Raw genomic sequence first — 280,125 nt, forward strand, 5'->3', positions numbered from 1 at the left:
TAGAGTTTTTTTTAGAGTGTCCGTTGGAGATGCTCTAAATATCGTCCCATCATCTTAGGTCCCAAATTGAGTTTTGCATTGGAGCTTCTGAGGAAGTTTACAACTCCCATTCTGCTAAAGGCACTTTTAAACTAACAGCCGTGGCGTCTTTAGAATTCCTTGATTTAGGAATCTTTAAGGCCTTCCGCTTGAACCCTGGCCCGGTGTATGTACGCCCACGGCGCAGTTTAGAAAACCGATATAGAAGGCAGTGCGACCATAGCTATATCGCTCTATAGCTAAACAGAAGGAAGAAAAAACACCACAAGTAGGAATCACGCAAACCCTAACTCGCCCAACACAAACAAGTCTAAGTTTATTTTTCTAGGGTTTCAGGAAGATCCAATTAAGCAATGGCGATGGCTGCACTTAGACGAGAAGGAAAGCGTTTGGCTCCTTTGATCTCCCCTAGATCCATTGATGCATCTAGATCGTCTCTCATTTCTGAGTAATATTTCATTCATTACCTAGTTTCGATTCTTCAATTTTACTCAAATTGAAAAAGATAAAAAAAGATTTTCCCCAATGTTATTATCTAATCATATGGTTTTACTTCGATTTAATCATTCTGTTATCATTATTGGAGTTGTTTGACGATCGATCTAATATATATTATATTTATCAAAAGCGTTGTTTGATTTGTATTTGGGGCATTTGGAATATCTGATGAAATTTTGAGCTACTACCCTTTCGAATTGTTAGGTCTAGTAATTCATGAATCTCGCTATCTCATTATTTTTTATCAGTAGTCATAGCGTCTTCATGTTTTGTTATATTTCAACCTGGTAATATTGGGGAAAGGATTGAGGGTCTAGTAATGTTAGGTTTCGACTACTCATAGTTGGAACTGTTGGTAAATTGTTGTAATCAGGCCTAATTACATCGTTGTGTTTGTATTTTAAAACTCCAAAGTTTTGAACTTTGGTCTTCATCTTGTTCTATCGGACTGACTGAATGATGCTTTGTTGTGTAGGGAGTTGGCTCCCTTGGGAGCACGTTCTATTTCGACTCAAATTGGTGAGACTCATTTCTTATTAATCGCTTTCTTTTCCTTACCGGGTATCTAATGGTTTTCGTATTGCTTATGGTGTAATGATTTGTCTTGTGATTTTACTATTGACAGTCCGAAACCGTATGAAGAGTGTTAAGAATATCCAGAAGATCACAAAGGCAATGAAAATGGTTGCAGCCTCAAAGCTGCGAGCTGTTCAAGTTAGAGCTGAAAATTCCCGTGGCCTGTGGCAGCCATTTACTGCACTTCTTGGCGATTCTCCAAGTACGTTTCTTTGTTTGTTTAATTGCTTAATCTAGTCAAAACTCAAAAGTACTCTTCACCTATACCCTTGGAATTTCACATGGTGAAAGTGACACACATCCTTCTTAGGTATTCAAATCCTGTACATCTTAAGCAATTCTAGTGTTTGTATTGGTTATCATTTTATGTTTTTAAAATCCAAGTGTGGCCATGAATGAAAGCAGCAACTGAGCTTATCGGACTAACTGTTTACTTAATTAAGATTAGGAGGTCTAACTAGTAAGTAGTAATTATTGAAAAAGTATGGTTCTACTAGTTTTAATATGATCGCAAAATACTTAAATAACCTTATCTCGGCATGGGATTCTGAATTTTATTGTTCATGTAAGGACATTCTGTACAAATAAAGGTTTCATGCATTCATTTCTTTGAACAATGTAAGGGTCACTAAGAGATATAGAAACCAGAGCTGCATCTGTATTTGGATGGTCTGGAAGTCAAACAACCAGGCTATGTGTGCAGAAAATGGACTTCGACCATATGAAGTATAAAGCTAGGATTTCAGGGTACATTTTTCCATTGGAGGGGAGAAAGGACTCAGTGAAGCATCTCACTTGTAGATTCAAGTTCAATTTCGGAGCTTTTATTTGTACTTTTCGCTAATTTTTGTTTGAACTATTGTCTTGATGTTAGGTGATTCTTGATACTTTATAAATACTTTTTTCTGCATGCACCTATCTTGCATATCTAAAAAAAATGTCTTTATGTATATCGACATACTTATTGTCGTAATGCGAGGATTTCAACCTTAGAAATCGTGAAAGTGATGTGATGACCTTATATTTCCTTGTACTGATCATGGTTCAAAATAGTTCTTATCTTTCTCATTCTTTTTTCATCTGTTTGTCTCTTACTAGGCGTTAACGTGAAGAAGAATGTTATTGTCACTATTTCCTCCGATAAAGGTCTTTGTGGTGGAATCAATTCTACATCTGTCAAGATGAGCAAGGGTTTTTTCAGAATGAATGCTGGTAGTTATTGACAAACTGTGATACTTGTGATTATTTTTTTTCCTTGATATGCTTACCAACTTTTAAACATAATCTTTTTTGGCTTTAGGTCCGGATACGGAGTCAAGATACGTTGTTTTGGGAGAAAAGGCAAAGGCGCAACTTATCCGTGACTCGAAGAAGGACATTGAGATTTCTATATCTGAAGTACAGAAGAATCCTCTGAATTACACTCAGGTTATTTGGTTTCTTTTCCTTTATTACATCATATAATTCATACATTTAAAGGATTGTTAGTTTCTTTGAAGTTTTTGGTTGTTGCTCAGTTAAATGTATAAATTTTTTTATTTATTTATGAAGGTTGAACTGATTCTATGGTAAACATTAGTTTCTAGGTCTTTGAAATCCAAAACTGTACTATATAGTAGGCACCCTAGGGATGTCTGTAAGAAGTTCTGGTGGCCTCTATGATAAAGCGTCTGCTTATGTGAAATTGCTGTTTCTTATTTATATCATCTGTCACCACTTCTACTTGATGTTAATTCAGGTTTTATTCTTGTCAGGTTTCTGTTCTTGCAGATGATATCTTAAAGAATGTTGAATATGATGCTTTGAGGATAATCTTCAACAAGTTCCAGTCAGTTGTCTCCTTTATTCCAACAATGGCTACTATTTTATCTCCTGAGGTACGTAAAGTAATTTAGTCTTTTTATAAACATACATGTAACTTAAATACCATTTAGCTGCTTAAGATGTTACTCAATGCCTCTTTGGACTCAGATCATAGAAAGAGAATGTGAAGCTGGAGGAAAGCTTGGGGAACTAGATTCTTATGAAATTGAGGGTGGTGATACCAAAGCAGAGGTGCTTATGAATCTGGCGGAGTTCCAATTTTCTTGTGTAAGTTCCCTCTATATAAACCATAGTTACACATTTACGTTTTCTCTTAGGTGGGAGCTAGATTCAGTCTCACATTAATGCATCATGCATCATTTTTTCTTTTAACAATACAATTTTTGCTTGATGCAGGTTATGTTCAATGCAGTCCTAGAAAATGCCTGCAGTGAGCAAGGTGCTAGGATGTCTGCCATGGACAGTTCTAGTAGAAATGCTGGAGAGATGCTTGACCGTCTCACCCTTACCTATAATAGGTCTCTCTCTCTCTCTCTCTCTCTCTCTCTCTCTCTCTCTGCTTTAATCAGCATCATTTGATAGGCCTAGTCTCTAGAGCTATACCAACAAATACAAAAGCTTAAAAAAAGAGATTATCACACGATGTGTTTGTGAATATTCAAAAAATGTTGGAGAAACTGATAATTTCTTATGTGATTTCTTCTATAACAGAACTCGTCAAGCATCCATTACTACAGAACTCATTGAGATTATTTCTGGAGCATCGGCACTGACTGGCTAATCCCTCAAGATATCCATTTCTGCAACCGGTAATGTGAAAATAAAGTTGTACTAGGAGTTTTTTCTCCTCAGCTGCTTATTTAGTTATGTTTTTCTGATGAAAAGCTCAGTTACCTCAGTGCTGCTTGCTTTCTTAACAGTTTTTGTTTTTTTTTCTCTTGTGGAATTATTCCATTAAAATAATACCCAAAGTTACAATTTCATTCCTGGGAGTTCCTAATTGTTGTTCAGTTGTTTCTTTTGTTTTTTGGTTTCATCAAAGGGATGTGTCAAAACTTGTGTTGAATCAAATCTTTGACTTGGAAACATCTGAGTTTTGTTTCAAAATATTTTTCATTGTTCATTAACATTCTAGTGTCTTTTTTGTTCTTTTCTATTCAAATTTTATTCATTTTTACCATGTGAAATGGTTACAGGGTCTGAGATAACCAGCATGTCCAGTTTTTGGACTCCACTTATTTTGAGAACTCTAGAACCTCTCCGGAGGCTAAAGATTATTTTACTTTGCCCTCCTTGCATGATACAAACTAAGAAAGCCTCTGCGTCTGGGTACGGTAAATAGTGTCACTGGACATGATTAGGTTAAAGGGCAACATTTTAATTGAAGACGCAAAAATTAACATGTTTGGGGGTTTTCCCTCTACTTCATTTCATCTCCGCTACAACTATTAATTACCACCTTCACTTTTGACCGCCACAAATTCTTTCTCTCTCATCTCCTCCCCTAGTCCTCCATTCTCCGTAGATGGCAGAGGTAACCCCTTTGTCCTCTCCAGTTAGCAGACAGTAGAGAGGGTTGGGGAAGAGGAAGGAGATATGACTGAGGGGAGAGAGAAAATTTGTGATAAGTTGATGAAATGAGAGATATAAATTTAAACATTTTAATCTTCTAGTATTGATAGTATGTTTACCTCTTATTATCTAATAAATTAGATTCATCAAACCCATCATCTTCTGCGTGCCCTAAAACAGCAATCACTAAAAACCTTCCACTAGCAACTTCGTCAATTTCATTATTTTTCACCTCTCAAATGCCTTAAAACCGGCACGGCTTTGGGAAAAAAGAATTAGTGAGTAGACGTTGATTTGGATAACATATTCATTTTTAATTCAAAAATTGACTTGATCAAACATTACTTCTACTTTCATCTTTTATCTCTCTCACTGACTATCTCGTCGACGTTCTCACTCTATATCTCTCTCTTTCATTGTAGATCACTCTCATCTCTCTCGTTGTAGACATATCTCTCTGTATATTAATTTCTCTCTCTCTCTCTCTATAAGTCTCCCTCTCTCTCTCTCTCTCTATCTCGCAGTCTTTATCTCTTTTCTCGTAGTCTCTATCTCCCAACCTTGTGGTCTTCATATATCTCTCTGTGGAGATCACATAGTTCGTCGCCATGCACGAAACTTTTTGTGGCCACGAGATGGTCAGGGTCGCGAAACATTTTGTGGCCATGAAATCTTCGAAGGGTTTCGCTAGAAACCGTTCTCGAGGTCTGGTTTCGGCGAAGGGAAGTGTTCCCTTTGCCGGAGCAGTGTCTGAGAGAGAAAAAAAAATGAGGGCTCGATCGAGAACATAGAGAGATTGAGAGAGAAGCAGTGACAGATCGAAAGACATAATAGTGACAGCAACAGAGGGAGATAGTGAGAGAGAGGGAGATGCCGAGAGAGGGTGACAATGAGTGAGAAGAGGTGGCAATGGTGGTGGTGGTGAAGGTGATATAGAAGATGAAGGCTAGGCGGCAATGTTCGATAAAGTTAAGTTTTTGATTAAAAATAATATGCCTTCGAAAATGTAAAAAGAAAACATAAATTCCTAAAGAAATTATTCAGATTATTCTTTATCTATGCAGTTTAACTTACCTTGCTCTTCCGTGGATATGTTTTTCAAAAATACTTTTCTATTGAGTTTCGATGTACAAAAGATAATCTCGCGCCAACAACTGGTTGCCCAGTTGATAATTGCATTCACTCCGCAATGTGGACGTCCCAGGTTCGATTCCATGGAAGTGGAAATCCAAAAATACTGAATTTGGCTATAAATAAAAGTAGTTTATGTGTATCTTATTCAATGTTTGTTCAATTACTCTTTTACCCGCAAAGGCAATGTAGACATTTTAGCCATTTGCATCAAGCTCAAACTCCCTTCTTGCATGCGTGCTCCTCCCGAAGCACACACTATAATAAGAGGTAGAAATTTCTTATACTTTTATAAATCAAGGGATGCCTATCTCTGATGCCCTAATAATGGTCAAGGAGAGGGGGGCGCTTAGAGGCGCCTAAAATAAAAAACATGTCCGTACGGGGTGCGCCTATAGAGGGAGGCCCCTACAGCATTTTGGAGAGGCGCCTATAGACGCGCCCTAATAAGAGGTAGAAATTTCTTATTAGTGCCATTTAATTTCGTCACTTTTAGGCCATTTGATTTCGTCGGATCGTATCAATCAATGTCTTTGTAAGGACCGTTGTAAACAATATTCAAAAAAAGAAGGAAAAAAAAAAAAGAAAATCTCGCTAGAAGGAGGGGTCGAACCTCCGACCTTGTGGTTAACAGCCACACGCTCTAACCAACTGAGCTATTCCAGCTTGATGATTCTGTTGCTCATAGCACGGCTGTTATAGTTTTCTGATGTACTAAGAACAAAATCAGAAACTAAGCAATAGGGAGTGACATGAAGAAGTGGTTACATATGAAGGGTCGATAAAAAAAGGAAAAGAGTTGAATGAAATTGAAAGTTCAAGTATATAATGATGATGAAATGTGAGTGCAATTAATCCATCCACTGAAGAACAGATATAGCTTCTAAATGGGAAACCCTAGTTAGTGAATCCAGCTTTTTTGGCACATGGAGATATTGGTCACTCACTAAAAATGGTGCTCCACCTATAGTAATGGCTTCCAACTTCATCACTATTAGGGTTTCTTCTTTTCTCTCTTCATGACCAAATTTGAGTTGCCTTTGCCAACACAACAAACGGCGTCACTATTGCCCACGACTGTTACCGACGGCCACTCTAAATATCGTCTGTACCCAGAAGGTCGCCTTCGAAATTAGAAAGAATGACGTTGGCGTTGATCTTTTCATGTTAGTCAAGCACCTCACGTAGCTAACTGATTGGACAATTTTATCGATATTAATTTGTTGTTTTAATCCACTTTCATGTGATATGTCATGCATCTCTAGTTATGCCATTAAGTGAAATTTTTAATAACTCAACATTAACTGTCTAGGACACTCATTTAACTTATTCTGATCCCCGGGTACACATAGTGCTTAGAAATTTCGACTTTAGAACTAGATTTATATCGATATGTTCCATTGAACCATACACCATAGGATGCTAATGACGAACTTCCGTACCACCTCTGTCACTCAATCCTCGACACATCTCTCGCCCGATTTATTTGTTCCGTTTAAATAATAATCATTACATAAAAGATGAATCGAATAAGGAGACGAGTTTGTATTTCATCATAAACAGATCATAACTAGGGGACCCAAATAGATAAGTTTCTAAGACTAACCATCATATTAGAGTTCAACTTCAACCCTTCGTTGTACGACAGTGCGAGCATCTGTCTCGGGCATGGTCTTTGGGCATGGTCTTTGGGCATTGTTTTACTAGTCCGAGTTTTGTGCCCGAGTATAATGAAAGGCAATTCTAGAATATAAGTAAAATATTTTATTATCAAATTCGAATTTGCCCATCATATATGAAAGTGAAGTTGGTCACGAAATAGGGACCCGAGAAAAATACTCTAAAATACTTGAGGTCAATAGGTGGACTATTTATTACAAAAGGCCAAATTTGAATTTAAAAGAAAATAGATAAAAAAGTGAAGTTGGTCACGAATTTGGGGTCGAAAAAAATACTATAATGTAAAACATTTCGCTAGAAGGAGGGGTCGAACCTCCGACCTTGTGGTTAACAGCCACACGCTCTAACCAACTGAGCTATTCCAGCTTGTTGTTTTTGTATCTGCACCTGTTTTATTCATCGGTTGATAAAAAAAGGAAAGAGTTGATGAAATGTGAGTGCAATTCATCTATCCATTGAAGAACAGTTATAGCTTCTTAATGGGAAACCCTAGTTATTGATTTCCCAACTTTTTGGCATATGGGGGATATTCATCAGTCACTAAAAATGGTGCTCCACCTTACTTTAGCCATATAGGGACGGAGAGAGATAATGCTGTCACTAATGACCACATATATTTTCACTTCCATGTAAATTGAGAAAAACTGCCTTTATACCTAGGCCTAGCTGTGTTTACTCGAATAGGTGTAAGAATTGACAAAAAGAATAAAAGAAAAAACGAAAGGGTAACAAACTTGTGGTCATTATAATGTTCCACTAAAAAAACATATCAATTAATGTCTGACTTGAGTCGTCACTTGTTACCAATGCTTCACATTGTATAGTCTATTAGGTTTAATTGAAAACCAACTAGTTTTGAGTTGAGTGACCATAAACTTAACAAATATGTCCACTAACTGATAGCTAGCTAGACGATGTTGGATATTGTTAATATGCATATCATATTTTTTGTATTAGTGAAAATCCAAGTCTATCTTTATCTTTTCTATGAGGTGCATTTAGAAAAAAACTTGAGTTGTATCGAAAAGTTTATCAAATGAATTTAGACCAACTCAGTTATCTCTTTATAAATTGTACATTGATTTTTATATATACGACAAGCAAAAGAACATAATCTTCACTCAACAAAAAAGATGGTTACCAATCTCTCTTCCCATTTTCCTCATCTTTTCTACAATTCGGATTTAATCAACAAACCCATAATTATAATCAACTAAGATAATAAATTAAGAAACCTCAATTAATAAGTTCAATAATTTTCCTTGTGTAATACAAATCTTGATTTGGTTTTGGTGCTGAATTTGGTACATAGCCTTTGTAGTTGTTTTGCCAAAACTGAAGGCCCACAATAAAATACTCCTGTTAAATGATCAAACCAAAACCATTAAAATTCATTAGTTTGAATAGTAACAACTCCTTATACTCCCTTTTCATTTAGGGATTGTTTGGTTCCCAATTTGATCAAGACTCTACCTAATAAAAGTTTGAAAGGGTAGGAGGTTTGGATCAAACCTACTTCTCTTTTATGCATGGTTCACAGACATGGTTTTAGGTTACTAGGGTTGTTGACCAAAACCTTCACTTATGGCACTAGCTAGAGCAACTCTTTATCTTATTTTCTCAAATCTTTCATACTTACTACCCTTTATAAAATTCTAAACAAAAAATTAAGGTCTTGTGGGGTTGTCTAAACTCAACAAAAGTAAGGTCTATTTTTGGGAATATTGATCTCTCCAAAATATTATTGGGAAGTTCCCCAGCAATAAAAAAATTTGGCCTTAATCACATAGAGCATCCCCAACGGCTCTCCATAACGCCATTATATGGCGTTATGGAGGGGTGGGGACACCCAATGGCACTGGAGATCACCAAAGATCTCCCGTGCCATGAACAGCCGGCTACGGTTGCCCTTCACCAATTTGGTGATATGATGGGCCCCATAGTTTTTCATATATAATTCATCCTCTTTTGAATTATTTTTTCCCATTTAGTCCTTTTATTTATTTTAATGTTTGTATTTGGTCCCATAAAATATTTTTGTTTGGTCTCCATAAAACAATAAAATGTCTTAATGATCTTAATTTGTAATTTAAATCTTATAATTCTAATTGCTATTTTAATAAATTATTTGTCATCTTATTTTATTTAGAAAAATGAGTATTAAAAATTATAAAAATAAAATCTAGTGTGATGAATAGTGATTTGGTGGGAGTTTTAGTGTTTGCCTTTGGGTTCAAGAGTTTGAAAACACTAAATAATTTGGTGAAGATTCTTTTTTGGTGACTAATTTGGTGCTAACCTTTGGGATGCTCTTAGAAGTTATTATATACTAATCACTTTAGTTATATTGTGCGTAATATATTTATATAGTGCATAAAATGTTATCACATTTTATCTTCAAACTAATATATCATGTGAAGTGAGCTAGAGGCACCTATATATTAATGCACACTTTTGTGATTTTGCTATATTCTATCACTTACCTATCTTTGCACCTTCATGTCTAGTAGCTAAATCTGCAAAGACTTTGGACCAATTTGGCCTACCAAAATGTGTTTGTACCTGCAATCATTCAAATCTTTAGTAAAAATGAAAGTGATCACACTTCTATATAAAACTAAACTAAGTCATAATCATATACATGGTTGTAATCTAACCGGAGTCTTTGAGATAACGTCTACTCCGTTTTTTGAGTAATGCAGCATTTGAATTGCACTTATAAATGCAGATCGCACATCCCCGTCTTGATAAACACTCGTAAGATAATTATGTATTTCAATCATGTCCTGAAACAAATAGCAATAGTTAAAATAAAATAAAGTAATCTTAATTGTGAAAAATTATTCAATTAAGTACATAATTAATCTTTAATTACCTTCATTTGGTTTTTATCACATATTTCCTTCATGGCATCTCTAAACCATTCAAAGGAGCTATGTTCCCTAGTAACCCAATATAAATAAGCTTTTGATGAACATTCTTTAACTCCTAATTCTTCATCTTCCACCTACCAAAATACCCTTCATTATTCACAAAGAAATAATTCTCAAAAAATTTAATAAAAATTGTAGAACTATATATATATAAGGTAATACTAATTTGAGAAAATGTGTACATAATTATTAACGGTGGATTCTCGTAGGCTGCTTTGAACAATGTCTCTGACGATGCTAATGAAAGGAGTTGCCCCTATCCCTAGCCCGATGAGAACGACAATATCATATTTGACATGATCTTGAGATGAGGCGCCATATGGCCCGTCGATGTATATTTTTGGGTAATGGGAGCTGCCACATATGAGTGCCTGCCAATATCCAATATATCTTTGTAAATTTACATGTATATTATATGTATGTCTATTGTTTTTTTTTTTTTTTTTTGTTAAGGATATGTATGTCTATTGTGATATACATATATATTACATTTTTATGGAAAAAAATGGACAAAGGAATTGAGCAAAACTTCATCATTTTGTGTTTACATTTGAATTACCTCTTGGAAAAGGCTATAAATTTGATAACTCCAGTCCCCTAGAGTTTTAATATGCACACTTAGATGTTCATCCTCTGGTGCTGATGTTAGAGAAAAAGGGTGCCTTCAATATTATGAAAGTATTTAGTTAGAATATTAAGAAATAACTAAGCATGGGGATCTTAATTACTCACATGTAAAAAAGAAAATATATTTATTTATAATATAACGTAAGAATATCGGTTAAGTTGAATACCATTCAAATCGAGAAATTTGAGAACATTGAAGATATATGTACATCCCACTCTTGTACTTGAAGTCCGTCGGCTTGCTCATTTTGAGAGACAAGACTTTTCCTGGATATGTCTTGGCCTACCGAAATATATATGAAATTAAATTTAGAAAATAAAAAAAGCAAACTTTATGTGCAGCTATATATTTGGAGAATTCGACATAATAGATTACCTTAACAAATTCGACATAATAGAATTCGGATCTCAAAACTCGAATCATCCTTTCTGCAATGTATAGTAAGACAGGAACTGCAATATACATCCATGTCTGCATCCAAGTACATTTCCGGTCATATATAAGAAAAATTGATATTATATATAACAATGTTAAGATCGACAAGTTCACAAAATAACTTACCGTTTTTTCGCTTACATTCTTGGTGAGGAAGAGAAACATGGAGTGGATAATGAGCAAGACATAGACAAGGATGAATAAATGGTGAGAATACCAGAAAGCATTGTACCCAGTCACATTTCTCAAGGGCTCCGGCAACGACGATGACTGACGACGTGCCAATCGTGTTGCTAGAGTAAAAGCAATGGCCATTAATATTACCATTATAATACCCGTTGCAACTTCGGTCGTAGCTAATATTTCTATATAAGTAGGTTGATGGTTTTGAAAACCCGATGCGATTGTTCTTCTGAACACCGAGCGACTACATCTCGCGATCCTCGGAAAGTCACATGTAAGATGTGTTCCACCATGAAGGATTACCCCAATCACTATTCCCCCTGCAATCAGCTACATTAAAAAGTCATGTGAAATAATGTATGGGAACAAAAGAGGTATCAACGTTTGCAACTGTCCTATAGGGTCCCGTGATAACATTTTCAACCCTAAAAGAACTGTATCTTAACAAAAAAACCCTAAAAGAACTATCACTAAATACAATTAAGAGTGGGTCTTGTTTAAAACATGCCAATAATTGTTGGATTTTGTTATAAATACATTTTTGATCATGGGGTTTTGACTAATTTTCTAATTGTAAATTGCAAGCCTATTTAGCAACGGCTTATGAACTTTAGGGAAAACCTAGTTGAAAACCGTTGCTAATTGTAACAATGCAAGCCCCATTTCTATTTCTATAAACTTCTATCTCTTTCTCTCCCTCTCTCTCTCTCTCTTTCTTGTTCATACCTTGTGGAAGTTAATATTGTCATTGAAGGGGATAATCGAATTCAACGAACGATTCCTGCGAAGCCATGTAATTGTATTCCGACAAACGGGTAAAAGAATAAGAGCCATATTGAATTTCAAAGTTTCCGCAGCACCTTTTGCAGTACAGAGACAGTACCCCATAACGTAAAACGCCTTTCGTTGTCGATATTGAATAAATTTCCACACAAACAAACCCAAACATATGAGCAACCAAAGTGTTACAATCCATGCCCGTCTCCAATAAGTTCGAAAAGCAATCTCGGTTGATGACATTACTTCATAATCATATTGATCTTCCGATCCTCCCTCAAAATATGTTACTTGGTTATGTTCAATCTCATTAACCAAATGGGAACCCTTTGTTAAGCTTGTCTTGGTGAATAGAGTTTCTAGTTGACAAATCTGCATTTTTCGGAAGTTGTTAGGGAAATTGTACTTGGTTATAATACTAATATTTTTCCCATCAAAAGACCAAATATTTGACCAATTGAAATCGTCATACTCTTTATTATTAATATTATATTATAGGACTTCGGGTAATTGTATCGAAATCCTTCTACGGTGTAGGTGTGTCAACTGGAAATAGTTTATTTCAAAACCTTTTTATATCGTTTTTATTTCATACCTGAACCCTAATCAACCCCTCGCACCCCCGAGTGGTCAAGTAGGCAAAGGCTCTAGTTTTGTTCGAGCCATTCACACTACTTTTTTTCTCGCCCCACTTATCATTTTCTTTACAAATGCAATATCAAAAGATGATTTTGCCCTCTATCATCATAGAAATATTTCTATTTTCTTTAATAAAAGCTTGAGTTGAAAGTATTTTAGTAGTTAGTGTTCATAGTAAAGGGTAGAATGGAGTACTTCGACATAGCCTTGGTTTTCATGATCAATATCTTCCATGATTAAGGTTGCATATTCATTAGCTTCTTCCAATGTGATGGACAACTTATTTGTTGAAGCACTTAACAAAATAACCTGGAAAGAACAAAGAATTACCACGAAACCAATATAGCATCAATTTTGAAAATTTAATACCAAAATAAAATTAATTAATGGTTTCTTAGTTTAATATTAATTACCTTTTTGAGTTCCATCTTAGTGATATTCCCATCCATATTTTTATCACACCTAACAAAAAATAAAATTTATAAATAATCTACTCTAATAAGATATGCAATCCAATGCCAATACTAGTCGAAAAAGACCATATGATTGTTCTAAAAGATAACAATATTCGAACTCTGGTCTTTCAGGTGGATAAACATATAGATTAAAAACTTAATAATTGTATTCAAGATATAATTTCTCTTAATAGAAATAAGACTCACAAATCGAATAAAACACGAACTCTTGAATGGAAACTCGGATCACGGATTCGACACCAAAAATAATGAAGCTCCAATTTTGTGATGCCAAAATTTATATCTTTTCTTCCTCTTAATGAACGTAGAAGTTCATCAGCAAAATCCGGTGCATCCTTCATACCTAAAAAAATTATATAGTCAAATGTTACAGTATATTACAAGGAATATATATGCATACATATATTCTATATTATGCCCAAAATGTAGGATAGCTAAGCCTCTGGCCCCATCGTACCCAGCCGACTAGGTTTTACAGCATCAGAGGTGCACGTTAGTACTAAACGCTAGACTAACCAGTTCGTACCCAGCCCACTAGGTTTTACAACATCAAAGGTGCACGTTTGTGTTAGATGTTCTTTTTCATTGTCTAAATCTGATTTGTCTAAATTTGACTCGTTTGAATATAACCTATCTGACTCGGATAGACTGATAATCAACACAAATCACTTGTCAAGACAAATCCAGACAAAGACAAACATTTTGAAATCTGACGGAAGAAAAACAAGACTCACCAATGCAGTATGGGAAATCAAACCGGGTGACCGTCCCGGTTCGAAGTGAAGCAATCTGGTCGAACCTTTCTTCTATTTCCCTCCATCCTGTCCGTCCATCTCCCAAACGGTCGATGAACCTCAGCTGTTTGATTGACTGATCTACAACTGTTCCGTTTTGGGGCAAATGTTGGTGGCTTTCAGTGTCTGATGAGTGAGTTAATGAAGAATCGGAAGTTGACCAGTCATGAGTTGCACAAAATGGGAAAGGAACGATTCTAGCACAATCAATGCAAGGTGAAGAAGATGAAGAAGAAGACGAGGACGAACAAGAAGATAAAGAAGAGGAAGAGTGATGATGATGGGTTGTTTGAGAATCGAAATGGGTATCCATTAATATCAAAATAGGTAAATTTATGAACTTCTCTGAGCTTGATCAAGAACAGAGTATGAATTTTGGAGAAGATTTGATCATGGGTTATTCAATAGAAGTATTCTTGATACTAGTTAACTAAAATTGAAATTTTGTGAGAGATGTGAGAAATTTCCATTATTTTCTATCTAATCACTCTGAAAAATGAAAAGATTTTTAATAGGTATAATTCTGTTGGAAGGGTTTTTATGAGTAAGAAAAGATGGATTTCTTTTTAGTTCAGGGGAGTTGATTTTGTAATGAATTGGAAAACAATTGAAGAAGAAGAAGAAAGGGATTTGGTTATTGTTTCAGAGAAGTATTTTGGTCTTTTGAAGCAGAGAAAAACAGAGAGAGAAAACAGAGAGAGAGAGAGAGAGAGAGAGAGAGAGAGAGAGAGAGAGAGAGAGAGAGAGAGAGAGGTTGATAGATTAATGGGAAGAAAATAGATAGGTTTATATGGAGGGAGTAAAAAATGGAGGTGGGGTAGAGAAGATCATGAGTAGAGCTGTAGAGGAGAGAGAGTTGTTTGTAGAGAGAGAAAGAAAACAATTAAAATAGAGAGAGAGAGAGAGAGAGAGAGTTGGTGTTGAGAGGGGGAGAAGAGATGGAAAGAGTAGTAGGAGAGAAAGTAAAGTGAGAGCAGGTGGGTGAAGTATAGAATGAAATTACACGAAAACTTTATGATCTCTCTCTCTCTTAAACAATTAGAGAGAGTAGAGAGGAAAATTTTTAACACTTCATCACCAAATCTGTCCAAATCTTATTTCTTGCATGATGAGGTTAGGGTTTGTTCTTGATTTTTTGGTGATGAAATTACTTCTAGAATATTAAACTTTTTTTTTTTTTTTTGTTGAAAGTAAGAATATTAAACTTAGCATCGTCATATTTCTCTCCCTTAAAACTATAGTCCACACATATTTTTAATAGAATAAAAAATGACAAGAATGTCGAAAGTCAAAGCTGAACATGAATCAAGTTGGTCCTCAACGACTACGATGAGAAAACCATTCCGACTGTCTATAACCATTTGCGGTCCATAAAGTTTCTCTATGTTGAATCCATAGAGTGAAACGGGTCAGTAGAGATTGTAATTTTGTAAAATTGTCACGTATTACAAATCAATTAGTTGTAAACCGAAAGTACATACATCTAGTTCTACAAAACATCTGACTCAGCTCAAGAAGTCAAGATCGTACTTTTTTTCTTGATCAATTTTTGGAACCCCCAACACTTTTCTTTTACTAGTGAGCTGGATTAAACCTAAATTTATCATAACTCATAAGGTTCTATTAATTTAGACCATCCAAATCTCACTTTAACCTAAAGAAGAAAGCAAAAAAAGAGCCTTCTCATGTTAGAATCAGTCCATCATTTATCTTATTTTAGTGATTTTCATCTTCAATCCCTTTCGTACCTACGTAAGTCTATTTATAGGCCCTAGATTTAACTTTGATGGCTACATTGTATGACATTTGAGCTACCGACTATCGAATTTGAGATAAATATCTGAATTGTACTACTTTACCCGGCCAATCTCGTTTCTCTTATCTAATAATCTAATATTTGAAGTATTTATAGAGATATTGAAGCGCGTAGATTCTGCACTAAGATGGAGTAGAAAGACAAAAATAGGTCGCACTTGTTTCCATCACAAGTATGTTAACTATGTCATTTGCAAGTAGATCTTCAGCTGGTTTCTTGCTATTCCTAACTAGACTGATAGCCAACATTTACAAAAATTACAAGAGAACAAAAAATTTTGGGCCCACTCTAAGTAGAAATTCGATGTGGCTTCCCATGATCAAAGCGGAAGTAGATACGAAACGTTGGAAGTTTCAATCATGGGAAGTCATATCGGGTTTCTGCCAAGATTTTGCCTGGATGTTTTTCCTTGCACTATATATACCCGAAGCAAACAACCAAACTAAGGATGGGTGGTCGAGTTGTATCCCCAATCATAAAGATCGAGCTCTTTGGCACAGACCCTTCAATTACTAGGAGCCGGGATAAAACAATCCTTTTGAAGAAAAAAGTTTAGGTTTGTAGCAAGCAAAGGAATTGAACTTTTTTTGGGTTGATGATGAGGTGGCAGTCATTAGCAACATCCTTAGCCCAATAAGGGTTGGACTTAGGTCCCTCTCTGTTACTTGAGGAATTTAATAGGCCCTCAATACCCATAGCCAAACTTTGTGGTAATTTTAGGGCCCAACATGTCTTTGAGATGGTAGTTATTGAATTTATCCGTTCATAGTGTAATATGTTCATGGACAAGGTTAGCCTAATCATGGTTAAAATATTTCTTTTTCATCAACTAATAGATTCTAATTTTGAATAATTCCTTAAAACCCTGAAGACCCAAGATACAACATGACAATCCAAATATTGGTCATCAGTTAACCGAGTCAATAAGTGAAAGAAAGACCAAGCGGGTCAACTTGTGTCCAAGCCAGCAGGGAGGTGAATTCAAAAGGGTTTTGTCATCTAAGCCCGAAACTGGGAAGTCGGCACGAGTATCTTAGGCGCTTTAAGCCCTGCATGGCTCTATAAACAACCAGATCGACCTTGGTCATAACTCTACTTTGGGTATTGGTGTTGTAAGGGACGTCAGCGAAAATTGACTCGACCCTTAAGGCTGTCTTGCCTCAAGACGCGAGAAGGCGAATTCAAGTCTCGGTTTATCCAACATAAACCTTAACCTGGCCTAAGGTCCGAAGCGGAGAGATCCACAAAATCTAAGATTCTAAATAACGTGCAAGGCAAGAATACGCCAGAAAGCAAAATTCCGTAAACAATCTACAAATTCGGCAAAAAGATCTATCAAATACAAAGTATATGCAAATAAGAAATCCTATCTCAGTAGGATTCGAACCCAGATGAAGTTCTGACCATCTTTATTATGACTGCAAATGTGTGGTCTTATCTAAGTCGCTAGATCCTTACCGCTCATCTTAAATTTTCATCAAGAGTCGGTCAACCAAGCCTATAAAAAAAGTAGAAAACAACAGTTTCACCCTAATCAAACCACCCGGGTTAACTTTGAACTCAATTCTTAAATTACAAAAACAACCTACTAACTTGACTGTCGAGATTTTTGAATTTTTTGTGGGTTTTGTTCCAGAATCAAAACCTAAAAGTCATTTGTAGACATTTGTAGACATCATCACCACAACAAAGAATATTCCCATTGATGCAACAGTTATACAACAAATTACAAATTTTGTGGTAAATATATTTGAAGAGTTGTGACTCTCCACATTAAGCTATAGTAATTAGTTTTGCCGCAAAGTTTCTAGGAGTTTTATTCTCATGGATTGGCTATTTATCGGAGACTTTAGAACATCTCCAATGCAAAACTAAAAAAAAAAAATCCATTTATCCTATGTGTCGAGTTCTTATTGAGATTCTCACTCCTAGGTGGCGAAAATAGAGATCCTTAATCTTCTTTTGTCTCTAGTGCAAAACTCTAAATTTATCTTATTTACTTATGTGGCATAGTTATTTTTGTAAAGAAATAATTAGTTATTTGAAAATGTAGAAGACTCGATTCTATTGGTTGAAATTCAAATATTGATGAGTTGGACAACTAGAGATATCTCAAGAGAAATTCTAGAAATAGAGTGTCCTCTTGAGATATCTTTATTTCACTCTCGACGGGTCACCTAAGAGATCCAAATAGAGTATTGCATTGGAGAGAGTTCAAAAAAAAAACTCTAAAAATCATATGTGGCACTCAGAGTTTCTAAGATTTTGTGTTACATTGGAGATGCTCTTACTTCGGAAAGAATGAAAAGAACAAGAGAAATCTTCTGCAGTATATCTTCCTAGATCTTACTACGGAAACCTCGTGGGAATTACCTTGCACTGAGAAATTATTCTTCGAATGAGGAGCTTTGTACCTATCTCTTTGATGTCCAGGCAAAAAAAAGTTACGAAGATGTGCCTCATTATGGAAAAGTTACAAAAACTCCTGAGCATAGGTTAACCTGTTTCTTGAAAATAATATGTGAACTAGTATTAGTTTCAGGGTCGTGTGGTGGGGGGCGCGGACCGTGCGCCCGCACAGGCCCCCCACCACAAGGGGCCTACTGTTTTCAGAATGCCGTAGGGTCTTAGTTTCGGCCGAATTACATTACTATAGAATAGGGTCGTGACAATTAAACAAATAAGTTATAATAGCTGAGTGGTTAAGTTGGGTGAATTCACATGGATAATCTTGAGTTCTTCACTCTCTCTGCAAATCTCATCTCTTTCACGCAAATCTCTATCTTGCAATATTTTTTATAACACGCCTCTAGACCAATCAAATAGACTCTCATTCATTGAGTTTGCATTTATTAATAATTTACAGATAAAATGTTTTAAATTTATGTTATTGTGTCGATTGTAATGATTTTTTACCTCACATCTATCTAAAGGGCCTCGATTAAGTTTGGCAGTACTGGACCCTAAATTGTCAGACACGGCCCTGATTAGTTTAATATGTATATTTTATATTATATTACACCAGTCAAGTCTAATGTGCATCTTTCAACAACAACAAAAATAAAAATAAAAAAATCTAGTGTGCATGTATTTTTTAATGAATTTTTGGGTTTATAGCCCAAAAAACAGGCCCTAATAAGACATTTAGTCCTCTCTAATCCTATAAAGGGTTTCAAAACCAAAAAAATAATACAAATGGATATCTAGTCCATTTGGTGTCATCTAGAGAGAAATCACAAATCCCTAGAATACCAAACAATTTATAATACCTAAACTAACCTTCCATATATATAAGATCTAATTTAAGCTCAAATCAACCAATATTCGTTTCCCTTTTTTATCTCCCTGTTTCTCTCTCCAATTACCGGCTCTAAAGGAAGAAAGAAATCGTTCTCTTCCTTGAACTTGTAACCGAAACCTTCTCGTCCTATCTTTCTCTTTTTCTACATCTTCATCTACTGAAACTATCCTCCATTACTGAGTTTCTAAGTTCAGGTAAAACTCAAACCAAATTTTATGTTTTCTGATTATGTTTCGATTGAAAATCTTCCATTAATTTGTTTCATTATCATTAGAGCTATTCAAAATCATCATCTTAATTGTTAATCAGGTAAACAATTTTCTTATTTGATGATTCTGTTTTAAATCAAGAAAGTTATTATTGTCTTTCTCTCTAAAGGTTGTACTAATGATCACGATTTTGATGAGATTAATACTTCATTTCTAAATCTTACAAATCGAGTTTACTTATTGTTTGCAATCAATCGTCATATCAGTTATCAATAGATTTGGAGTTTATGCAAAGTAAGATATTCAAATTTCTTCAGATCTGATTATTTTTCCGTACAGATTGATGAAACGTGATTTGTTCGCACGGTTACTCATAACATAATTAACATTATATATACTTTAGAATAAATTACCATAATGTAACGTAAATTATATAAACTTCTCCCTACGATGTTTATCAAATCGAGAACATGATATATGTTCTGGTTCTGTAAATTATAAATACTTTTTCATGAATAACATTAACATTATATTATTTTGTGTAAATTATACGTAATTTATGGAACATTATGTATGATTTAATATCAAAACAGTTCTCTTTTCATTATTAGAACATCTTTGATTTACATATGTAAATCTTGTATACTTTTCTGTAAAGTACATGTAATTTATTTAAATGATCATATAATTTACTTAAATAATATACTTGTATATATAATTTATTTGAATTAATCTATCTCACTTTGTTATCACAGATCGAGTTCCAAGCAGAATCATCAAATCAAAATAAGGAAATTAACCTGAAATCAGATGGTTGGGATAAGATATTTACAGAACCAGGACAGTTATTTCCTGGGGGTGCAAAAGCTTTTCGATATGCTCTTAGGCAATATAGCATCAACACCGGTCATGATTTCAAATTCATAAAGAATGATTCTAAGCGTGTTACTGCTGTGTGTCCTGTTGAAGATTGCAAATGGACAGTGCATGGATGGGCACCATTGAAATGCGATTCTATGTTCATATTGAAAGACATGGAAATGAAACATGATTTCATTATTTGGGATAAATGTCTCATTATTTTTCATAAAGTTTGCATAATTTATTATAAATTATAAATAATACCGTATTTACACTTTAGGTATATAACGTTTAAAATTATACTTTATCATTAGTATATCATAATTTGTTGTACATCATTAAATTCCATTGTAAAACATACTTATTGTATATCAGTATGCAATATAAATTCCTACATATAAGTGACCACTATCAGAAATACAAGGTTTGATCAATTAAAAACTTTTAAATTTTTTCTGTTATCATTGGTTATTTATCTTAAATTACCGAATCCTGTGGTAAATCACGGATACTTGTATATAAATTATACATACTTTACAGTAGTTTAAGTTATACCAGACAGAAATTAACATAATTTATCAAACAGATCTCTAAAAATTGATTTATGACGAAGCTTTGAACATCAGAAACTATGTCACAACAGAAAAAACCTTAAAAATCAACCCAAAATCTCACCATAACGTTGACACAAACTTCTTTATGATGAAAAATAACCATGCAAGCTCAGTTTTATATAGATTTTCACCTGAAAGTGATGATGGTTCGAAACCCAAACGAATCGAGAAACCTTTTCGTTTTAATGACGATGATACCTCTTCAACTGAATCGGAATCTTGAAAGATTAAGAAAGTTGAAGAATAAAGCCGGTTTCTTACCTTCTGCAAGATGGTGATTCAATTTTCTCGTTAGGATTTTGGAGCGTTTTCAATTTGGGAAAGTTGTGATTTTTGCCTAAACAGTACAACTGATGAGAGAGAAAGTCGATTAAGAGATTTTGTTGTAAACGGTAATAATCCAAAAATCACGCTTCATTTAACTGTTACCAAGATTCGCTCGGCCCCACATTTAGAAATCCCGTGTAAATAGAGTTGGGACATAACTGGAAATAAAATAGAGATGGTAAGGGTTTTTTGACCAAAGAGTAAAAGGACTAAAAATCCATGTTTTGGGAAGATTGGACCCTAAACCCTTTTTGAACATTATTTTGGGCTATATACCCACGGATCCTTTTTTTAATACCTAAAAATTGAGATCCTACTCTTGACACTACGTTACCCAACTCTCTTGTTTGGGTCCATGAGGCAAAAAAAAAAGAGTCATGTCTCTACCTAAAAAATAGTCAAAATTGTTTTTTTTTTTTTTTAATTGTTGAGCGTGCCTCAAACGCTTACCTCTCACGTGGAAGACTATACCTCTCGGTACTAAGTTACCCAAAATTGTTGGAATCTTAGAGTGGGAAGGAAATTAAGTTGGACTTAAACACTACTACTACTACCCCTATGAGGAGATAAACATGTATATCCAACAAATCTCCTAAACAAAAAAGAAGTCCGACTCTCTTCTTCTTCACTTTGTTATAAAAACTCACCATCTTCTTTTGTTTTTATTAAACCCTCTAATTCATACTAATCTCCTTCAACCCTCTCTCAGGTTTATCTTCAACTACTACCCTTCTCATTGATTTTCTTGATTTCCTTCTTTTTCTTCATACTCTTTTAACATTCACTATTGGATCGTTTGTGTTGTTTAAAGTTAAACAACTCAAATTACACAAATCTTTACTCTTAAATCAGCTTTTTCTAATATTTGCTAATCTGGGACTATTTCCTATAGTATATTTATGGCATCATTTTTTTTTTCTTTCGTATTTAATCTTCGGGAAATTTGGTTTGAGACTTAATTTCCGGTTGGTCTTAGCTAAAAAGACATGTCAATGTTTTGAACGTCGGCCGTGTACAAACCTATTAAGTGTGTACAAACTTTTGAACTCCATGAAAACCTACGTGTTTTGTTCAAATTGTACAAATCTGTGCAAACTATGATCGAATTTGCGGAAAATTTGCTCAGTCTCTGCAAACCTAACGTAGAGAACGTAAAGTTGACCATCCTTATCGAAAAAAGTAATACGTACTTCCCTTCTAAGAAGCTAAATAAGTATTATTATTCGAGTAGTCTGAATAAACCATCAAACAATATGTATAAATTCTTGGTTCCCCCTATTGTTTCTCATTATGGCTTAAATATGGTACTTTTTTTTTCATCTTCTTGCCAATGTTGAACAAAGACTTCTTCTTTGGTTCATTATGTTTGGATTATCAGTATTCAATATGACAAAGAAATATACTTTCTTAGTGGATTATATTTATATGCAATTAGTGTCATAAATTTTGTTAGTTCAATTGATTGCAGATATTGGTACCCAATGAAGTCTTATATATTCATATTGGCATTGCTTCTATTGGGTCTAACAAGTGTATTTGGATCGAAATCTTCGCCCCAACACGAGCAACTTTTCTCGAGAATTGCCGTTCAAAATACTCAAGTTGATATTGATCATAAAGCTTATGTCAAAGCTTCTCCTCTTATACTTGGATTAAAGGTAAACAATTCACTACCCATTATCTATGCCAAATAGTTCTCCATATTACTCTAAACAAGATTTTCAAACTCATAAAATCTTGTCAATGTCCTCAGGGTCAAAATGTGGATTGGGTTGATATAGAATTTAGCTCCCCAAATCCATCAAATGATGATTGGATTGGAGTTTTTTCTCCTGCAAATTTCAAGTAATCTTCGATACCTATGTATTTCAAAATCTAGTTTTTCGGGTTCTTTTACAATTATGGGTTTGTTCTTATAGTTTCTTATAGTTGTTTGATGAATCCAAATTTCAGTTCTTCGATTTGTGCTGCTGAGAATAAGAGAACTCAACAACCATTACTATGCACAGCTCCTATTAAGGTTTGAACTTGTCTTGCCTTTTCTCGTTTCTTTTTCTCGAAAGGGTTAATCGCTGTCATTTAAGTTCGAGTAACATGTTCACTTACTGTTAAATTTGTTTGCAGTTGCAATTTGCCCATTTTTCAAATCCCAACTATAAAGAAACGGGGAAAGGGACTTTGAGGCTTCAACTTATCAACCAGAGATCAGACTTCTCATTTGCACTATTTTCGGGTGGCCTTGGAAATGTATGATCATACTCATAATCCCGTTATTCTTTTCTAACTTTTATAATCTATTATCTAATTAACTTTTATGTGGATAAATTTGGAAAAAAAAGGCAATAACTTTTTTTTTTTTGTTGCAAGAAAGGCGATAACTTTAGCTGCACTTAGTGTTCTAGTTATAGTATTTTAGCTAGGTCATATTTTTATATTTGGATCAAACTAGGTGGTTTGAAATTTACTTTATCATTGTCAAGTTCTACTTTTTTTCTTTCTATTCACACTCTTATTTGATAAATGACAGCCTAAGCTGACCACCGTCTCAAACAAAGTTGTTTTCGCCAATCCAAAGGCGCCTGCTTACCCGCGATTGGCGCACGGGAAGTCATGGAACGAGGTAAGTCCTTATTCACTCTCATAGTTAGGCACTCCCTTTGAACCGGTGAAAAATCTATTTTTCTCTATTCCTATTTCGATCATTTTGATGACATATATACTTAAATATATATATAGATGACTGTAACTTGGACAAGTGGATATGGGATCAATGAAGCACAACCTTTTGTTGAGTGGAGTACCCAAGGAGGAGATAGAATACGTTCTCCGGCTGGAACATTAACTTTCGATCGAAATAGCATGTGTGGTGAGTTTAAATTTGTGTCTAAGGAGTTCTTGCTCGTTTAGTCTATATGTTACTGATTTCTGCCTTTCGTATTCTCATTTGACTTAAACGTTTTCCAAAACCTTCATCTACAGGTGCACCGGCTAGAACAGTAGGATGGCGTGATCCTGGTTTCATCCATACTAGTTTTCTAAAGGATTTATGGCCTAATTCAATGTATATAATATCTACCAAGTTCTCATTTTCATTCTTATAATTCTTATATGGGTTGGTTGATGTTATGTTCTAAGGGTGGAAATTGGCTTTAAGCTTTCGATTAGTGAATCCTAATAGTGATGTTTGGTTAATGCAGGTATACATACAGATTGGGGCATAGAATGTTTAATGGTTCTTATGTTTGGAGTGGATCATATAATTTTCGGGCCTCGCCTTTTCCTGGTCAGGACTCTGTACAACGAGTCGTTATATTCGGCGATATGGGAAAGGTATGATCTTTCTGACAAACCACTCACCAACTACTTAGAATGGGCCATACCTCGGGTGCTCGTGGCTTAGCGTGGCGGCCTGTCGCTAACCTCTAAAAGTAGCTTGGCCTTCGTTAAACCGTCCTGCTCTATAGATATTTTTTATTCCGCTTCTCTGTTTGACTTACTATATATCTTCCCAAGTTGTGTTTTTTGTGGGGTTATCGATTAAAACACTATTTCGTGTTACTTGATACCAGGCTGAACCAGATGGATCAATTGCATATAACAGCCAACCCGGTTCGCTTAATACCACGAAACAGATTATTCGAGACTTGAAGAATACCGATATAGTCTTTCATATAGGAGATTTATCTTATGCAAATGGATATCTTTCTCAATGGGATCAATTTACTTCACAAGTTGAACCTATCGCCTCGAATGTTCCTTACATGGTTGGAAGGTTAATAGTCCTTCCATTTTCACTTCTTAATATCGTTTCTCTTTGCCGACACTAATTTATGCCAATTTAAAGGGAAAACTTGTAATTCTGGTTTCTATTCTTCATCCTTTTATAGTGGAAATCACGAACGTGACTGGCCCGATTCAGGATCATTCTATGGAAAGACGGATTCGGGTGGAGAATGTGGTGTGCCTGCTGAAACCATGTTCTATGTTCCAGCCGAGAACCGGGCTAAATTTTGGTACAGCACACGCACAAAAACTCTTCGATTATAAATTCGATTAGCAAAATCTTCATACCAATTTTTTTTCATCTCTTGTTTTTTTCAGGTATTCTACAGATTATGGGATGTTTCGTTTCTGTGTAGCCGACACAGAACATGACTGGAGAGAAGGAACAGAACAATATAAATTCATTGAACAATGCCTATCTTCTGTAGATAGACGAAAACAACCATGGTTGATCTTCTTAGCTCATAGAGTACTTGGTTATTCTTCTAATAGTTTTTATGCCAAAGAAGGCACATTTGAGGAACCAATGGGTAGAGAAAGCCTTCAAAAACTATGGCAGAAATATAAAGTTGATATAGCTTTCTATGGTCATGTCCATAACTACGAAAGAACGTGCCCAATCTACGAGGTAAAAATGGAATACTCTACTGTTGTAGCGAATGTCAACAGAGTGCAACAACGGTGAAGGAAAGATATATTCCCTACTTACGGACATTATCTTTTCTTCGCCATTGGTACTCTTTATTTACACTCTTTACGACTCGGATTCTTACAAGTTTAGGAACATTAACTTTAGTGACTTGACAAGCTTACCCTTCTCTTTTTTGTTTTCCAGAGTGTTTGTACGAGTTCGGAGAAATCATACTATAAAGGGAACTTGAATGGGACAATCCATATTGTTGCAGGTGGTGCAGGAGCTCGTCTAGCAGAGTTTACTACTCTTCAAACAGCTTGGAGCCTTCACAAAGACTTCGATTATGGGTTCACAAAACTTACAGCACTTGATCATTCAAATTTGTTGTTCGAGTACAAGAAAAGTAGTGATGGAAAAGTTTATGATTCCTTCAGAATATCGAGGGATTATCGCGATATCTTGGCTTGCGATGTTGATAGTTGTCCAAGTGTGACCATTGCTTCTTGAAATAGTTTAGTAGAACACGAAAACCAGTAGATAGTTTTGATGTAATGTTAGGTTTAGTATATTAGTACATTATGGGGTTAACCAAGAATTAATTAGAAATGTTTCAAGTGATGTAAATTCTTCCTTGCAACTATTCTATATTTTCTCATGAGTTGATATTATTTTGTACATGACTTCAATGACTTGATAACTGTCTTATTTTTTTAATTTTCAGCGTGCCTCGAACCCTAACCCTAGACCTCTAAAGTGTAAGAATGAACCTTTCACCACTCCAACCAAGAGTTGTTGGCTTATTTTATTGAAGAACAAAATATATTAAAAGATATAAAGATGATTAAATTCGACGCTAGTCAATAGTCATAACTAAATGGAGCTCAAAACTGTGTTACTTAAAGTCATAGTAAAATCAGTTTATTTTGCAGAAACGGGTCATTAATCATAAACCAAAACGAAGTCTGATCTTTAAGAGAAGCTAATTATTGACATCTTCGGGTATTAAAATCCCAAGGTTTACAAATACTAAAATCCATCTCATGAAACAGTACTGGTTCTACTATTAAGACTGGAAAGATAGATGTAAAGATCAATAAGCATGCACTCTTTTAACAAAATGTTCTTAAACTAGGGTAACTATAATCGTCTCCATTACTCATGCAGTTTCAAAGCTTGCTAATCTGCTTCACCTCTAAAGCCGAAGCGAGGCAGAAACGGAGATGGTAGGGATCAATCAACTGCTCTTGTTTGCGTAGCCATCAGCAGCAGGTCCGTCATTATCATTGAAGGAATTTCCCATCGGTTGCTCACCCTGGTCGAATGTTCCAACACTGCCACTTGGAAAGCTTCCCTCCACGCCAGCAGCATCGTTAACATAGTTGTCATTGCCGCTACTGGCAACATTGCTGCTGCCTCCCCAGCCACCACTGTTTCCACCATCATAACCACTACCACCACCAAAACCTCCACTGTTGTCGTAGCTGCCACCGCCACCACCATAACCACCTCCTTGGTTTCCACCATAGTTGCCACCGCCACCTCCATAGCCACCACCGCCTCCTCCATAACCGCCGCCACCACCGCCATAGCCACCTCCACCGTAGCCACCTCCACCGTAGCCGCCACCACCACTACGAAATCCTCCAGCTCCTCCAGGTCGATCAGTCGCATAATTCACCCGTACCATACGACCATGAAGATCCTGTATAGTGTATAGAGATTAAACAACTTTCATAATCAAATAACAAGAAACTAGTAGCAGTAAAAATCGAAGACACTCCCTGATAATTTCACCACACTAGCTACTTGGAATTTAAAGAAGCAAGTTATGGAAATCAGTGAAGAGGTTCATGTGGCAACAAGCGGGTGAACTTTTATGTGACATCCTATCTCATTTTAGAGTAAGTCACAACCAGCATGATGCAGAAAAGAGGGAGAAAGAGTGCCCAGCTCATATTTACTTTGCTTGTATCAGTAAGCACTACATAAAGAAATTACTAAATATAGAAAATCAGCATCCTACTATAAACAGAAACAAGAAAAGGAATTCACCTTAGACATCACTAGTGATAAAACCATTGAAATGTCATCATGGACTTATCGCACTTAATATATGTTAAGGTACAAGATAAGAAATATCTGAAACGGTTACCTGTCCATCCATGGCAGAGATGGCACTAGATGCCTCCTCAGTAGATGTGAAAGTAACGAACCCGAAGCCTCTAGATCTACCTGTCTCACGGTCCATGATGACTCTTGCTGCAGGATACATTATATCAATAATAGGAATTATGCCTCCACAACGAAAATCACCATTGAGAAAAAAAAACATAGCTTTTGATATACTATAATCCACAGATTTCACGCACAAACTGATACCTTCAATTACTTCCCCATGGGCACCGAAAGCTTCTCTCAGACTAGTGTCATCGGTGTTGTAAGATAGACCTGAGCCACCAAGTTTGAGAACATCATAACATAACAAGAGATTAAGAGAGAAATAGCAAACACTGTATTGGTAGAAGAAAGTTATAAATCTACTCACCTCCAATGAAGAGCTTGGAAGATGACATGCATCTTATAGCTTGGAAAATGGAAGGCTTGGATGCAGACAATTCAGAGCTTAAGCTCTTTCCAACACTCTGTTTCAGTAGATTCCCCATTTTGCTGAGGAAAGCCATTTTCGAAAACTAGAGCAACAAAGATGAAAGAAAGAGAACCAATCAATCAAAATATTCATAAGTTTTAACATTGAAACAGAACCCAGTAAATACAGAAAACTTTCCTAATAATTTCGAATTTGACTGAAGTACTACTACCAACAAATGCAAACATAAACAAACTACCAAGAAATACAACGGGTTCCGAATTATTTTGGTTAACGAAAAAAGGCAAGTCGCCCTAAACTTGGAAGACCTACAAGCATACAACCAAAACTGCATAAAACTGGGAGTTTCGCCGACAAATTTTCTCATTTGTTTCAGACACATGGAAACCACATGACATGATATATAAAAACTTCGGAGACATTCCGATTCCTTACAAGTGATAATCAACAAAACAAGATTGAACCATCGTTTAAATGAGAAAATAAAACACCTCTAAAAGCACAAAATACTATAAGAACTCGAGCCAAAGATTAAACAGAAATCATTTAACCTAAATATAATGGAACCATCATCATCATCATTGATCAATGATAGCAGCAAAATCTACTGCTAATAATTAAACCTTTTATCACAATACCATTTATACTAGTAATCACCACAAGTACTGATAAAATGACTAGAACAATCAACAAATCAAACACTAGTTTCCAAGAATCAAAAGATCTGACAAATAAACTCAAGAATCCATCACCAATCATCATATAAGAGATCTATCTTTATAAATAATTACCTAGAAACAAACCAGCAAAGTAAAACCCTAAAAGTGAAATCGCCGTATGTACTATCAAACATATAAGACAGTCTTAACCTAAACAAAATTCTAAAAGAGTTGAAATAGATGATCAAAAAGGAGGAATTAGATTAGGTTTACCTTGTGTAGTCTGTTTCAGCTAAAACCCTTGTTTCTGTGGTTTGAAGAAATAAGGGTTTGGAAATGCGATGATTATTTATCAACATCTCAAATAGATCTTGTCCGTTCATTTGGGGTATGGATTCGTTGGATGAAAACGGCGACAGATTTTTTTTTTTCTTTTGGAATTAGAACGTATTGATTCCCGAGACAAACCCGAAAAATATTTCATCTGTCTTCTCCATTTTCGTAAAGAAATGCTATCGAGATACGACATACAAAAGGAACGGATGGATAAGACTTCACTGGGTTCGTCAAATATTGGTGTTGTATTTCAGTTGGGTCTCAGGTGATTTGCTACTACCACATAGTCTTTGACCAAATATATCTTCGCCTCAATAATTTTTGGGAATTTTCGTCCAAGTACCCTTTTTTTTTTTTTTTTTTCTATTAACCCATAATTTCATTTATAAGTCACAACGATTACAAAATTAAATGGTAGATAGTTCTTATTCCTGTGAAAACTACATAAGAGTTACATAAGTAAAGTTCACAGAACTTTCGAATGTAAAGTGTCTCATGAAGGGAAAAGAATTGACAAGACACAGACTCAAAAAAAAAAAGACCATAAAGGTCGAAAAAAGAGATCCTTAAGATCGAGAATGAAAAGACCCTAAAGCAGGGGCGGATCCATGGGGGTGCGAGGGGGTGCGGCCGCACCCCATGGATCCTCCCGAAAAAATAATATAGTAGTAGTAGTTTTTCTTTTTAATATGTATATAGTTACATCTGATATATAAGAGCTGATGTAATAAATTGACACAAGCTAGGCTTTGGCTTAGTGGTGAAGGTGCTGCGTTTGGAACGTGAGGTTGTGACTTCGAAACCGTGTATAAGCATTTGAGTGTTTTGTACATTTATGTGTTTACACCCTATATATGCCCGATTGTGTGAATTGATGACATGAAATAGTACTTGGCTCAATGGTTAAGTCGTTATATTTTGGGTCGTGGGAGCACGAGGTGCTAGTTTCGAATCCCACTAGTTGAAATATTATTAACTTTTAATATTTCAACTATCCTAACTTCTAAAATTCTTCAACTACCTTAATAACATCAATTCATCTACCATAAACTCCTACAAACTTCAATTCTTCACCATAAACTTTATAATATTCAATTCAACTATCCTAAATTTCTATAGTATTCAATTCAACTACCTTAAACCTAACAAACTTCAGTTCTCAACTTGATAATTACATTTACGATATGAGGCAGAATGATGATTTCTCAAATTTAGATGGGATTGGAGTTCTTGCTAAAACATTAGTGGAAACTACGAGAGACAAAGCATATCATTTAGTTTATTTGATTATCACTTTAGCACTCACTTTGCCTGTTGCAACTGCCTCCGTTGAAAGAACTTTTTCAGCTATGAAGCTAGTTAAACACGTTTAAGAAACAAGATGAGTCTTCCGTGGCTGAATGATAGTTTAGTGGTTTTTATTGAAAAAAAGTTTTTAGTGAAATTGACAATGAGTCGATTATGGAACGTTTCAAAATATGAACTCTCGTAGAGTCAATTGCGTTTGGAGTCGTTAATGTATTAATATAATTAATGAATATTAATAGTTTGTTAACTACTGTGTTTAAAAAAAATTTAAGTATATAAATTCGCACCCCCTAAATGAAAATCCTGGATCCGTCCCTGCCCTAAAGGTCGACAATATTGAAAATAATTATTTACATCCATGCACACGCATCAGTGTTGATTGCTCTTATTTACAATATGACCACTGTCGCCATCACCGGAAAATCGCCACCACTGAAAGACCGCTGCCACTACGAGGAGACTGTCGCCACTGAATCGGAATATCATCAAGCAATTGAATAGATGAGATATGTTGGATCTCTTGCCAAAATCCTCTTGAATTTTGATCTTCCATCTAGTATCAGTGAAATCAATTGATGGATTTATATTTTCTATGTAAACACGATTCTTCTTGCAAATATTTTAATAGATCTCAAAGTTGGAACATTGAACCAGAAATCCCATGAGAAGAACATCACTTCTTCATGTTAACTAACTTTTCGATCTTAAAACCTGAGTACGCCGGTGAAATTGCTTCCACCAAACACTCTCTATCTCTCTCTTTATCTAACATCTTTCTTCTTTCTGTTGGTATTTGTTAATATTAGAATATGGAAAGAGAAAATAGGGAAGAATAGATACAGAGATTTCCTTAAGGGATGAAGATTGGGGACTGAAGTTTTCTAGAAACTTATATAGAAAGATAACAAAACTTATAGTAGAAAGGAAAAAAGGGTTTTGGCGAAGGGAAGACCCTTTACCAGAGAAAAAACGAATATCTACTCTGAAGGTTTTCTCTATAAAATGGTCCGTCTAAGTACCCTTTGTGGCAGTATTTTGGGAAAGTCGATGTATTAGGGAAACGAGAAAAGCTTTCGGAAAAAAAAATTCAATGGGCGGAAAGCAAAATTATTGAACCAAACACACCATTTTTCGTGTCACCGACACCTGGTCGGTCGCCCGCCGACTTTCAGTCGGCGACCATAAACTATTTCTCTATCACCTGTCGCTCTCCTGTTCATCAGATCTCTCTCTCTCTCCTCTTCATCTCTCCATCAGTCTCCCTGCTTTCCTCTCTTTCTGTCTTTAAATTTTGACGAAGGTGAGAGCCCTTCCCCAGAACGCTTCGTTTGGATGTCTCTTCTGTCTTCAAGTTCCGACGAAACTGAGAGCCCTTCACCGGAACCCTTCGTTTAGATCTGGAAGCACTAGATCAAAATGAAGCAATCTAGTCTGGAAAACCATACGAGGTTCCAGCGAAGGGACTTTCCCCATCGCTAGAACTTATAAAGCGAGAAGAAAACGGGAGAATGAGAGAAGAGAAAAATTAAGAGGGAAATAGAGAGAGGGGAAGAGGATACTGTCGAAGTTGGTGGTGGTCATGGAAGTTAATGGTGAAAGTCGTCCGAACTGATGGTGGAGGTAGATGGGGAAGATGGAGGAAGAAAAACTGAAAGGATTTTAAAGGAGGTGATGTTGGTGGAAACAAAAAGTTTCTCTAAATTATTTTCTTTCCACCCAAAAATTTGTGCCTGAGAAAAATTGTTTATTTCCCCGAATATCGACCTTCGGGAAACTACCTTTCTCATTGTTGATACTGTAAACTACCCCTTTTCATTTTCAGTAATGTTAGGGAACAAGAAAACTAGGTAGCTTCTTGGCAAAAATCTTATATGGGTTGCCACGATTCATATTTTTTTTATTATAATTTATAACCCATGAGCAGGAATCACAGCATGCCACATACTATTGTTGCCTACAGTTTACCTAATTTTTAGATACCATCTTATTTTTCGTTAATCCAACCAGATTTGAATTCCCTTTCCTCTTCTCCTTTCTTCCAAAACCTCACAACAAACAAACCAGTGGTTATCTCTTTCTCACTTCGATTAACGAGTAAATAGTATTTTAGGGTAAATCTTGCATCCTAAGAAATCAGGGTCATTTGTATCTAGTTCCATTGAGGTTGAATCTATCTCTCTAGGTTGAACATCCAATAACCAACTCTATCTTTTCTAGATTTGAAATTGAATTTCCCAACCGGTATGTTAATCGAACTTCATGAGTGTTTTTGGATGTAAATGTTACAAATTTGTGTATATGAAGATATTGAAAGTAGGCCTTTGATCTAGACAAATTTTAAGTTTTTTAATTGAAAATTTAAGGCTTTTGGGACACTGTGTGTGTGTTGTACTCAAGAGAATATACATGAAATGCATTGATTTTGATATAATCATATTGTTATTTGATATTTTGTTTTGATGATATTGATAGTTTGGGTAGGTAATACAAAAATTTAGGGGTTAAGATCTTAGGTATTTCAATAACTTGGGACACAAGAGTCCCACAAGGAGGAAATTTTCTCCTACTAAATATACAAGATTGGTGACACGATTTATAAAAAATACTAGATATCCTTGAATAAAAGAATTGAACTTGCATCTATCAAATATACGGGATAATCCCAAAAAAGAATCTCTATATCTTACGACTGCGAAATATCAGTTTCATCTCAAAATGATGGATCTAAACGACCCCATTACAGCCACTCATCGCAGTCGGCTAAACAAGACTATATAAAGCAACAAACTCGTTTTAAACTAGGCACAACCATCACAGTATAAGGGTGGGAATTACGCCCGAAAGCCCGAAACCCGATCCGGAACGCCCGAGTCCGAAGAGGAAACATTTAGCCCGAAACCCTACACAGTGAAGGAGTTGAAGGAGATGTCCTTCGACCAAGATAGCAATGCGAGCAATATGTCGGCGAGGATAATTTATGAAGAAGATCATCAAGTCCGATTGATTTAGGGGTCGTAGCGTTTAGCTAGAAACCAACTACGATCGTCGAATTACGAAGTAATTCACGGCTAACTTCGATCGGATCCTACATCGGGTTACACATAAGAATGGGTATTTAATCGGATGATATGACTAGTGGGAGTGTGATATAACATTGGTAATGTCCCATAAACATATCTCATAGGCCTAAATAGAATTTGGGCAAAAGATAGCAAAAAGGCCCGAAATAAGAGTTTTGGACCTAGACCGATTCGGGTACTTCTAGGACTCGGATTGGGCTGAATTTTGGAGGGTTAGTTTCTGATATAATAAGCATTGTATCTGCCAATTTTCAGTGCCACCCGATAGTCTTAGTTACTACATTTCCATTAAAGAATGTGCTTCACAAACCAGAACTATCTGGTAGACTGACCAAGTGGGTTGTCGAATTAAGCGAGCATGATATTTCCTACCAACCTCGTACTGCGATTAAGTCCCAAGTGTTGGCTGACTTTATAGCCGACTTTACACCTAGTTACCTAATTCAAGCCGAGAAGGAGTTATTATGTCTTGCAGAGCAGAAAAAGCTGAAATGGACCCTGTCGGTTGATGGCTCTAGTAACATGAATGGGGTCGGGCTAGGGCTAGTCCTCCAATCCCCTAAGGGAGACCAAATCCAACGTGCCGTCAGATGTGAGTTCAAAGCCACGAATAACGAAGCAGAGTACGAATCATTGATCGCCGGGCTAGCTCTCGCCAAAGAAATGGGTGTTCGAAGGCTAGAGATAAAGTCAGACTCCCAACTGATAGTCAATCAAACGCAAGGAGCATACCAGACTAGAGATGTCAGGATGAACGCTTACCTAGCCAAGGTAGAGGATATGTTAGCTGACTTCGAAGAGGCCAACATAACACAGGTACCCAGATTGGAGAATGGGCATGCTGATGCCCTAGCCAATCTAGGCTCATCGATTCCAGCCAAGTCAGAGCAGTCAATCCCACTAGTTACGCTCCAGTGGCCAGCCACATGGAAAAATCCTGCCCTGAAGGTAGCAAGTGTAGACTCCAGCAACAATTGGATGACACCCAATAATAAGTTATTTGACCACTGACGAGCTACCAGAAGACAAGAATGAGGCTCGTAGACTAAGAGCAAAGGCAGCTAGGTTCACCATGTTGGAAGGTCAACTACTTAAAAGGTCCTACTCTGGACCCTATCTCAAATGCGTTACACTAGAGGAAGCCAAATACGTGCTAGCCGAGCTTCATGAAGGAGAATGTGGCAACCACTCAGGAAGCCGTAGTCTAGCCAAACGAGTCCTCACAGCCGGCTACTACTAGCCTACCATTCATGAACTGGGGTATGGACATCGTGGGAAAACTACCCACTGCTCCAGGGCAGAGAGTTTACATGCTAGCCGTGACAGAGTACTTCACCAAGTGGATCGAGGCTGAGCCGCTGAGGCATTCCGTCAGGTCAGAGATCGCGAGGACTTCTGCAAGGAATGGGGAATCAAGCTTAGCTTCTCTACCCCACGCTACCCTCAATCTAACGGACAAGCAGAGTCTTCTAATAAGACCATCATGAAAACTATGAAGAAAAGACTTAAAAAAGCTAAAGGGGCTTGGGCAGACAAGTTGCCAGGGGTTCTCTAGTCTTATCGAACTACTGCTAGAACCCCAACTGGCGAGACTCCTTTCTCCCTAGCCTACGGTTCTGAAGCGGTCATACCAGTAGAAGCCGGAGTACCATCAGTACGTTGTCAATGGACTACGGAAGAATCAAATTGGGAACAACTCAACCACAACCTCGACACTGTCGACGAGCTTCGAGACATGGCAGTAATAAGGAATGCAGCATACCAGCAAAAGGTAGCCCGTCATTACAACCGGAACATCAGAGCTCGTACCTTCAAAGTAGGTGACTGGGTGCTCCGAAAGGTTTTCCAGAATACCAGAGAGGCTGGAGCAGGCAAACTAGCCCCCAACTGGGAAGGCCCTTACCTAATCACCAGGGTGATAGGCCAGGGAGCATACAAGCTCCAAGCAAAAGATGGGCTCAATATTAACAACAGTTGGAACGCCAATCATCTAAAGTTGTACCACTTCTAACCCTATCTCTTTACTTTACTTACCACTTCTAATAACACTTGTACTGACTTAAGCATCGGAGAGTCGGTGGCCATGCCACCGACTACCCCTCTCATCCATTTTGTGACAGAATTCTTGACAATAAAATGGGACCCACCCCATTAGACTTGCTGGTCTGCCAGCGTAGACATACACATCTGGTGAAGTTGGTTCAACTCCCAGACCAAGGAGCATAAGGGAGCTGCAACTCCAGTATAACTCGGTAGCATACAACATGCCTACACCGAACCCCTCAGAGGGGAACAGGGAGTACCACATATTCTTATTTCCTCTGTCCATTTTTTATTCTCTCCTCAGAACATTACTGACTTTGCCCAAGGGAGAGTAACACATACCTCTAAATCCTCTGTCTATCTTTTTTAGCATCTAAAAAACTTACTAACTCGAGTTTCCGAAGGTCGATGGTATTTGCCATCGGCTACCCCTCGTGCAGTGTGCATGGTCGACAATCTAATGGCGAATTTGGACAAGCTGGAAAAGGACAACCTTCTCCCATCCTACGACGCCGACGAGAATGACAACCTAAGTCCAGAGCAAACTAACTCTACACTTAGGCTGGGGGACAATAGATGGCAAGACAGTTCACACGGACAATTCGACACCTCTGCCCAGATGACGCTTCCCCGCTGTTGGCATGCATATCCCTGCCCGGGTCGGAGTAGTACAAAGCAAAGTGCAGGGCACAACCTACCCTCTACTCAACAAGACATACAACGTCGATCAACGAGTCCACCAAAGACTAACAAAGTGCGGGCAGCCGACGACTCAGGCTACCCTGATGTGTGCCTCTCTTCACCCCAGCCCTAGGCTGCCCTGGAGCACCACTCTTTGTCCTACTACATACTTGTTGCACTTTTTATTGAATTACTGTACTCAATGATTTATCAATTCGCAAGTCATCAATAAAGCATAGTTAAAGCAATTCTGGCTTCATTTGTCAAAGGAAAACCCAGAAGTTAGAATAACAAGGGGAGTCACCCCACAAAAAGTCTAGCACGCCCCGTGGGCAACCAAGGATACTACAGCCCTCCGAAAGTCTAAGTTTAACGCAAACTAACAACACAGTAGTCCTGACATAGCCCCATGGGCAAGCAAAAGAAAGTAAATCTAACTACCGCTCAGTAGAAGAAGCTAGCCCAAGGGTAGCACAACTCAACGGGGACCACTACCCGACGCTCTAGCCCTAGCCTGAGCCTGCTCTGCCTCTTCGATCACCCTATCCTCTGCCTCCTGTTGGTCAAGAAGCGCAATCGTGCCAGCCGGGTCCCACTCGGTAAGGTGCCTCCCCGCCACGTACTCTCGCATAAGCGTGCCCCTTGCATGTATCTGTACCCGCGCCCCGTGATCCTCAACCGCCTCATCGAACTCGTCCGTTTTCACCTTCAACTTGCCTTTGAACTCTTCAGCAAGACGCCTATGCTCCTCGACAAGACGAGCCTGCTCCTCGGCAAGACGAGTCTGCTCCTCAGCAAGGCGAGAGATTTCTCCTCGACGAGAAGATCCTCTGCGTAGTATTTCTGCTTCCACTCGTTAATTTGATGGTCTTGAAGATCTCTAGCATGACCCATGCCAGACAAAGCCTGCGACGGAAGCACATAAAAACACAACGTTAGAAGACAAATCGATAAAAAGAATGTTGAACACACCTAAGTAAGAAAGAAGGAAAACGAACCCGATAAGCCTAGGTCATAGACCAGTCCATGCTCCCGCCATACCCCATCTCCCTAAAGTCTGGCCTGCCCCACTCCATGAGCAAGTGAGGGACCACCTGTGGCACGAAAGAAGAATCGTGAAGCACTGACGATGATGAAGACACCTCGAAACGCACCACACTGCCACTGCTACCCGTCGAGGGAGCCACGGACATAGGCTGCGGCTCAGCACTTGCAACAGAAGGGGAAGGAGCGGCAGAAGGCCTGAGACGGATGCGTAGAGGATGAGGAGGCGACACTGCCGTACCTGCGGCAGCTGATTTTCTAGCACCAGCAACCTCGGGCATACGATACCTCTTCTTCGGCATAACGTCCTCTAAAGGAAAGTAAGCACATACTACTTTAAAAACACCAAAGGCAAGAAAACGGAACGAGATGCAAAAAGGATAAAGCGCATACTAAGGGTCACTTCGTCAACTCTCTTATGGCCAAGTATGACCTCCCAATGCCTCTCGATGGGGCTAAGAGTCAGGCAGAAGTCGAGACGCTTAACAGCGTCCCGTGCTACAAAGTCAATTTGGTTCCCCTGCCCGCTATCTACATGAACTAACACGGTTAGACCAAGTAAGGCAGGAAACGGAAAAACTCACGCAACATCGACAAACAAACAATAAATATCACTCACTAGCAAGTCTCCACCCCGGAGGCATCCACGACACGTCACGCCCACCAAACAAGCTAGGACCCTGCGCGAAGAAGTACCGGTTGTATCGTCGCCTCTCGCTGGTAGGCAAGCCTGTCACCACATGGGTCCTACCATCTCGGATGCGAAACTGATACCGACCCTTGTCGAGTTTAGGAGGTAGAATGCAGACACATCCTCTCCATGCAATACCCTACCCGGCCCAGCCAACTGGTCGAGACACAGCAGAACCCTCCAAGCATTGGGCATCAGCTGGGATGGGTGAATCTCGAACCGCCTAATGATGTCATACACCAAGGTAGGGATTGGAAGTCGGAGGCAACTTTCGAAGCAATGCTCGTATAGAGCAACCCAACCTGGCGTATCACCGTCTACCAATTCGGACGGCCCAGCAGATGGAGGGTTTATCAACACCACAGGTCGCCCAGCAGGAACACGCGAACTAACTCCGTCTTGTGTCGAAGCCCCAACGTACCCACTAGAAGAGTCGTCTACCCGTTCGTCCATCCTACGGAGCACACGTTCGAGTAAGAATAATGTACTCCTACCAAGGATCTAGCCTAGCCCTCGCGGTGGTGGCAACAAGGTCCTACCCTAGCTAACTTGACAACTACAAGCCCAACATGATTCTGCCCTGTTGCTACACATTTTCTGCCTAGCTAGCATGATCCTACCCTGCCACCACACATATTCGGCCATAGATATGTTAAGTTCGCTACACTAACAAAGCACGCAGAGAACATAATTTGGTCGAATTCTACGCCTACTACGAGAGTAATGCAAGGCAAGCATATGGCTACCCTAGCCCACATAGTCATGGTAAGAAATCTCTACCCTAGCTTGCATGGCTACCACAAGCCTAACGTGATTCTACCCCGCAGTTACACATTTTCTAGCATGCATATGTCAAGTTCACTATACTAACATGGCAAACAAGAAACATGATTTGATGGAACCCTACACTACCATAAGATCAAAATACGGAAAACATGCTACAAATTGTTGCTAAGAAGATCAAAATATAAGTTTTTCTACCAACATACGAAGAACACGAAGAACGCTGAAGAAAAATTCGAAGATTACCTCAATATCTTCAAGTTTTTCTCTCTCCTAACTTTTTCTCCAAACTCCACTCCAAGAATGACTCCAACAAACCACAAGGGTCCAAGACCCCTTAATATTATATAAAGAGAATGGATAATGTGGTTTCCAAATACGTTTTAGGAGAGAGAAATAAACCCTAAAAAGATGGTAATCACTCATGAAAAAGTTGATTCAAAACGGGGGTTTTGTTCGAAATATCTGGTGAAGGTCGAGAAGGATGAATTTGTTTTTAAAGCTACTTCTGATCTATCTCTTCTTAAAGACTTGCTGAGCAATTTCAGCAACAACAGTTGGAAAAAGAAAAGCAAAGGGTCTGAAAAAATAGTTGTCGAAGCCCTCGTTGAAGCTGATAATGTAAGATCAGTCACAATAATCGGATACATGGGATCTAAAAAGATATGAGTATACTACTATGGTGAAATGACGACTAATGTCTTAACAGAGTTTTTTCAGCAAGAGATTTCTCTTTATATAATATTAAGCGGACCACGTCGTCCAACACATCTCATTGCTACACGACTCGTCTGCAACCTTCAAAGGTGTTATGAGCGAGATGCCGCCAAGAAGAGCAGAACTTGGCGGAGTAATTTTGCGAAGACTTAAGGTCGAATGAACAACACTGGTCGTCACGTGTCGAACCGGCGTACTTGTCGAACCGAACCAAAGATCCGGGAACAAAAACTTCAGGTAACCCTTCTCCAGTATATACGTATCATATATATATATATATATACATAAAAAAAACAAAAGATCGCAAGAGCACCCTGCTTGGGACAGGGCAGGACGCGCCTGCCCTGTCGCGACCTAACCCGGCACACCGCGTCAGTTCCTCTTCCTCCGGTCAACCCGACCATCTCTCCCCCCTGACTTGCCACGTCCCGAACGTGGCCAACGCTCTAGCATTCGTCCCTCTCTATCAATTACGAGTCTCCTTGACTCGCTGCCCACCAGTTATGGTACCGCTCCATCCGACTCATGTCAAAACGCTCTGGCGTGCCACACGGGAAAACAAAACAACGATACAAAGCCTCCGGGCACGATTCCAATAGTTCCAGCTACAACTACTCCCTAAGTCAGCCACTCGCTAACTCAGGGAGTGGGGGACAAACTGTATTGGCAAAAAATAGCATTGGGCCTTCCTTATGCGCCCACCCTCGTGTAACATGAGGGGGGTGCCTTCAGTAGCGGTCTAGCAAGGAAGCCCACCGAAAGCCCAACACGCCTCGCAAGCCCAGAAAGTCTAAGCAGGCTTACACAAGCCCACGCTCCTAACATGCCAAGATAAGGTCTGCCATGACGATCCACCCACACTCCAACTAGTTTTGCGTACACGTAGCCACGTTGTTAGGGATTGAGTCAACCCAATCCTAGCATTCTGCTACACGTTGGGGTCATGGTTGAAGACCGAGTCTTGCGCTACTTTAAAGGAGTAGTGGACCATTTCTACTGGCAACGAACAGGCTAGGGCAACGGGTATCGTAAGGCTACCTTTCCCTCTTAAGAGATCAACGGCTACGGAAGCAGTCTAGTGCGATCCTACTATTGCGGATCTAACAACCCTGCGCCCCCAAGAGTAGTTACTATCCTCTACACTCTATAAATAGAGGAAGCCTCACTCTTGGAAGGGGATCAGACTCTCACTCGAAAACTACTTACTTATTCTCTACTTAGCACTCTAGAAGCTCGACTCCGATCACTTCACTCATTCCATACTAAGCTCCGGCTACAAATCACCTACCCCGACGATCTCTGGTCTAAGCTAGCCTAAGGCAGAGATTCTGGCCAGAAGCTTCCACGAAACCACATCGAAACTTGCTAGAGGCTTCTCGTTTATCTCATTCTTCGTTGGTCTATCCTTCTGTAAGCAGAAGACTATCCTTCCGCAAGCAGAGATCTACCCTTCCGCAAGCAGAATCCTACTCTTCTATAACGAGAAGTCTACTCTACTGATCAAGTAGTCCAGAAGCTACCACAACTCACCATTCCGTAGAATCGAGCTCCGGTCACTCTACGAGTCGTGCCACCCCAATGCTACAACGACTCTACCGTCATTAGTAACTCTATCTTCGGTTTATTCACTTTATTACATCGAACTAAGTTACTGACTTGACCGTCGGAGGGTCCTTGGCCGACACCATCTCCGGTGCCCCCTTGGACTTCACGGTTGTGTTTCCCTTGTACAGGTTTACAGGCTACTGGTACCCGTTTTCTACCCTGACGTTAGCCCGACAGTAGCTGTTTCCTTCTCTGACATTTGCCTACCCATCTACCCGACTACCAGAACCGACCTTCTGCCCGTCAACCCGTCTATTTGAAGGCCCGAAGCCTAGTTGCTGGTGCCCACCCGACGATCCTTCTAACCGTGTGACTTTCTACCCATCTACAATGAGCATTTAGACATCCAATTCGGATTGGAAACCCGAATCACTACTGAAACATCCCAGAAGGCTAAAGGATGAAAGTAGTACAAATTGTTATCGTAGCAAACTTCCAGACATGAAAGGAAAGTAGGCTTAAAAGTGTTTAAGCCGTAACCGTTGCAAATTCTACATAAGAAATTAAAAGCCTTAACTCTAGTAAAGATTACTAGATATTATCAAGGTTGAAGATAGCAATCTTCAAATTAATTGATAATAAGCAAAGTTTAAAAACCGACTACCACGGTAGTCAAACTAAACTGTCACCTAAGACATAGTATGAGATTCATACACAGTCTAAGGCATGAGGTAAATTTGGAATAAACCTCGACAAGTAAAACTGAGTGGGTAAAAAGAGTTTTACGGAAGAGGCTCAGATTTACAACTCTCGTTATCAGAAATAATAGAGTTATTTCACAAGTCGTCTAAATTTGGTTTAGTGTTTAAACGACAGTCCATTGATGATAAAACATTCCGAATAGGTTTGTCAGATACGTGATCTGATGAATGAAACCCTATTAAGTGAACTTGGAATATTTATTATCAAATCCCTAGTCCAGGTCATTGCATGGACAACAATGACTCGTGAAGACTAGTACGGGAATCGATGGGATAACGCAGTTTCATGGGCTATAGAAATAGTGTATTCGATTCGACTACGTGGGTGTTTAAAAGGTTTATACACTGGATAACCCTCTAATGAGAAGTACATCACTCTTGATGAACGTCAAATACTTCTCATAAAGACAATTGGAGAGATTCCTCAAAACATGAGTGCTCCACTCATCTTATGTAAGGAATGCCCGACTTTGGTTTCGTCAAACGCCGCGCCGTAAAAGGAGGTTATAAAGACGGATACTGGAAAGGACAAGATAGACATGAAGTTAAGTGGGAGTGCAAGAATGGATTGTGTCATCCTAATCACATTAGGTCAAAAGTATCTCAAGGCCACTTGATGAGTGACAACTGAAAATGCGTGGCCGCGCTCAAACGGATTAAGAATTAATCGTTTGTCTTTTACAGTTGTACTCGGAGATCAAGAAAGTCTGAATGACGTGACGTATCAGATGGGATACTAAATTGACACGGGAATCGAGGCATTGCACTTGTTCTAAGTCCAAGTGGGAGTCTGAAGGAGTTGAAGGAGATGTCCTTCGACCAAGATGGCAATGCGAGCAATATGTCGGCTAGGATAATTGATGAAGAAGATCATCAAGTCCGATTGATTTAGGGGTCGTAGCGTTTAGCTAGAAACCAACTACGATCGTCGAATTACGAAGTAATTCGCAGCTAACTTCGATCGGATCCTACATCGAGTTACACATAAGAATGGGTATTTAATCGGATGATATGACTAGTGGGAGTGTGATATAACATTGGTAATGTCCCATAAACATATCTCATAGGCCTAAATAGAATTTGGGCAAAAGATAGCAAAAAGGCCCGAAATAAGAGTTTTGGGCCTAGACCGATTCGGGTACTTCTAGGACTCGGATTGGGCTAAATTTTGGAGGGTTAGTTTCTGATATAATAAGCATTGTATCTGCCAATTTTCGTGGTGTTTGGATATCTCCTCCTTAGGGAATTGAGAAAATATCAATAGTTCCTATTTTCGACAATTTCCCTAAATCTTATTCTAAAGGTGTTTTAGGAAACCTAAAAGGAGGTGAATTCTTATTAGGGTTCTATATAAACACTCTTATGGCAGAGAATAAGGTGTGGAATTTCTCTCTAAGCTTTCTTACTCTACCACATCAAGTAGAGAGGAGAAAGTGAGCTAATTCCCAAGCTATCTTCTAGTCAAGCAAGAAGAAGGTCTTCTTATTATCAAACCACCATTGGAGTGCTAGCGAGCTTTCAAGGAGGGAGATTAAATACACTATTCGGTGTCCCAAGTAGAGGAGCTACATTTGAAGCTCTTGGTCTTCTTTAATCTATTCAACTAGCTCGAAGGAAATAGCGATTAAGGTAATCTACTGTCTTCTTATTAGTTAATTACTAGTTTTGCATGATGATCTTGGGGATATTAGTGTTAGACATTAGATGTCGTTATCCGCTATAAACACTAGTATAAGGGTATAAATACACACAGGTAATACACACCCGACCCGCCTCAGATAGTGGGCGAGCTTGGGTTACTTCTGAGAAACACCTACCCGTCTAAGAAGTCCGTCTACGAAGCCCGACCAAGAAACCCGTCTGTAGGCACACTCAACTATGATCTGTGTGATACTGGGTTTCTTCTTTTCCTCCTACATCCAACAACTAAAAAAAAAAATCCTTTCACCACCGTTGGATGTAGGGTGGTAAGTTCCTTAACCCTATTTAAAGTCATTTCTTACCCCTCAAGCCCAGTCGCATCTCCTCATTTTCATCTTCTTTCTTCTTCACCCACTATTAGGAAACACCAATGACTTCTTAGTCAACCTAATTTTGTTGCTTAAGATGATTAGAAAAAAAAGTGAGAGGGTGAAGATAAAACATGGAGTTCGAGCGAGGGAAAGAGGACGATGAAGATCTAAAGAAAGAAAAGAACATTCTCAAAACGAGAATAATCCTTTTTCAATGGGAAATTGGGTGGAATGACCTTTAACTAAAGGGTTTTTGTTGGAATGACCCAAGTTTCTTAAAACCTCTCAAATGACCTAATCTTTTCATTTTAGGCCAAAGTTGCCCTCTTATATATATTAGAGTCCAGAAAGTATAGACTCCGAATTTGCTAAAACCCACAAGCCAGAACCGAGAATAGGGGATTCTCTCTCTATAATCTTTGTTCGAAATTTGTCATCTTTAATCCATTCCACCATTTCTTGTTCGAATTATTTGGATGAAATCGTTGAAATTGAGTGTAAATCTTGAAGCATCTTGAATCTTTCCACTTTTCTACGGTTTCTCTCTCAAATCTCTTCTTGTTCTTCACCGAAAATTTGGGGAAAACTTTTGCTCGGTTAGGGTTTCTATAATTGTTGAGGTAAGTTCATCTTGGCTAGGGTTTTGGAAATTTCAACTTCATTGTTACTTTGTTTCATATTATGTGTAGCTTGTTTGGTTTTGTATAGGGTTTTTGATTGATTTAGGTATTGCTCATCTTGCTAAGGTTTTAACTTGTTTGAACTTAATGATTACATTATTTTATCTTATATTTTGGTTGTTTGTCCATTTTTGTATGTCAAGTTCATCTTATGTGTTGTTAATTTTTCAATTTTGGCTACGGTTTTACCTTAATCTTTTGTATTGGTTACTTTGTTTAACAATGTTCGCCATGTGTTTGTTAATAGTCCACAATGAACTGAAGTATTGTTCATGTTTGTTGAAGTTTGTTATTACTTCATCTTTATTATTACGGTTATTTATCTTATGTATTGCTTGTTTGTCAATTTATATGTGAAGAATCAAAATGATGAAAATATTGAAAGTAATCTTGTATATGTTACAGTCGCGACTGAGTCTGAATTAGTCTAGACAGAGTCTGAAAACCTAATTTGCGACCCACATGCCAACTTGGACACTTCCTAGTTTGATTTTCTATACACTATATTATTGGTAACATTTCTAGATAGCGTCCATTAAAATTATCTGATTATTACCAGTCCATCAATCTTCTTATTCTACTTCTTTATAATCTTATTCTACTTATTCATTATTTACAGATTGCAGTAAAAGATAGACAAAGTGGGAGGATTTAACAACGGTATTTGCGCTAGTTGTCGAGATTCGGGTCATAAAAATAGGTTGAATGTGTCTGCAGTATGGAGAAGGTGTAGTCCAATGATTAAAGGTGAAAAATAATGAAAATCATGGCAAGTATTTTTTTCAATTGCTCGATACGTTGCAAATATTTTAAGTGGGATGAGAACGAGACATCGGGAACAATTGAGACTAATGAAAATAGATCATTTAACGGGGCAGTGAAGGAGGACGAAATTGCTCAACTCGAGCATATGTTTGAAAATTTGTTCCAAATAACTGAGAAAAAAGATTTAGAGATTACAACTATCATTGTTTCAATGAGGAAAAGTAATTTGTGAAGCCCCTTTATGCATCTCCAATAAAAGATATTCGAATGTAGTAGGACATTTTATTTGTTGCATTTTTAAATTCTGTTGTGAATTTGTTGTATGTGTGTGGATATTTCAAGACGTCAATTGATATTCTTCCGAGGATGTAACAAACTTGTACAACATTGTATGAAAATATTGCAAAAGTCTAGACTCAATACTGCAGGAGTCTAGACTCAAACTGTAAGAGTCTAGACTCAAAACTGCAGGAGTCTAGACTCAGACTATGTCGAGGACTCTTTCGATTAGTCTAGACTCAGTTGAAATTGCGGCGGTTGTTCATTTAGAAGAGCTCCAGTCTGTTAAAATGTGGTCAGAAGATGTTTTAATGAGCAATAAATGATTGTTTATTTGTATCCTCGAACAATATCTTTTGGAAGGAGTCGACATCTATCTTGTGTCTATTCTGTTACAACGACGACACACAATTATGTTTAAATTTTTTAATGTTGTGTCAATTTTTCATAGATCTTTTGTTGTTAGCACACTTACAATTTTACTTTGTTTTTAAATAATCTTAATACATATGAGGTTATTATTTTATAAGTAATTGTTCGTATCGAATTATTTAGAGAAAGTTACAATGCTAGCAGGTCTGCCAGACTCTGTCTTGACATGTCTAGACTATGTCTGAACTATGTCGTGATGTATCAGTATGTGATTGAGTTTCATTTAAATTGTTGTAATGTGGTTCCTATACTGTAATATAGTCAAATAAATTAACTAATTATTTTTTTTATTGTTTTCAAACTATTACATTAGTATTAAGTGTGGAACACCATAGTAGGTTACACAAACTATGGAACTAATAATAATAATCATTGTTTGTTCTTCGCATACATCATTAACTGGAATAGTTTAATTTCTGGTACAAATATCTTGTTATGCACACAAGGTCTGACCTAACTCATCAACCCACAGACGTACTCAATATCGATGGTGATGTTGTAGCCATTATGTCTCGGATGGGTGAATCTGACTTCAATCGGTGAATGAGATTATATATTCTCATGAGACCTTTATCTTGCATAAGAAATAAAAAAATATGAGGTGGAAATTTAGATGAAATAATTTAAGTATGGTACTTACAAAAGTCCATTATGTATATTTCCTTCTAGATGTTTTTGAAAGCTCAATTTTTTTTTCTCAAATTTAAATAATAGGATTTCATTTTAGGATGAGGGAGGTGGACTAGGAGAACCCACAGGGACAATGTCATTAGGAAGTAACAACGATAGAGTTTCAAATACTGATTTACATTTTTTCACTGAGCACTAACGGTAATTCTCCTGTTAGTACAAATTACTACTAGAATGTACATAAAACAACATCAATACAGACTAAACAATTAGAACTTAAATAAAATGAAATATACATAACACACTGCAGCAGACTAGGCTCACGCTGCAACAGTCTAGACTCACGCTGCAGCAGTCTAGACTCACGTTGCAGCAGTCTAGACTCACGTCGCAGAAGTCTAGACTCACACTACGAGTCAGTTTTTGTTCTTATGAACAAGTAAAGTAACAAGATTTCTATTATAGAAATTGATGTTACTAAATTCTACCACTTATACACTTTTAATAACTCATCTCTGAATTCAACATAAACTACCATAAACTTTTAATAAGTCAATTTCAAAGAACAATCCGAAAAAATAAATATATTACAATTGAAGATGTATTAAGGATTCGTATCATAGTATCAAATAATAATAACTTCAATCCGAAAGAGCCGATCCAACACATTTCTTTGAGTGCTCAACCTGCAATTTTAAGTTCATAATACTTATGTCAAATATCTACAGAGACACCATGCAATGTATGTGTTCAAGTAGGAATTTTTCTTTATGTGGTTTACAACCTAACTCATCATTTTCTCGGATACCTTGTTCTTCTTTAATCTCGAAGCAACTCAAATTAACCATATAATCTTCCTAGTCGGCATAAAATCATTATTCACGCATATTAAAACTACTACCAACCACAACAACACAGACAAAAACATAACATCGTAATGGTAATGGAAATCATTAAAGCTTAATGAACACGACTATCATAATTAATATTCCTATATTACCAACAGTTTTGATTAGGTATTGTTATTACACTTAATAGTTATGTGATTACTAAAATGGGTAATTTATAGTTGTTCAAGTAATATGCACCCGTGTATGCCTCTAAATCGAAGTAATCACAGTGATAACTTAATGGTAATATGGTTGATTTTATCATTGAGGAATATTAACAAACATTTAGGGGACATTGTAAAATATTAGCAAACAAGGCATACATAAAAGATACATTGCACCATGAATATAAAATGGAACCTAACTAACCCTAACCAAGATAAAAACCTGCACATGTAAGAAATCAATACTTAGGTAAAGATGTATTAAGCTTATGGGAATAACACTAGTCACACAACCATGTTTTATCAAGTTACCTGCCATTATGGAATTTCAGCAACCTCTTTTATTGTTGAGATGAGTATTGCTCCAATTGATTGTTGGATCTACTCGACCTAATTCTATAGTGTGTGTTGATAAACCCTAGTAATTTTTTAGGTCAATCGGTGAAGAAAAACTAGCGGATGTGTACTGCTGCAATAGATTGGAAGTTAGAAAACCCTGGGCAAGTGCGAAGATGGAAGATTGAAAGAGTAAATCTTTCTATTTTCGGTGAAAATTTTGAAGAACAAAGGAAAAGTGAAACCTAAGTTGAAAGGGAGGAGCAACTCTCAGTTCTGGAATTGAAAATTTTGAGGTCTAGATTTTCTAGACTCATTTTTATAAAAGGGTAATTGTGGGAGAAAAGGAAAAAATGAGGTTATTTTGACAGTCTCCACAAAATTAATGTCATTTTACCAAAGTCTTCTTGGTCAAGGGTCATTTGACCCAATTTCCCTTTTTCAATTTACAGTCCCATGTTGATTTCTTTTTCATGTTTCATTTCGATCATGTAATCCATTCTTTGGTTTCTTATATGTTCATTTTATATAACAATAACAAAGGTATATATATTTAGATATGTAGTTCTGATCGGTTTATTTTTAATGTAAGTATTTGTTCGAATTTCTCTTTTTCTCTCTATGTATGTTGTTTTTTAGTGTATGATGTTTGTTAGATCTTTTCTTGTGATTACATGCATTAAAATTAATGAAATTATTTTGGCTCAAATCTATGTTTTAATTATTTTTTGTTGTGAGTCAGCCCGAGACCCGATTCGCCCCGCACCCGAATTACCCACCATGGGCTAGTGCACATGGGGGGCTTTGTGTAGAAGATTGAAGATTTTAAACGACCCGAGTCCCCCCGTTTAACTAACTGGGCATTGAGTAAAGTAGCCCGGAACACTGGTTCCCATGGACGTCCGAGCCCGACCCGTTTCCCACCCCTATCACGGTATGTCAATCTCAAGCCAATACAATCAATCTAAGATCCAATTGCTAATTTTGAAACTTCAATACTCATTAATTTAACTGCAGTAACGTCTTTACTGAATTCAACGTCAAAATGTTTTCTAGTTATATACAGGTGTTGCCCCCAGTTCGTAAGGAGAAGTTCGAGATTCAACGAAGTTGTCTCTTATCCTAAATAATAACCTAAAGTCAAATTTAGACATCACCCCAAATATAAAAAACAATATGATTTCATCAAAATTCAGTACATTTCACATTTATTATCTTGAATACATCTCACATGGTGTTCCAAAACACATAAATTTTCAATTAAAAAAAGAACCCTAAATTTGTCTATATAAAAGTTATAATTTCACCATCTTCACACTCACACAAATTTAAAATATTAGATACACAAGAAACACACATGAAGTTCGATTAATATACATGTTAGGAAATTGGATTTTCAAATAAGAAGAGATAGAGTTAGTTATTGGATGTTAGACTTAGAGAGAAAGTGATTTCTGCCTCAATGCAACTAAATATAAATGAACCAGCTACCCAAGCTACTTAGGATGCAAAATGACCCTAAAATACCAGTACTTGCTCACCGAAACAGAGGGAGGAGGAAATAGACACTTGTTCGTTTGTTGTGAAGTTTCGAAAAAGATAATAAGAAAGAAGACGATTTCGAGTTCGATCGGGTTTATATGAAAATAAGAGGACGTCATAATTTCTAGATATCTGTTTATATAAGGGCAAAAGAGTCTAAAAAATGAATAAGGGGTAGTTTTACAGTACCAAAAACTATTTTTCCAAACTCACTCATGAATTGCTTATGAGAGCATGTATAATGCTATAAGGCTAAGAGTATTACCGTCTTTAAAATAATAATAGAAAAACCCTTTTCATTTTTTTATTTGTAAGAATTACAAAAAAAAAAACGGATAAGTAGTGTTCACATATTTGTGAAATGTTTAATATTTATTGGTATCTTAGCTACCGTTCACAGATTAAATTTGTTATGTGAACAATAAAAACAAAAGAAATGGTTATTAGATTAGGAGTTGGTCCCCCTTAAGCACCCTAAATATTTCACTCATCTTTCATCTCACCACCACCACCACCACCATCACCGAAAAATCATGATATATTTATTTCCTAGGAAGAAACCCACATTAGGATATTTTTTTTTCCTCTTAAAACCTTAATCCAGGGTGTTTCCTATAAAGAATGAGATATTATGACTTCAAAATATCTGTCGAATATTTTATTTTCTAATAGCAAAAACATGAGCATTTCTTCCTCAGCTCAACTATAAGTTAATAAAAGAAAGTATTTAGGGATAAAGTCAAGATATCAAACAACCAGAGAGCGTGAATTGGAATAGATCGTAAAAGAAAATTCATAGCTTAGAGCATCTCCAATGGGACACTCTAACAAACACTTTAAAAGTCCTAGTTGTCAAGGGCCAATAGAGATTCTCTTTCCTAAATGTCAATATAGAGGCACTCTAATTGTTGTTGGTCTCCAATGGAGATCTCTAAAGTGTCTATACTTAATACACATGTCCTTCTTTAATTCAATGAATAAAAAGTAGTTGAAAAGCAAGATTATCTATTGGTTGAAATTTAAAAGTAAGAGAGTCTCAAGTAGACACTCTCATTTTAGAGTTTCTCTCTCTAGACACTCTATAATAAATGTGTCCACTTCATATTAGAGTGTCTAATAAAGTGTTCCATTGGAGATGATTTTTTAACAAAAACTTCAAAAAATCTATGTGGCACTCTAAGTGTTAGAGATTGAGTGTCCCATTGGAGATGCTCTTACATGAGTATATGACTTTCTATGGCTGAAAATCGAAAGATCCTAGCTTACATGAGCATATGACACTCTCTCTATCTCACTCTTCCCCTCTGAACATAAGCTTTCAATCAGACAGAGATAAAAAGAGAGAAAAACAAAGAAATATTTGGAGATAGATGGAGATTATGACGATTATGGCGGTGGTTCTGGTGAGAGGATAGAGGTCGAAGAAGAGAGTTTTGTTTTTAAGTTCAAGGTCCTGACCGTCTAACCGCAACCCTTTCCGGAGAAGAGGGAAAAGATTGTGAGGGTAACATTTTGAAAGGATCGATGAATAAAAAGATATCGACAGTTAAGTTTGAAACAGAATTATAGTCTTGGGGGTCGAAAGGGAATGCTTACAAATACGAGGGCCAAAATTTTCTATATGCAGATTCTAGTTATAAAAGAAAAGGGCAAATAAGAAGTCGTTAGTCGGTAATCATCAAAACTGTCGCGAAAGGTAAACAAAATTAGTTAGTATTTCATAGTGAGATGCCGAAAATATCGGTTCACCTTCAATCAAGTCCAATACCACTCTCTTTCAAACCCTAATCCCATTTCTTGTTTCTTTCCTCTACTCGTTTGCCCAACCAAAATCAACCCAGAAAAGAAATTCTCCCATTCTCTTTAAAATCTCACAGTTTCATCTAAAACCCACCATTGAAAAACCAATCATTTACCCATTAACCTAAAACTCATCACTGAAATTCCATCTTCAAATTTTTTTTTTCCCCAACCATTTCCATTTCCTTTTCCTTGCTTTCATTTTAATTTTTTCCATTCTATTTGCTCAATTGCTTGTAGAGATTGATCCACAATCTTTAGAGAAATTTCATTATCTGGGTAAGTTTCTTTTGTTGTTAATTTGATTCTGATTGGTTATTGGTAATGTTAACTTATATGGGTATAGTTTAGATTGTCATCAGCAATTTTTCATCTTTCATTATTCTTCATGCAAGTTTCAGAAAATACTTAAAGGCATTGTGATTAATTAGAACCTTTGAGAGGCATCTCTAATCCAAAATGAAAAGGAGTTTTATTATACGTAATGAAATCGAAATGTGGGTTCTACTGAATTGGGTCTAGAGGTTGGAAATTTTGAGTTGGTATGAGCAAACATTGTATATCATGCATTCAAGAATGTGTTTAGATGATAGAGAAGAAGAAGAAGGACGAAGTTTCTTAGAACAATCGCTTTATTTCTTTTTTTCTGATTATTATCGGAGGTATACGAGTATTATAATAGAACACGATAGTATGACAGAGAATTATAATCAAATTGAGGGTTATAATTGATCTTGTGATTAAGGCCAATACCTCACCAACTGGTGAGACCCAGTTTGTTGATTCTACTCGTCAATGCCCACGAGTCACGACTGTCTTAGTACCTTCTCTAGTGACCCGTTATAGTTTTTAACAAGACAACAATTATTAACGTATATCGAAAGTTCAATCTGATATAGATTCTTTATATTCGCCATGACGATCATTACTTCTCTAGTTCTCTTTTTGTTGATTATGTTTGTATGTTTTCTTTTCAGGATTACATATTTGAGATCCTTGTTCCCGAATTTGAACACATAAGTTCATTCATGGAATCTGGTCAAGGAAATGAAAGAATAAGTACTGGTAATTCAATGGCAAATACTGATGGTACTATGAGAGAAAATGGTCTTCTTAACCCAATTAAGAAGTCTGGTTCCTCGCTCTCATCTTCTTCTACCTCTTCTTCTGCCTCTTCATTTGATGAGAATCTCTTCCAACAAGAAGGCATTGAAATGGTCGAACCAAACAATTTAGAAAAGAGTACTATTAGCCCTCCTAAACCCGACGGCAGCCATTTAGCTTCAAAAGATGGAGAAAAGGTTGTCCCGATTGTCATCTACCCAAAATCTGAAGGATCAGATATCGGATCTCCAGGACCCAAATCTCCGTTAGACGTTTCAGGTGTTAATCTTGAGTTCTTGGAAAATGGACCAGTAAAGCAATCCCCTCCACTACAAGTAATGGGCCGAACAGATGAACCCCGTCCATATAGGATTCCATCATCCGTGTTTGCAAGAAGTAAATCGGCAACCCCCCAAGAATGGAGTGTGGCTTCAAACGAGTCGTTATTTAGTATTCATATGGGGAATAATAGTTTCTCTAGAGACCAAATGATTTTGATGGGTAGATCAGGAGAGTTAGATTTGGGTAAATCCGGAGAGTTAATTTTCCCTTTGAATAAGGCAGGAGAGTTGATTATCCCTGGTAGAAAAAGTGAGGAATTGAACAACTTCGAAACTACCCCACCTCTGGGTAACACAATAGTTGGCCATGAGAAGAATAATTCAGATTCAGGGGAGGACTTGGCTGTAACTGAAGCCGCAGCTGAAACTATGAAGGAGGTTTTAAGGGTAGCTGCCGAAGATCGTGATAAGGTTATTAAGCCTGCCAGTGGATCCCACATTTCGTCTAGCATTTCTCGCCATTCTGATGGGAGTTCGACCAGTGTTCGTTCCTTTGCATTTCCAATGTAAGTTAAATACTAAACTCGATCTTATATATATTCTGCATTTCTTTGGACTAATGGGTACATTTGAATTTAGAAGGTATATATATATATAGACTGACTCTCTACCTAAACCGACATCAACCCGATAATGTATTTTTCCTTTACAATGATCTAGTAACGGAAAACCCCCATATTTTCATGAGTGGTTATTCTATATCTAGACAAACTTATCCAATATTCTAGTACAAGAAGACACATAACTTATAAGCGGGTATTTAGAGACACTCGACTCTTCAGTGGCTTGCTTCTTTTGTTTCAGTTGTTACCTCATATCATGTTTATGCTAAAACTCCTTACTAACAACGAGTTCATATACAGATTGACAGGGGACGGAGGTAAAAGTAGGTCAGCAGCAAAGACTGGTCCTGAGCAACAAAATGAGCAAACGCCACAATCGACCTCTGGAACAATCACAAACAAGGGTGGCAATAAATGGTTATCTTGTTTCTCGTTTTGCCCCGTTCGTAGTTGAAGCTGAGTGAGTACTTCATTTTCTCTACCATCTTCTCTTAAGAAACACGACATGAATTTTCCATCATACTAATGCATATATATGTATATATATATTAACTTTGTCTTTCAGGTTGTGAGTGTTCCTTTAAAGTTGCATCCCTTTAATTCTTGGGTTGTTGTTATATCGTTCTCTATTTCTCGAAATGGTGAAAGTGACATCCTCGCCATCTCGTTTTGGGTTTGGACACCGTTTCTTTGATTTTTGCGGTTCAATCCAACATCAGATTGGTTGAAAAAAGTGATGGATAACATAGTTTAGTGAAGTTAATATTTTTTTGTTTTTATTTTTATATTTTTATCGGAATATCCGATGATCAAGTGTTAATCATATTAATAGCATCATTGATTTGTATAATTACCATCTTTCATTTCTCTCATCCTTCTCTAAATGACTTCACTGGCACAATATATAGGCAGCTGCAACAAACTCAACTTTAGGTAGAAAATCCCAAGATGGGTTGTTTAAATACTTCAAATTTCTCTTTGATGCTTGAAAATGAAACTCCATTGGTTGCCCCATGTATGGACTAATGTGATCGACAACAAACACTAAACCATGTCTACTAACAGTTAAATACATCATGATACCTATCAATTGTTTGAAGAAAGACATATTTGTCCACCGCCTCTTGGTGTAGTGGTTAGCCTTTAGAGAGATTGTCTATAACAACAACTTCAGACATTGCTTATAAAATCTCTCAATCTTCGTTCTTAAGCCCACCACTTCCTGTAAAAATAACATCATCAACTTATGTGCTAACAATCAAAATTCACTTTAACACCAATCTTTAATAGTGATGCTAGTAGGGAAGAAGAAGTTTCGATAAAAGATCGCGAACAATGACAGCTTGTAGATGACACGTAAACCGGCAACCACCTAAAACAGAATAAGAGAAAGCCAGGAGACATCCAATATTTTTCAACCTAAAATTTTGGATGAGCGAGACGGGAAGGTTATTTTGGGAGGTCTAAAAGTAACCTGGCCCTTACCATTTAAATATGGGTATAAATTACCCGACCCGCAACGGGTATAAAACCTGGCCCTTAGATCCTTAGTTCTGATGCATAGTCGCAGCCCGCGAATTAGCGAAATTTTAAACCCTTTTTGGGGGCGAAACAATTTACGCGCGAAAAGGTATTTTCCCGGGTAAATACTTCGAAATGTAATTTGCCGCCCAAATTGATGTATACAAAATGGATTTGCTCCTTCTTTCTTCTTCTCCATTCCTCATCACAATCTCTCTCTCCTCTTTCTCTCTCTATCCTCTCTCTCTCTCTATCATCTGTAACGAAGAATAGCAATGGAAATGGCTAAATCCATCACACCAAACGCTATTTCAACCATACTATCAAACCCTTCTCCCATTTCTCCATCTGATGTCCCAGATCTTGTTGTCCAAGTTGTAGGTCTCAAACCAGTCGGAAATAGATACAAGTAAGTACTTTACAGTATTAGAAATTTCTTGATTTGAATCGATTTACTTGTTCCTCATCTTTTAGGGTTTTTTTCTTATATCGTAGTTCAGTTTCTCGGTCAGATCTAGAACTTTTGTTGATAAATCAAGCTTTACTTTTTCTATAGAGTTCTTAGGTGTTCATATTGGATTTATTTTCTTCTATTTGAGCAGATCTAGCTTTCCATGTTTCATAACCCTCCTAATACAAATTAGGGTTTTTTTTTCTCTTACTAGGTCAACTTTTCTATACTAATTTTTTGATCGACACAGTTTTAGTTTCTAGGGTTTGTAATATTTGGGGGTTTATACTTGTTTGAACAGCCTAAGATCATATGGGTTTCAGTACCATCTAACTTCAAAAATTTGATGAATATAGATCATCTAGCTTCTAGGGTTTCTGTGGATGTGTACATAAGTTCTCAATATATTATGTTTCTATTTGTTTTGCAGGTTTGATGCTAGTGATGGAAAAATGAAGCTTGACGCGATCTTTATGTCAGATATGACACCAGAGATCAACTTGCAAAATCTTAAGAACCTTGGGCTTATTCGGATTCTTGATTACACCTTGATCAATATAGGAATTAAAAAGTAAGATCTAAGATCTCTAATATTATTTTACTAGATTTTGCTTTTATATTGATTCATGTTTTTATTAGGGTTTTGAGATCTTAACTGAGTATAAATTGTTTCAGGGGTATAACTGTGACCAAATGTGAGGTGGTTGCTTCTGAGCTTGAACAAGAAATTGGACGTGAGCTAAAAACAGAAGAATCTGGGGTACAAGTGAAACCCAATATTGAATCTGGAATAATTTTGAAACCCAAGCAAGATTTTGCTTCTAAATCAGCTGCCCAGATTGTTCATGAACAAAATCAGAAGTGAGTATATTCATCTCTTCATGTTCAATGTCTTTAAATTGCAACCTTCTTAGTTGATACATATTCATTAAGAGCTTGTTTTGATTTGTCTATCTGTAATTGTTCAGTATGGCACCTGTGGCGCGAATGGCCATGACAAGAAGAGTTAATCCCCTTGTTTCCTTGCATCCTTACCAAGGAAACTGGACCATCAAGGTTCAGTTAACAAACAAAGGCAACCTAAGGACATACAAGAATGCTCGAGGAGAAGGGCATGTCTTCAATGTGGAGCTTACAGACCAAGATGTATGATCTCTTTTTTTTCAATCTGTTCTTGTTAAATCAACTGTAACAAATTGAAACTTTTCATGGGTTTCAATTAGTACCCTTATTCTAGTATTAATTGAGGTTTTGGATCAATAATGAAATGATTTCTTTTTTGCAGGGAACACAAATACAAGCAACAATGTTTAACCAAGCAGCAACCAAATTCTACAACAAGTTTGATCTAGGAAAAGTTTATTACATATCTAAAGGAACACTTAAAGTTGCTAACAAACACTTCAAAACTGTTCAAAATGATTATGAAATGACCTTAAATGAGAACTCTGAAGTGGAAGAGGTATTTGAAGATGTAACTAGTATTCCTCAAGCTGTATACAATTTTGTAAAGATTGATCAACTGCCTACCTATATCAATGGGAAGCAGCTTGTAGGTAAATCCCTAATCTCTCAATGTTATCCCCTTAGATTTGTCTTTTCTATATTGGGTGGTTTGTTGTTTATTGCTTGATGAATTTGTTTGTCTTGCTTACTTTTTTTGGTTTGAATCTTCAGATGTACTTGGAGTTGTACAGAGTGTTTCTACTACAATGAGTATCCGAAGAAAAAGTAATGATGAAGTTATTCCTAAGCGTGATATAACAATTGCTGATCAAACGTAAGTCATTAATTGTTTGTGATGTCTTTGTTGTTTTAGAAAATGTAGAATTATGAACTAAGAATTGTAAACTTGTTTGCAGAAAGAATACTGTTGTTGTATCTCTATGGGGTGATCTTGCCACCAAAGTTGGGGAGGAGTTGCTGAATATGGTTGAAAGTTCCCCAATTGTTGCTATAAATTATGTTAAAGTTGGAGATTTCCAAGGTAATCCCAATACTATTTTAGAAGGTATTTTGCTTCATTTGCCCTAAAGAAAAAGGGCTCACTTCATTTTTTGTTGTGAATTTTGCAGGAGTATCTTTGTCAACTGTAAGTAGAAGCACTTTGATCATAAACCCAGATGTACCTGAATCCAATGAGCTCAAATCTTGGTAGGATTCAGTTCCTTGTTTTGTTCATGAAAATAAATTGTTCCGTTTACATATTTACTCACCGTTTCTCTGTGTAATAGGTACAAATCTGAAGGTAAATCAACCTCAATGAATTCTATAGCAGCTGGTATGCCGTCCTCTAATGGTGGACCAAGATCCTTCTACACTGACCGAGTCAGCCTTTCTCATATTACTAATAACCCATCATTGGGTGAGGGAATGAAGGTACAAATAGACTGCTATTAAAAAGAATTTGGTTGATTGCTGCTATAAGTTTGGAGAGGATAATTGTTTTTGAGTGTGGTTATAACATGTTTTATTGGTGCAGCCTGATTTCTTCAGTGTAATTGCAACTATAAGTTTCATCAAGCCTGATCAGACGATGTGGTACCGAGCTTGCAAGAAATGCAATAAGAAGGTGCTAGATGGGAATTGGTGTGAATCTTGTCAAACAGATCAAAATGAGTGCAGTTTAAGGTATAAACAATTAGACATAATCATATATCGAGGATCATACTGAAGTCATTAAAGAATCATTAGTTTTTTTTGAATTGGGCATTAACTATGATTCTACTTGTTTTTGCAGGTATATAATGGTTATGAAAGTTTCTGATCCATTTGGTGAAGCTTGGGTATCTACTTTCAACGAACAAGCAGAAAAAATAGTTGGGTGCACAGCCGATGAGCTTAATATGCTCAAACAAGAGGTATAACAACTACCCATTGATTCTAATTACCATTTTAAACTCGCTGTTGACGCCTTTTTTTACTGATCAAAGAAACACCATTTTCATCTTCGGAATGTCTTCAAATGTGTTACTTAGTTTCTTTCTTTCATTCTTTGTCTTCAGAATGAGGATAGTTACCAACTAAAATTGAAGGAAGCTTTATGGACTACTCATCTCTTCAGAGTTAGTGTCACACAGAACGAGTACATGGGCGAGAAAAAGCAAAGGGTAACTGTTAGATCTGAAGCTCGAGTCGATTTTGCAGCTGAATCAAAGTTTTTACTTGAAGAGATGTCCAAGTTACAAGCCTCTTAATCAAAGATTTATATCTTACTTAACATTTCATTGCAGTTTATGTAATATATGCATTTTAATGTAGGTGACTAGTTTTTTGCTTTATGAAAGATCTTTGACAGAAAAGAAGTTCATTTTCCAATTTTCCTTAATGCTGTTGTCCAATCTATCGAGCTAATTGAGATTACTATATATGAAGTGATTAGCTTCTTCCGTGGGATATTGTTTTGCCGAATAGCGTTAAATATTAGTAACGGGATATTACCCTTGTGGCCAATATAACTCAATATTGGGATATTTACAAGTTATTGGGATATTTACCTTTCTTAGCAGTTCTAGTTGTAAAGATATCTTCGTCCGATATTACCTATAGGTGCCCTGTGCGTGCCCGGCTGGAGTCATTGACTCCATCCAATGAAATTTCACTCAAACAATATGTAGGTGCCCTCCCCTTGAACAATCCACTCCTAGAGATCAAACATATTTTCAGACTGTCTATTCCGAGACTACTCTAAGATTTGATAAACTCTATTAGTAGTACTTATAAATCATTATAAAACCATCCAAAATCAATATAAAATTGATAATAAACATTTTTGAAGGATTTAACTACTTTGAAAACTTTTCAAACACCAAATCAAAAGATAAAATCAAAACAAAAAAAAAAACTAGGAATTTTGGAACCGAAATTTATTTGAAGTATTTCTTTAGTCTCTTTTTTTTGTGCCGACTACAAATGAAGCCCTTCGAAAAACAAGAAGAAGTCTAAGGATTTTAATGAAGATATTTGAAGAAAAATCAAAATGAAAATGGAGGAAGAAGAGCAAGAGGTCAAAGAGTGCTCGAGGCACCTACAAAATAGGTGAAAATGTGGGCGCCTATAGAATCACTCTATATATACATCTTGACCTAGAATATTTCCCCTACTGACTCCCGCGCAATTCGAATTCACTCGTTCTTCTCCGACTTTCAAAATCACTTACTAGTTCATTTTTCAGATCTAGCTCGGAGAAGAAGAAGAAGAAATTCCTCTCTGAATCTCTTGAAGTACTCACTCTCAGATCTGAATCAGAGGTAAAATATAAACTTACGATCTTTCTCCATTTCTAGTTCAGTTTCCTCATTTGAAGATCTTGATCCTGCTTCTTCTCAATTGTTATTATCTTCTTCCTTTTGAACTTACTCGATTTCTCTAAAATGTTGAATTTCTTCACAAATTCATTACTAAGATCAAATTCAATTGAATTTCTTCACAAATCTTGTTCACATTAACTGTAATTCCTGTGCGATCTACTTAGATTCTCATCCTGTCGTTTTTCTTCTCATAATTTCTTCAACTTTATCAGTTCTGATTGGAGATTTCAGTGGAGTTTGCTCATATGGATGAGATTGAAGTTTCGAGGAAACGAATGAGGCAATCTGTAAGTTGTAATCCTTAAACCTATTTTTTTTTTTTTTTTTTACTTTTTAAACTTCAAAAGACAAATTCAGAAATCTCGGTACTGTTTAGATGGAAGAGGAGGAAGAAAACCTAGCTGAAGCAGTTGAAGATGAAGAACAAGAAGCTGAACCGATTGTTGTTGGATCGGAAGATACCGAAATACTCATTAATGGCGTTCTTGAAAAGATTGATCGTTTCACTCAACAGGTAACTATTTCAATTCAATCTGGTCTTTTAATCTGATTAGGGCAAAAAAAAGTAAGTTGATTAAGGTAATTCGAGTTTGTTTATGTAGGTAGCTGAATTGCTTGAATCAGGAAAATCACTCTTCAAAGATCTCAGTAATGAATTTGAAGAACGATTGATTACGTAAGTTCAAACAAAAAATGGAGACGAATTTAGTTCTTGTTTTGCTCTTCTGAAGTCAGATCTGAAATCTGTCTCGAGGTCTGAATTGACTCGAGTCAGGTTTGAGATTGTTTGTCTTTGTCTGAGTCCTGATGCCTGACTCATCCGAATGGGTTGATTTTTGGTCCATTTGATTATGACGAGTCAGATTTAGGATCTTCGGTTTTTGACTGACTCGTTTATGTCTATGTGGTCGATTTGAGTTAATTTTGATCCACTTGATTCAGGCGAGTCAAGTTTGGGATTGTTTGATTTTATCTGACTCGCTTGAGTGGTTGATTTGAGTTGATTTTGGATCCATTTGATTCGGATCAGGTTTCAGATTGTTTGTCTTATCTGATTCATGTGAATGAGTGAGTTGAGTTGAAGGCGTTTCAAATACAAACAAGTCAGATTCAGACAATGAAACTGCATTATATTAAATCCAGTCTGAAATGTCAAGATTTCTCTCTCTCAATTTGGGTAATTTCTCTCTTTTGTTATGCAGAATTCACAAAGAACAGACTGAAAAATGGCATGAAGAGATTAAGGAGCTGAGATTACAGGACGCGTCGAACGAAGAAGCGAACAATCTTCTGCATAATGCTCGTTCTCTACTTCAGAATGTTCGGAGTGATTGAAACTGATCTTCTTAAAGGTAAAACTTGGATCTAAAAAAACACGAAAAATATTAAGTTCTCACTAAGATTTTGCTCAAACACCGAAGTAGTATATCGAACTATCTGGTATATATGGTGGTATTAAGAGTAGTGTGATCACATTAGTTTGGTGAATCATGTGAAGAATTCAAAACATAACAAGTGAGAAAGTTTGATATAATCATATGTATGATCGATATATTAGTTCACTATTAGCATTTGGCAGTTCCTATAAACTCTAAACCTCATAATCATGAATGAAAATTAGTTTTAATGAAGATTGATACCAATGCATATTTTTGTACATCTTTTCTGCATTTTACCATCTGAATAGGTTTCATGTGCCTTAAATGGAGAAAGGTAAATTTGTATCGAGTGCTATAGCCTATAGTATGAACTATTGTTGTTTACACACCTAAATCATGCAAGGTTGATAGTCTTCCCAACCCCTAGACGGACAAAATTTATAGAGAAATGAATCTCGTTTTCGAAATACTAAAAGGTTCATAAGCTTTAAGCCTTGAACCTTTACTAAAGTTTTGTTTGTAGCAATAGAATCACTCTATCATGATGGTTAATCATATTCATTCAAGCTTATGAACCTTTTAGTTTTTGGAAACTACAAAAATAATAATCTCCTACCCATAGGCCAGGCGGAATGGATTTATGGACACAAATTTGCTAATTAAGAATATCATATTTTCAAAATAATTCATGGGACTATCTGAGTTATTTGAAAGAGAAGAAATAAGATCACGATAGACCTTACTTCAATAATCTAAAATCACTAGTACGGTTTAAGAAGAAAAATAAAAATAACTTAACAAAAAAAAAGAAGAAAAATAAAAATCTTTCCACGTATTTTAGGGGTTTTATTGTCAATGGGGACGGTTTGGTCTCAATATCTTGTATTCATTTGCATTTTCTCTTGTTTGGATTTCTTAACCATCTCTAGTTCATGTAAATCTCTTTTGTGTCTTAACAATGTATTCGTTATCTTTTTCAAGAAAATGCATTCAAAGAAAAATTATAATCCTTGTTGTGGATTGTTTGAAATCCATTTAACCCAACTTTGGAAGGTCTAGGCTCAACTAGTGAAATTCCGTGACAATAGAATATGCAACCAAACGTCATGGACAACATAAAAACCAAATTTAAAACTAACTTGAACAACCAACAGAAAACAAACTAAAAACCAAAAGTGCGAGTCCCCATTGATTTTGCTTTGTGTAGTTTGTAGAGAGGGCCTATTATGTTCCTCACTCTACTAGATGATAAAGAGAAGGGAACTCTAGTTTTCATAAATCATACAAAGACTTCTTAAATTTTAGATGAGATATTTAACCGTTAATCTAAATCTCAATGTTCAGCTAAAGTAGGAACATAACAAAACGTGGATTCTTTGAGGCATAAAAAAAAAAATCTCCGAAACATAAAGACTTGGCCAATCAAGATTGACTTACATGACATCTTTATTTTTAGCCCAAAAACAAACCTAATGGTATTTTAATCCCTGATCTTCATCTTCACCCCACTACTTCCCACCACTGCCACCACCATTTTTTCTCTTTGTCATCCTCTCTCTTTTTCTCTTCTCTTTTTCTCTCTAAAAGCTTATCTTCTCTCTCATCAGAAATTTTGTCTCGATATTTTAATCAACATAACATGAAAGAGCAAAGCCTTAATCTGCCTTAAACACAATTAAGCCTAGAATGAAGGAAATGGGAAGAAGTGTTTGATGAATAATCCATAGGATTTGGGTTCTTGGTGTTTTATGGAAATTGTGGTAGAAAGTAATCTAAAATTAACTTCACATTGTGATGGCTGTGGAGGTTACATGAAGATTAGGAGATAAAATACCATGATGTTAATTTTTGGACTCACAACAAATATGACTCTAGGTCAAATCCAGCTGACTAAACTCTTTAAGCCCTTCAGATTTTCTTTTATTCCCCGAAAACCGCGACCTAATAAAAGTATAGAAAAGTCAAGGTCAACTTCCTCAAGAAAATAAACCTGGGGTCGAGATGTAAAAGTCAACGATATTTCCATCCTGTACCTTGTTTCCCTACTAGGATTGGTCGAGATTTTCTAATCCTTCATTATTGTCTAACTGTCTTATGCCCGAGATAGGTGAGAATACCTAATGAATGAACTGACAAAACCCACCTGTTCAACAAGGTGGCCTCGAAACCCTGAAACCTGTCACGACTTCTAAAGAACGTCTCGTTTTGGTTCCAATGACACCATTACGTTTTCAATAAAACGTATCGGGTCGAATGACACAACCAAGTGCCCAAATTAACAATTCCAAGACTCTTCAACAAAAAAAAGAAAAACAATTGGAAGACATATGCACTCCTCTCTGGACCACCTTATCATTTTCCCTTTGAACATACAAGGGTATTTATGGAAAACAATGAACCTAAAAGGAGGGGTTAAACGGGTTAATTCTACTTTTGGCCCTCTAAAGATGAAAAAATCACCAAAATGGGCTCTTAAAGATGACCAACTTCTAATTTGCCTCCCTTTTTTATTTTTCTGTCTACATCTCCGTTAGGCATTAGTGACGCAACATTCTTTTACCCAATTTACCCCTCTGACAATATCTTTTTGTCCCTCCAAAAATCTTTTAAGTCCCAAGATTCATTACTATTTGTCTAATCAATAAATTCTTTTTCAATTTTCAAAGTAGGATGAGAACTCCATAACTCTTGCTTAGTTCATAAGCTTTAATGACTTCTTGTTCTTCAAAAGATCATCAAATGGTCCAATTTGTTTCTCTCTCTTGTGTACCCATAATATACTTCAATCCAAAGTTCATGAAAGCATCACAAACCAATCATAACCCTTTTTGGTCCCAAAGATGATATTTTTTTCCTTCCTCTCTTTGAACAACCTTTAAATCTGCCATGATACTTTCTTCATCTCCTTCTAGAACTCAACCTGATTTTTTTTGTTAACGACAGGTCTCAATCACTGTCGCCAATCCATCTTCAATGTAAGTTGTTTTTAGATTTGTAGATTTTAACAACTAGAACCAAGCACCTAGCTTCTGATCCTTTCATGATTTCTAATCTCTTGCATGAAGAAACAAACATACTGCAAAAATAACATATACCAATGTTGGACCAAGACATACAAAAACATAAAGAGATGGTTTAGAGAGATAAATATGTGATTTTAGAGAGAGAGAGAGAGAGAGAGAGAGAGAGAGAGAGAGAGAAGACTTACTACTCCCATGGAACATCACAAACAAGCATCCAACCATCATCTTTATCTTCAGAAGTAGAAACATGTTTGATCCATTATACCTTTCCCTCCCTGAGTATTCCCCAAAAGTGAATTTGAACATATTTTCTAAAACTTTTAGACAGAGAAAATGTGGTAGCAGTAGTGGAAACCTTGGGATAAAAAATTTAATGGTGTGATTTAATTTAAAAATGAGTAAATTTCAATTTTCATCGACGCACCTCGACTGGCGTGAGGTCAAATCATTGTAAAACCTAATCTCATTTGGGAAAAGTAAAGAAATTTCTCTCTCATACCTGGCAAAAAGTAAATGTTGAGAAGGGTAAGATTGGTAGTAAAAGTATACATTAGTTAGTGACAAACGGAGAAATAGACGGAAAACAGATTTAGGGAGCTATTATAGAAGCTGGTCATATTTATGGGGCCATTTTGGTGAGTTGGTCATCTTTAGGGGGCCAAAATAGAATTAACCCTAAAAAGAGAAACAAGCGCACGTTCTTAGTAGTTTCCCGTTATAAAAAATAGACGCCATCTCTGCCGTCCGTCTCTCTCTCTCTTTCTTTCTCTCTCTAAAAGAAGGTGGCGATAAAATACAAGTTGCAAAATTCTCAAAAACCTATCCAAACCAGAGACGTTTCTTCTTTCTTTCTAGGGTTCCTGTTTATGTTGAAGATGGAAAAGATGGAGAAGATGAAGAAGATTTCACCATCAACAACAACAACAACAATTTCACCATCTATTTCGATTTTATATGTAGATTGGGAAGAAGTTTTGATATCTAATGAAAAAGGAAGAAGAGAAGTTCATTATTATCTTAAGAAAAAAGATGGATCAAGTAGAGATCTTGCTGTTATTGGAAAAGAAAGATCTCCAAGACATATGTCTTATTCAATTGCTCTTTCTCCTACTGATTATTGTTCTATTTCTTCTTCTTCTTCTTCTCCTCTTATCAAGTTACGCTCTCGAAGAGAGGTTCTTGATTGGCTTTCTTCTATTGTTTCAGGTACTAATTTTTAATTCTCCTTTAACCTTTCAGTTTTTACCTGGATGGAAACTTGAACCTTTATGATTTAATTTTTGGTTGATTTCATCTCATGTTTTGGGGGGTTTTTTTTTTGGGTGTAATTTTTGAGATCTAGATTACTAGGGTTCGCTTGATGTTGGCTCTGAGCTTAATTTTTTAGGTTTCTTTCTCGAATTTCATAGATCTAATGATACTGGGTGAAAGGGATGTTGAATCGTTTCAACCCCAGATTGATTACATTTTTTTTTGCAAATTTCTTGTATTTTTGGTGTTTTTAGCTTTAGGGTATGTGAAAAAATTGATTTTAGGGAGGAAAGGAGGCTCCTTTATTTCCTTAGCGGTAGTAAGTAAGGTCATAGTCTTGCCGTACTACATAAATTAGTCGCTTAATCATCAACTAAGTTGGGATTCTTGTCTGTTCTTCTAGTGACAAATGAGATTGACCTAGAATCTGTTATAATCAAACAGCTCGAATTTTAGGCTCTGGAGATAACTCTGGCGGTTCGTTTTTGTTAGGAGTTGGTTGGGATGAGGTTTAATGGTAAAAATCAAACACACAGGGATATTGATATATTTGGGACTTACTATAAAGATCAAGCAGTGTCTTATAAAATTGCTGAAATAGATCATGTATAACATATTATGTAGATCTTCTTTGCCCTCTTGATCCCTTCCTTGCTATTTGAAATATTATGTGTCTAATTTCTTGCTATTTCAAATATTAGGTTTATGCCTTGGTTAGTAGCATTAGGTAGAAGCTATGGTGTTACTTGTTATTATCCGAGTTTCAGAGAGTGTTGGTCTTCTGATATTTTTCGAGATATAACTCAAATGTCATCCCAACTGGGCACAACTTTTCGAAGTGGATAATATGAAGATGTAATTACAAATCTTACTTCCTCAAAGCCTTGATAATAGTTAGTGCTCTAATTTGGTTTGTTTTCTCTCACGTACTTATTATTTATGTAAAATAACCATTCTGTATTTTGATGGTTATTTGTGTCGTATCTAGTTGAATGCACTGGCTATCGATCTCTTTGAAAGACGAATGCATGCTAACACGTTTAAGTCTATACTATGGTGTTATCTTTGTTCCAACTACTTAGCAAACTTTTCAGTTGCAGACAGAATTTCAACTTGTTTAGGTTCTAAGTTTATGTTGTTTGAAGAGTTAGGTGAGACGAGAAGGCGGACCTGTGCACTCGCACAGATTTCATTCTTTCTAGGATTTTCTATGGAATTCTTCTATATCTTCATGCTCCGTTTTCTGGTGTTACAGAGTAATATCTAGTATATGTGTAGTTCATGTATAAGTGAATAGAAGGAAAAACTGAACCAGAGGTAGTTATTATCTCTTTGTATGCCCATGGATGCTGTTTTTTTTCAACATTGTGCATGGATATGCATCATCATCGTTCTCTCTTTGAACATCCTGTTACTTTTCAAATTAGGAACTAACAAGTAACAACATGCTGGGCTGCAGGCATAATAAGCCAGTTATTGCAGCTGCTTGAAAGTCTGAATTATAACTGCTACTTCAAGGTCAATATGCTTTATCTTCTCATAATCAATCTCCTTTTGAGAACAGTTCATTAGATCGTTGATATTGCATCGATGTGCCTCGTTTTCTTAGCTGTTTTATGTATTTGTGGATTAGGGTAAAGCATTTACTCATACTCCGCTTATTGTTGTGTTTCTTTGGAAGTGTGTTAATTGATTAAATTTTTAGCAGCTTGTTTCTTTCACTTGCAACTCTAAGTCATTTTATACTTAGAGATATGTAGTTTCTTTAGCAGAGAGCTGTTAGTGATTAAACTTTTGGTTTTTGTGACTGTACAGATGCACCAGCCCATGCATCTACTGGTTTTTCTGCTAGTGACGGTGATTTATATTCAAACTATACCTCTTTGAAGGTTTGTAAAACGATCTCGTAACTGTCTTTTTTATTGCTTTTAGTTGATGTATTGCTTGATTAAAATGCTTACATTCCCCCTTCCTGTGGTTGTCTATTCTGGAATTTCAGATGAGAGGGCATCATTCCAAAAAGTTTTCGTGGGTAGGTTCTCCATGGACTTGTAGGAAGCGCCGTCAGCATTATCATTCTTTTTGCCGCAACGGAATAACAGTTTCTGTAAGTGGTCCTTGCGATTCTTTCATGACTTCCTCTTTGTTAGTTAGCATTTACATACCCATGCTCTTATAACTCCTGTATGACATTGTCGAGTTGCTTATGTTCCAGGTCCATGACTTCGTATATGTCTTAGCTGAAGAAAATAAGAGGCTCGTTGCGTACTTGGAGGATCTTTACGAGGACTCCAGAGGCAACAAGATGGTTATCGTACAATGGTTTCACAAAATTGATGAGGTCGGCATTGTTTTACCTTCTGATTTTAATGATAGAGAGATTTTCTTTTCTCTTTGTCTTCAAGATCTCAGTGTGGAATGCATCGATGGATTGGCAACAGTTCTCAGTCCTGAACATTTTGAAAAGTTTAAGCTGACGAAATATACTCTGTGGGAACCGTTCATGTGTCAGAAGCAGTTTGATAATGATGATATCACGGACTTCGATATCACCCAAGTCAAAGGTTATTGGAAACAGGAAGTAATCAGATATATCCACCACACCTCGTCCGATGTTAGTCATTTGAAGGTTAATCTTCCTTATCATAGTTCGGAGGGACGAGATCGTTTTGATGATGATTGCATTAAGACTAGGCCAAGGAAAAAACACTGCAGGTCAAAAAGCATGGACGTTGGTCCTCAGATATCTGACAAGAAAAATGTTGAAGAATTATTTGAAACAGATTTGCAGCCCTGTTCAGTTGATGTAGTTGTCAGCTGTAGTGGAGCTGAAACCAGCTGTCTGAAGGAAGACAATTCAACTCATTGTTTTTCAACAAAAGATATAGCTAAGCAGATGCCCAGCTCACATCTAGCTGTAGGCTGTCATATTGAAGTGTTATCTCAGGATAGTGGCATCAGGGGTTGTTGGTTTAGAGGTGTGGTTCTCAAGCGGCACAAAGACAAGGTGAAGGTGCAGTACCAAGATTTAAAAGATGCATTGGATGAAACCAAAAATTTAGAGGTAAAATTTCTACTTCTATAACGTTTATGCAGTGGTTCAAACATATGCTTGACCCAAACATTGTCTGGGTATCATTCTGAGTGATTGATTGTATACAATGTTATTAATCCAGTTTTGATTAAATAAATATGTACTGTTCGATGATGCAGGAATGGGTTCCAGCGATGAGGATTGCAATGCCTGACAAATTGGGTGTTCGTTTGTGTGGGAGAACAACTGTTCGTCCTGATCCATCTAAAACATTATTGGGCCTTGTTGAAGTTGGCTCCCTCGTGGATGCATGGTGGAATGACGGATGGTGGGAAGGCATTGTGGTTTCTCAAAAACCAGATGAAAGATTTCACGTCTACTTAATAGGTAAGGATGATCCGACCTTGGTCACATTTCTAGTAACACTTGGATTACTGAAGCTTGATGAAATAACACTTGGATTACTGAAGCTTGATGAAATGAAAGTTTCTTCTTCAAACCTTTTAGGAGATAATTAAATGCTCTTATGCTGTTTTGCTACTATGTACTTCGTTTAATTCTGATCATTCTTTTAATCTTGCAGGTGAAGGGCGATTTTCAACATTTAGTTCCCGCGACTTGAGACGTTCACAAGATTGGATATGTAATGCTTGGAGTAACGTTAAGGAAAGGCCGGATCTTGTGGGTTCGATTTTATCCGACCTAGAAAAAACCAGGAAAAATGGAGCTAAGTCCTGCAATGGCGATGCTAATTCAGGTGATATGGTGATTTCACCCAAGAGACATCTTAATGAGCAAAAGGAATATGTTCATACCGAACCGAAGGATGGGAATGCTTCCTGTTCTCCTAATTCAGAACCGAGCTCAAATGAAAAAGGGAAAACAATGCATATGAAACTGAACATCTCGAAATGTAATCTTCTCAGCGAGTTAAAGTGGAATACACCTAGTAAGAAAAGGTCCCGCTTACATAGATCTGGCAGAAGACAAGGTGGTTCAGGTTCAAAGCTTCAATCACATAGTAGCATCAGCAGTCATGAAAATTCAGAATTTCGTATGGATTGTGAAAATTATCTGATGCCTAATTCAGTGAAAGTTGATATAGAAAAGTGTAAATATGAAGGAGATTCTGTTACAAAGTCATCTGTAGTGTGCCCACTGACAAGCTTGGTAATGTCAATGTGATCTACTACAATCTCTGCTCCATTACCTCTTTTCAATTTTTTTTTCATTGTTTTTTTATTTTATTTGTGAAGTTTGTTCTCTCTCAGAACAGATCTTTTTTTTTTTTCTTTTGCTTTAAATACGAAGTGGGTTTTGAGTTTTTGGTTAAACTCAAAGATTAATAATGAAAACTTCATGTATCTGAATCTGTAAATGTAAGTTGTTGTAATCATATAGTGTAATCATATAGAGAAAGATTTTGACAAGTAGACTCTGAATAGAGTAGCTATGTTTTATCGGTATTCCTATTTGAGCTTTCGGAATGATTGTTACAATAAGAAGTTCATTTTGTTTTTAACAAGTAAAAGTTAAACTCTTCAAAGATGAACTCACCTCACTAATTATACCGATTTTAGAGCTGATTTCTAACTAAAGAAAAGAAGGCACATCCTAGAAAAAGCCACACATAATAACTAAAAAAGCTCATGCCACACTAGGGGCGGGTATGGGCGTCCATGGGCACTTGAAGCATCGGACTGGGCGGGTCGGGCACAAAATTTCAATGGCTATTAGGGTAAGCGGGTTAATTGGGCGGGCAATTTTGAAATTCGCCTTGCCCATTACCCGCCCAAGCCCATTAAGAAGCTCGGGTAATTCGGGTATGGGCGGGCGAGTAGCGGGTAATCTCATGACTTGAAAAAAAAGTTTTTTTTTTTTTTTTTATAGAATCTGCAAACACCTTTCCTGATTCTAAAGAGACAACGTGGGATTAAAATTAGACGTTATTTGTGTTGTTCCTTTGAGGAATTTAATCTCACATTGAAAACTAATGAAGAATTCTCATGAGATATAATATAAACTTATCCACCATTGCACAACAATGTATTGGGTTCGTGTGATTGCCCTTAAACATATTGTTTACCATCTCAACTAAACCTAGCAACATAGACAACTGGGATTCATCAACCCATAAAGTTGATGTAATTTGGTTGGTTATCATTGGGTGAGGTTAAGTGGGTGCGGGCATGGGCGGGTACGCGGTTTTAACCCATGCCCACCCACCAAAATATGGCAAGCTGGGCGGGTTGTGCCCGAGACGGGCGCAGGCGTCCATGGTCCTCGTTGGGCTCGGGTGCCCGTGGGCGGGTTCGGGCTTATGGGCAAAATTTCCACCCCTATGCCACACAACAAAAACTGTAACAGAACTAAAAATGTAAGTAGATGTATACACCGATTATGCAATAAAAAAGTTCCTGTCCCAATATACATAACTAAAAATGTAAGTAGATATACAGAACTAATGCAATAAAAAGGAAAAAGAAGTGATATACTACTTACTCAAAGAGGTACCAGGATTATCTTCCTTCTCTGATCCAAACCGAAATGCCAAAGTACTAATTTAGCTTTTCCTTCTCTCCAAACTTTATGTCATTTTACACAGTCTGATTTAACCCATCCAATTCTTTGATTCACATTATCATACACGACCAGTTGCCCACGTAATGAGATATCTACAAAAATGATGAACTTATGTCAGATACCTTTGAAGAGGTTGAAAGAAATAACACATGCAATGGTTTATTATCATAGTAAAATTTCCTTTTCTGTTTGCATCTTTGTTTCGCGGAGCAATCAATGTATATGAAATGAAAGCTAGTTCGTATGGCTAATTGGTATCTCATTTAGTTTCAGTTCTACTAGAACGGTTAAGCTGACAAAGACACCAGCATATAAGCTATTTTGCGTTATTGGATAGCTAAAATCTTTCTACTTATCATCTACTATACATGTGTATATAATTTATATATATGTGTGTGCGTGTGCACTTTTCAGAGGGAAGAGCATCTACCTCCTAGTAAGATTGTGGATACATCGAGAACTTCACTCCCGTCAAGTATTCCCAAGCAGGCATTACCTTTATTCTGCAGATTAATTCGTTCAAAGAATAAGCTCTACAAGGTGGATTGAAAACTAAGAAGATTTCCAGGAACACTAAATAAGAGAACCAGAACAAGTCTTACACTTATAATCAGGTAACCCTCAGGAGGAATCACCATGTTAGATGACATCAACCACCATTTACTTCTAAAGTGAAACGTAATTGGCTTAAAGAATGCTTTAACATCTTCAATTGACCTGTCGAAATGAAGTCTCATTCTTAGACATTAGGATTAGAGGTAAGATCTCAATGAAGTAAAAAAAGGACTTTAAATGTGGATCTCTCTCTCATTTTCTCTTTTGCGTATTAAGTACCTAATTGGAAATTTAGCCCGCCAACATAATGGCAGAGTATCATCTGAAACGTCTCGAATGAGTTCTTCAGGGGAAAAATCTTCAAGCTGCAGGAGTGGGTATTGATCAACCATTACAAAAATAGCTACTAGTGAACTAGCTTTAAGATTTTATTATGCTAAAAAGCAAAATGCACTCACAGAAGTTATCAAATTAGAATATGCTTTCTCCGGGAAATATGTATATGAACTGCCGGTATCAAAAATTGCTTGTCCATCACGGTTTTCTGGTTCGCCTAAACTGAGCTGCCCACCTCCATAACTTAATTTTACAATGGTTGTGTGATAGAGGTCCCTGAAATAATCGTAACATACATATATATTAACAGAATATTATTTCTTTCATGAAACCGTACTACCATTCTGAAGTTCCATATATGAAAAAGAAGTGAAAAAAATGGAAAAAAACAAAACAAAAAAAAAGGGGTGAACTTGGTCCGACTTCATCAAACTCCATTCTGACTCGGGCTACCACCAACTCCAAGGGATGAGACAATCAGACAATGTGTTCCTTTATCTGTACTTCAATTCTAGTGCTTATGGTTCAAATACTCTACATGCTGAGTGTTCCCATTGGTGGTAGAAACATTCTATGCCTTCCCTAACACGAGTTCTAGTCCTAAATAAATCATAGAAAGCCAACAAGCTTAATGAGCTCCATTTACACCACAAATAAACAGATACATGATTGCAACCAGAACCACCTAAATTCTGAAGAAGATAAATAACTAATCAAGTATGTCTCACATGAATTGGCAGTCAAAATTGGACCAGTGCAACCTAGAACTAGATTTATTTTGGTTATTGACAACATTTTAACCTGAAATCAACATGAACTTTTTAGCTAATGCTGAAAATTGAAAAAGTCTACACTTACATGGAAGGGATATTAAGCATAGGGGCCCATGTCATCTTCCATTTAGGAATAGGCTCATCACCTAGGAACATATACCCATCCCGATTTGCATCATTGGAAATACAATGACCTAATACGTTGCGGATGACCCCCTGGTTTGCTAATTGAGAAGATAGACTAACTGCAGCCCTACTAAGTCCAAGGATCCCATCAGTTCTTGCAGGAGAAACTGATAATTGTCCTTGTTGATGATATCCACACCTAAAAGAGAATTCAAAACAAATGCACAAATTAATTTTTATATTGAGATGTTTCAAAGAAGATATATGGGGATTATACTCCAGGTTACTATAATCCATACCCTAGAACGAATTTAGGATGCACCCTCGTTCCATTTGCAAGCTTTAGCTGCAGATTGTCCCTCGCGAGGATACCCCTGGAAGAGCTACTATCTGCATATTCTATCTCATAATCACATTGTTGGCAAGTTTCACAAGATTCACGATTCTGATTATTTTGCACTTGAATGCACAAGTTATCCTTGGGTGCCAATATGTTTTCTTTAGTGGGCTTGTACAGAGGATGTGGCCCCTACACAATCAGTTCTCGACATTATATGATATAGAATTTATTCTGCCTAACCACCGCTTTCATCAAAATCATAATATTATTAGTGACCTTCCATGATACCCAAGACATATATATATATATATATATATATATATATATATATATATATTATATATATATCCTAATTACACTCACACCACTAGACACTAGGAAGCACAAAAAGAGAAACACAATAAAAGATCACAAAGGCGTACTAGGTGCCTTCTCATAGATATCTCTTGATTTTTATGTTATGTTTTTAAAATCTATTTGAATAACTTACGACTGCCTAAATTGATTTTATCTTAGTAACACCACTGATATAACTGTGTAATTGACGATGCCTTCTCAAACTAACATAGTTTGTTAACTATTAACTATAGGCTTACATGAACAAAACTATGGGTTTCTTGTCTAATGGGAAAAATTTACTACACAATGCCGTCATGTATTATACATTTTAACTTTACCTTCGCACAACTTGTGCACGGAGCATCACACTGAATCCAAGTCAAGTCACTCCCAGTATCCACGTCAAGGTGATAAGCCCTCGGAGGATTCCCAACAAGCACTGATGTGTAATATAGTCTTTATGAAGTAAAACAACATAATCTTTAGTTGGAATAAATATTAAGACATCATGTTAATATTTTTTTCTTCGAGAAATTATAAAATTCTATATAGAAAACAAGGAGGCAGAAGAGTAATAAAGATATCAATCCTTATGTTAGATAGTATGTGGATGTTATAAGGGATTAGAATGTAATGATAATGGGAGCAACCTAAACTTGGTTTGCTAATCTAATAATATTTTGTAATCAATGTCTTAGCAGTTATCGATATTGTCTCAACTTATGAGATCCAAGCCCATGCGAGCCCACCAGAGCTCACCCAAAGACCTTAACAGTTAACACTTACTAAGCTTGAGCTTACACCTGTAGCCTCAGGCTCCATGCGCTTTCCCAAGCCATGTGGGACTATCACATGCATACCTATTACTTAGTAAAAAAAAAAAATCAATTTTGGATCTAAAAATAAAAGACTAATTATGAAGAATTAACATACCCATGTGGGTAGACATTTCCTATGATAGGAAAACTTGAAGATGAATCAGCTAAAGATGAATAAGAAGCCAATTCCTTGATATTCTGATGATCAATGCCCTTATCATATCTTGCCATAGACATGACTCTTTGTTTATTCACAAATTTCCCCAATTTCAATTCCACATCTGGTCCAGCAGTTCTATCAAAATTACTAAACTTATGATACAATGGAAAAATGAAAGAATTGATTTCTTCTTCTTCTCTTCTATCATCCTGTGAATTTCTTAATTGATTGATGGTAGTATAAGAAGAGTAATAATTCCAGAAAAGAAGACCTAAAACAGAGAGACTAAGAAGACCCAGAATGTGTTTAGGAGTTCCAAAGAAGAATCTAGAGAAAGAGTAGAAACGATGATTAGTTTCAGGGGGATTTGAAAATTGGGTTTGATCTTCTTCTTCTTCTTCTTGTGGGGATTGTGAAATTGAAGGATTAGTGAGAGTAAAAATTGATGTAATGGTTTTTCCTTGAGAAGGATTGTTTTCTGGTGGAAGGGTGATTATAACTATACCTTTAAGCTTGGGTTCTTCCTCAGGTTCCATCTCTCTCTCTCTCTCTCTCTCTCTCTCTCTCTCTCTCTGTACTCAGTAATCTTCCTTCCTTTAGAAGTCAAATAGAGATAAATATCTACTTTCTCTCTCTAGAGTTGGAGAAGACTATTCAGATTCCAATGGAGAGAGAGAGAGAGAGGACTGACTACTCAGCAATAGCAATGAGGTCATATGAGAGAAGAAAAACGGAAAACCTTTGATTTTGAAGGAAGGAAAGAGGGAGTTTCCAAGGTTGATATTTTATATTTGTACACCCACTTTAGGAGTAGGTGTTTATATCCATTTTCATCACCATGATAATGAGAGCTTGTTTGAGTGAAAAATGACCACTCAATTTTTCCTGGATTTTTCAGTCAGGGGTCCAAAAAGGAGGGGGTTAAATGAAAAAAAATCCTAAGTTGCCTAAAAATGAGGTGCAGGTCCTAATGTCAGGGAAAATATTTGTTTACCTTTTTTTTTTTTTTTTCTTCCTTTATTGCCCCTCGACTTGACCCAGCCCTTCTCTCTCCCACGTTTTTTGAGGGATCATTAAATACCCGTCCCTATCTCACAGGATATCACATCCTTCCTCCCTCCTTTCGCGCCAACAGCTTCTCCCTTCTTTCCTTTTCTTTCTCTCTCTAAATTATCAAGCCATTAATCCTGAGTTTCCCCCCCATTTTGCCAAATTTTTGGGCGAAATTTTTGGGATCCCGCTCTTTCTCTATTGATCAGTTTCAAAATCTTTGAAAAGTTTTCAAATTTCATCTTCCAACCTATTTATACCACCCACTGTCTTAATATCTTCCAACCAGAATCTGCTCTTATCTTCCAACCTTTTCAGGTAATTCCTCTTAAATGAGCAAATCCTATTTGTCTTCAATGATAGACTTTAAGGAAGCTGAATATTCCATTTGTTCTTTTAAGGAAGATGATAATGCCTTTTAAGGAAGAGGATAATGCCTTTTGTAAATGAAACTTTGACATTCCAAAATGACAGACAAAGTGAAAGGAATATTTTTCTATTCTCTACATTATATTTTCATACCTTAAAAGGCATTATCATCTTCATTTTTCATACCTTCTTCATTCTTCAAACCTTCTTCATTTTTCTTTTCCCTCCAGTATACAATGGATATTGAAGGAATGCTTTCTGGGGACATTGTTGCACGACGTCCTCTCTGGTGAAATAAACTTCAACTTAGTTGTAACAGTATACAATGGATATTAAATTTTGTTTTTTCTTTTCTTTAAATTATCGTTTCATACCTTCTTTATTTTCTCTCTCTATCCAGGTTGGATCGTGATTTTTTCGGCTATGCTTCATCTACTTCTGCTGCAACATCATCAGAATTGATGAACCACAATCAAGCATCTAATTAGTAAGTTTGGAACTAACTTGAACTTTACTGTTTCGTTATTGTTTTACTTAAAATAATAAATTGGTGAGTACACATTTTAATTTACTGAAATCCAAACTCTGCTCAGTACATATTTTCATTTACCAGAAACAAAACTGTTTCCTTACCTAATAATAATTTACCCGTGCCATTTATATGAACCAGTAACAAATGTCTAATAAGTATGTGTGGAAGTCATTACATATTGTTGATTGTTGTGTACTTATAACCAGCTCTTACTTTACGGTAAATCCAATAGTTTTATGGTTCAGTATACATGAATACTTCAAATTTTAGTTAGTACATATTTATGTTTACCGTGAACAAGAATATGTTCAGTAAATATTTATGTTTACCGAAAACAAAACTGTTTCCTTACCTAAATTAAATTCAGATGTCAATGATATGTTTGTTTTGTGCAGTCTCCCACTGGATTTTTCAAGAAATTCCTCTCTCTTGGTTGAGGATGCATGTACTGCCATTGTCAGGGCTGAACCTCTAAGGTCTGCTAGCTGGCCTGAGGTGTTTACACATTTGGGGCAGGAATTCCCTGGAGGCGCCAACGCCTTTCGAAATGCACTTGGACGATATTCAATAAAGCACGGGTACAATTTTAATTATTTGAAGAATGATCTTGATCGTATTACTTGCGTATGCAAATCCCCAAAATGTTCTTGGACCATTCACGCTGTGGCTCCTCTGAAGTCAAGGTCAATGTTTGTTCTAAAAGCTTACAACCCTGTGCACACATGCCAAGATTTTATAATGTCAGATAATAAGCCAAGATTATCAACCGAAAGTGTTAGCTTATTAATAGTCGATGACATTAGGGAGAATCCGACCAAAAGTACTAAAGACATTGTCAGATCTTTCAAGAAAGACTATGGAATTCAACTCAGCTACTACTATTCATATAAGGCTCGAAACAGGAGTATTTCTTTGGCCTATGGGGAGGAAGCTGATTCTTATGCCAAACTCAATTGGTATGTTGATGCCCTATCACGTTCTAACCCTAATAGTTTAATTGATCTTGAAGTTGATAAAGATTCCCACCGTTTTGTTCGAATATTTATTGCTCTTGGAGCATGCATCCAAGGTTTCAAGCACTGTCGCCCATTGATATTTGTTGATGGTACTTTTGCGAAAACGAAATACAATGGGTGCATTCTTGCAGCTGTAGCGAAGAATGGCAATGATGGTAAGTATTTTACCAATATTTTCCGTCCGGTACACAATTTTATTTACTGGCTTTTTTTTTATTTCCTGTTCTAACTACTGCCATATGTACTTTGCAGGTTTTTTTGTTATCGCCTATGCTGTCGTTGACGTAGAAAATGATCTAAACTGGACCTGGTTTTTTTGTAACTTGGCGAAAATGGTTGATAATAGTGAGTCTTTGACTTTTATGTCGGACAGGCACAATGGTATTATAAATGCAGTTTCGAACATTTTCCCAACCGCGCACCATTCATTCTGCGTTTGGCATCTAAGAAACAATTTGAATGTACGTGTAAAGAATGGTGCGAAGAAGTCGGACTATTTCCAATCCCTCATGTTTAAGGCGGCTAGAGCCCTTACTATATCGGATTTTCAGAAGTACACTTCTGAACTTGTAGTCATGGGTGGTAATGTTGTGGATGCATTTCTTCACTCTGTAAATCCGGAACATTGGGCTGATGTTTTCTTCCCAGGAAAAAGGTACGGTTTAATATGTTCTTCGCTCTCGGAATCCTTCAATTCGTGGATAAGGGATGAGAGAGTTCTTCCAATAACCGTAATGCTAGATATGTTGAGGATCAAAATTATGAACATGATGAATGCCAGAAGAACTGAGTCGGCAACTTGGGACTCTTTCTTGTGCCCTAAGGTCAACGAAAAAATGCAGTCTAGATTCAACGTTGCCTGTAGCTGGAAGGTAATACAATCAGGTAAATTTGTGTATGAAGTAATGTCCATGCCGAGTCACTCTGTGGACCTTGGGGCTCTTACATGCACATGTCGTAAGTGGCAAGTCCAAGGTATCCCTAGTGAGCATGCCATATTGTGTATTAAAGTGCATGGAGGTGATTCATCATCCTTTTTTGATCCCGCTGTTACAACGGATGCATACTGTAAGACTTATAGTCATTCCATAAATCCTGTCCCATCTTTCGATCAACCAACAACGTTTGAGGAAGCCAACAAGATACTTCCTCCTTTAACCAAGAAACGTCCGGGCAGACCACGTTCTGTAAGAATTGAAAGTTCTGGAAACTTTAGAAAGAGGCAGCGGATATGCGGTAGGTGTAAGAAGCTCTCTTATCACAACCGTGCTTCGTGCAACGAAGCGATTTAGTGATTGAAATGGTTTTTATATCAGCAGCAAAAACTAGGGGCACTCTACAACTTTGAAAAGCATTTACAGTGTTGGGAGCTTTTCAAATTTTTGAAGAGAGTCACATTTTAGCCTTGTGCTGCTTTGATTTTTTTTGTATCTTTTGTCGAACTTAATGTATTTGTGTTTAAAGTCAATGTATTATCTTATATTTTGTTAGTGTGTATTGTGCCTGAACATAATGCATGATATGAAACTTTTAGTTTTATCCAGTACATTTTTCTATTTACCAGAAAGTTTAAGTTTTGTCCAGTAAATTTTTTTATTTACCGGAAAGTTTAAGTTTTCCCAGTGTTCAGAATGTATTTTTTCTAAGTCAAGTCGAGTACATATTTTTATTTACCGGAAATTATTTTATGTTTTGAGAATATATTTTCTCGAAGGGATTTTTTCTAAGTTTTGTCTAGAACATTTTTTTATTTACCGGAAATTATTTTTTTTCCCGGGTTTTTTTTGGGACAAAACTTCTAAGTTTTGTCCAGTACATGTGGATTTTCCGTAAAATTTCTAAGCTTTTTTGGGAGAAATTTCTAAGTTGTTGTGTCTAGTACAATAATAGAGTTTTGTCCAGAACATGTGGATTTTACTCAAAAATATATTCAGTACAATTTGTTCGAAGTTGTGTTTAGTAATTTTTTTTTATTTACCAGAAATAATTTGTTTTCCCGGGATTTTTTCCGAAAAATTTCTAAGTTTGGTCGAGTACATATTTTTATTTACCGGAAAGTTAAATTTTTCCCGGATTTTTGGATATTTTTTCCTAAGTTATGTCAAGTACATAATTTTGTTTACCGGAAATTTTTTGTTTTCCCGGCATATTTTATGGAAAATTATCAAGTTTTTCGAGTGAAAACATATTTTTTTCCAATACAAAACTTACAAATTTTCACAATAACAAAACCTTCCAAGTTTTTTCCAGTACTTAGTAACAGTTAACAAACACAAACATAATTTTCACATAAACTATTTATGACCCTTCATTTATCACCCTTCTCCATACCTCCTTTGATTCCTCCAAAATTTTGAAAGTTACTTCTACCCTCTTTCTTCTTGCTTTGTCTGCATAAGTTTCCACCTGCGTGCAGGACCCCGGGAAATTGGACTGGTTGCTTATGTTGAAGATATCCTCCAACTGGAGCATTACGTAGAGTCCACAGTCTGGACTGTTTGATTCAAAAATAAAATGTGAGTTTAAAGAAACTCAATAACTACTAAAGTAAGGAAGCAAAATTTAGACTCACCTATCCCCTTGCTGAGGGCAGTCAACCTCCTTTACATAGGATATCTTTTTCGTCATCCTTTCTTTAGCGTATTGCCCACTTCGTTTGCGCGTGCACTTCATCTTTATCAATGTCTCTGCCAGTTGCGATGCAAATTTCTTTGCATTATTGTTGCATTGCTTAGCCAGGTTAGTGTCACGCTGCAAAGAGTTGTAGTGCTTCCATTCATTTTCTTCAAATTCATAGACAAGCAGAGTCCAATGATGACCCTCGAATGAGTCATCAGTGTACGGCGTATTCAGTGGCGCACACAACGTTGTAGTATGATCTTTGATGTATTGCGCTTCCAGCCGTTGATTTAAATTGGCCTCAATACTTGCCTGACTCCGCTCTTGTTTTATCAAGGTCTGCAAACCATTTAAATTCAGTGACTACTATTTAAATTCAGTGACTACTATTTACTCAACACTCCGCTGATTTAAATTCAGTATTGGCCTCAATACTGCGCTGATTTAAATTCAGTGACTACTATTTACTCAACACCATTTAAAAATGAATTATATGTTTGACAAGGAAACTTACAAAAAGCAATGAAGATAGGAAAATAACTTCTTTGTTCACGTCTCGGGCGTCCTGTGCAAGGTGGTCCTCAAACCAGTCTATGATTTGCGAGTCACATCCCCGAACCATCATAAGTTCATCCAAATCTTTTGCTTTCAGGCAATGTTCTTTATCCTTGTTCCAGACTTCGAGGCTGTACATAGAATCCAATCCAGCCACACAATTATTTTCCAGAAAGATATACATTTACTATACAAATTGTTTACCATACATTTTTTTTTTACCAGACATTTATTTATTTACCAGTTACTGAGTTATTTACCTTGTCCACCCGTATGTCATGAATTCTAGCATTAGTGATTTTTCTTTCTCCTGGACGTAGGGCCATAACCCTCCCTGTCTCCATTTACTTATTGGTTCTTTCACTTGTTTCTTCATTGTGATCGACTCTATATCAATCACAGGGAATTTAATGGCAGCTGCTGCTCTGGATGTTTGTTTTCGTGTTCTGGGATTATCCTTGACCCTTTTGATAAGAGATGTTGGTTTAGCAATTGACCCTTTCTGTGTCTTCGATACTACTCGTTTTGGGGGGCTCACGTGTGGTGATTTAATTTTTCTACTTGTTCCAACATGATCCAATTTTTTGGATACTTCTTCCACCGATGCTCTCCCCATTTCTGCAATATCGGCGAAATTCTCTTCAGCTGTTTGACAAACATCATCTCCCTGCTGTGGTGGTGGAGTCCACACAATAATTTGCGTCCCCAAGTTAAGATCAAAACTTGGGAAATCATTGCTGTCATCCTTCATAATATCTGTCAAATAATATATATTCAGAAAAATAATGTTTTTAACAAACTAGGTGTATGGGCAAATATCCGCCCCACGAGGTGCCCGCAGAATTTATGAACAACCGCTTCGTAAGGATAAAATCCGCGAAGCTTGATAAGGAGGCCCGGTAACGGCCCAAGACGCTAGCATGATCACCAGATCCATACCCGCTTAACACTAAGCGTATCTGACACGTGTCGCGCGATAACCACCTCCTAGTACTAAGCTATCTGACGGCTAGAAGGTTATCGCGCAATCCATAACCGCACTAATGGTGAATATTCCGTATCTTCCACTTGAAGACGGACGTTACCGGCCAGTAGCTTATCGCACACGCGGTAGCATCCTGACCGTCCCCCAAGAGATTCGAATTCTCATCTGACGGTCAGTACGTCAGATCCCCTATCTCTTAACGTACTTCCATGAGTAATGTCACAGAATAATTACGTCGGTTACGAGCTGACCGTCATCAAGACGACCCTCCTCTACCACTATAAATACAAGAGGCTACAACCAGACCAGGGCATCCAATATTCGACAACAGTACTCGAGTAACCTAATCTATTCTCTTTACTCACTTGCTCTCTCATAAGCATCTCAAAGATCTTCTGATCCTCTCAAAGACTCTGACTCATTGTCTTAGAAATTGGGAGATAGGGGTCTGATAGTCACAATTCGAACGACAACTAGCTAACCGTATCAACATCATACGACCACCACCTTGTTGCATAAGAGCCCTCTGGTCTGAAATATCCTCCATCCAACGGTAAGGAGCTGACGGTAACACCCATCCAGCAGTAACTAGCTGGCAGTATCACCATCTTAATACCACCACCTCCTTATCGCATCATTCATCTAGCGATAAGACGCTAGGCGTATCATCTTCACTCATCCTCACCGTCCGATCCACTTACGACCAGCACTCTATTGCGGATCCCTTTACGACCAGCACCTTATTGCAAGTCTCATTTACGACCAGCGAGTTAACGACGATACTTCATTACCATCACCCTCTTAATTACCGTAAGTAAATCACTACCGTGGGGATCTGTTCCGACAACTTCACGAGCCGCGACACCTAAGCACTCCGACGACGGTTACCCTTCTATTGCCCACTTTGACCTTCTTATTTATATTTGACCGAGTATCTGACTTGACCGTCGGAGCCCCCTTAGGCCGGCACCATCCCGGTGTCCCAGAGGCTTCACGATCTCTTCTCTCTTTTTGTGTGCAGGTTCTTTTCGACACGTAGCCGGTCCCCGAAGCATCCGACCCGACCCGACAAGACTTTGACCGTTGACCCGTTGACTGTCAGACTTTCCGACCAGTAGACATTTTACCGTCTACACTAGGAAACTTTAATTATTTCACCACATAATTTGGCAACATTACCTCTCTTGGGAGGCATCTCTTTTTCATAAGTATCATCCACCCACCCTGCATGCTCACTAGACAAATTGATATGAACCTCATCTTCATCATCCATCTCATCATTTCCTTCTTCATCCAGCTTGGCTTTCTTTTTTTCCTCTCCCTCATTGCCTTCATCATTTAGCATGCTTATTATACTTTCTCAGAAAAAGAATAAAACTGAAAAAGAATAATATTTACTGAGAATATAAAATAAAATAGAAACTATTTCATTACCATCTTCATTGCCATCGCTATCATCTTCGTCACTGTCTTTAAGTTGATACTTATTACTCCGATCATTTTTCTTGTCCTTCCTTTCATCTTTCTCCTCTTTCTCATCTTTGTCACTTCCATCCTCGCTTCCATCTTTCTCCTTTTCATCTTCGTCACTGTCATCATCTTGTTCCTCATTATCATCTTTCTCATCATCTTCCTCATTATCATCTTTATCATCATCTTCCTCATTATCATCTTTCTCATCATCTTCCTCATCCTCTTTTTCTCTACCCTCATCCTCACTTTCTTCTCCTTCATCATCTTCTTCTCCCTCTTCATCATCTTTTTCTACACCCTTTCCCCCCTCATCTTTCTTGTCTTTCTCTTTCTCCTCTGTCTTCCCTTTCTCCTGTTTCTTCTGTTTCTCTTCTTTCTCTTTCTCTCCATCTTTTGGATCTTCCATCTTACTTTTTCCCTTACAATAACGTGCGCGTAGCTCCTCCACACTATCCGTAACCTGGATTAGGCCATCTTCTCCTCTAACCTGTTCTTCTACAGGAACTAAAAAGGTTTGAAGGAGTGCCTCATATGCTTTGTAAGAATCATCCCTATCCTCGCACGCTTCTCGCAGTTTTTCTTTAAGTTCAGCATTTTCCTTTTGTAGCTGTTCAATCCTTAGAAGCAATTCATCTACCACTTCTGTGTTCTTTGGGGCTGACAGCAACTCTTTTTCTTGATCAGTTGGGGGGTACACAAATGATTCACTGACCTGGTTTAATGTACAATAAACCAAATTATTTACCAGGAACTAAACATTTACTAGGAAATAATTTTATTTACCAAGCACAAAACAATTTAATGGTTCCTTTTCTATTTACCAGAACAAAACAGTTTCACATTAACACTGATCAAATGTATACCTGTTCTGCAGTAAGATTTGCAAGCTTCTGGTCAAATGTATCATCTATATTGGTCAAAGACCACCTCACGATCCTAGGCACCTCATCCCTAAACCTCTCTTGTCGATCAAAACATGTAGTATGCTCGCAAAACCACACCTATAAAAAACATAGAGTATGAGACACATGAAGTTAAGTTTGAATTTAAATGATAAAAAACATACTCACAGGAAGTAATACAAGGCACCCTGAAGCTTTCAGTGGGTCGTTGGGGTACTTATTGATGTGATCAATTAGGAATGAGTGCACCGCTGTTGGCCAACACAAAGTTTTAATTGATTCCATTGTATGCAAGTTGAAGAGAATACGCATTGGAACCTTGTAACCTGTTAGGGGAGCAAATAAAACACTCGCACAAATATACATGATGATCAGCCTGATGACATCCATGTCATCTACCTCTCCGTTGACAGCATCTCTCAGTGCCTTGGATATTTGTATGCATGATATCATTCCAGGGATTTCACCAAAGTACTTCATACAAAAATCTACTTCAGGCTGCTTTACTGATCGATTTTTAGGGAAGACTTCTCTCGCCTCTCTTGACAATGGCATACCTAGAATTAGGGCCACATCTTCAGGTTTCAGTTCCATTTCTTTCCCCGCCAACGTAAACCTTTCTGTCGAACTAGAATAGAGGCAGAGAATTTCAAAGATAGCCTTGTTGGGTTTGTTTATGTTATCCCAATCTATTTTGTCCTCAACAAAAGCCATCACCAGATTTTTAAATGGAGTCTCGGCTAACAACTCTTTCTGTGTAGTCGACATCTTTGGATATGTGTTCTTCATTTGTCTCCACGTATTTCGAAGGGCATACTTGTAAGCCTTCGGCACCAGTGCTGCCAGGTTGGGTGGTCTATTTTTCCGTTCACCCGTTGAGTTTCCACCTTCTGTTTTTGTTTTCTTTCCTTTCTTTTTTTGGCTTCTTTCTTCTCTCTCTGGTGCAGCTTTTCTCTTGCCTTTCCTTTCTCTCTCTGCATTGTCTTCTCTCTCTGGTGCAGCTTTTCTCTTGCCTTTCCTTTCTCTCTCTGCATTGTCTTCTCTCTCTGGTGCAGCTTTTTTCTTGCCTTTCCTTTCTCTTTCTGCATTGTCTTTTACTTCAATGCTCTCAGTACTTTCTACCTGTAAAAAATGTAACCAGGAAAGAATGTTGTGTCACACATTACAACAAACACTTGAAATGCATGGTCATCTTTACAATAAAACAATTTACTGAACATATTACTGAACATATTTTTATTCTCATGAAGAAATCCATATCACTTGGAACAACATAATTCCAGTACAATCAAATATTTTCAAGGAACAAAACATTTTACAGTAAACAAAATTATTTACCAGGAATAAAACAACTTACGGTGCAAAATATTATTCCCATGAACACTAGACAAATCTAAATCACAGTAAAACAAAATATTTTCAAGAAAAAAAAACATTTACCAGAATAAAAAACATTTACCAGAAACATTTTCAAGAACAAATGATTTTTTATTCAGTTTCATACCTTCTTCTTTCTAGGACTAGTTCTTCTAGCCAGAATTTCTGCTATCGGTCTTTCCTTTACTGATATCTCTCTATTGGAAGTTGGTTCTATGATAGTCACACCCTTTGATTTCTTGTTCGTATCTTTACTTTTCACCATATCCGCGTCAAAGAAATGTAAGATTATACACAAATTTTATGGTTTCTAAAAACTTCTAGGGTTTCTAAAATCTTCTAGGGTTTCAAACAAACCATAAGAGATCATTTGTATAAACTTTAAAGGTTTCTAAAATATTGCGTCCCTAAAGAAAGATCAATCACCATATCTGTGTCAGAAAGTAAAGTTTTTCACAAATTTTAGGGTTTTAAAAATCTTTTATGAAAGAAACTTTTATTAAACAAGTTTAGGTGGATGAGATAGAAGTAAAACCTACTTGAATCCCTTCACAAACTTGTAGATTATTTCTCCAAACAGACTTGAATCCCTTCCTTTTCTTCAAAATAACTTCAATCACTTTAGAAGTAAAAGTTGAAAGAGGAAGATGCAGGAGGAAGATGACGAATGAAGAAAAATTTGGAGAGAGAGTTTTCTTGAGAAGGAGCAAAGTTACCTGGGAAGAGGGACTCGGCGTGGGCAGAAGTTAATGTGGAAGTGACCGTTTGCAGGAAACGTCACTTCCGTCCCTCGAATCAGTCAGAAATCGCGCCAAAAAATTGGTCAAATCCCGGTTGATTTTCAATGGCACGGGGCGTAAATTCGACGAACTTTAGGGTTGTTTCCGTCATTTTAAGTCCAGGCCTGACATTTTGGACCTCTCGTTTATTTATGGGCAACCGTGGACGCCCAGCCCATTTTGGGCCTCCTTTTGGACGTCCAGCCCAATCCCTCATTTTTCCTAGGATCTTGTTTCTAAAGTATTTTTGTTTGTAATTGAAAGAAGTTCCAACTAACGGCAAGAGGGTTGCAATTGATTGCAAACCAGTCCTATGTTATATGTAACGCCCTCAAATCCTGAATCTCTCAAGCTAAATGCTTTGAAATTGAAGATTTGAAACCATCAAAATAGATCCACGAACAACGCATACAAGAAATGCATAATTCATATCTCATAAAGAGAATAGCAAGGTCAAAATTCAACAACAATAGAATTCCACAAAACTAAGACCCATGTAGGCAAGCAGTGGTGGGAATCAGTCCGGGGCGGTCGGTGTCGAACTCTAACTTCATTGGATCGGTTGACTCGAACATAAAATGTTGGTGACCATCTATTTATTTGGGCAGTCTCGGTTGGTCACTTCAAGAATTGTTTGTCCATTAACTGTCCAAGACTGTTTGTTTTGACGGGCCAGTCGGACACTGAACGGTTTCAGTTCGAGCTTTCCAACAAAAATTTATTGAAAGTTATAACTTAGTTTTCATACCGCAAGTGAAAAAGATTAACAAAAAACACAAATCCTCGTGAAGTAACCCTCAAACAACTAATATGAATCGAACCAGTAACTGTGAACCAAACCAGTAAGTAACTAAGTACGAATCGAACTAGTAAGGACTAAAGATTTAGAGAAAAACATGACACAAAGTTATAAAGACCTTCGTAGTACGATGCTCGATGAAAAACTTCGAATGGATGGAAAGATTCAGAAAGCGAACGATATGAATGGAGAGGGAAAAGAACTAAGATGATCAGAGATTCTGTTCTAGATAGAGAAATCATAGAGAGAATGAAGAGTCTCAAGACTTGTAGCCAACAACCGTTTATGTCAGGAATTTAGGGGTACTTATGTGGACCTTGAAGGATGAGAGAGGAAAAAAGAATTAGGAGTACTTAGGGGGTATTTATAAAGAGTCGGGCTTTGTGGTCTGTTTGGTCTTCTATATTCAACAACCACCACAAGTCTATAAAAACCTGACGGTATAACCTCTAAAAATCAAGATGGGTTATTTAGTCAGTTCTTCGGTCACTAGTACCGGTCGGGTATTTGGACGGGCCATATTGGTCAGTCGCTTAGCGGGTTGGAAAATTTTGACAATGACCGTTCGCTAATTCTTTCAGGCCGGTCAGACACTGACCGTTATGACCATCGGGTGCCCATGAACACCTTTTGTCTCGGTCGAACGGATCGGGTAGCGGTCTTTCAGGGTTGTTTTCCCACAACTAGCAAACTCAATCTCGAATAAAGCAAGTATTGTATTCATAGTCAATATTCAACATTTCTGAAATTTGAACAGTGACAACAAACATTGTAAAACAAGACTTACCCAACACTTGTAACTACTAACAGTTTATATCCTTTAATTATTGGGTTTTCAAGGTTTTCATATCTCAATCCAATAGTAACATTCATATATCACTCTGTTTCCTGTTTCCCATATATATATATATATATATATATATATAAAATATTGTATCTTTAACTAAGGTAAACTTTTATTACATTTAAACTTAACATGCAAGTCAACATAAATTTATGCCAGAAGACTTCAACAAATCATCACACGATCACATCCATTCATGTATGCAAATATGCACAACCCCATTTCAGAGTTCGATCCTTACATCCATTCATCTTCTACAATATGTATAAGAGGAAGTATTAATTCGGTAATCTATACTTACAACTAGTATCAAGCAATATAGGTCTGTAGAAAAACACAGTTTCTTTACTTCTATAAAAAGTAACAAAAATTAAGTGGTTTTTATTTTAATTTTCCTATTCACTAGACCCTCATGCGGCAATCCTTTCTTAATCATAAGACTGAATATAGTTTACGGAAATCATGTGTTCTAAATACGAAGTTATAAATAACATAGCTTATAAAATAAATCACATTCCGTTGCAATCCGGTTCGCATAAACATAGTCCGATGGTTTATCACAATATTAGAATGACATTTGCATAAAACCACGAGTTTGAAGGGACAAAAGTTCAAATCCCAAATCTATGAAATAGATTTCTAATTCGTTTAAATAAATCATAATGCTATAAAAGTTAACATTTTCACACAAGTACCTACACTAACCTAAGCCAATTTTAGAATTTGAAACCCAAAACTTCAAAACTTAACAATGGATATTCTTTATGGTGTCAAGGAAATGACATTAAATACTAAAAACACTCAGATGTGACTGACTTCTGCTGAGAAATGATGTCAACTCGTGTGTGGGAAGCTCAGGAAAGGAAACGAACAGAAATGATTCTTCTGGTAGTTCGCAAATGCTTCTGTAGTAGAACTGTTTCTACGCACCCTCAATCAGTTGATCCGATAATAGTGATTCTTGCCATTGCTGCGGGGTCTGCAGCTGGTTAATGCATCGGAGACTGAGAGTTATTCCTTTTCATGCTTACCACTGTTTTCTTTACCACCCTCTGGAAGATCCTCATGTGTAGATTCTTCATCGGCTGCATCTTCATATCTTTTAGAATCTGAAAGCTTTTGGAGAGAACTTGAACTAGAAAGTTGTTCGTCATTTGGTGACTTCTCCTCATCAGCAATTTCACTATCATTATCTGATTCTTGAGTATCTTCCTCGACAGGTTTAGGATCTTGGGATGACGAGACATCGTCGCTCTCATGAGCTTCGCTTATGCTGGTTTTCTCTTTGTGCTCTTCCTCGAATTCGTTGTTGTTTGAACTCCTGGTTTCTAAAGAGTGTCTGCCAGAATCATCATCATCATCAGATGATGATACTTCAACTTTAGCGTCCTCGGTTACTGGTACAGGATCAGGTCCAGCAAGATTGTCATCAGACGGTTTATCCACACTTTCAGAAGGTTGGGGAGTAGAAAGCTCTGGAGACTGATCCCTTTCCCCTTGACTTTCTAATGTTGTTTTCTCTACAAGCTGAGATTCGTTAATTTCTTTTACCTCCTCGACAGGTGGTGAACTAGTGAACTCTTGGAAAGCATCGTTAGCATCAAAATCTTCATCAGCTTCTGCAACTGAAGTTTGGGAAGTAGAAAACTCTGGAGATTGATCCTTTTCCTCTAGACTTTCTAATGTTGTTTTCTCTACAAGCTGAGATTCGTTAATTTCTTTTACCTCCTCGACAGGTGGTGAACTAGTGAACTCTTGGAAAGCATCGTTAGCATCAAAATCTTCATCAGCTTCTGCAACTGAAGTTTGGGGAGTAGAAAGCTCTGGAGATTGATCCTTTTCGTCTGGACTTTCTAATGTTGTGTTCTCTACAAGCTGAGAATGGTTAAGTTCTTTTACCTCCTCGACAGGTGGTGAACTAGCGAACTTTTGGAAATCATCGTTAGCATCAAAATCTTCATCACCTTCTGCAACTGAAGGATGGGTCACCAACTCAGGTTCAGTTGATTTTTGATGAGATTGAGGACTTGCATCAGGTGCATCAGGAGCGACAGAGAAGGACTGGAAAGTATCCCAATCATCATCTTCCTCAATTTCTTCTTTGTCAGGTTGATTTGCAGAAGATGAATCAGACACTTGGGAATCATCCTTCTTATTTTGTTCTGCTTGCACAGGCAACTTGATAATAAGAGGTGACGCAATGGGTTTTGGCTGTACTGTCTTCTGCTCCACTGTTACAGAAGCTCGTATAATATCCTGAAAGTGAATAATTCGAAGATTAAATAAATATCCATGAGTGAAAAAACCTTCAGATTTGTTACTTATCCTGAATTGCGCAAACATGAAGTCTCTTAGAAAAATAAAACATTATAACTCCATGGCTCAATGTATCTAGTGATGTGGGGTTCTATACACGCATGGCCTGATGACTATTACAGTTTAGCGTTTTAGCCCTTAAAAGTATTGGATCAAGATTTGCTCGTGATGCAGGTAATTTTCTCAGCAGCTTTCGAGGTTTACAAAATTTATGGAAAACAAATTAAGAAAAAGACGGTCCGAAGTTCGTTGGGGATAAGGCCGTTCGTGGGGATATGGTCACCTTCCTGTAGGTTTTCTACGGTTATATTTTTCTTTTTTGGAGCCTTATATTTATTTCATATGCCCTACTAGGTTATTCCTCTTCAAAGGATTATTCTCTAGGACGCCTTTATTATAATATTTCTCTTGTTCCACTGCATTTGTTTCACATACCTACATAATTATGTGTATTAAGTCGATAATATGCTGTTTTACTCTTTCAACATATTCTTGGCAAAAGAAGGGATTCGATCATCGTACACATCCTACGCCTTAGGCTTAGGTCCTTATCAATATAACTTTTGCCTTCCTCAAAAAAGAAAAATAATGCTGTTCCATTGGTGCATATTTCTAGTGGTTTTCCCCCTTCCCCCTGTTCTTTTCTCTTCATTGTTCTTCTTTTCTTTTAGAAGAAACTCTTAACCAACCGTAAACCCTCTATATTCTTGGTTGAGTGGGGATCCACTTTTTCTTTTAGGAAATGTGATAGTCTTTCGAGCTTTCGATTCGAAAATAGGGATGCATGGTATTTTCGGTCAGTTTGAAGCCCGAGTCCTAAAATAATTGCTGAAGTTGTACTACATTTTAAGTTTCTGACTCCTAAAATGAATTGATCGAACTAAAACACTCCCAACTGCATCTTTGAGCCATGTCATGTAAATAAACTAGTTAGGAATGCATCACGGTGTACCGTTCATTACATATTTCTTTTTACCTGAATCTGCTGCCTATTTGGGGCCTGCATAGCTAACAGAACATCCCTAAAATGAGTAACCGCAGAAGGCATTTTGGCAACATGAGAGACAAGCTTCACAGCAGTGCTTCTAATCTCAACAACTTCCTGAAATTTAACATTTAGATGAATGTAGAACTGAGGTGAAACCAGGGAAGTTTGAGCAAGTTAGATGCTCCAGCTTTAACTTAGAGTACCTGAGAATGATCATCAGCTGTCGCAGAAACAACCATCACGACAGCCTCCAGAAACAGATGTAGAAGGTCTTTCTGGCAGTTACTTGCTTTGGACAATGCTTGCAGGAGGACTAATAGTCTCAAGCATTCACCAATGATGGCTGCTGATTCTCGGCTCATAGATTTCTGTTATCAAGAGTATGTAAGTATATACATGGCTGCTATTTCAGAGATCCACTTTTAAAATTAAAGTTCACCTTGTTATAAGTCTTTCTGAGTCCTGTAAGTATATTACCTTTACTGTATTTTGTATCAAGTTGAAAATATCTTCGAAGATTTCTCCAATAAAGAACATAAAGAAAGAGCTGTCATTCGCATCTGAGCCATCACTGATTTCTTTCTGAGTCATGTTTTTCAGCACTTGCAACACAATTGTTTGAACCTGTTTAGAAATATTCAGTTAGATATTCATCTGCTAAACTGAGGGTCAAAGCCATGGGCCAAAACATATAGTGAACTTACTAAAAGTCTTGTAACATTAAAACCAGTTCTGGTGTCCGTATGCGACACTAACACAAGGCATCAAATACGATGAGTGGTAATATGGAAACATGCAGACAGTTTATTCCAGATATTGAGAAAGTATATAGATAACTCATACTTCTTAGATAGTTGGATTGGCGACTTGGTTCAAGACTTCAAGCCACAAGGAATAGGCCTGCATTGGATAAAATGCCCTCCGTTTGGAATAATAACCGATTCTTCACTAAAATAGTGAAGCCACTGAGGCCTGTCAAGACAAACCCTACACATTGGCCCAACCCATGGAATGTGGTTATATTAGGGGTATCAATTATATGGATGGGAAGTGTCGCACCACATAGTTCGTGTGTTCTCCTCATGTATAGAATGTAAGTAAGTGTATTGCATAACTTGATATAGCATGAAAATCGAGAAACCCAAAGTTATTTTCATAACAATGTTGAAATAACTAGTTTATAACTTTATACTTCAAATTCACGGCGCAGTCAGGTATGTGTATGACAAAATGAGGCATTTTTCAAGGTAAACCAAATGATTTACTCCCTTAAGATTGCAAAGATGTTTGCTTACCTGTGTATCAGAGTCACTAAATGTCGCCTGGATGCATTTGATGCAGCGTGAGTATACAGTGAACATGCTCTCCTCACTTTCTTTCTTCTCTTCAAGATGTCGAATTTCATGAGCGAGTTTAGCAACTGAAAAGGCATGCTCAAGACAGAAGGCAAGCTTTGTTTGCAATATTCTGAACTCCCTGGACCTCTTTTTATCAACCACATGTATGCCCGTAACACAGTCTTGAGTCAAGCTAGTAATAACGTTTAACGAGGCTTCAACGATGGTTCTCATTTGTGCCAAATCATTAGTATCCAGCTTTTCGCTATCTGGAATTCCAAAATTGCATGCTCGTCAACAGTTAGTTGATTGGAACATGGCACCCATCAAACTTGTGAAAGTGAAAACATAAAAGAGGTTCCATTCATTTCTTATTCTTATTTTTTGTGCGTCTCCGCCAATTTGGTCTCATCAAACAAATCTAGTGTACAGAAAAGTTTTACAAGAAACAAACTAAAAGAACGACCACTTCAGAACCACTGACACTAACTGGACTACGCTTACCCTCAATATGTTTCTTCAGAGAACTTCCAATATTCTGGATAAAAGCAACAATTTTTAACAAGCAAGACTCGGTGGAAGCTCCTCTCAGACAGTTGTAACATGTCATCAGATACGCCCGCACTGAATTCAATCGCATCTGGATTCATGAAGTATGTTTCAATATATGAAGTATAAAATAGTAAATCACAAAGAGAAAATTAAGAAGGAAAGTGCGCTAGAAAATAAACATATGCTCTCACATGGGTACGTCATAGGGTATAAAGATATACAAGGATCCAACAATGTTTAAAATAAGAAATAAGCTTGGAATTATATGTATATGTATTGACACATCACACACACCTGAGGTCTGAAACGGTGTATTAGTGTCTCAGATGTAACAATTAATGCAGAAACCAAGTCCTCGCAACTCAGACGATTATGTGAACTTGTATCAGCACTGAAAGGAGAATCATTATTCAGAGCAATTGTTATGCGTTGTCAAGAGAGCACATGAAAGACAATTTTTCTACTTGAGAATGACTGCACAAGAACATTACATTGCCATGGATAGGATGACTACCTTTGGTATATTTTGTAAAGGTGCATTATGCAAATTTCCATGGCCATAGCAGGGAAATCTTCAGTCCCGAAAAAATCATCTGGGCAGACCTTCACCATCTGCTCAAAATGAAACCAGGCTAAGGTATATAAAATCAGTATGTCAAAACCAAAAGCCTAAGTTTGGCGTTATAATGCAGGGTTGAGTTCAAACATTTCTAACCATAGTAGACAGAAATCAGATATTTGCATTTGTTCACGAAAATGGTTGAGCAACTTATCGATGCGAAAAATTGGTTTTGATAAAAACTTAACAAAGGCAAACAACAGCTCATAAGTTCCAACACCAATAATAGGATTTACAACAGCTTCGCATAGTATGATAAAATTTGAGAGGGCATGTTAAGTGTAAGCAATCGTGGTAGGGTTATTCTCAACTTCCAAGTTGCAAAATGGATAATTGAGACAAATCAAATGCTTTTTACCTGTGACAAGACCGGAACCACAAGATTGCTCAGTGAATCATCCGCGCGGGAGGAATAAAAAAGAACCTGCACCCGTTAAAGATTATTGACCATTGTTAAGAAAGAGAGACTACGCAAATGAAAAAAGTAGTGCTCCCTGAGATGAAGTAATTCACCATAACAGTTTCAATATATTTTAGGACACAATATATTTCTCAGGATGTTCACAAGAGATTAATAAATAAGATCACAAGTGTAATCAACCCCTTTCAGATCACATATCCTAATTATAAAAAAGAATTACGTAACAAGCACCCAATGTAATTGATCACATATCATGTTATGGGAATCATTACCTATTATTATCTTCTTAATGTAAATACAAAAATATACGAACAAAAATCTTTTCTCCGCGAAGTAGATAAATATTTAGCACTTATCGGCAAAATGTGTCGGTATAAAACCAATGGTAGACGGAACTAGCACAATAACAAAGTCAAGGTGAAAAAATGAGAAACTATGTTATCAATTCCTAAATTCCATGAGCTAATTACCCTATTGCATACACAGCGTTCATGTAAAAGCAAACATAACATAGAAGACGTAAGAACACCGTTCATTAGGTGGGGCCTGAGAAGCACCATTCCACCCAATGGACTACACATATCCGAGCTTGATGTGGTAGGGTGCAAATCGATGCTAAGAATTTTATGAAGCAACACCTGGACAATCAGTTCATATATAAGCTCATATTCATCTGATTGATATCCATAGCATATGATACACGCCGCTATGTCCCCATGAGCAAAATTTCTTTCTAATCTAAGTATTAGCTAGGAATAGTATTCTTTCGTCAAATTAACAAATCAGGTAGTATAATATGTTAGAGCAATACAGTAAGATACTTCAACAAAAGGAAATGACTATATAGGGTGGAGATGCACCAATACCTGCAATAGTTCTCTGCAAATATCCAAGGTAAGAAATCCCACTCTAAAAAATCTTTCATTTGAAAGAGAATGGAAGACCAGTAGTGCAATTTCATAAAACTTCGAATCCTTGCCCTTTATCTCTTCAAGCAATGGATCTTCATTGAATTTAGCATGAATAACGGGCCTGCTCTTGGCTGAATGTTGTCCATGGAATAGAACAAGCAAAGCAAAGCCCCAAAGAAAACGAAATTCCTCGGCATCGAGTTCAACCATTCTGTATCCAGATATAAAGGTACCTTTTACTGAATCAGTTTCTTTGGAAGATTCATCCAGTTCAAGCTTCATAGGAACTGCATCAAGTGTAATTGCTTGCAGAATTACAGGCCAGGCTTCCTCAAGACATGACTGCAACTTTGAAGAAACTAATGGTGATTGAATTCCATCAAGGAATGGTTTATACTGTACATGGTAGAAATTCTCATAAGAATTTGGTCTGTATGCAGATTTAGGTAAAGATCAATAACTTTATTAGTCTAACTAAAACATTTCTAGGATTACACTCACTGCTGTATCGGATTGTAAGTGGAAACAAATATAACTATAGTCCTTCAGAATTGACATCCAGTGCTTCCCCAAAATGTCAGAAGCTTTTGAAAACTGTGGCACCAAGGCAAGGTATTCATCGCGAACCTTGCTATGCTGATTCCTTAACAACGCAAAGGTATAACATTTGACAGAGGCATGTGCAGCTAGAAGTCTAACTTTGATCTGACAAAAGTCAAACGGCTATGGTAAGATCACAGATAGAATATGAAACAAACAGATGCCCAACTATGATTTTGGATGCTTCCTTGAAATACTCCACTGCCGTCAAAATGAACAGATAGTGTACCTTGCATGCCACCCATTCGGCAAAAGATGGATAGTACAAGTCTTTGAAATCATTCAGGGGGCGTGAAATCAACGAAAATATGCGTTTAACGGCAACTTGGTCCCCGCTAGTAATGCTGCTAGTTAAAATCTAAAAAGACCAACAAATTTGTATGAATATATCCAGTGGTTGTGTTTTAATAGGTAGAAATAAGAAAGGACAGTATGTTGAACCTTGGTAGCTAGGTCCATTCCAGCTTCCAAAAGTAGAGGGCCAGAGGATGTGTCCAGGCTAGTTCGAATAGCAGAAATAAGTTGAGCCTGGATTCATTTCATTGACGAAGAATAATCAGCAAGGAACCACGTATACTAAAAGTAAATATGCATTGTTAAAAACCACATGAATGCTACGTAGTTTTACTAGTCGTTCTTTGAATAATAATAATACTCTTTGGTTCCCGAGCCATAAAACATATTCCGAACTGAAAGATAAGAATCTAATGATGTAAAAATTCAAAAGTTACAGAGCTTGAAAAAGAACCTGATATTGTTCCATGAGAAAATGATTTGCGAGATCTGGGTCTGGTATCTTTTCAAACTGAAATGTGAAAGAGATACATAACCAGTCAGCAAAGGCTAGAATAATTGCCATCCATTACAGCGTGATAGTCCCTTAAATACTTAAGTGGATCACATCATCTCAAGTTTCACTGTGCAAAGGAAGAAGGCTAGCTTAGATGGACGACTTATGCAACACCCTCAACATTGGTCTTATTTTAGGTTTTAACAAGTTTTCATATATCATTATTTTTGTTCTCCATTACCAAAAAGTCAGGACGAGCTCTAAGTAATTGGGCTCGTGAGTCTGCTCGGGCATTGGCAACCCCAAAACCGACTCCCAGCCCTTTCAAGCCTTTGAGTAAAAAAAGCTCCTTAGATAGTTGTGACAGAATCCGTAGTCCAGTTAGCTCGCGAAGTAGCAGAAAATAGACGAGAGAGAAAAAGAGATTAGAGCTAGAACAATGGCATCCATGGTTCAAATCCTTTTACTTGTTCTTTGCTCTAACCAACAGTAAAAGTGTTCTCTTCTCCTCCCACAGGTTATATATGTATAGCGTAAACACATATGTTAACATCAGCTTAGCCTAACCCAGCAGAGTGGTACTGCTCAGACTCACTTGCCTCGGGAATCAGACTGTAGCGGAATCCCCCTGAGTCTCACTTCCGACTACTTGAGCCGACACCGATCTGTATTTCAACAACTGTAACTCTTCTGGATTTTTTTTGAGAATCTGAAAGATCTTACTAATGGTGTAAACTGTACAGCAAGGAATAAAATGTCGACATATTTCAGTCGAAATGACCGAAATATGTCCTAAATTCAATCTACCGACACGAAAAGCTATATACAAAAATTTAGGAAATCGGACACGAAATTTCGAAAAAGAGGGAAATTTCGGTGGAAAGATTCTAAACCCACTAGGGTTTCTGACAATTTCCTTTTTCAAAAGAAGAAATCATTGAGTTGAACAGTAAGATTCGGAATGGAGATTGATAATTTTGAAAGTTCTATAAATTCTAACCTGTAAGAACTGAAAAACAACCTATCTTCTTCTCTGTTAGGGTTGTTCTTCAATCTTTCTTCTAATTTGAGAATATAAGGAGTGCTTTTATTTTGATACTAAGCAGGTACATCAAAATTTATGTATTTTTCTTTTAAGTCCTCAATATTTCAGATAAGCCCCTGATTGAACTGTTCTGATTGATTTTAGACCCCGCCTTTACTGTATAGTTTGGTATTAGTGTCTAATGTAAGAGAATGGAAGTAATTTACAATTCTATCTTAATAAACTATTATTCGAGTGATGGTTACATCTTTTTATGCTTAATAATAGCTAAAGAGACTTGTAATGAACAATTGCATCATATTTCTATCATTTCCGCAAAATTGTAAAATTTCCACAGAGACCGAAACGTGTCCACTTTTCGACCGAAATTTCCACCGAAACCGAAATTTCATTCCTTGCTGTACAGGATAAGGAATGACAAGCATAGAAGTTACCTAATGACGTGTTTGTTTTCTAGCATAGTAGCATATTCCTTTCCTTGAAGAGAAATAATCAAGTGACTTTTTGTTGGTTTTCTGATTTTCTCTATGATACATGGAGCTACTTGATCATATAAGAAGCACAAATAGGGTTCTATACAGTTTGCAGTTATATTCGCCACAAAATGTAATGGCATCATTATCCAAAGAAGTTTCTGGTGAAGTAGTCTATGTTTTAAAAGGAGGACGAGACAGATCCATATCTATTGTTCTGTAATGAACTTCTGTTCTATGACCAGAAGAAAATAACATGCAAGATTAGAGTTGTGTTAAAAGAAATCATTTGACTGCGAGAGTAGGTAAGAGAGAATGATCCTTTTTTTTTCTGGTACAAGTGCTTCCTTCCACGAAACCGGCACACTAAAACTGAAGCATCCAAGCATCCATTTCAATTATAATTAGGTAGGAACCATAGTGTTGTACCTTTTCAACGATAGTACTTAGGAGTCTTACACCTATTGGCTGCATGCTCTCAAACTGCATTGTGCTTATCTACGCCATGCAAAAAAAAAAAAAAAACAGGGATGTAGCATAAACAAATGATACTGAAAGTTCAGCACATAGAATTTATTGAGGAAATGGGAAAAATATGTATATCATTTTCTATTACCTGATAAGCAAGTGCAATTAGCTCTTGTATGTACAATACTAACCACTCACGATGGTCCTGTCCACTTGCAGATAATTTCCTCGCTAAAGAGAGGTCAAAGTGAGCTGGGTTACTTCCGACAGCAGTAGGTACATCACGTAAACACCTTCATTTGAAATTAAATGTCCAAAATTAAATATAGCCTGAGGCAATCACTAAAAAAAAGAGTGATTAATTCATTTTGAAGCACCAAAGAGCTTTATTGGAGTTTATCTCCCGCCAATTTTCTTGTACAGGCTGGAATGGTGTCCTATTCTATCAACAAACCTCAAAATTTTCAGCCTAGTCATCCACCGCCTCTACAATTTTGGCAGTATAACCATGTAAAGAGCAAGTATACAGTGATACAGAAGTATTTTAAAGATAGCAAGGAGGGAAACTTATCAATAACTTTCAGAAAAATCAATTATATATGTTCCTTTCTTTGTCGTGGGTGATTAGAATTTTGTTGCCAAAGGAATGAAAGGATTCACATACTCTGCAGCAAAAACCCTAGTTCGATATCTGAGATGACTCTCTCTTTTGGGAACAACACTAGAAGCTCTCGAAATGGAACCCTGTATCTGTCTGGCAGGTGCACTGGAAACCATATTTTCATCATCTTCCCCATGATATAACCTAGCATCACCACCATCCAGACCATTTATAGACTTCAAACCCGATCCTGCATTGTTCGCGAAGGTGCTTCTTGCTGGCATAGCCAGAACCTAGACAAAATCAGATGCATAATGAGTGAACTATCACAATAAAGCTACTAAACTCTTAAAGACATGTCAACTTAGAATAAAAACATTGCAACAACTAAATGACTCATATCATGGTGAATTGAAGCCCATTTTAAATATAAATCACCTCAATGCTCAACCATATAATGGCATCCATGTATTGTAAATAAAAATAAAAAGGAGAATGGTTAAAACCCCTATGTCGATCTCTTCTGCCAAAAGATCGATGTGTTTTTTTAGGCTTCAGCTCCCTATGTAAGATTAGCAGATTTTCGCACATAATATGTAAGGTTGACACATAGTTTGGGCATGTTCGCACAATTTGCACATTCACACGTGGAGTCGAAGCGTACTAGAAAATATTGACATTTCTCTTTAACCAAGAGCAAGATGAAATTGGGGTTTCGGCCTAATTTCCTAACAATTAAATTAGCAAAAGCACATTGATTAGTATTTCCTACTCCTAGCATAAGGTGAGATGACTTACCATGTTACGACATATTGAGATCCAATGTGCTGGACATAAAGGGCAGGATGAGTAAAGTAACCGAGTGATAATGGTACGCACCAAATTTCCAATCCTTCAAGAATAACATAGTTTACATTTTCAGTAGAGATGTGAATGCTATAAATACTTAAATAGATGTCATATTTTCTTTCTAATATATTCATTCAAAAGTTTCAAAACAAATGTCATGAGAACACGTAGGGATCCATCTAGAAATTGAAGAAGATTACACTGGGGCTAGTTACTAATGGGGTGAGTGAGTTAAATGTTCAACCTAAGATAAGGGACAAACCTTCAGCAAGTGAATGGGTAAAAGATTGTTTTTTTTTTCAAATGGTTCACAAAATGTTACTTATCTTTTTAAGCAGTTATTTTGAACATTTATGCTAGTTACATAAATTTAGGATCATCTCCCCAATAACCAAAATTTCGATAGACCAACACTTAATTTTAACTATCTAGAATGGCTAATAGTTAGCACTTCCCGTGTTTCCTGCCATTTCTAAGGCTGGGGGAGCCCTATAAAAGAGCCTCCTTGTGCATTCACTTCATCATTCAAGTAATAATAAACTCCTCAATTAGCAATTTATCTTCTCTATTGTTTTTTTCATTGCTTCATTGTAAGTATTTCAAATTCTAGCTTCAGTCATTTTAAAGGCTTCTACAGTGTATACCTCAGTCAAGTTTCCATTCTAATTAATCTCGACCAATAACATCTCCCTTGAGTTCAACCGAGTTCACTAACAACATAAAATCATTACAGTAAAGACTAACACCGAAGACAGGAGCCGTAACGACTGGAAGTAAGCTCTGTCAAACTACTTTCCAGTTACAAAGACTACTTTCACATGGCAAATAATATAGAACTCCAAGTATATCAAAGAAAGTGACATAACAATCGTGATCTGACAGATTCAAATAAATGAAACAGCAAACCATCATTGAGAACTCATGTAGCATAAGATAATAAACCCTCAAAGGGATCAAAACTCCATTAATTGAAGAAATAAGAAAATAGTAATTGACATACTCAGAATCAGTTTCCTCGTCGAACATATGGAACAAATTCTCTTCTATTTTCTCATCAACAATTGCAACCTGTAACAGAGATAAATAGTACTTTGATCTTCAAATCGTTGGCTTAGGACATGGAGGCAACAGAAGATTAAACAATGAAATCAATATCAAGTATCAACGACTGTGAGATAGCCATTACCAAAAGTCACGATGAAACAACTATCAAAAAAGAACATGAAAGTTATGAGTTTAAAGATGATTAATGTACTTCCATTGCAATAAACAGCTTCAGTCTCTCTCCCTTTAGGGCTAAGTATCTCAATATCATTCTTAATAATAAGACAACAAGCAAAATGACTATTGGGGTGATGAAGGGGAGAATTGGGGGAGATGGATGAGTATGAGAGATGGAAGGAAAGCTGTTTTAAGTTTCAACCTTACTTCAGTGAAAATTCAAAATAAAAAGAATGGTTGCCCTTCCCTAAAAGGTCCCACCCAATATCGACACCCGAGGAGTACAAGCCAATATATTTATTAACAACTTATGATCACACGTAGGCACTAATAAAGACAAATATTCAGTTATTGTTCAGGTGAAATACAAGTGAAGGAAATTTAAGGCAAAAAACAAAGCTCGAGCTCATTTGGACTTATTGAATATCTATTTGAGTGATCCCTCTTACGATAAAAAGGATATTACTATAAATAACAACTCTCACCGGATCTTTTTCAATAAGATGGCGCAACGTAGAGACTGCTAAATGCCTAAGAGCTGGCTGCCAGAAACAAAAAGTAAGCTCAATTACACAGCATACAGATTGAAAAGCTCTCCAACGTGTGCACAATACCTGTCTTGAAGCCAGAGTTGGGATAAGAGTTTGAACATGGGTGTGCATTGAAACAGCTTGTGGAGCAAAAAGAATGAGTTGTTGTGTGAATCGGACCCTCCTGCCAAATTGATTTGCATGAGAAGATCTCGACCACTCTAAGGTACAGCCTAAGGTAAATAAACCCCAGCTAGAAACTTAGCTATAAAAGAAAACAAGAGGACCAAAAAAAAAAAAGCAATGGAAAAGCTATTGGAAGTAACATACTCAAGAAGTACTGAGGTTTCTTGTCCTGAGCTTATCTCTGCAACAACAGACTGAAAACCATACTTAATCAAAATCAACAAGATAATTGCAAGTGCAAGCTAACCGTAAACAGATATAGTAGTGAGTAGGTCAGAGCAATGCAATTCCAAGTCATTGCTAATAGTTGTCGATCAAGTTAAACAGCCTTGTGAAGAGTATATAAGATATTTTTAGCTTTTGACAGCGTCAAAGGTAAGTTAAAATGCAAAGCACCGCAAAAGGCAAAAACCTTGCAACGTGAGAAGAAAATGCTCCCAGGCGCTAACTCTGGACCAAGAACAGCAACAATTGCATTGATAAGGCGTCCTATCCCTTGCCGGAGATCAACCCATCCATTTTCATCAGACATAAGAATTTCCATAGCAAGCAAGAGAGTTGCCTGCCAATTAGACAGTGGCTACATTAATGGCCAGATTCAGTGCATATACACATAATAGACTGCAAGATGAACAAAAGTATAAATGTAAGAGTAACATAATGGAAAACTGACAAAATGTAACTCCGACAAAAGTATAGACATATAGGTCGTCTCCTCTTTTTGGTCTTCTTCCACTTGTCAGATTCGACCTCTGGCATCATTACCAGGTCGTTAGCCGGTACCGGATACTGATACATCTACAACTGTCTATGATACATAGTTGTAATCCAACAAATGTTCATTTAACTCCAAAGTTACCTGCACTTGGGACACATAAGATAACCCAGCAGCCTCTATAGTCAAAAGAAGACCATGCAAAGACCAGATCTGTAAACCACCATTTGGACTTTTAGCCAATGAAGAGATTGCGCTCACAGTTGTGGGCACCAAAGTCGATAATGCCATTCCTCCTGCACTGCATGCAAAATAGCTCAAATGAAATTTGGTACACCAGATTTGAAGAAAAATGGACATCTAAGGACATGATATTGAAACTTCGGTATATTCCAGAACAAAAATTAATGGGCACACCCTTGGTCGAAAGCGTAGTTACAATTCAGGGTGTTCCCAATCAACCTATCCATATCTTGTACTAAAACAAATGATACAAAAACAATAAAACAAAGGTGCTGCTATCGCCACCCGCCCACCCGACCAAAATGCTATAAGGGTGGCTTTATTAGCATCCGACCGAAGTGCTACAAGCGGGCAAGCCAAGCAACAAGAGCTCCTTCACTTTTTTTCCTTCTCCCATCATTTTTAGTTCGATTTCTCTTCCAAAATCGTCACCAAACTCTTAGATTTCTTCATGTTTTAATAGGGGATACCATCTGTAGTTCGTCTTTTAAAGAAAGAGACTCACGAAAGGCTCCAAAAGCCTCCTTTTTTTGTTAAAGATCAGTTCTAAGAACCCTAAAAAAAAATATTATTATTTTATCCTTAAATCTAGTGTTTGAATGGTATTTGAAGTGGTTAAACCCTTGAAAAATGTTTAGCACCAAGTTGGGGTTGATTTCGAGTGATTTATAAGTAGTAATGAACTAGTACGAGTCCGATAAAATTTTCTGAATCGTTTCGGGCTGGTCCAATCCGAGATAGTAAACGAAGTGTCAGACTGGACAATTAGAGAGCGTAAGCGAACTCTCAGACTGAACAGTCCGAGAGCTTAAGCATGCTCTAGACCGCCAGTCAGAGAGGCCATTCGGACTGACCAGTCCGAGGGCTTGTTTACGCTCTCGGACTGGACAGTCCGTGGGCAAAATCATATTAGGTAGTCTGCTGGTCAAAGTTGATCAACCCTAGTGAAAGGGTATGTCCACCTGCTAATGGCACTTCGCTCTGGTGCCAATAGCAACACCCGAAAAGAAAATACAAGACAGTAGGAGAAAACAATTATCATTAGTATTAGGAAAACTGGTCAAAACTCCTAGGCCAAATCTTCTTTTGTCAAAAAGAATCCAACAAACCCCTTTTGGACTTCAGCTCCCTAGGTTTGCGCGAGTAAGGTTTGCCCAAGTTCACACAGGGAGCACACACCTTAAAAACTATCAAACGTGGGGGGCATAAACAAAAATTGGCACGTCTTTGCCCAGACCAACACGAAATTTGGTCTTTGGCCTATTTTCTGTATTATTGATAGTACTACTTTATTATTATCACTATTTTTGTTATTATTATTATTATTATTATTTTTACTATTATCACCGTTGTTATTATTGTTGTTAACTAAATGTTATTGTTCTCGTTCTAAAAAAATACAAATTATGACGATAATAGGAACAATTTGAAAATATCTACACAGCAAAGTTTTTGTGTCTCTGAAACGACAAATGACTATATTGTCTACAAAACCTTCAAAAGAAAATGAAAATAAATAGTCGGATTCGTGGCCTTTCAAACAGACCGGCACTTATTGTACCTTAGGTTAAAGATATTAAGGTGTCGTTTGGCAACAATAAAATAAGTTAGTTTTTTGCTTATTTAAGTAGAAAAGTAAAAAAGTTTAGTTTGGTAACGTGAAAATTTTCGACATTTTGTTAAGTTAAAATTTGACTTTCTTTTAAAGTTCATATTTTTAACTTCTGACTTTAAAGTTAAGCAAGTTTTCTTCAACATATGCACAAATTTAACTTTACCAAAAAAATTTCTGTTTATTTTTGCTCCACCACCACACCTCAAACCTCCACCACCACCCCAGTATCTCAACCACCACCACACCTCCACCACTATCGTATCTCTACGTACCACCACCACCACCGTACCTTCACCACCACACCTCAACCATCACCACCACCATTGTATCTCAAGCACCACTGCCACCATTATACATCCACCACGACCACCACTATCCCATACCTCCACCGTACCACCACCACCGTATTACCTCCACCAACACATCCCGATACATCCACCACCACCATCCCATACCTCAACCACCACCACCACCACCACCACTATCATACCTCCACCACCACTGCCATCATATTTCCACCATCACATACCTCCACCACCACCATATCCCTACTACCGTATTTCCACCATCACCACCATATCCCTACTACCGTACTTCCACCACCACCACACATCAATCACATCACAACCACCACCTCTTCCATCACTATACTTCAAATGCTCCACCACCACCATGACCTCTTCCATCACTATACCTTAAAGGTTCCACCACCTCTTCTGTCACTGTACCTCGAAGGCTCCACCACCACCACCACCTCTTCCAAAAGAGTAATCATGAAAATTATAAATAAATTTAATTGAAATCAAGTATTTCTATGGAAAAAGGAAAATAGAAAAGTAAATTACATTACCAAACTAACTTTTTGACTTTTTTACTTATAAGTAACAGTTTTGTCAAACATACTTATGATAGTTTTTTACTTTTTTGAAGCAAAAGAACTTCTACTACAAGCAAAAGTACTTATACTTTTGGTTGCCAAACGACACCTAAATTGACGAATCCCGGGAAGCTCTTAATTATACTCCCATTTTCAAAATGAACGCAAAAAAAAAACTGTCATAGCAACATGTCATACACACCATACATGAATTAAACCAACAAGAAATATAAACAACCACACATGGTGAAATTTTAGCCCTATCAAGTACGAAAACGAAACCAATATTTTGATTTTTATAAGTGGGTGAGTTAAGTTGAACAGGCATTTCTAGAATACTAAATTTAAATTAGAAATAATAATCTAAAGAAACTTGGAATTTCACCTTCTGTGAATGCAGCCTAGTGACAGAGCAACGGATGCAGTGTAATTCAAATCCGTCGCCCCACCTAGATCCCCAAGAAGAGCTCGTGTCTGTTCATAAGTAGAATTAGTTGAGCTATCAATGTGCAAGAATAGTAGAAATAGATAGTGAAGAAAATTAACATAAATAAAAAAGGACTAACTAGGATGAAGTTTGAAATTAAGCCGGTCTGAGGAATGCCTTCCTTGGACCTACTGTGGCTAAAAAGTAGTTGCTCATTTAAGAACATATATGGTCGTATAGACATCAAACTAAGAAACACACCATTCTTGCTGTGAAGATGTCATTCCCAAGGCGAGCTAATAAACCAAGACCTTCTGCTGAGGCTCTACGCTGTGCAGCCCCAATGTCTCCTTCTCGCAGAATACCCTGCCATATTGTTAATAAGAAAGAAGTCAAAACAGCAAACGAAGATGGTATAAGTATCCAGGAAATGCTTATCAACCTGAAAGATGGTTTGTGCCGAACTTATTATTTCAACTCCCAGTGGTTGGGGACGTGAAGCAAGCAAAACCTAGGCAAGGGCAAATAACACGAATCATAAGAGAGAATACACTGCAATTAAGAGAAAGCTATGTGTAGATCAACTAATAGTAATAAACACCTTAAGCCCAGTAAGTAACCCGACACATGCATTTGTAACAGACGCTGCGTGCCAAGATTGCCTTTTTCCTACTTTAAGGCACTGCTCAATTGTACCAAGAAGCGAGAGCATTCCACCACTATCCTGAAGATGTGTCCACAACATTCAATAAAACACATTCAGGTGTACAAGAAGAGTTTAACCACTAAAAAAAGAAAGAATAATATATGGTTGTTACCTGCGTAGCAAAAAGGATTCCAAAGCATAGAAGCATCTGATTCACCAGCATCTTACTTGTAGTCTCCGGCTGCATAATCATAATTGATGTTTGATGACTTAAAATACACCAAGGTCATTCGCAATTAACTAATCCAATGTCATGGTTCAAAGACTTAGTAATATCCAACTTCACATTTTTCTCAATATGGTTTTCAGATGAAAACACAGTACAAGGAAACCCTCAAGGGTGTCTAGCCCCTCCCTGTCTCTAAATGTAGGTTCTTAGGTTTTTCTTTACATGTACAAATGTTTATCCTGTCTAGCTAGATCATCAATAGTGGTACTTGTTTCCAGCAAAAACAGATATACAAGTAATAGCTGGAAGCATATCTTCGGTATCATTTATTGGAGCTTTGTAGTCTTTTTAAGGTCCCTTGGGTGCAACAAATTTTCTAGCATCTTTTGACTTTCTATACTACGTTGGTGTAAAACCATCGGCAGAAGCTTCAACGGAGGTTAACAGTCTAAACGAAAGATAAAAGAGAATCCCCTAAATTCATAATCGAAACTCAAAAGTTGTCAAATAAAGTTAGACAAATATATAACCATTGAACCAAAAATTAAAACCAGTAGTAAGAGAGACAACAGCATCAAAAAAATGCAAAAGTTAATTCATCCTAAAACTTGTCATTGTAATAGCTAATACCCTTTGATCAATATTCTATATAACATAACCCGAGAGTAGCAAGTCATGATCTTCTATATAATTTCTTAACAGCTCCCACGAAAAGTCATCAAAAAACTGATCGTAACCTAATAAAGCAACAAGCAAATAAATAAAAGTAAAGCAAAAAAAGTATACAGTCTTGAGTATAGTAGCTTGTTCTTCTTGATCCACGTCACCTCTACTTAAGGTGTCAGACAAACCATGAGAAGTAGTGATATAGTGATAAAGGAGAACTATGCCCCCACAGAATTAAATTTTTGTAGTTTTGATCATTTCTTTTATATAACGAAAAGTATGCAAAGCATAAAAATGAATTAGAACCTAGATAAATGTATCAAGTGAATGAGATAACATACCTGAGGGAATGTGGAAAGTTCATTTTCCCATACACAAGGCATGAGCCCATCTTTCCATCCTTGAAAAGCTCTAAGTTCATCTTCAAACCAATCCCTATGTACAGTATGATATAAATCAAATTATCCACTCAACTAGAACCATTCAAGCCATTGGCCCAATTGGTTGAGTCTTAGTTAGTTATTCATTTAAATCATCAGTTTAAACCATCCAAGTTGTGAGTTTAATTTGAACATATTCACATTAGATACATACCCCTGGATTTTGTTTTTAAAATTTGAACAAGAGAAAAAATTCAATTATGTTATTTTTTAATTTCACTGAATAATCATTATGGAAAGGTTTGTAGGAAGTTACCTTCCAGGAATCCAAGGGCCCAACCATGCATCTCTCTTGTCTAACAGCGATCTCAAACATGAACTTTCTTCGCACCCCGAAGGATCTCTTTTTTCCCAAGACATAAATAATAACCGAAAAAGAACACACTTATCAATTAACTTATGAAATTATGATTCTTCAATGTATAACCAATAAGTAGTTTCTTATAGAGTAATTGGCAGTAATTTGCAAGTCAAGTATTATAGGGGAGTGGGATTGGCATAATTAAAGCGATAAATGTATTGGGTAAATCACTAACCCAAATTTGGCAAAAAGAGAAACAGCACAATCACACAATGAGAAGAGTATAAAATAGTTTAACAAAAGGAATTTGGGGTGTCAATCAAGAGAACAAAAGAAGCAGAGGTATTTTAGACATAAGTAAAATTCAGACCAAGTACGGAGATAAAATAGATTTTTGGACTGACAAGCGGTGTAATGGAGAACACCTAAAGTTTTCTGGGGTAGCATTAAATATCCACGAGAACATCTTTATTAACCTAAGGCGGGTAGAACTTGGATCTGAGGAATTGTATGACCACAAAGCATGGGACATGGCAACACTTCTAGAAAATAACAACTATCTCATCATGGTCAGATGAGAAAGAGGAAATTTTAGAGATTGGACAAGGATCAACTCTTCTAAGTCCAATTCTACAATGAAGAGCTAGGAGAGCCAAGAGGCTACTTTCTGGTAAGTGTCGTGAAAAATTAAAGTTTCTGATTCGGAAAAGGTAATCTTTATCCTACGTGGCAAATCAATGGGAGCTACACGTGAAGACGGACTAAGACTTCTAGGTTTTATCTAGGTGACCGTTTGCATAGAAACGCAAGGAACCAACAGGAAAAATGCTCTTTCAGAAGCTACTAACAGAATTGGAGACATTTCTGAAGCCTAAAACGACAATGTAGAATCATGTAAAAGCAGGGGAAATTTAGTCAAAACTCCCTATAAATTTTTTGTTTTTGTGAAAAATGATCACCGAACTTTTTTTTACTCTTCAGCTCCCTAGGTATTTTCGTAATTTGCAACAACTTGCAAATGTTAGCAACACCTTTGCAACAGCTTGCAGAAGGTTCGCAGAAGTTTGCAACAACTTCGTAACAGCTTTGCAACGACTTGCAAGAAAGTTGCAAAAAGATATATGGGTTTTTTACTAAACGAAATAAAAAAAAGGGTTATTTCCCATATGGCCCCCTACTTTGTGACCAGCTTCCCGCCTGGCCCCCCACTTTACGAGAAATACCCATATGGCCCCCTTCCGTTATAACACCGTTACTCTCTCTCTTCCATTTCTTTTCTCTCTCTTCCAACATGTTTTCTCTCTCTGCCACCTCGTCAAAACCAGCCACCTCATCACCTTCTCCGGCAAGGTCGCCGGCCGGCCAAATTTCCGGCAGGCGACCTTCAAATATAAAAAAAAAAAAATTTCTTTTTTTCTCTCTCTTCTCTCTCTAAAAAAAAAAATTTTTTTTTTTAAATTCTCTCTCCTCCCTCTTCTCTCTCTCTTCTTCTTCTTCTTCTTTCTCTCTCTCTTTCCCCCCTCTCTCTCTCTCGACCTCCAGCGTAGTCGCCGGAGGTCGAACAGAACAGATCTGTTCTGTTCAGAACAGAACAGAATCTGTTGGAACAGATCTGTTCTGTTTAGAACAGAACAGATTCTGTTCTGTTCGAACAGAACAGTCTGTTCTGTTCTAGCAGAACAGTCTGTTCTGTTCTAGCAGAACAGTCTGTTCTGTTCTGTTCGACCTCCGGCGACTTCGCCGGAGGTCGAGAGAGAGAGAGAATAGAGAGAGGGGGGAAAGAGAGAGAGAAAGAAGAAGAAGAAGAAGAGAGAGAGAAGAGAAGAAGAAGAAGAAGAAGAAGAGAGAGAATTTTAAAAAAAAAATTTTTTTTTTTTTAGAGAGAGAAGAGAGAGAAAAAAAGAAATTTTTTTTTTTTATATTTGAAGGTCGCCGGCCGGAAATTTGGCCAGCCGGCGACCTTGCCGGAGAAGGTGATGAGGTGGCTGGTTTTGACGAGGTGGCAGAGAGAGAGAAAACATGTTGGAAGAGAGAGAAAACAAATGGAAGAGAGAGAGTAACGGTGTTATAACGGAAGGGGGCCATATGGGTATTTCTCGTAAAGTGGGGGGCCAGGCGGGAAGCTGGTCACAAAGTAGGGGGCCATATGGGAAATAACCCTAAAAAAAATTGGATTTTTAACCAAACAAAGTACAAATACTGAATTTTTAACCAAACAAAGTACAAATACTGAATTTTTAACCAAACAAAATATAACTTGTCTTTTTAACTCAAAAAACTTTAAAATTGGGTCTTTGGCCGAGTTTCCTGAAAAAGCAATGGGTATCTAAGCTTTTCATTGTCCATTAAGGAAGGCTGTTTTGCAAAAGTAGTATGTGTTTTTGCCTCGTGCCTCTCAAAGGGAAAAAAAGAATCAGGATATGATAAGCAAGTATAAATAAACAGTAACTTTTACCTAAATGGAGTCGTACAAATTTGGATAAGCTGAGAATGATCTCTTTTATAAGCCACTGGATCATGTAATGATTGATAAGCTACTAAAGTTTTAAGAACAAAGAGGTCCATAGCAGACTTCGCATTTGGCAATGGCTGTGGAGTTAGCAACGATACATAGGACAAGGCCCTGCTTATGATCAAACATGAATTCACAAAGCTCACAATTGTAAATTCCATAAAACAGAAAGAACAACAAAAGAATAGTCCAAAGGCCAACTAGATTCTGAAGAGAACAAAAGATGAAGCTTATTAGTCTTCTATAGAAAATAAGGTACTTGATTACCTTCCCAAGTATACAAGTACAGGTTGGAGAAGGACCCCACTATCAAAAGCAACGGTAGGTTGAGATATAAAGCATCTAATAAATGCCGTAAGCGCATCAATAGCAGCACACCATACACTACAAGAACAAAACAAACAAATAAGTAGATCATCTTCGAATAGAGTCCCACAGAGTCGTAAAAAATTGGACACATTATTATGGGCCTGTAACGTCCGGAGTTATCAACAAAGCTAATAATTAATAAATTGACTAAGTGTGAAATTGTACTATCCAACTTGACCTCCACATACAAGAAAAGAAAAAAAAAGTGTTAGAGGCACAGAGAGTTGTAGTCAACAAATCATATCGATTGATAAATCTTTTTCTTATCTAGTATTTTCTTTTGATGAAACTTTAAATGAATGTATAGAAGAAAAAACTATACAACATGCTAAGGAAACCACCAAATATAGCAGTCAATAGGGCTTAGTGAAGCATGGATACTCAACTATCGGAAAAGGAAATAAAATTACAACATGGGAATTAAAGCTTCCCCAATTGATTGAAAAGTCTACAGAAGAAATATGCTTTGCCCAAACTATTCCTCTGCTCCAGTGGAAAAGAGTTGTCTTAACACAACCAATAGACTAGGACTTATTGTTCTTGAAGATTGTGGCAATGTGTTCTCTCCAAATATTCCAAACTGACTGCCACCACAACATTTATATTCGGTTGACTATTTTGTAGTGCACATTGTACGTTAAGTGATTTCACAATCAAAACATAAATTTGATATGTTTATATAATGTGGGTGATCCACCTACCCCAGCCCCTCCTCTCCAACGATTTTAAGAAAACCCAGCCCAATTTTCTCCCCTAACAACTTCACAAAAAAGGTCAAAGGGAAGCCAACCACATACCAAGGGAAGGCCATTAAAAATTAAAATCTTGCACAAACAAACACATATAGAGATTATACAAGTGCAAATCTTACTAACCGTATTTCCGATATAAGATCTTCATTTTGCTTAGTTGCATATTCCTGATTTCCACCGAAGGGGGAAGCCCAAAGTGATAAGATGTCAAATATTTGGTCTTCAAGCTCCTGCATCAATCATAACCAATGTTAGAATATATTGTTTTCTCGAGGCTGTTTAATTTCAAAAGGTGAAAAGTAGGCCACCAGTCGACAAGTGCATACTTCAATTTGGAAAAGGAAACAACAAAAGTCATAAGAAATAGAACTTAACATTATTTGCTACTTCGCTACAATAATTTTAAGTCCTATTAGGTTTAACTTTGACAAACAAAAAAGATGTCAATTTTGTCCATGCCCCATAAACACCAAGAGATACTAAAAAACGCACTAAAAAGCTAAATCAAAAGATTCCAGAAGAGGGAAATGTCATCAATTCATTTAGGCGCCTCAATCCTTCCCAGACTTTAGAAAACCATTAACCATGGATAATCCTTCCTCCCATCCTCATCATCACAAGGGACATTAATCAAAGCGTTGTTTTCGCATCTTATAGGTTTTACTCTAAGAACCCTCAAACTGCTCTTTCTTGCATTATCTTTAATTTTACTTCAGGAAGACTGTAAATTTTTTAGTTCCACAAACCGAAATTTTGCTCATCAGTTTTAACCCCCAGACTTTGAGGTGCTTGCTTTGAAGCGGGACATCAAACATGTGAAACATGAAAACCTTGCTTGCTTACTTTAATATGTTCTGATATGGGAATCCACCTTTTCGCCTCGGCCAATTTTAAACCTTGATTATAAAACAACATTAATCAGGAATACTAGGAAATAAAGTGAGATGCCAGTATACCTCTTTCGGCATGGAGGATATAAGTGATGCTAAAAGGAACCATCCAGCTTCGCTCTTAGCGGTAGCAGCTAATTGGTTTCTACTAAATTCAGTCAACATTTTCTTCGAAACATCAAGCACAACTCTTGGCAATCTGCAGATGATATCATAACATTTAAGCTAACAACCGCAAGAATATACCGTGAGAGTTCAGCTCTGCTAACACTAAATCCAACAATGCTACGTGCAGAAGTACTAGATAGTCTAGATATACATTAATTACTCAGACCCAGCATATAAACAACCATGAGCCCCAATGAAGTATCAAATGTGTATAAAACCTAAGCACCAGAAATGCAACCAAGGAAATTATATCAATGAACACTATATTATCATAATCTGGGAATCCACAGAGAGTGATAGTTCTCGGTTCTGGAAGTAACCATAGAGAGTTGTATAGATAAGAAAGCATAATTTTGAACTCGAACTCGGAAAACTTTTATAGTTTATAACAATCATCATACTGTATTTTATAGGAATATTTTAAAGAACTTGCCAAAGACAAACAGCCATCAGTTGAGAAACCATTCCATTTCAAAGCAAAAAATAATAAGTACAATGGGGATTGTTCCAGTCGTTCAATTGAGTCGCCATAAGAATAAGAACCACAAAGAAAAACATAAAGATACCAAAACATTACTATGATGATATAATCTATATCCTTCTTTATTCCTTTGTTAAAATACATGATATAATCTGTATATCAAACCCATATAAATCTTGAATCAGCACCATAGCACAAACCAAAAACAGTGACTCTTGGGTTAAACATACAAATATACTACAGATAATGACTTACAAACGCAGAAAACATGCAGCATAAATATACCAAGAGATGACGAGTAAAAAAATGTCAGTAAAAAGTTATTTTGGTTGCAATCAGACTATTAGACATAAGAATATACATAATACTTAGAGAAGGTCCTTACTTTGCAGGATAACCAAGAGGTAACTTCGGTGAAATGAAAACCAGAGCTGCTAAGATTGAGGCCTGCCCATGCAACGAGTCAAGCTCAACTTTCAATTTGCTGCCCTGGAGATGAAGATACAAGGTTACACAGTGACTAATTAAAGTATAAACAACCTTCTGCCAGTACCAAGGTTGTGCATTTTTATTGATTTATTTTATGTAACATGGATACTCCCATTTAATATATTATGTCATGTCAAACACTGACAATGACTTGATCGGGTATAATGTTAGAATCTGTATGCACACATTCTCAGAACTCGCACAATTGTGTTAGAGCTATACAATGCAGTTCTAGGTCAATCTCTTTTCCTATTATCAATGTTTTAAAATACGTTTTTACACCTCAAGGCGGTTCATTCTCACACCGCGAGGCAGTGCCTCAAGGCGTACGCCTCGATGCATAAAAGACGTAAACTAATTTTCTGTAACGAAAATGAGATCAATTACGCATAAAAGACAAACAAGAATAGTAGTACTTATGTGTTACTCAACTACTAAAAATAACAGGTGACTTTAGATGTGCACGTTTTATTCTCGAGTTTAAATACGCAGGCCTTGAGGCATCAAGTGACAGCTCTGCCTCGAGGCACCTTGAGGCTTACGACTTGATAGTTTTACAAAAGTATAAAAAAGTGCAATGTAAAAATGAAAGAACCTAACAACCTGAAAAATGTTTTAAAAAGAGGAACCTAATAATTTGGGCAAGAAGCTACTTTTATTTACAGTCCTTTTGCTCTTTCCAAGTTCCAAGTTCGATGACTTGCATGGGTATCGCCGTATCGGTTACTAATGCCAATACATGTGTCCTTGACTTGTCACACAGACTCTTCATTTTAAATTGGCAAAATTCTATTGACGAGTTCGCAAGGAAAGTTTAGCAACATATATAAGTACATAGAAATAACATATATTAATAAATTATTGCTCTCTCCGACACAGAGGGACAATCCCCACTATCACCTAATATGTTACCTAATTTACTAAGTCCTGAAAACCATTAACATTGTTTATTTATTGGTTATCCATAGCCGCTATGTTGTCAAACTTCAAGGTTGTGGTGTAAGTGTTGCGCTCTTAGCAAGGCACTTTTGCCTATTGAATCTTGATTGTCTGTGTTAGTTATACTTTAGAAAATTGTTGACTCGTTTAGTAATGAATATAATCAACACATATACAGGCGGGGAAGTAACTGTTACTAATATTTATGGAAAATAATGGAAGTACATGCAGTGATGTGAAAGGAGAAAATTATAGAGGTTGTCGTGGACATGAGACAAGGTACTAGCCCAGGCAAGACGAGATGGGGAAGGGGCTAGCCTATAGCTTAGCGCCTCAAAGGCTCAAACAAAATAGCTATTCTCCTCCCTGTGCGGCTGTGCTAGTTTGAACACTTGCGTTGCCCAGTGGCAAGGTCTATGCCTTCCGAGGAATGGTACATCCCTATGGGGAATTATCACCCCCAGGCCCCATCCACATTATCTTGGGGTTATGGAATTTCAGAAATTAGATTTTCTTCAAGGACAGCAAGACGGCTGGTGCGAGCATCATAGAGATTGTCCAGGGGCTGCAATATCACTGGAGCAGAACTATGGAGTGGGCAAAGGGATTTACTGACATAGAGTTCACCTATTCTTAGGAAGCAACGATTAGGACATTGTGAACTTTGTGTTTTTGTGTACACATCCTGTCTATTGCTGCATTTTCACCTTTTTGTAGTTAACACAAAATTCTTATATAGTAACAATATTTTTTTTATTGATACAATGTAAAAACTTAGCAAGATAAGTACACAGAGATAACAATTTCATGATAAGACAGGAAGAAAGTACTACAGCTAACCTTTTCAAACGACACACTTTCTCTTAAAGCATTCAAAGTCGTCACTGCGTAAGAAATCAACCCACCAACACAAGTAGGATCAACCTCTGCCAACGCGCGCAACGTCAGAGCGGCTTCAATTCGCACCTAGCACGAAGTTCTAATCAACCAGTGATAGAAACAAGCATGGCTACTCGAGCGGAAACAATTTTATAACAAAAGAAATACAATCAAATAACTAGGAAAAAACACACACTTAACAGATATACTACAGATTAAATGTAATTATATGAAGTACATAAGACGCTAGAATGAGGTCAAACAGAAACAGCCTTGGTCATCTTAATGAGCAACAAAATTGTATAATATGCAAGGATACCAAGTCACGATAAAATTAGGTGGAATATCTAGATCAAGCTTTCAGTCGAACGCCACCAGCATTTCATTTTCAAACGTTCTTGTCCAACTTAAGCATACTTCTTCTATATGGCATGTGTCATAACTAAATTGAGAACGTCTTGCACTCCCAGCTACAGGGAGAAGAGGTAACCCTAGTTACTGCCAATGAATGCCACAAATTTTTCGACCGAATATGATATGGTTTTCTAAGAGTGACGGTTACCAAAGGTAGAAACCTAACTTCACCAATTTCGAGGTACTCTAACATTTTAAATAGAAACATAGTTGATTTGTAAAAGAAAGGACCACCATTAATCAGGGAATGAAGGTCACGGAATCTAAATTTCGAGAAGGCAATGTCCAATAATGTAAATATGAGTAACCAAGCAATGGAGTCCTATGTAGTCTGTCTCGGCCGAGATGGCCGAGAATCTCGTGTCTTGCCTCGGTCTACGACCTTTCCCGAGACGAGACTCGGACAAAACACCGAATTAGGGTTTAACCGAGTTTCTCGTCTATCTCGACAACCCACACCGACACAGAGAGGAACCTACTTAACTCGACCGAACAGCAGCTTTAAAAATTTTGGAAACTATAAATCCTAATTGCATACTAACTATTTATTACATTCTTAACTGCTTATATTCTCCATCAATCTAAGATAATGAGCAATAATATATACATATACATATATATATATATATATATTGTAGTTATTTTGCCTTAAAGAAACTTAAAAAGTTTTAGTAGATTAGGAACTCAAAAGGTTTATAAAGTTAGAGAAAGTAGTTCGAACTAAGATTAAGGACTGAGAAGAATTGAAGCACACAAGAAGATTCAAAGTTCAAAGTAGAAGAAGAAGGTGATTCCACAAATTGGGATAAAGAAGTGAAGGTTATATTTTAGGTCTTGGTGCAGGAAAATACTGTACCTGCTGGTTCGGCCGAGTTTCTCGGCCTGGCACGGTCTCGGGTCGGTCTTCTGCCAGACCGAGACCAAGGTGGAGACCAATTACATATGAACGGACAATAATGAAATTAGTCAAACAACTCAAATGACAATAGTTTGGAACCAAACAGGTACTCCTCCATTATATTGGGAGACCCAACAAGTACATTAAGCACCATTTGAATGGATTCCAAAACACGCAATAGGACCACAAATTAATGCTAATTACGTAAAATCAGTTTGAAATCACTCCTCCCCGCACTCGTAGACCGAAGTTAGACAAAGCCCAACCAATTTTTCAATGTAGCAAGTAGATTCAGCCAAATATATTAACTTCACGCTACCGTAGGCTAAACCTTGAAAGAGAGCTAATAATTCTGTCAAACTGCAAAAGGAGAAGGAATCTCAAGTAACACTTACTAGTACTTCAGAATGAGACAGTGCTGCAACAACTGTATTGTCAAGAACTTCCTTGAATTCTGATGGAACCTGCAAAAGTTGCAATTCATCGTTCCCATTAAAGGAAATCTATAAGAAAACTTGAAGCTACAAACAAGGAATGAAACTTCCCGAAATTTCACCGAAATTTCGCGAAACGTTTCCTAAAATGAGATTAGGTGCACGAAATAACACTTACAACTATGTCCTGCATAGTTTCCACCGACATGATCGAAATTTCCACCGAAGTTGTGGGAAATATCGAAATTTCCACCGACATGATGGAAATTTCGACCGACATAGTATAAGTCTAGCAAAAAAAACCGTAGAAACTAATACTAGAAACATATCCATTTCTTCGTCTTTTTCATCTTCATTTCTCTTAGATCTTTCTTGATTTTTATGTTATGTTTTTCATGGTTTTTAAATCTATTTGAATGATTTACGCCTTGACTTAACTGCCTAAATTGATTTTATCTTAGTAACACCTATCATATAACTGTGTAATTGACGATACCTTCTCAAACTAACATAGTTTGTTAATTATTATCAGTAAGAATGATATCTTTTGGGTGTCATAGCCAAAAAATTATTCAATTTACCCCCGGAAGTAACTGTGTAATTGTTAATACTCCCTCAAACTAATAGATAATGTTAAACATCATTTTTATGCTTCATTATGGTTTAATAATCTTGTTATACATAATTGCATCATATTTCTATCATTTCTGTAGATTTGTAAGATTTCCACACTGACCGAAACATTTCTACGAAACGTTTCCACTTTTGGACCGACCGAAATGTCCACCGAAACCGAAATTTCATTCCTTGGCTACAAAACAGTAATCTAGCAACTTAGTACAAGGGGAAAACTAAGCAAATAATATTACACTGCAAACCAAGATTACCATCTCCGTAGAAAGTATGAGTAATCCAGCCTTCCTTGCCTAAAGAACCTCCTATTACGTTATTTTTGGCTTTTAGAGTAGGTCAACAAAATATGATTACCATACAAATATAGCCTGACTTATCAGACAATTAGGTACATAAGATGAATCTTACACTTCACCTTTCCTTTTGACCCACCATTAGTAATGAAGTATCTTACGTGTATTAACTATATGTTCCGCCTTTACAAAGATATATGAAAAATTCACTTATACCACAAGAACTTACCACAGACCAAGAAAACGAAGAAAGACAAAGATGAACTTAAACTCCACGACGCAATAGAAAAATGAAGTAGTAAGGGCAAAAGATACTCAAAGAAGATTTATCTAGCTTTAATCACCACAATTCACAATTTCAAATGTCTAGACAAGCATGTCACTGGAAGTACTTACAAACATGATCCTATATCTTTTACCAATCAGGCACCTTAATGTTACACAACTCCATGACTAAAACCATAATCTTTTTAGTAAGACAATATACTGTATCTCATTCTTTCATGAAAAAGCTATCTGGGATGTACAAAATATTGGTAATAGTAATTGAAAAAGTCATCCTGAATTCTATAACCAATTTAAGGCAAATTAGCAACTATACACTCGGAATAGAAATCAGTTTCCTAAAAATCCATCTTTGCTTACCTCTCCTAAGGTCTTTAGAATATATGACAGGGTGCGCAAGACAGCAACTCCCATGGAAGGAGTAATATCAGAAGACTCCAGCTGCATATACCAAATATAATATCTCAAATTCATGTAGAACAATTTTAACAGCAGCATCAAAGAGGTCCAAGCAAAATCGAGAGTATTCGAGAAAGCAAAGTTTTAAATCACAATTAACTTATTATAATATAGGGAAACCAACCTGTCTCCCCAAAAGAACCAAAAAGTTTCTTTGAATACTTTCAGACATCTGATCAGTTATTCCCACCCGAAGAATATAAAGAACGCATGCCTTCAAAAGACAAAATATAAATGATCAGACATTTTTTGGTTCAGCAGCATTCCAAGTAAAGATATCTTAACTTCATACAAAACTATTAAGACATTATCAAGGCTTAATACTTAAGAAATGAAGTTTGTGCAAACACACCCGATACATAATAATTGTGACAATGTCAAAAGTCGACATAGTTACCAAGTTTCAAACCCAAACTATAACATCCACAGGATAGGTATACAAAGTGCATATTAAGAATATGAAACTAAATCCTAGTTGACAGAGCTAGTCCAGAAAATATATTGATTCTTTTATTGACCATGGCAAAGTGTTGCAGGGTTCATCACTTCATTGGACATTCGAATTAATATTCTGCTAAAATTAACTTCAAAAAGGTTGTGAGTTATGAAAACGAATCCTTATACGTTTATTTGGACAACATCGAAAGCCAAAAACCAAGTCTGCTTCAATGATACAAGAGTAAACTTTTTGTCTTTACAGCATTTGCAGAAGAAACTTTACATTATTGGAGAAGGTCTGAAGGATGGGCCCAATTTTCAAAAGTTTCACCTAAAATTGGCTTGCTTCACTAGCAACACCCCTAAGTTTCACATAAAGTTTCTTCCTCTAGGCTGAAATCTTTCTTTATTTATATAATTGGTTCACAATATATGGAAAGCATAAGACGGTACCACTGCATGTGCATCTACAGAAGAGTCGCCACGAAGCATGTCCATAGCCTGCAATGCAAATTCTGGAAGATCGCCGTCTGCGTGTAGATATCTTAGACGGATGGTCTACAAGAAGAGAAACAGATAAAAGAATTCATAGCTACAATTAAACCCAAAAAAAACTGTAAAGGGCACTTTTTTAACATTAAGTAGTAGTGTCTCCATATAAAACAACAGGAAATGGCCACAATTAAATGCAATACTAAAAAAAATATGCAATGAAAACTCAGACTTTAGTTCATATGAAGCAAAGTTATGACACAAGGATCCAAGTTTAATGCGTTACCAATAAACGGCCATCTAAGATGCATAACTGTTTGCTCAAACCGACAAAGATAAGAAAATTTTTAAATGAAACAAAGAATAAATAAAAAGATGCAGGACGTCAGTCAGGAATGACAGCTTCAGAATTGCTAGTAGAGAAGATTTGTTCCTCTGGAGTAACAAAGGTCATAACTGAGACAAACTACTACATAGTACATACTATTCAAATTCAAGAACCACAAGCATGGAAGTCCAAAATGAACATGACATTAAGTTCTAGATATACCTGTAAAAAGAACACCCAAGACAATGTTAGCCCGATTCTCACATTCTTTGAGCGTACTCCATTTGCTGTAAATTAAGACATTAAGAAGAACTATTTGTGCATCACATTCAGAGAAACAAAATTACAAGGGTGTATTTGAAAGGCAAGTAAACAAAAGCCAATTAATTAGTACGAACATCAAGATAAGTAAGTTGCAATCGCGGCTACTTCCTCTACCCCACAAGAGAGCATGGAATCTAAAGTTCATAACCCCTAAGCTGAAAATCAAAATTCACTTATCCAAAGTTAGTTGATTCCAGATCCATGTTTTAAAGTACGGTTGCTTTAGGTAGTTTCTGCTTCCAGAACTCAAGGTTTTTATAAGCTAGCCCGTGGCTGAGATTTCATGTGAATAAGATAATGATAGGGAGACTGAAGGACATCTCTAAGAGATTGGTAAGGAAGCCGAAGGACAAAATAGTTTATGTCCTCGTTCAAACAAAGAAGGATCCACTGTTTTCCTTGAATCCTTAATAGATAGTTTTAACAAGTCAAAGAATTAGCATGTTAACATAAGAAATTATGCATAAAATAGTTCCAAATAGGAACCAAAATGCAAAAAAAAAAAAAATGATTATGCATAAAATTACATTGTCACAGGTATAGCATCCAAATGTAGCTAAAATCCTTATACGACACTAAGGATGTTCCTTTCTTTAACAATTTATTAAAACTAGTGATTTATGATAGCTTAATGGTTCATGAATTGTTTTTTCCTAAACAAATTATTCTTCAATGGCTTAATTTTACTTACATACAAGACTAAATGGGTCTAAGATTTTGACAAAATGTCTTTAGATTCTCAAAACGTGGCAACCATTTACAGTACTCACGAAGACTGATCCTCAACCAGAAAAATATGGCAACTTGACATTTTGAAACCATAAATTTCCTACCATGCTAAAGTTAACAATAAACAGTGGGAAAATGAATAGCCTTTCATTTACAATTTTTCATGAACTAAAAGCAGTCCTCTTAAAAGAAAATTTCTAATTTCATGCCACTCACAGACGCAATATGAAAGACTTCCTGAAATATATTTACCTCTCATAAATGGCCCGGTCAAATGCTTTTGCAAACAACCTTCAAGTTTCCGCGTCGGAGTAGGAGGACTTTTTCCTCTCAGTTGTACCTAGTTAAGGTGAACTGTAAGAACATTCAACTCCAGAAACTAACATCCAACAGCAAATATATAAAGTAGGGCATCTGCTATACCTGTGCCTCAGGATTCATTGCTAAAGCAAGCAATGCACCCAAAGCTTCAGAAAATGCATCTCTGACAGAATCAATGGGATCGTCAAGAGCCTAATTAGAGAAGCATTTGTAAGTTGAGGATTATAAGTAATTGTATTAGCATCAGAAGATTTAAAAATTAGAAATCAATTAATTCAACTGTATTTGAAGAAGTCTTAGAAAAGAGAAACCTACCTTGACACAAAAGGAAGCACAATTTTCAAGCTCCGTAACTCCTAACCCAGGTCCCCCAATACTGGCAAAAGTTGTCAGACATCTTGCTGCAGCTATTCTCACCAGAAAAGATTTATCGGACACGCCTGTCCGCATGACAATACGATATGCTTCAGTGTAGGCTGCAGAAGCACCAGTACCACAAGAACCCTCCAACGCATTCTGGAGCATTTCCAGAGCCTCTTGTCTCACAAAGTCCTGAAATCAGTTACTGAATGTAAATAATATTATGAAGACTACAACCAAAGATTCCAGTCACCAAAGACAATAATAGATCGCGATAACCTGTGTCTGGCATAATTAGAGATGTTCTAACCTGTGTCTGGCATAATTAGAGATGTTCAGACACATTAAAGCAGGGAGGAAAATATACCAGTGTGATATTTAAGAATACAACTAGAGCTAGTTGACCCTTGGGCATCTCAGCTTGACCACACTCGAGCTCAAATCATGTAATATTTCAACAACTAGATGAAAACGTTCAATATAATAGACTATTAGACTGTTCATTAGGACCCAAGATACAAGTACGAACTGTGACAGAATAATAGCATCTTCTACGACCACATTAGTAGTGTACACAAAATTCCTTACAACTTTAAGCGTATATTAGAAGAGAAAAGTTTAATAATTAAGGCAAAAAGGCGGATGTTAAGCATTGTTTTTATAATGAAGAAAAACTCTCTAGCAATAATTTAAAATCGTGGAATGTAAATCTAAATCGTGTCATTTAGAAGATAGACTTTGATTATGAAATAGTGGATTGCTGGGGCTTCTTTTATGCTAAAGGTGGACTTTAAGCAAGCAGATCAGAGACAAAAGTGAAATAAAATTGTATATACCTCATTGAACCTTATTAGTTTTGCTGCAATATTTGTTGTTTCAAGTAAACCTGAAGTGATCCTTCTCCCAAAATGCCGATATAATTCTCCCAAGCATTGAGCAGCCCCTGTAAAAAAGCTCACTAAGGTGACGAACATAGAGGGGAAATAGATAGAATGCTCATACAGATAACAAAACAAATAAAGGGAAATTTGGTCAAAAATTCCAAAAAAAAAAAAAATGGTTTTGGATATAAAAAAAAATTGAAAATTTATATACACTTACATTCAGGTTGATTAGGTCAATTTGTCTTGACCATGTCAAATTTCACTCACACTCATCAATAGGTCGATATTGGTCGAGTTGATTGAAAAACTTCTCAAAATCTTACACCACTCCCAAAATCTAAGAATCCCTCTATGAACTCCTCCACTAACCACACTCCCTACCCCGCCACGAGAGGTTTTTTTGTCGATGGAAACGTCACGAAAATCAAACCATTATCTTCTTTTAAGATCATATTCTAGTTATTGAAGCTTTGCATTTGTGTTTTAATGGCGAAAATAATTACAGGGGGAGAAAGTTCAAATTCTTATTTTGATCCAAACAAAACAATAAATACAGAAGAATCACCCACTAAAATGGTATAGAAACATCCCATGAATCTTCGTTTTAAGTTTGTTTTCAATGAAAGGTGTGTTATTCTTGAAAACCAAAAAACTTCATGAGGGTAACCAATCGGAGGTACCGGTCTGATAGGTTGCATTATAAGTTGACACGAAACTATCGATACGTAGGGGAGCATACCGATACGCACCACACCTATGATTTGTAAGCAGTCAGTAAGGCTATTCTGAGGCCATATGTTACGCATCGGTCACATCTTTCCAACCTGTGGAGTATACCATCGGTCTCCTTATTATTTATTTTTAATTTGAAATACTATTTATGAAAGAAAGTATTAAAAGGATGATAAGATAAAGTAAAATGTTACATCATCAAATCTTCCCACATGTTTAAAAGGAGTCAGTTTGGGCTAGGAGTTTTTCTTTCCTCGTCTTTGTGTCCATTTGGGAGGCTATTTTGTTATTTCTTTAGGCCGTTTTATCTGTGTGCCTCCCTTTTGTTTTTTAGTTTTGCTATTCTTTTCTTGTATATACTTTTTTTTTTCTTTTTTCAATATTAATTCAAAGTTTCATAAATCATAGTATGACTTATCCTTTGCTCGAGGGACTAGCCTACTCTAGTGGTACAAAAGAGCAAGAATGTCTTCCACTTATAGGTCACTGTTGGTGTTATATTCTTTGAAAGTTTTACCATATGTATCCTTCCAAATGGCCCAAATAATTGTTGGTGGAATAAGATATCACAATTCTTTCTTCGCCTTATTAACTTTTGTGTTGTCATTGCTCGATAGTTTGTGATATTGACTTGGGGGTAGACTATTGATTTCTTGTTGTATTGTGAAGAAGTCCCATAATACCCTAGCCTTATCACAGTGGAGGAATAAGTGTGTGTCGTTTCTTCCGCGTATTTGCATCTAATGCACCTATTCGGAATGAGCATCTCTCGTCTCTTTAAAGTACCCATTGTTGGAACCTTATCTTCTATGGCAGCCCAAATCACAAAGCTAACTCTTGGAGGATCTTCGTCGTCCAGATGATATTGTGGGCAATTGAGTTGGGGTTTAATTCTGTATGATTCAGGACTGAGATATTCTCATTTTCCTCTGTTTTCCAAGCTTTCTTGTCTTCCTTTCCCTCAATTGGTCTGAACTGCCAATCCTTGTCTACCTTCCTTTATTCTAGAATCGATGAGCTCATTTGCTATTAGTATCTGTCCAGAATCTGTCTTCCGGCTACAAATGCCCCTTGCAAGGGTGATATTAAGATGTCTAGAATGTATTTAAGCCTTGTAGCCAGCTTTTGGTAAAGATATTGTATAGACCACCTACCAGACTGACCAGTCGAAAATCCGCAAGTGTTTCCGCCTTAGTCTTTTTGGGGATCACACGATAAAGGTTTGATTGAGTCTCCAATCCATCTGAGCAGTAAGAAAGAATTCATGGACCATATTCATAAAATCCTTCTTGATTGTATTCCAGCATCTTGAGAAGAAGAGGATTGGAAGGCCATTCGGTCCGAGGGATTTGTCCTTGGCTAAGTCTTCAATTGCTTTAAGAACTTCCTCCTCACTGCAAGGTGCTTCAAGAAGACTGGACTTATCAGAGGGTAACTGTTGTAGTTCCATGTTGTCTGTACCCGGCCTCCAAAACTTGTTCTCAGCATACAAGTTGCTTAAGTGCTCCACAGCAACAGTCTTGATATCCTGTTCCTCAGTTACAATTCTGTTCTCATGAGAGATGAGACTAATGTGTTTTATCCTAGACCTGCATTTGATTATTTTGTGGAACTACGCTGAACTTGTTCTCGATAGCCTTCTTATTGACTGAAAATTTTTCAAAATTGTAAACAAATGTTGCTCTTTGTTATCCATCTGTAGGAAATTTATCGAGGTCATATCGTTCATTACACATTGGTGGTATCTTTCTGGCCCTTAGTGTACAACATCAGTACTCATCTTTCTGACCCTTTGTGGAACTATGCTGAACTTGTTCAACACCTTTCTTATTGACGGAGAACTTTTCAAATTGTAAACAAATGTTGCTCTTTGTTATCCATCTGTAGGAAATTTATCGAGGCCATATCGTTACACATTGGTGGTATCTTTCCGACCCTTAGTGTACAACATCAGTACTCATCTTACACACGGAAAACTTATCAAAGTTCTAAGCAAATGTTTCTCAATTTTATCCATCAGTAGCGCTATCACTGAGGGCATAAGTTACAGAACGGTGGTATCTTTCCAACCTTTAAGTACAACGTCGATTTTATGTAGTTACCTTATCCATTAAACTCATGAAAATGAAATCCACCTTCTATTATTTATTGCAGTTTAAAATCACCACGTGTTTATAAGCCAATTGTATAAAATCAGAGAGCAGGAGAGTTTTAATGGAGTTTTTCTCTCTAGAATTGTTATATAAATTGTTCAACCAAAAAAACCCTAAACAGCTCGATTTTCACTTCAATGGAGCTTCAATCAACCGTCCATCAGCTTCACGGACAATATAGAAGCACCCAAATCTTCAGTTGAAAATCTCAGCTCGTATCTCTCTCTTTCTCTCTTCCAAATATTCCGACTTAGGTTTAAGGTGAAATATGAAGGAATAGTTGGGGTAGTTTAATAACTGGATACTGTGCGAATTTCAAATTTTGAGGATGAAGCCTATTTTAAAAACATAGTTGCTGCCTAAAGACAAAAAAATATATCTTGTCTTATTAACAAAAGAAAATCGAAAATTGGTCATCCAGCCCAACTTCTGATAAATTAAAGCATTTTATCTATCCACGTTCAATGGGTTTCACAAAAACATAAGTTGGGATATTATGTTTTAAAAACAAGACATAACCAAATTTAAGTTCATGATGGCAGATAAAAACTAATGGTTGATATTGTTCCGAATTTTTGGACAATAATCACAATCACAGTGATAATAATAAGCAATCTTCTTCGTGAGGTTCAATCTAATGGATTTTGTTCTTTTACGTATATGTATGGAAATTAGATATGCAAGAATCTACCCAACTAAATACAAATCTTGGTAACTTGGTAAGTAAAGTTGTTAGAATTATATGCAAGAATGATCCTAGCCTACTTAACCAACATAACAAACTGATATTCACATTAAATCAACCAAAAATAGCAAGTGTTTTTTTTTCGCAAGTGGCAACTAACCAGCAGCACGAAGAGGTTCGCTTCTTTTTCCATCAGAAAGTAATCCTTGGAGACTACTAGCTCTGGAGTATATAGAAATGCCATCTCCTTTTGATATAATTCTTGCCATAGCTAATGATGCTAAATGTCGAACAGGTCGACGAGCACCAAGTATGAGAAGAGAATAAAGAGCATCTTCGCATTTTCTCTGCCATAGTAAGATAGATTCCTGCATCAACAAATCCCAAAAACTATTATAAGATTTCATTCTCATTTTCATGATCTCCTTTAACATATTTTATACTCATTTTGATTTGGATCGAGTAGGATTTGGGAGAAATTAAACAAGAATAATGAATTAGGGTTACAAAATGAGAAAGAAGGAAAGGAGAGACCTTGGGTTCTTCGTCGATGGCGGAAAGAAGATCTGAGAGAAGATCGAAGCAGAGAATAGAATCAGGAGATTGTTGAGCTGCAGAAGCAACAATCGATTCTAACTGTGCAACAAGAACGCCGAATCTAGAGAGAGGGACATTGTCCCTCACGTAATTCCTCATGGAAGTTGCAGACTAGAGAGAGAGAGAGAAAGGAGGGGGTGATGATCAAATGATCAAAGCAAGTGTTGTTGGGCTCTCTAAAGCACACGAGGGAAATTTCAGAGGCAGGCGCTTTGGAAAACAAGATATTTTTGGGGTACAAAATTTAGGGAAAATTTATGGATTTTGTAAAAATTAGGGGGTGTTATAGGATGTAGAGGACCAACCTTCTGGGCTGCTAGTGATACTGTCCGCTTTGGCACATCTGAGTTTCACGATTTTAAAAGGCCTCACTAGAAAATGGTGTTTAACCTCTTAAGAGGAGCACCAGTAGGGGTGGGAATCGGGCCGGACGGGCGAGAAACAGACACTAATTCAACCGGTTCGGACGCAACGGGCGCAAGTCCTAAGTGTCCACTCAGACATCTGGACAAAACGGGCGGACATTTCGGATTTTTTTCTCCAAAAAAGTGCCCGTCCGTGACCGTTTCGATAGTCGGACAAACCGGGTATCTGTCGGACGGGCACCGTTCGCTAATGAACAAACAAAGAAATTTTTATTCGAAATTAAAATTGTTTAGTAGCTAAATACAACTTTCTAGACTCTCACTTTACAATTCCAAAAAGTAAATGAATACAAAATTAAAAGATAATCATTGAGATTTCTCATGGATTACGATCGGTTTTATTCTTCTTCTCATGGATTACGATCGGTGTATTGTGGAGTCTTAGGTTACTAATGAGATATTGAGATTTTGGAGGAGAGAAAGACTAGAGAAGTAGAGAGGGGAAGACAAGATTAAGAAAAGTGATTTGTAAGGTTATATACTTTTATTCTTGAAATCTAACAATTGTAGCTTATCCTACAAATCTAAAGGCTTAAAATCAATCACAAAGGAGCGCGGGTATAATGGGTAGGATAAACGGACGGGTATGGACTTGTTCGATCGGACGGACTATATAAGCGGATGGACTCGGTCTGATCGGTGGATAAGGACCTATGCCCGCATTCGTCCGCTTAAGCTCTTTCGATCGGGCGGGTACGGACCGATTCGGGCATCGGATGGTCACGGACCCCTCGGACTCGGACGGTCGTGGGCGGGTTCCGGGTTTATGGACCAAAATCCCACCCCTAAGCACCACACTCCGTCTCACCACCAATGTGGGATTGCTTAAAAACACACCCACTCAAGACCACATCATAGTAGAGCGAATCGTGTTGGTAACGTGTTATAGGATGGTGCGGACCAGCCTTCTGCACTGCTAGTGATACTGTCCGCTTTGGCACACTTGGACCTCACGGTTTTAAAATGCCCCACTAGGGAAGGTGTTTGACCTCTTAAGAGGAGCACCACACTCCGTCTCACCACCAATGTCGGATTGCTTTATAACACACCTTCCCAAACCCACATCACGGTAGAGCTAATCGTGTTGATAACGTGTTATAGGATGGTGCGGACCAACCTTCTGGGTTGCTAGTGATATTGTCCGCTTTGGCACACCTGGACCTCACGGTTTTAAAAGGCATCACTATGAAAGGTTGCTTAACCTCTAAAGAGGAGCACCACACTCCGTCTCACCACCAATGTGGGATTGCTTTACACTAGGCGGTACAAAATCTAAATTATTGCCATGTGAAAATCCTGATCAATTTTAGTTTTCTGTTTGGACCCGAATCTTATTTCAAATATAGTTCTGACTTTGGAAGTCTTTATAAAAGGACCTCATTATAGCAGTGATAAGTGTTGAAAATTCTCATAAATTCTATCTCTCTGACTACATCAAGCAGAAGATATAAAGAAAATGATTTCCAAACTGTCTATCTAGTCTAAAGCAGAAGGTCATCTTCGGCGCTAAAGAAGGATCAGTAACGGTCTCGATTCGGTACTAGCTAACCTATAGGGCGGAAGATCAGGTCAACTATCCGAGTGTCTCAAGTAAGGAGCTACACAAGTGGAGTTTTAAATCTTCAAGAGAAAGCAATCAATTTAGTCCGAGGGGGGACGAATTAAGATATGTTTATCTAGTTCATTATTAGTTTTGCCATGAGATTCAAGCAACTTAATGTGAGGTATAGGATACCTAAGATTCTGCGTAGAACATTAGGTGGCACCATATCTCTATAGTGGCGTTAGAGCCTCTTGCGCGAGCAAATAAAGAATACCTCTAAAGAAGATTAAATTTTTTTAGGTTAGGGTTCATACTAGGATTCATATGTGCTTAATTTATTTCCATAGGCGTAAATACTTACTTATTTATGTTTAATGTCGTGGATGGTTATGTATGAGTTCACAATAATGCATTTTTGACAAAAACGTAAAGAGTCTAAAGATTTTTTAGTAAAATGTCTACCAGACTAAGACACTTGTGAAGCCCTTGATCAACGATGGTAGGTCTGCCTCCGCAGAGTGTTATCTTTTATCTTAGAAACATGCGGGTAGACCTATAGCAAAGGCCTACATTGGTAAATGGTTCTACTCATCGATATTATCAAAAGGCAAAGGGATGAATCTACACATAATATGTGACCCATCAACCAAGAGTTATAAGGGTATGATCAGTAAAAGAGTTTACAGGCTAACGAGGATAAGGGATGGACCCTCGTCTGCTTAACCTCGAAGAAGTGGGATCTTAGAATCACATTAATCAACGAGGGAACGTTTTTCGTTGAATAATGTGGCAACATGATTTTGCATTATAAAAATGTAATACTTAGCAAAATCATTTTTTCTTTTTCATGTAGTATTAATGTGAAAAGAAAGTCTTTTCAATCTGTGTTCAATCGTTAAGAATGATAAATTGAAGACAACTTTTAAGATTGGGTGATGAATCTGATAATTGTTCTCAGATCCACAAACAAAGAAAGCGTCCTAGATACCCAAACCCCAGTGTTGACTGCGACCGCGACGGACGTGGACAAAAGTATGTCAAGGCAATCTAGATGAAGTAAGTATTAGTGACATGCCTTATGTTGGCAACCATGGAACCAACTCCTCAGAAGAGGTTTTGAAAAATAGATGCACATACAATCATTCAACGTCTGAGAAACATATTCCAGCAGAACTCGTGGATGAGGAATTGCGGGACTTCGAAGACAATTCGGAAAGGCATCGGAAAATCTGAACCTAAGATGAAGCTTTTGCTTATTCAGAAGGACAAAAGATTCAAAGAACAAGACAAAAAGCAATTAGCCAAGAGGAAAGACAAGTTGGTTGTCGAGTCCATCGCTAAAGGTGTTTCTCTTTATTTGAAATGTTTCTACTGTGATTCCGACTATTGGAAAAGAAATTGACCTGAGTACCTAGAGAACAAAAAATACATGAATTGCGAATTCTAACGAAGGTATCTATGTTATTGAGGTTACTTTAGCAAATACAGTAGATTCCTCCCTATGAGTATTTGATACTAGATGTAGAGCTCATATTATTTCTGATTGTAAGAATTGAAGGGAGCCAGATGTTTGGATAAATAAGGGATGGTCCTACGAGTTGCGGACAAAGTAAAAGTTGTTGCAATAGCTGTAGGGACTTATCGTCTTCCCTTAGAAAGTGGTTTAGTCCATAAAAATTTGATTGCACAAGACCGAATTTAAATGTTTAATAATACGGTACAATCTAGGAAATCAAAATCGACAGGGTAGACCAAAATTTTGTAAATTCAACTCTAGGAAGCTGAATAATCTGGGGAAATTGAAATAGGTAGGGCCAAGCCGAAATCCATGGGAAAAATCAGTGCAAGCCAACCAATTTCAACTCCAGGAAACTGAACAATTTGGAGAAATTGACAGTCATGGGGTCATACGGAATTGTATGTATAAAATCGGTCTGGTGTCACCAATTTAGGCCTCAAAAGTATTTAAGAAATTTTATTCCAATTCATTGAGTGGGGATCAAAATGGCATGTAGCAGGGCTTCAATGGACCTTCTAAAAGTCCCCAACCAAAAGAATTAGCTTTGGCATTAAATTTCAAGGAAAAAAAATTATGTTGGTTTTTGAGTATTTTTTAACGAATTTGATGAATATATTTCAGGTTGTGAGTTGAAGACCAAGGTGAAAAAGATGGTTGAGTCTAGAGAAAGAGCTTTGAAGAAGATGGAGATGGTTTGATGGAGAAAAAGTGTTTTTGGGAGATTTAGATAGAGGGTTGGTTAAGTCAAACTTTTTACTTACTCATTGACCTTACGAAATCTGTTGTACTTAGGTCAAACTCAATGGGCGTTGTCTTCTTGTGCTTGCGTTGCTTCTGACCAAAACATGTTAAGGAGGAGATGTATCTGACCAAAACATGTTAAGGAGGAGATGTAATAGTTGCTGCTGCTGCCTTTACGACGAACAAGGTATCGGTGCTAACTCATGAACTTTAAGGAATCCGATTAGGTCTCCAGCTAGCCCATAAATTTGGCATGAAACGAGTCCAGTTGGCAACTAACTCGACACTGACTGTTTCTATCCTGACCAATAGCGTGAAATCACCTCCATGGCAGACTGCATGGTTAGTTAAAGAGGTTCAGACTTTATGGGGATAGTTTGAAGAATGCTCGATCAAACATGTGTTTAGAGAGATTAATCAGCCTGCGGACTTCTTATCAAAGATGCGACCAACTGGAGGGTGTTTGGAAATGTTACAAACTGAACTACCGGAGGAACTTAAGAAGACCGTGAACGATGATAAAAGGGGTGTAATTAGAGTTAGACAGTCATAGTTCCATTTCTGTTCTATTTTGTTTAGAGCATTTGTTATTTTTTTATTTAGTTTTTTGTTCATGGTAGGGTCCCTTCAACCCGCTGACAATTCAAATAAAAAAAAATGTTAAGGAGGAGATTATCTTTAGTAACAATGCACCTAACAAGAAAAGACATTGTCTATAAAATTTCCTGAAATTTTTTCTCAAGTGACTGAATTTATAATATTATACGATTATATAGGCCAGTCAGCTGAACAGTTAATAAAAAACCAGGGTAACAAGGAGAGAATCTCGACTTGCTTAGGTGGATGAACATGAATTACTTCATAAGATTATCATATCATACTCTTCCCCTTCAACCTTACAAGTTTTTTCTTTTCATTACAACTTCAAAGGCGGCCCCCAAGGATTAGATTCTCTTTAGTCCCTAGGACGTGCCAACCATAACGAACTGAGAGCCCGTAAACGTGAGAAGTAATCATTGATTACAAGAAAGGCACGAGCTGCTTGACGAGTAGTCAATATTCGATGCATTTGTTGCAAAGTTTGTTGCCTGAGAAGATCAGCCTACAAATACAAAATTAAAACATCTCAGTAGTTTTCATGTTAAATACTCCCTAGCTAGGCTGTGTACTTCATGGATATCCCAAATCTCTTTCATTACAAGTTAGTTATTTTGATTGACATGTAAACTAACCCATATAGGAAGATATTATAGAGTATCAGGGGGGACAAGTGAAATGAATCATATAAACTTTGAACAGAAAAGAGAGGTGGATGCAACAACTAGCAAAGTGAAAACAATGCAAGGAATTGGTACCTGGTGAAGGAAGTTTTCGAGTGTGCCTAGTTTGCCCATTGCGATTGCCATCTGACCCATGTAATCTGCTACATTTCCAGAACCAGAAGGACCAAGAGAGCCGGATGAGAGAGTATCTGCAAGAGATTGTTGTAGTGCTTCCATCCCCTGAGATAAGGCGTCCTCTGCTTGTTGAGATGATTGTTGGAGATTACAGATACCCATCAACTGTTGATCTGTTAGCGGTTCAAGCTGGTTCCCAAGAATCTGAAATTCAGAATACAAGCTTGAGAGAGAGAGAGAAAAGAGCATCAACTCCATCGGACAATTGAATAGAACAACAAGAAACAGGAAGCAATTAACAAATAGATTACCTTCAGGAGTTCAGAAGATCGAAATCCTCCCAGCCACAAGAAACACCTTTCAGCTGGTGTCTTCCACATGCCTGAAAGCATGTGGAATACATCAGATTTTGCTCCTATGCTTTTCAACTTGAATATTTCGTCATAATGAGACATAACACCGTCAACAAGAAGCCGCAATTCATTATCCCCGACTTGCGAGTTCACAGCTATCCTGAGGTCATTGATCTGTCGCTGATGTTCATCAAGCCACCTGGCATAATCCATATCAAATGCCAGAGACCCTGAAATTTTCACCCCCATATTTAAAAGAAAAAAAAAAAGATTCAGTATAAGAAAAACAATGGAAGTTGGCATATACTTTATGCTAAAATGTATAGGGTATTTTTTATGGTTATGTAGTATAGCTATGATATTATGGTAAAGAACTTCCATGGATGAATTAGGAGCCTATCGAACAGGATGCGTAATTTGATGGTTTTATGATTCAACTAAAATTATAGAACTGCCAACATGAACTTGCAAACTATTTCGGGAAGTAACTATTTCTAGAACGCTTTCCCCAGCTTACTGATATAACCTCTGTAGCATGGATACTCTCTTTTATCATTTTTTGGTGCCAGAAACTTGGATGCTTGTGTTGGATACTCGGGTGCTCTTGTGTGCAAGGAGACAATGGAGTTGGGACAATAAACACCAGTCTCTAGTTAACATTTTTGCACAGTGTAAGAAAAAGAAAGCAAATCAGGTTGAATATCAAATTTAATATTGGCCTTGTTTAAAAAGACATACCAATGCAAACTGCGTGCGAATTTGTGCAAATCTTAATGCACAAGCTACTGTTAATCCGTAATGACATAGGCAAACTCATGCAAACCGTGCACATGGAGCTAAGCCGCCTAAAAGAATTAGTAGGATCCTTTTTGACAAAAGAAAATTTGATCTTGGGAGTTTGGACCAATTTTCCCTAAAAATGGTTGATCTAACAGTTAGAAATAGTAAATGAAAATCAATGAATAACTCGGGAGAAAAAAATTAGCAATGTCCCCATTCAGGTTTTTCTCCAGTCACCATGCTCCTGACCGAGCAATATGTTGTCCCTACCGCTTACCTAAGTATTTAGAATAAAGTGCCATTCTAATCTTAAATCTCTGACAAACTGCAGCAAGATTATAACTGTGCATACCATTTCCCCCAGTCAAATGACCTTGATCACCTAAGCCTGTACTCGCAATGAATATACCCTGAAATAGAAGAGATAATTAAGAAAAGAACTTGCACATTTGGACCTGTTTTCTTGGAAACCAAACAAATGAAAATTAAATACTGTTAATCATGCCTGTTGTCGAGCTCTTTGCAACTCTTGCTCTAGTTGGTTAAGCTTCACTCGGCTACTTTCCAGCTGTTGAACATAGGCCTACACAAAACCATGTTATACTCTATATTATCTACTGCAAAAGCGACTGAAAGAAAATCCTTGTTTCATAAAGGAACCCAGTTAGTGTGTGCAGAGAACTAAAAAATGAACATGTCTTTTAATGAATAAAAACACAATTTGAATGATTTCATGACTATGAATTGACCAAAATCAAAAGGCATTGTTTCCTCACGTTTAATCTGTCTTACTGCAACAATTCGGGAGAAACCAAACCAAACCAAACCAAAGATAAGCATTCGGGAGAAGACAGATAGGTGACTCTTACCTTCTTCCTTAAGCGACTCTTTCGTGCAGCTTCACGGTTTTGAGCAAGCCTACGAAGTAACTGTAAGACCAAAAAACACAATTCGATCTCCAGGACTCCAAATACAGCATTACAAATAAAATAGGAGTCTAATGAAGGCAAAACAAACCTTTTGATCTCTCGTTTTCCCGTTTGATCTATCTATCGAATCTATACATACAACCCCTCCACGCTGGACATCTTGAAACTAAAAATGAAAAAAAAAAAAGCAGCATTTCAGGTTTAGATCCTATACGAAAATTGTATGTAACCAGAAACTGGATAAATATATATTACTCAAATGTGATAAAACTACGATACGTGTAATAGAAAAGTCACAACAAATTGCAAGATCTTCAGTGACGAGATGCATAACGAAAACAGTGAGTCAGTGATATATTCTCAATATGTTCTGTAACCAAACAATACTAAGATGAAGCTTCCAAGTTCCATCGCTTCTGTTTTCAGAAGGAAAGCCACCCTGTCATAGATATGTGGTGGAAGTTGCGGCCTCCTGTTTAACTCCTCATCAGTATTTAGACCAAAACTTCATAATAGTCAAACTAGGGTTGCTAAGACATTATGCCATATGCAGATTAGTTGCTGACAGTACATATCCTCGGTAAAAGAGCGCATGAAGCAATGAGCAAACTCTTACAAGTGTAAAAAGAAAAAAGTTAATTGATTATTGTACAACAACATATTGCTTTTATGCAACTAAGCTACCAAATCACTTCCAGACATATATGTTGGCTCTGTAATCCCTCATTAATTTTTCAACTTACGATATATCACAAGAGAGATATGTGAAGAAAGATTAAAACTTCGATTCAAAATAATTCAAAATAGTCGATAGATACATTCCCTAGCTGGGTGAGCTAAAAACAACATGGAATGTTCGTAGAGAGGTAAGACAAAATTTCAAGGTTAGGGAGAATATTTCGAAATAACAAAAGCACTACTTTAGGTTGTCTTGAGGTCCTCTAGGGAACCATAACTCGGTCTATATAGCATTGATGGTTGCAATTCATGTTGTAAGAATCGCAAGGATTTTCAGGTGCAACCTTTGCACCATGGTTAATATTACGTTTTCTCAAATTACAAGAATCTCATGGGTTTCCATGTTGGAATTATATTCCTAATTTCATTTCGCAAAAGAATTTCGTTTGTCTTTATGACATCTATAAGCATTGATGGTTGCAATTCAAGTTAGGGAGAATATTTCGAAATAACAAAAGCACTACTTTAGGTTGTCTTGAGGTCCTCTAGGGAACCATAACTCGGTCTATATAGCATTGATGGTTGCAATTCATGTTGTAAGAATCGCAAGGATTTTCAGGTGCAACCTTTGCACCATGGTTAATATTACGTTTTCTCAAATTACAAGAATCTCATGGGTTTCCATGTTGGAATTATATTCCTAATTTCATTTCGCAAAAGAATTTCGTTTGTCTTTATGACATCTATAAGCATCAAGGCCACACTTTTTGGCCCCTAACTTGCATACTATTTTTCTTTCTTGGACTAAAAATAGCATGTAGCAGTAGACAATGACAAACGCCTGTACTAAGTACTAACCAAATTGGGTGTCATGTTGCATAGTGAAGTTATCACCATGTTTCTTTTAGAATACATGAAAAATACCGACGAACGGTAATTGGTCCGGTCCCTCTAGATGGCTTAAAAGGATCAACTTTATATGGGTCGGTACTTTGTAATACTAATTAACCGAAGTCAATCCAGTAATTAAAGGATCAACTTTATATGGGTCGTATGTAATATATAGTGTTACCGTTTCTTGATTCCTCATATCTACTATACTTATCGATCATTTTTCATTTCAGAAAACCATCCGGAACGGTAAAGAAACAATGTCATGGTAAAGTAAGAACAAGAAAAAATTATTAATAAAGTAACCTGGTTTTTGTCATCTGTATCAACATCTGTAGAAGTGTCAGTCTGTTGGCCTGTATCTTGCATACCAGATTCCCCCCAATTTTCAAAATGTCCGTTTCTTAGTGAAGCAGGTACTTGAATTGTTGTTCCCTTATCCAAACGGTACTGCCCTGAATCAACTCCAATGACCAAAGAAGAAATTTCAGAAGCACAAACATTCTGCAACAAAAAAAACAATCAAAATCAAATCAAAACTAAAATTCATTTATCTGAACAAATGATGAGATAAGTTTTATTTCTTCTTTAGTCAGATCTGAATTGGCTCAAAGACAGATATCACAATGTTTGTGTATCATAACTCGTGATATCAAACTCGATTCAGGTTTATTTTGGGTATATCCAACAAAGGCAATTTGCGAGTCAGACGAGACAGATTCAGACAATGGGAAAAAAAAACCTAATTTAAGGACCATAGAATAAACTAACAGTGGTTAATCCTCCGATTTGTGAAGGAGCATTAACAGCAATATTACTTGACTCCAAGCTGAAAATAGGATCTGAGTACAAGAAACATAAAATTTGCTTCATAATCAGAAATGATTAGAGACGAAAATTTTGAAAAAAAAAAATGAAGAGAGATTAAGTAAAAGATCATACTTCTACTCAAATTAACATAATCATTATGATTAAATACAGTAGATTGTTCTAGTTCGCCGAGATCTGAGAATCGTGGTTGGTTACGAAGCCCTCCTTCATCGCCTCTGTATAAACAGAAACAGAGAGATTTAGATTTAGAAAGAGAGAGATGAAATGAAATGAAATCAAACTCAATTAGTACTAAGAAAAAACCCTAGTTTCTTCTAAAAATTGATAATTATCATTAGATGAAGAAGATTAAGTACATTACTGTAAAGCTCTGCATTACTATGACAAATTCTTCTTTATCTTCTTTAACCTAATAAGACTAATCAAGAGTCAAAATCAACTCGATCGAACCGAACCAAACTACTTCTTCTATCTCTCTCTAATTTTCTCTCTCTAGAAAAACTCAGAATCCTCTTCCACCATTGATGTTGTTTCTTGTTGTTGTTGTATATAACAATGAAATAAAGAAAGAAAGAAGAAAAGATCAGTAAATCTGGTTTAATCTTTTTCGACATAATAGCGTATCAGTACGGTCTATTTTTTTTTCTTTCTTATTTAAAAGATTTCAGCTTTTTCATTGAATTTCTCAGTCTCTGACTTCTCCCGGATTTTAGTTTCCCAATAACACCACATCACTCTCTCTCTCTCTTTCTCTCTCTAAAATCTCTCTCTCTCTTTCTCTCTCTAGAAGAATGGCGCTGGGAGATGATGATGGAAGAAGCAACCGAAAAGGAAAAAACTTTACTTAGAAGCAACCTCCTCCGGCTCGAGGCAAAACTCTCTGGTCCTTCCTTCCTTCTCCCCGCCAAAAATTTATAATTAGTTAGTATCTCGAGGAAACATCTGACGACTGAGAAAATGATAGTATGTATGAGTGAGATTGTTTTAGGGCTAGAGGAGCTGAGAGAGTAAAACAGAGGCAGTGTGATGTCACTAATGAGAAGCTGCTACCCTGTCTACTACACGAGTACCGAACTAACTAGTATAGATTAAGTCACGTGACTTTCTTGCAGATAAGTTAAAATTACAAAAATAGCCTGGAGTTTTTCTATAATTGAAGTCTAGGTATTGATTTGTGAAATAGGCTAGTATTAGGCTAGTATCTATTTCTCTGTTTAGATTTTCATCAATCACTCCCATAGATATATAGACATGGACATGACATGGACAAGATAATATGGGTAGTGAGGAATTTACTAAGCGCACTTGTAAGAATTGTTACTCCCAAACCCCACCTACCCTATGTATAAAACCCATAGCTCAATTCACTAGTTAGACAAATCTTTTCTTTGAATCAACCACATATGATAATGCCACGGAAAGAGGGAGGTAATGGTTTGGTATGGCATAGGATCGACATACTTTTGTCTGAATAAAATTGGCAATATGTGTCATTGGAAGTTTTGTATTGTATCCTAAATAATTTGAAGTCCTAAGGTCGTTCGTTACCTATATACAATATATTCATGGTTAACAATGAAGAGATGTCCTCTTTGAGAATCACTCTCACTTGGATTTAAAAGTATATTCTCGGATGACCATTTTTATCTATAAAATCACCCCAGACGTCCAATGTTTATTGCATCAAATAACAATTTTGTTTGATGGAGAGTGGAACTCACTCAACAAAACAAATATATTGAAGTTGAACTCTGTTCTAGCAATCTGATGATTCAAACCCATATCTAAATGGCTACAATTTCGATATCGGTTTTTCACACTTTATATCTATGATTTTTGGAGTTCTTTTTTCTCTGGTGATGTTCATAAGAGTGTTCTTCAGAAGATCTCGAAGTGCCACCTCAATGATTAAATTTTTGAAAGCAATGATTTAATTTAGTACTTGAATTTTGGAGTGTCACATGGGAAAAGCTTTCAATAAAGTATCTATAACGGGTCATCTAGGAAAGGGACAAGTCCAAAACTAAGAATTTTTCTTCAATATCCCAATGGAAATGCTCCTACTGAGAACTTGAAAGAGAGAGAGAGAGAGAGAGGTTAATCCAGACAGTGATATATCATTTATCATTATATAACAAAATCTACAAAACGTTTACTACAAGTAAAAGAAGCATTTCCCTGGTTATTCAGTCCATTAAATTCCCTTGATCATCCTCTTCGGCAAGTATAAATTGGGAGCAAGCAAAAATTTAAGGCTTAACGTTTCTCAGTAGGATTCCTTATTTGTTACTCTATAAGCTCCACAGTGTCCTCCTGACTGAAATTAAATTCAGTCCCCATTGAAAATTTTAACATTATTCGGGTATTCTTAAAAGCACCGTCCTGAAGTGCTATTTTCACCCCTTTTTCTCACAATGCTCTTCTAAATTTCGCCTTTAGAGGGGCCGCCAATAACAGTTTGAACGGACGTCTTCCGCAGGCCTCACGGACTTTATAAGGTGTTATTTGGGTCTTAGGAAAAGTTTGAGTTTAAAAACATTATTTTAAAAAAAAAAATGTGTATATAGAATTGAAATTGTAGTGTAGTGGTTAAAAGTAGTTCGAAGTTTAAATACTCCTCAAAGCATCATTATATATTTTATTCTAATTTTTTACATAGAAGGGCGGCAATTTTAACTCCACCGTGAACACCCAATTGCTTGCTTGGGCAGGCTCTGTCGTCAAAACTATTTTCGAGGTAACATACTTTTCGGAACTTAAGTATGAGGCATGGTTATATCCAAGTGCCTAATTGTTTGTCATTTTGATGTCAATAATAATACAACGAAATCAATTTTCATAATGAAGAGCAAATTGCAAAACAGTATCAAGATTTAACATGACTGCGAGTAAATACTCATAGGATTATGATTGTTTTCACTTCCACTACCACAAAAACAAAATACTTTTCTTCGTTTCGATGATGAAGTATTGGTTATTGACTAATTGAGAATTGCCTAAGATGAAAGAGACGCCTTACCATCCTGTTGAAGCATGTACTGTCTTTTCATTTCTTCCAAAACAGAATCATTTGTGCTGCAATAAACAAAAGAAAAACAAAAGAAAAACACGGTACATCATTCGTCAACTGTTCATAATTGCGAAAGAAAAACATGGTAAATCATGCGTCAATTGGTTCATAATTACACAAACAATATTAATTTAAACACAGGTTATCTCTGAACTCTCTGATCTTATATCTCATCTTTTTATTCGACGTCATATCTTAATTCTTAGCAGGAAAATCTATGATCATCTCATACCACTTATGCCCAGGCAAAATGGGTCCTATGCACCAAACATGAAGCATTCTCGAGAAAAATTAAAAAAGGAAGAGAAAATTGTGATGATCACAGATTGTTGGTGCAGTTGCCTATGGCTCTAACAATCTAATCATAAGACTCTTATGCTCATAAGTATCCACCTTAATGTCACGGAAAAAATTGAAAACAAAGTAGCAAAGAGGTCAATTATCGCCTTTTCTTTATAGTCGAGGCTAGTATAGTTGTTTATCTCGGAAAAAGGTGAGAACCAATACCGAAAAAACTATAACACGGAGAGTAAGCTCCGGCAACAGGAATTACATGATGGTAGGGAGAAAGAATCCTGAATAAACGTTAAAAAGCGAGCACATGTAGCAGCGAAAATCCCCATCTTCTAGTCCCTTCCCTTGACAAAGGTTCATTATGGAAATAATACTCATGGAAAAATTGAGTAAATACTTATTAAAGAAGAATAACTTGTTGGGGTTAACTACAGAGGCAGCTAATATCCCTGTACGCTTACAGTACTAAGTAGAGACTAGAAAAGAAAACGACCATGAAGAGGAAGAGAGATGCAGAATTGTGTAACAAGACTTACAATTGATGAAGGCAGTCATTTAACTCTTTTGCTTCTTTCCTGCATTTCCAAACAACAGAAAATGTTCTCCCATAAGCACACTCAGCATACTTTGAAGTGTAAAGATCGCATTCTTTAAGTGCCTTTTGCTTCATTTTGCTTCGTAAGGCTAGACAAAAGAACATAAAGACGTCAATGTGAATTAGGGCATCAAATCATGGTTCAAGATTTAGACTTGAGTGATCATAAGCTTGTATTATGCACTATTACCGTACAATACATAAATTTCTTTTGAACCAGACAACCGAACTTTTCAACAAAACAAATTTCAGTGAAACAAGGTTTTGAGCCGTTCCTGAATGAAACCTTAGTCAAGACGCCTATGACACAATTAATTACACAATAACAGCACCAACTTTGAAAATATTATGATGGACGTATAAGCAATGTTTCACTTAAGATGATCATTATACAGTTAGGAACATCGTACACTGAAGTTTTTAACCCTATTGACATAAATCATATTTTTTTTATTTATATTCGCCGTCTTTTATTTTTTGTTTAATGGATATACGTTACCTTCTGGGCACTAACTATTGGCTCGCAAACTCTTTTCTTTTACAACCACGTCAGAATTTACTTCCGTTATTACAGAACCGCATAATAGTATCCCAGTTCATCCTGTATATAACATTCAAAAGATGAACTAACTTGGTGTTATCAGCCACCACCCCTTTCAAAATCATGAAAAAGGATAGTTTGCCAGGACACGATCCCGGCTGTATCCGGCCGTATCTCGTCCTTTCTCTTTCTAAATCCTGTCTGATCACATACCCCGGCCAATAGGGGTGTTCGTTGGTTCGGTATCCAGTATTTTGGTGTCATCCGTTGAGTGGTTTGGTTAGTGATTTTTCAAACCGTTACCAAACCGGTCAAGGTTTGGTTCTGTTACTAACCAAACCATCATAAGTGGTTTGGATACCACTGGATACCAAACCATCCATAAAAGTAATTTGTTCTCCATGAAAATCGGCAAATCGAGTTACTTTCTTCATACATTGACATATAAAATAAAGACAACACCCCTTAAAAACCTGGAGAAACAATCAAATTAACATAATACATCGGAAAAACATTTGAAACATTAAAGACATGTGCAGGCTACCGACCGAAATATTTTATAGTAGCTAGTAACATTATATTGTAGTAGTGTTGTTGTTTTGAATGGGTAGAACTTGATGAAACATATGTATTTGTATGAAATTATAGAGACACGATAGATATAATTTAGAAAAAATTATGTATATATATATTAATTTAACTTGACTGGTTTGGTTTGGTTTTAATGGTTCCTAAAAATTACATCCACTTACCGAACCAAGCCAGTTGGTTTTTGGAAATCTACAACCGTACCAAACCACTCGGTGTTTGGTTTGGTTTAAAAACCGACTGGACCGGTTTGGATCGGTTTGGTTTGATTGGTTCGGTCTATTTTTGCACACCCCTACCGGCCAAGATTCAGCCTGGGTTGTGACCGCTCATAGTATCATCTCTGGGGAATCAATCCCTTGATTGCCATCAAATTTTTGTCTAAAACTAACCCAACTTATTAAAGAAGCAATTAGGTGAATGGCTAGGGCCCAACCATTAGCCAATTTGTACAAGAAGCCAGTGAATCACTTAGAAGATTACCATCTATTGCGAGATTAGTGAATTGGTTTAAGCTTCCACCAGAATTACAAAAGAAAAAAAGTATAAATGCATATACACCCGACAGAATCAGATACATTTTTAACAGATAAATAGCTTACAGTTAAACTTAAGTTTGAAAAGAACAGGGTTGAACCCGTATTTTCTAGCAGGTTAGTTTACTAGGGTTTTCATCAAATATTGAACAATTAGATTCTGAAACGAAGACATAATAATACCAGAAAAACTTAAAATTGGAGAATGTATAAATCCCCATCGAACTTCGGAGGGATAGGTTTATAGAGATTAAATCAAATTAGGATACCCAGTGCTTAACTAAAATAATACCAAAAATGCAAGGTATTGGTAAACCTAATATGGAGAAAAGGGTTTAAGGGCACAAAATTAGGGGTTTTGGAAAATTTTACCTTCTTCTACTTTCTTCTTAACGTGATTTTCTCTGGCTTCTTCTATGTAACCCATTTGAGGAAGGGAAATACTCGCTAGTCTTCAACAAAGTAGTGGTTAAATCATTTGGAGATGGAGACGGGGGTATATGGTTTTGGGTTGTGATTTGGCTAAGATTAGGAACGTGAATTAGAAAGGTAAACAGTAGTGGTACAGGTACTAGTACTACTAGGACTGGGAAAACGGCATGGGAATCCGAGACCCGGCCCTATTCGCCCGAACCGTTGGGACTCGTCGACCAAAGTAAGCCCGAGTCGGGCTTACCCGGCCTGTTACCTTGGGCTATAGTGGGCGAGACTCGGTCAAGGCCTTCTACCCGAGTCCCGACTCAATATGACTATCATTTTAAAGTCCTTCTGACGGCACCTTATTAGTTCATTAATTTATTTATTTTTCGGGAAAACCCGAGCATGTTCGACCCGTGACCACCGAGGCCGATCTGGTTGGCGGACACAGGCGGGTTACGACCTCGTGAAAGGGAGTAAATGTCTGCCCCGATCCGCCCGTTGATGGAGGGCTTCAACTTCCCGTGCCCGATCCGCCCGAGTCTATCAAAATAAAACCCGCAGACTCCCGTGTCCGACCGAATCCTACCCTTAGATTCAACCTGACCGACCCTGATGAAATAAATGAGTTGGGTGCGGTTTTCAATGTCTACTCGACGCTCCATCCCAAGCTGACCGTGAGTAATTACTCAACGACATAATCCGCTCAATAATGTCTTTCATTTATCCACTAAAACTTATATATGTATGTAATGTAATATTATACATATATAGCCAACAACCCTTGGTTGAAGTGGTAAGACCTTCCACCTTAGAGGTCAGGGACCGGAGTATCCTAAATCAATAAGATTACAATCTGTAATCATGTTTCTGAATTGTTCTGCCGCTTTACTGTTTAGTCCGGATCCGCCCCATTTTTCTGAATTAGTGGTAATAGCATTGAAGTCCCCCATCGCACACCACGGTTCCTGTATATTAAAACTGAAATTTCTCATAAAATCCCAAAAAGCTCCTCTATCATTCATACGTGGAGGCCCATACTTGGGCAAATGGTCGAGGAATCCAACATCATATACGAGAAAGGTTAGATAGAGTTCTTGCAAACCCTGAATGGAGGCTTCGATTTCCAAACTCGATAGTTAAACACTTGCCGAGGTTTAATAGCGATCATGCACCTATTATAATGAATACTTCGAAACAGAAAACTCATGGAAATATTCCTTTCCGTTTTGAAGCTCATTGGACTCTTCATGCTGAGTTTGACAATGTAGTGAAAGAAAGTTGGGGTCTGACTAATGGGAGATTTGTTCAGAAACTACCTCAATTGGCAAAGAAATTAAAGGGATGGAGCAAAGTCAGGGTAGGGCAACTATTTTCTCAAATCAAACAAGCTGAAAAAGATCTCCTAGAACTACAAAATCGGTCACCCTCGTCGGTCTCTTTAAAGGAGGAAAAAAGAGCTACAGTGAAGTTGGAACATTTAAGAAGAATGGAGGAGGCCTTTTGGAAGTAGAGAGCAAAGAAATATTGGGCTCAGGATCACGATCATAATACCAAATTTTTCCACCTCTCGGTTCTTAGCAGAAGGAGGAAAAATAATATTCTTGCTATCAAATTAGCCTATCGGAGCTGGTCTGCAGACCCGATTAAAATTTCTAATGAGTTCATTGATCATTTTTACAGGGCATCCAGGTCAGAACAAACAGACGACTTCCCCGAGGCCTTGAACTCACAAACTGTCCACTATTAGCTACAGAGAACCTTATGCTTAGTGCGCCACCATCGAAAGAGGAGATTTGGAACATACTTAAAGAGATGAAATCTTCTAAAGCGCCTGGACCTGACGGTTTTCCAACTCTGTTTTACAAGAAGTGTTGGTCGATTATTGGTGACGAAACTACTAGCCAAATCAGGAACATCTTTATATCAGGTCAATTACCAGGTAATCTAAACCACACGTTCATCGCATTAATTCCAAAAGTGAAGGCACCTGAAAGACCAGTGGAATTCAGACCAATTGCTCTATGTAATGTATTGTATCGTGTTGTTACAAAGATACTAACACACAGGTTCAGACCACTTATAGGGCAACTTATTTCTCAAGTACAAAATTCATTTGTACCCGGACGTCAGATCTCTGACAATATTATTGTGGCCCAAGAAATGTTTCACTCTATTGCGCAGACCTCAACGAAAGATGGCTCTTTTGCTTTGAAAGTTGATATGGCGAAGGCATACGATAGGGTGGAATGGAAATTTCTGAGTGTGGTTCTTACACGATATGGTATTACTGGAAATACACATCTACTCATCATGAATTGTGTCTCGACTGCATCTTTTTCGATATTATTGAATGGGCGCCCAAAAGGCCACTTCTTCAGTGAAAGAGGGCTAAGACAAGGTTGTCCACTTAGCCCGTACCTATTTATTCTATGCTCGGAAACTCTCACAAAATTGGTGGCACAAGCAGAGAAAGATGGGTTGTATAATGGAATTAAAGTTAACAGATATGCTCCGTGTATTAGCCACCTTATGTTCGCCGATGACTTGTTCTTTTTCGGGAAAGCTAGTGAGACCAATGTATCAAAATTAAAAGACATCCTAGATATGTATGCTCAATGCTCAGGGCAACTTATCAACTTCCAGAAATCATCAATTCAATTTAGTGCTAACTGTGAAGATGATAGAAGGGAATTTATCTTGAATAGGCTCGAAGTTAATGAGATGAAAAGCGATGAAATATACTTGGGTAACTACTTATTGAAACCAAAGCATAAAGTATCTTCGTATGATTTTATAGTACAAAAAATTGAAAAAAAACTAATGGGGTGGAAAAGAAGTACTTTATCTCCTGCGGGAAGAACTACGCTTCTAAAGAGTGAACTATCGTCGATTCCCATTTATTTTTTATCGACAAATATTGCACCTAAAGGAGTTGTTGATAAAATTGAAAGGGTTCAGCGAAACTTTTGGTGGGGACAAAATACAGAAAAACCCAAGATGCATTACTTGAATTAGAGAAAGCTACAAGCTAGTCAAAAGAATGGTGGGCTGGGCATTCGAAATATGGGTACAATGAATAAAGCTATGGTGGGAAAGTTAATATGGAGATTCATTTCGGAACCGGAGGCGTTGTGGTACAATTATTAAGGGCCAAATACCTAAAAAACAAGGATTTCTGGAAACATGAACAAAAAGCAACAAGTACATTAACCTGGAGGAGTATGATGGAGATGAGAGGTATTATGAAAGATGGAATGTGTTACTCGGTTGGTAATGGAGAAACTGTTCGAATTTGGGACGACCCATGGGTTCCAACCCTCCGAGGTTTTAAACCGGGAACTAAGAAAGATGACACCGATGTAAAAAACCTATTTAAGGTGTGTGACCTATTTGACATCGATGGAGGGTGGAACAAGAATATTATTGAAGCTACTTTTGATTCGTTATCAGCAAATGCAATTTTGCAAATCCCATTGATAGGCAGAAATATAGATGATAAACTAATTTGGACATTCACAATAAAGGGGGAGTTCACATCTAAATCACTCTATCAGTCTTTAGAAAAAGAAATGTCGTCTTCTTCGCAAAACATGGAGCTGCCTAATGGGATCACTTGGCGCCAAATATGGACGAAGGTGGAACTCGTTCCGCGTGTGAAGATGTTTATATGGAGGATACTCCAAGATGCATTACCTACTAAGAAGCGTGCACTTCGATTCAATTCACAAGTTTCAAAATTGTGCTCTGTATGTTTGAATGAAGAAGAAGACATTGACCATCTATTCCGAAGATGCCGACTTGCAGGGGAAACTTGGATGAGTCACCCTCTACAACTAAGATTGGAAGGAGATATTACCTTTCCCACCTTACTGTGTAAGTGGTTTGAAGGTAAAGAAGAGGAAGAGGTGATTGCATTGCGATGTTATGTGGCTTAGTTCATGTGGAAAGCCCGAAACAAATGTGTATTTGATGGAACAAATCCGAGTAGTCAAGTCATAATCAAAGATGCTATGACTATGAAGCAAGACTTCTCCGATGCAAGTTTAGAATCTCCAATTCAAGATGAAACAAGTAAGATTGAACTCTCACCAAGTTGGAACCCGCCAGATCGAGAGAATTTGAAAGTGAATTTTGATGCTGCTTACAAGGACGGAAAGGCAGCATTAGCTGTTGTGTGTAGAAACGCAAAGGGTGAGTTCATAATGGCTCTAACCCAGTCAACTAGAGCTCTTTCGGCTATGGAGGCTGAAGCTAGAGCAGCTCGATTAGCTATAAGGTTAGCCACTGACCTTAATCAGTATGGATGTACCGTGGAAGGTGATGCGTTAGTAGTTGTAAACGCTTGTAGCTCAATTGATGATGAAATGCCTTGGAAGATTCGAGCTCTAGTCGTGGATATCAAGAATGCGAAGCTAACGAATTGTTCTTTTTCTTATTGTACCCGTCAAGCAAACCAAGTCGCGCACTTGTTAGCGCAATCAACTTTTAACTCTAATGAAAAAGTAATGGAGGAGACAATGAATACTCCTCAATGTATTGTAAGTCAGTTGGCCATTGATAAAGCCAACTGATGTCTTCAATTTGAAAGTTAATAAAATTAATTAAACTAGGCAATAGCCTATTTCCATCAAAAAAAGGGGTTCGAGGCACAATTGAAAAAAGTATATATATTATACATATCTATTATATAAAACGCAAAGTTTTTTGTTGACTGTGACAAGCCGAAACATAAATCTAGCCGTTCGTTGCGTTTTTTATCAAGTCTTGACCTTTAGATCTGTTACCTATCCTAAAAATTAAAAATTAGTTCACCCACTTGGCCACATCATACAAGAAAGTAAACAAGTCAATTAATCTGGACCGTCTAACCCTTTCATTTATAATCTACACGGTTATGATTAATTCTAACGGCCAGATAAATGAGAAAAGCTTTCTCTCTCTCCCTTTTACTACCTACATTACTAACTCTGACTCGTGATATATCTAGATAAATATATGGTTTGGTTTGTTTGGTTTGGGGTATTTTGACGTTAATATTTTTATCAAACTCGTGATATATCTAGATAAATATATGTCAAAGAAGATAATCTCACTGCAACTGATAGTTTTGTTTACTTTGATCTTCATGGTTGTTCATCTTAGTTTGTGTATGTTTGATCAAGTTTTGTGATTTTCATCTATAGGGTGGATATATAAGGCTCGTAATGGCAACAATCAGTCTAACAACTTAATCTAAATAGCATCTCGCGGTAACTCCATCTCTTATGCTTAAAGACTTATTTTATTTTTCTTTTTTTGTCAAAAAATTCTGCACATGGTGGATTATCTGTTCTCCGGAAACACTCAACTAAATGCCTCCCTGCTTTGTTAATTTGTTTCTGTTTTTTTTTTTTTGAATAATATGATTGAATTATTAATTTGTTTCTGTTTCATATTCTTTCTTCTTATTCTTTCATGCCGATTCAGGTTTTCCAACTCGTTTCTTATGCCTTTGTGGTTTTTTATTTTTATGAACCAAGCGACACCAACTCAAGAGTTGGCTGCGAAAGATCTTCATGGATACGAGTTGCGATTTAAGCATATTTCAGAGGTGACTTTTAATCTACACTGAACATTTTTCACTCAAGAAATGACATTACGAACTTATTGGTCTTATACCCGTTCAATTCTTATATTGTCTGAGAGCTGCTCTTGATATCTTGTTTGAGGAAGGTCTTGAAATGTTATTCTTAGGCACACCCGTCTTGCCACAGCAACTCGGTAAGCAAACTTCTTTCCTTACAATTTTCTTCTCAGTTTTCTATTTTGCTCGTTAAGAAATCTTTGCAATATGTTGTCGTAGGCCTATGTTGTTTTTTGGTAGTTCATTTGTTATTTGTTTCATTCATCAAGAAATCTTTGAAACTTGGTAGACCATATTGTTTTTAGGTTAAATATTAACATCGTTAAACATATTCAACTTGCTCAATTTCTTGATGATTAATTTCAATTGACTTTTCCGGTTTAAGAAAAGAAGAAGAATATTCATACAATTTGATATATGCAGGCTTGTTGTTGAAGCATGGGGTTTGAAAAGTTGTACACAAAAGGAGGAATGGTTTAGTGACACTGTCACTGCTGTTGTTGTTCCTTCTTATATTGACAGTTCAGAAATTGTTTGAAGGGCATGGAAAATATACAATCTAAGCTTTGGGTCTAGGTTTGAACAAAGTAGCTGGAAGGTCTTTAGAATTGGCCATCTTGGTAACTTGAATGAGGTATGCGATGTTTGCTTGTTCCTTCATTTTCCCATTTCCATGATCTATAGATTCGAATTCTCTATTGCCATATGACTAATATTGCATAAATAATCAGACTTTCTCACTTTTCCAACACTTTCCGGATAATTGTACCGAAAGTTACTTTGAATGTAATTAATATCGTCTTTATCACTCATGACTGTGATGACTTAAGTCTTAGCAGTAATTGATTTTGTCCCCTCTTTAGACGCCAAGGCTAAGCGCAAAGGGTTTGTTCCTCATGGAAGCTCCACGAGGCCCGCCCAGAAGGCCTCGACACTTATTAAGCTTGAGCTCTCATTATGGTATGAGCTCCAAACACTCTCCCAAGCGATGCGGGAGTATTTACAATGACTCACCCAACTCATGAGTTGAACATGCTTTACAAGTAATTCTCATATCATCATGTGGTACAACATTAAACAAATTGTGCACAAGCTTGCGGTATATATATATATATATATATATATATATATATATATATATATAGCATAGCGAGTAATTTTTACGAGGTCAATCGCTATTCGGGTTGAGATTTGTTACCTTTTATACACAAAACGCTTTTCCCCTAACAACATAAGTACATTAGTACGTACATGATCATTTGGTTCAGTGACAACAACCAATATGGAGTGACCTATGTTGCTTGACATATGAATACCATGCCACTTTCAGTTCTTTAGTATTCGAAAAAAGAAGCTACTTCATGTTTCATTTCACTCTCTGACCAGTTGAACGGAAGTATTTGTTTTTTCTGAATTGACTCGATTCATAGTTCAGAATATTTGTTTAGGTTCATTTGAGTAAGACGAGTTAGATTTAGACAAGTCAGTTTCAGAAAACAAGAAAAGAAGAAAACCACGTCAATTTGATTTTTTGGTGGAATCTTACTATAAATGCAACTTTGCAGCTCCAATTGCTTGGTTGTTTAGCTGGAGTGGAGATGATCCTCAAAGACGTCGGGTACCCGATGAAGCTGGGAAGTGGAGTGGCAGCTGTCTGTGCCTATTTGCAGAATAGCACTACCTTGATTCCTTCTAGCATGTGATGATTGTTAAAATAATGTTATTATTAGAGAGAACATAAAGAAGAAATTAAAGATCGTATTCAAGGAGAGTTAAACTTGTCACGAGTTATATAGCCCGAAAGATGATATGTCTTCTGAGGCGAGTCTATTAAGATAAGAACTAAGAACAAAAAGGTACATAATCTCATGAAATTTTAAATACACGTTAATAATGCATGAAGTAGTATAAGTTTCGAACTAAGGAAGCCTCGGAGAGAGTGCAGATACAAAAGATATTTTTATACAAGTAGTCGAAAGCAAATAAAAGCGAAAGAAAAAGCACAACTTATGTTTTTTTTTGTTTCAAACACAACTTGTGTTGTTGACCGTTTAGATATTGTCCCGCAATAATGGAATTTTGAACATGTTGATTTTATATTGATTCCTTTATTATTGTCGCCTAACTAGAAATTTTAGTAAGTTTTTTCATAGACAAACATGCAACTAATTTTAACCGTGCCGGAGGCACGGGTTTACCCTAGTGTATATATATATTATATAACAAAACAGAAAGGTTGTGATTAGGACAAAATTAATGCTCTGATTGCTAAGTTGGATGTTGACTTGGGCATCCATATTGACAACCATCCTCTTGTAATCTTAATGCTTTATTAATCTTTGGTTTAATCTAACCATTTATCTTTTAATCGGGACCCTCCAATCGAAACAACGTCACAATGACACCCAAAACCCTTCTACTCCCCCCACTTGATGCTTCTTCTTCATTTACGGTCAGTTGTTCTCCAACAACCGTTTATTTCACTCGGACTTCTCTATCTCAGAAATCCACTTTTGCATCATCAATTTCAACCATCTAGATATATCGAACAAAAAGTGATAGTATTCAATCAATTTCGCGTCTGTCGTCTAATGAGAAAGAGATGTTGAAGAGATAGTATTCATTGATACCCGTTTCAGCTTCATCAAATTCTTTGCCTCTCTCTTTCCAAAATTTTACTTCTCTTCCTTTACCAGGTATTTTTATAGGTTTATAATAGTTTCATTTTCTTTCTTCCTTCAAATTTATTATTCTTTCACCATTTATTGTTCTTGTCCGGGGCAAAACATCTTTTATGGTAGAAGATGTAGAAGCCTTACTATGAGTTCTTGTTCCTAACTTGATTCATGCTTGTTTTCAGAGTTCATGAATCAACTGACCACATCTAAAGTGATCCAGACTGCAAAGCAGACATATATGTGAAATCTGATGTTTGTAAATTATCATTATATACATGTTGCCTTTTCAATTGTCAATCAGTTTCACACAAATTAAACTCTATAATTAGGATATGAGTATGAATTTGTTACTCTCCTCTTTCTCTTTCAAATTGGGATCAATTGTTCTCTATCTTTCGTCATCATCTTGAAAGGTAATTTAGACTTTGTCTCTAAATTTATAGCACAATTATCTAACATTAATTGTGTAACGCCCCAAGTCCAAGTTTCCACGTCGGCCACCATGAAAACTAAGGTATGGAGCATTCTGCCACGGAATCATAACATAATAAGCATGACAACCAAATAAATGGCAAACCAATACATTATGGAGCTCATAATAAATCACAAATCAAACTAATGAAGAATAGATTGTATAATAATCTTTGGAATATCAGAACTAAGGACAACTCTTCGCTAAGGGTGAGGGATAACGATAGTCCCACATCGCTCATGAGTGTGTCCAGAGGCTGAGTTGTTGGTGTAAGTTCAAGCTTAGTAAATACTGAGATTTTCTTAGTGTGCTCGCGAAACCTTCACTGCGAAAAAAAAACTCTGTAACTATAGATTTGGGTCTGAGGTGGCAAAAACGGGAACTATATCCACAACTGATTAGGCTTGACAAGTTTGTCTCATATCTTCTAGGTTATCTATAGTTTGTAGAAAATCGTCAATCTTTCTCTCTAAAATCGTCTTTCACAGATCTGAGTTTTTCCTCCGGCGAAGGATTCCCCCCTTCGGCGGAACCCTTTTACCTTTCTTTAGTAGTTTGTTATCTCTCCATAAATAGTTTATAGGGTCTCAGATCGGTGTGTTAACCGTTGTGTTCTTGATAAGGTGGTGGTCGTGGTGTATTGTGGTGGTTAGATTTATGGTTTATGGTGGTGGCGAAGGGTTTGAACAGAAGCGATGGTGGTCTGATTGGTGTTGTATGGTGGTAGCGGGGATTGAACGAAGATGATGGTGGTGGTTTGAGTTGCTGTGTTTGGTGGTGGTGGTGGCATTGAATAAAAGAGACGGTGGTGGCTTGAGTTAGGGTTCTTGGTGGTTTTCTAGTGGTTTTGTGGTATGATATGGTGGTGGTTTTCAATGGGGATTCTGGGAGTCTGTTTTTGTGGTATGATTTGGTGGTGGTTTTGTGGTTTGGATCATTGTGGTTTCCGGTAGTGACGATGGTTTTCATCGTGATGGCGACGGCTCTTCAGTGGCGGCGCCGCTTTCCCGTCAATGGCGGCGGTGGTTCTCTCGACTGGGGGCACCTTTAATCTCGGTACAATAATTTTGTCGACCTTTAGATTCTTTTCGTTCTCGATCTTGAGAATCTTTTTCTTTGTTCGACCTTTAGGATTTTTTTTTCTTTTTAGTTGTGTCTTCTCATTCAATTCTCTTCACGAGGCACTTTACGTTCGAAAGTTCTGCGAAGAACTTTATTTATGTAAATCTCATATAGTTCTCAGAGGAATAACAATCGAATACCATGTAACGATGTGGATCTAACTCATTTGTGAATGTAATTGTGATTTTAATAAAAAAAAGAAAAAAACAAGTACGTCTCATGCACTTCTTGTCCCGAAGGGCTCCACTTTTCCGTTTATTCACTCCAGTATAAGCTTTCTTTGTAAATAGCCACCCGAGTCGGTCCCGCTAAAATACCACCAAAGTTGTAGAAAGAAATCCAGATTTCGACCTTTTCTTCTCTCTTCTGACATATTTTCTGCTTCTCTTGCTACAATTCCAGAAAAAAACCAAGTGGACGATTATAGGATCTATCAAACCCTAGAGTTCCATTTCTACAAATTTTAGAGCTAAAAGCACAAAAAAGAAGAAGAGAATTGTTGGTTGCTTAGATCCAGATTCATTAATGGAGGTCGCTCAAGGAGGAGCACCAGAAAGAGATAAAGGAACTTCATCTCCTTCTCCAACTGCAGCTGTCTCAAATTTTTGGAGAGGTATTAACTTATTCTTCATTTTCCCTTCAGTTTCACATAGAGATTTGGTTCTGTTCATACCCATTCAATCCCTTCGCCCTTTCCGAATTTGTAATTCTCCACGCTATTTTGAGATTACTTTATAAAAGAATTTCAAATTTCTCAGTTTGATCTGCTTGCTACTTGGATTTACTAATCGATCATATTCTGGATCTAATTATAGTGAGATTAATCAGCATGATAATTTGTCAAAATGTTTGTGTAGATGTATTTAAAACCTTGATCAGGGTTTGGTGGGAAACAGTATTGCACATGAGATTTACTTGACAATGTGTTTTGTTTCTTGAAATATGCTTCCACTATTATAAAGTGTTGCTATTTATCATTACTAATAATTCTATTGGTTGTTTCAATTTTCAAAATACCCATCTTGTATTCCTTATGAGTAACAAATTTTGCTAGTAGCAACTCGCTTTAATCAGTGTCACCCACAATTTATTATAGCAACGAGTACTTTTCGTTAATTTTTTCTCGGTATATAAGGTACAGTTTCTGATTTAGATGTCTCAGGGAAAATACAACTTAGTATGATATTATTTAGTTATGTTATTTATGCTTCTTTGGCGAGTTCCTAGTTGTGTAGAATGATTTAAGTCTTCCTTCGTGCTACACCATTTCGATTAGTCTCTTCTAGTGGTTCTGTTTACTTTTAACTCCTAATTATTTATATTTAGTGAACACTGCTTCTTGATATTCAATGTATGAAGCTTTGTGCATTGTGCTTATGACAGTGTCTTTTTTATCTTGATTTTCCTAATACTGAAATCGGAAATCAGTGGAATGGAAAGATTAGTTAAATTCTCTGCTTCTTTTCTTGTTTGCAGACTTTGATTTAGAGAAGGAGAGGAGTGTATTGGACGAACAAGGTTTAAGGATAGCTGAAAATCAGGAAAACAGCCAGAAAAACAGACGGAAGCTTGCAGAGAGTACTCGAGGTATTGGATTCTTGACAGCCTCATTACGCAGTTAGTCTCAGGAGGCCAACATGGTTAAGGCCAAGCCAAGTTACTTTTTGGTTAATCGAAGAACTCGGTCATAGTAAATTATATGTTAATATGTATTAAAGAATAAATTAAGACGAAGCAGATGGGCAAAAAGATGAATATCTTGTCACCGCTGACCTCGACCTCTCCATGTTCTGCTTTTCAGATCTGAGAAACAGTTCACCTTCTCTCTCTCTCTCTCTCTCTCTCTCTACTGTTTGTCACTCTATAATAAATAATAATTATAATAGGACACATCATTGCCAGGTTCGCTATATTAAGTTGCCTCTGAGTCCATGGCAAGTTGTTATCGTGTCAGATTGGTTGATTACTTGGATGTTTCAAGTTTAACAACCCATAGTATTGTATTTTGAAGCTTTTTGTGTTGTAGCGTGTAATAGGACACTGGACCGTTTACGTTTTTCATGCTTTACATAGATAGATTTAAGTGATAGTCTCCCGTACACAGATTTCAAAAAAGCTTCGCCAGATGAAAAGTTAAATTTGTTTAACTCCTTACTCAAGGGATATCAAGAAGAAGTTGACAATTTAACGAAGAGAGCAAAGTTTGGAGAAAATGCTTTCCTTAACATTTACCAGAAACTTTATGAGGCACCGGATCCTTATCCTGCTCTTGCTTCAATTGCTGTAAGTATCAGATTATTGTGTATTTGATGTTCCTCTTATGTCACTAAACTGGGGAAACCAACTGATCGGGTTTGTTTCACTTTGACTGCTCATTTTCACTCACATTTGGCATGGCACGTTTTGATTAGACCGTTATTTATTTTCTTATTTATTTATTTTCGTACAGTGCTTGTACGATGCCTTGTTCTGTAAATATCTGGAATGGCACTAAAAGTTGTGTTTGCTGGAAAATTAGCATGTAAAATTCATTTTTAATATGTCTGTAAAAGTGCCTGACACAGTTAGTTTTAACTAATCATGGTGGCAGGGTGACTTAGTCATTTAGTACGACAAATGCTTAATTCTCTAATGCCACAGTGATAGACATCCGAAAAGCTCACTTGTGGCCAAATTCCCTACTATTTTGTCCAAAGTCACAGTGATAGGCATCCTTGTGCAGTTTTGAGTCTAAGTATTAGTTTACTTGGCATGCACAATACTTGCATGTGTAAGACTACTGAAAGCAAGATATTAATGATGGAGCTGATTCAGCTGAATAATGGCGTGTTCATGAAGCTTGGTCTGTATCATAGATTGTAAACTTATACTTTTACAGTTGGAGCCTTCACTAAATTAATGTGTTCGCTGAGTTAGTCTCCCAGCTTCCCTAGTTAAAGTCAAAATGTTTATGAGCCTTTCAGTTATTATCTATTTTCTCTTTCATTCCTTATCCCGTGTTCGTGTTTTCTTTGCTTATTTTCACTAGTATTGATTTATTATTTGTTACTCACTTAATACTTTTGTGCAACTCATTTTTTCACTCTTAATTCAAAATGTAGGAGCAAGATTTAATCTTGTCCGAATTGGAGTCTGAAAACCGAAAAATGAAGGTTGAACTTGAGGAATTCAGGACTGAAGCTACTCATTTAAAGAACCAGCAGGCAACTATAAGAAGACTTGAAGAGCGCAACCGTCAGTTAGAACAACAGGTAGCTGAGTGAAGAATATTAAGTATTAACATTTAATACTTTATGAAATTGACGTCTTGTTTGTAGGTTTGATCTTAATTAATGCTAAATCTATAGCGAGTTGTGGTGACTAGGTTGCTTCAATAGTTAGAGGGGCTATCACCTAAAAACTGTTCGAGATTTGTAGCCCAGGACGGATTTTAGGAGAAAAGAATGCTGTAAGAAAGTGATGAAAACGAAAGAAAGGGATCAAATATGAAACTTAGATCTGCAAAGATGACTACTAAAGTAACAATCGGAGTACCAACAGAATAAACTAGATATAGTATATTGTATGAGGTTAAAAATAAAAAATCATCAAGAAACCAATTCCTTGGAGTCACACCAACACGAAAGAGCATGGTTGAATAGATAAACATTCGAACTTCACACTCGTTTTACCAATCCCATGGAATTTGGCTTGAGTTTTCTTCAATTTTTATTAACCCATAACAAGTATTCAAACGTCTGCAAAGTGGAGCCTTCTATTAAGTAAACCACGATAGCGCTGACTGATCAGAAAAAGGAAGACCTTTTGTTGGAGTACCGGTTTGTGTTGTTCATGGGTTCTGCCTTTTCGTATAAAGCTTAGCCTGAGCTCGTCACTTCTCTTGATTATAAATTGTGTTAATCAAAGTGGAAATGCATTGGATCTTGAAATTTTGGCTCTATTCATGATATTTGCAGTCTGAACTGTTGCCATCAAATTTCATAGCATATTGTTACTTATGCAAGTAGGCTCACTTATTCTTTGTGGTTTAGATGGAGGAAAAGGTGAAGGAAATTGTGGAAATCAAGCAGCGCAGCTTGGCTGAGGAGAATCAGAAAACTTTGGAAGTCCTAAAAGATAGGTATCCACTTCTTTGTTGATATGTGATTTCCATCAATCCAATTTTACTTAAAACCCCTGGGACTGGGAGATCACATGTCAGGAATCAAGAGAGCTCAAATTATGATGTACTAAAGATGTAGATTATTTTTATATTATAATTTGCTAGTTGTAACTACATGGAGTTAACTTGTGAGTCTTACATTAACACGTAACAAGTTTTATGACCCTATGAGGGCAGGGAGCGATTGTTGCAGGATCAACTAAGGCAAGCCAAAGAAAGTGTTTCAAATATGCAGAAACTGCATGAATTCGCCCAGAGCCAGATGTTTGAACTTCGTGCTCAATCAGGTAGAATTTCGATTAGAAATGTTTTTCACAATATGTAGATCGATGTCAATTTTGTTGCTCTAGCGCCTACGTTAGTAGTCGCTCGTATTTTTGTAACATTCAGCTACTAATTTAGAAGTTCATACGTATGCAAAACAAATAATAAGCTGCTCACTTTCATTATCATCCTCATTATTATTAATGACTCATTGCTTTATTGGTAGTGTTCTTATGTTAGTTGCATCATTTATCCATTTCAGATGAGGACCGGGCAGCTAAACAGTCGGAAGTCAATCTCCTTATGGATGAAGTCGAACGGGCTCAGACTCGTCTGCTAAGTCTAGAAAGGGAGAAGGTAAATTGATGCATTACATCATAATAGTCAATTGCCATATTAATAATACTTATGGTTAATAAATAGAGAAGAAAGGAACAAGTAGCAATGAACTTTTTGCTGTGAAATAGTAATTCTGATTAATAAACTGAACAGGAGAGCCACCCTTATTAGGTATAAATGTCTTTGCAGGGAGCTCTCCGTTCCCAGTTACAATCTACTAATGAAGAAAACGGGAGTAAGAAAAGGTGAACATTGAACTATGTTGGTAATCTCATTTTTTTGCTTCTCACAAAGGATATAACGATATAGTGATATATGTTGTTTCTGGTGATGTATGGATTGCTTCGAAAAGAGTGTACAATTAATAGCAGTGAGTTTTCTTGGTATTTTTCCATGTATTAAACTTAACTTAAACTTTAAAATACAAGTAGTGATTATTATGACTAATTTTCATCGCGGATTCTAGACCATCATATTAATTGCTGATTAGCCAGTTGCAAGTTTGTTTATAAACTTTACTTCGATGGATCTAAAAAATGATTTTATATTAAAAAGACGAAGTCCCCTGTGTAACTAGAAACAAGAAAGCCAGTCAGTAGATTGCTATCATTTTCTCAAGAAGTATTGCTGGTTCTGTAGTGACAAGTTTTGGACAGAAGGTGTTGGGACTACTGGAGTAAATATATTTTTCAGATTGTGAAGGGCATATTGATATACAGCACATTGCTTTAGAGTGTCCGGAGAAAAATATTCTATGTTTATATTTACTGTTCTTTATTCATTTAATTCTTAATGGATATTTAACTAAAATAATATCCGTGATATACAAAATTATCACCATAAAAGAAACAGAGCTTGATCAATTTTACTTAACTTTCTATGCAATCTGAAGGTCTACTTCTAGAGTTTTCACACGTTATTTGCTCTCCGTCTTTTATTGTTGACATCAATTGAATCTATTTTGCAAGGGAAAAATAGGAAAGTGAATTTGTTTGGGTTGAATAACTCTACAGATAACCTAGATTTCGTCGCATAAATATGATTCCTTCTTAACTTCCTTAGCAGATTGCTCACATCAGTTATGCTGGAGGTCAGGGAAAAAGTTCCGATTTTGGAGCTAAGCAGATTATAGGTCTCTTCGAGAAAGTCCCATAGCCATAGACCATATTTTCACATGATGCTGGAATCGTAGGATGCCACGTTAACAGTTAGAATAAAATTAAATTGGCTTCTCCATCATTGAGAAGCACTGCCACTGGTTTAGGGTGGCCTAGCATCTCATGGCGTTAATAAATGACTTGTCTGCGCAAATAAATGACCAACTACTCGGGCGATCAGTTAGTCTCTTCAGTAGGAATGCTTTTAAATGGACTCCATTTTATAATCTGATGAAAGCTGGTATGCATGTTTGCCTGTAAAGTTCATATTTCATACTCCCCACAAAGGAAAGTAGGAGCGTTAATACTGGGCTCGGGGCTCCTGCTGTGGTGCTATGTGGTTTTACATATTATTTGTTATCGCTTGTTAGACATCTAATGTTATTTTAGGTTTAGTTTTACTGTGTTAGGCGTTCCAAGTAATGAGTAAGTTTATGTCTCTATGCTCACCTTAGGTTGTTATGTTGGCAGTGATAACTTGGATTCAAACAGTATGCTTGAAAATTCTTTGAGCGCAAAAGAGAAAATTATCTCAGAACTAAACATGGAACTCCATAATATGGAGACTACTTTGTCGAGTGAGCGAGAGCAACACCTGAATGAGATCAAGAAGTTGAATGCATCACTAAGGGAAAAGGTATTTTCTTTATAATATTTTTGAAACATGTTTTGGTTTGGCAGAAGATATGATAATATTCAATACATGTATGGAAGACAATTATGTCATAGCGCCATAGAGGAGTTGGTTATAACGTGTCAATGTGAGTCTACTTTATGGATTGTGCTACTAACATTTTTGGGACTCTCCTAGTTCTCAAGTTTTCCTTTTTTCTGGTTAAAATTTGACACCAATTTGAGGAGTTTATCCCAACTAAAAGTTCTTTTAGTTTGAGAATTTGAAGAAATATAGAAAAGGTGAAAAAAACTTCCATCACTTTTGGTTTATGGTGCTTCTCTTTATACTAGTTGACACCCAGAAACCACCAGTAGAGTTGTTCATCAACTGACGAAGTACAAGTCATTAGTTAATAGAGATGAGAGAGTATTTATCATTCTTTTCTTTTGTCAGAGTGTTATTCTGGTAATTCATAGTCTTCACTTGCAAGAAATGAACTTTCCATTTTGCTGATAGCCTGGTAGAAATAACACCAGTAGAAAAGGTGAAAAGAAATTAAATCATGGGCCACTTTACTTGCTTATTTCCGAGGATCTAATTTGGTTAGTGAGCTTCAGCTATTGGTAGGTGTAAGTTTTTTTGAGCATAACTAAAAAAAGTGCATATGCGAGGATATGAAAGTTTACATATTGGTGCAGAATTTCTATTTGGAGCTTGAGGAAATAAAGCACTAGGAGTACCTTATTTTTGTAATTTATGTTCCTAGATTTTTTTGTAATTTATATAAACTCCAAATTGTGCTTGATCGCCACTCCCTGTTTGGTTCCAAAGGAACAGACCTAGTTTTAAGGTATTCTGTCCGTCTGTCTTTTTCTGGCATCTATTGGAACTTGGCTGTCTATTGTCTGTTAGACCCTTATTATCATCTTTATTGGGTGCTACCTACTGAAAAACTTATTATGTATTTGTTTTACTTGAAGGATACTGTTATTGAAGATGTCAAGAAAGAGCTTCAGGCAAGACCCACAACAAAATTAGTTGATGATTTGCGTAAAAAGGTTAAAATTTTGCAGGTAAAACTTTGCTTCATATACATGAAATTTAAGGTTATTATTTTGAGACACCAGTACGTTGTAGTAGGGATTAGGGGTTTTTGTGCAGGATGGTCAGAATCCTATCCATCCAAAATTAGGCCTTTGAGTCCAAGCTCCACAATGGGTGGATAAAGAGTCAACCAATTTCGATTTTTGTGTGCAATTTTTCTTGTAATTTCTAGTGCCATGTATCCGTAGATACATTTCTATTCTATTAAACTATTTGTTGTTATTTACATAGGCAGTGGGTTATAATTCCATTGAAGCTGAAGATTGGGAAGTAGCGACAAATGGAGAAGAAATGAGCAAGTTGGAGTCACTGTTGTTGGACAAGAACCGTAAAATGGAGCATGAGCTTACTCAATTGAAGGTGAGAAGATACTAGATGCGCTGATTTGTTTCTTCTCTTCCTTCTGTTTCAACTATGATTCCAAATAGCATTTCACTTCCATATAATTGAACCCCTTAGATACAGAATGATTACAATAAAAATGTTTTGTTTGGGTTGGCACCATATCTCAAAAATGTGCTTATTTGCATTAGTAACTTCGTTATTGTGGGAAAGTAGGTTTGTGTTAGACGTTTAGATGTATTCAATCGTGACTTGGCTTTTATCATGTATTCCTTAACTTCTCAGGTCAAGCTTTCAGAGAAATCAGCTTTGCTGGAAACGGCTGAAGGCAAGCTTGCTGAACTTAATGCAAAGGTGAACGAACAACAGAAGTTGATAGCAAAGCTTGAAGATGATATATTGAAGGTATGCTCATTTGTTCTCCTTCAACCATGTTCAATGATGTTTTTAAAAGGAAAATCACTCCGTAAGTTCTAGGTAGCCACATGATTGATTGCTTCATAGTACTCGGAAGTTCCTGCTGGTATTGAATGGGAAGTCCAGACTGCGGCCCATACCCTATTGTGCTGACAGCTTGCAGAACTTGCCTATTATCTATTTGAACTATTTTTGAATGTTTCCTTGTTCCGTTCATTTCATTCCCTTGATCGTTATTATTTTCTTTTTCAATTATGTTGAATTTGCTTCAGTATATGAGCTTATCATTCTACTAATGGTGCAGGGTTACAGCTCCGTGGACCGAAAAGGTTCTCGTATTGATGATTGGGATCTCCACGACATGGCGGGTGCTCAGTTATCAGAGGTACCCATTTTTACTTTTCTTATACCCATATTTCTGGTCTGCTAGAAACTCCGATCAGATCACGTTCCTGTAGTTTTAGCAATTCTCTAGTGTTTGGTTTCAGGCCATTCAGGTATTTGTTTGCAACTCTAAGTCTTAAATCTTTAGTCTAACCATTGGGATAGTCAGATGAATTATATCTGAGTTGTATATTTCATACTTCACTAATATAAATTGTTTATTTTTATTAAAAAATGGAAAAAAGAATAAGTCCCAACTATTACCGCAACCTGCAAATCGTCGGTTTTATGGTTAACTGTGCCTTTATGTACTTATAAAACAACATCTAAATCTGTGGTTAAGCATTTGACTTCATCAAGTGCATCCACAAACATGTGAGTTGTGATGCTATCTGGATGCCTAAGAAGGTTTTAAGATGGAATAAGACTGAAATTAAGCCAGTTCGGCACAAGTTAAATTCGCTTGATATGCTCTGAATGTTGAAGGATGCAAGTTCCCTGAATTTCTCAGATGCCAATCTAGATATCCAGAAATTAGGGGAAAAGAATGTACAAGACCTGTACACTTTTTTTTTTTTGCATTATTTTGTCAGCCCACTTTCATTTTCACATCTTATTTACCACCCCATGCCCTCACTAAATACCTACTAGAACATGTTGAACCACAATTTTCACATTTGTTAATACATATAACATATGGCATAACAAGCTGAGTATGTGGATTGTCCCACGGATATAGATTGACTTAGTTGATTTTGAGCTTGTGAGGTTTTTATAATTTTCTGTGTGTATTGGTGTTCAATCCTGTATCTATCTACAATCTGGAACTCTTTATATGTATATTTTGAGGGCGGAATGAGTGTCTTATGTAATATATAATATGGTGATGAGGTGAAATAGACATAAAACTGTAAAAGGCTTGAATTAGTGAACAAATTTGTACAAGCGACGCTGTTTGTCTAATTTAATGCAAGGGCTCAATTTGATTTGAAATAAAATGATGTTCACATTAGGGTTATGTGAACTAGAATCTGTGTTGATGAATATTACCAAATTAACATGCTACTGATGTTTAGTTTCTGTTACCTTCAGTTCTCATTTAGAATTATATGTTTTGGTTTTTTTTTGCTTTTTGGTGGAAATACTTTTTTGGCTACGATAATCTGATTCTTGGTTAACTTTTTCCGTGTTATCAGATTGCGGAGCAGAAACATATATCATCTGATCAAGATCAAAGCTCAATGCTTAGGGTAATATGCAATCAAAGGGATAGGTTCCGAACACGCTTAAGAGAGACAGAAGAGGTACATTTTATGACCAATGCAAATTCAATTTCTAAGCTGTATAAATTGGATTTTATTGTTAGTTGCTGACTAGTCGCTAGTAAGAAGTAGGCTGATCACAGTAAGCAACAATTGAAAATCGTTTTCCAAAATGACTTACTCGGTGACACTATCCAGCCACCTATGGGGACTTGCTAGTCAGGGAGTTTCTGGCATTGTAATAAACGACTTTTTTGCAACTTAAAATGTTAGGTTCTTCACTGCTAAATCATCTAGGACCTTCCTAAAACGAGTACGACTTTTGTTCCTCTCCCTTGTTTTTGATGCCCCTTCGCTTCCCAAAACTAGGGTTTCCCGAAGTGCCAAAACTAAAAGTTAAGAATGAGGGTCAAACAAAAGGTTTATGTTTTGTTTTCTTTCATCAGTTCTTCTACTACTCTTTGTCCGCTTTCTTTTGAAAGCTTACTTGCACATTTAGTTACTTTCCTCTTCTCCTAAACAATCAAATATTTTTAGACTAGCACTTAGCAATACCATATAAGATGCATTTTCCTCTTTATTTTCACTCACTGTAAGAAATAGGTTAGGAATTACACAATAATAAATTGTGATTTCTTTTATAAAAGCTTCTAAATTAGTATATATATATATAATTTGCATCTGGAAGTTGTTCGTTTATTTATAAGTCCATTGCTGTTTGGGTGGGCTATAATCTACGGATGATCATGTATCTTTGCAAATCAGGTGTATCGTGTATGTAATGGCGGAATATCATGTCAATTGTTGTGGACAGTCATACATTCACAAGGTTCAATGCATGTAGTTATCCGAAAGGCTATAAAATGAAAATGCATTTGTTATTTATCTGAAACTAATAAATTATAATTGATAATTTTTATGGTTTTACCAAATATATACGTATAATCCAAGTAAATCCGGCTACTCTTAGCTAATCCCAGTTGTTCGTCTTCCGCAGTTTATCTCTGCATAATTCTTTTGCCTTGTGCCATTTGATTAGTTTATATGTTATCATTGCATGTAAAATGTATCACATCTTTCTTCAAATTCTCCTAGTATGTCAATTTTCTACTTTTTTTTCCTAATGAGCCAGGAAGTAAGGCAGTTGAAGGAGAAGATAGGGGTGCTATCAGTAGAGTTGGAAAAAACCAAAGCTGATAATGTAAAACTATACGGGAAGATTCGATATGTTCAAGACTACAGTCTTGAGAAACTAGTGTCGAGAGGATCAAGGAAGGTGCTTTTCTCCAACTTCGTTTAAATTTTAGGTTAGTTGGTTTTTTGTCATCTAGCTTTTTTCCTGGCTAACTTTCTGTGTGGTTATGTGATCATTTTTTAGCATTCAGAAAGTGATATTGAAAGTGGCTTCAGCTCAGACTTTGAATCCAAGTACAAAAAGATATACGAGGATGATATAAATCCTTTTGCTGCATTCTCGAGAAAGGTATTTATGCTCTAAGTCCATTTCTCGCGCTGGCCAAATTGTATTGAGGAGGCACCTTTTCCAGATCTTGTTAAAGCTGCCTCCATTGATTTTTTTTTCCCGCTTCACTATAACTTGGTTTTGTGTTCTCAGACACATGGTGCTTTAACTGGTTACCTTTTTTTTTAAATGTCTATCTCTTAAATTGGGTTTATAGAAGTAGCGTGTCTTTGTTATCTTGAACCGAGAAGTGATAAGTAAAAACTTTAGGAGTAGTTATTTTCTAAATTTTAGGTTAATATATTGGAACTCAAAGATTGAGCTCAGATTAGAGAAATTGTTTTTTGCCCTAACAGAAGTTAAAATGGCCTCAATTGCAAAGATCTTCCTTTCCCATAGTGACTGTTACTAGAAATGAAACAATATTTAGAGAAGTGATTACAAATAACATAATATGCCAAAAAATGGCGGTGTTTGCTTTTATAATTAAAAGTAATCTCTTCTTAATGGACCCAAAGTCCATCATATTGAACCCATTCGGTCATTTTGATTGCTATTATAGCCGGGGCCTTATCGGCACTCATTTTCGGCCTACTAGCAATGCAGATTTGTCTTTAGGTTTATATACTATGTTGTCTGCACGGATATCAGTAACATGATTTTCTGTCAAGCCTTCTGACTTTCATAGGTCGAATTATGTATATTTGATTTCTCAAATTCCTCGTATTGAATCAGGAGAAGGATCAGAGGTACAAGGAACTTGGATTCAGGGATAAAATCACTCTTAGCAGTGGTCGCTTTCTCCTTGGCAACAAGTAAGTTTTCTTTCCCATTCACTTAATAATGTGATTTCTTTCATCTATCTTTGCAATTAATATTATAATTTACCCCTATGAGCAAGTCATAACCAAATTTTGTTTTTTGACGTTTCTTCAAATTTTTCTGAGTAATATTTGATGTGAATATTGAGACAAATATTTGTCTCTAGTCCCCGTGTAGCCAACAATTTTGACCTATTTCCATTTAATGACCCTGAAGCAAAATGCGAATTGTTTTTCAAGTCTTTCCACCTTTGACTTCGTTTTTCTAACTTAAATCATCGCTTAGCTGTTTTTCTCCCGTCTTTTCTCTCTTTCTAGATTGCTCTTAGTTTATCTGGCTCGTCTACCTTTCTGTAGGTATGCTCGAACCTTCGTGTTTTTCTACTCAATAGGTCTGCATCTTCTGGTGTTTGCTTGTCTGTACAAGATGTCTGCTTTGAGCTTCTCAGGTACTCGCCTGTCCACTCATAATTCTTTTTTGGTGGTGTGATTATCTACTTTTGAACCCATAAAAACTTCTTATCCTCTGTAACGCTGTCTTCGTCTATTTCAGCACAACAAGCAGCAGCCACAACTCTGCCGGGTGATGGAAATTTATCCTCGCCTTAATACGCAAAAAAAAAAAAACAATCTGTGACAGACTGGGTGGATGAACGAAGTCGATTTTCATGAAATATCGTAACAGTGTACATGTAGTAGAATTATACACATCTATTGCCTACTATGTTGCGTCATTAGAAGATAACGTGACAATAACCTAAGAATGGAAGTAAAGGAGTGGCTCCACATTATAGCTTTAATATATTTTGGAGAGATGAAATAGCAATAAAAAAGTTTGTTCTTCCTCACTTTTCGATGGTTAAAGAGTCTTTCCACCCTACAATTTTTTAATAAATCAGTTAAGAACTTCCACTGGAAAGACCAACTTTTATCCAGTGTTAGTGACACTTTTTGATGTAGGATTAATGAGTAACTTCACAAAACTTAGTTAAATGGTATAGCATCGAAATCTTTGTCATGGAATTGTTTCCGACGAGAATAGAGAAGCCAGAGAAAACATTTTCCGTTCCCATGCTTCTAATATGATCTTAACAGAGGGTAATAAGATTGTGGACAATGATAAAGAACTAGGCATGCTCGTGGAGAGGACCACGATAAAGAACTAGGGGTGTGTTCCTCTCCGAGATGGTGACTGATATTGTTCGGGCCATGACGATTAACGAGATAGCTATCTAGAAGATAAACTCGTGTGAGAGTTGTGTTGACTTATATACTAAGTTTTTGCCTACACATATTTCACAAAATTAGTTCATAGGATTGAAAGATCGCCCTTGTGTACCCAGACAATTTTGTTGGTGATGGTTAGACATCCGGACTCTGCCTACCTTGTCTTTTAGGGGGAAGTCACACGGAGTTATGATTAAATTTTTTTTTCTTTCCTCTTAAGTCTTAAGTTTAAGTTTTCAGCCCGTCTCGAAGCACCTGACACAAGGCCTAGCCAGTGGAATTCGGTCTGACTTGGGTATGTGGTGACCTGGTCATTACTCGAGGACTTTATAAGCATCCAACAATCGGTATATAGTGTAAGGGTGAAGTTCCCCCGGTTTTTCTCTTCTACCTTTTTCTTTTACAAAAAACCTTGACAACCATCTTTTTCAAAATCCTCAAGTGAAATTCCACTGCCATAGACATTTTTTTGGACCGATACTCATCGAGAGCAAGTCAAATATAATCAATTCGAGGGAGATATTCACCATTGAATTGTGTTTTAACAAGAAGACTAGCGCATATCCCGTGCCTTAGGGCACAGACACTTGTATCAAGCAAATGTTACGAAATTTATTGTTGTATTTTATTGAGAGAGAGATTTTTATTAGTTATTATTTTTTTTTGTATTATTATTTTTGTTTCTTTTCTCTTAAATTAGTTATTATTTTACTGAGAGAGAGAGAGAGAGAGATTAAATTTTTTTTTTTTAACCCCTGAAATTTATTTTGTTTCTTTTTTTCTTCTTAAATTAGTTATTTTATTTTTAAGAAGGAAAGGATTATTGTTTTTTAAATAGGTAACTTTATTTCTACGACTATATTTAAAATTTTGAGAAGGGCTTCTAGACAATATCCTTTATTAAAAAAGGACGTTTGTCCCAGTCATCGTTTTCCCTTCTGTTTTATTATATAGATATAACGATAAATGGGGTTCGAAAATATGGGATCTACATGGAGTGGCACTTCTCGACCGATTTCTACGCAAGGAGAAGTTTGTGATGAGGTATATAAACATTCCACAGACCATTAGCTGTTGTTCGAATACGTATTGTATAGTGTGGCGCAAAAAAAAAAGAATCTGGATTACATATTCGGACTGATCTGTCCAGTACCTAGTAAGCACAAATGCGTCAACTGGTCCGTTTGGACCCGACTGGTCTCAAACTGTCCAGTACATTACAGAAGTTTGATTTATTTTTTCTTTGGCAGACCCCAAACCTTAATATGTCTCAAATTTCTTATTTGTGAAATCTTGGATTTTTGGAAATCCTCCCAAGGAAGGGTGCGTACTTGGTGTTGATGTTGGATTTTTGTCTGAAATGTGTTTCAAACTCGAGACGAGTTAATCGCAAGGGTTAAGGATATCGGAAGAAGGCATAACTAGTTCTGATAGACAAATCAACTAACAGGAAAGGTTGAGACAAAACCCCTGTTAGAACTATGTTGGGAAGGAAGTGAGGTACACCGTTCACATGACAAGAAGGACTTGGTTCAATATCTAATCACCTACCCAAAAAAAGGAAACCAATGAAAAAACTGTTATTGAAAGATAACGAAATTGGAGGAAACCATCCCAAATTCTTTTTGCAACTCTATGGGACATTTAAGGATAATACCTCAATATTGAAAACCATGTAGAGTGCACAGTTGAAAATACGTAAAGTAAGCGAGAAGGAAGAAATCCAATGCAACACTTGACTGAGATGTTGGAGGAACACAACACAAGTACATTTATCATTTTCCAAGGAATGAAGAAATGGATGAAGTAACACATCTATTTTGAGCACATCGTGATTCAATTTTACTATTGAAGTACGTCCATACCGTGTTGATGCTCGACTATACATATAAAGTCAACCGCTTTAAAAAACCATTGCTTGAGATCTGTTGGGGTAACTTCTACATTGAGATTCTTAAACAAGACGCTTAATTTTATGAATGAAGATGCAACAAACCAATACATGTAGGCTCTTAACCGTATGAGGACCTTGTTCCCTCCTAACTAAACACCAAGTGTGTGATGGTTCGTGAACTTGCACTAATTAACACGTCGTTGAAATATTTTCAGATGTGGAAAGACTACTATGTACTTTTCACATCGACATGTCAAAGATAATTTCAAATAAAAAGAATTCAAAAGTTTCGTAATAATGTTTCGAAAAATGTAAGCAGAGAAAGAAACTGATTATAATGAGACGGTAAACACTTTTGTAATGATACCGTGATGTTGATAATGTAAAGAAGACTTGGTTGAGACGATGACATCAACTGACGACCTTTGCGCGCGTGAAAAGAAGAAACGGTGGAGTCTACGTGCATCGCAAAAAATTTCACCCAAAAATCTTGGATGCCCCCAGGGAGGTGCTTTAGAAAAACCACCATTAACACTATATGATTGTGTGCTGTCGCAGCTGCACATTTGAGTAGACAATCCACTCGTGAATCACTTGCACTATAAATACATCATATTCTCTCTCTCTCTCAATCGTCTCTCTTTTTCTTTACTGGACTCCTAAAAAGCTCTCCTATTTATCTCTGTTTTGTTGCCCAATGGCTTCCAAAAACCCCATTATCTTAGCTTGGTTTGTGAAAACCCTAAACCCTAAACCCTCTCTCTCTCAGTCGCTATTATGCATCTTACCCTTTTCACTGTTTCTTTCATGTTTGCAGGGGTTCAGGAGAAGATGGACAGTTAGGTATTGGTGACAATGAAGAGAAAGAATGGGTTTGCTCAATCAACTCTCTTCAATCTGAAAATGTTTCTTCTGTTGTTGCTGGTAGTAGAAATTCACTTGCCATCTGTGATGATGGAAAGGTTGTTTCTTTCTTCCTTCTACTTTGATCATCTTTTCTCTTTTTCTATTTGATGTTAATGGGTTTAGTTTGATTTTTCTTCTTTTTTAGTTGTTTACTTGGGGATGGAATCAAAGAGGAACTTTAGGCCACCCACCAGAAACCAAAACTGAAAATATACCTAGCCAAGTTAAAGCACTTGCAAATGTTAAGATTGTTCAGGTAAAATATATATCCTTTAAGTAAGTATTTCAACTCAATTCGAAATTAATTTGGTATTTTGATGGTTATTTTTCAATTCAGGCTGCCATTGGTGGATGGCATTGCTTAGCTGTTGACGATCAAGGCCGAGCTTATGCTTGGGGTTTGTACACTATAACTTCACTTATATTGTTGTTTCTAATTGGATAATATGAACTATTGGTATTTGGCTTTATGTGTTTGTATATTGACAAGAAGCAAATGATGCAGGTGGAAATGAGTATGGTCAATGTGGTGAGGAACCTGAGAAGAAGGATGATAGTGGTAGAGCTTTGAGGAGAGATATTGTGATTCCTCAGCGTTGTGCTCCAAAGCTCAAAGTTCGCCAGGTGATATCATACACAACTCTTTTAAGTCGATGGGTCTTTGAAATAACTTCAATGACATAGAAATAGGTGATTTGGAGATGAAAATAGTCAGTGTAGTTGAAGTTGGGTATTGGCTAACTGAATTCATAATTTCATATTACATATGTTAATAACATTTTGGAATCATAAAGTGAGTATTTTAGTATTTACACCTAAATGTTCGCATAAGAAAAATTAATTTACACTATTATGTGGTCAGTTATCTTACATCTTACGAGCTTTACATCTAAAACCATTTTTTATAAGAAAATTCTTTTGTGTGTGTCCATGAAATCATTTCCATAATGAACGTAAAATTTAAGACCGAGAGGGTGTCTTGTTCCATTTGAATGGCGGCTGCCACAAGCGCTGCAAACTTGTGTTTAATATCTTTGGGGGCCTTAATACTTAGGAATGGTTAAACATTATAAAGCTCGTAATGTTTTGTATCTCCACATATTTAAGTTCATAAGATCAATAAAACTAAGGAGCCTCCTTTGTTTACTTTCTTTCTTTAGACCAATGGTGTTTGTAAACTTGATGATATCTGCTCCTTTTTTGTCCTCCGGAAATTGTTCATTTGGTAGTCCGATTTGCCGTTTGTATAACAGTACTTAAAGATTTTGAACTGCTTATGTATCAGGTTGCTGCTGGGGGTACTCACTCGGTGGTGCTTACACAGGGCGGGCATGTGTGGACATGGGGTCAGCCATGGCCTCCTGGTGATATGTGCGTCTTTGGACTTACTAACATTTACGTTTACTTCAGTTTTGGTCATATACTTAGTGCTGTGCTTATGGATGCCTTTTACTGTTACAGAAAACAGATTTCTACTCCTGTGCGAGTACAAGGTCTTGAAAAGGTGAGGCTTATAGCTGTTGGTGCATTCCATAATTTGGCACTCTTAGAAGAAGGCATATTATGGGCATGGGGTAATAACGAGTACGGACAACTTGGAACTGGCGATACACAACCAAGATCACAACCTGTTCCGGTTCAGGGGCTTTCTGGTCTTACTCTGGTTTGCAATCTGAACCCTGATTCTTATCGTCCTACGCCTAGATTTACTTTTTTATACCATTATTTCCACTTCTGTGCATAATTATAGGATAAGGAATAGAAGTATATTATGCTTTTCTCCACCAATTAAGAAAAATAAGTCCCCGAAAACAGAACTCTTTTGGCAATTATTTGTGGCAATGGTCAGGCGAAATAGTATTTCTTCAACTGATTAGGTGATTCGTCAAATGTTTGAAAAAGCGGTTTTCCACCTCGATGCGTTTTTTTACAATGCGAGACAGTGCCTCGAGGCGGTAAAGAGAAGTAGCTGCAACTTCATATATTTTAATATAGTAATAGTATTTTATTCTATTAATAGTATATTTTATTGAATTTGTTTGTAGTATTACAAAAAAATTAATAGTAAAGTTAAAGGATATGAATGCTTTTGGTCACTTCTACCCTTTTTGACTACCTCTGGAAGTTAAATAAAAACAAAGAAAATCACTGCAAAACCAACACATAAATTTTGGTGCGATAAACCTCTATTTTGCCTTTAATTGTACGCATTAATGCACATCTTTTGCACCTTTTAAACATTGGATGCACTTAAGGCACTGAAACATAAAAGTTAGTATCCCAATTTGACATTGGGGCTTGTAGATATTTTACATGCCATGCAGAGTTAGGAACGCTGAAACTCTACAAGACCGAATAACACAATATGACAAAAGGTGAACAACTTTGTTATTCAGATAGACCTGGAGGCAGTGTTTAAAAAGGTGCATGAGATGCGCATGCCTCGAGGTGAAATATAGGTTTACCGCATCAGAACTTACACCTCTTTATGCAGTAAAGAGGCGTATGCATCCACAACAGTCAATTATCCTTTTAAGCAACAAGTCAGTGAAATGACAAATGTTGTTGCCGCTTTTAGTGAAAAGTGACGTTTTTTTTGTCTTTTACCTCTCTTTTCTTTAACTTGTAGCGGCAATCAAAATGATATAAATGACCCAAAACATTCATATCCCTTAACTTTAGAAAAAAACTAATCTTGTTGTAGTACTACAAACAAATGTAATGGAATATACGATTAATAGAATAAAATACTAAGCTTACATTAAAACAAGGAATGAAATGTCGGTTTCGATGGAAATTTCGGTCGGTCCAAAAGTGGACACGTTTCGCTCTGTGTGGAAATTTTACAAATTTCCGGAATGATAAAACAGTTTTAAAACAATTAAGTTCAGTACTAATCTACAATAAAACAATTAGTTTAGGGGGTAAATTGAGTTATTTAACTCTATTAGTACTAAAACAGTTAAGTTAGGTGCTTATCTGCAATTAAACAGTTAGTTTAGGGGGTACATTGAATTATTTTTCAGAGGTAAACCTAAAACAGTTAGCTTAGGATCCAATCTGCTATAATAGTAATAGTTAGGGGGCTAACAAAAAATAAAACATAACATACTTGTTTTGTAGTAAAAATTGTTTTCCCCTTAAATACAACCCTTAATCCCTATTTCTAAGACTTCTCAGTCGGTTTCGACTGTTCCCTCTTCTTCTCTCTTTAGATTTTCTTTCAAATCCCAAACTAAATTCCTAAAATCGAAATCTAAAGTTAAAGATCACCTAAAGAAGAGAAGAATCTCTTGCAGAACAAAATATTTGAGAAGTAGTCAAGAAAGATGAAACAAATTAACAGATAGGTAAAAGATAAACGACTAAGGTATTATATGAGTTTCTGATTTTAGAATCTTTCGAAACCCTAAACCTAAATCTCAGTTTCGAAATTTCGTATCAGATTTCGGTGGAAATTTCGTTTCGATGATGTGAATTTAGGACATGTTTCGGTCATTTCGACCGAAATATGTCGACATTTTATTCCTTGCATTAAAATATATGAAATTAAAGCTAAACCTCTTTACCGCCTTGCATTGTCAAAGAAAACCGCATTGAGGCAGAAAAAAAATGTTTTTCTGAACATTGTTTGGAGTTGGAGGTTTAATGTTTTGAAACGGTTAAAGTGTTGAACCCCAATATGATTACCAAATAACACAATCAAGGGAGACTATTCTTTTTAAAATAAACACGATAGCAGATACTTGGTTGTACTATTAGTTCCAGTTGAAGGTTTCTGATTGAAGATGTGTTGGTCTCTTGTTTTTATCGGAAAATGGAATAGGAAAGAGGCATAAAGTGTGCCTATAGGACACAAAGTAAAAAAGAGATGCATATTTGAAGTTTCGTTATAAAATAGTAAAATAAATGATGCTCCTTAAGTTTCAAAAGAAAATGATGCTCTATTGGACCGTGGTCAATATATTGAATATAGTCCATTACACAAGTAAAAGGGATGCAAAATAGAAGTTTCGTGATAAAATAGTAAAATAAATGATGCTCCTTGGGCCCGTGGTCAATATATTGAATGTAGTCCATTGACTATATGTGTGTTACTATGTTAGTGGAGGGTCCACACGATTAGATGTACCATATTATGCCTGTACTCAAGATATTGCAAGGGTTTATGCTTAGTCATGACTCGTGTCTACAGGTTGATATTGCAGCTGGAGGATGGCATTCTACTGCATTGACTAATGAGGGAGAGGTGTGGATTTCTCTATTTTCAGTTCAGTTTAGTTACTTTTGTTTTTAGCAAATGAACCACTTTACTAGTCTTTCACTATAGGGGTATTGTACCCATGTAATCCATACCCGTACTCGTTCTTTTTTTTATTTGGACTGCCATATAAAATATATTGCTTCAAGCCTTCAACGTTGCAGAAAAATGATAATCAACATTCATTATTTTGGACACGGTCTTGCAATCTTGTAAGACGGTGAAAACTGGTACCACAGTAGAAGATATTTCGCTAATAAAAAATTTATGGCTCCAACCTGATGAGATCTCTCAAATTTGGAGTTGCTCATCCTGTAAAAGCAAAAGCCCAAGTGAAGGGTAGCATTTACATCTACGTACACGGTACACGAGCTAACGGAATCCTCTGGTGACTTCACTTCTAACAAACACTGATCTGCCTGCCAAGTAAATTCGGTATGCAGGTCATTTAGAGTTTCTGATGAACTCCTACAAGTACTCCCTTAGAAATTGATTTTATTAGGTTTGAGATGCCCATATTCCTCAGTAATTGGATATTGTAAGCTTATTGAACCACCAGGATCGTGCATGTCGTGGAGGTCACTAGTCCATCAAGGCCATCATATTCTTCGATGCTATATCTGTGGGTGTTTGGAGGTTGACTTGATTTTGTTAGTGTTAATTACGGATATTATCCCTGATATACAGAATATCAGAACAGTTGTTTAATATCACAAACTATCACTCTATCGCACACTACAAGAAATTCCAGTGCAAACATTTTGAATTTGAGGAGTCGTTGCCCCAACTCTTGTTCTTTGGTGGAGTACAATTTGAGTTTCATGTGATTTATTTGTTAAAGCAAGAAAAAATGATCTTAAAGAAATTCAGACCGTTATCAGCACAAGTCATTCGTTTGATACTCTAATGTTGCCCTGGCAGGTATATGGATGGGGAAGAGGAGAGCATGGGAGGCTTGGATTTGGAGACGACAAGAGCAGTAAAATGGTGCCCCAGAAGGTTCAACTTCTAGTTGGAGAACACATTATTCAGGTGCTTCAACTTCTAACCAGCAATTTATTTTAACACATCCTCATGGTTACTTGATCAATCAATTAACGATTTCTCTGGTGTTGTCAATTACCATATTGAGTTTTCTAACGTGGATTGATGTGTATATCCAGGTCTCTTGTGGAGGCACACACTCTGTTGCATTAACACGTGAGGGGCGAATGTTTTCGGTGAGTAGCTTTTCCCTGAAAGCTTCCCAAGACCCTTGTTTACGAAATCAAAATGAGTGCCTGAATTCCAGCAACTGGAATGCCACTGCCTTGCCCATCTATCCTGTTTCAGACCCCCTCTGTTCACTAGTGTTGGCGTAAAAAGTATAAATGGGTTCAGCGGCAAACAATTAGAACAAACAAGAAAAATGCAACTTCAAGAAAATGAAGGAAACTGCCAGAACCTTAGTTGATTTTATGAATTATGCTGATTCAGGTTACTCACACGTACAATAGATTATGCAGAAAATTGTGATTTGAGTGTTGTTATTTTTGTTCAGTTTGTGGTCGTCCAAAACAATTGGCAATGAGTGAAGAGGACCTTGTTTGTTACTAGGAGTACCATCTGCCCATGTTGGTCTTCTCTCACGCGCCCCTCATGTGTTCTATTTGTTGGGTGATGTGGAGCAGGCGTGGCCGTATACGCCTTCCTTTGATACCATGTTAAGTGTGTGATTGTCCAACTCAAAACCAATTGGCAATGAGCGGAGATGACCTTAATATAATACTCTTACTTATTCAAGTACTTTTTTCAATATGAAACTATTTTCGCATCGCAAATTGCACCGAAGATCATATCATTTATAAATCTGTGGTAGAATCACATAGTTGGTGCATCTCAACTTATAACTTCGTAAGGTTATACATAATGTCTTTGAAACGCAGTTATTATGATTCCTCTACCTTGTTCCGATTGCCGTTAGACCTCATAATGTCTGAACTAGGCTAAATTACTTGGTTTCTAGTGTAAAAGTTTAATTCGTTAAAAGACTCAATTTGTTTCTTTCTTTTAAATGCAGTTCGGTTAAAAAACTCGGTTTGTTTCTTTGAAATGCAGTTTGGGCGAGGAGACCATGGACGTCTTGGATATGGGAAGAAGGTGACAACTGGTCACCCCATGATAGTACCAATAACACTACCACAAATAAATGACAGTGACGATGAAGAAGTACACTGGTGTGCCAAGCTTGTAGCTTGTGGTGGACGTCATACACTTGCATTAGCCGTGCCAGAGGCTCGTGAAGAGGAGGAATCAGAAGAGTTGCCATGAATTTTCCATACTTAAACTTAACCCACCCAATATAGCTGGGTATACAAACTTTGTACGATTATAAAAGGAAATAAACCTAAAATGAAGTAATGTATTGAGAATCTGAGATGCAAAATATTAAACAGAAAAACTTTATTTGGTTATGTATTTCTGCCATTGGATTCAAGTAATTTTTTTTTCTCTTGAAAGGCATTTTAGGGTTTCAGGTGCAGGCTTTCAAGCAGAACTTGGGCACCAAAGTCATCTGGTTTTTGGTTGCTCTTTTCTCTGTTCCTTGTGCAGGTTGGCTCCAAGACTTTAGCTCATCTTCAAAATTTATCCAATTCTTATGGCATATTGTTTTTCTTTGAACTTGTCTCGTCTGACTCTATTTTGTCCGACTTCACTAATCTGTATTAGTCGGGCAAACATCGTTTCAGACAGTAACTCTTAATTCAGATGCAAAATCTAGTCAAGTCTGACACGAATTACATTTCAGATTTGATTTAAATAAAGAAGAAAAAAAAGCAGACATGACCTAAATTTAAGAAATTGACTACACAACAGACTGAATTATTCTCATAAAAAGGAACTATCTTTCATAATAACAACCATTAAATATAAACCTAACCCCATTAAGTGGCTCCACAATTTACATATCTTTTCAACATTTATTTGGTGAAAACCCAAAAACAGATTTAGCTAGATTAAAACTGACACGTGTCCCTTGCTGTTGCAAATTACCGATTATCGATAACGTCGACCTAGTAGGAGCAAACGCAAAACAAAAAGTCTTATTCGAGTTAACGGGAACCAAATAGTTCTTAGCCGGTAAAACCAAAGATTTCCCACTAGAAAATATGAATCCCACCGTCGGAACAGTAACAGTCGTCTGAAATGATAGATCGTAACAAGTATCAAATAGCGCAAACCCTTTGGTTGCCGTTAAATGTTGGGTTCCCTTAACAAACGCGTCTCTTAAAGCGTTATACGCCTCTGTTCGTAGTCTAGTCACAGCCGTTCCTGAGTCAATTATGATTCCACCACTTCCTGTTGACTGGTCAACTTCAAAGACTGACTGAGGAATATCTAATTTAACACCACCGACACTCATCCCGGTTAATCCCACGTAGTAAAAAGTGTCCGTTTTAGGGTTACGCAGTAACGGAGCAGTAACCCCGTTGGTTGCATCGGGTCCTGACCCAAATTGAATAGTTGAAGCTCGGTTAGAATCTCGGTCAACTAGGCAATACGAGAAAGACGAAGCTTTAACCTGAGCTGGAAATGAGAGTGAGCCGCCACCGAGTGCTAACAAACCAGCCGAGCCAATGAACAAACCCTCGTTATCATGACCACAACCGATCGAAATTTTATCGGCAGAGGTCTTACCAAATGTTAGGGTTTCACTGACGAACTCACCAACAGTATAAGAACCGTCGCCATATGATACTTGATAAAGGCAAGAACCGTTACGACACGCCGATATATCGAGAGACTTACACTGTTTCGTTTCACACGAAAGAGGCGAATATGTCGTCGAAGAACGAGGTTCAAATATCGGATCGGATTGACTGTAACAGTCCGTACAAGGTGCGCATTGTACCCAAGTGACGTCACTACCTGTATCTAAAACCATATAAAGTGGTTTAGGAGGACGACCGATTCCAACTCGGGAAAAGTACTCACCGCTTCCTTGACTCATTCCAGATATAATCGGACCTTGTAGTAGATTTCCACCTTTTGAATCGGTTCCTGAATCGGTCTCTGTTTCTACAATTAATGGTTTAAGATCAGATTTTTTCACACCATGGATGGCAAGTTCAAGTTTTGTGTTGAGTGAGTTGACTCGGACCGAGTCACGTTTGAGTCGATCTAAAGTGAGAGTTATGTAATCATTGTGATTAGATTTGAGAAGGGTATCTCTAGAACGAAGTTCTAGACTAAATGATGATGAAGAATCAGAGGGGATTGAAGAAAAGATTTGTTCTTCTTGTTGTTGGAGAATTTGAGATGAAGAAGGATCAAAGGAGAGAATTTCATGAGCTTTTTGAATTGAAGCAGAGACATCAAGAATATTTGTAGTTTTTGGGTCTTCAAGTACTTGAATTCTAGAGATACCAAAAGATGTGAAGAAGGTTAGTAGTAAACATAGACAAAGATGAAACCCTAGTTTTGCCATTATTGTTGTTGCAGTCTTGCAGAGAAAGAGAGAGTGATGAAGGTGAAATAAGTGATATGGTTTTTATGGGTGGGAGCTCTACTCTATTACTTTGGCTTTATTGTGGGTATGTGAAATTTTCCTTAACATGATAATTCATAAGTCTTTTCTATTTTTGAAGAGCAACCCTACATAAATAGTAAAAATTTTAAGTGGACAATATATTTTTTTTTTAATTCTTCAATCAAGTACAAGACATTAATTTATTTTTGTTAGGTAGAGGACATCGTATAAACGCCCTAAAAATAAATAACTAAGTAATTCACACAATAGAGTGATTTCTCTACTTTCCGAAGAGAGAAGGGACAAAAAAGAAATGCGAAAAAGATAAAACAGAAAGAGAGATAATTGGTCATGGTGGTGGTAGGTAATGCTTGTGGTGGTGGAGATGAAGATAACAAAGACATTCATCTAAATTTAAAAGAGATGGTTGGTCTTTACTTAAAATATAAAACTTTATTCTTTTAGAAAAAAATTTCATCCACATTAAATTTCCTTAAAATATCTTCTACGTATAAAATTATATTGTCTATAAAGTGATGGCCTTACTTTAAATTTACATAAAACAATATTTTTGGAAGACTTGTGATATACCGGTGTCCGGTGGTAACAAAAGTTTCACTAAATAAAAGTAGTGTTGTTATCTATGATTTTTTGAAAAATATTGTTTTATCATAAGAGTTCCTTTTGTTTTTCATAAATACATTTTTGGGATTTAAAAGTCAAATGATAAAAAGTATTCTTTTTTTTTTTTGTAGAGAAAAATAATAAAAGTTGATCTAAAGTTAAAACATCAATTTTATTTTGCTATTCTTTGGTGCATATTTTTTTTTTTTTTTGGAAACCGATTACATTGTCGTACAATTGGCATTGAATACATCAAAGATGTGATAAGCTTGCTACCCGCCCACTCAAACTCTAACATGACCTGGCCTATAGCCCACTCAAACATAACCTGGCCTATAGCCCAACTAGATAAATGGCCTAAAGCCCAACTACACTACCTTATTTATACCCTAATAATCCCAATTCAAATAACCAAAGAGTCCACCTTCTTTGGGATTTGAACCTGGGACCTCCAGGGATTTCTGGAGTTTATGTCAACACCTTAGAACCACTTGGGCTACCAACTGTTGACTCTTTGGTGCATATTTCAACATGAGTTTCTAAGTTTATCATTTCTTTCTTTTTTTGTATATAAAATAAATGTATATCTACTTTATTTATTAAACAATTTATGTTAGCTAAGAGGACCCTTGAAATATTACCCTAGAAGAGAGAGAGAGAGAGAGTGATGGACTTTCTAAATCTTATCATGGAAATCCCGTTCAAACAAAACTAAAATTAATAAGCAAGAAAAAACAGATGAACTTAAGTTTGATGAGTGATATAAAATATCAAATGTTGGATTTACTTGGTATGTGTTTGCTTTTTTAGGTTTGCATGAGTCATTTTCTTTGCATGAATTTTTGGTTTATTAGAAACGCTCTCTTTAGACTTTATATGGGAAAGTAGGTCCTTCCCATTCACAAGGTTTAGTTTGTTCACATGCAAAGTGGGTGGACATCAAATATCATTTTTGATGTTTTCCCTTACATTATTTAATGTACTTTCTGGTTTTCTACCTTAAAGACAACATGCATGTCTTTATTTTATTTTGTATAATACAGATGTCTAGAGGTATTAACTAGGCCGGTTCGGCGGGCCAAGTAAGCCTCGCTTCGAGCTCTTGTGGACGGTTTAGACAAAGAGGAGGCGCGTTTAGCAATAATAGTCGGTTTATGGAACATCACATTTTATAGACATATGGAACAAGAAAGACCCCATGGTAAACCTAGCGAAAACTTAGGTAAGGTGGATGCCTTCCATAATGAAGCTCGAAAAAAATGTCAAAACTTGTTAAGTCAAAACAACATTTTGAGACGTTTTTACATAAATAGACAGATCAAGTCTGGAAGGATTATCGAAAATGTTCAAATGCAACTATGAAGTGCACTTGTTTTCTTTTTGAGTGAGGACTTGTTTTTTGATGCCATGATGAATCTGATGATTCAAGAAATCCTTGAAATTTTTTGAACTCTAAAATTTCTTGCTAGGAATAATCCAGGTGTTAGAGCACTTGTATTGCGGAATGCTCAACATAACTTAAGTTAATGACTTCCAACTATTAAAAAAGGGGTGATTAGTACAATTGCACTTGAAACAATCAAATTGATTATTAGTGATTTCGATGATGATTTTCTGTTTTGATTGACGAAGCTCGCATGTATCAATCAAGGATCAAATGGTGATTGTAGTTTGATATGTGGACAAAAAAAGACAAGTTATTGAACGCTTTTCGGGTGTTGAACATGTCACTAATATTAGTGCTCATACTATCAAGAAATCAATTGATGATTTTTTTTTTGTAGATATGAGTTAAGTCTTTCTAAATTACGTTGACAAGGTTACGACAGTGCTAGTAACATGAAAGGTGAATATAATGGTCTTAAAACACTTGTACAAAAAGAGAATCAATATGCGTAATATGTTCATTGTTTTGCTCATCAGTTACAATTAGCGTTAGTATATGTTCCAAAGAAACATGATGTGGTTATCTCACTCTTCACTTTAACCAATAAAATTTTGAATATTGTTGGAGGATCATGTAATGTCGACGAGATATGCTTAAGAATAAGCAAGCTCAAAATACTATAGGGACTTGAGCTTGGACTAGTTTTAAACGTGCGGTGATACACGATGGAGCTCGCATTATAATACTTTGGTAAGTATTAATGGTACGTTTGATGCCCTGACGGAAGTGCTTGTGATTATTAACTCATATTCTTCATTTTATGACCACGTGTTGAAGCGAGAAGCTTATTAGACTAGTGCAAAACTTTGAGTTTCTGTATAGTCTCCATTTAACAAGGACACTACTTGAAATTACAAATGAGTTGTGACAAGCATCACAAAAGAAAAACTAAGATATTATGAATACCATGAATCGGGTAGAAATCTCTAAAAGCAAATTCAAGAAATAAAAGCAAATAGTTAGACTTCTTTTCTTGATGAAGTGTCTACATTTTGCATTAGACGTGGAGTTCACATTCCTGACATGGATACTAATTTTATAGCTCGAGCGAAAAATAGACGTCTAAAGTAACAATCCTTCATCATTACTAATTAGTTGAGGTATTTTGCACTATCATAAAGGTGTAACTTCAAAAATTGAATGCATGTACCACTAAATCCAACACAGAGTTGCTCTTGTGCATTGCTTCTTTAAGTCTATTTAATTGAATCTCTTTTTTATAAGAATAAATTGATACATCCAGCTAAATTTTATCCAAATGATTTTAATTCTTATGACATCATGCGGCTTGATGATCAACAAAAAAAAAACTTGAAAATTATATTGTTGATATGCGTTGTAATAAGGACTTCACCTAGTTTGATTCAATTGGTGACCTTGCTAAAAAAATAGTAGAGACACGAAGGCGCGAAGTATATAAATTAGTCTATTTGCTTTTGACTTTGACATTGATTTTACCTGTGCCAACTGCTACAGTTGAAAAATAATTTTCAACAATGAACATCATTAAAGGTCAACTGTGCAATCGAACGAGTGATGAACAGTTGAGTGACAGTATGCTTGTAGACATATAGAAAGATATATCTACAGTGGTTTATAAAGAGATAATTTTGGAGAACTTTCAAAGAATGAAACTCATAGAAGTCAATTATAAACGTATGAATTATCAAAGTATGAAATCTGTCCACAATGTTAAGTTTTTGAATCTCTTTGTATCAATTATTTGTGGCTACTAGTTTTATTAATACGACATGTATTATTTACTTAAATTTTTGGAATGGACGTAATAATATTTTAGACTCCGTGAAAGTAAATTCTGGATGACACTAGGCACCTTGAGGTGCCTAAAGCTTAACTAATGGAAATATTTCAGGTGCCTCTAGCACATGACACTTCCCCCATACACCTTTGATGCCAAGGTATTATTTCATATCCATTATGCTTTTTTTTTTTTATGAAAGAGTTCTGTTGTGCTTAGAAATTATAATACGTTATCAGCACGAGTTACTAACTAGGTGAAGAGCCATTATTATACTTAAAAGCGAGACAAGTCGTTATGCTTACTGTGAAGGTATAATATTTGAATTTCTAGTTATATAATGACTAACCTGAACAATGTTCCTGTTATAGATTGAGAGAACAAGAGAATAATATGAATATAACCAGCCTATTTCTAAGTATAACCAAGCTTTATATAATTTTGCTCCCAAATTTTATTTTTACAACTTGTTGGTAACAAAGAAGGAATTAAAGAGTTTTTATACCCAGAAACATGACATGTCAAGCCCACTCGTTAGGGGTGGTTAGCAGTAAGGTGGAGTTAAATTGGGTGAAGTGTATTTATTTTATAGGCACCTCATACTATTACATTTGATTAATCATCAAGCTTTAGGCACCTAACTTGATCCTTTAGCAAATTTACATTGCCAGCCACATATACTGATATACACAACAGATAACACTAAGCCATTTTTACCAATTTTGGAATTAGATCTATGGTATAAATAATACCAAGAGAAAAGTGGAAGGGAACCTAAAAACAGAGTCAAGAAACTTAAATTCTAGTTTAAATCCATCAACCTACGAGGTTCTTTAATCCAAGTCATATTTGTGTCAAATGTAGGGAACCTTGTAGATGTTTTTGAGTTTGGAGGGTTTGACACAGACAAATTAGGTACCATATTATTAATTTGTAATTGATAGTAGACGACTACTTTTTCTCTTTATTTTTCTTTCTCCACTTATCTCTCTTGTTTATGAGCAGCCTCTTACGGACAAAGGCAGCCACACCCTCGTGGATGGTGTGGAACCCGGGGGTCGACGTATTTGAAGACCAGCCTTGCCAATGGCCCAGGCTGGAATTTCTAAATTTATTTATTTATTTATTTCCAAAATAGCCCCTAAGTAACTTTTTTTGTCATTTTTTCTTCTTTTCGTAGTGATTACATCTCATTTTGTTACCGATTTTATGAGGATAAACAAGAGATTTGGTATTTTCATCATCTCTTTCCTTCCCTCCTCGTGCCTGATGTCACTATCTTTTTTACTCCATCTTCCTCTCTGAAGACGATACTTGTTTGCAGATCTAGTTCTTCATTGGCGAGTCTCATGATCCCTTTTTTTCCCTTCTCCCTCTCTCTCTTTTCTAATTACTATCTACTTTATTTCACGTAAGAAATTATCAAGATTCTTACATATATGCATAATAATCTGCAAAATTCGTACACATAAATGTTTGATTTATAGTAACTTTAAGCTCGCCCTGGCTAACTGAAAATCCTGGTTCCGCTTCTGGTGGAACCGTGGATCAGAGTTTCACATAAAACCCTCTGAAGGATCGTGTAGAGTGGCTGTAGAAAAATAGATGAGAGAGTACAATGAGGTAAAAGAGAGAGAGAGAGAGAGAGAGAGAGAGAGAGAGAGAGAGAGAGATATTGTGGGGTAACACTGATGGTGGTGGTTAGTCATGTTTGTAATGGTGGTGACGGTGAGAAGATGGGGACAAGGTTTATTTTTTCTAGTGTACTAGCAATGTTTCCCCGGATTAATATAGATTTGTCTTTTTAAAAAACAAATAGCAAGTGTTGTTTTTACAGCGAAGAGAGGGTTCCTTGAGAAATGATAGATACAATTAAAAGTCTGGAAAAAGTTTCCAGATCTAGGTGACGATCTTGAAGATGTACGAATTGAGATTGTGGTGTTTAATGCTACTCTTTATTCCTAAGACTGCCACATAGGATCTAGACACTATTTCCAGACTTTTAATTGTACATATAGCATTTCTTGGGTTCCGATAGCCGGAAACTTCTTCATTTGTGAAGGGCAAGATCTCTAATTCGTAATTTTTTCTCCACAAATTCAAATTCTAATCTATTTTCCTTCTATACGCTGTTGTTTCTGTAATCTAAGATTTGATTATGTCTTCTGAGGTGTTCAGTTTTCTAGCATCGATAAGGTTCTTTCTTGAGAAAGATTTAAATCGTTGTCGTTGTCAAACAAACACTACGACAGATTTAAACTTATGGCCAAAGCAGTCTTTTTCGAATTTCAGGATCCATATCAATGGTGTCTAGACTTTCTTTAAAGTCAAAAAGATAATCTGTAAAGGTACCTGAAAGAAGATCGGTTGTCCAAAGCGACAAATATTTTTTGGTTTGCGAAAAAAATAGTGACATCTTTTTCTTGAAGAAAGCATGTTCATCGCTATTTGTCAGCATTTCTTAAGATAATGGTGAAAATGTAGTTTTAAGATTGTTCATCAAATTTGTCAAAATGGTAGTTGAATCAAGATCCACATTACCCAGAACAAGAAATCTTTTCATCAAATTATTAAAAATTATCTAACACCGGCAAGGATGACAGAAGCACTCACAATATTTAGGATAGACTGCGACATCGATTGTCATCTCCCGGCGCCCACACTACATGTTGGTGATGGATGATTTCTCCTTGTATTCTATAACACGGTACACCTCTAAAATCCAAAAAGCTAAGATTCGACTCTTGAGGGTTAATGTCTACTCTTATGTGAAAAAAAATCAATCCGAACTATGATGTAAGTAAATTATAGGTCTCGAACAGTCTTGCTATATCTATCCAGGGTCTCTCTATGACATTTAGGATCATGCTATATCCTTTGAAAGTCAAAGCACGTACATATCTACATTACGGTTGTGCGTTGTTTCTTATTTATGTTGTACTTTAATTTTGCTTTTCCATAATCTAATCAAAGTCATGGAAGAATGAACATTTTTGGATTTAAATTTCTACATTAATGAAATAAAATTTTCTTTTCAAAACAAAAATGTTAGTGGGCTTCTAAAAACACCTTAATTCTGTGTCATCCAGTACCTATGTGTTGGCTACTTAAAAATCTTATGAGCCCCTAACACTTCCTTAGGCTACTCTTGAGTCTTGACCTTTACATTTGACATTAGGCTCACCACTCACGAAGAAAAACCCATACACCTATTTTGGAGAAGGTCTATAGGCGACTCAATATTGTTAAAGACACCCTATGCCTAGGTGAACTTTTGACAATATTTTTTTTTATAAGGGCGCCTCTTACAGCATCGGGAGGCGCCTACACAACCTCCCAACACATTTGAAGTTGCTCTTCTTACCCGGGTTCTCACTTTTAGTTTTTTGTTCTCTTAAGGCGGTGCACAACATGGCTAAGAGTCTCCCAAATGAACTTAAGGTCTAAGGACTGGATCACTGGACAACTAATGAAAACTATCCAAATAAACAAATTCATTATACTAACAATAAATTTTGAAAATGGAAGTAGTTAATAATGTAAGGATTTAAAAGTAAACAATAACTTGAATTGATTTCTCTTTTCAAGGTATCTCTCTACACAGGAGGGATTCCAATAGGGTTGTTAATGGAGAATGTGAATATTTATGGTCAATAATTATTAGTTCTACTGTCATTCGAAGCGTAAAAGAAAAAGTTGACTTTGGAACGCATCATTGTCACTATATTCATTGTATATACATAAAGCTAGCTCTAAATATTATTTTATAGATAAATAGTTTTTCACAAAAAATAAATAGATTGAGTTATGATTCCTTGTATGTGAAGACAATGAGGTCACTAGATATCAAACAAAATTAAAACCAGTACTCAACTATAATTTACATCTTTTGTTATGTCGTTCACTGGAATCAGATCCACACAAAACTTTTGAGCCATGTAAGTAACAACACATGTTAAAATATCTAAACACAATTGGATCGGTTCCTTTGGACTATATTCTACTCCTCTCTTCAACCCAACTTGCTTCCTACTTCCAAGCTGGATAACTATTCTCTTTTTTATCAAAAATGATAGAAACCAAGAAAATCCAGACATACTCTAGACATACATCCTATGTGGCTTGCCGTGATTTGTTGTCTAGTGAACTAGAATCATCAAAAATACGAATCACGACAAGCCACATAGGATGTATGTCTACAGTATGTCTGGATTTTCTTGTTCTCTATCATTTCTCTCATTTTTTATACATCCAAATCGAAGCTAAAAACAAGGGAAATTTTATAGGAACTTCCCATGAGTGTCAAAGGCGCTTTCTTCCTTTACAAACTTCCTATCAATTTTACAGAGACGTCTTCAACAACACTTGTAGGGGCGCTTTTAAGCCCACCCAAAAAAAAAAGAAGAAAAAAAAAAAAACAAAAAAACCTTGCTCTGACACATTCTAGTTTCCACCACCACCCACCTTTCTTGTTAAATCTTAAATGTTCTTATCCCTAATTTCAAGTCAACGTGGCATTTTTCGTCTCTTCTCAACCGACCTTCCTATTCACAAATCAAGTTTCGTTATCAACCATGTGCATCCAAACTTCATTTCCCTGTGCCACGTTTGGACAAGAACTATCTAAACAATTCTCATTTCAAGTACAATTATCCTACTTCATATAACTAAAGTAAAATACCATATACAAGAAAACAAATGTTGAACGAAGTTACGAAGCTACAGTGTTGTTCAACAAAACTATTCAATCAAAAACATCATCCTCTTTCTTTTAGGTCAAATAGTTAGAAAAACATACTATTTGAGAGAAAGTCAAGGGCTTTCTCTCACTAGATCCTGTCTGTCCAAGTAATCCGGTCGGGAATCGGCACTGAACATAATATCATTTTTGTGTTGAAAAAGAGAGATGAGTCGTAAATCCATTTTAGACCCCAAAATAGGGCTCACATCCATGTTGGAGAAAATGAATGGGAAGTCCTTTTGTACTAAAAATTGGATTTCACTCTTATCTTTATAACATATTATGTAACATCCTAGGGGAGTATGATGGTTACCATATAATTTATTTTATGTTCATAACGTGTAATGAACTGTCGTAAAAGTTCGTATTACGTATGTAAAATCATATTAAAGCGTAAAATCATTTTACATTATGTGAAGTCTTACTGTTATATGAGTTGCCATAAACAATATGTAAAATCTTATTGTAGTTGTTCTCAACATGTCTTCTTCCGAAGTTTCTTCTATTTTGACGTCAAATCTTCATTAGTTTGTCACCTTCTGATGTCGAACCTTCATGAGTTTGAGCTCATCGATCCAATCACATATATGAAAGTAAAGAATCTTCTTAATGGATTATGAAGTGATGAGATGTGATCATTTGAAAACAATGGCTCCAAAAAAAAATCTAAGGCATTCGTGAATCAAAGAGATAAACGACGTAACATACACGATACTCTATAATACACTACGAAGGAAAATGATGCATAATGAAAAACATGGAATTTCTAATGATAAATAGAAAACTCTAAAAATAAATTTGATTGTTTCGAAAGAAGATGTGAAATTGATTTACATCAAAATTAATCAGACTCGTTTTAGATGAAAAAGACAATAAATACTTGTTTTAGGTGGAGACATAATCGAAACCATATTCGTTTTAGATGTGGAAAACGAAAAACACGAATCTCAATTTGAATGTACTAGTATTTAATCTAAACAATCGTTAGATGAAGATGATAAGAAGAACTGATATCACCTTAAAAATCTTTTGGGTGATCGAAAATAATGAGAAATATTCGGACATGAAAAAAATTGAGATTCATGTTTTTCGTTTTCCACATCCAACGATTGTTTAGATCTAAATCATTTTCTAATCATCAAGCCTATCGGGGTGCATTTAGTATTTTCATTAGATTTCCTATCACCTACCAAACAGTAGAAAATGATTTCTGATATAGAAAAAGTTGTTTTCTTTCCTTCGAGAAAAAAATGGTTTTCACATCCAGACGCTTTGACATGTATCAAACGGACCCTTAAAACCATTTCCTCCTTGGAAAATATCTTCTTCCTTCCCACAAAAGTAGGACCCACTAATCATTTACACCATTCATCAGTCACCATTGGATCTATCCACTTGATAGATATGCTCCTATCCAAGTTATCCAACGGCTGAAAACTACCAATATTAGATTACTACTTCTTTATAAAATCGAACATCAGTTTAGATAGGTCATATATGTATTTTAAAATTACTCGATTCCTTTCTTCCCTACTATACGCATCGCCGTTGTCTCCCATTTTTTTCGCAATTTCATTTTCTCTGTCTCTCTAAGTTTCTCTCTCTAGGGAAGAAGTTGTTCCTGTTTGTTCAATCTCTCTCTCTCTCTCTATCAATCAACACAATTTATTAAGATAATTAAAACAAATTTTAAACTACCCAAACGGATGATGCAGAGATTAGTCGACAATGTTCTTGCAATTACAAAAGAGTAAGTTTAAATTCATTACAGATTTTTTCTTCTCTTTCTCCATTGATCTAGGGTTTTAACATTTCGTCGTGTGGTTTTTGGTTTATTATTTGTTGTAATAGTATTGAAAGGGGCGGGCATGTTGATTATCAGATTTCTTTTTGTGGGGAATAGATTTGAGATCATATAAACTTCGTTTTTCTGATGAATTAGGGGATGTTTGTGTGATAGTTAGGTTATGCTCAAGCTGAAATATTTGCTTGTTGTTGTTGATGATGTAAAAAGAAAAGGAATTTTTTCTGATTTTGAGTAACTTTTGTTTTCGGTTGTTTTTTTTTTCACCAATTTGAGTAACTTTTAACCTTACCCATACTTAGATTAGGTTGATGTGGTCATGCATGCCTTGCTAATTGAGCTAAGTTTTTTGAGCCGATCAATAGATTGGATTTTCCTTCATTTTCATGAATATTTGGTTTTGTGAAGAAATACCCACTCTTAGATTTTTAGGCCAATGGACTCTTTTGGTGTTTGATTACATCACGATTTGAATATGATCGTTTTCGATTACTTTTAGATTCAGAAGAACATCCCGTGTGATTTTTTCTTTATTCGTGGAACATTAGATTGAATTTGTTTCGGGTCGAATGATGCATTATGCAGGTCTGAATAATGTGGGTTTTCCCACATTCGCAGAATGTCCAAACATGCATCCCTGACCTTTCTGTAGTCTTGTAGATTAAAGGAGAACCCTAGAGAGGTTTTAGTTGCTTTAATTTTCCTTTTCTTTTCCGGAATTGGTAAGACTTCCCCAAAGGTTTTAGTTGTCGAAGCTCAAAAGGATACCTAAGATGGGATTCATGAAGCCGTTGCTGATATACACATGCATGATTGGTTATTGATTTTAGTAGACCAGATCTTCTTCAGATCTTACGTGGTAGCTTTCTTAAGGGCTAAGGCTACACACAACATGAAACAAAAGAACGCTCTCTAACCCCAATATAGATTGTCAATCTTCTTACGTGGCATGAGAATGGAAATACATCTAATTGGGAGTTTTCTAATTTTAAAGGAATTGTCTTCTTATTGGATTTAGATAGACATCTTTTGAAACATGTTTCTTATGGGTCGAGTAATTTCCATATTTTGAGTCTTTGACGTTGAGTGAAATATCATCTTCCAACGCAAATGAGTCAGTCATTTTCCTTCACTACGTGGCACTTAGTTGTTTGTGAATTGTAGTAGTGTTTCGAAAAATATTATTTCTTAAAGGGACATTTGAGTTTGATACTTGAAAAGTAAGGATTTGGTTAGAGTTTCATACTACAGTTGGAGGAGGTTTTAGAGAACCTCTTGTTGAAGAGGTTCTACTGGAGGAATCTGACATTTCCATGACCACGATTGGCTGAGCACGCTTGGGTTAAAGAAGCACAAAAAGTACATTGCGTGGAACTTTTTGTGTGCTCCAATGTTTATGCGTCCTGTTAGAAGTTTACTTATAGGATGTGACCTGTGACGCAACCATTTCAATCTTCACATCTAACATTTTTCGTTTTTAATAAAGTTTGATTATCCCCATTTTAAAAAATGGTTATTTCCGGATTTGATAGATAGTTATATGGAAAGTGAAAAAAGATACTAGCTGTTCGCATTTGCATATTAACGGTTCTATTTCTCTCCGCATAGAAAACAATAAAATAAAAGCGGAGTGCATTTGCATTGGCGAAATTCTAGGCCAATTACTTTTACTTTAATTAGTTATCTGGCTTGAATAGGTAGTTTCTGTTCCTTAAGGAAGATATAATTGGTTTCTTTTCTTGTAGGAAAATCTAAAATTATTTCCTTTTGCAAGTAGAATTGTTACTGTAAAAATGCTACTATGTAGTTGTGTATCCATTAATCTGATTAAAATCTGGTTCAGTACTGTTAATATTTATTTTCTTGTGTAAAATAATTCTTTGCTTTCACTATTGGTTTACGTTATGGATGTTGTTTTAGGTTTGTTGGGGAGACTGTTCTTATTATTGAACCAATTCTGCCTCAAGGAGCAAAAATTTACATATTGTTTTAGTCCATTCTTTTAATTCAGAGACATCACTCAGAGGTCCTTTATTTTACTTTATTTGAGATATCATCTTTGTGTGTGTTTTTATGGGAAGGATCTTCCTCGGTTCCTCTGCAGTTAGGTGCTGTTTCATAACATTTTGGTTGGATCCTCAACAGCTCAAATTTTGACGTGGGCACAAGTGTGCCCTTTGTGCTCTTCTTGGGGTGCAATCTGAAGCATCCGATAAGGGCATCCGTGGGATTAAGTTGCTCTCTTCTCATTATATGTGACTCGTCTCGTGATAATCACAACGAAGTCAGATGCACTTTCTTGATGCCACGTCATGGGGGCCTGTGAGGCTCTGACAATTGAGAGACGGATTAAAAAGAGAAAAGCTTCAAAGTGAATACATATTTAGGTGGGCTAGGTATAATATTTCAAATTAGGGGCTTGTTTTAAACGCTAACTAGGAAAGAAACATTATCAGGTATTCAGACTGGTCGACTAGCAAAAGTTAGTAACAAATTTTTTTTGTTTGACTTTGTTATTGCCACATGCATACAATCTTTAAAATAACGTTGTTATTTATTGCTTATTTTTCTACTTGTTTGTATTCTTCGTATTAGTTTTAAGGTGCCTGTAATAATGTGAAAGTCACCTGCCCTTTGCTGGTAGATTTATACTTCTTTCAGTAGCGTTTTATTTTATTTTTGTACTGAACACAATCAGTGGCTTGTAAGAATTGAATTTATTTTCCTTTTAGTCGTTCCTTTAGTGGTGTATCCGTGTATGCATAATGTCTGACTTTACATCCTTTTTTTTATTTGAATAGGTCAGTTAAAACATTTACATATGAATCTCTGAACAACATTGCAAGATTGATAAATGGAATTTCAGCACTTCTGTTGGCGATATTGCCAGGGAAGGCTAACATTCTTGAAGGTATGCATGGCTGGGAGCTAAGGCCAACTTTTCGCGGACCTCGGTTTCCCCGCTGGATGGAGAAGTAAGTTTTTGACATCTTTTTTTTTTTTGGAAATGGCAAAATACTTCAAGGGTTGTTGGGAAGTTTTCTACATCTTAGTGAAGTTATTTGCTAAAACATTTGGTAATTGTGTCTCCTCATTACCCAATAGGTAGAGTTTACCTGTTCTCACTTCAATTGCATGAAGTTTCAAGTTGTGGTGCTACTCCTACCTTCTTAGTATAGAATCTCGTTGTTGTACTATGTTTCTTCTTATCTTTCTTACATTTGGTAATCTTATCAAATAAGGCATGATGGGATGACGATGACGTCAAGTATGTGAAACGTTTGCCTGATATTCTTGTGTTACATGAAATGTTCCATAGATTTTGAAGTAGATGGTACATAGCTTTTTGTAATGTTGACCCTACTATTCTGAAACTGTAAATTAGCATTTTAAACTAAAATTGGTTGAACATGCTATAGTTAATCTCTATGAGACTAAGGAGTTCTGGTGTAAGTTGGAGGTATTACGATGTCGAAGCGACATAAAGTGACATTGATGAAGCCTGTCGGCGTCCTTCCCTGTTCTGATCAACATGCCCAACAGCTTACTTGTCAGATACCAAGAGTCGTACTCGTATGAATGTTTAATATCTTCCGTATGACATATGAATTAGAGTATAGGATACGGAGATGCTTTACGACCTGGGAAAAACTTTAAATATAACTCTTGGTTTGCAGTAGAAGGGTTCTGGATTAACGTGCACTCAGAAGTTCTGCTGGTCTTTCATTTATTTACGATGTTTAAAACTCGCAACTAGTGAGTTCTGTTTTTGTCTCTTCTTGTCATAGAAATGTCCACATCTTATAGAGTATTCAGTAGAAGAAACCCTTTTTTCATGTCATAGGCTCATAGCTTGATCCCATGTGTACTGTGTTTATGTTGTTGCAAATGTTCAATACTAAAACCTAATATTTTAACACGCTTTTGCTTCTTTCTTTGGTTGTGGCAGTGGCGTCTCCTCCTTCAATCAACTTATTCATGACCTTTCTGTGGAATCTGATACTTCATCAAGCACTGATTACACATCTGGAGAAGAGGATAATGATGAAAACATGTTTCCTTCTACTCCTTTATCTCAAGCTTCACGTGTATCTCGTGCTAGCAGCTTCTGCAAGTATGATAAACGTAATCAGCGGTGGTTTAAACGCTTGTTTTGCTGGATTTTGTGGCCTATAACGTTTCTTCTCTGGTTTCCATTTTATCTTTGTCGTTTGTGTGGCTTTAGGGGTTCATCAACCCCCAGTACCGTGGGGAGCAATCAGACTTCACGTTTACATTCTGGCAGAAAACCAGTCCTCTTTAAAGACCACATTGTCAACAGCAGGACTGACAGGAGACGTGGAGTTATTGAGGTTTGATTGCAAATTGAAATTTTTATGTGATTCCCGTAAACTTATTTATTTTCCGTTTGGGTCGGGTATAGTTTTTGGGAGCCCCCTTTTCTCCTTTGTTACTTCTTAAAAAAGAAAATAGTCGGTATATGAGTATATCATTCTTCTCATATTTTGTTTGTTGCTTGCTATGTATTCAACAGGACCTCCAGCTAGCTATTGAGATCTTCATAGAAGCAATATTTGATATTTTTCACAAGGCAGCACATTATCTTCTTTCCCCGTTTGAAGCCTTCCATGTTCTCTTTAGATGGTTCTCTTCTCATGATAGTGGTAGTGGTGACAATCCTCCTGGCGATACAGATACAACTATTCCCACTGCAACTCTAGGTGAAACTGATCCAGCCCCCACTGAAAGGCAAGCCACTTTCCATCAGACTCTGAATACTGATGCACGAACATGTGAGGATGTCATTACGGAGCTTGGGTATGTCCAACTTACCCAACAATTTCGTAATGCTAATTTTAGTTGTCTCTTCGGTGTAGGACTTCATCCTACTGTGCATATTAATGGTTCAAACCTCAGATTTTGAATTGCTTCATTTAAAATTCCATATACATGATTCATTATTCAAACTACTAGAGACCATCTAAATTCTCCTTTCTAACTTAAACTATGTGATACTATGTCAGATATCCTTATGAATCCTTTAAAGTCATTACTTCTGATGGGTATGTTCTTCTTTTGGAAAGGATTCCAAGGTACCTTAGTTCTGAACTTCCGTTCTTTTTTGGTTGTTCTCAATTGTTTTGTCATCCTAATATGCTTACCACCTGCAATGTCCTTTTGTAGGCGTGATGCGCGAAAAGCTGTGTATCTACAACATGGAATACTGGACTCTTCCATGGGGTGAGTCATACTTGTCTAAATATATGACTTTTAGTGTAATTTTGTGCTTATATTACAAGATGTTGGAGTGTTCACAAATGCTAAATAGCGACTCGTACGTGTCTATATGCACCTTATTTATCAGAAAATAAGTCGTCAGTTTTTATCCTCAAAACAACCAATCAGCGGGAAAATCTATCAGATGATAACTCTTGATATTTCTGATAAACAAAGAATCCCCTACTAATAACTGAAACTGATTTTGTTGCCATGGGAAACATTTTAACTTCTAGTGGTTCATTTTATCGTATCAGAGATGATTAGCTTCTTATGTTTACTTTTGGAATCTGGTATTCAGATGGGTGTCAAATGGAGTTGTTGGCTCTCCAGCATTTGCAGCGTTCGATCAAGGTACTCAATCTTAGTAGTAAATTGTTGCTGAACCAGCTTATTGGTTTTTTTTCTCGATGTGGTCAAGCAAAAGTTGATAAGTTCTTAAGGGCATAGTACATAGAATAAGTTCTCAGGAGCTAAGAGTAACACATGGCTTTCGCTTAAGTTTTTCTTGGCTTTTGACCTTGATCAAGTCACTAGTCTTTTGTTTTATGTTGGTGCTCAAATTATTGCTACTAGTGCCACTTCACTAGAATCGCTATTACAGTCCATTTCACTACTACTAGAAGTTCGCATCATCATTTTAAAATTTACATTCTAACATTCTGGGTTTTAACTTAAAGTTGTGCCGAGCTACTTCCTTTTCTACTTAACTACATGGCCCTCAAATTCTCTTCTTTTTCAGGTTATGATGTTTACCTCGGCAATTTCCGTGGTTTGGTTTCTAGGGAACATGTTAACAAGAACATTTCTTCAAGACAGTAAGTTCAAACTAATCATTCACGGTTACTTTGCCTCAAGGAATGAAATTTCGGTTTCGATGGAAATTTCGGTCGGTCCAAAAGTGGACACGTTTCGTGGAAACGTTTCGGTCTGTGTGGAAATTTTACAAATTTGCGGAATGATAAAACAGTTCTAAAACAATTAAGTTCGGTATTAATCTGCAATAAAACAATTAGTTTAGGGGATAAATTGAGTTATTTAACTCTATTAGTACTAAAACAGTTAAGTTAGGTATTTATCTGCAATTAAACAGTTAGTTTAGGGGGTACATTGAATTATTTATCAGATGTAAACCTAAAATAGTTAGTTTAGGGGGTCCAATCTGCTATAATAGTAATAGTTAGGGGGCTAACCAGAAATAAAACATAGCATTCTTGTTTTGTAATAAAAATTGTTTTCCCCTTAAATACAACCCTTAATCCCTATTTCTAAGACTTCTCAGCCGAAACCGACTGTTCCCTCTTCCTCTCTCTCTCTCTCTCAAATCGGAATTTGAAGTTAAAGATCACCTAAAGAAGAGAAGAATCTCTTGAAGAACAAAAGATTTGAGAAGAAGTAGTCAAGAAAGATGGAACATTTCGTGTCAGATTTCGGTGGAAATTTCGTTTCGGTGATGTGAATTTAGGACATGTTTCGGTCATTTCGACCGAAATATGTCGACATTTTATTCCTTGCTTTGCCTTGACCTTTTCCTTTTAGAACTTCTTTTCTGTATGAAATTGTTGATTTGGAGTAGATTAACATGGTTAATAAATTAGTTACTAAAAACTACTAATCCAATGAAGGTACTGGAGATACTCTATCAATGAGCATGGAACCCAAGACATACCAGCAATGATAGAAAAGATTCATGAAGTTAAAACGAGTGAGCTGAAGCTCAGTCAATCAGATACAGAAGAAGCAACCGATAATCAACCTTATAAACTTTGTGCAGTCTGCCACAGTCTGGGAGGAGCAGCCATACTAATGTACACCATAACCCGTCGAATTGAAGAGAAGCCACACAGGCTTTCAAGGTTAATCCTCTTGTCCCCTGCCGGGTTTCACGAAGACTCCAATCTTGTGTTCTCAATGGCAGAATCTGTGTTTTTCATGCTAGCTCCTATCTTGGCCCGTATTATGCCTGGACTGTATATACCTACAAAATTCTTCCGAATGCTTCTGAACAAGTTAGCAAGGGATTTCCAGAACTACCCTGCCTTGGGAGGACTAGTACAGACACTAATGAGTTACGTTGTTGGGGGCGATAGTTCGAACTGGGTAGGTGTGATGAGTTTGCCGCATTATAACATGAACGATATGCCAGGAGTTTCGTTCTATGTTGCTCTTCATTTAGCGCAGATGAAACGAGCGGGAAGGTTCATAATGTTTGATTATGGAAGTGAATCTGCCAACATGGAAATATACGGAGAAGGTGAGCCATTGGATTTGGGTGAATATTATGAGCTCATCGACGTGCCAGTTGATCTTGTCGCTGGAAGGAAAGATAAGGTAATTCGACCAACCATGGTTAAAAAGCATTATAAATTGATGAAAGATGCAGGTGTTGAAGCTTCATATAATGAATTTGAATATGCACATTTGGATTTCACGTTTTCTCACCGAGAAGAACTATTAGCTTATGTCATGTCCCGAATGTTGCTATTAAACCCAACAAAGAAGCAACGCAGTCGGAAGCCAATTAGATTGAGGAGTAATAACAACGAGAATATTGTGGCCGAGGCTTCTTCCTCGTCGTAGATGGGAGACAAACAAAAATGAGAAAGCGAATGCGATCTGAGATTGGCCCATGGGAGGTATATGTTGATGCTTTTGTTAAGAGTTAATACTGTTGTATATGAATGGATAGTAGTTAGACCATAATCTGGTGAAACTAGTCATAGAGTGTACATGTCATTTCTTTTCCTCTCTCTAGAAGAAAGGAAAGAACATAGGAAAGAAAACTATGTTTGGGTTTGTGTCATGATGCCCAGTTTTATACATTTTAGGATGAAATTAGGTGTTGTTTCATGATGCATATAAAATGTTTATATTAACTTTTTGTATAAACTTGAATCCGTCGATAAATTAGTTGAAGAGTATATTTTTGTGCATGAAAGGGGTCTTTGGTCCAGGTTTACTATTATAGGCCCCAAATCCACAAATTTGAAGATCCACAAGTTTATAGACTTCTAATAGTTTTAAAAGAAGTGATCTTTCTTCTTTTTTTAACCAAGGCTAGGGATTTCAGTTTCTATTGTCATTGTGTAACATGTTCATTGATATATCTATGCTAATTGCTATGGAAGGGCAAACTTAATGTATCTGGCTGGGGCTCCTAATGTTGGAAGCCCCTGATTTCTCATTCATCATGCTATTCGCAGTGTCATCACTTTCCTTGATACCTCTAATGAAACCCTAATTGGTAAAGCCCTTGATGTGGGGTATCAAAGATAAAATCGAATTATCTACCAAATTTGGTATTCGATTTCATGAAAGGAAAGCAGATGTTGATGGAAATCAGGGGGCAGTGTCTGATCAAGTCAATTTTTGAGTTAAAAAGAAAGTATGTCCCTAAATCAATATTTATTTATTAAATATTTATTTCACGGAGAATTCTTTTTTATTTCCCAAAATCGCGGTCTTTTTAAAGATTAAACAAAAAAAGGAAATTAGAGAAAGAATTAAAAGGAGAGTTAAAAATAATATAAAGACAAAAAGTAAAAAGTAGATTTAATTTTTTTCTACAAAGAAACAAAATGGGGATGGCCCCTTTCTCCGGTGACCCCTAACCGTCATAATAGGTGAGGGCCTCCCAGCTCCTCAAGGAATCCAATCCAGAACTTCCCGGTGGGTTAGGATATCAAATTTGAGTGCGGGAGTCCATGCCCCCACAACATTGGGGATGCTACAATAATGTAATAACTCTGGAGTCCTATCAAAAAGAATTGCTTACATATACCTTTTTCTACAACTCCACTATACACATTATAGATGTCCATTATAAGTAAGCAAGAGTGTAAGCGGGATTCACTGGCCGCAAATAATTATTCAACTTTAATCTTTGGAGATAAATTCGAGAAGTATAATCTTAAGGGAGCAGTTGAGGGCTCCTCTTAAAATTGCTCTTCGCGTCTCAGAAAAGGTAATTGGCTCTAGTCAATCTCGAGAAAGTACACATACGCTCGGACTCAAACCTGTTCGAGACCTCTCGGATTGGTTCAAGTCCGAAACAATTCGAATTTTTCAGATTTAACGTAATCAGTTCCTACTTACAAATCACTCGAAATGAACCTAAAATCGATGATAAACACTTTTCATGGATTTATCCACCTATGAAAATTTCAAACACTGGCTCAAAAGATAAAATCAATAAAGAAAGGTAGGATTTATAGAACCGTTGTTTAATGAGAAATGGAAGTTTTGTAGGCAATGAACAAAGTTGTCAAAGGTAATGTGCTTTTCATCCAAGGCTAGATCAAAACAACTTGACGATGTATGGTTAGAGACTTAGAGGCGATACTGATCTTTCTTCTTCTCCGACAAAAAAGTCACTGATTGTAAGAATCTTTCTTCTTTTTCCTTCTTTTTCTATTATTTTCTCTTCTCTCTTAATTTAAGGTTGAAGTAGTGAAATCGTGTCATTTATTTCAGCAGTAGAAAACAAATGTACGAGAATATTAGAAGTGACAGCTTACTACACATTAAAATAACTGAAAATGATCAAATTTGTAAAACAAAATTTTTGACGAAAAATTCTCTTACATTTCAGCCGTACCTAAATAAAATTCCTGGCCCAGCCACTAGGTGGTAAGCCAACATCAAATTAATTCAAAATTGGAATTCGCCCTATAGATTTTGGTGAAAGCAAAGTCGTTTTTGTACCTTACGGTTATGGGTTTAGGGGACAGGCATATGTGACCGTTAGCACACAGTTGAGGGTTTTCTGGAAAGAGCCCAAGCCTGCCCACCAACAATAGGGACAGGGCCGGCAGTGAGATTTTGGAGGCCAAAACACGTTTTGAAAATGTGTCCCCGATATATTTCACAAGAAAAAAAATAGTGTATATGTCCTTCTACATTAGCCTTGCACCTAAGGTGGGGTTTAAGCTAGAGGTGAGCAAAACTGAACTGAATTTGGTCGAGCTAAAACTGGACTGAGCACAGCCAACTCGAACCTCATGGATTTGGTTTGACTTCAGCTTTACCAAATACTATTACTAGCATAAAAAATGACAGTTGGATTAGTTTGTGACACTTTTACGTTATGAAATATTTAAATTGTAACGTAGTCGTCTACACACTTTACTACATATCATATTTGTAGTAATAGTATTTCTATACGTTGACATAATGAAATATACAATATGATGAAATTCATGAGGCATAAATTAATGTTTTGAAATAATTAATATTTTAAAAGGGTTGGAACTTGGACCAGACTGGACAAACCAACTACAATGAATTTAATAGGCCAAAGCCTTAAATGGTTATGTTTGGGCCTAACTCAGAAATATCGACAATCGATCCACGCTCACTAATAGGTTAAATATGAAAGTTATGTTGATAATAATGATATTTAAAGAAATTGTATTTTCTAAAAGAAATGTCTTAAGTCATCGTCGGATTATCAATTTGTAAAATTACATAGGTTCATAATAAAGGATTTATGTTTAGCCAGGCCCGGCCCTAACTTTTCGGTGGCCCGAAGCGAGGTCTGAAAATGTGGCCCTTTCTATCAAATTGTAAAATGTATTACATGAAAACCGTAAGTACTGCAAAATATTTTCATCATATTTATAAACAAATTAGTTTTTTTGATGATTATAATCACTGAAATTTTTTTCTTCTGAAATTTTTCGATGCAAAGTCACTAATAATCGTCGAATAATCAAAACTGTCAGGCATATCCTTCTCAATAAATAATATAGTTAACCCGTTTAACCTTTCTTGCGACATAGTAGATCGAATATAAGACTTAATCAACTTCAACTTAGAAAAACTTCTTCCTGCAGAGGCAACGGTAACTGGTATAGTCAACATATTTTTATAAGAAACTCATGTGTTCGGGTAACAACCTTTCTTATCTTTCAAAAAATCTAGCACTTCAATTGGTCTTTTGATCTCATTTGGTAAAAGACGTTTCAACACTTTCAGTTTAGAAAATAAGTCTAGTCCGTCTATGTCATATGCCTCATTATGCTTGAAAAAAGTTTCAAGGCAAACACATGAATCTCTCAAATCACCATCATCTTGGGAGTTTAACTTTTTTAACTCAAACAGAAAACCAAATATTTCTTTGTACTTCTGAAATTGCTTGAATCTGCTCTTAAATGAACAAAGAGCATAATCTAATATGTATATGAAATAATTAACTCTAAATGCTTCTGCAGACGACATTGATGGATCTTCACACACCTTCTCATCAAACTGTTTGTTTCTTCGAATAATACGTTTTTCTGAAATGTTGCTTCAACTCCCATCTTAATGGCAATCTCTTTAGCTTGAATCATGCCTTCTTCAAACCCCACTTCTCTATAATCTTCAAGATAACGAATGAGTCCGTTCAATTTCTCTAATGCAACATCAGTATTTATATCTTCAGTTTGAAGTGTTTTGCTGACAGAGTTTACCGCAAACAATATATTATGCCAAATAGCCATGCTCAAAAGGAATTCAAAATTTTCAAAGTCTTGTTCTGATATATTTTTGGCATTATGAACTGTTTTTGAATCATTACTTGTCTCCACCAATTCTTCTAAAGCTTCTAGTAATTAGGATTAAAGATTAGGCTTTCATCAGTAGTTTTTCGTTAACTTAATAAACCCTACACCATCTTGATATTGTCAATCTTTTTATTATATATAACAGGAAAGAGAGGGAGTAAATAAATAGAAATTTAGATTTAGATGAATTTAATAAACTCTGCAACATCTAAAGATCATATATTCATATATAATAAGGAGAGAGAAAAAGTAAATAAAGAGTAGAAAATAGGATTTGTTTTATCCCTAAAGAACGCAATAACTCGATGACATTGAAGAATCTAAGAAGGGAAGGTGACTAGGTGAGATGAGTAGATGACAATGGATCTCTCATCCCGTAGTGGAGAAGAAGAGGGTGTTCTCGGGTCCGGTTTAACACTTTAGCTTGAACAAAGAAAAGGATATTAGGATTTCATGATTTAGATATTCAAATTAAAAAATATTTTTTTTTTCATGTCAAACAAACTGTTGGGCCCACCATTCATTTAAAAGTCATCAAACTTGGTGGCCCTTTTTACTTAACATTTGTTAAATGGGGCCCTTATAATTTTCTTAGAGAGTTAGGCTTCTTGTATATTTCTTAAAGAAATTAATGTCTTTGGTGGCCCCTAAAAGTCGGTGGCCCGAAGCGACGCTTTGTTCGCTTTGCCTCAGGGCCACCCCTTATTAGCCCTAACCCCTAAATGCATTAAAACTTGGACAAATTCTGGCTAAAATTGGACGGGATCAATTTTATCCTATAATTTGCTCTGTTGGCCGGGATCTGGCCGTCCAAGAAGACTTCTTTTTTGTTGAAAGTACAATGAGACTTGACGAGATACCAAAAAATATGGATACCAGGGAGGAGAAGATGAGGCTGAAATAGAAAGAGTTTTTCTATGTTCAAATGGGGATGGAGGGATTAATGATATATGTAGAGAAAAACATTTATATAGGAAGAGAGAGGGGGGATAGTTAATGTGGCCTCTGTTGCAAGAATTGACGTGAGGGCTTGACGTTGTAGGCTTATAGCCAATAAATGTGTTGTTTCTTTGTGGGATGGGCTTACACTGAGGGAATTCCTGTACAACTTTTTTTTAACAGTGGCCCCTTTTTTGTGGTGGTCCAAAGCGAGGCTTTGCACTTTGAGTCAAGACCGTCCCTGAATAGGGGGTCGGCCGTGCACTGCCCGTTACGAACTTTTGACATAGCGTTTGCCCATTGGATCTGAAAGTTCCAAACTGGGCTTCGGGCTGCCGGACAGAATTTTACATGCACCTTTACTTTTAAAGGATGAATTGTTTTACAAGTTAAGATGCTTTCAACGACAATAAAAAAACGAAGTGCTTTTAGGAAGATGAATTGTATTTTGTGCAATGACAATTGATAAAGATGGGGGACGGGATGTATTTTTTAGTGGTGAGGTCCGGGCTCTATATATATATATATATCTTTCTTTGTTAAGGTTATTCAATAAAAATTAAAATGTCAATATGTTATTCTCATAATATCTAAACACAAAAGAGGGAGCCCGACTGTCAGTCCTCTCTCAAATCCTTCTATTCGTTCCGTGTTAGCTAAGAGCATCTCCAATGCAACACTCAACTTAAAAAACTCAATTTGACACATAAGATTATTTGAGTTTTTAACAAAAAACACTCTCCAATGCAACACTCAACTAAAAACTTAATATGATGTGTATCTCAACATTTATTGTTGTATTTCAATTGGTCCACATCATCGTTTTATATATTAAAATAAGAAACAAGAGTAAATCTAAAGTAATTGTTGAGTTTTTTTTAGTGTTGCATTGGAGAAGAATTTTGAATTGAGTATCTCAATAGTGGCACATAGGAAAGAGAAACTCAATTCACACTTGACGCATTAGATTAATTGAGTTTTTTTTTTAGTGTTGCATTGGAGATGCTCTAAAGAGTTTACAGCACCATGTTATAAATTCGAACAACATTATTGAACTTAACATTTACAAAACATTTAGCTCCATAATCCGATGTTTGGAGGGCTACCCGAAATCCTCCGACACTCCCTTCCTTTGGTGCATGTCATGGATATGGCATATGATGAGTTTTGTTTTGGCTTTGAAAAGTGGGCATTATGGTAATATATACAATATAATGATATAGAAGCAGGAAAATTAGGGATGGCATCTTCTCGACCATATCAAATAAGACACCATACTGTCAAGAAGATGGTAAATGGGGATGGTACATCGATCTGCTTTGATGGAAGTATGAGTGATGTACGCGACAGTGCGACTATAATAGCAGATAAGTGTGAACAACTTTAGTTACTGGGCACTGAGTAAAGTAAGTGTGGACAACACAAAACTAAATAGTTTTTTTTATTTATTTAAGCAGAAAAGTAGAAAAATCAGTGTAGTAAAAAAAAAATTTGGCTCCACTTAAGGTAAAAATTGTCTTTCTTTTAAAGTTTATATTTTTTTGTTTCTGACTTTAAAATTAAGTTACTTAAGTTCAACAAACGTACAAGTTGTACTTGACCAATAAGAACTTCTTAATGTTTAAGTTCTGAAAAGATTTCGCATCTCAATTCCCTTAACTAAGAAACCGTGAGACTCTCTATCTATAACTGTTTTCTCGAGATAGAACTCGAGGGCCATCTACGTTTTTCAGTAAAGGGATGATTCCCTTTGCCCGAATCCCCTTTCCGAAGGAAATGTTACTATCATATTTTTTTTTCTTTCCTAAGCAGTTTGGAGTCGAGAGGATGGAAGAGTAGAAGGAAGAGGAAGTTGGTAAAGGTGATGGTTTTTTTCAATCTTAATAGATCTATCTCTTTTTCTACTTTCATTTTCTTAAGGCTTTCTTCGTCGCTTATATCTGAAATCTGATAAATTTGCTGGCGTCAAGCAATATTTTGTGATTGGTTGTTTGGTAGTTCTTCATCAATTGTGTGGAATTATGTTTCATCTGTTGATGAAGATGGACGATTCCTTCTTTAAATAACCATGGGAAATAAAATGAACAGGTATCTAACTATCAATTCACAGTCTACAATCCAATCGACATCAAGTGTAAGAAAGAAGATTCATCAAATTCATCATCAAAATGGCTAAAAGCAAAGACAACACCAAGGAAAAAAAATCTTGTATTCGATCAACAACCACAATCCACAGACTCATCAAATCTCCAAATTCTCCACTAATTGCTATGTTAGAAGTGTAGTGCTCTGTAATCTAATAGGTTATGGATTCGATTCATAGAGGTTGATGTAGAAACGCAGCGGAATTAAATAAGATGAATAAACTAAATAAGAACGGTAAAATAAAGGCTTAAATAACTCTAAAATACTCAACTTTATTAAAACTTCAAAGGGGTTTCTCTTCAATCTGCCAATAATGGACAAACTAGACATCCTTTTATAGGATTTTGGACTTTCCTAGATAGACTAGAAATTAGACTTTCCTAAATAATTAAAAGACTCAACTTCCTAAATAACTAGACTCAAATCTGGACCTTTCCAATTATTGAAAATACTAAAATATCATAATTTCCTAAACCTAAATTCTCTAATAATCATACTAAAATTGGGACTTCCTAAAACTACTCTTCATGGCCGGATGGCCCATGGCCTGGTTTGGTCATGGAAAAAGCCTCCACGCCGGGTTCCCCTGCATCAGCATCCCCTTCTCCCAAGAGGTTCGTCCCGAACCGTTTTTGAAGAGAGAAAAAAAAAATGTTGCACCCGTTGACTCTGAAATCCTCCATGGCGATTCTTAATTCCCACTTCTCACGAAAGTTGCGGAAAAACTGAAGAAGACAACGATGGGCCAAATCACCAACGATAATCTGAAACCTATGATGTGAAGATTCACTCCCATGCAAAAGTAGTAGATAAACATCCAACAAATTTCGACATCTCCCGTCATCTTGTAGTTTGACGAAAAATAACAGAGACGCCACATGCAATGATTTTCCGAAAACTTTATGAAGCCCTGCAAAGAACTTCTCACAAGTGATACTGTAAAACCCTTTTCCGGTCGGACAGTTCTCTAGTTTCACCAATCTTCCTTGCCTAATGCACCCCACATGATATTGTTGTTCGCATTGATCACAACAGAGAACTGTTGTATTTGTCAACTTGTTAACGTCTCTAGTGACAACTCCCTTCTTACATATCCCACATTGACAAGATGGACAAAACCAGTCTTCTTCTTGCACATTCATCAAACCAAGGCAGCTAAGATGAAATAAAGATGGGCAGTGAACACACTGTACTAAATTACCAGCAGGAACTTTAAACTTATGTAAGCCGAAATACTTGTGGCAACAGATGCCCATGATACCATCACGAGATATGATCCCTGTAATTATTGGAAAATTTTCAATACTATTTGTGAAGTATACTTTTTTCTTTGGTGACACGATATTACTGTCTAACATCCCGGATAGAATGGTTCGTCGATTCTTAGGCATGAAACTCCCAATAGTAATCTGTCGTTCACTTTTGCGAGGTCGCAGAGGCCCTAGTTGATAACCTTCGTCGCCCCGATCTCCTTGAATAAGAGTTTTATTTTCTTTGAATTTGTTCTTCTCTAAAGAACCCGTTTGTGACTGTCTATTAATGGTCGAGGAGAACTTCTTCCCGTTTGTTGGAAATTTTGACTTCACACCGGTTACTAAGAGTTCGTCATCTTCTAAATATCCTTGGCAATCTCTTACAAGAGATGTATAAGTCTTCCCTTTCAGCGATATATATCGTAGCTCGCGCCTACGTTTCTGTTTTATGACATGCGAGAACTTCCAATCAACCGATAAAAGACGCTTCTTTACCTTCAAAGTCACTGTCCTTGTGCAACCACTCTCAATATATATTTTCCACTTCTCTCTTTTTCCTCCATAATTGTACCACTCCATCACAACTTGAGGATAATATTCAGGTTTGAGTTGACTAATTTTGTAGACAGTAGAAACAAGATTCGTCATTGGTTTTTCCTTTTGATCGTGTCCTTCAACTTGGGCTTCCGAACTCGAATAAGAATAACCCATATACGAAGGGTGTTCGACAAAGCTAGGGTGGTGCAAAAAGTTTCCTTGGTTTTCGAAGGGCCTAAAAGCATTGGTTAGGGTGGAAGTAGTATGGATTAGGTCTGGATTTGTGTATGGGTATGGATCTATTTGGGAGAAGTTAGGTTGGATGAAACTGGGTGATGGAAAAGTAGTAGGGATTGGTGGGTTGTTTGGGCTTGTGTAGGGTGCATGTAGAGTATGAGGATAAAGATGATGGGGAAGTGCTTGGAGTTGTTGTTCCTCATTATAAACTTGTGGATGGTTATAAGAGTATGAAAGGGTAGGTTGCGGTAAGAGAGGAATGGGGGGACTTAAATAATTGAAATTGGAAGTTGGGTTTTGGTGAGGTGGTGGTGTTGGACACCATAAGGTTGGGATGGAAGCCTGAACCGGTTGGTGGAATTGGGTTATGCCTATAGTTGGGATTGCAAAATTATGTGTGGGGAAACCAAGGGTGCCTATAGAATCCGGGTTGTAGTCTACACAACTAGGGTTTAGCAAAGAGGCAATGTTGTGACTTGGTTTTAGGATGAGAGGAGAATACAGTGGTGGTGGTGAATATGGTGGCGGCAAGGGATTTCTAAAAGAATTGTTATGATTTGGTTGTTCTATAGAATAATAGGAAGATGGAGGAGAAGGAAAAAAATAAAGGCTTAAATAACTCTAAAATACTCAACTTTATTAAAACTTCAAAGGGGTTTCTCTTCAATCTGCCAATAATGGACAAACTAGACATCCTTTTATAGGATTTTGGACTTTCCTAGATAGACTTGAATTAGACTTTCCTAAATAATTAAAAGACTGCAACTTCCTAAATAACTAGACTCAAATCTGGACCTTTCCAATTATTGGAAATACTAAAATATCATAATTTCCTAAACCTAAATTCTCTAATAATCATACTAAAATTGGGACTTCCTAAAACTACTCTTCATGGCCGAATGGCCCATGGCCCGGTTTGGTCATGGAAAAAGCCTCCACGCCGGGTGCCCCTGCATCAGAGGTGGTCTCCATTACTCATACTATGTAAAAAATCTATGATCATATGGTATAAATAAAGTATAGATCTTTGCTAGGTCTTATTATGGCCTTTAAGGGTCTCATATAGCCTTTTTAGGGTTTTGCTATGACCATTAAAGGTCCGATATCTATAATTATGGCAGTCAAGGTGTTCTCTCAAATCATCATGTTATTTACTTTTGTATTCACATGATGTAATCAAAGTCATGTATGATATTTGTATTTTACTCCACTAATGAAATGACAGTTTCACTATAAAGAAAAAACAACCACGTTTCCACCACAAGCAATCACCATAACACTTCGACCACCGCCATGCCTTCACCACCATCACCTTACCTCCAGGTCTTCCACCGTCACCAGCATACTTTCGCCGATACTCCACCACCACGACTCAGACATCATAGTCATACCTCCATCACTGCGACCATAATATTTCTACACTATACTCCAGGACCACATCATACCTTCAAGGTTCCCAAACCCACTACCACTTCCACCATCATGAGTACCACAGCTACCACCAACCACCAACACCACTTGTCGGAATTTTTGGACATGCTATTAAATTAAATTGTTTAACAAAATTAGAATTAGTTTTCTAATATTTGAATTCAAAATTTGTGACTAATAGTCGTGACTTTTGATATATAAAACTTATTTTGCATAGTCATACCTACTCATAAGGTGTCTTTATGTTTTCTATGAATAAGTGTTTTTTGGAATCAAATTAATTATCATTTTATGTAGAGAATGATCTACCAACGAGATTACTTTCCCAATTTCAATATGTTCCTAAAGTAGTCCAAATGTGGATCTTCACAAATTACCTGGTGCTGATACACGACGGGTTTGTCATATCTTGAAAGACAGTTTACTTTGAATTTTTAAGTACTGTCAAGTGGAGGAGTAGTAAATGTTGTTTGAAGAGTACTGTAGCTCTTACACATTTCAAGTCTTTAATATCTTTTCCTCTCATTTGTTTAATTGAAGACAATTTTCCTAACACCACCATGCCTTTCCAAAAACTAGAATCATAAATAAGTTCTATTAAAATGAAGTTTTTAAGAGAAGTAAATATAGAAGAGTAAAATATGTTACGAAACCAACTTTTTAACTTTAAATTTTTGTATATTAAAGTGAAAGCACTGCAAGCAAAAGTATTTCTATTACAAAAAAAAAAAAAAAAAACACTTACTACAAACCAAAGAAGATTCGTTTTTTTATTGTCAAATTACACCATAGCCAAGCTATATGTGAACCCCCCCAAAAAAGTAGTGAGTAGTAAACAACACATGATCAATGATGCAAAATAACCCTGACGTAAAAGAGAATTAAATTATTAATTCAGATAGATATTTCTTACAATAGATTCTTAAATCTCAAATTTTGCTAAATAAATAATATTACTCCAGTACATATAACAACCTAAGAGATTTGTGTTTGGGATATGACATTGTGAAAGAAGCTAAGTTAATATATTTAGGTGTTCATTCTTGTTTGATACATAATATGATTCTCACATATATTACACAACATGGGACAAGCCCGAATGAAATAATAAATAAATAAATAAATATATATATATATATATATATATATATATATATATATATATATATTGTAAAATTTATTAGGTCATTTTACCTCCCAAAAATTGCATTGTCCAAAATGTACCTAATCTCTTCTCCGGAAAAAATTGTTTTTTAAGAGAAATGAAGGGGCATGTGACCTTTGGAGTCATTGAGGAGTCACTTTTGAATATCCTTTCAATTTCCAACTTTCCAAATCTTAAAAAAAACACAAATCCATATTTGAAGGTTTCATGTCTATCTATCTCCATTACACTAACATTAATTACTCTAACTAACATCCACATGAAATTAAATACTTTAAAGGAGAATCTCTATGTGTGGTATATCCAACAAAAAAAATCTTTGTACATCTTTTATTATATTTTTCTTCTCAAATTTGACCCTAATTAGGATCATTCTAACCCTTTCATTGTCCACTTCATTCCAAAGGGCAAATCCTTGGATCATGGGTTTAGACATACATTTAATTTCAATGTTATGATAATTTAAATTAAACTAAACACTAAGTAAATACCATCATTAAACGTAACACATTAGCTTATAGATAAATAATGGATTCTGCTATGAAATAATTGGGACAAAATCACATGTTTTTGTTTCTCGATTTTAATAATTGTTGTAGTTCACATTTATCATACCTACACTTCATCTATTTTGCACAAACTTAATATAGATTACTTATTAAATATCTTCTCAGTTATAAATCTACACTTTGATTCGACTAGATCAATTTCAGAGTCAATTGAATTCTTATCATACGAAATAATAACCATCATTTGTTTCTAACCTTGTTTGACTTGTAATATACATTATTGTTTACTATATTATTTTCCATTCCTCTAGTAATTTATTTTATAGTAGTTTTTTTTTTTTTTTTTTGTTAAACTTTATTTTATAGTAGTTGATCATATTTAATACTATATTAGGGGTAGGGCCATTTAAACCTTTTTTTTGTTAAAAAAGTACATCTAAACTAGTCAATTTTTCTTTTATTATCTATTGTGTTTCTAATTACATGGGGCCATGGGGGATCTGTCCATTTGGAGTGATGTGTCCATGTGCACCAATAGGATTCCTCTATAATTAATTTAAGCAATTATATTTATTATTTATATTAGATCCCATCTATATAAGGGGCAAGATTCTGGAACATTTTGGTACCTCAAATATTGCATTTTAGAGAGTGAAAGAGAATATTCTTTTATTAGCTGTGTCAACAGGACAGGTACAGGTCAATTCAAGATCTGGTTTTCATCTAAGCCAGAACTAGAATAATTATTGTGGGGTTTGGTTCCTATTCTCAAATAGGATTTTGAAAGTTTTCTATATTCATTTCCCATGTTGAAGATCAATCCTTATACTTTACTTCATAAGTTGTAAGAGATCTGATTTTTTTTTTGTAAAATTATACCCTAAAATCGGTTTATACCCAAATTAAATGTGAGTAATAAACAACTCAAATTCGCCTTTTTAAATAAAAATATATTAACCCACTGCTTTAGTTCCAGAACCAAAATCATCAAGACAAGTGGTTCCAATGACAGGAACCGAATGCAACCATATAATATATTATATGTAAAACATAAAATATTTTAAATTTGGAATATTCGGATAGGGCTCTAAGTGCAAAATTATAATAATTTCGATAACATATCTTCATATTTTATAATATGGGGTTGACCTAACAAGATATTGTTTCTAATTATGTATATTAAATCAAATTATTTATAATCTTTTGTCTACTATTGCCTGGATGGATTCCTTTACCTCCTTTAGTACATGGAGATTCTTCTCATCAACCAATAAACAAGTATCTTGTTTATGTAATATGCATGAATATCGACTAAAGAGTGATAACTTATTTTTTTATTAATTAGGAGAAGCTTATGCACTTATATGTATTTCTTTTTGTCGTCTTTAATATAAGTCGGATGAAATTTCAATCTATTTTATTTGTTAAATTTAGGCATTTACATCCTTCATCTATTATGACTTAGATCTTAAACTCCATCCTATATTGGAGCTTAGTTTAGGGGATGAAATTGAAGAGAAACATTTATTGTTTGCTGCTCTCTTTTCATGTTTGCCTTAAATTAATAGAAATTTGTGAGATGATTAAAGACTTAAACTAATAGAGGATTAGAGCCTCTAATAAGAATCTTAAAGGGAATAATATTTGTTGGTCGGTTTAATCAAATCAAGTGAATATTACATATGTCGACACTAATAGTCATGGACCCAAGGTTGCATTTAAAATTACAAAAGAAAATTTAATAGAAAAGACTAGACTTTCTGCAAACCACATCGATAGCTAATTGAAAATTATAATCTCGTTAGAGGTTTTTCTTCACGTTCTTGAGTCTTAAGTGTTGTTTTTTCAGCAAAGGGGTCTCTAAATTTGGTTCAAATCCCCATAGATCGAGTTGGTTTGCATTCCTTTTGTCTTTTTAAAGGAGTTAGATCCTAAAGCAAGTATTTATATCCAACGCATATGTTTTTCTCTAAGAGGAAACACCAATCTGAATTTGAAAAGAATGACTTAGTTTTACTATCGTACTAGAGAAGGAAATGCATTTAAACACTCATATGCAAGTGAATCACACATAAATATAATTCATTAATCAGGAGCGCTTTAATTGTGCTTGGTTTCACTACGTTGTTGCAGAAACACACTTCGCGCAATTCAAACAATTTTCTTGGATTGGGGTTGATTCGTATTAGATACAACATCTATGTACCACTAAAATTTTCACAACATTCATGGTTGTAAGCAAAATAAACTCGGACCTTCCAAATTTTATTCTCCAACATGATTATCATCATGTGAACCTCTCTAAATCAATCTACATCTGCCGAAAACGACCCATGGCGGCTTACAAGAGATTAAACGTACATCTTTTTATAGCTACACATTGTGAGACCAAAGTGTACCAAACCAGATAGTATAGCTAACAACTCTGAAGGCAAGTTCGCGAAATCCTATAACATCTAAGACTTCTTTTAATCCCGAATTTTGAGATGTTCATGATATAATAAAACTATTTGGCATTTTTGTCATGGACTAGTTAGATGTTCATGATATAGGAACGTTATTTAGCATTCTACAAGCTTTACAAAATGTTTGTTTTGAGGAATGATGATCTTTCATACTATAGAACTATGTAGATGAATCTTGAAATTGTCCATTTCTTTGGATTTTTTTTCATGGTAAAATGACACTACTACTTATCTCATTTTTCCATAGTGAAAACTTCAAGAGATAACATATCTTGGTTGTAGAAAAACTTACTTTCGTTGTCACTAAATCAACAATGGTCATCAAACTAATAAACTTACAGAATTACAAAGTCAAACAACATCAACAATCCAACAAAAAAAGATAAACTAACAAATCCTTGAATTATGTATTTGATTGTTACGTATCTTCTGAATGGTAGTCCTTTTTCTTCAATCGGTTGGATACAAAATTGTTGATTCATATTCGATTTGACAGTACACATTTTCTTTGTATATTTCATAACCGGACTAAATCATACGTAGAAAATCGCACAATGAATCTCATCTGAATTAATCAGTAGTATCCACGGGTTCAAATATATTTACTATGTTGTTATAACGTCAAGGAAACCGTCTTAGAAGTGTGAGTTGTTGATGAAGATATTGAAGGTGAATGTGAACGAATATCGTCATTATCTTCATCACCCATATCGTTTTCACCCCTGTTACATAACGGACTAGTTGGCGATTTTCTCATTTGCTTAACCGATGTAGCTACCGGAGTATAAACACGGGCTGAACCAGTGCCAGTAGCCGCCACCTTGGTGGTGTATTCCGATGGCGGAACCCATATTCCTCCTACTACAACAAATTGAGGTGGCTGAGAATTTCCATTGTTTTGAATTGGTTGACTTGGTCTTCTTGTATGCAATCTGTATTTCTGTTCAAAAAACAATAAACCAGGATTAGGTCAAAATTAGGTTAAAGTTAGGACCCAACAACCTAACAACTAGTACATCTTATCTAGAATGTAATAAAGAATCTAGAAATAGAATCAAAACTAAGGTTGAAAAAAACAGCAGATGCTATTGTCTTAGCCGATTTTCCACGCAAATACCTACTAAAAAAACGTTTTTCAACTAATCACTTTCCTTCTAATTAACAATCTTGTCTGTAATCAACTAAAACCCTAATTACAGATAAAGTTTTCAAGTAATCATCTTCTTTCTAATTAACTAATTAATAATCTTGTTTGTAAACAACTAAAACCCTAATTAGAGACAAAGTTTTAGAGAGAAAACAAACCTGTAAATGGCTTTTAACTTCATCATTAGTAAGTCCATCAACTTTCATTAGTTCTCTAATTTGTTTAGGAGTTGCTACTGAAATCAAAATCACAAACAAAAAAAGTAACTTAATTAATGATCTCTCTTAACAAAATTAACATGAAATTAACAAGTAATTAATCATAATTAGATAATGAGTGACTAATTAATTACCATGAGAACCACCAAGTTGTTGAAGAGCATTTAAAAATCTTCTATGAAGTTCAGGTGACCAACATCTTCTTGTTTTCCTAAGCCCTCCGCCTCCTTGTTCTAGTGACGGTGGTTCTCTTTTGCTGCTACTCCGATCACCATCACCACCACCACCACAACCACCGCTGCCGCCACTCTTACTAACCGTCTCCGACGTTGAACTCGTGGCAATTGAAGATGGGGCAGTCGTCGTAGTGGTTGCGGTTCTAGTGGTGGTGGTTGTTGTAGTTGATAATTTTCCTGGAAATGGAAGAAATGCATCTCCATTATTCTTAATTGATTCAGGAACTGTTGTTTTTTGAACTGAATCCTGTAAACAGATCAAAATCATTAAGATCCAATCATGAAGAAGAAAAATAGGAGTAATTAAATTAGGGTTTAATGAAATTATTAGTACCTCTTTTAGAACCGGATCGGGGTTTTGGTTCCATAACTGAACCGATTTTAACCAATCTAATTTATTCTGAGAAACTTTAGGTTGTTCTATAGATTTATTTAATTGTTTGAAATCTGAAGAAGGAGATCTTTTTAAAGGTATAAATTCTTCAAGAACAGGAATTTCACAAGATGTTGTTGTTCTTTGTTCTTCACAATCATCATCATCATCATCAGTACTAGTTTCTAATCTTTGCCGACACTTCTCAATCGCTACAAAATCAAAAGTTTCAAAAGGTTAGAGAGAGTTAGAAAGAGAAAGTTAGAGAGAGAGAGAGAGAGAAAGTAAAAGAGGTAGGTTGTTACCTTGATTAATTAGGTCTAGAGAGAGAGGTAATTCACGATGAAAAACTTGAATCTTGCGACGTTCTTCTTCTAAAGATTCCATATAATCTTGACATTTCTTCATCTTCTCTGATAAATCCATATCTGGTTCTTCTTCTCTTTGAGTAAGAAGATTGTTGTGGTTTTGTAGAAAAGAGATTTCTAGAGAGAGAGAGAAGGAGAGAAAAAGGGTAAGAAGAGTTGAGGAATCTAGAAGAGAATAAACTTGATAAACAAGTAAACGGATGAGAGAGAAATTAGTGAGAGAAAGAAAGTAGAGAGAGAGAGAGATAAATAATCGGACGGTAAGGAGAGATTTGAGGTCGGGGCGTCGCGTATAAAACGAATCTTTGATAGATGAGGGTTCTTAGGTTGAATATTCGAACCGGCTAAATTCTATATTTCACCTTATTCTATTGCGACATCATTTTTCAATATCGCATTTTCTATTCTTGACATCTCAGTATTCTTTTTTTTTTAAGTATGGGCCCATCTTGGTTTGTTAGGTCGAAAGACTTTAATTGGTTGCGACAAATTGAAAAGGTGAGTGAGGAAAACTGTAGTGAAATTGATATTCGGGGGGTGAGAGAATAATACCCGTTTGCTTCACTTGTACAACTATGAGCTGTCGATGACGTCATCCATTATGTATTTAAGGGATAAGATCGAAGACGTTTGGCTCTTTCTCTATCCCTGAATATCCTTTAACCGGTGTACCAGACAAAATAATTAAACTAAAATACACCCCAGTTACATCAAAGTTTGATGAGGTTTACTTTTTTTTTTCTTTTTAAACATTTTCTCAGAGATGAAACTAGACTCCTCTAGATTGAATTCTTTTAAACCTAATTTGTCTGATTTAGTCATTTTAGTTCGAAATTTGATTGAATACTAATTTGTCTGATTTAGTCATTTTAGTTCGAAATTTGATTGAATATATGTCATATTTCAAACTGCTTGTCTTTGTTTGATGTTTGACTCGTCTAAATGACTAATCTTAATTGATTTTCAGTCATTTGACTTAAACGAATCAAATTAAAATGACAAGAAAGTAAACATCACTGAATGACCACGCCTCAAAACCAATCTTAGTGATTAGCCAATCACAGTATTTTTGAAACAATTTGGATAAGACAATCAAACAATTCAGACGAGCCAAATCCAAGTTTAGAAAAGAATAACGACTATCAACTTAAAGAATATAGTCGAAATTTGATGTAGACAATTAGATTTCGCTTCACATTTTTTTTTTCTATCGACGGATTAGACGAAATTCAGTCCTCTGTGTCAGTTTTCAACCAAATTTCAAGATCTTTTTTTCGACATAGGATCACTATTGTTTAGAAAAACAAAAATCACCCTAGGTTAGTCATGTACATTCCTCCACCAAATTCTATTGTTTAAGATATATTGGAGTTTTATGTGAAGTCAAGATGGATGGTTAGTTGTATCAAAAATTTTGATGGGGGTGCTTATACATGGAAAACAACAAGGAAGAAGAATCATGAGAGAGCATGAGAGAAGGAAAGAGAATCCTTATACCTGCCCCCCGCGCCGCGTATTCTTGTTATAAGTCAGCCATCTTACCATTCACTACTCCTTAATTCTCAACCCTAGATATTTGCAACATAATAAAAGTTAGGTTTATCCAACGGATATACCGTCGAGAGTACGGTGTCACTCCGGCTGAAACTATTATTAACCCTAAAAAGGAAAATTTAGGAGAGAGAATTGGGAAAAGATATTTTCTATTGTTGGAAAGTAATGAACAGTTAGTGATGCCAGGGGTATCAAATTTTGCTGTTCAGGGAAAGCAACAAAATCTGTAGAAGGTAGAGAGAGAGAAAGAGCGAGGGGGTGAAATTTGGCTTTTCATGGGCACGAAGAGCTGCTGCTGCTGGTGGTGATATAGAGAGAGAGAGAGAGAGAGAGTTTATACCTGGCCTCTTATCTGAATCAATTAATTAAATATTTAATGGATTTAGGAATCTTTTTGTTTAATGCTTTAGTAATTTTGGGAATTTTGACTTTTTTTCAGTTTCCACAAATATTGTTCCATAAATTACCCATATTCTAAGTGGAGAAATTACCTTTAACAAAAAAAAAAAAAGTGGAGAAATTACACATATTGGCCCTTAAAATTTAGCCTGTGAAGGACTGACATAAATCTTTCAGAAAAAAATAGAGTGACATAAATAAATGATAATTAGAGGCCTCTGTGGTCTATAGGGCCAGCCAATTTTTTTTTTTGTTGTTGAAAGAGGCCAGCCAAGTAAGAATACTGAATTTTGAGGTGAGAAAAAAATATTTGGACAATCAAATTTGACGGGGCATACAAGATTTGGTCTCTGTGTTGTCCCTTTCTTCGCATAAACGAATATTCACGTGATCACTGTCGGAGACCTATCATAACAAACAAAAATTCTCTTTTATCCTCTTTCCGCAACCGGCACACAGATCACCGGCTCTCCCTCTCTTGTTCTTTGTCCTCTCGTCTTCTCTCTCTCTCTTTGGCTCAGTTCATGCAAAAGAAAGGCCTCTTGACCAGAAAACTAGAAGAAAGTAACTCTTCTCTCGTGTGGGTTTCCAGATGAAGAGTTCTCACAAAAGAGAGAGACAGAGAAAGCGGGGTGGAGGTGGTTGTGGTGGTTGTAGTGAAGACAAGACAAGTCATGTGTCCCCGTAAGTCATTACGGCTAAATTTGATTGAAAAAATCGTGTATTTCCTCGACTCAAAACTGATTTTATATTCTCTACAACCAAAACGGACTGCGATAATATAAAACAAAAAAAACAAGAAAGAGAGAACCATTTTTAAATCTTAAATCATCTATAAATTTATCTATCAATGCATTTACGTTCTATTTCATATTCAAATATGCAAATTTGTTCGTTTCTAAATCTTAAATCATCTATAAATTCATCCATTAATGCATTTAGGTACTATTTGATATTCAACTACAAAAATTTGTTATTTGGTTGAAAGATGGGACATAATATTGGGAAATAGTCTTGACTTTGACTAGATTATTACTATTATTAGTACAAATTTTTTTTCGTAGAACCCGACAACAAAAAAATTTCGCTTGACACAACTGATTTACCTCATTTTCATTTTCTTTTTGTAGTTACAAAATTTGTTGAGAAATACATTAAAAAACCACATAAATTGAATCTTGTTGCATATTTGTTGTACGAATGGAATCATTCTTATAAGTACATCATGTGGATGCTAACTGCAGTAGAAACTCTATAAATTAACTACTCGATTGTTTAATAAATTCTTGGAGATATTTTTGGCCGGTCCCAAGTCGGGGATAGGATGTTATTTTAATAATACGCTAAAATCATAAGATGATACACTTTTGATAATTTCTATAGACTTGATATGGTGATGTCAAAAATTGTCTTTCTGGAATCAGTCAAGGGGTTGAGACTTCTACGTTGAATCTTGCTTTGCTTCTATCGATTTACGAGGCGTCACTTGCAGCGAAATAAAGTCTTTCCTACGCTCAAGACATTCAGATTGCCCTTGCAGTTAAAATATTGAGGATTGAATTATCCCGAGTTTAGGAATTTAACCTTTAGCTGATCATCAAGCTTGAGACTTAGATTGTGAGCGTCGTGACCGCTTCAAGGCGATTTCATTACCTTATATAGACTTCTTTGACTGTTGTGGATTGGCAGTGTTGATGAGGCGACTGAGATCCAATGTACTGTATTGGAACTTATATTTCGTAGTCTGAAGATATCATGATTCTTGTTTGAGATTATCCTGAATCTTTGATATCTAGAAGTTAACTTGTTTAAGGATACTTAGTGTTTAGGATAGACCTTGTTTCCAATCGTGTAGATTCTTTAGGAGAAGTTTCCTCCTTGCGGGACACTTGAAGCCCAAGTTTTGTAGATACTTAAGATACTCGACGACTGGAATCTTTGATAGGATCTGTGATTAAGTCAGTGAGCATTAAACACGCTTCTACCCCCTCATGTTTCAGGATTGAGGTATTGATCTCACTTGACCCCCTACTTTTCTCGTAAAATTTTGGGCATACCTGGTTGTATTTGAGCCAAGGCATGGTTGAAGCGTCTAGGACGATCGTACCGCCCTTAGTTCTGTGCTTAAGTGGCATACCTCTTTAACATTTAACCTCCCTCTGACTTGACATGAATTAACCCTTAGGCATCTGGTCTTTCTTGACTTATTGGCCGTTGTCAATTAATGACCATTTTTTGGACCATCACCATATAAAAATATAAATTAATAATTTCTTATATACTCATACCTTCATGAACTTTTTCGCCTTCTCGACGACTAGTTCTCATGTCATATTCACATGTTCTTGATATTAAAGAATCCATTCAGATACAGATTTTTCTAAGTCGGGAAAATTTTGCTAGTTTGTGTCGTTTCACATTACTTCTTTCAGGAGCAAGTGAGAGATACCTCGGAGACCGCTTAATTATAGATACACACACGTAAACACATACCACATTGTACACTACTTAAGTGGAAGTTTGAAATATTCCATTATAAATTACTACCTCCATTCCATTTTATTTGTAGTTTTGGAAATTAAATTTATCAAGCAGAATGTATATATTGTTGACAATTTAAATTACTTTACCAAATTACTCATACTTAATGTATAACAAAAATGATGCTATGCCCGGCTGAATCCCGGCCTGAATCCCGGCCGGGTGAGTTGGCAGTCCAACCGGGCATAGCATCATGACGTGTTTGTGTTTCTGGTCATTTGAATTTAATTTCATTTTTGATCCCTCGAATTTAGGTCTATTGAAAATCAGTCCTTTTAGTCAACCTGTACTTTAGTCGACCAGTTGAGAGAAAACTAGGGTAAAAATCGAACATAAGACAGAACGAAGAAATTTGGGAGCAAAAAGCTAGGGTTCTTCCCTCTTTCATCGGACTAGGTAAGATTCAAATCTCTTCTTCTATCTTTATCTATCTCTCTAACCTCTTTTTCTTTGCTAACTCTATACAAATTTGGTATTCTGTCTCTCTCTCTCTCCAAACCGAAGCTTCATCTTAGGGACGATTTCAAGCTCGGTGTTGGCATCAAACCACTTCCTAACAGCATCTTGGTTTGAAGGTACTCTGTTGTACCCTCAAATCGATTTCAACTCGATTTGCATCATCCAAAAGCTTCATCAGGTGGTAAGCTTCAACATCCTATCCCCTTCTTCACTCGATTCCAGCCATCATTACTTCATCGGGTAAGGTTAAAATCATCTTAAATTGATTATAGTTGGTGATTTTCATTTACTATCTTAAATTGTTGCTCAACTTTGGCATATCCTTGGATATACTGTATTAGGAACCACTTGTTACCCAAGCTACAATATTTCATCCCTGAGTACAAGATGAGAGGTTTTCGAAAACACGTTTACCAAACACCATCTTTGGGTTGAAATTTAATGAGACGTGATTAAGAGTATGGCTTGGTATTACCTACCATAGCTATGCTTGAAAATTTTAGTACATGAGTTGTGAAATTTGATGTGATTTGAACATTAGTTTAGATTGATTTGAGACAAATTTTAGTATTCACTCATTATTTGATTACAAGTCGATTTTAACTCTAGACTTAGTTGCTCATGTTGAGAAGTGAAACTCTGTTCTTGATCATACATCTGTAGAGAGATTCAAGTCCTTCTTTAAGATCATGGATGCTCATTTCGAGTGTCTCTAATGACTTTTGAGCATGTTTAATATCTTTGGCTTTCAATGCCATGTCTACCTTCTCAATTTCACTCATCTCCTCGTAGCATGCTACTCGCTTGTTGCCGATCAATTTGGAGATCAATGATTTGCTGTTTTGCTTTGATACAGATAGAAAGTATAAAATAGACTCAAAAATAGCAACGGTGGTTGCTTCAACTTCATTTTTATCTTGCATCTGTTTTAAGATCAGTCATACACTTACGGATGACCTTAATCATCTTCTTTCTTGAGGTTGTGTATTCATTTCCAAGACTGAGATCTCCTCGTCTACGGATAGAAGATTGAAGATGTTGTGCGATGAAATTGGTGGAATTTGCCCTAATTATTGTGAAATAGGTTTGATATATAGTACAAGTGCCTGAAAATGTTGAAATAGTTATGCGATTTACCCTAGTTTTGGTGAAATAGTTGTGAAATAGGATGTAACTTGTCTCTAGTTGGGTCATTTGGCTAAAATTGGCATTAAATTTGGTGCAATTGTTCTGTAATTGGTCTGAAATAGGTTTAATTTAGTTTGAAATCTTATTCTTCATTTTTCAATCAATTCTATTCTTATTTGACGAGTTAAGATCATATTTCTGACTGAACTTTGTAACTCTTCATCCGTTTCAGATAAAGAAATCCAGAGATGTGTTGGCAAACCATGGAAGAGAGATATTTAGTGTTGGATCAACCAAAGGTTTAGAAGAACATGTGTTATTCATGGCTGAACTCTGAAGCGAAGGATACTTCGAATTTGCTTTCTAGAGCTAAAAACAATGAAATCATAAAGGATTTAGTGCTAAATGATGTGTTCGGTATGAATTCTGAGAAGATCAAACCTGGAGTTTAGCTTAATCATGACTAATTCTTAAGAAATGGGGTTTATCTTTCAGTGGTTGTGTATGAAATATGAGAAAATCACAACAATTATTTTGAGATGAATATGAAGAAAGGTGTTACTGTATAGTTTAATATGTTTGTAAGATGTTTGATTTATTTACCCTGAGAGATTTCAAGTATGCAGTTTGTTTATTGATTATGAGTTGTTTTTTTCTTTTGTTGAAAGTGATGATTATGAGTTTAAAGATATAGTTTTGAATGTCTCAAATTCGAGAAAATTAGAAATTTGGTAGGTTAATGAAACCATCCAAATAACCCAAGATGGTAGATACTATATCAAATCAGTTACACTGAAAATCAAATGACAAATAATTTCAAAATTCATAATAAGTGATTACATTGGTCCAAACTTGAACAAAATCAACAAAATTCATAATAAGTTTACATCAGTTGCACTTCAAAATCTCTCATCAACAGAACATGGACTGCAGATGCAAAAATTTTGCTATGGTTTTTGGCCGCTCAAATTGGTTCAAAAAGTAGGAAAAGTGGGGCACATTCATCTTGTTCAAGTCGAATTACACTTAACTTACTACTGTTAAATTTCCTGCTCACGCTGTCTAGTTCCAAACTAAAGTATGTTTACATCATACACCAAATCGTAATAACAGTAAAAATACAATGAAGTGATCTTCTATGACTTAAAAGATTCAGAAATCTGGATATCTTTACATAACACATCGTTACTATACTATAAGTATACACATTTGGTTGAATTTGAGCTTCTTTCATTTCAACAAACACCTTCTCTCTTTCAATGTCATTGGCCTATTGAGGGTGTTGAGGGGCCAGATGTATCCTTCTCTCTTGCAATTTTGTCACCAACAAAAGCTCCCTTGTGTGGCTGTGATACTTTAGGTCCAAGAGTCCTTGCGCGCTCTGAGGGTCCGAGTTTTTCTCTAGCCTGATCCTTTAGGTCCAAAGAGTCCGTAAGCTCTCATCCCGATTCCTGCAACAGCAAAAGCATTGGACATTATAACATCGTCACGAAAGAGATATAACTTTCTTGTCGAATTCGAATGCACAACAACAAAAAGATCCATTCATAATCCTGCATAATCACAGACTCCAATACTCGTAGAACTCTTTCACTGAAATGCGCTTGAAAAACTCATGAAATTAACTATTTGTTAAGCAATCGTATCTCTCTCGGACATTTTATCAAACACCACTATCAACAACACCACAAGCACAATATAGCTGAATCGAAGTATTACCAACATGGATATCGGATTCTACCAGTTTAAAAAACATTTTTGTATGGATTCGTTTACCTTCATCAATTCCATAAAACCGACTGAAACCTAATGGTTTGCTGAGAGAGAGTTAGACAGTGACTAAAGAGGTATGAAGAAAAAAGAAGAAGAAAAAGAAAACCAAACCTTAGTCACCTCTCGATCACATCTGATGAAGCCCTAGGTGGTGATTTCCCCTCAAAATCGAGCTTGAAACCCGCAGAAACCCTTATTCGTGAATCCATAGCTGAGAAAAGTGAGAAGATTAAGTCGATTGTGTTTCTGATTGCTGGGAAATGGGAAATCTGATTTCTATTTGTTTTATGAAATTCGATTGTGTTTCTGATTGTTAGGGTTCTTCGTTCTAATATAAAGAGGCAAGAACCCTAGCTTTTGCTCCTCCGAAATGTTGTTGATGTTTGAAGCTCTGAGATGAAGAACCCTAGCTAGGTTTCCTGACCAAATCGAGTGGGAAGAAAGTTTTGGAAAGGGGAAGAACTCGAGCTTCATTTTTTGCGTTAGGTTTCGGTCGATAGTCTCTCTGACAAAAGAATTGGGTTTTTGATAAAAGCCCTCCATTCAAACTACCAAACTTTGAGGGACTATATTATAAACTCAGTATAAAAAACGAATTAGTGCCTTGGCACGTCACCAGCTATGCCCGGTTGGACTGCCAACTCACCCGGCCGGGATTCAGGCCGGGCATAGCATCATTTTTGTAATGTATAATGTTCATTGGAAATAACATTGGGAGAAGCGTATACTTTTTATTGTATTAAAAGGCAGCGGCTTTGGGGAATAAAGAAAATTCTCCAGGGAATAAATTTTCGAGGGAATCCAGATTTTTCTGAAAATTCTCCGGGGAATAAATTTTTATGGGGAATACAAAATACATTTTTTTGAAAGTTCTCCTCCATCTCATCACCTCTCTCTGCCACTTCATCTTCTCGACACCTCATCATCTTCTCCGGCGAAAGTCGCCGGCCGGCAACCTTCAAACGTAATTTTTTTTCTCTCTCCTCTCTCTGTAATTTTTTTTTTTCTTTTCTCTCTCTCTCTAGAACAGATCTAGAGAGAGAGATGGTCTGCACAATAAAAAGAACAAGAAAGAATCTACACACAAAACATGACCAAAATTTCATAGTCTAAAAACCTGAAACTCTAGGGTTTAAATGGATACCTCCTGCCCATAGCCTATTTAAGAGTTTAAAACATACTAACTAAAACGTAGAAAAATTCTAGGGTTTTATTAGTTATTAGTAGTTCTCATTAAAGAACCAATTCGTTCCTATCTCTGTTTATCTCTAACAACAATGAGACCTAAGCTCATCTCCATAACCAGACGGTATTTCAGATTATCCTCCTCTATTTCTTCTTCTTGTTCTTGTTCTTGTTCTTGTTCTTGTTCTTCTTCTTCTTGTTCTAGTTGTATTTTTCAGAGTAGAAATCATGCATCATCATCCTCCCCTTTGTTTAAAAACACCAGCTCTGACAACTCCTCATCAGCATATAATAAAGATCTTACCTTCTCCATTAATATTAAACCCATCTCCTCCCCTTTGTTTAAAAACATAAAAAAAAGAATCCCCAAATCAGAAGTTTCCTTCTTTCTCTATCTTGAGTAGGTTGATTCGTGCTCAACCCATCATCAATTATTCAGATTTAAGATAGGAAGAAGATAGTGGTCCCATGACTGACTACTTAACCAGATTGGCTTTGATCATGAAAGGTGTGCTTTTTAATGCAAACCCAGATGTTGATAAACAAACCATTAGTGCAATGCTTTTGATTATAATATCAGAGTTGGAAAATTGGCCTGCCGGCGACTTTCACGGGAGAAGATGATGAGGTGTCGAGAAGATGAAGTGGCAGAGAGAGGTGATGAGATGGCGGAGCCTTTTTTATAGCATCTTCTAAAATCAGAAGCCCCTTAGCAATAAAAAGAAACATAAAAAGTCAATCTTATTTGACTAGTTTTAAGAAAAGTCTTTATTCCCCGGAGAATTTTCTTTATTCCCCAAAGCCGCGACCTATTAAAAGTAGATGGTAGTTTTTGAAATTTCATCATATTACAAATTAAATGCATATTATATAAGGAAAATTAATAAACATTTTAGGACATCCATAAAAAGAATAACAACCAAACACAATGGGACCAAAGAAGCCATACTTATTAATTCATCGATTAATTAATGCTCTAATTCTTTTAATTAATAATTTTTGATGGATCTATCAATATTAATTTATGGAGTTTCTACTGTATAGCAAACAAAAATGAGACTATTTCATTTTATATGGAGTAAAGTGGGCTGGGCAATTTGAGCCTTCTCTTGCCCCGTTGGCCGGTAGAGAAAGATGGAAAGTAGACAACCAATGAAGGCAAATTTAGCTCCCTGCCAGCGAGAGTGCTTATAGGCCCTTGTCTTTGTTAAAGGCACTCATCGTTTCATACTCCCCTAAAATTTGGATTCACACTCCCCTATTTCCTAACTGGATGGTCTGGAACAAGCGAAGGCAAGAGTCAAGACAGCACAAGCCAGCTTGTTGGGTTATTTCAGGCCTGGTCCACGTTGTCCAAGCTGGTCTGTAAGTATGTGCAAGGATATACGCCCGCTCGCACAGGCCAAGAGCGACCCCCACACCCCGCCCCCTGTATACGAGCAGGTTGACCAGACAGGCGAGGACAACCCGTCTAGTCTCGCTTGTGTTAAGGGTAGACAAAGTAGACGGGCGATGCCAACCTGTCTAGGCCTCCTGCATAAGCCTATCAAACCTCCACATAGAGATTGTTATAAAGAGTTTATTTATTGGTTTCACAGGTAAAAAGAATAGCTGAAAAAAAAAGATACCAACGGCTACAACCACGTTAGCATCATAAGTACTGCTCTAAGTTAACGCCTTCCATATGAGTCAGAAACATCAAAACAGAAGTAGAAAACGATAAGAACATGATTAAGTCCTGCCAATGCAGTATAGAAATTTACCCTTATATCTCGTTTCCATTTAAATGATATATGAAACAACTTATGTTTCCTTTTTACAAAGATTAAACTCCTGTTAACTTTGAATAAGTATGAAGTTTCTTGTGTTTTTCTTTACAAAGTACAAACAAGTTGATCAACAAAATCAAGGAGATAATGAGATCATACAGTTACGAAGCAGTGTTGGAAATAAGATAGACTTCATAGATATCATCTTCTCTCTTCCCTGCGAAGTCAAAGATTGTTCACATTTATGTATCTGAAAATTTTCTCATCCGTGAACAAGTTCACAGTTGGTATTATTGATAATAAACAGTAACTTTTCGAAGAAATTCATTTGAAACTCACCGATTGTGGCTGATATCCCTGGTCCAAAGAATGAAGCGAACTTCGCCTAAAAATGGCAACACTCAAATAGTCAGTAACCGTCCCTATAAGATTCTCGGAAGAGTTTATTTATCTCATGTAATTTATCACATAAGAAAGGAAGAGTTGGTGATTCTGATATAGGAACATAATTTTCAAGAAGGTGATATGTTCCTGAAGATTAGTAGCTAAACCAAGCAAATTGTCATAGTCTCACAATAATATTCTAGGATCTCTCTACTAATTGTCGATTGCTTTTGAGTTGGATAACCACAAAGTTAACAACTGTTTTTGGATTTGCACTTGAGATAGTTGTTTACCTGTCTTTTTTCAAAATCTGATAACTCGAGCGCTTTTGCCTTGAACTCCAAGACTAAACTGTACTTCCCATCTTCGGTTACCTGGAGCATAATTTCTTTTAAATAAGACACAAAGGACTGATAATAGCTATGCACACCTCATTTATATGATATTCATGTTCATAATATATTCCAATATGTATCAACGATTTACCTAAACGCGCATTACTTGTTAATAAGGACCAAAAGGTAAGGAACCAAAGTTCCTTTTTATAAGAGAACGAACAAAAATAAGATCAAGCTTACTTCTTCACGAATCTTTTGTAGAATTGGTGCACTTCTCCGTGGAATTCCTCCCCCCTGAAGAATCAATAACAAACATGTAATGATAAATAACAGCTACATAAAAAAGTTATAGAATGCTTTGTATTTCACATAATAGGCCCTATAAGTGTACAGTAACACTAGCAATGCTAACATTTCACACACACACATACACACACACACACACACACACACACAAACACACACGGTTTTGTTGGATACCCACAACTTAACGTTGATGATCTTGTATGAGAAAAGGTTGTCATCCACTCATCATAGACTTCGTATAATTTACTTTCAGAAGCTCGATTGGAAGTTATACTTGTGAGTGGGAGACGATAGAAGAATAAGAAAGTGAGAAGACCAAAACAGAAGGTGCTAAAAGGCATTAAACATAGGATCCGAAAGCATTTAAGAATTATTGAATAAGTCTCAACCCCCTAGTCCAAATTGAATCATACAGGTACATAAAAATATCAAATCCTAAAATGCAAGATGTTTTATGACAAACCGTCCCGCCAACACGTACACACTGCAGGTGGAGGCCATCTCAAAGAATCAAAAGAAGAAAAGTGTGTAATTTAATTGAAAAAGTTGTAGTGAAGGAATTTTGCTTCAAGTTGTCTGATCACAAACGAGTTGCAATAAAAGTAACAAATCAGAATAATACTCTTCATCTACATATTACGATAAGATAAGCAAACGTACCAGACCGTATTGGAAAATTCGTTTTAAGGCCTCTTCCAGATGCTGTTCATCACCGTAACGAAATCTAATGACATCATTTCTGACCTAATAAATGCAAATGAAGTCAATCAATAATTGAAGAATTAAAGCTCGAAGAAGCTAACTGAGAATATGTTAACTCTCGATTTCAGAGTCTTAAAATTATATAGAAAAAACACTCGTCAGTGTAATGAAAGCATAGTGCGGACTCATCATCCTGAACTGAGTGAGGGTTCAACCTTCAAATAAGGACTAAGTGTAAGCTACAAATCTGGTAACTGGTCTTAACACATATTACCATCTCAGGCTGAAACGCTGTTACAACTAAGTTTTAGAGATTAATGAACATTAGGCTTCTAAGTGTAAATTCGGAATTGAAAAAACAAAAATCCCCCATCAAATGAATACATCCAAACAAGTTTACTTAATTACCTGTTTGAGAATTGGGGTAGCACATTTTTCCCTCATTTTTTCCGCATCTGTATAAGTTATGCATGGAACTGGCTTGAGCTCTGCATACTGCAATATTACAAAGTATAAGAATAACATGCAAAGAAAGTATAAGTATAAGTGCTCATCAAATCACATGGCTGAAGGTCTTAATAGCTAGCTAGGTGTTAGTATAGTTAGAAATTTGGGAAACATAAACAGCGATAAGAAACGTTTGAGAATGATTGAAACATTAAAATGACATGAATGAAACTAAGATTTTATGCACAATGATATGTAAGTTGGAGTTCGACAATATGGGTCTGTAAGAACTTCTTTCTTATGTTGTATCTCTTAAACCCAAAAGAGAGGGAACTCCTTTTGGCTGAATTACAATAGTTTCAGGAACTGCTTAGGGTTTAAGCATGTCGAGCAAATTGCTATTTAATTCGGAGGAAGAACTTAGAATAGAGAAAGTGTTAGAGAGGTAGTTGAAGAGTGTTAAGGTGGTGGCATGGCAGCAAGAGTCAGCATAGCTACAAGGTGAACCTCTTTAATGGCATTTTCCATTGGCTATTTAGCTGCTTGATCGTGTTTGGCTCTTAGTTGAGGATGAAATTTCAGTTTCGGTAGACAAGGAAATTGAATTTATTTCCTTGACAAGGCATTGTTAAGAGAAACTTGTTAAATTTCGGTTTCAATGGAAATAATCGGTAGGCGTGGAAATGGAAATATTTCGGTCATTCGACCGAAATATTTTGAAATTTAATTCCTTGCTAAGAAAAGATATGGCTTTAGCCTAGGCTATTAGTTCCTTTTATGAGCGAAGATTGTGATTTAAGATTGTTTATTTGTTATAAGGAGTTTATTCTCCGTGTCGTTCAGTTATTCATGGCGTATACTATGCTGTAGTAGTAGTTAACGAACAATAATCTGTAGCGAAAACAGCAGTAGAAGCCCATGACATGAGAAAAATATTTACCTTAAGAGCCATACCAATTATTGCAAGCGGAAAGCCATAGGTTAACATTATTGCTGACCATTCAGACCCCGGAAGAATATTGAAATACGCCCCAAACCCATATCTGAAGAACATTACATCAATAAATCAAATGCGTAATTAACACCATTCATTAATCAAGTCAAAAAATGTATACTCACGAGAGAAGTGAAACTCCGAGACCAAGTCCAATAACTCCGAAAGAAACCTGCAAAATCATATCAAGATTTTCTAAAACATTTCAAGACTACGCAAATTCACAACTTTCTTATTAATAAAAGAAACAATGCGTAGGATTGTAGAAATTGAGTGATACCATTATCTTAAGCAGTAAGGAATATTATAAAGATTATAGCAGAAAGTGATGAAACATAGATCATCCTAACATCCATAGGTGCCAAAGTTATCTATTTGATTGCGAGAATAGTCCCACGTGGAAGAACGGGTATCTAGCAACCAAGCATATAATAACTATGTCCTCTCCACTCATTGCCAATTGGTTTTGAGTTGGATACTTGGATGACAACAAACTTAACATGGTACCAGAGCTAGGCCCACATACGGGAAGGGGCGTGTGACCGTGTGAGAATAGTCCCATATGGGAGAAGGGCAACCTAGACATTAGGTTTTGAGTTGGATGCCCACAAACTTAACATGAACAAAATCTAATTCTAAATAAGTAAAAATTTTCAATATACCCATTCAATTCAAAATGAAAATTTGGGCAAACAGTAATGAAAGTAAAGAGAAGAAGAGACCTTAGCAAGGGTGAACTCACTATCAGGAACAATTGTCTTGTTGTTATTGTTGTTGGAGGTAATAGTAGAAGTAGCAGAAACAGGTGATGAGACTGACGGTTGAGTTGAATCAGCAGCTCTGGCTACAAATTGGAGTCTCATAAGCTGATGATGATGATTATTAGGTTTAGGTTTTAGTGATGAACAAGAAGAAGGTTGGATGATGAATGAGCTAGATTTAAATGTAAGGGTAGAAGAGTAAGGTATAATTGAAGGAAGCGGAGTTATTCTTCTTCTTCCTCCTCCTACTCCTATTCCTGTTCCTACTAGGGTTGTTGTTTCTATTGCCATCGTCATTTTCTCTCTATCCAAACTTTCTCACTCTAAAAATTTGAACTTTCTCTCACTAAAAATCTATGGTTTTTCTGGTCTATCCATTCGAACAGAACATGAGGTTTGAGTTAAACAGAGGAGCTCTCTGTTTAACTCAATTTTGCGATTGGCCCCTAAAGTATTAACAACTTCAGAATGACCCCCTAAGTTTGGAGAAATGCCAATATGGATGCTTTCCTTTTGCACTTTTTTCCTCCTACTGTTAAATCAGAACTAAGTTAGTTTGTGTCGGTTAAAAGAGGCACCCAAACAGGGAAAGAAAAAGATGAAGAAAAAAAGAATGAAACAAACCTTATTTTTTAAAGTTTTGGAATTTAAAAAGGTCGCGGCTTTGGGGAATAAAGAAAATTCTCCGGGGAATAAATTCTCAAGGGAATACAGATTTTTTTGAAAATTCTCCGGGGAATAAATTTTTATGGGGAATTTATAATACATTTTTTTGAAAGTTCTCCTCCATCTCATCTGTTCTCTCTGCCACTTCATCTTCTCGACACCTCATCATCTTCTCCGGCGAAAGTCGTCGGCCGACCAATTTTCCGGCCGACGACCTTCAGACATAAAAAAAAAAAAAAAAAAAAAAATCTTTTTTGAATTTTCTCTCTCCTCTCTCACTCTCTATTTTTTCTTTTCTTTTTTCTCTCTCTCTAGAACAGATCTAGAGAGAGAGAAGGTCTGTTCTCACGACCAGACCTTCAATGGTCTGTTCGTGAGAACATACCAGATCTGTTCTCGGTTCTAAGAATCGATTTTTATCATAGAGTCATAGACTCTTTGAGAAGAACAGGTGTTAGAGCAGATAGCATTACTTCATCTTTAATGCATTATGCCAAAACATCCCAAAAGGGTATCGGAAAACGTCAAGTTTGGGATCCTTCAAGGATGAAATTAGATTCTTCTGTTGCAGAAAATGAACAGCGGGCGATTGTCGAAACCCTTGTGAGTCTTCTTCCAACAGATAAAGCCACATCAGTTCCATTGACATTCCTGTTTGGGATGCTCAAATTGGCCATTACAGTCGATGTTTCCGTGGCTTGTAGACTTGAACTTGAGAGGAGAATCGGGTTCTCTTTAGATACGGTATCACTGGATGATTTGCTTATCCCTTCGACTCAGACTGGTGATTGTATCTTTGATGTTGATATTGTTCATCGGTTACTAGTGAATTTTCTTCAGAAGATCGAAGAGGAAGAATCCGAAGAGTCATTAGATTATGGATATGAATCAGAAGGACTAGGTACTACAAGCCACGCTTCAGTATTGAAAGACGGACGCTTATTGAAGCATATCTGGTGGAAATTGCACCTGACCCGTATCTGAATTTGCCGAAGTTTATGAATATCATTGAGATTGAAGGTCTGTTCGTGAGAACAGACCTTTTCTCTCTCTCTAGATCTGTTCTAGAGAGAGAAAAAAAATATTTAGAGAGAGAGAGAGGAGAGAGAAAATTAATTTTTTTTTTTTTTATGTTTGAAGGTCGCCGGCCGGCGACTTTCGCCGGAGAAGATGATGAGGTGTCGAGAAGATGAAGTGGCAAAGAGAGGTGATGAGATGGAGGAGCCTTTTTTATAGCATCTTCTAAAATTAGAAGCCCCTTAGCAATAAAAAGAAACATAAAAAGTCAATCTTATTTGACTAGTTTTAAGAAAAGTCTTTATTCTCCGGAGAATTTTCTTTATTCCCCAAAGCCGCGGCCTTTAAAAAATATGAGAAAATCAGAAGATGATGAAAAGTTAGAGATTTCCAATGAAATATTCAAGAAAAGCTCTAAAAGTCTTAGTTGTCAAATTCAATTAATATTTTCCTTCCTAAGTGGCAAAATAAAGACATTTTAAATTTCTTGTGTCTCCAAAAGATATCTCTAAATAATTCTATTTTATACTCATGTCACTCCTAAAATTAATATGAAAAAAGTAGTTAAGAAATAAAACTTTCGAGTTATAAATATTAAAATTTGAGGTGATGCTTAGAGAAACTAAAAAGAACACTCTAATTTTAGAGTGTCCTTCTTAAATGGACAGAGGCAGTGAGAGACAAAGAGAGACAGAGAGGGAGAGAGAACGAGAGATAAAGAGAAAGATGGATGAAGGAGAGAGGTATGAAAAGGAGAAAGAAAATAGAGAGAGGGAAATGGATAAAGGAAAGATGTATGAAAAGGAGAAAGAAAAAAAGAGAGGAGAGATAAAAAAAAGGGGATGAGAGAGGCCATATTTGACTCGTTTGCAAATGACCAACATGCAGTCACGACAACAACCACTTTTAGACATGAAGATGACTACAGAAGAGAGATATGACGAGAAAAATAGGTAAAAAAAGAAAGCATTTTGGAGAAACTTGAAATATGAGGCCAAAGTTTATAGTTGGTCACAACTAGGGGGCACGTTTTATCGTTGGTTATAACTAGGGGCCACATTTGAATTAATCAATTCACATAGGGTTACATAAAACCCACTAATGAAATGGTAGGCCTGTCGCCTGTATGAGCTTGGGACTCAAAGTTACCCACATAATTAAGAGGGATCGGGCAAAAGGCCCAATCCTTGACCCAAAATAAGATGCAGGTCCACTGCAGGATAAAAACAAGGGGCAGGTCCAATGGTCAGGGGGTAGGGTATAATTACGATTTTAGTCTTTAGGTTTTAAGAAATTACAAAAAATACCCTTTGCACAAATCCCGTGCAAATCACGTTGTTTCTCTCTCTCTACTGCACATTCACTTTCTTTCTCTGTCTAACTTTTCTCTCTCTCCCTAATTTCTCTCTCATAAACTAAGACTTTCTTTAACTAATTTATCTTTCCAGATTTATCTATCCAGATTTATCTTTTCCTTTAATTTCTCTCTTTCCTGTTAGTTTTTTTTTTAAATCTTATTGGATAGATTTCATCTTTCATTCCATTTATATTCCTCTTTTAAGTTTTAGATATATCTCCAGATTTCTTTCCTTCATTATAATTTTTCTCTCTAGCATTTTTACTTTTTGAATCTATACTTTATTTTTGCAAATATTTTCATTTTATTTTACACTTTCTCTATCTAAAAATATTTTTTCTTTCTTTAACTATTTTCTTTCTCTATAACTTTATCTCCTTATATTTTGGGCAATTTTTTTTAGATTTTTTGTACTGTACACGAAACAGGAAGTTTTTATCGTACATTTTTTTGTGTACTTGACACTTTTGTACTGAGAATTTTCTTGTGTACTAGGAATTGTTTTATGTACTAGCTATGTGGTTACGTACTAGACATTTTTGTACTGGGAATTGTCTTGTGTATCGGGAATTGTTTTATGTACTAGGCACTTGTGTACTAGGAATTTTCTTGTGTACCAGGAATTGTTTTATGTACTAGTCATTTGGTTATGTTCTAGACACTTGTGTACTGAGAATTGTTTTATGTACTAACCATTTGGTTATGTACTAGGCACTTTTGTACTGGGAATTTTCTTGTTTACCGGGAGTTATTTTATGTACTAGTCATTTGGTTATGTACTAGACACTTGTGTACTGAGAATTGTTTTATGTACTAGCCATTTGGTTATGTACTAGACACTTTTGTACTGGGAATTTTCTTGTGTACCGTGAGTTGTTTTATGTACTAGTCATTTGGACATGTTTAACTGTTTGGTACATTGGAAAAATTCAAATGGTTCTTACACAAATCACTCTAAAAGGTTCAATGGACGATAATTTTTTTAACGTACAAACAAATATATGTACAAAGAGAAACTGTTTTGGTAACAATTTTGTTTTGGTAAAAAACTCTACAAGGAGAAACTTGAACACGTTCTTGTTCAAAATTAAAATATTCTCTCTCCAACCTTAACTACTTTCCTTGTTTTTGGTAGTTTTTCATTGATTTGTTTCCATATATTTTTTGGTAGTTTCCCATTGATTAGATTCTCTCTGTATTTTATCTTCTTTTTAAACAAGTTTTCTCTCTCCAATCTTAACTTCTTTCCTTCTCTCAAACATTCTCTCCTTATATGATGGACAATTATAGGACATTCCTTCTAAAACGTAAATTATTTTCAAGGAAAATTTATAGGATATTTTTCTTTGTACTGTACATTTTTTTATTTACTGGACACTTTTGTACTAGGTGGTTACTAGACACTTTTGTACCAGAAATTTGCTTGTGTACCGAGAATTGTTATATGTACTGGCCATTTGGTTAGGTACTAGACAATTTTGTACTGGGAATTTTCTTGTGTACCGGGAGTTGTTTTATGTACTAGCCTTTTGGTTATGTACGAGACACTTTTGTACAGGAAATTTTCTTGTGTACCGGGAATTGTTTCATGTACCAGTCATTTGGTTATGTACTAGACACTTTTTGTACTGCGAATTTTCTTGTGTACCGGGCATTGGTTTATGTACTTGTCATTTGGTTATGTACCAGGAAGTAACTCTAGATCTGATTTCTTCACTATTACATGTTTATCAAATCTTCATTCTTAACTATAAGCTCTGTTTCTAAACCTAAATTTGAAATTTCTCCAAAATCCATGAATCTCTGTTCAAGAAAAAGATTTCACGTTGCAACCTTCACAAAATAAGTAAAAAGATAGAAATATAAAGCGAAGGAAACTAAAAAAAAATAAAGTAAACTTCCACATAACAACTAAACGTGGGAACGGATTGGGAACGGTAAAATGTAGCGGGAACTAAGGAATGTACACTACATTTCAACACGTAATCGTATATCTATGACGTTAAATATAACCAAAATTGGTACAATATCTAAGAGAACCGGGAGATGTTCAGTGCACCATTCTATGCACTCGACATTTTAATATTCCTTGAACAAATATGTGAAGTAAAAAGCAAAAATAGTACAAGCAAATCAAGTTAAGGATAACTCCAGATCTGATTTCTTCACCATTAAATGTTTATCAAATCTTCATTGTTCACTATATTCAGTATAAGCTTTGTTGTTGAACTCAAATATGAATTTCTCCAAAACCCATGAATCTCAGTTAAATAAAAAATCCAGAGTTGTTGCTTCCTAATCTCAACGATCTGGTTTTTCCTCGTAAACCAAAAATCACCGATTCATTTCTTCACTGTTAAAAAAAAAAACAATCTGACTCTTCACCATACTTCCAAGTCTAAATGAATCTGGATTAGAGTTCTTTATTTATATTGTGTGAGAGAAAAAGATTAAACTGGAAGGTTGTAAAAATTTGTAGAAGAGGAAAACGGAAGACTGATAGAAAAGAGAGAAGAGTATAGCTATTTTAGAGAGAGAAAAAAGAAAAAGCTTCAGTAATTTCTGAGAGAGATAGAGAGATGAGGAAACTTTTCATTTAGAGAGAGAAAGAAGGGTATTAGGGGTACTTAAAGAAAATTGGCACATTCCCTCATGTACTTTTTTTCTTGGGCAGCCCAGTTATTAATGAGTTGGACCTGCAACACATTTCTATGCTTATGTGGATCTTACCCACAATAGTACCCCACTTTTTGGGCCATTCACTTAAAAATCCACATAATTTTCCATTTTTCTTTTTGGGTTATTTTCCTAATGCCCCTACTTTGCGACCAGCTTCCTGTCTGGCCCCCCACTTTACGAGAAATACCCATATGGTCTCCTTCCGTTATAACACCGTTACTCTCTCTCCTCCATCTCTTTTTCTCTCTCTGCCAAGTCACGCCACATCATCTGTTACGCCACCTCATCACCTTCTCCGGCAGAGGTAGCCGGTCGGCCAAATTTCCGGTCAGCGACCCCTGCCGGAGAAGGTGATGAGGTGGCGTAACAGATGATGTGGCGTGACTTGGCAGAGAGAGAAAACATGGAAGAGAGAGAGTAACGGTGTTATAACGGAAGGGGGCCATATGAGTATTTCTCGTAAAATTGGGAGCCAGGCAGGAAGCTGGTCACAAAGTAGGGGGCCATTAGGAAAATAACCCTTTCTTTTTGTGCAAACCCACATAATTCTCCTAGTCTCGTCATGTGGGTTGGCTGGGTGAGGCTTATTTCTATTATATACAACAAACAAATGTGGCGCCCAAAATTGTGTGGCCCATGAAAACCCAGGGCTGCCCCTGCTGGTGAGTTGAACTGAGCTAAAATCGGTCCCTAATCCGACATTCATGTTGTACATTTGGTTAGATACAGATGCATATTCAAGGCACTACCAAGAATCACTTGGGACAATACCATTTTGTTATCGCGCAAAAAAGAGCTGCACATAAGTTGACAAGGACGAGAGCCTATCAATGTTCGCTAGTACTATATCTCCGCCCCATGAAAGTGCTTCTCAACATCCAGCTTTAAGGAGACCCCCAATCTTTACAAAAATTTGAGATTCAAGATTACATGATGACGTGTCACTCTTCTAAACCAATTATAATTGTGTACTTAATTGAATTCTATGGATATAGTTGAAATAATTCCATCTTATTACTGTAAAAATAGTTTGAAAATCTTTGAAGTTGTGTCAGCCTTTGCATCAAATAGAAACAATGCTTAGATCTACTTTGATATGATTCCAATGACACAATTACCAATAATACCACAGTGTACCTTCTTTGGCACTTCTTTCTCTCTCTCTCTCTAACGGCTCACCTACATTTTTCTCTCTCCCTAACTTGTTACCTACCTAGAAACATGAGCATATGGCCCAAGAAGATTGTCCTTGCTTCAATTGTAGAGATTTTCTGCACTTCCGTTTTTGCTGTTTTTTGTCCTTTTGATTTCTAATCTTCTCTTCTTTTTCTCTCTTCATTGTATTTTCCTCATCTCTTTTTTCTTTTAGCCTTCCTTTTTCTTCAATCTCTGCCACCTCCTGCAAGCATAGATAACTAATGAGACACACCCATATCTCACTTCATTCTATATAACAATCTAGGGGTGGGATTCAGGCCGGGTCGTGGTACCCATGGGTAGTATTACTTCGCTTGGGCTAGAAAAAAATTATGAGAGGGAGTGTACTAACGGAACCCCATCTTAGTTCATCCAAGTACACATAAATTTGTTCACCATTTAAGTGAGCAACCGTGTGACTTGACCCGAAAAGTGGGCCGACCACATGTTGACGGCTAATGTGGGTCGAGAAACTACTTGGCCCATTTGGACCAAATGTGTTGGCCTGTGGTTGGCCCGCCTTTCGGGCCAAGTAACATTTTGCATGGTTAGGACGTTAAGTGTCGCTAGTCTCCTAGTAAAACCATTGCCTCACTTCACTCATAAGTTGGTCGAGAGGGGCGTAGAAGTGGTGGCATAGCTTCTAGGAGTAATACCACCCTAGTAGTTATCTAATGTTTAGCCCTTTCATAGTAATTCAACTAAGATTTACTTCACTCTTCCTGTCCACCCATATACAAGCTTGCTCTATCCCCATATGCCCCATCCCAGGCCTTCAATAATGCATGTTTGATCATCCTAATTCATAAAACACGGAAATGTATCTTGTCATGCAGTGTCTACGACGAATATAAATCATATAACAACACAAATTACATACATGTCTTTTGTATTATATGCAGATATTTTAAGACATTGACTAGACATATTTCAGACACTAATTTTTTTTTACTATTTTATTTGTAAAATTTGCTAAGACATACCTTATCTTCTTGAGAACTAATATTAGATTTTGGAATGTCATCATTAGAGAATTCATCTTTACAATGCTTGTTTTTGAAAGACCTTTCTTTCAAGGGAGGAGTAGAAGTAGGACTCCTTGTTGGAGTAAGAATAGGTGGAGTACTTTGAGTTCCAACATCTCTTGTCATTAAATTCTCCATTTTTATCTCCTCTGTTCAAAACCCATAATCAAAATTAAGTCATTTAAACAAACTAACAAAAGCCTAATCGAAATTACTAAAAGTTTAAGATTTAAACCTTTAATTCGACCGTTAATCTGATAATCTGGTTCTTGCTTGGTTAAAACATGATTAGTTTGAACACTAATGGGTTGTGAAGTGGAAGAAGATGAAGAGTAAAGAAGAGGACCAGATACTGTAATTCTACTACTTCTAATTCTAGCATTAGTAGGATAAATTGATCTTCCACTTAATGTCTTTGATGATAAACACTCCATTGGAACTTCTCCTGAAAGTGGATTACATATATATTTTTCTGCTTCATTCCACTTTGAATTCAAAGATAATCCATCTGATATTGGTGATGAACAACCCCATACATATCCTGATCTTACCTGCAAAGCTGCATTTTTCATCACAAATTAATAACCCATTTTTCATATATGAATCCGAAGCCTAACTCGTCTCAATCTCTTATTTTCGAGACACCATTTACGTAGAATGGTAAACTGTATGTATATCTTTCCACTGCAGAGACCAGAGTTCGAATCTTACTCTATTTAAAAAAAAAAAAAAAATCTTTACTTACCTCGTAAAGCCGTCGTAAATGAATAGGTAGATGGGTCAATCTCATCTGCATAACAAAATTTACTTATTTATACATTTGGGTCAAAACCCATATTTCTTTGAGGGGATAAAGAGAGAGAGAATGAGTAATGCAGATAAGAGTGTATACCTAGTAAGGAGTGGCCAGGAGAAGAAGCAGTACTAGAAATGGTTAAATTTGATCTAAAAGATGATAATGTTTCTTCTCTAAAACTTGTAATATTTGAAGCTGAAAATCTTCTTGACTTTGTGTTTTCTCTACTAATAATTCTACTACCTTTTAAAACCCATTCTCTTAAATTTAAGTCTGATTGTTCTTCTCCTTTTGGTTTTGGCAACCAAGAACTACTCATCAAAGAAGTTGATTTTACTTCCATAGTTGAAGACATGGTTTAATCCCTCTTAACTACTAAAATTGAATTGTTCTTCTACTTTTTGCTTGTAGTTCTTGTACAATTGGAGATATGTCTTTCTGCTTTCTTTCTATTATGGGGTGGGGCCGTGGGGTGATGAGCCTATACCTAGCTGGTTGATCAACATCAAGGGGATGTAGGTACCTAGAAAACAGACAAACATAGATCAGGACCGTTCAATTGGTGGGCCTTACTTGTATATCTATTTTTGGTATTGAGTTGATGACATATTTTGCTCAAAAATATATGCTGTATGCAAACATTATAATGATGGTAATTTTAAGGGATCACAATTTCTTAGATTGTACATAGAAGAAGATTTTAAGGGAATCACAGTTATACTTCTTTAGTCGAAAATATTTAATATTTTTGTAAACGTTTTCCTTTTACATGTTTGTATTTTATTTTTTGTTGTTCACAACCACTATATCTCGTTGTCGTCTCTATACCCGTGATGTCGGTATGGAGAGGATGATGGAGATGAGAGAGAAAATGAGAGGGAGAGGCTATAGTAGATTATAAGCTAGAGTGCGTTGTATATGTATTCTCATTTTTTTTTAGAAGAACCCGAATTTTCATTCATACGTATGAATTAAATCTAATACATTATATGGTTTGAAGATTTTTGACTCCTTTAAGTTCAACATGGATTTACTATCGTAAATTACAACACGGAACTTACAAAAATAAAGACAACATGAAGGTAAATGAGTACAATGTTGCAAAAACAGAAATAAAAAGACCCTAAAGGTCACAAAATAAAGATCACAAATGAGAGGACCCTAAAGGTCGTGAACTTTATTATACTTCTCATTTCTATTTATACTAACCGAAGTGTTTATAATTTTTAGAAATAATACGTAAGAGATAGTCCAAAGAGGAAAGTGTATTTAAAAGATAAATACAAATAACTAATAATTCTTGGAGTATAAATGCCTTACATCAGTGTTTTAACAATGACATTTGCAACTCAATCCTGAGTATAAATCTTCAGAGTAACCAAGAAGATAAACCAACATGGACGCTTACTAAATCAGGTGACTTTTCTATTAAATCAATGTATAATTTTTTGAGAACAGGAAGTGTGAACACTATGCAGGATCAAAACGATTGATTTTTTATCTGGAACATGAATACGATTCCACGCATAAAACTCTTTCTTTGGAAATGTTGTACTAACAGCTTACCAGTTAAGGACAAAATCGGTAAGTTCATTGGTAACTCATACTAATTATGTATTAATTGTAACGAAAATGAAACTTTGGATCATGTGATGTTACATTGTACCTTCGCGAAAGCGATATGGTTCCATTTTCATGTTAGAACAGAGCAAATAACCACGACATATCATTGGATTCAGCAATGGAAACATTTAGATGAGGAACTTTCACATCTGTATGCTAAAATACTTTGGTTCATATGGAAAGCTAGATGCGAAAACTGCTTTAACACGAACAAACTAGATCCGAGACAATAGATAGACAAGATCAATACTACTACTACTACTACTACTACGCCACTCTGGATTGAGTCTATTATTACTAACAAATGCAAGGAAAAATCTAAGCAGCAAACATGGAGACCTCCATCGACACAAATCCTAAAGTTAAACGTTGACGCCTCATTCACCACCCTCTCAGAACCAGCTGGAATAGGTTGTATCATTCGAGATGAAGATTCAAACTTCATTATAGCAGCAGTGGACACAGTACGAGGCCAGAATGCGAAAACATAGCTATTCTCTCCAGTATATTATGGGCAATACAGTTGAACATATCTCACGTTCACATAGAGAGTGATAACAAAGCACTAATATCTTTCATCAATGGTAATAGCGTCGGTCTTCACTGGCAATCCGTAAAAGTCATGAATCAAGTTATGGATCTCAAAGACAAATTCTCAAGCATTATATTCACCTTCGTTCCTAGAGAATGCAATGCTCAGGCGGTTGCTCTTGCAAAATGGAGTCGTAGATACGGGCAAAGAAATGTGTGGAATGTTATACCCTCTTTTATTTCAGGATTACTCTAGAACCTTATTTCGTGTGGTTGTTTTAATATTAGTTCTTTCATCAAAAAAAAGTGCAAAGATAAAAGTAAAGGAAACCAAATAACAACAAGAAACCAAAAATAGATTTTAATTTGATTTAAGTGAATTAGGGAAATATCCATAATTCCAATCGGCATGATTGGTCGATTGAGCTCAGTCGGGTGAGACTCTTCTAGAGTTCCACCAGTATTACTCAGTCGTATTACCCTCCCGGTGGGCTTAGCCCTAACCCAGACTTAGTGGGCCAGTTTGAAGAGTCCCACCAGACCAGACTATACAAAATCAAGCTTAGGTCGAAATCGAGATATAACCCAAACTGACTTGACTCGTCTACTATACGGATCAGATCAAGGTTTGCCACCCTAAAACGGGTCGGGGCCGGACAGTCCCGATCCACCCGATAAACACAACTAGTTTCATCCATTAAGTTTGGCTATAGTTTCTACCAAGTAATCAATCATTGAAGAAGATCTAAAGTATTTAAAAAGCATGTGGTTGGGTTGTTTTCAGTCTAGGCTGGATATGAGAGAGAGGGGGGGTTGGTGTTCATGTGATGCTATGGATTTGGAGGTAAAAGAGTGAAAGGGGCTAGTCAAATAATGAGTTTATGTTGAGTCCCAATTTGAAAGGTTGGTAATGATAGCCATAAGATATTATTGATGTACGTGCAGATTTAGGGTTTTCATGAAAGTGAGATAGTTTGGCAGTGTCGGGTATCATTTAATCTGTAAAGTGCCTGGTTCATTTTTTTTTCCTTTTTATCTTCTACTATGTTTCATCTTGTCTTCTTCTTTTCCTTTTCACTGTGTTCAGATAAAGCTGATTTTGCTGGCAGGAAAAACTAAGGTAGATTCCATTTTGGCACCTTCAAAATGATAAAGTACCAAACTGCCCCCCTATAGATGACCATCTTCCAAAATGACCAATTTTTTCAATGTGTTGTTAGTCGATAAGTAACTTATCGACCTCTTCTCTTGCTACTTACTGCAAATACTAGTTTGGCTCGTTATTGCCGCGATAAAGGTCTATTTCTTCACGTCCACCGTGCAGTGCAAGCAATTATCGATAGACAGAAGAATCATGGTATAAACTCTTGTGTACTAGCTAAAGCGTTACGTATGTCTGGTGGAGGTCACATTCACTCTGGTACTGTAGTAGGTAAACTGGAAGGGGAAAGAGAATTACCTTGAGCTTTGTTGCTTTACTATGCGATGATTTTGTTGAAAAAGACCGAAATCGCGGTATTTATTTCACTCAAGATTGTGTCTCTCTACCATGTGTTTCTGCTTGTGGCTTCAGGGGGTATTCACGTTTGGCATATGCCTGCTCTGACCGAGATCTTTGGGGATGCTTCCGTACTACAGTTCGGTGGAGGACACCTTGGGGAAATGCATCAGGTGTCGTAGCTAATCAAGTATGCCTAGAAGCTTGTGTACAAGCTTGTGATTCCCTCCCTCCATGTCAATCGGTGGCTCTTCATCAGAAAACAATTTTTTTCTATAATGAAGAGTCGTTGACAGGTGGTCAGATAGACGTTTGCCAACAACTCCTTTGAACGAGGAAGAGAGATAAGACATAGAGAGATGCAAGTTGTTGTTGTTCAAAGAATGGTAAAAATAGTAAGTCGAGATCAAATGAGTTCAGTATAAAATTTTAAAACTAAGCCATTTTCGAAGCGTTTCTTCTTTTGGAGGGCATTTTGGTGAGTTAGTCATTTTAGGGGGTAAAAATAGATTTAACCCTAAATATTAAAGTTTTATTGTCCTACTGGGTAAATGTGTAATGTAGTACAAATGGTCACAATATTTGTCACAAACGTGAGATAGTCCTATCATTTTATGTTCATGAGCATTGCAAAAGAAAAAGATTATCACTACCATGATTATTTTAAAAAATTGAGACAAAATATTATGTAAAATAGTTAAAAACAATTATAATAGTAAGAGAAAAAAAAGTAAATCAGTGTTAATTCTCAGAATCGAAGTCGTTTGAATCAAATGGATCCAGAATGAATCATAGTCAGTCATACATCACAGAGTCGAACAAACACAAATCAATACTACATAAAAAATGAGATTTCATATCTTGAAAGAAAAACACTTCTGTTACTGGTCGATATTGATTGAGCTTATAAGCCTTGAGTGATATTTAATACATCATAAACCTAATGACAATCGGATGGCAGAAAAACAATCACTGAGATGACACCATGACGGTTAGTAAGGTACGAAATAAATAAAATTTTTGAAATAATTATAACAAAGCTTGCACTCCACAGAAAAAATAATTGTTATTTCCATTACAAGGATCTAATAGTGATTGTGTAAGTTAGGTTTTGTTAGATTCAATCCAGGAAAGTTGAAGATTGAAAGGCAAAGTAGAGGGTTTAAAGTTAGTTAAAAAGAAATTATGTATGAAAATATGGTCCCATTTATCCATGATCCAATCCACATGGAAACCCATATGTTTGATGTTTTCATGTGTTCTTTTATGGCCCAAGAGAATGACTACCAATCCAATACAAGATTCTATATTTCACTCTCCTACCCACCACATATAATACTCAAACACAAAACTAATATATATATAGATAGGATATTCTTAAGAGGTAATGTATTTGGGAAAAGAAAAAAAAAATACATAATGAAATAGAGAAGAACAATGGGAGGTACATGGATCCTTAGAAAATAAAAATAGAACATAACAATTAAATGATGCGGGTGCACGTGCCTAAACGCATTTTAGACCATTTAAGATCATCAATATTGTGATGTATATGTTTGGGACACATTTCTAGAGATCGTATGGAACGACTTGTTGCTTGAATGAAAGGAACAGTCACCAAAGCCCAGACTAAGGTACCACTAAAGATAATGAGTTATTTTTACACAAAACGGATAAGTTTGTAGTCTTAAACTCAACCAATTAATAATGAGTGAAGATGATATTTTCAAAAAGTACACTCATCCTGCCTTCTGAGACTCACTTGAACCGCATGTGAGAGAAATAAGAGTTTCTCTCTCCTCTCACATGTTCAGACACATGGAGAGAGAAACCCTTGTTTATCTCACATGCGGTTCAAATGAGAGTCACAAAAGGCGAGTTGTGTAGCCTTTTTGTTATATTTTTGGTTGCTAAAAACCAATTGTCCTATGCGAAAGACTATTCTCATACGCCCCTCACGTGTAGGGTTCGTGAAACACGTGCCGGTCTAGCTCCGATATCATGTTAAATTTGTGGTCATCTAACTCAAAACCAATTAACAACGAGTGGAAATGAGTAGAAGACCTAGTTTAGCCGCTAGATGCCCATTCTCCCACGTGGGACTATTCTCACAAAAACCTTTGTTGTCTCAACCAAAGATAGTTAATGCGCCATAATCATCTATAGTTGCATGTTTAAAATCGGTAGTTAAACAAAACTTCACCACTTTTGTCATGGAAAACAGATGGCGAAATGATTGATTTAGGTTGGGTTTTTTTTTTGTGTCTAAATTTGAACTTGTTGAACTGAATTGGTTGAATCTTAATCGATTATTCTATAAGTTTTTTTTGATGAAATGATTATTCTATAAGTTAGATGTTTGTTTTTCAAATCTAAATTATTGAGTCCGAATCAAGACTTCAACATTTATGCCCTCATTTCACCTTTTTAAGCCGAAAACCCTTAATTTATCTTTCTCCTCTTTCTCGCCCATATAGAAAATCCTAATTCATAAATCTATGGTTCTGTTTGTGGTAGTGGCCTTCCATGGAACTTTTTATCTCGTACCTAGTCATTCTAGAACCTTATAAACTGACTTAACACCAGTTTGTTATGACGAGGGACAAGTTACCGAAAAAAAATTAAAGAAAGCAAACGACCACACTAACACAAGATTTACGTGGTTCGATTAGTTAGACCCACTGCAAAACGAACAATGGCGCGATGATTTTCACATAAATTGAAGAACGAGTTACAAAGATATATCTAAGGATTCAATTTATATAACCCATTGGAAATTCTAATCCCACGACCTCCCTTTCTAATTCCGAAAGATACATTGATACCCATTATATACAGAAGCCTTACCTTGCGGATTAACAAAAGTAAGCCCAGCCCTACAGGCAACAAAAAACAGCCCTTGCAGACAACGACATCAATCCTACTTCGGCAAGCCAGCAAACATATACGAAACAAGTGGGGACCAAAAATTCCTAAAAAGAAGTTTGGAGATCGTAACCCGAGTTTGATATCTACCGATACTCAAGACCCTTTCAACAAAAATCAGGTGAGAAACCGATTTTAATGAGAAGTTCAATATCCTCTTTTAGTTGGTCAAAGCAGTGGAAGTTGATTTTTGATGGTGGAATATAACTATACTAGCAACAGAAAATTTTCACCACCCTCTGCATGTGATATTTTCTCACACTCGGCGGGAAACACACTCCCCTGCAAAAACTCATAAAAATATGCAAACCCAACAAGAGGAAGATAAGAGAAACATGTGAGCTTGCTAGGAAGCTGAAAGAAATACATGGATTAACTCCATTACCCCTCTCAAATCCTTCCAAACCAACCACCTATTAAGACTAGTGTGATAAAATTTGATAAGGAGCATACTAATGAGTTTGTTGGCTCTATCTTGTGCTAATGAACAAGCAAATTCAATATTCTCTGATGTTTTCTGGCCGCATGCGGCACTTTATGTTTGAAGTCCCACAATCTAATGTTTTCCCTAATTTCAGATCCCGCTTTGTTGTGATTATTCAAACTTCCAACTTTCCAATCTGGTTGAGGACTTACCTCCACATCCGCAATTTGTTCAAAACTCTACTGAGACCAGACCCACTTTCTCGCCAAACCCTATAAATCACTTTCGCCATGTCCACTATGTTCTTTTGCCCTGCTATCTATTTACCTCTTTCTTTTAGTAATCTTTCAATATCTCCTCCCTAATCTTGAAAACCCACACCCAAACTGAGTTGTAATTTTGAAAATCCTAAGCTCCAATTTTGAAAACCCTAACCTCAAAATTTACATTGTCACAACTATACTAAGCACTAACATCTGAAGGTCTCAGAAGAAAAACTTGATTTTTTTCCCGCAAGAAAATAAAAAAGACTCTTACATCTTCGGCATTTCAACACAAACCAAATGCACCTGTAACTATCCTTTTACCCGTTTGTAAAAGTGTTCGACACAGGCTATGTGCAACGATTTGGCCCAGCCCGAGCCCACCCAAAATTCTAGTGTTCCACTATTAAAGTTCCGAACACCCAGCCAAGGACCTTAGGTACCCATGGGTTCCCGAGTAGATTTCAACACCTAGACTCGGTAACCAACCATTTCTGAATACCTGTTAATTTTGCTGATGAACCTAGACCTAAACCATCACCAGAAAAACGAACCAATAACACAACACACCCCAAATCCAACTTGGTTGGAATATCACGTGTATTGTGTTGCCCTCCAATGAAAAGGGCAGGAAGATGAACTATCCCACATTGCTTGGGGAAGCGTTCAAAGACTACGCCATGTAAGTGTTGCCTCAAGCTAAGTGTTAAGGTCGTCTGAATGGGCTTGCGAAGCATTCATCACAAACAAACCCTATATGCATTGGGCTTAGATGTGGAAGGAAAAAATCATGTATATTACTGATTACAATTGGGTCTTGGGTCATTACAGAACTGGACATGGTGACTGACGTATGCCTAGTTAAACATCACCCAGCCCTTGAAAAGAGAAAACCCATAAGAAATGTATTCAGCAAACAAGAAAATGATGGCTAAAAACAACACAGAACAAAAGCTTTATGTCTTGATACCACAGTAGGAAATATAGTTGTTTAAGCAAAAATAACGCATAAATCTGCTACCCCAAATAAACATACTAACCAGCTGCTAAAGTTATTAAGTGTGTAAACTCCTCCTTGGGAAGTGGATGGAGCAACAAAAAGTAATAAAACCCGATTATTTCAGAAGAACTATCATAAAGATGTACCTTCTGCAATTAAGAAAGAATCTATTGAGAGGCGGAGTCAACAGTGTACCTTTTTGCACTCATGGATCTCAGAATTACATCTTCAACTTTTGACAAATCTGCTATGTAATACGAGCGCCAAAGAAGCAAAACAGCTTTAGAGTTTAGCTGCCACATCCAGCAATCAGTTCTTTCACAAATTGAAGCAGGGCAGAGCAGCACGGGCGGCTTGTACCTTCTGAAAGATCAATCAACATAAGAAACATTGAATCCAGGGGGAACTAAGGTAGCAAATAATATAACAAATGACAGAAAATCTAGTGTCTGCCAATGCTGAAGATCATTTCTATCATAAAATGCGATTCATTTGCATACAAGTCATGAGTAATATATTTATTTTAATTTTTTTTTTTTGTAATATATGCGTATATACATACACACATATATAGGCCACTGCTTCGGAGAAACAAAGTAATTTTCCCGGGTACAAGCTTTTGGGTAGAAAATGAAATTTGTAATCTTTTGTCTCCTCCAAAACCCACCGACCCTTAATATTTTTCAGTTTCTTCTTCCCTCGCCATCAAATCCGGCGCCACCATCAACTCTTGCACCACCAACAACTCTCTCTATCTTTTTTTCCTCTATGTTCCGGCGAAAGGGCCACCAACAACTCTCTCTATCTTTTTTCCTCTGTGTTCCGGCGAAGGGGAGGGCCCCTTCGCCGGAACCCTCGGACGAGGTTGTCTAGTTTTACCAGATGAAGCTTTGTCCGGTAAACTCACTCCGAAACTAAAGAGAAGAATATTTATATCCTCCAGTACGAATTACATTTTGAAATATTTCGGTCGAAAAGACTGAAATATTCCATTTCCATGCCTACCGAAATTTAACGAAGTTTCTCTCAACAACGCCTTCTCAAGGAAATAAATTTCGAAATATTTCGGCCGAAGGATCGAAAATTTCCATTTCCATCTCTACCAAACTGAAATTTCATTCTTTGTCCTCAACATCCATAGCCTTGGCCCATGAGTGATCTTCCTATGAAATGGTGGGGATACTAGTAAGTTCACTATAAGAGCAGACATGTGCTCCACTAGCCAGAAACTGAAATTTCTTCTTTATCCAAAGATTCCAAACTCTGGCTCACTACCGATTCCGCCCAGGGTCGAGAAAATTCGGAGGCGGATGATCGAAAATCAATGTTTGACGGAAGACTCCAGAACTTAAAATGAAGATCTTACCACTGACATAGGCCTACTCAGCTATGATAATCACTCATAAAAGTAATTCATTTCTTGATTTAATTGACCAATGCATACTAAATAACAGTATTCTATAAGATTCGAATGTATAATTATATAAATTAAATAATGGAGCACGCCTGGCCCCCTCACTCGCTTCACCCACTAAATTTAGACGCCTCCACTCCATTACCAACATCATATCCGTAGGTTCATACTTCAGATTCCCCACTTTAATCACTTCGAAAATCTTTATCTATACTTTTTTCTAGGATTTTTGCTGTAGCAGACACATTCTTACGCATATTCCACTCATTCCAGCATCCATAGAATGAGATTTTGAATGCACATGTCTGAACTTGCACATAATCGTGTTTGACCATAAAAGACCCCTGTGCAAGAAAACATGGTCACGTCGTCTACCCGTACGGGCGAAACATTTCACCTCCATATAAATTAAGATCTTAATTAGTTAATTAATTAAATATAGATGATAATGATGCGATAGAGCCATGTCTTATGCGGGTTACAGTACGATACTCGAGATAAAGTATTGCAACAAAAGAGCAAAATGAATAGTTCCCAATTCACCAATTGCTCCTACTGAGTTTAATCGCAACAAGAAACTAGAGTTAAAGATAGTTAATAAGTCTGTTTAGGAAATACTTATATTTCTATATTAGTTTAATTCCACCAAGTGATTATACCTCTCAGAGCTCAGGGTTGATGAACTCGTATCAGCAACTCATAAGGGAGAGGAACTTGAGCTCATTACTTCAGGACAAACAGCACCAATGTAACCAAAGACAACTGGCAACAGCCTACCGGAAGATTAGAACTATAAAGTCAGCCTTCTCAATTAAATCGAAACCAACTCTTACGCTGAATGAAAAAAATATAGGCTAATCGAAATAGCATATAACACAGAAAACTCACTGTGGGATGACACTGAACCAAGAGCCAAATCCATCAACGTTAACCAATTAGAGTTCAAAAATGATCTCGAGTGGAATTTCCTACGTACAAAAAAGAAAGATCAGAAAAAACTGCCCATGCTGGAAACATATGAGGTATGATTTGATTAAATCAAACTACAGATCTAGGATACTTATTTTCAGAAACCATTTGATAGGCAACAATAATTAGTAATAATTAACAAGTAATATTACTAGAAAAAGACACTCTAAATGTTAGGAGCGAGTTGTAGAAAGCAAAACAGTAAACAGCGGTGATTGGTTTGACATGGCAGAAGCGTCTGGATCATATATCTTACCAAAAGATAGTCATTTATCAACTTCCGGAAATTGCGTAAGCATAAATATTGCCTGAAGAGAGCATAATAATTGTCAGACATTCAGATATAATATACATATATATATATATATATATATATATATATATATATATATATATATATATATATATACATATAGTATTAGTAGCATATGGCATATACACAGATTGAAGTCAAATTTCATTTAAGAATTGAAAGAGCGACGCAAGGGTGATAAAAGCATGAATAAACACGGCCAAGGGGAAAGAAAATGCAAGCAGGACCAACAGTCATCATGAAATCTAGCCCAACTTTATTTGTCACGATATCTTCAATTAATCAGAAAGTCCATATAATTCTTGTCTTGAACCTAGTGTGAACATGATGCTGCATATCAGTGAAATGTTTTCAGGATTTCCTAAAGACGAGGAATCCTAGGAGGTATTTATCACGTTTTAGGTAGTTCCGCAACTTGGCTATATTCTTTTCTTTCATAATAAAGAAAAATATCATGTTATGCTAACTTATAATCTCACCATAAAATCCGTAACCGGTGATGATTTGAACATAGTTAAAATGTGTATGTCCAGTATAAAGGTACTTCAACGAGAAATTTGTTTTCACATCTATGATATTACAATTCTAGAGGCAAAAAAGCTAAGCTAATGTTGACATATATAACAGGATGTAGGAATCATACTATTTAATAAGAAACAATACTATTATCTTAAAATAGTAATGTTTCGATTGGTTGTGAGGAACTAGATCTTCAGATTTTCGGCGAAGTTGACACATTGTACTGCTTTAAGAAAATTATCTGGAGATAGTGGAATCAAGCCACAAAGACTCACCTTGCCCGAGAACCAAAACTGCATTTGCTGATGCTGGAATTAGTTCCTGAATCTTTTCATTTGTGAATACTGCTTGACTAGCTAACAGGGAAAATAGAACACTTTAGGATACCCTCTCTAGACTAAACTCAAATAGTCAATCATTCACATCATACACAAGAAAACTTGGAAGAAGAAACATGTTCTAGAGTCTTCCTGCAATAAAATTTTAGCAACCTGAAGTGTACAGTATATGTTCAAATCTCTATCATAACACACAGAATGCTTATTGTAGCTATTTAGGATGGATCTGGTAAACACCTGAAATCTGGGTTAGTTTTTCATCATGTCCTTGTTTATCTTCGTCATTTGCAGGAACATCCATGTCAAATATTGACATTGTATGGATAGTGTGGAACCCATCCGATGTCCAAAACGCTTGAGTTTCTGCAGAATGGGTCGAACATGGTTTAACTCAAAACTGTAAAAGAACATCTTAAGAGGAAAATAAGGAGCATCATACTTGAGGAGATATCAGGAAGGACAGCCAGCATTTGCACTTTCATAGTACGACTCAGTCGCCTCATGTGACCAGAGAATTCTGACCCAGAAGTACCAGAAATACTTAACAGGTGCAAATCTCCTACTGAGTCCAAAATTAAGAACATTTTATGGGAAAGAGCTTGAACTGAAACAGGTTTCAGAGGATTCAGTTTTACTTCCTTTAAATTCTGATTTTGGATATCCATACTCTTGAATGCTACAAAAAACGAGCCGCTTAAACCTGAGTCCTGCCTCAGCTTCGCAGCCCTGGGTTTTGCTGCAAATCAGCATATAAGGCACAATCAACTAGACTAATAAGCATTAGCAGTTCCACAATGCTCAATGTGATCGGGAGAAGCACTAGCTCGGGACTTACTAAAAACTTACAAAGTACAGCGAAACCAAAAATACATAAAGAGAAAGAAAGGAAGTCTTTAATAGCTCGAGTTCAGGATAAGAACAAAAAGAATTACAAACACGAGATACAAGTCACTAAAATTGTTCAAGAAAACAGATACAGAAAAAAGAGCAGTGGTGTACACGTCATTCAAGGGTTAAACTGGCATTAACATTTTACGTGTCCCTAATATGCCGTTACTTTCTCACCACGTAGTTCCAAGTTTGGGGAAATTTCTTGTCGTTGTGACTCTGATACGTATTGAGGACCCTTGTTTTACGTTTCCAATTTTAGAATTTTTTCATCTCTCAAGAGGTAAGCTTACTTCTTATAAATTTAGATTTGAGATTCTTTATCGCAATTGATTTCCTGTACGTTTTATGGTATCTCTTCACAGTGGAACCTAGATTAGGATACATAAAAGCATGATATAAAAACTTAATATTGATTATAGTTGCCCCTTAATTTTTTGATTACCATTTCGATCAGTTCCATATTTGGTTATGTATAAAATTTTATGTATAAAATTGATCATGGAGAATAAAAAGCTCTGAAAGTAATATTATGAGCTGATAAGACCCGTATTATTGAATGCATGCTTCCTCTACATCTCCACTTGACCAAAAACGCCTTAAGCGAAACATGTTTTCCTCTTCCTGGTATTTTAAAACTACCCGTAGCGAGAGAAAGCTCCGTTCCAGTACTTCTATGGCTTTTATAACGCCGAACACTCGAGAGAACTCTAGTGGCCTGGGTACTTCACATAATAATGTGGGGTTTTAAACGTACATGTCTACATGAGTACATCTACTTTGTACTTGCAGATAGTCATGTTAAGACGATAGAGTATAATGTCTTTTGTGCATACTGTAACAATACCTGGTGCAAAAATGAAAATGTAAGTAAAACTAGATAACCACTAAGCAAGAAAATACATGTACAACAGTGTCTTCGACTTTCTGCAAGTACTGTACTGTATGTCGCCAAAGACTGGCACTCTGAAGGACCAAGGCAGTAAATTGAGAAGGGGCACATCTCACTTTGTTGAAACTAGATCTTTTGCGCTTTGAGCGTTTAAGCACACTCAGGTCAGCACCTTTCATGTCTCCCATTGCTTGAGGAGCTTGCCTATTTCATTTTGTTGTCTATTGGAATTTACTTCTTACCTTTTGTTTAAGTAAATGATAATGTATACACAATTTAGGTAGGCTTCTCACTTTTACACAGAAAGAAAGAGTTTTGGTGCGACCTAGATAGGCAAGGAGATCTGTATTTTACTATTTTTGAACTCTATTTTATGACTTGATATTTGCTTTGCAAAATTTAGGCAGTTGTCCTATTGTTTGTGTTCTATTGTTGATCCAAATCAGCAATGAAAAGAGTATATGTCACTCATGTCTAAATAAATGTTTTTAAATTACGACTAAAGAACTGGATGTTTATTTCGTGAGGTGGTCATGTATGTGGATATCACTTGAGCAAAGTCTAGGCAGTTGTCCCATGGTTTGTGTTCTATTGTTAAGCAATCCATTAGTTTTCAGGAAAGAAATATTTGTAGGGCAATATTCACTATTGATGAACGTGTGAGCAAAGCGTCTTTCTAATATTATTTTAGATAGTGATTTTAAGCCTTGGCGTTTGATGAGGCAAAACGTAGCCTTGAGGAGATACTCAGACACCTAAGACTAACCCTCGTTTAAGGCTTAAAACTCAATTGGTATATTCATGCATTAAGATCTCTTCATTCACAATGTATTGCATTTAATATATTTACGATTCAAAAATACAGTGAACATGTAACAAAACAAGCAAGAACCAACCACTAGATAGATAAAAAGCACCATTTGAACAACAATATGAAGGCAATATCAAGATGTTAGCCTCAGGTTAGAAGAAAAAACTAATTAATCAAGCTCTCCTTTCGAAAATCATTGTGGAGATACAGAAATGAGGGGTATGGGGAAGGTTGGGGATGAAAAACACAAATAACACCTAAAGCGAGACAATCTGGAGGGGCATTTTCAATAGCACATAGAAGAATTCTTCTTCAGTCGTAGGAAGTGCTGAGTGGATCGAACCCTGGGTCCTCCTGGTGCTAACTCACCATTAAGAGATGAATTTTCTAAGCTTTGCTCAATGACTGGGAACAAGATTGGTGCAATGCTGCGGCATAAAGTATGAAGAGGTTATCTGAGACCTGTGTTCAGAACTATCGTAATAGGGTGAAAGCATGGGGACTGGGGAGTCTGAGATAAGGAGAGGGGCTTCTATATTATATACGTACACAGTTATTTTATATCTCATATTACAGAAGATGGCTACTTGATTTACATATTCTATCATATCAATATATATATATATATATATATATATATATATATATATATATAGAGAGAGAGAGAGAGAGAGAGAGAGAGAAAATACATATCACAGATTCACAATGACCACCCAACAATGTTTTTTACTGTTTAGAAAGGTGGAGCACTGGAACAAAATACTGCATTTTTGAAAGGTGGGTTTCCAAAGGCACTGCTATTGACAACATATTTAGAAGACACCGCAATGGTTTTGAAATATAAACCTTGGCTCTGTTGTAAAAAATCCTGGATGATCCTAAGATTAGGGAAAGAACAGAGGAGCTGATATTGGATAGTGGAGACGCATAAGGCTCAACCAGAACATGTTATATAGTCTAATATTCACTCCCTGCCAACAAAGTGGTATTTACTATGCAACTCTAATCAACTTATCGACTATATTAGCAAAGGGAGCGAAAACTTTTGCATTTCAAACAGGTCATGGAGTGTTGATTGTCGGATTGGTATATTAGCAAAATGGTTATTGTTTTCAGATTGATACTACAAGTCCCTCCCAAGCTTATTCATCATTCCGCCTATTCTATATGTTATTCATTCACCATTATATAAAATGTCTTAAAAGTTATAAATAGCATTGAGGCGAGCGTCAAAGCATAAATTTTGACTAACTTCTTAAATCAGATACAATTCTAAATTTCTAATAAAAGAGAAAATAACAACATTACATGACAAGGAAACAATTTTTCGAAACTTACCAGAATCAGGGTCGAGTACAGCTTTCCTGGGGAAGCCATTAGAAGGATTCTCTGTAGTCCCGTCGAAAACTGTGCCTTTCCCATTGTTATTGCTAACCCCATATTTTGACCTGATCAGAGAAGACTGATATAATTCATTGCTTCCATTTGTAACCCTAATCAACCCATTAGGTAAATTTGTTCGTCGGTTCTTCAATACATCACTAGTTAAACCACTGTTCTCGCTGTTATTCTCTCTCCGGCGACCAGTATCTCTCAGTTTCTTAGCTCGACCTTTCACTAGAGGTCTTAATGGAAAAACCCTAACCCCACTTTTCTCACCCAAAATCATAAAACCTAATGAAACAGTAATCGAACAAATGGGTATAGTACAATCAATAACAGCACACTTGACCAAATTCAAACTCAAATTTTCGTCATCATCATTTCCATCACCTACTAATTTAGCCCCAAAAACCCAAACTTTTTTAGCAGAGACAGAGTGTAAAGCAAAATAATTACCCGCTCCGACGAGCTTAACAGAAAGACCATGAGAGAGATCAACAGAAAGCCCTAAATTACTATCATCAAGTCCATTCTGACAGCAATTCACTCGTGCTTTAGCAAATTCCTTGTTTTTTTTCAGTACCCAAAACCGTAAGAGAACCCTAGAACCACCACTATTAGGACCAGCAACAACAAAAACGACACGACCATCGGGAGAAGTGGGTTTTGAATTAAGATGGAGAAAACAAGCCGAGGTTGAAAGTGGAGGAATTAGGGTTTGGGTAGGAGCAGAAGAAGAAGAAGGTGGAGATGGGGATGGGGAGGAAGAGAAGATGGAAAAAGAGGGGAAGAGAAGAATGGAAGAATCAGAGCGCATTAAAGCTAATGAGTGAGAAAAGGGTTCAAAAAGAAGAGAGGTAACTAGAACCTCTTGAGATGGGTGTGAACCAGGGAAATTGAGTTTTGAAGCTTGGGGAACCATCAGCATCGGAAAGAAGAAAGACTCAAACCATTTTTTTTTTCCGGTTTGGGGTTTTCTTCTGATTTGGGGATTGCTGAAACAAGAAGAAGAAGAAAAAGAGGAGACTCTTCTCTTCGAGTTGATACAGAGATTCCAAATTGATTCAGATGTTACGCTGCCATCTGGCATTTTTAGGTCCCACTTTCTATGGGCCCTGTTCGAATTTGGCTAGTTACCATTTAACCCCCTCGATGGCTAGACGTCACCCACTAATATTTTTTTTTTCTTTGACAAATGGTCTACGATCTACGTCCACCCAAATTTTTTGATTAAAACTAGGGGTGGCAATTTGGCCCGAACCGGCGGGTTTTTTCTCAAACCCGCCCCTAATGGGACGGGTTTTACCGCCCCGTTAATTAAACGATTCGGGTTTGGTATGAAGTTAAAAAAACTAATCGGGTTCGGGGCGGGTTTGGTATTAGATAGTAAACTCCGCCCCGAACCGATTAGTATGTTATATATTAAATATTTGTTTTATTTAAGGTTATGTTTCTAAAACTTTAATCTTATATTATCAATTTAATTATTTTATGTTTTATATTATTAAGTAGTTGTAGTGTTTATGATTGATAAACTCAAAGTCTTACAAAATTTTGTTAACAATTGTTATGTTACTTCAAACTAAAATAACTTTTGTGAAACAAAATACTTTGAACCCGACCCGACCCGACTCATTTTATATTAAACGGGGCGGGGCGGGTCGGTAATGGTTTAGCAATTTTTATTTGAGACGGTTATGGTAATTGAATATCCACCCCGATTAATTATTGGGACGGTAATGGTAAAACCCGTTTACTCACGGGACGGAATTGGGAAGGGGATGAACCGTCCCGAACCCGCCCCGTTGACATCCCTAATTAAAACTTCCAAATTTTTTGATTAAAACTTTCAAATTTTTTGATTCTTCTCTTATATCTTCTTGAGATTTAGTCTCCTTAATCTTTTCGATTTTCTTCTTCATCTATTCTATTCTATTCTTAATCTCATCTCCACTATGACAGACCAGCAAGCAGAATTCCGTCGACAATTTGCGGCATTAACAGTTGAGGATCATGATACTCCGACTTTGGAAAGTTCAGATTGTATGGAAGTTGAAGAACTTCCCAAAAATGGACTTCTCAAATTCTGTAGCAACCGGAAAGTAGATTTGGGTCAAGCAATGTTGCGCATTTCTAGAGTTCTTCACGGACCCAACAAATTTACGCTCACCGATGTTAGCGACAATTTATTCCTCATTCGGTTCAGTACTGCAAGTGAATTATGTCTGGCTATGGAGAGCTCTCCTTGGGTGATTATGGAGGATTTAGTTATCCTACAATTCTGCAACCCCATTCTAGCACCGGGTGCTCATTGTTTCGACAAAGCTTGGTTTTGGATTCAATTACACGGAATCCCTATTGGTTTCCTGAACTCATCTACAGTTAACAAATTGGCTAGTTTATTAGGAAACTATCAGCCCACAACGCCTGAAGAAGTGAAAAAATGGAGCGTCTTTGGACGTGTTCAAGTTGAATTAGACATCACTAAGGCCTTACCACTACGAGTCAACCTGAATATTTCTAAATATTCTCTTATTACTGTAGAAATCCGGATTGAGAAGCTTCCTCGATTCTGCACCAAATGTGGACTCATAGGACACTCGATCAAATTTTGTCCCTATATTCTTCGGTTTAGTGATTTACTGAAAATGCAAATTACTCAAGAACAAAAAGATACTGTTCTTAAGGCTATGGAACCAAAATATAGTGATCTTTTTAGAGTTCCTTTGAATGCTAGAGGTGGACCTAAAGAACAGGGTTCTTGGTCTTTATCTGATAATCCCGTGAATTTGGGAATACTCGGATCTAGCCCGGAAACGATCCCTATTATACCTCCAATTTCTGATAATTTTGGTGATCTTTTGAATGTTCTGTCACAGGCCAAAAAACTCAAATTTTCTAATGCTGAACCAGAGGATCCAAATTACAATATCAACCCTTCATCAACTTCTATGCTGCAAACATCTCCATCGACTAGTACATTCACAGCACAAACAAGTCATGGCAGAAGATCCTCCAAACGCTCATCCAACATTATGTCCAACATCAATTCGTCTGATAGGGTCACGGCAACCCCAATGCCGATGGAACAATGAATTACCTAGCATGGAACTGTCGGGGTCTTAGGAACGACCCGACTAGATCAACTCTTAAAGCGTTCCTGTCGGCTACTAAACCCGACTTAGTGTTTTTATCTGAAACACATATTTCCTCTTCCTCCTCTATCCCTTCCTTAGACTACTTTAATCTTTCTTATAATTTTATTGTACCTTCGATAGGCCGGAGTGGAGGTCTTTTACTGTACTGGTCCTCTGCTATAAATATCACTATTAATTATTCTTCTTGTAATTTAATTCATTTAACTATTACCTCTGACTCTAACATGTCTCCTTGGGACTTATGGTGCATTTATGGTCCTCCTCGCCTCCAAGACAGGCGATCATTCTGGTCAGACCTATCACATAGGATACAGAATTGCTCTAATCCACTTTGTTGTATTGGAGATTTTAATACAATCAGATCCCATTGTGACAAATGGGGGGGATCCACTAGTTCCCCCTTCATGTCTCAATTTAATCGATTCATGACTGATACTGGTTTGTTAGATTTAGGTTTTCATGGCCCCGGTTTCACTTGGACAAATAATAGAGCCATCCACCATCTGACCAGAGAAAGATTAGACCGGGCTACTTGTAATACAGATTGGATCTTAAATTTTCCTAACGCCGGTCTATTTCATTTACCTAGATACAATAGTGATCACGCTCCTATTTTGCTAAAACTCCATCCGCAAACTAGGATCCATGACACTATTGCCAGATACGAGATATACTGGACCTCTCATCCCAATTTCAAAGACTCTTTCAAGTCTTCATGGGACACCAGTACTGGGTCTTTTCACGATAGAGTCACACAGGTCAAAAACTCCTTAAAAAAATGGAGCAATGAGACATTTGGAGTTGTCAAGAATAGACTTAATATTTTACGTGATAGACTTCTGCATATCCAAACTTTTTTGCCTAATACTAACAGTATCGAACTTGAATCTGATTTACAGGAGCAAATTCTGAATCTTGAAGAAATCCAAAGAACAAAAGCCGAACAGAGATCTAAGCTGAAATGGGCAAGAAATGGCGATCGAAACACAAAAGCCTTCCACATGTCGATGTCCCAACGTCGAAATAAAAACAAAGTTGTCCAACTACAAACCTCTACAGGAGAATTTCTAACATCTAACGATGACATTGCTACTGAAATGGTTGCTCATTTTCAGAACTTATTTGAATCTGAACCAATCGGCCAAATACCTCCAGATCTTTTCAAGGCTCATAAAGTCATTACGGCAGAAGAACTTGCCTTGATTTCAATCATCCCAACTGAAGAGGAAATTAAGCAAGTGGTGATGAATATGAAGGCCTCAAGTAGTCCTGGGCCTGATGGGCTTCCCTGCCACTTCTACCAACACAATTGGGACGTGTTAGGAGCAGACTTGGTACGCTACATTCAAGCAGTTTTCACTACAGGTAAGTTTGAGCCTTCTTTAAACAACACCACCTTAGCTCTCATTCCTAAAATTAGAACCCCAACTAGAGCCGTTGACTTTCGACCGATAGCCTTGTGTAACACAGCCTATAAGTTCATCACTAAAATCATAGCAAACCGAATCAGTCCTTATTTAGAAAATTGCATTTGTTGGTCTCAAAACGCCTTCATCCCCGACCGACAAATTCTAGATAACATTATTATTACTGAGGAACTGTTACATTCCATGCGCATGTCTCAGGCTAAGAAAGGGGGTTTCGCGTTAAAATTGGATATGGCCAAAGCCTACGACAGGGTCAACTGGTCCTTTTTAGAGACTATCCTTTCGGCTACTGGCATTCAAGGCCATATATTAGGCCTAATAATGCACTGTGTCACCTCGGTCAATTTCAATATTCAACTTAATGGTGGGCTTCATGGCAACTTCTCTCCTTCCCGGGGGCTGAGGCAAGGGTGCCCCTTATCACCCTACCTCTTTATAATCATGGCCCAATCCCTATCTCTACTAATTTCTTTATATGAGTTACAGGGTACATTTACAGGTTATCAGGTAAATAAATACTGCCCTCGGATCTCTCACCTTCTCTTTGCCGATGACCTTATAATTTTTGGCTATGCTACTTCTCAAAATTTACAATCAATTACAGACATTATCAATTGCTACTCGGACTTCTCTGGGCAGGCAATTAACCTTGAGAAATCTTCTCTTTATTTTGGTCCTGGAGTTCCCAATGAAGTCAAACTAGCCTACACTCAGGAATTGTCTGCTCCTCTCATGAATGATCGCGCAAAATATCTTGGTTCATTGATCCTTAAACCTGGCAACAGAATTCAAAGTTATGATTGGCTATTAGATAAATTCAACAAGATGTTAGCTAATTGGAAGAAAAAAGTTGTATCTCAAGCAGGTAGAACCACACTCATTAAATCAGTTCTGAATTCGTATTGCACATTCCCCTTTAGTTTACACAAAATTCCTACAACTATTATCAACAAGCTTGAGCAGATGGAACGCTCTTTTTGGTGGGGTCATTCTATCAATGAAAGAAAAATGCATTTCATAAACTGGGATGTTATCACCAGTCCAAAAAATGAGGGAGGCTTGGGAATCAGAACATTGAATGAAGTAAATGATTCATTAGTTGCTAAGATCATATGGAGGATGCTGACACAGCCTCAAGCTACTTGGGTGAAACTTCTTAAAGGAAAATATTTTCATCATGATACTTTCTGGACATGTAACTCTACCAGACCAAAAACTAGCTTATGGCATTCTATATTAAAGAACAGAGAAGTCATGCGACAAAACTCCCTTTGGTTAATCGGCTCGGGCACAAACATTCAAATTACTGGAGAACCTTGGGTCCCTGACTTACCAACTCAAATTCCTATTCCACACACAACTCTTCCCAATTTCATCAATACAGTTGCTGACCTTATAGATCAGTCTAATAAACAGTGGAGGTATGACATTTTGAATCAATATTTTCATCAAGATACTATTAATGCTATCATGAACATAAATCTAACGTCATCCAGAACAACAGATATATTGGTTTGGTGTCCGACTCCCTCAGGTAAATTTTCTACTAAATCATTCTATACTACTATTAAACCTAGACATCATATGAATGATACAGTCAATAATTTTCCCTGGAATAGATTTTGGAACAAAAAAGATATGAACCCTAAAATACAAATATTCATTTGGAGATTAATACACAATGGTTTAGCTGTCCTAGACAATATTGGAACTAGACTACACCACATTAATAAAAATTGCAGGATGTGTAACAATGCTATAGAGAACATCAACCATCTCTTTGGTACATGCCCTAGATTTGTTGCTCTTATTAACATATCAGATCTCAATATAAATGCTCATCAAATATCAGATCCGGTCAATACATTAGCCAATCTACTAAATCAAGGTATAAATGCAAACAAAGATTGGTTCAAATATACTTATCTTATATGGTCTTGGTGGAAAGCTAGAAACAGTAAGTACTTTGATGGTGTTGAACCAAATATGAATCATATTCTTCAATCAGCTCTACTTGAACTAAGGTATGTTCCCTCTTTCTTATTACAAAACACTAACCCTTCTTCTAGCAATCTTCAGACAGATTCATGGCATCCACCACCATTAAATACTATTAAGATCAACGTGGATGGTGGGTTTCACACCTCACGAGGAACAGCGGCAGCAGTGGCCAGAAACTCTTCCGGCGAAGTCATCTCTACGGCGAAAATCACCTTTCCTCCCATTTCGGCTTTGGACAGTGAACTAAAAGGAGTAAAGTTAGGGTTGGAATTAGGGCTTCAGCTACATCTAAGGGGATTTATAGTGGAAACTGACTCCGCTTTGATCGTTGGATTCTTATCCAACGATTCCCATAACACCCCATGGAGACTTGTTGACCAAGTCTCTGAAATCTTATCAATAATGAATGAGGTGGAGGTCAGCATCACCCACTGTAGAAGAGGCAGCAACACCCTCGCTCATGAGCTGGCGACAACTTGAAGAATTGTCTTTTTCGTCTGTTGTTAACAATTACTTAGTCATTTTTGTATCTCAACTCTTTGACTATAATATTATTGACGTTACCCTCAAAAAAAAAAAAAAAAAAAAAAAAAAAAAAAATACAATGACTCAGAAAGTCAAGTTCAAAGTAACAAAAACAAGGATGTAAACGCTAACTGAAAGGACTTGATAAGGAAATACGCTCAAGTCAGATACTAATGACAGATTTTACCAAATTATGTGCCTCCATATTAGAGATACGGGGGCAAAATTGTCATTCAATCTCAATTGTAAAAAGTAGCCCACGTCACCTCTCTATATCCCTTGATAATCACCACGGAAGAGTACTAGTTGAGTCTGATAACATCTCAACCATTGATTGACAATCGCCTTCCAATATAAAAGCAGCCAAACCCAACTCCTGCCCTAATAAAAACCCTAATTCGAAAGCCTTCAGCTCACTGTGGAGCGGCGAAACCGGCTGAAAGGTGATCATCTTAGTCCCTAAAGTCTGACCTAAATGATTCCTTGCTATAACCGGCAGCCGCATATGGAGGTTTGAAAGCTCCATCGACGTTTATTTTAACCTTGGAAGGTGAAGGCGGTAGCCACTGCGAATCCTGTACATCATCAAAATCATTGGTAATATTAGGCAAAAGAGAAAGATTGTTTACCTCTTTCTTAGTATACCACCAGCAGCAAAGAAGATCTGGTTTTTTGGAGCTGAATAACCATGCATTTCTTTCCTTCCACCAACCCCATGAGAGATGAGTATAAATATTCAAATCTTCCACTCCATTTTTTCCTTTATTCAGTAGATCTTGTATATTCTTAATAGGATCTATACTTAAGTTGATGATATTATCATTGTTTGTACTGTTAACGAGATCTCTGAACATTGGACAAGATCCAAACAGGTGGTTGATAGATTCGATTTCCCCTGTATTACAAAGCTTACAGTATGGTTGGATTGATGTTATATATTTAGCTAAGTTACCTAATGTAGCTAATCCATCATGAAGTAGTTTCTAAACGAATAAAAGCACCTTAGGGGTAATAGATTTATGTTTCCAAAGTTTTTGCCAAGGGAAATCATGAATTTGTTGGTTCATCATAGGTATCTCCCTTATCTCTTGGTAGTAAGACTTGGTGGAAAAAACTCCTGTTTCAGTAGGGGTCCAAAGTAGTTTATCAGTATCAATAGTAGAATTTATACTTATAGAGTTTATAGCATCTACTGACTGTTGATCAAAGTATTTCCTTATTATATCTCAAGCATTGTTGTCATGATTCATGAGGTCTGCAACATTGGTAATATAATCTGGTAGTTCTTCTATTATAATAGGTCGTCTGTTTGATAGGTCTGCTATCCATGGATCTGAACTGATTTTTATATTTTTTCCATCTCCCACCTGCCAAAGAATGTTAGTAGAGAAAGTATCCCTGGTCTTGAGAATGGCTCTCCAAAAAGGAGTGGCTGAAGATGGACTATTAGTAGTCCAAAAATTACCACACTTGATGTATTTGGAATTTGAAAATCTGACCCAAATAGAGTTAGGTTGAGTTAAATACCTTCTGATAATGCTCTTATGCCTAAACCTCCCTGTTTTTTGGAGGAACAGATAGTATCCCAATTAATGAACAAAATCTTTTTCTCTGTTGGAGTGTGACCCCACCAAAAATATCTTTCTGATTGTTCTAACTTTTGTATAACTTGTTTCGGGATTTGCTGGTAGCTAAATGTGTAGGTGCAGTAGGCACCTAGAATAGATTGTATTAAGACTGTTCTACCAGCTTGAGAGATAAGTTTATTCTTCCAGCCTACTAAAGTTTTCTGAAATTTTTTTGCTAACCAGGAGAAGCTATCAATACGATTACCTGATTTGAGAAGAAAAGATCCGAGATATTTAGCCTGGTTGGTCATGATTGGAATCTGAAGAGTGGTTGTGAATTGAGTTCGAATCTCCAAAGGCACTTTTTTACCGAAGAAGATGGAAGATTTATCAAAGTTAACAAGTTGCCCTGAAAAGTTAGAATATTCTGTAATAATATTGGTAATAGCCGTGAGGTTAGTAGCGGTGGCCATCCCAAAGAGGATGAGATCATCCGCAAATAAAAGGTGAGAGATACTAGGACTAGATGGAGTGATTTTGTAACCACTGTATTGAGTGTTGGATTCATAGTGATTAATAAGGAGAGAGAGAGAGAGACTGAGAGATAAGAAGGAATATGTAGGGGGAGAGAGGGCACCCCTGCCTGAGACCCCGAGAAGCCACAATATTCCCATAAAGCTGCCCATTGACCTGTATGCTAAAAGTAGAAGTAGTAATGCATGATAAAATGAGGTCTAAGAAAAGACCCGAAAAACCAGTGGCTCTCAAGACTTTAGTAAGAAAGTCCCAATTAACCCTATCGTAGGCCTTCGCCATGTCGATTTAAAGAGAGAAGCCTCTCTTTTTGGCTTTAGACTTATTCATAGAGTGAATGATCTCTTGAGTCATAATGATATTATCCATGATTTGTCTAGAGGGGACAAACGCATTTTGAGTCCACATTATGCATTGTTCCAGATATGGCCGAATATAATTAGACACAATTTTAGTGATGAATTTATATATTGAGTTGCACAATGATATTGGCCTGAAATCTGAGGCCATACTCGGGTGTCTAACTTTTGGGATAAAAGCCAAAGTGGTTTTGTTAATAGTAGGATCAATCTTGCCTGACGACAAAGCATTTTGAATATAAGAGGTAAGATTCAGACCTAGCAAGTCCCAGTTTTGTTGATAGAAATGGCAGGGAAGACCATCAGGTCCCGGACTTTTGATAGATCCCATTTCCATTACCACCGCTTTTATCTCGTCTGAAGTTGGAACTCTAGAGATGTAGCCCATTTCCGAGTCCGATATCAATTTATATGTGTTCATGATCTCAATTGGGGTTGGCTCAACTGGCTCTGCCTGAAATAAATTCTGAAAAAACAACACAAGTTCATTAGCAATATCTTTTTCGTCTGTAATAGTTAATCCAGAATTAAGAATAATTTGTTGAATTTTATTTTTTTGCCGACGATGGGTCATGGCCATGTGGAAGGCCTTCGAGTTTCTATCTCCATTATGAGCCCACTTAAGTTTGGAACGTTGTTCAAGTTTAGTCCTGTAAACCTCTTCTGAGAACATAAGTTGTTCCTGGATGTCGCTCTCAATAATAAGAGAAGAAGAGGTAGGGGAGTGAGTCTGAATATCGTGGAGTCTCTTGCGAAGAACACGCATCCTATCTTTTAAGACTCCAAAAGCCGATTTACTCCAAGTTGAGAGGGTATCTTTAACTTGACAAACTCTAACATGGAAAGGACCTGAGCTATCTTCTCATCCTTTGCGAATGGTATCATTAAAATTGGCATGCTTAGACCAGAAGACCTCATATCTAGATATGATCTGAAGAACATGGCTCGTAACTTTAAACTTAAGGAGAATAGGCGCGTGGTCGCTATTATACCTAGGAAGGTGGAACAAACCAGCTTCTGGGAATTCCAACAGCCAAGAATGATTAGTAAGGGCTCTGTCCAAACGTTCTCTGGTCAAATGATGAATATACCGATTATTGGTCCAGGTAAAGGCCGGTCCGTTAAAGCCTAAATCTATAAGGCCAGATTGGTCAATGAAGGTTCTAAATTGATTAACAAATGGGGTATGGCCATAACCACCCCATTTCTCATTAGAAGATAGTATATTATTCAAATCCCCTGTACAACAGATGGGGTTTGTAGTACTAAGAATACGAGTAAGAAGGTCAGTCCAAAATTGGGATCGATCATGGACCCTAGGAGGTCCATAGATACAAAAGAGATCCCAGACTGGTTTTTTGTCCATATCTTTAATAGTAACGTGGATCAGATTAGGAGAAGAATAATGGAAATCAACATTAATTATATTCGACCAAAGAAATAACAATCCGCCACTTCTACCTATAGAAGGGACCGGAAAACAGTTATTAAGACCAAAATGACTAAAATTAGGAAGATTACTAATAGTAGATAAACGAGTCTTAGATAAGAACACCAAGATGGGCTTGGTTGACCCGTGGAATTGATGTAAAGTAGCCTTTGTCGGAGCATTCCCCAAACCCCGACAATCCAGGCAAGGCAACTCATGAGTCCGTCGGCATTGAGGGTGCCGAATCCCTTTCTAGTTGAGAGTCAATAATACTTATACGAGAAGAACGTTTGTAAGTTTTTCTTTGCCTGTCTTCTCCTTGTACTCCAGAGTTTGACGGCCCTGCTTTATCAACCTGCAAAAAATCCATTGGGATAATATGAGAGTTCGTCGTGATTCCTTTGACCTGTCCATCGGGTAACATCATTTTTGATCTTTTGGCTTGGGTTAGATGAGTAAGTAAGTCGCTGAAAGAATCTTTGAATGGGGGAACCGGGGTGCTTTCTTCTTGATCTGGATTAATGTTACCGTGATTGTACTCTCCTTGTTTCTGATTGAAAGCAGCGTAAGATTCCATTTCTACCTCTAGCAAAAAAAGGAACCTTAAAGGAATCAGAGTAGTTAGGTTTTATAGCCTTATGAACCAAGACTTGTTGTTCAACATTTAATTCCCATTTAAGCAAATCAGTAAATTTGAGGACAACCGAACAAAATTTAATTGTGTGGCCAATTCGTCCACAAGAAACACAAAATCGAGGTAGACGCTCAAAACGAAGTTCAATAGCAATCAATTTTGTTTTCGAAAGAGTAAGATATACTACTTTTGGGAGTTTTTGACTAAGATTAAATTCTATCTTAACTCTACCATAAACACTCCCACGAATAGCATCTTCAGGGGTAGTCAGAATGTAATTCCCAATCGATCCCGCTAATCTATTGACCGTTGTACTCAGGGGCGGACCGTAGTGTAGACCAGCCTGGGCCATGAAATTTAGGATTTGTGTGATGTTATATAAATTTGTACCAATTGCCCAGGCTGGAAATTTAGGATTTGTGTGGTGTTATACAAATTCAGAATAGATAATAAGTATAGCTTAGTGGATTGTTCCTTATTTTGGGCACGGGAGGTCAAGGATTCGAATCCCTTTGGATGCAAATTGGTTATATTTTTGCCCTTTTTGTTTCTTTTTGCTCTTGCAATGATCCATTCATAATATGACCCTCAAAATTTGACCATCTTCTAAAATAGTCCCTTTGAAATATAGTTTTGCTATTTTTTTTTTCTTTTTTTACATATTATTTTCATACCAATGTACGTTTATTCTTTTTAACGTTATGAAAATATCAACTTTTTTTTTTTTGTTGAAAGATGAAAATACAAACTTTTTTTTGTTGAAAGATGAAAATACCAACTTTACTTTGGTTCTTTTAGTGTTATAAAATATAAAGTCATTATGAGGGAGTAAAAGATTTGGTTTTTTCATCATTTCGCTTTTTCTCCTCATATCTGAAGTCGTTATGTCTTCGTTTTATCTTTTCTTCGGAGAAGACAAAATTCGTTTGTAAAGAGGGTCGTTGACGAGTTTTGTTCTCCATTTTTCAAACTACTATGTACTTTATTTCAAGTAAAAAAAAAATCAAGATTTGTACATATATGCATAAAAAATTGTAAACTTCGTGAACATATACATAGTATCTAGATTTTTTTATTTACAGTACTTGGAACCCGCCCAGGCTAGCTGGAAATCCTGGTTCCGCCCCTGGTTGTACTACTTAGAAGACCCATAGGGATACCATGCATTTGAACCCAAAAACTTGTCGTATCAAAAGTATGTTCTTCTGGAGCAAGTAGAACATTGCATTCCTTAAGAACGACTAACTCCTCAACAATTGTCCACGGAGAACTCTCAAGGACAAGCCCTAATTCACTAGTAGTTTCAAAGCGAATAAGAAATTTGTTATCTTGAAGTTCAGTTAAAGCAAACCTATTTGGACCATGAATAACGCGAGATAATCGGGTCATTGCCTGACTTATATCTATCTTTTTAGAACACATAAATTTAAGGACACCTCTTTTATTGTTTTCCGAAAACGAACTAACAAGATCAGTTCCTTCAACCGTAGTTGGTGGCAGATCTTCTGTTGTTAAGGCTGCAAGGTGTTGGAGGAATTAGTTATTAGGAGAATCCATGATTTTCGAACGAGTAGAAGTAAAAAAACTGAGAAGGAAAATGAGTGATGATGAAAAGAAACTTAATCTCATGGTGAAATGCTCCTTAAGAGCCACTGTAAATTCGAAAAGAAACTGAAAATTTGAAAAAATAACCGTTGTAACTGCAAGAAACCGATCAATTTGGCTGAAAACTAGTATCGGTAACTGCCTCATAACAGAGGCGCCACCCTGAATAGAAGAAAAAAAGAAAAGTCACCACCCGACTCTTTCTCTCTCTTACTTTAAACTTTTTACGTCCACCTAAGTTAAACGGATAACAAAAGAGGTTTTAGACAAACATATCTATTACATTATTTATACCTTTAATAATTCAAATTCGGTAACCATAGATTTAACCTCCCGTGAAAATCAAACTTAGGATCTTCAGGTTTTTAGAAATTTATGTCTACACTTTGAACCACTTGAACAACCAAGTGTTGACGACCCACTAACATTTTCGCAAGCGTTTAGGGGAAACTTCAAAATTTTAAGACAACACAGAATATTTAAGTCATGTCTGGCGTGCAGAACGAGATGTGATTCTTGGAAGGGAAGTTTTATAGGGGTCTCTCATTCTTGTTAAAAGGGTTCCTCTTGTGAATTCGGTACGAGTCCACCGAAATCACAAAAATAGGCTATTGGAGTGCATTTCGGACGGCTTGTACCGAATGATCTTTTGTGAATTCGGGGGGTTCGTACCAAATGGTCTCTTGTGAATCCGGCGGGCTCGTACCGAATTTACAAGGAGGGGCCTTTTAACAAGAATGGGAGGGCCCTATAAAACCACCCTTCTTGAAAATCATATTTTGTAACGTGATTTCCGAGAATCATATTATTTTATTTTGATGTTTAGTTTGCTCAATAATAAGAATTACATTTTTGACCACATTCCTAACTTGGTGTTGGTTCATATGGGAATAAGATTGTAAATTTTTGTAAAAATTCGATTATATCTTTACTTAAATTACATAATAAATTGCATATCATCTTTGCTATATATTATAATCAGTATTATTTATTCAAATTTGCATATACGAAATAATAACGTCATACACCAATTTAAGTAGTATTTACAGATTTATTATATATATATATATATATATATATATATATATATATATAAATGTCTTCATAAAAATAGTCTGGAAAAATCTAATTTAAAACTAAAAAGTACTTATTAATAACAAATCCTTTAAAATGATTAGACTAAACGTATTAGACTAAATAACTTTTTATAGCTAACACTTATTTATCTGAATCAACTTCATTTTTTCATACTAAAGATCTCGGCTAAAACCTTCCTTTTAAGTAATACAAAACTGATTGAGATGAAAAAGGAGAAAACTATAGAGAGAAGAGAATTTTGTCCATAAATACTAAAACAAATCATTTCCGGGAACATAATCACAAATCCACCACCCTTCTTGGGTTTGCTATTACTACGTTTGGGGAGAATCCCATTTTCGGAGGAATAGAATTTTCGCTGCATCCTCACAAGCGAAATAGTAATTTGGATTGTGATTCTCATAAATCACATTCTCTTACCACCTTATTCCCGCATGCCAAACGTGGCCTTAAGGAAAATTAGCGGTTTTAATTTTGCGGCAAGCAAAACTTATTTTCCTCCTCATCTTCTTCTATCCCCTGCCAGCATCTCCTGTTGCCGTCACCACCATTTTCTCCACTCTCTCCTTTCTCTGTATATCTTCTTCCCACCACCACCATAATTTATCGTTCCTCCCTCCTCTATCTTTCTCTCCTCTTTGTTTTTCTTCTTCCTCCTCCTTCTCTATGTCTCTCTATTTTTGCGAAGAGGAAGATTCCCTTCGCCGGAACGTCGATTTGGAAAAAGGAATCCCTCAAACTAGTAAGTACCAGTTTGAGGAATATCTCCAAACAAGTAAGCACCGATGTTAGGGCAATCCCTCAAACCAGGAACACCCGCTTGAGAGAATCTCCTAAACCAGTAACCATCGGTTTTAGGGAATCTCCCAGACCAGTAACCACCGATTTGGGGGAGTTTTCCCAAACCAGTAATCGATCTTGAATGCAATTCGTGGACTTTAGAATGTCTGTGATTTAATGTCATTTGTGGACTTTAAAAAGCCCATGAATGTCCGGACTGACTACCCTCCTTAGCTATGACTTTAAAACGTCCAAGAACCCAGAAATTTATAGGCTTCGAAAGTTATACCAAGCATCTAGGGTCTTTAACGCCTAACCATAACGGTCCTTAACCCTTCTTTCATTTAGATTTTCTTTCTCTACTGCTTCTAAGTTCGTCCTCATTCTCTCTTAATTTTTGTGTAATTCTTCATGTCTTTCTTATATTTTATTTTATCGCATATATCATGCTATTTAAAATGCCTGAACTTTTTGCTTGTGAAAGTTGGTTTAAAAAATCCGAACTTTTACGATTTTTATGGTGTTTAAATGATACTGCCAATCATGCTATTTAATTTGATTTCGAATAAATTTGGAGTGTTTAGCCAGGGCCGGTCCTGACTTTTTGGTGGCCCGAAGCGAGAACCGAAAAATGTGGCCCCTATACTATATGCAAATCATAATTATATGAGAAAAAATTACAAGTACATACATATTTTCATTATATTTATATCAAAAAAAGATATTGATAATTACATTCATTGAAATTTCGTTCTTCTTACATTTTTAGATGCAAAATCACTAATAATTATCGAGTAATTTAGATTTTCAGTCATTTATCTCTCAATTGACAAGATAGCTAACCCATTTAATCTTTCTCGTAACATAGTAGATCGAATATAAGATTTGATCAACTTCAACTTTGAGAAACTTCTTTCGGCGGATGCAACGGTGACGAGTACCGTCTTCCGCACTTTCATCGTTTATGTCTCTATTGTGTCTAATAAATCTATCGAGAGCACCGACTCGTGATTGAACTAGTTCTTCATCTCTTCTCTTCTCATTTCAGATCCCCGCATGCGTGCTTTCGAACTTTGTTAGGAGGCATAACTAAATCTCCAACTATCTCTAAAAATCAATAAAATGAAAAATTTAATCACATGATAATTGCAAGCATAATAAGAACAATATGTGAATCGATTAGAAAAGCTAGCTAGGTTTTGGTAAAAAACTTGTAGTACTAATAGTTTAGAAATCTAATAATTTAGAAATCTAAGAGACAAAAATTAAGAGATACCACAAAATCTAGAAATTTAATAATCCTAATGATGAAGAAATCTATAATAATAATAAAATCAATAATAGACTAATAGTTTTATAGATTAGTCAGATGATTAGAGAAAGAGAAATAGTCAAACAACCTTATTGTATGATATTATAATGATAAAAATCATTAATAGGTTAGTTACTTAGTTATTTAGTTAGAGAGAGAGAGAGAGTAAAGATTACCTTGATATCTTGGTGATTTTGTCCAAAACCCCAAATTAGTTAGTGGAATGGTGTTATGGTGGTTGCCTTAATGCCTGGTTGTCTTGTTGAAATAAAAAATTCGAACAATGAAGCGCCAAAGTGGGAATGTGGGATTCGTGGAAACTCGTGGTTACTGTTGATTGTTGAGACTTGAAGTGAACAATGGTGGGTTGTGTTAATTTAGGGGTTGTGATTAATTTGGGAAGTAATGGAACGGGAGGAAAAAAGATTTTGGGATGGGCAGCCTAGGTAAGGTTTACAGTATGTTTTAAAAAATGTGGGCTTGAGGTGTGCTTTAAAATGTGGCCCATTAGTTGTTTTAAGAATTTTGGGGGCCCTCAAATTCTATCTAACATGTTATAAGATCTGGGGATGCTTTTAAATTTTTTTATTGAAATGTAGCCCCTAGTGTGTGGTGGCCCAAAGCGAGGCTTTGCCTGCTTTGGGCCCAAGGCCGGCCCTGTGTTTAGCATACCTTTACTCTCGATTTTGAAAACAAAAGTTTTTAAGGATTTTTTCGGAAGAAAAAATAAGAGAGATAATGGATCAACTTCACCGTTAAATTCCCAAGTCAGTTGGCTGAGTGTTTATAGAAGGCTCGGGCCAATGACCATTGACACGAGTCAAACAAATTCCCGCCCCAGTAGTAGTTTTGGCGGGTGCTTTTAGCAACGCCCTTCCCCTTTCTTACGGGTCAAGTCTCTCGGCCCAAGAGCCCAAGAGTCATAGAGCCCAAGAGCCAAAGAGCCCAAGGGCCCAAGAGCCCAAGAGCCCAAGCTAATTTGAGAACAGTAAAAAGGTTTGTAGACTACTACCACCACTCTATCCCTCCCTCAGTCTCAGTTTCTACATCTCTTTCTATGTGTTGTCTGGTTGACAGGTCCTTTCTTCACCTTTGCTTTCCACCCTCCTCTCTAATCATCCCCTTCTCTCTAACCTCTCTGTAATCATCACTCATCAGTCATCACACAAATAGGTAGAACCCAAATTGTACCTCTTTGGATCCAACTTGGTCATGGACCTAACGGAGTCATGGGTCTCTCTCTTTCTCTCTCTCTCCTCTTGTCTTGTCTTTTCCACCCCCTTTTCTGACCCATCTGCTTCCTCTGCCATCACCTCCCCACTTACCCACCAGGCCAGGCCACCACTTTACCACCCTATCTACCACACACCTCCACCCCCACAGCCCCACTCACTCCCTTTTAACACCCCAACTCCAATTCACTTTCTCTCTCTAAACTATAAACCCATCCAAAAAACAGGTTCTAGTAGAGAGAGAGAGAAAGAGGGAGAATGAATGAATTGATGTTTATTAAAATACCATGAAAGAGAAACAAAGATGGCAACCTGAAGAAGACGCCCTTCTAAGATCTTATGTCAAACAATATGGTCCCAAAGAATGGAATCTCATCACTCAACGTCTTGGTAAACCCATTCATAGAGACCCTAAATCTTGCCATGAACGTTGGAAAAATTACCTCAAACCAGGAATCAAAAAGGGTTCTTTAACCCTTGATGAACAAAATCTTGTCATCTCTCTTCAATCAAAATATGGTAATAAATGGAAAAAAATTGCTTCTTTAGTTCCTGGTCGTACTGCTAAAAGACTTGGTAAATGGTGGGAAGTTTTTAAAGAAAAACAACTCAGACTCAATAAATCACTAGTAATTCCACCATCTTCTTCATCTTCTTCAACAGCAATTAATCCAGTTTCTTCCTCAATTACTACTACTAATTCTTGTTCTGTTAATGAAGTTGGAACTACTACTACTACTCAAGGTAAGTATGATCATATTTTAGAAACATTTGCAGAGAAATATGTTCAACCCAAACTTCATCATCTCTCACAACCCACAATTTCACAACAATCTCTTACTGATTTTCTCTCTCCTCCTGTTTTAATGCCTAATATCTCACTTGGGTATTGCTCTGTTTCTACTAATTCTTCTTCTGTTCTTCCACCATGGATGATGAGTACACCCACCAACAGTAGTACTATTGCTTCTTCTTCTACCTTACTTTCTCCATCAGTCAATCTTTCTCTCTCTTCTTCTGAACCATCATCACATCCTCAAAGTTTTCTTGATCTGGGTACTCTTGTTCAGTACTTTAAAGATGTTGAAGAAGGAAAGCAAAATTGGGTTCAACATAAAAAGGAAGCAAATTGGAGGTTGAGTAGATTAGAGCAACAATTGGAGTCTGAGAAAGGTAGAAAGAGGAGAGAGATAATGGATGAATTTGAGAAAAGAATTAAGTGTTTAAGAGAAGAAGAAATGGGTTATTTTGAAATGATTGATAGAGAATATATAGAACAATTTAGTCTTATACAGAGAGATGCAGAGAGAGAAGAAGCTAAAATAATGGAGGTTTGGTGCAATAAGCATTCTAAGTTCACTATGATTGTAGAACATATGAGAAAGGGGATGATGTTCTTTTCAACTTTTTAATCAAAATCAATTATATGAACTTCATTTTATTAACTTTTTTGTCTGTCAATTTGATTCTATAATGGATAAGCACTTTGATCTTCTCCCTCACATCTAGTTACCTATGTTATTGTGATTGGTTTTGGTTCTTAATTTGGAGTCTTTACTATGTAAGGATTGATTCCACCTTTTAAGAATTGAGGAATTTAAAGCAAGAAATCTGTTAATTTGGAAGGAAATGAGTCTTGTTCTGCTAAGCTCAAATCTATTTCTTTATATATAGATAGGGGTGGGGTTTTGGCCTGGTGTCAAGGCCATCTTGTGGTTTTGCCGATGGCCCGTGTCTTCCGAGAAAGTAAGGTCGTGACACTGGCCAACGTCCGCCCATGTCTGAAGGGGTAGTGACCGAGGTGGTCAAAAGTCAAAACCCACCGGTCCGATAGATGTTCAACGGAAGGACGCAGCAAGGGGGCCTAACCGGGGTACGGAATCCGCCCGTTTAGGTTGTTCGTTTATCCGTTCGTAATACCCGCCTATTATATTTAACCGTTTTCCATTGGGAATTCACTGCCATGACTTTCCATATACCAAATCTCTCACGATTAAGCCTTGTGTCCCAAGACCACCACTCCATCCTTTATGTAGTGAGATTTTCCATTTTTATCATGGTTTTCGAAAACTATAACTTAGCTTCTAAATAATTAATCTCCACTGTTTATCTTTTTTTTTTTATGAGAACTCCACTGTTTATCTAAAATAGCATAATTCGTTTATGTTAGAAAGCAATAGCAAGCATAAAAACACCTTAGAAAGCACAAAAGATCAAGAACCAGCTTTTTCATTCATATTTAATTGCTCGTATAAAGTTATCTCATATTCCCATCCCTTCACTTGACCAGACTATTCTAAGACTACACATCCATTTAACCGGTAAAGAATGATTTTTGTAATATAAACCAAAGATATTAATAACCAGATGTTTAAGAATCGTACGTGGTCAAAATTTCTGCACCAGCTTTTGTAATCAAGATTGTATGCTCGAACTGTGCAGCAGGCCTACGATCAGCTGTGAGAGTTGTCCACTTGTCAGGCCACGTAATCGCCTCGACGGTTCCTAAGGTAAGAATAGGCTCTGCAGCAAATACATAGAGAGAAAGAGAGTGAATTTACATCCTCCATGGTAATATTGAACAATAATGGAAGTCCTCCAATGGCGTAACGAAAAATATAAAGAATATGCGTGGTCATATAACCAATAATGTTTTCTCAGATAGAACATCACCCGACAGGTATTATCCAAATCTTAATCTCAATTCGTGGATAGATGACCGTGCGAGCTAAATGAGGTATGAAATTATGGGTTCTTCATAAGAATTGATTGTTTTTTGGTTTCAAATGATGAACTTAGAATACAGGTAAAGGCCTACAGAATATGGAATTATAACAGTTGAAACTTTTGCCAAATAAAACTATATAATGCATGTAGAAGGACTAGAAAACTTTACATGTTTCTATCTAGCTATAGAGATTGCAAATATGTATTAATATCGTATAGGAAGATGAATTTCCTAGCTTATGCGGACAGGGAATACTGTACTCACCGATTGTAAATGTTTGACCTTCAACCATGAATCCAGGCTTGTCATTGCCTATCAAAAGCATTATTTTAATGTCAAGAACAGATTATACCAGTGATGTTTAGAGACTTATCAAGAAGCTCATCTAATAAAGAACGATGAAAGGTAAGACATTAACACTCCAGCATATTGGTAAATTGTGATGGCTTACGTAATCTCGTACATGAAAAGATCAAGCAATGGTCTTAAGTTAAAATTAGGCGGGGTTTTTTTTCCAATTCTAGATTCGAAATCTTACTACAAATCTGAATTGACTCGAGGCCCGAGGCAGTTTCCAGAATTTACGTTTTTTTATCTGATTTGTGTGTCTAACTCGTCTGAATGACTAACTGAATTGATTTGGGGTCCATTTAATTTAGGTATAAAGTATGTCTAAAGTGAGAGCTCATTATCTGAAAATGACTAGAAATGACTGTTGTCCTCCTGACAAAAAGACTGACTCCGCCAACTCAGATTAGACAAGTTGGACTCAGACGAGTCAGACACTCAAAAGGCAAACAAAATCATTTTTCAAGTAGTACACACTTTGGATGCCTGTGCAAGCAACTGGTTCAATCATTTCTATTTTTGAAGTTATCAGGAGTTACGACCCCTTTGATTTCGGCCAAGTATAGTAATCTTCAATGAGTTACATAAGATTATACGATGAAGCTGTTACTTACGGTTGTGGTAAATAATTGGTTCAGAATGAAATATGGTCCCCACACCATGCCCAACAAATTGGTCCACAACACCAAAGCCAAATCTTTCGGCGTGCTCACTACATAATTCTCCAACAAACAAATTGTTTAGGAGTTGTGAGACCAAACCGGTGAAAAAAAGAAAGGAAAAAAAATCAACCCATGAAAGGACTTCAAAAGATTCACTGATTAGAAAAAAGTAAGAAAGTTCTCACTTGAAATAATATAACTCAATTTTATTTTCATCTCTAACATGCTCCAATTCTCCCTCACGATGATTCATTGGTATCATTGTGTGTGAGCACCAATGAAAATACAATGTATGTGCGACTTAAGATAAATAGAAACAAGTTTTGTACCTTATCCTCTTCCCAATTTTATTAAAACTTGCACCGTCCTTGCACAGTGCTATGCCCCTCTCCAAGCACTCTTCAGTTACCTAATATCCAATTAACTGAAGTAGGATGAATCATAATCTGAAACAATGTTACTTATTCATGAAAAGGTGTTCTAATTGAAAAGGTTAGGCGGGTTTAAGAATCACAGTCCAAACTCGAACCGAAGAGTTTACAGGTTCTTTAATGCCCAAACGGATCCAATAATCAGTAGCTTAACATGAAAACTGATCTTGATAAAAGAAAAGTAATGATACCCTCACGAGTCTTTTGTTAATCTCATTAACATTCCCACAAAGAAATGTTTTCGATGTATCCCCATGGTAACCCTACAAAACCATGATGTATGTATTAGGCAACATAAGTTAGAAATAAAAACGAGAACTACGAATCATTTGTCACAATATTGAGTGCTGAGATATTAACATAAACAGAATTCAACAAAGTTCAACATATTTTCATAATGGGCGAAAGAAATAAACGGAAAGATGGAATTAGTCATAAACATACATTCAAGTAGACAGTAACATCAATATTTATTATGTCACCATCCTGCAAAAAAGTTGAGTTTTAGTAATACAATGGTAGAAAAGCATGTAAGGAACATAACAGAAGGAAATACAACACTTCATATCAAAACCTGTAGTTGGCGTGAATCAGGAATTCCGTGGCACATGCACTCATTTACCGATGTGCATACACTTTTTGGAAACCCACCATAGCCAAGAGGCGAAGGATAAGCACCAGCATCAATAATCATCTTGTGCACCGCTTTATCAATTTCGTCTGTTGTTACTGAAGGCTGATGCATGTATAAGACGAGCCGATTTAAGACATTTTAATAGAGCAAAGGCACAAATGGCAGTGAAAAACATATTTAAATTGGTGACGTGAATTCATGTAAAAAGGATTTTATTTCACTAAAGAAGGCATTCGAAAGCCTCAATGGAAAACCCTTTTTGCTAGAAATCTTTGGAAGTAGGAATGCATGAAATTATCGGTTACGTTGTTGTGCAAAATCAGTGAAGTACATGAAAGAATGTCCAAGTAATTGTACATCATCCAAATTATTGATACCTATTACACCCTCTTGCCTAGTTATTTTTGTTTTTGCCAGGACATGTGTAGATGCATCAAACAACATATTCATTTGTATTCGTTTTTATCTTTCAACATGGTTGCAACTTGCTAGTTGCAATAGTCCTTTTTGGTTGTTCTCATAAAGTCACATACAGATTCTTGCATTGGATACTGGAAGCTTTTTGGATAACCTGCTCTCACTTCAATAGGTATAATGCGAAATTCTGCTAGTACATCTTGGCTGAACTTACACAAAATCGTATTAAGACTATAAAATACAATTCTACGTTAATTATGCTTGTGTAAAATGTAATAATGTTTGATCCAAAAAAAAGATTGTAGGTTAAAAATGATCTAATAGCTAAAGAAAAGATTAGAGTACACATATAAGACACATGTTGGCTATATTCCCGTTTTGGCATCTTCTCTGTACATATCTGCCACCCCTTACCACTGTTCATGTTTCACAGTTTTTTTTTTGTTTTTGATAATTTCAACCAAATATATCATATTTCATGTTTTTCACGAGATACTTATCATTCGCCAAAGTGCAGCAGGCACAAAATATATCCTTTCCGGGGTAGTGTAAATATGCATCAATAACAAAATTTGAAGGATATGCCTAAAGGAAGATACGACCGAAAAATATGCATTAGCATTAGCTTGAGTTAATCAAAATATATCCCATACCCTAACTAATGTACCAGCATAGTCCAAGACGCGAGCAGCAAGTTCACACGCAGCTCTCATGCGAACAATGCCCTCAGAATCATGAATCTGATGCTCACGGGCGAGCTCAGGCAAGATACTTGTACCAACATAGGGAGGCCTGGGTATATCTTCTGGTACTGGGAGAGGAGCTGAAACTTTTCCCCGCCTCAAAGGTGGCAATATCTTTATTGGCGAAGTCTGTTGAAGCTCACGTTTCCTACAATACCGATAAAAAAGCTAAGAAAAACAACACACTTCACCCTGAGGATATGAGCTTCAACCTTCAAACAACAGTACAAGGCACAAAAAATAGGGTAATTATCATGTGTCTAATGGTCTGAAACATCCAATTCAAACTTTTCTGATCAGATCATCTTTTTCTAGTGCGGGAATTTTATTTCCAATACCCAATTTAGTACTCTACGACCTAGATACTCTGTCGCACTGCAGTTATGTTTGTTTCACTTTTCAAATGCGAACCTAACCAGTTCTCAACGACTATTCACAAGTTCCATCTTCAAGATCAACTAATTAGATTATCAATTCATTAGCAATATTGGGAGAATAGTCCCACGCGAGAAAGGGATAATCTCTTAAGTCTTAACCAATAATAAAATGTCTAGGTCCTCTCCACTCATTGCCTTGGTTTTGAGTTGGATAACCACAAACTTAACATGGTATAAGAGCAAAGCCCACACATGATAGATTGAAAAGGCACAAGTGCTCCACGACACCCGAAAAGAAAAACACGTGTTAGGCAGAAAGAACGTCACACGTTAGGGGGCGGGTGAGAATAGTCTCACATGGGAAAGAGATAAACTCTTAACCAAGCATATAATATCTAGGTTCTCTCCACTCATTGCCAATTGGTTTTGAGTTGGATGACCACAAACTTAACATCTTTGGAGGTGCATTAACAAAATCTAACATTGAATTAGTTCATGAAGTGCTGCAGGCTGCAGCTATTAATTTCCATCCTACCACTAAGTATGTAGACAAGCAATAGCTAAAGGTAATGATAGACCCCACTCTTTGTATTCCAACTCTGAACTTTCAAGAGATAACGCGATTACCCGACTTCTCTAATGTCAAAACAATATTAATATATTAATATGATAGCTGCAGCTAAGAAGATTACCCAAATTCTCAAGTGTCAAAACAAGATTATTATGGTAACTGTAGCTAAGAAGTACCCAAGTTCTCTAATGTCAAAACAAGATTATTATGGGAACTCTAGCTAAGAAGATTACCCAAGTTTTCTAATGTCAAAACAAGGTTATCCAAGTTATATATTGTTCTGATCATTCTAAGAAACAGTTCATGTACATCTAGAATAGGGTAATAGTCAAAACATAACAAATATGTTAAGTAGAAGCAATATATACTTTTTAATCCGCATTGCCTCCTCTAATCCTGATCTTTTCTTGGAATAGATTAAGGAATTCTTTTGCAAATAAGGGTTCCTCCCTAGAAATGAAACACAAATTAGTAAAAAGGAATTTATCAATGAGGATAAAAGCCAATTCTAACAAAATGGTTTAGAACCCAATTGGGAAGAGGTGGGTAGAGAGAGAGAGAGAGACCTGGGAAATAAGAAGGTGAGAAGTACTTGAGATGAGTTCCCATCATGAAAGATGAATTGAAAGAGGTAGAAGAAGAAGAAGATAGTTGCAGAGATGGAGGGGGAAGTGAAGCAGCAAAAGCCATGCTTGAATCTCTCTGCCTGACTCGGTGAGTGTGAGATAAGGCTTTCAATTTTATTTGTCAGTTGTTATGGGCCATCTACTTTGGCTCGGGGGAACTTAGAGGGTGTTTGATTTTTTAGCACTTCTAAGTGCTACCACTTACTAAGTGATAATCACTTAATAAGTGATATCATTTGTAAGTGATATGGCGTTTGTTTTCTATCACTTCTAAGTGCTTGATTTTTGTTTTTATATTAATTCTAAACGTCATAAAAATGAGAAATTGTCTATTTTGACGTTAAAGTATTTACATATTAGCATTTCATACTATTTCATTATGCTCGCGAGTTTGGATACAAGAGAATTACGATTTATGAATGCTTTATGTCGAAAATATTAACCTCAAGTAATTAAAATTATGAAGGAGAAATAACTTACGTTGCATCATGGAGTTTGGGTGGTTCCGTGATTAATGAAGGAAGAGATGTGAAAAAAAATTAAGAGAAAAACTTAGGTGAAGGATGAGTGAAGAAGGAAAAGGGTCCTTGATAAAGTCATAAAAAGATTTTTTTTACTTATCAATTGTTTAAGATTTTCTTTTTAGTTATAATTACATTGGTAATTATTATATTCGGTAGGGATAGAAATGTCTTTTTTAGCACTTAGAAAGTAAGTGCAAAAAAATAAGCTCCAAGTTGGAGCTTACTTTTTTGCACTTACTTTGACCCCACTTACAAGTGATATTCACTTATTAAGTGAAAAAACAAACGGCCTAAAATTGCCGGCCCGCACTTATTAAGTGAAAATCACTTAATAAGTGCAAAAATCAAACACCCTCTTGGACTTTCTGTGGGGAGTTTCTCCTTAGACAAATGTTCTATACACTTACCATTTCTACCTGCCACACTCGCATCTCCTTTGACTTCAACAAAAATTACCTCACATGTGAGTGTATATTATAAAATGGTGAGTGCATTTAAAATTTCCCTTCTCCCAGTGGGCGCGACTAAAAAGTTAGGCCAAAACAGCTACGTGCAACGGGGCTATAGCACGCGGCCCAACACTTGGAAATTTTCTCAACTATTTTGACTCATCTCTTCTCTCAATTGTCTCATAGATTCTACCTCTTTTGCTCTCATTCTATCTTGTCCAAGCATCCTAGACCTATTTACTAGAAGAAACTACCAAGAAAGAGTGGAATACTACCGACATTTACTTGTGTGAAGATTGGTTTAAAAAACTGTAACTTATAAGAAAAAAAAACTCTTTTAATTTGTTGTTTGAACTTTTGAATGATTTAGGAAGTGAATAATACATTATAACATGGTCGAACATGCTTTTATATATGATTTCGAGTAAATTATGGCAAAAAGTAGAAAGCACCAGAATTATGTGTTATGTTTTAAATCCTAATCTTCATCCTCAACATATCACAACCACCACCACGACCACCACTCAATAATCTTTTCAAAAATAATTTGGGGACTCTCTGGGACATACTTCCTGGTGTACTCCGCCTCACAGGACAAAGGTATTTTGGTCTTTTCAGTCTGACAAAAACTGTGAAAAAACCAAAGTTGTCTTGTCTTGTGAGGGGGAGTACATCCGGGAGTATGTCTAGGGAGTCCCCCTATCAACTTTGTAATCTTTTCTCTTCCTCTCTCTCTCTCCTCTTTTTCATCCTTGTGTGCACGTGTTCAGATGAAAGAGAGGATCTCTTTTGTCCGCACAAGTCACCTGGTTTGGGGAAACCCTTGAAGAAGGTTGTGCTATGGAAACCTTCAAGGAGACGCAGAACGGGAGGATGAAAGAGAGGTAGCTGTATTGGTGATTGGAGGTGATGGTGACGGCGAAGATGATGATTAGGGACTAAAATGTAAAACAGTTAGTTTAAGGTGAAGATTGAGTTGCCCTTCAAATTAATTGGAGTCAACTCTAGTCGGCAAAGTTTACATTTGGGAAGTAGATGCCCCCCAAAGCCTTTTATTTCTCAAACTGAAATGAACTAGTAATGTAAAACAAGTCTTCTAATCTTTCAACAAAAAAAATAAAAAGTCTTCTAGTGGAATTTTCTTTTTGTAGAACGAAATTCAAAGTATGACAATAGATGAATTTAGATAAAAGAGTTGGGTGATGTTAAATTATTATTTTTCAAGTTTATACTAAACATGAGATTTGAATAATGGGATGAGGGTGTATTTATTGTGGCGGAACTACCTAGTATTTATCTGGTTTTGGTTAATATTGTTTAAAGGCGTCTAATTGGTCCTAATGTCGTACTTAGGATAAGAATTTGTAGCCACTTATTGTTTAAGTGGTTGATAAGTTTCAATCTGTGATAATCAGAACTAAACAAACTTAACTCAGACTACAAACGTACAAATAACAAGTCAATGCGTAGAACCAACCAACCAG

The 280,125-nt window shown here is 36.5% G+C and overlaps 26 protein-coding genes, 2 long non-coding RNA genes, 2 other non-coding genes and 3 pseudogenes across 45 annotated transcripts; 17 read left to right on the top strand and 16 right to left on the bottom strand.

The window, feature by feature from the left end:
* The first annotated feature begins 274 nt into the window (after nucleotides 1-274).
* On the top strand, nucleotides 275-4,044 carry LOC147543216 (ATP synthase subunit gamma, mitochondrial-like). Its single transcript, XM_086632494.1, has 9 exons — nucleotides 275-487; nucleotides 1,013-1,056; nucleotides 1,163-1,315; nucleotides 2,212-2,325; nucleotides 2,414-2,541; nucleotides 2,868-2,990; nucleotides 3,085-3,204; nucleotides 3,334-3,455; nucleotides 3,649-4,044. Exons 1-9 carry the CDS (start codon nucleotides 393-395, stop codon nucleotides 3,716-3,718), a joined length of 969 nt encoding a protein of 322 aa, XP_086488620.1. The 5' UTR covers nucleotides 275-392; the 3' UTR covers nucleotides 3,719-4,044.
* A 2,188-nt stretch (nucleotides 4,045-6,232) lies between these two features.
* Nucleotides 6,233-6,306, bottom strand: TRNAN-GUU (transfer RNA asparagine (anticodon GUU)). Its single transcript has one exon. It is a non-coding gene; the product is annotated as a tRNA-Asn (tRNA).
* Nucleotides 6,307-7,612: 1,306 nt separating this feature from the next.
* Nucleotides 7,613-7,686, bottom strand: TRNAN-GUU (transfer RNA asparagine (anticodon GUU)). The gene has a single exon. It is a non-coding gene; the product is annotated as a tRNA-Asn (tRNA).
* Nucleotides 7,687-8,361: 675 nt separating this feature from the next.
* Nucleotides 8,362-15,334, bottom strand: LOC147543219 (respiratory burst oxidase homolog protein F-like). The gene is made up of 14 exons (XM_086633282.1): nucleotides 14,126-15,334; nucleotides 13,578-13,734; nucleotides 13,329-13,377; nucleotides 13,111-13,224; nucleotides 12,226-12,648; nucleotides 11,443-11,829; nucleotides 11,257-11,352; nucleotides 11,048-11,163; nucleotides 10,813-10,915; nucleotides 10,436-10,624; nucleotides 10,196-10,327; nucleotides 9,978-10,106; nucleotides 9,804-9,882; nucleotides 8,362-8,679 (listed from the first exon to the last, which is right to left on the bottom strand). The coding sequence occupies exons 1-14, from the start codon at nucleotides 14,496-14,498 to the stop codon at nucleotides 8,570-8,572; spliced, it is 2,457 nt and encodes an 818-aa protein (XP_086489408.1). The 5' UTR covers nucleotides 14,499-15,334; the 3' UTR covers nucleotides 8,362-8,569.
* Nucleotides 15,335-21,922: 6,588 nt separating this feature from the next.
* On the top strand, nucleotides 21,923-26,405 carry LOC147543220 (Purple acid phosphatases superfamily protein). The gene is made up of 13 exons (XM_086632495.1): nucleotides 21,923-22,022; nucleotides 22,782-22,971; nucleotides 23,067-23,158; nucleotides 23,267-23,333; nucleotides 23,438-23,560; nucleotides 23,841-23,933; nucleotides 24,050-24,179; nucleotides 24,293-24,374; nucleotides 24,511-24,643; nucleotides 24,883-25,085; nucleotides 25,201-25,326; nucleotides 25,415-25,724; nucleotides 25,932-26,405. The coding sequence occupies exons 2-13, from the start codon at nucleotides 22,795-22,797 to the stop codon at nucleotides 26,235-26,237; spliced, it is 1,842 nt and encodes a 613-aa protein (XP_086488621.1). The 5' UTR covers nucleotides 21,923-22,022; nucleotides 22,782-22,794; the 3' UTR covers nucleotides 26,238-26,405.
* A 288-nt stretch (nucleotides 26,406-26,693) lies between these two features.
* GR-RBP5 (glycine-rich RNA-binding protein 5) lies at nucleotides 26,694-29,378 on the bottom strand. The gene is made up of 5 exons (XM_086632496.1): nucleotides 29,271-29,378; nucleotides 28,276-28,420; nucleotides 28,110-28,178; nucleotides 27,883-27,989; nucleotides 26,694-27,432 (listed from the first exon to the last, which is right to left on the bottom strand). The coding sequence occupies exons 2-5, from the start codon at nucleotides 28,409-28,411 to the stop codon at nucleotides 26,965-26,967; spliced, it is 780 nt and encodes a 259-aa protein (XP_086488622.1). The 5' UTR covers nucleotides 28,412-28,420; nucleotides 29,271-29,378; the 3' UTR covers nucleotides 26,694-26,964.
* Nucleotides 29,379-34,384: 5,006 nt separating this feature from the next.
* On the top strand, nucleotides 34,385-34,961 carry LOC147543222 (uncharacterized). Its single transcript, XM_086635399.1, has 2 exons — nucleotides 34,385-34,602; nucleotides 34,718-34,961. The coding sequence occupies exons 1-2, from the start codon at nucleotides 34,385-34,387 to the stop codon at nucleotides 34,959-34,961; spliced, it is 462 nt and encodes a 153-aa protein (XP_086491525.1).
* A 22-nt stretch (nucleotides 34,962-34,983) lies between these two features.
* Nucleotides 34,984-35,732, top strand: LOC147543223 (uncharacterized). The gene is made up of 2 exons (XM_086635400.1): nucleotides 34,984-35,096; nucleotides 35,297-35,732. The coding sequence occupies exons 1-2, from the start codon at nucleotides 34,984-34,986 to the stop codon at nucleotides 35,730-35,732; spliced, it is 549 nt and encodes a 182-aa protein (XP_086491526.1).
* A 15,800-nt stretch (nucleotides 35,733-51,532) lies between these two features.
* Nucleotides 51,533-54,393, top strand: LOC147543224 (uncharacterized). Its single transcript, XM_086636467.1, has 4 exons — nucleotides 51,533-51,795; nucleotides 52,494-53,467; nucleotides 53,825-53,984; nucleotides 54,090-54,393. The coding sequence occupies exons 2-3, from the start codon at nucleotides 52,545-52,547 to the stop codon at nucleotides 53,976-53,978; spliced, it is 1,077 nt and encodes a 358-aa protein (XP_086492593.1). The 5' UTR covers nucleotides 51,533-51,795; nucleotides 52,494-52,544; the 3' UTR covers nucleotides 53,979-53,984; nucleotides 54,090-54,393.
* Nucleotides 54,394-55,075: 682 nt separating this feature from the next.
* LOC147543225 (replication protein A 70 kDa DNA-binding subunit B-like) lies at nucleotides 55,076-58,824 on the top strand. Its single transcript, XM_086636337.1, has 12 exons — nucleotides 55,076-55,454; nucleotides 55,927-56,067; nucleotides 56,172-56,357; nucleotides 56,465-56,642; nucleotides 56,782-57,052; nucleotides 57,174-57,276; nucleotides 57,359-57,483; nucleotides 57,572-57,650; nucleotides 57,731-57,875; nucleotides 57,979-58,127; nucleotides 58,237-58,357; nucleotides 58,502-58,824. Exons 1-12 carry the CDS (start codon nucleotides 55,321-55,323, stop codon nucleotides 58,691-58,693), a joined length of 1,824 nt encoding a protein of 607 aa, XP_086492463.1. The 5' UTR covers nucleotides 55,076-55,320; the 3' UTR covers nucleotides 58,694-58,824.
* Nucleotides 58,825-59,596: 772 nt separating this feature from the next.
* On the top strand, nucleotides 59,597-61,437 carry LOC147543226 (knotted 1-binding protein). The gene is made up of 5 exons (XM_086673818.1): nucleotides 59,597-59,746; nucleotides 60,019-60,093; nucleotides 60,183-60,320; nucleotides 60,409-60,482; nucleotides 61,009-61,437. Exons 2-5 carry the CDS (start codon nucleotides 60,052-60,054, stop codon nucleotides 61,139-61,141), a joined length of 387 nt encoding a protein of 128 aa, XP_086529944.1. The 5' UTR covers nucleotides 59,597-59,746; nucleotides 60,019-60,051; the 3' UTR covers nucleotides 61,142-61,437.
* A 3,477-nt stretch (nucleotides 61,438-64,914) lies between these two features.
* On the top strand, nucleotides 64,915-69,923 carry LOC147543227 (Agenet and bromo-adjacent homology (BAH) domain-containing protein). 3 transcript variants are annotated; one of them, XM_086673819.1, is made up of 6 exons: nucleotides 64,915-65,414; nucleotides 67,275-67,348; nucleotides 67,459-67,566; nucleotides 67,675-68,523; nucleotides 68,673-68,880; nucleotides 69,077-69,923. In XM_086673819.1, the coding sequence occupies exons 1-6, from the start codon at nucleotides 65,075-65,077 to the stop codon at nucleotides 69,676-69,678; spliced, it is 2,181 nt and encodes a 726-aa protein (XP_086529945.1). In that variant the 5' UTR covers nucleotides 64,915-65,074; the 3' UTR covers nucleotides 69,679-69,923. The 3 variants fall into 3 exon arrangements, with proteins under 3 accessions (XP_086529945.1, XP_086529947.1, XP_086529946.1); XM_086673821.1 differs by lacking the exon at nucleotides 64,915-65,414 and adding an exon at nucleotides 66,290-66,314; XM_086673820.1 differs by lacking the exon at nucleotides 64,915-65,414 and adding an exon at nucleotides 66,919-66,977.
* Nucleotides 69,924-70,894: 971 nt separating this feature from the next.
* Nucleotides 70,895-75,366, bottom strand: LOC147543228 (Eukaryotic aspartyl protease family protein). Its single transcript, XM_086673822.1, has 9 exons — nucleotides 74,479-75,366; nucleotides 73,884-74,001; nucleotides 73,166-73,395; nucleotides 72,826-73,065; nucleotides 72,090-72,243; nucleotides 71,911-71,996; nucleotides 71,679-71,793; nucleotides 71,507-71,579; nucleotides 70,895-71,168 (listed from the first exon to the last, which is right to left on the bottom strand). The coding sequence occupies exons 1-9, from the start codon at nucleotides 75,057-75,059 to the stop codon at nucleotides 71,086-71,088; spliced, it is 1,680 nt and encodes a 559-aa protein (XP_086529948.1). The 5' UTR covers nucleotides 75,060-75,366; the 3' UTR covers nucleotides 70,895-71,085.
* Nucleotides 75,367-76,178: 812 nt separating this feature from the next.
* On the top strand, nucleotides 76,179-78,782 carry LOC147543229 (uncharacterized). The gene is made up of 4 exons (XM_086635401.1): nucleotides 76,179-76,231; nucleotides 76,343-76,429; nucleotides 76,870-77,645; nucleotides 77,743-78,782. Exons 1-4 carry the CDS (start codon nucleotides 76,179-76,181, stop codon nucleotides 78,780-78,782), a joined length of 1,956 nt encoding a protein of 651 aa, XP_086491527.1.
* A 2,278-nt stretch (nucleotides 78,783-81,060) lies between these two features.
* On the bottom strand, nucleotides 81,061-84,792 carry LOC147543230 (uncharacterized). Its single transcript, XM_086635402.1, has 6 exons — nucleotides 84,193-84,792; nucleotides 83,986-84,123; nucleotides 83,084-83,834; nucleotides 82,829-82,978; nucleotides 81,226-81,420; nucleotides 81,061-81,128 (listed from the first exon to the last, which is right to left on the bottom strand). The coding sequence occupies exons 1-6, from the start codon at nucleotides 84,790-84,792 to the stop codon at nucleotides 81,061-81,063; spliced, it is 1,902 nt and encodes a 633-aa protein (XP_086491528.1).
* Nucleotides 84,793-88,307: 3,515 nt separating this feature from the next.
* SWEETIE (HEAT repeat-containing protein) lies at nucleotides 88,308-127,066 on the bottom strand. The gene is made up of 48 exons (XM_086638521.1): nucleotides 126,765-127,066; nucleotides 126,391-126,598; nucleotides 122,613-122,719; nucleotides 121,732-121,968; nucleotides 121,519-121,608; nucleotides 121,348-121,435; nucleotides 120,265-120,329; nucleotides 119,676-119,780; nucleotides 118,909-118,998; nucleotides 118,686-118,766; nucleotides 117,076-117,144; nucleotides 115,330-115,455; nucleotides 113,447-113,550; nucleotides 112,479-112,611; nucleotides 111,646-111,752; nucleotides 110,669-110,785; nucleotides 110,345-110,512; nucleotides 107,845-107,931; nucleotides 107,490-107,583; nucleotides 106,426-106,494; nucleotides 106,209-106,331; nucleotides 106,050-106,118; nucleotides 105,869-105,973; nucleotides 105,566-105,654; nucleotides 102,590-102,746; nucleotides 102,143-102,292; nucleotides 101,875-101,924; nucleotides 101,629-101,728; nucleotides 101,500-101,556; nucleotides 100,794-100,861; nucleotides 99,743-99,836; nucleotides 99,008-99,237; nucleotides 98,492-98,636; nucleotides 98,305-98,373; nucleotides 96,316-96,372; nucleotides 96,009-96,095; nucleotides 95,797-95,925; nucleotides 95,469-95,672; nucleotides 94,923-95,363; nucleotides 93,994-94,059; nucleotides 93,531-93,628; nucleotides 93,311-93,407; nucleotides 92,969-93,104; nucleotides 92,423-92,733; nucleotides 91,605-91,751; nucleotides 91,331-91,495; nucleotides 91,116-91,241; nucleotides 88,308-90,079 (listed from the first exon to the last, which is right to left on the bottom strand). The coding sequence occupies exons 1-48, from the start codon at nucleotides 126,924-126,926 to the stop codon at nucleotides 88,835-88,837; spliced, it is 7,122 nt and encodes a 2,373-aa protein (XP_086494647.1). The 5' UTR covers nucleotides 126,927-127,066; the 3' UTR covers nucleotides 88,308-88,834.
* A 4,827-nt stretch (nucleotides 127,067-131,893) lies between these two features.
* On the bottom strand, nucleotides 131,894-137,939 carry LOC147543232 (transcription factor TGA2.2-like). 2 transcript variants are annotated; one of them, XM_086636145.1, is made up of 11 exons: nucleotides 137,271-137,939; nucleotides 137,026-137,129; nucleotides 136,855-136,925; nucleotides 136,390-136,587; nucleotides 134,603-134,680; nucleotides 134,455-134,514; nucleotides 134,091-134,168; nucleotides 133,938-133,995; nucleotides 132,764-133,035; nucleotides 132,411-132,656; nucleotides 131,894-132,157 (listed from the first exon to the last, which is right to left on the bottom strand). In XM_086636145.1, the coding sequence occupies exons 1-11, from the start codon at nucleotides 137,288-137,290 to the stop codon at nucleotides 132,011-132,013; spliced, it is 1,332 nt and encodes a 443-aa protein (XP_086492271.1). In that variant the 5' UTR covers nucleotides 137,291-137,939; the 3' UTR covers nucleotides 131,894-132,010. The 2 variants fall into 2 exon arrangements, with proteins under 2 accessions (XP_086492271.1, XP_086492272.1); XM_086636146.1 differs by having other exon boundaries at nucleotides 137,276-137,783.
* Nucleotides 137,940-139,690: 1,751 nt separating this feature from the next.
* Nucleotides 139,691-143,122, bottom strand: LOC147543233 (Cytochrome c oxidase biogenesis protein Cmc1-like protein). Its single transcript, XM_086637450.1, has 3 exons — nucleotides 142,911-143,122; nucleotides 140,815-140,962; nucleotides 139,691-139,989 (listed from the first exon to the last, which is right to left on the bottom strand). Exons 1-3 carry the CDS (start codon nucleotides 142,963-142,965, stop codon nucleotides 139,911-139,913), a joined length of 282 nt encoding a protein of 93 aa, XP_086493576.1. The 5' UTR covers nucleotides 142,966-143,122; the 3' UTR covers nucleotides 139,691-139,910.
* A 3,774-nt stretch (nucleotides 143,123-146,896) lies between these two features.
* Nucleotides 146,897-147,529, top strand: LOC147543234 (uncharacterized). The gene has a single exon (XM_086635403.1). It carries the CDS (start codon nucleotides 146,897-146,899, stop codon nucleotides 147,527-147,529), a length of 633 nt encoding a protein of 210 aa, XP_086491529.1.
* A 1,058-nt stretch (nucleotides 147,530-148,587) lies between these two features.
* LOC147543235 (serine--glyoxylate aminotransferase pseudogene) lies at nucleotides 148,588-150,291 on the top strand (annotated as a pseudogene).
* A 2,776-nt stretch (nucleotides 150,292-153,067) lies between these two features.
* LOC147543236 (protein CASP) lies at nucleotides 153,068-166,031 on the top strand. Its single transcript, XM_086637662.1, has 19 exons — nucleotides 153,068-153,466; nucleotides 154,330-154,440; nucleotides 154,958-155,136; nucleotides 155,955-156,104; nucleotides 156,885-156,973; nucleotides 157,193-157,302; nucleotides 157,542-157,636; nucleotides 157,808-157,863; nucleotides 159,247-159,412; nucleotides 160,372-160,464; nucleotides 160,727-160,855; nucleotides 161,123-161,242; nucleotides 161,559-161,639; nucleotides 162,835-162,942; nucleotides 164,033-164,176; nucleotides 164,279-164,383; nucleotides 165,098-165,177; nucleotides 165,541-165,632; nucleotides 165,737-166,031. The coding sequence occupies exons 1-19, from the start codon at nucleotides 153,379-153,381 to the stop codon at nucleotides 165,790-165,792; spliced, it is 2,052 nt and encodes a 683-aa protein (XP_086493788.1). The 5' UTR covers nucleotides 153,068-153,378; the 3' UTR covers nucleotides 165,793-166,031.
* A 2,635-nt stretch (nucleotides 166,032-168,666) lies between these two features.
* LOC147543237 (ultraviolet-B receptor UVR8-like) lies at nucleotides 168,667-175,924 on the top strand. The gene is made up of 11 exons (XM_086637663.1): nucleotides 168,667-169,033; nucleotides 169,122-169,266; nucleotides 169,356-169,466; nucleotides 169,548-169,608; nucleotides 169,716-169,834; nucleotides 170,496-170,581; nucleotides 170,672-170,873; nucleotides 173,406-173,459; nucleotides 174,393-174,503; nucleotides 174,635-174,691; nucleotides 175,569-175,924. The coding sequence occupies exons 1-11, from the start codon at nucleotides 169,002-169,004 to the stop codon at nucleotides 175,779-175,781; spliced, it is 1,191 nt and encodes a 396-aa protein (XP_086493789.1). The 5' UTR covers nucleotides 168,667-169,001; the 3' UTR covers nucleotides 175,782-175,924.
* A 388-nt stretch (nucleotides 175,925-176,312) lies between these two features.
* On the bottom strand, nucleotides 176,313-177,939 carry LOC147543238 (protein ASPARTIC PROTEASE IN GUARD CELL 1 pseudogene; annotated as a pseudogene). Its single transcript, XR_015224006.1, has one exon. The product of XR_015224006.1 is annotated as a protein ASPARTIC PROTEASE IN GUARD CELL 1 pseudogene (transcript).
* A 10,085-nt stretch (nucleotides 177,940-188,024) lies between these two features.
* LOC147543239 (uncharacterized) lies at nucleotides 188,025-196,566 on the top strand. 4 transcript variants are annotated; one of them, XM_086633009.1, is made up of 11 exons: nucleotides 188,159-188,302; nucleotides 190,277-190,382; nucleotides 191,158-191,331; nucleotides 192,306-192,470; nucleotides 192,582-192,708; nucleotides 192,891-193,174; nucleotides 193,381-193,449; nucleotides 193,541-193,597; nucleotides 193,935-193,987; nucleotides 194,376-194,451; nucleotides 195,259-196,566. In XM_086633009.1, exons 3-11 carry the CDS (start codon nucleotides 191,270-191,272, stop codon nucleotides 196,211-196,213), a joined length of 1,848 nt encoding a protein of 615 aa, XP_086489135.1. In that variant the 5' UTR covers nucleotides 188,159-188,302; nucleotides 190,277-190,382; nucleotides 191,158-191,269; the 3' UTR covers nucleotides 196,214-196,566. The 4 variants fall into 4 exon arrangements, with proteins under 4 accessions (XP_086489133.1, XP_086489132.1, XP_086489134.1 ...); XM_086633007.1 differs by lacking the exon at nucleotides 190,277-190,382 and having other exon boundaries at nucleotides 188,025-188,302; XM_086633008.1 differs by having other exon boundaries at nucleotides 188,111-188,302; nucleotides 192,306-192,708.
* Nucleotides 196,567-211,135: 14,569 nt separating this feature from the next.
* Nucleotides 211,136-215,036, bottom strand: LOC147543240 (transcription factor HHO2-like). 2 transcript variants are annotated; one of them, XM_086636432.1, is made up of 7 exons: nucleotides 214,300-215,036; nucleotides 214,049-214,176; nucleotides 213,139-214,001; nucleotides 212,795-213,045; nucleotides 212,359-212,707; nucleotides 212,165-212,238; nucleotides 211,136-211,799 (listed from the first exon to the last, which is right to left on the bottom strand). In XM_086636432.1, the coding sequence occupies exons 3-7, from the start codon at nucleotides 213,257-213,259 to the stop codon at nucleotides 211,473-211,475; spliced, it is 1,122 nt and encodes a 373-aa protein (XP_086492558.1). In that variant the 5' UTR covers nucleotides 213,260-214,001; nucleotides 214,049-214,176; nucleotides 214,300-215,036; the 3' UTR covers nucleotides 211,136-211,472. The 2 variants fall into 2 exon arrangements, with proteins under 2 accessions (XP_086492558.1, XP_086492557.1); XM_086636431.1 differs by having other exon boundaries at nucleotides 212,165-212,241.
* A 2,961-nt stretch (nucleotides 215,037-217,997) lies between these two features.
* On the top strand, nucleotides 217,998-219,903 carry LOC147543241 (uncharacterized). The gene is made up of 3 exons (XR_015223964.1): nucleotides 217,998-218,091; nucleotides 218,200-218,394; nucleotides 219,515-219,903. It is a non-coding gene; the product is annotated as an uncharacterized LOC147543241 (long non-coding RNA).
* Nucleotides 219,904-220,288: 385 nt separating this feature from the next.
* On the bottom strand, nucleotides 220,289-221,600 carry LOC147543242 (uncharacterized). The gene is made up of 2 exons (XR_015223965.1): nucleotides 221,167-221,600; nucleotides 220,289-220,733 (listed from the first exon to the last, which is right to left on the bottom strand). It is a non-coding gene; the product is annotated as an uncharacterized LOC147543242 (long non-coding RNA).
* A 2,385-nt stretch (nucleotides 221,601-223,985) lies between these two features.
* Nucleotides 223,986-228,411, bottom strand: APE1 (acclimation of photosynthesis to environment). The gene is made up of 9 exons (XM_086632513.1): nucleotides 227,903-228,411; nucleotides 227,306-227,352; nucleotides 227,127-227,229; nucleotides 226,148-226,234; nucleotides 225,698-225,781; nucleotides 224,972-225,025; nucleotides 224,687-224,767; nucleotides 224,349-224,394; nucleotides 223,986-224,226 (listed from the first exon to the last, which is right to left on the bottom strand). Exons 1-9 carry the CDS (start codon nucleotides 228,236-228,238, stop codon nucleotides 224,171-224,173), a joined length of 894 nt encoding a protein of 297 aa, XP_086488639.1. The 5' UTR covers nucleotides 228,239-228,411; the 3' UTR covers nucleotides 223,986-224,170.
* A 6,241-nt stretch (nucleotides 228,412-234,652) lies between these two features.
* Nucleotides 234,653-237,332, bottom strand: LOC147543244 (uncharacterized). 2 transcript variants are annotated; one of them, XM_086632515.1, is made up of 6 exons: nucleotides 236,775-237,235; nucleotides 236,628-236,672; nucleotides 236,118-236,441; nucleotides 235,841-236,031; nucleotides 235,570-235,655; nucleotides 234,653-235,059 (listed from the first exon to the last, which is right to left on the bottom strand). In XM_086632515.1, the coding sequence occupies exons 1-5, from the start codon at nucleotides 237,031-237,033 to the stop codon at nucleotides 235,605-235,607; spliced, it is 870 nt and encodes a 289-aa protein (XP_086488641.1). In that variant the 5' UTR covers nucleotides 237,034-237,235; the 3' UTR covers nucleotides 234,653-235,059; nucleotides 235,570-235,604. The 2 variants fall into 2 exon arrangements, with proteins under 2 accessions (XP_086488641.1, XP_086488640.1); XM_086632514.1 differs by lacking the exon at nucleotides 235,570-235,655 and having other exon boundaries at nucleotides 236,775-237,332.
* A 7,555-nt stretch (nucleotides 237,333-244,887) lies between these two features.
* Nucleotides 244,888-253,529, bottom strand: LOC147543245 (uncharacterized). 5 transcript variants are annotated; one of them, XM_086636341.1, is made up of 8 exons: nucleotides 252,425-253,529; nucleotides 248,935-249,231; nucleotides 248,733-248,858; nucleotides 248,433-248,513; nucleotides 247,582-247,633; nucleotides 247,245-247,324; nucleotides 247,016-247,129; nucleotides 244,888-245,305 (listed from the first exon to the last, which is right to left on the bottom strand). In XM_086636341.1, the coding sequence occupies exons 1-5, from the start codon at nucleotides 253,395-253,397 to the stop codon at nucleotides 247,599-247,601; spliced, it is 1,512 nt and encodes a 503-aa protein (XP_086492467.1). In that variant the 5' UTR covers nucleotides 253,398-253,529; the 3' UTR covers nucleotides 244,888-245,305; nucleotides 247,016-247,129; nucleotides 247,245-247,324; nucleotides 247,582-247,598. The 5 variants fall into 5 exon arrangements, with proteins under 5 accessions (XP_086492467.1, XP_086492472.1, XP_086492469.1 ...); XM_086636346.1 differs by having other exon boundaries at nucleotides 248,433-248,627; XM_086636343.1 differs by having other exon boundaries at nucleotides 248,433-248,509; nucleotides 252,425-253,510.
* An 895-nt stretch (nucleotides 253,530-254,424) lies between these two features.
* LOC147543246 (uncharacterized) lies at nucleotides 254,425-255,371 on the top strand. The gene is made up of 2 exons (XM_086635404.1): nucleotides 254,425-255,226; nucleotides 255,349-255,371. Exons 1-2 carry the CDS (start codon nucleotides 254,425-254,427, stop codon nucleotides 255,369-255,371), a joined length of 825 nt encoding a protein of 274 aa, XP_086491530.1.
* Nucleotides 255,372-269,996: 14,625 nt separating this feature from the next.
* On the top strand, nucleotides 269,997-271,633 carry LOC147543247 (transcription factor AS1 pseudogene; annotated as a pseudogene). Its single transcript, XR_015223321.1, has one exon. The product of XR_015223321.1 is annotated as a transcription factor AS1 pseudogene (transcript).
* Nucleotides 271,634-272,072: 439 nt separating this feature from the next.
* LOC147543248 (methionine aminopeptidase 1B, chloroplastic-like) lies at nucleotides 272,073-277,810 on the bottom strand. Of its 2 annotated transcripts, XM_086633998.1 has the most exons (11): nucleotides 277,609-277,810; nucleotides 277,411-277,492; nucleotides 276,005-276,242; nucleotides 274,875-275,036; nucleotides 274,745-274,786; nucleotides 274,492-274,563; nucleotides 274,199-274,278; nucleotides 273,822-273,919; nucleotides 273,124-273,171; nucleotides 272,516-272,654; nucleotides 272,073-272,241 (listed from the first exon to the last, which is right to left on the bottom strand). In XM_086633998.1, exons 1-11 carry the CDS (start codon nucleotides 277,730-277,732, stop codon nucleotides 272,238-272,240), a joined length of 1,089 nt encoding a protein of 362 aa, XP_086490124.1. In that variant the 5' UTR covers nucleotides 277,733-277,810; the 3' UTR covers nucleotides 272,073-272,237. The 2 variants fall into 2 exon arrangements, with proteins under 2 accessions (XP_086490124.1, XP_086490123.1); XM_086633997.1 differs by lacking the exon at nucleotides 272,073-272,241 and having other exon boundaries at nucleotides 272,343-272,654.
* Between the last annotated feature and the right edge of the window lie 2,315 nt (nucleotides 277,811-280,125).

The sequence above is a fragment of the Eschscholzia californica genome, unplaced genomic scaffold (assembly GCF_041429995.1).
Source record: "Eschscholzia californica isolate CP2 unplaced genomic scaffold, dmEscCali1.0.p SCAF_4, whole genome shotgun sequence".
Taxonomy (NCBI): Eukaryota; Viridiplantae; Streptophyta; class Magnoliopsida; order Ranunculales; family Papaveraceae; genus Eschscholzia; species Eschscholzia californica.

What these genes read in the sequence shown, in the direction of transcription:
- LOC147543232 (XM_086636145.1), bottom strand. Translation starts at nt 137,290, where the DNA reads ATGCAGAGCTTTACAGTAAT. An exon ending in GGAAAACGAGAGATCAAAAG is followed by an intron (nt 134,515 to 134,602) that starts GTTTGTTTTGCC and finishes TTGGTCTTACAG; the next exon opens with TTACTTCGTAGGCTTGCTCA. An exon ending in TCATTTGACTGGGGGAAATG is followed by an intron (nt 133,036 to 133,937) that starts GTATGCACAGTT and finishes TGAAAATTTCAG; the next exon opens with GGTCTCTGGCATTTGATATG.
- LOC147543220 (XM_086632495.1), top strand. Translation starts at nt 22,795, where the DNA reads ATGAAGTCTTATATATTCATATTGGCATTGCTTCTATTGGGTCTAACA. An exon ending in TATTCGGCGATATGGGAAAG is followed by an intron (nt 24,644 to 24,882) that starts GTATGATCTTTC and finishes ACTTGATACCAG; the next exon opens with GCTGAACCAGATGGATCAAT. An exon ending in GTTCCTTACATGGTTGGAAG is followed by an intron (nt 25,086 to 25,200) that starts GTTAATAGTCCT and finishes ATCCTTTTATAG; the next exon opens with TGGAAATCACGAACGTGACT.
- LOC147543230 (XM_086635402.1), bottom strand. Translation starts at nt 84,792, where the DNA reads ATGTCGACTACACAGAAAGAGTTGTTAGCCGAGACTCCATTTAAAAAT. An exon ending in GGTGCCTTGTATTACTTCCT is followed by an intron (nt 84,124 to 84,192) that starts GTGAGTATGTTT and finishes TGTTTTTTATAG; the next exon opens with GTGTGGTTTTGCGAGCATAC. An exon ending in AGAGATGCCTCCCAAGAGAG is followed by an intron (nt 81,421 to 82,828) that starts GTAATGTTGCCA and finishes ATTATTTGACAG; the next exon opens with ATATTATGAAGGATGACAGC.
- LOC147543224 (XM_086636467.1), top strand. Translation starts at nt 52,545, where the DNA reads ATGGAATCTGGTCAAGGAAATGAAAGAATAAGTACTGGTAATTCAATG. An exon ending in CGTTCCTTTGCATTTCCAAT is followed by an intron (nt 53,468 to 53,824) that starts GTAAGTTAAATA and finishes GTTCATATACAG; the next exon opens with ATTGACAGGGGACGGAGGTA.
- GR-RBP5 (XM_086632496.1), bottom strand. Translation starts at nt 28,411, where the DNA reads ATGGCTTTCCTCAGCAAAATGGGGAATCTACTGAAACAGAGTGTTGGA. An exon ending in TTCCAAGCTCTTCATTGGAG is followed by an intron (nt 28,179 to 28,275) that starts GTGAGTAGATTT and finishes TTGGTGGCTCAG; the next exon opens with GTCTATCTTACAACACCGAT. An exon ending in CCATGGGGAAGTAATTGAAG is followed by an intron (nt 27,990 to 28,109) that starts GTATCAGTTTGT and finishes TGTATCCTGCAG; the next exon opens with CAAGAGTCATCATGGACCGT.
- LOC147543229 (XM_086635401.1), top strand. Translation starts at nt 76,179, where the DNA reads ATGGATATTGAAGGAATGCTTTCTGGGGACATTGTTGCACGACGTCCT. An exon ending in GTTGCACGACGTCCTCTCTG is followed by an intron (nt 76,232 to 76,342) that starts GTGAAATAAACT and finishes CTCTCTATCCAG; the next exon opens with GTTGGATCGTGATTTTTTCG. An exon ending in AGCGAAGAATGGCAATGATG is followed by an intron (nt 77,646 to 77,742) that starts GTAAGTATTTTA and finishes TGTACTTTGCAG; the next exon opens with GTTTTTTTGTTATCGCCTAT.
- LOC147543245 (XM_086636341.1), bottom strand. Translation starts at nt 253,397, where the DNA reads ATGCTGATGGTTCCCCAAGCTTCAAAACTCAATTTCCCTGGTTCACAC. An exon ending in AAAACTAACCCAGATTTCAG is followed by an intron (nt 248,514 to 248,732) that starts GTGTTTACCAGA and finishes TTTCCCTGTTAG; the next exon opens with CTAGTCAAGCAGTATTCACA. An exon ending in AGTTTTGGTTCTCGGGCAAG is followed by an intron (nt 247,634 to 248,432) that starts GTGAGTCTTTGT and finishes TGCTCTCTTCAG; the next exon opens with GCAATATTTATGCTTACGCA.
- LOC147543216 (XM_086632494.1), top strand. Translation starts at nt 393, where the DNA reads ATGGCGATGGCTGCACTTAGACGAGAAGGAAAGCGTTTGGCTCCTTTG. An exon ending in TTCTATTTCGACTCAAATTG is followed by an intron (nt 1,057 to 1,162) that starts GTGAGACTCATT and finishes TACTATTGACAG; the next exon opens with TCCGAAACCGTATGAAGAGT. An exon ending in CTCACCCTTACCTATAATAG is followed by an intron (nt 3,456 to 3,648) that starts GTCTCTCTCTCT and finishes CTTCTATAACAG; the next exon opens with AACTCGTCAAGCATCCATTA.
- LOC147543233 (XM_086637450.1), bottom strand. Translation starts at nt 142,965, where the DNA reads ATGGGTTACATAGAAGAAGCCAGAGAAAATCACGTTAAGAAGAAAGTA. An exon ending in TAAGAAGAAAGTAGAAGAAG is followed by an intron (nt 140,963 to 142,910) that starts GTAAAATTTTCC and finishes TCTTTTGTCTAG; the next exon opens with CCTTACGAAGCAAAATGAAG. An exon ending in AATGACTGCCTTCATCAATT is followed by an intron (nt 139,990 to 140,814) that starts GTAAGTCTTGTT and finishes TGTTTATTGCAG; the next exon opens with CACAAATGATTCTGTTTTGG.
- LOC147543227 (XM_086673819.1), top strand. Translation starts at nt 65,075, where the DNA reads ATGTTGAAGATGGAAAAGATGGAGAAGATGAAGAAGATTTCACCATCA. An exon ending in CAAACTATACCTCTTTGAAG is followed by an intron (nt 67,349 to 67,458) that starts GTTTGTAAAACG and finishes CTGGAATTTCAG; the next exon opens with ATGAGAGGGCATCATTCCAA. An exon ending in GCAACGGAATAACAGTTTCT is followed by an intron (nt 67,567 to 67,674) that starts GTAAGTGGTCCT and finishes CTTATGTTCCAG; the next exon opens with GTCCATGACTTCGTATATGT.
- LOC147543225 (XM_086636337.1), top strand. Translation starts at nt 55,321, where the DNA reads ATGGAAATGGCTAAATCCATCACACCAAACGCTATTTCAACCATACTA. An exon ending in TAAAGTTGGAGATTTCCAAG is followed by an intron (nt 57,484 to 57,571) that starts GTAATCCCAATA and finishes TGAATTTTGCAG; the next exon opens with GAGTATCTTTGTCAACTGTA. An exon ending in TTAATATGCTCAAACAAGAG is followed by an intron (nt 58,358 to 58,501) that starts GTATAACAACTA and finishes CTTTGTCTTCAG; the next exon opens with AATGAGGATAGTTACCAACT.
- LOC147543248 (XM_086633997.1), bottom strand. Translation starts at nt 277,732, where the DNA reads ATGGCTTTTGCTGCTTCACTTCCCCCTCCATCTCTGCAACTATCTTCT. An exon ending in CTCACCTTCTTATTTCCCAG is followed by an intron (nt 277,493 to 277,608) that starts GTCTCTCTCTCT and finishes TTTCATTTCTAG; the next exon opens with GGAGGAACCCTTATTTGCAA. An exon ending in AAAATTGGGAAGAGGATAAG is followed by an intron (nt 273,920 to 274,198) that starts GTACAAAACTTG and finishes AGAATTATGTAG; the next exon opens with TGAGCACGCCGAAAGATTTG.
- LOC147543234 (XM_086635403.1), top strand. Translation starts at nt 146,897, where the DNA reads ATGTGGAAAGCCCGAAACAAATGTGTATTTGATGGAACAAATCCGAGT.
- APE1 (XM_086632513.1), bottom strand. Translation starts at nt 228,238, where the DNA reads ATGACGATGGCAATAGAAACAACAACCCTAGTAGGAACAGGAATAGGA. An exon ending in CTACCCCAATTCTCAAACAG is followed by an intron (nt 225,782 to 226,147) that starts GTAATTAAGTAA and finishes TGCATTTATTAG; the next exon opens with GTCAGAAATGATGTCATTAG. An exon ending in TACAAAAGATTCGTGAAGAA is followed by an intron (nt 224,768 to 224,971) that starts GTAAGCTTGATC and finishes ATTATGCTCCAG; the next exon opens with GTAACCGAAGATGGGAAGTA.
- LOC147543240 (XM_086636431.1), bottom strand. Translation starts at nt 213,259, where the DNA reads ATGGATTTATCAGAGAAGATGAAGAAATGTCAAGATTATATGGAATCT. An exon ending in CCGATCCGGTTCTAAAAGAG is followed by an intron (nt 212,708 to 212,794) that starts GTACTAATAATT and finishes ATCTGTTTACAG; the next exon opens with GATTCAGTTCAAAAAACAAC. An exon ending in AAGTTAAAAGCCATTTACAG is followed by an intron (nt 211,800 to 212,164) that starts GTTTGTTTTCTC and finishes TTTTTTGAACAG; the next exon opens with AAATACAGATTGCATACAAG.
- LOC147543236 (XM_086637662.1), top strand. Translation starts at nt 153,379, where the DNA reads ATGGAGGTCGCTCAAGGAGGAGCACCAGAAAGAGATAAAGGAACTTCA. An exon ending in AAAAGGTTAAAATTTTGCAG is followed by an intron (nt 160,465 to 160,726) that starts GTAAAACTTTGC and finishes TTATTTACATAG; the next exon opens with GCAGTGGGTTATAATTCCAT. An exon ending in TTGCTGCATTCTCGAGAAAG is followed by an intron (nt 164,384 to 165,097) that starts GTATTTATGCTC and finishes GTATTGAATCAG; the next exon opens with GAGAAGGATCAGAGGTACAA.
- LOC147543222 (XM_086635399.1), top strand. Translation starts at nt 34,385, where the DNA reads ATGGGTGTTCGAAGGCTAGAGATAAAGTCAGACTCCCAACTGATAGTC. An exon ending in GGCTCATCGATTCCAGCCAA is followed by an intron (nt 34,603 to 34,717) that starts GTCAGAGCAGTC and finishes CCCAATAATAAG; the next exon opens with TTATTTGACCACTGACGAGC.
- LOC147543246 (XM_086635404.1), top strand. Translation starts at nt 254,425, where the DNA reads ATGACAGACCAGCAAGCAGAATTCCGTCGACAATTTGCGGCATTAACA. An exon ending in AGGTGGACCTAAAGAACAGG is followed by an intron (nt 255,227 to 255,348) that starts GTTCTTGGTCTT and finishes GTTCTGTCACAG; the next exon opens with GCCAAAAAACTCAAATTTTC.
- LOC147543237 (XM_086637663.1), top strand. Translation starts at nt 169,002, where the DNA reads ATGGCTTCCAAAAACCCCATTATCTTAGCTTG. An exon ending in CCATCTGTGATGATGGAAAG is followed by an intron (nt 169,267 to 169,355) that starts GTTGTTTCTTTC and finishes CTTCTTTTTTAG; the next exon opens with TTGTTTACTTGGGGATGGAA. An exon ending in GGCTTTCTGGTCTTACTCTG is followed by an intron (nt 170,874 to 173,405) that starts GTTTGCAATCTG and finishes TCGTGTCTACAG; the next exon opens with GTTGATATTGCAGCTGGAGG.
- LOC147543244 (XM_086632514.1), bottom strand. Translation starts at nt 237,033, where the DNA reads ATGTCTTCAACTATGGAAGTAAAATCAACTTCTTTGATGAGTAGTTCT. An exon ending in TCCTGGCCACTCCTTACTAG is followed by an intron (nt 236,673 to 236,774) that starts GTATACACTCTT and finishes TTTGTTATGCAG; the next exon opens with ATGAGATTGACCCATCTACC. An exon ending in GATTAACGGTCGAATTAAAG is followed by an intron (nt 236,032 to 236,117) that starts GTTTAAATCTTA and finishes GGTTTTGAACAG; the next exon opens with AGGAGATAAAAATGGAGAAT.
- SWEETIE (XM_086638521.1), bottom strand. Translation starts at nt 126,926, where the DNA reads ATGAGGAATTACGTGAGGGACAATGTCCCTCTCTCTAGATTCGGCGTT. An exon ending in CTTGGGTGTTCTTTTTACAG is followed by an intron (nt 119,781 to 120,264) that starts GTATATCTAGAA and finishes CTCTTCTTGTAG; the next exon opens with ACCATCCGTCTAAGATATCT. An exon ending in AAAGTGTGTCGTTTGAAAAG is followed by an intron (nt 113,551 to 115,329) that starts GTTAGCTGTAGT and finishes CTTCATCTCCAG; the next exon opens with GGCAGCAAATTGAAAGTTGA.
- LOC147543228 (XM_086673822.1), bottom strand. Translation starts at nt 75,059, where the DNA reads ATGGAACCTGAGGAAGAACCCAAGCTTAAAGGTATAGTTATAATCACC. An exon ending in ATTCTAATTTGATAACTTCT is followed by an intron (nt 71,997 to 72,089) that starts GTGAGTGCATTT and finishes CCACTCCTGCAG; the next exon opens with CTTGAAGATTTTTCCCCTGA. An exon ending in CGGGCTAAATTTCCAATTAG is followed by an intron (nt 71,794 to 71,910) that starts GTACTTAATACG and finishes TCATTTCGACAG; the next exon opens with GTCAATTGAAGATGTTAAAG.
- LOC147543226 (XM_086673818.1), top strand. Translation starts at nt 60,052, where the DNA reads ATGGATGAGATTGAAGTTTCGAGGAAACGAATGAGGCAATCT. An exon ending in GGAAACGAATGAGGCAATCT is followed by an intron (nt 60,094 to 60,182) that starts GTAAGTTGTAAT and finishes GGTACTGTTTAG; the next exon opens with ATGGAAGAGGAGGAAGAAAA. An exon ending in TTTGAAGAACGATTGATTAC is followed by an intron (nt 60,483 to 61,008) that starts GTAAGTTCAAAC and finishes TTTGTTATGCAG; the next exon opens with AATTCACAAAGAACAGACTG.
- LOC147543219 (XM_086633282.1), bottom strand. Translation starts at nt 14,498, where the DNA reads ATGGATACCCATTTCGATTCTCAAACAACCCATCATCATCACTCTTCC. An exon ending in AAAACCAAGGCTATGTCGAA is followed by an intron (nt 12,649 to 13,110) that starts GTACTCCATTCT and finishes CGAAAAATGCAG; the next exon opens with ATTTGTCAACTAGAAACTCT. An exon ending in GTGATAAAAACCAAATGAAG is followed by an intron (nt 10,107 to 10,195) that starts GTAATTAAAGAT and finishes TATTTGTTTCAG; the next exon opens with GACATGATTGAAATACATAA.
- LOC147543223 (XM_086635400.1), top strand. Translation starts at nt 34,984, where the DNA reads ATGGACATCGTGGGAAAACTACCCACTGCTCCAGGGCAGAGAGTTTAC. An exon ending in CCGCTGAGGCATTCCGTCAG is followed by an intron (nt 35,097 to 35,296) that starts GTCAGAGATCGC and finishes AACTACTGCTAG; the next exon opens with AACCCCAACTGGCGAGACTC.
- LOC147543239 (XM_086633006.1), top strand. Translation starts at nt 188,259, where the DNA reads ATGATGCAGAGATTAGTCGACAATGTTCTTGCAATTACAAAAGA. An exon ending in CTTTTGGAAAGGATTCCAAG is followed by an intron (nt 193,450 to 193,540) that starts GTACCTTAGTTC and finishes GTCCTTTTGTAG; the next exon opens with GCGTGATGCGCGAAAAGCTG. An exon ending in AAGAACATTTCTTCAAGACA is followed by an intron (nt 194,452 to 195,258) that starts GTAAGTTCAAAC and finishes AATCCAATGAAG; the next exon opens with GTACTGGAGATACTCTATCA.